Source organism: Doryrhamphus excisus, linkage group LG17 (genome assembly GCF_037039965.1).
Source record: "Doryrhamphus excisus strain RoL-2023G ecotype Guam linkage group LG17, RoL_Dexc_Guam_v1.1, whole genome shotgun sequence".
In the NCBI taxonomy this organism is placed as follows: Eukaryota; Metazoa; Chordata; class Actinopteri; order Syngnathiformes; family Syngnathidae; genus Doryrhamphus; species Doryrhamphus excisus.
The window spans coordinates 1,621,700-1,908,607 of NC_136373.1; the positions used below are offsets into that span (position 1 = coordinate 1,621,700).

Sequence of the window (286,908 nt, forward strand, 5' to 3'; positions counted from 1 at the left end):
AATTTGTTTAAATTATGACAATATTAGTTATATAAATAAATATATATTATTTTATAAATAAATATATAAAATAAGTTACATATATAAACATGTATATTTTTGTTGTAAAAAAATTGTAAAAATTCAAAAAAAATTTGTGTAAAATTTGTTTAATTTATGACAATATTATCAGTTCAATCTGCAGCGCAAATAGGTGTATATTTACTGCCATATGTATGCATAGAATACAGGATATATATATATATATATATGTGTGTGTGACTAAACACACAAAAAAATTGTTGTAATTTTTTTTTTTAATTTTTGTTGTAAAAAATTGTAAAAATTCAAACAAAATTTGTGAAAAATTGGTTTAATTTATGACAATATTATCAATTCAATCTGCAGCACAAACAGTATATTTACTGCCATATGTCTGCATAGAATACAGGATATATATATATATATATATATATATATATATATATATATATATATATATATATATATGTGACTAAACACACAATTTTTTTTATTAAAACATTTTTTGAAAAATTTGTTTAATTTTTTTAATTCATGACTGACAATATTATCATTTCAATCTGCAGAGCAAATAGGTGTATATTTACTGCCATATGTATGCATAGAATACAGGATATATATATGTGTGTGACTAAACACACAAAAAAAAATTTTTTAATAAAAAAATTGAAAATTTTGTTTAATTTATGACAATATTATTATTTTATTATATATTATTATTATTATTATTTGCTGCCATATGTATGCATAGAATACAGGATACCCACTTTCATGTAGAAAATGAACGCCCCTACACACACACACACACACACACACACATGACTTCCTGTTGATTTCATAACACAGCAACCTTATGTAAACTGTATAACTCGCTTCCCAAAAGCTCAGAAGAAAAAAACATTAATAACAAAGTGAGGATGGATTTATCGTCTAAAACAAACAAACTTTATTTACCAGGTGGATCAGGAAGCTGTCATCGTCATAAAACTCGCATGTCAGCGGTTGCCAGGTGGAGGATGGCAAAATATCCGACAAGCACTCGTCCCGTGCAGACCTGAAGTGACGTCCTACCTGCTTTTTCAAGGTCATTTAAGGACCATAGGGTGTGATTGCTTGACAACAGAACCAAACTGAAAGAAGAAGAACTTTTCACACAGCTGATCCAGATCAGTGTGGATCTTGGATGTCCTTTTTAGAAACTGCGAGGAAGAAGAAAGACACGGACACCAACGGACCATTATCCAGAAAGTGGAATGTGACCATTTGGGAATGTTGTGTTTTAAAGATTCACGATTTCCTCGTCAAACAGAACATAAACGCTATCATAGAGAATAACCGTCAGCAGGGAAAAACCAACTTTTATTTCTGTGTGTTTTCAGGACCGAATTTAATGGTTTGGCCTCGGACTGTTTTGGCAACACCAGGGATTCAAGGATAGAATTTCTATTTGTTTGCTTTTTGATTTAAGAGTCACATCAATATTGAATGGATTACCATGAAACTCTGTAAAAACAGTCTTGATCCCAAGAGAATGACTTTAGTGGCTGGATTGCATTTTTGCCTCAAAGCTATCGTAGATAAAATCATCTTCCATTAAGAGTTGTCATAACTCTTTATGAATGCTGTAGAAAGTAACCAAAGCATAAGTATAAGTATAAGTATAAGGGAGTGCAGTTTTACTCCATGTTGGATTTGTTCTTTTCATATGACTGTTTTGCTTCATGGCGGGGGTTTTTGCTTGACTACACTGCAATGGTAATGGTAATGGTAATGGTAATGGTAATGGTTTTATTTCATTTGAACATGCATCAGATTACAATTGAGTGCATCCCATAATCAGTTCCCAGTTCCACATGTCCAAAAGGAGTAGGAAGAAGCAAAGCTTATTAAATCCTACCCCTCCATCTGGTACTTTTACAATCAGTAACTGTTACATTTGTTCACCTCCTGCTTTCCTAATATATATATAAATATATATATATATATAAATATATATATATAAATATATATATATAAATATAATATATTTTTAATAATAATAATTTGTTATTATTTTATTTATTTATTTTTTATTTTTATCATTTTTTTTATTTTGGTGTGGATCAGATTCCATCTGGTACTTTTACAATCAGTAACTGTTACATTTGTTCACCTCCTGCTTTCCTAATATAATTTAATTTATTATTTTTTTAAAATTTTTATTATTTTTAATAGTAATAATTTGTTATTATTTTTGTAATTTATTTTTTATTTTTATCATTTTTTTATTTTATTTTTTATTTTGGTATGGATCAGATTCCATCTGGTACTTTTACAATCAGTAACTGTTACATTTGTTCACCTCCTGCTTTCTTAATATAATTAAATTTTTAATTTAATTTTTTTTATTTTTAATAATAATAATTTATTATTATTTTTTTTTTATTTATTATAATTATTTTTTTAATTTTTTTGGTATGGATCAGATTACAATTGAGTGCATCCCATAATCAGTTCCCAGTTCCACATGTCCAAAAGGAGTAGGAAGAAGCAAAGCTTATTAAATCCTACCCCTCCATCTGGTACTTTTACAATCAGTAACTGTTACATTTGTTCACTTCCTGCTTTCCATAATACAGTTTAAGGTCTTTGCGATAAGACGCCTCTTGGGTTCAGCCTAGCCCCAAGACCACTAACACTTCAGCTAAAATGACTATATTGTTATTGCTATTTTGTTCCTTGGTTTACACACCATAACCCGAGAAAAGCAATGCCTGGAGTTAAAACCTCTCGAGCAAATAAACAGCAACATGGTGATTGCTCCGACGACTGTGCAACGACTGATCACACGGCATTATGTCTGGGCAAGTCGACAAACCCAGGCTCCGTGGTTTGGAATGAGGACAGACGTTTAATGTCATTTGAGTACAAAAATGTATCAGTTTGCTCAGAGGAACATTACAAATCGTCAATGACAAAGAACATGCAGGCATAGGAACCGCATGAACAAATATGTCTGGCTGTTGTTTTGAAACGTCGAAAACTACTCTGATTGGAAACAGAAAAATATCTACATCATCTTTCGATAAACAGGACTGTTAGTTTAGCAGGCATGTAGAAAAATACTGCAATTACTAGAAAGACAATACGTTTTGTATTTGGGCCAACATACATATTGTATTATTAAACATTGTTTTCATTTTCAGTCACATTAAAAGTGGCGTTGAATCGAGATTCAGTGGAACCTCGGTTTTCAAATATTCCTGTTTTTCGAGCGATTCATCCATCCGTTTATTTTCAATACTGTTTATACTCGTTAGGGTCGCGTGGGTATGCTGGAGCTTATCCTAGCTGAATGGCTGAAAAGCTAACCACTCAACTACCGTGCGTCCCTCGTGTTATTCAGTTTGTGGCAAAAAGTTAGCATTAAATGTGCCCCAGTTTTCAAACATTGTCTTGGTTATTGTACAATATTGTGTCTAACAAACTGTTGTACTTATATTTGTATACCGGGTCAGGCAAAATGATCTGACTCATTTGTAGATTAAATAAAAGGCAAATAAAGTAAAGAAACAAAAAAGTGTTTTTTTTCCCAAAAGTACATATAATGCCATTTTGCTTTGTTTCTTTATAATGCCATTGTTTTTCTTTTTTTTTCAGTTGCTGCCATAAATTGGCAAAATGATCTGATACACTGGTAGGTTAAATAAAACAAAAATAAAGTAAAGAAACCAAAAAAGTGTTTTTTTTTTCCAAAAAGTACATATAATGCCATTTTGCTTTGTTTCTTTATAATGCCATTGTTTTTCTTTTTTTTTTTTCAGTTGCTGCCATGAATTGGCAAAATGATCCGACGCACTTGTAGGTTAAACAAAAGGCAAATAAAGTAAAGAAACCAAAAAAGTGTTTTTTTTCCCAAAAAGTACATATAATGCCATTTTGCTTTGTTTTGTTTCTTTATAATGCCATTGTTTTTCTTTTTTTTTCCAGTTGCTGCCATGAATTGGCAAAATGATCTGACACACTGGTAGGTTAAATAAAACAAAAATAAAGTAAAGAAACAAAAAAGTGTTTTTTTCTGAAAAGTACATATAATGCCATTTTGTTTTGTTTCTTTATAATGCCATTGTTTTTCAAGTTTTTTTTCAGTTGCTGCCATGAATTGGCAAAATGATCTGACACACTTGTAAGTTAAATAAAAGGCAAATAAAGTAAAGAAACAAAAAAGTGTTTTTTGTTTTCCGAAAAGTGAGCATCGCACTTTCTGCATTGAAACCAAAATCAACCGGCCGACGTTGCACCGCCAGAACTGATTTAATTTTTAAAACATAATGAAACAGAATGGCATTATATGTACTTTTCGAAAATAATCTTTACTTTATTTGCCTTTTATTTAACCTACAATCATTTTGCCTGACCCTTTATATAAAGGAGTTTTGGTTTTAAATGAAAACCAAGGTACCCCTGTACTAGAAATTTGTACCAATTTGACCAAAGCTGTTTGTGGATTATAAATAATCCAGTATTTGCATTTCTAGAATGACTCAAAGCTGTCAAATCTACAATGACTTACACTCTCCGGTTTACTTGTGAGCCTATTAGCTCCCAAATACTCCCTTAATACTCGCAACACACACACACACCATTATTTGGAACGCTGCCATTCAACGGAGCTCAAAGCTGGAAATTGTATTCCCTTCACGAGCCCGTTAGTCGGTCCAAGTCCTACCCAGAGCTGCTTCTCCATTGTCAAGGGCCTACATGTGTTTGATGCCATCCTAGATTTCAAAGGGGGACACCAGATCCCCACCACGGGTGAGGCAGGTGACGGGACGGAGGGGAAGACAGTTTGTTGTTGGCTTTAGACAAAACACTGGCCCCCTTCTTTCTTACCCCCCCTCCGAGGATCTTGTTTCTGCATAGAGGTAATAATGGGGGGGGTGCAAGTTGTCCTCTCATATGTCAAGTGTCATTAGTCGACTACTTTATGAGCTGTTTGGAACCCCTTTATGAGAAATGTGAAGTAAAGCTGCTTGATGATAAAACTGCAAAATGATTTAATGCTTCGCATCGTCCGAAAAGTTCAAGGCCCCGAACCGCATTTAAATGGTCGCATTTGGTGATCAAAATTTGAGACTTTGGGCTCTAATTTCATACACCAGTCACAGGCGCTGCACACCTGCCAACGGGGTGTGGCCAGCGCACTTTGTGAGCAGTGCTGCGCACCCGCGCCTCCGTCCCTCCCACTGGCGCAAGTGGCAAAAAAGGCCGAGTTGTCTTAACCAATCAAATGAACGCCTCTCATTGCCTTGAAATGCGCCAGAGTGGACTACTCATCAGAGGCCAACATGCTACGCTAACTTAAACACAGCATCAGGCTAATCCAAGCTAATCTTACTTGTTTTCCAACAGCAAAAACATGCAAGTAGGCTAATTGGCAACTTGGTAACAATGTAGTACTTGAACTGGGAACACCAGATATGTACACAGCAGATATATTGGTCTTAAATAGTCCAACGCGCACTTTGTGAGCAGCGCTGCACACCCACGCCTCCGTCCCTCCCACCGGCGCAAGTGGCAAAAAGGGAGGAGAGTTTAACACAAGCCGAGTAGTCTTAATCAAATGAACACCTCTCATTGCTTTGAAATGCGCCGGAGTGGACTACTCATCAGAGGCCAACATGCTACGCTAACTTAAACACAGCATCAGGCTAATCCAAGCTAATCTTACTTGTTTTCCAACAGAAAAAAAACATGCAAGTAGGCTAATTGGCAACTTCAAATGATCCATAAACACATTTATAGCAACAGACATGCGGCGGAGTGGACTACTCATCAGAGGCCAACATGCTATGCTAACTCGTGGGTCCTTAAACACAGCATCAGGCTAATCCAAGCTAATCTTACTTGTTTTCCAACAGCAAAAACATGCAAGTAGGCTAATTGGCAACTTCAAATGATCCATAAACACATTTATAGCAACAGACATGAGCCGTATTAACGCCTTCAATGGCATAAATACATAAATATAATTAATGTCTGGGGGGCTGTACTACTTCCTACTACTAAAAACCGTAATACTGCAAAAATAATCCATTCATATTTAAGGAATCTTACTTTGAGGGAATTCTTAACTGACCAGGGTTGCGTCTGGAACCAGTTACTGTACTTCCACGTCATTTGTACTTTTCCGAGTCAATGTAGTACTTGGTCTGGGAACACCAGATATGTACTACACAGCAGATATATTGGTCTTAAATAGTCCAACGTTAGCATTTTGTGTTTCTATTTGAGCAAATTCTTGTGTTTTTAATGAAGCTCTTGAGTCACAGTGAGGTCAGGTCGGTCGTGTTATAGACGTGCAAAAATGTGCTGTCGTAATGGGAGGAATTTTTACAGTTTAAACACAGACCCGACTGCCTTCCAAGTATTTGGAATTCCAGCCAGCGGATGCGGCTGTTTTTACTTTATGAATTCAAAAGAACTACCTTGGCTGTGATTGTGGCCGCAAAGCAGTAATCTCATGCGCTCGTCTCATCTTCTCGACGTGGTAAACAGATGATTGTAATGTATTGCGACGACACAAATACATATACTTTGCATTTACGCTTAATTGTATGTACATCATGTCATCTTCTACCGAATGCAATGGCTTTAAAGATGGAATCAGCTGACTTTAATTTCCCATCTTGAAAGTAGCTCACAGGCTGAAAAAATGTGAGCACCCTTGGTTTACAACGACTTTTTATATGTACTTTTTAAAAACAAAACACTTTTTTGTTTCTTTAATTTATTTGCCTTTTATTTAAGCTATAAATGTGTCACATAATTTTGCCACAGCCTGAAAAAGTGTGAGCACCCTTGGATTACAACGACTTACTTAAAGTCCAGCAACACAAGAATAACCCAGATATCAGTCGTATTTGACGTCTGTCCGTTGTAGTGTTGGTGAGGTTTTGTTGGAGACCAATTCAAGTGATATACAATGGAACCTTGGTATTATTGATTGATTAAATAAAAGGCAAATAAAGTAAATAAACAAAAAAGTGTTGTTTTTTTCCCCGAAAAGTACATATAATGCCATTGTTTTTTGTTTCTTCTTATATGTACTTTGGAAAAATAAAAACACTTTTTTGTTTCTTTATTTTATTTGCACATAATTTTGCCACAGGCTGAAAAAGTGTGAGCACCCTTGGATTACAACGACTTACTTAAAGTCCAGCAACACAAGAATAACCCAGATATCAGTCGTATTTGACGTCTGTCCGTTGTAGTGTTGGTGAGGTTTTGTTGGAGACCAATTCAAGTGATATACAATTGAAACTTAGTATTATTGATTGATTAAATAAAAGACAAATAAAGTAAAGAAACAAAAAAGTGTTGTTTTTTTCCCCGAAAAGTACATATAATGCCATTTTGCTTTGTTTCTTTATAATGCCATTTTTTGTTTCTTTTTATATGTACTTTTCAAAAATAAAAACCCGTTTTTGTTTCTTTACTTTATTTGCCTTTTATTTAACCTACAAATGTGTCACATAATTTAACCACATGCTGAAAAAGTGTGAGCACCCTTGGTTTACAACGACTTACTTAAAGTCCAGCAACACACGAATAAGTTGTATTTGCCATCTGTCCATTGTAGTGTGGATGAGGTTTTGTTCAAGACCGGTTCAAGTGATATACAATGGAACTTTGGTATTATTGATTCGTCCTAGAAGGTCCTACTAGAACCAAAACAGACCTTAACCAAATCAATTTTTCTAAGCAGGAAACTATGTGAAATTGCTATTAGTGCCATTTGATTCACTTTGGAATAAGGATTTCCTTTATTGGCCTGTTTCTAGATGTTTTCATGTGCTAACCAAATTGTTTTGCAACATTAGTATCTGCGATATAAAATGATTTTATTAATTTAAATGATACATACCAAACAAAAAGGTGACAAATCCATATGATTTGATTATCAGTGAAAAATGCTTATGGTTTCCGAGCTGAAACTCAAGCCCTCCAAATGTTTACAGTGCTACAATGCAGCATGCTACTCGTGTTGTACTCGGTATACGCGGACCGGATTGGTTTACAGACACCATGTTTTATTTAGCGCATGTCAAAGTGCTTGTGTGTGTCTGTAAAGAACATCTGAGGAATAAATTATGACTGAGGATATAGTTTAAAATACTACTGAATATGCACAAACACATACTATCTGTGTGTTAGCGTTTAACATAAAAGTACTGCATTTTGTTTATGTGTATCTTATTCAGGAGACGTCACTGCCCGGGTCACGCTGATCTGAACAGGGTAGAAAAATAGATGCAACCTGAAACCAAAGGGTTGAATGGTTCCCTTGTAATAACCCGTACATCATTAAAAAATAAACATGCAACAAGGCAATTACTACGTATTAGAGTTCACCTTGCTCGACCACACATTGTGTTTGCATTACACGTGGCTGGTAATGAGCACTTTGAACAAGCGCTGCACATCTTAAAGGGATGGTTCGGCATTAAGTTGTATGGTTTTTCCATCAGAAGAACTCGGCTCAAAACGTCACCGTTGATGTACTACATTGTTACACCATTCTCAATATATTGGCAATGTGAATGTTTGTCTGTTTTTAGGCGGGAAGATTTCCATAGAACATAGAAGGCTATTTAGTGGACACTACAAAGTCATGAATGGGGGTTCTGAATTTTTGACATATGCACGGCGGACAAGTGGTTAGAGCGCAGACCTCACAGCTAGGAGACACGAGTTCAATATATTGACATTTACTATGGTATCCATTATGTCATTGTACTGTCATATCACCTTGTACTTACTTTGGTATGTGACAAAAAAATAAGACATTTAAAAAAATGTAAAAAAGTAAAAAAAATTTTACAAAAATTTATAAAATTAATTTATAAATTAAAAAATAAAATAAATTTGCTAAATACGAGTCTTGAACCAGTCATGATGTGTTATATATATCACTATATTGACACTTACTATGGTACCCATTATGGCATTGGATGCTCATATCACCGAGTACTTCGGTATGAGGTACATTATTTAAAAAAAACAAAACAAAAAAAACCTTAAACTGTATTATGGAAAGCAGGAAGTGAACAAATGAAACAGTTACTGATTGTAAAAGTACCAGATGGAGGGGTAGGATTTAATAAGCTTTGCTTCTTCCTACTCCTTTTGGACATGTGGAACTGGGAACTGATTATGGGATGCACTCAATTGTAATCTGATCTATACCAAAATAAAAATAAAAAATTAAATAAAAAAATCATAATAAAAATTTATAAAAAAAATTAATTAAAAAATTACATTGTATTAGGAAAGCAGGAAGTGAACAAATGTAACAGTTATTGATTGTAAAAGTACCAGATGGAGGGGTAGGATTTAATAAGCTTTGCTTCTTCCTACTCCTTTTGGACATGTGGAACTGGGAACTGATTATGGGATGCACTCAATTGGAATCTGATGTATGTTCAAATGAAATAAAACCATTACCATTACCATTACCATTACCATTATAGGTGTAATCAAGTCTCATCCAATATTTACAAATCATATATCTCTTTCAATATGTTTTGTGTGATCACATTTGTGTTGGCAAAGTCCATGGCAACATGTTACAGGAGTTTTTTCCTTTAATGGATCCCAGCTGGGAAGACTTAAGCAGTGATTTTCCATGATTGTCTACCAGAACGTACACATCAATGGTAGACTCCCAGCATTGTGTGAGATCAATCTATAAACACATGCTAATGGCTACGGATACCTGGGAATGCTTCACTCTGGGAATTTTTTTTTCCCCTCTAACTGACACATTTTTATATGCACAACAAACACAAAACCGAATCACATTTGTGTCTGTCAATGCTTACAGTAGTGAAAGTTGGTGTATTTCCATGCGCCATATTCTTTCTGAGTCATATACATGTGTGCAAACTCACACACACACACACACACACACACACTGTCAGGCCAAATGATGTCCACCTGGTCACAATCAGTCAAGGTCAGGGGTTAAAATGATTTTTTGTGCCGTAACAAGCCATAAAAAGGGGCTGCCAAAACCGGATATAAGACAAACTTGAACATAAAAGGATGTAATTTGACTACAATTTTATTTCTGGGTCCTTCAAACTAAATAAAAACGAACAGGAAACATGAGAAATACAGCGCAGAGATGATTAATGTGGGAATTACGTGATGTCTTTCTGATGTTTGTCATCATGTTTGGACAAGCGTAACATCATCGTTCCTTTCGTCAGATAGTGCCAAGCGGGCTAACGGCTAAATTATCATTGGGAAAATCTGTGTAGTCATACCCATACAGTTTGACACAGTTTCCTGTAAAAATGACTCACACTTGGGATTATACCTTCAAATGACTGTAATTTCCATCAAAAATAAAAATAGCAACACATGTGCGCGTTGCCTCAAATCGACTCTGCTTTCTATTTCCTTTTCCTGTCTGAGCTGCTCTCTCAATAAAGTTGGGTACTAGACTCAGTTGCCAATGATGGTGCCGACGGGTAGGTGGACTACTCAGGTGATATCGATGTTGTTTTCAATAAGTACATGGAAATTCCAGCGTGATCTCAAACACGGAAGTGGTCATGTGCACGATCTTGAACACAATCTTATGTTCATGAGGCCATTTTGTGGCTCAAAATTGATAAAACTCAAACCATTGTCAGCATCCTGTTAAAAAATAAAAAATAAAAAATAAAAAATAAAAAATAAAAAATAAAAAATAAAAAATAAAAAATAAAAAATAAAAAATAAAAAATAAAAACTTAAACTATATTAGGAAAGCAGGAAGTGAACAAATGTAACAGTTACTAATTGTAAAAGTACCAGATGGAGAAAAGTACCGAACACGGAAGTGGTCATGTGCACAATCTTGAACACAATCTTATGTTCATGAGGCCATTTTATGACTCAAAATCGAAATGTAACTCTAACATCACTAGCGGTTTGTCGGTCATGAACGAACGAATCAAAAGAACTAGTTCTTTTTTATGAACGAGGGCACCGACCATAAAATTTTGAGTCAGTTCAACGTTCCTTTTCCATGGTTGCCTGTCTTATCCAATCTGGGGGTGGGTGGGGTTAGCTGACCGAAAGACCGAGACCGAGAGATTGACCGACACTCGTCGGCCGTTCATTCTTTTTACATTTATATTGTTTATTTTAATATTTTTTTGTAATGGTAATGGTAATGGTTTTATTTCTTTTGAACATGCATCAGATTACAATTGAGTGCATCCCATAATCAGTTCCCAGTTCCACATGTCCAAGAGGAGTAGGAAGAAGCAAAGCTTATTAAATCCTACCCCCTAACTGTTACATTTGTTCACTTCCTGCTTTCCACAATACAGTTTAAGGTTGTTTTTTTGGTTTTGCATTGTATGTTGACATTTTGTATTTTTTATTATTGTTTTTAATGCACCTCAGTATTATTATATTAATTATATATAATATTATTGTTATATTTGCATATTTTACATAATAATAATAATATAATAATTATTATTTTAATTTTATTGTAATTATTATATTTTATTATTTTTGAAATATTTAAATATAAATATAAAATAATAAATAATAATAGCAGATTGCATGACAATTTTACAGATACAATAATACCAGGTGGACTGTTACGTGTAAAATATATAGTCTGCCCCCCCGTAAATTTTGTCATATCAATGCGGCCCGCGAGTCAAAACGTTTGCCCACCCCTGACCTAAACTCTTATGCATTCAGTCCAAAACAGCAAACAATTTGGACTTGCTAAAACTATAAGCGGCTATTTTATAGCAGATTTAATACATGGGTCAAAACCGACCCGTTAACCTAAGAGATGATACCAGAAATCTAACACAAGAGGAATGTTAAATTGTAAATGGACTGCACGTGCTTCCAAGTATGTCAACATCAGGCTTCAAGGAAAAGCGGACTTGAGTAATACTGTTTCTTTAAGTTAAACTCAGATTTATAAACACTTTGACAGCAGAGAGCCATTACTTCAGATTGCTTTGCCCATTTCCTGTCAATGCCAGCAAGAGTTTTAGAAGGATCTGGTTTAACGTAGAAACCTAGTGACTCCATCCCGGATGGATATCCGTGATATGTGGAAAAAAAAGATGATTGACAGCTGATTCAAACTCATACTGAAGGACGTTCTTGATACCATGAAGGCTGCCGACTGAGGCTAGGACAACATTGTGCAGACCAGTACAATGACATCATTAATGAGTCGTTGGACATAACGCAAACAGGACATTCGTCATTCCGACACTGTTTTGTCCGGTTGATACAGTATCTTGCTGAATTTCCTGTAGCCATGTTCCTTCTGGCTGAGCTTCTCAATTGCTCCCATAAACTGGAGCATGCATGGAGTGTAAAAGCGTTCACTCCCTCAAACTTGGAGGCCAGATGTTCACTTTACACAAAAGCAACTCCAACAAGAACGTATACAATGGACTCGAGATAATATGATATTTAAATAATACACATTATTCATACACTGCAGTACTGTGTTTGATTTATCCTCCATTTCCTTCCAATTTTTTAATTGATATTTTATTGAATGACATTTTAGTGTTTAGTATTTTAGTCGTGAATGACATCACTAAAATATGCCAAACACTTTCATTCATAACGTCGATGGCGTTTTATGTGGTTTGGTTCACGGTGATGTCATTTGTCAAGTATTTGTAGCTGAATGCGAGCCCGCGGTTGTGGGTTCAGACGCACAGGAAGTTGGTCAGAATCTTGGCCGGCAAACAGAAGAGTTGCAGTGAAATGACATGAACAATGAAATGTCTTGATGTCGTTTTTTCATATTAGTAGTAGGGATGAGTGAGTACAGTATCTGTATTTGTATCTGTATCTGTATCTGTATCTGTATCTGTATCTGTATCTGTATCAGTATCTGTATCTGTATCTGTATCAGTATCTGTATCTGTATCTGTATCTGTATCTGTATCAGTATCAGTATCTGTATCTGTATCTGTATCTGTATCTGTATCTGTATCTGTATCTGTATCAGTATCTGTATCTGTTCGCCCATCTAAACGATCTGTATTCGTATCCTCTGTATCCGTATACTATATAATGGGCGGGTCATGGACCGGAAGTGGCCATGTTTTATGGGTGGGGCTTAAATCTGGACATTATTTTAATTCTGAAATTGACTTGGATTGATCAGAAGTTGCTATATGTATTGTTTATTCTGTATTCCGTATAATTATTCTGTATTTAGTATTAATTTTAGTCCTTTATGAAGTTTGTGATTGATGCAGACATGGCAATAAACATAATAATAATTATAATGTTGGCTGTATTTTTCTCAAAAGTACAACGTTGGGTACTACAAGCAGTTTTCCAACTACCTTTATGTCACAAGAAAAAAAACAGTCAGTAGACAAAAAAAAAAATTTGTGACTGATGCACGATCGTGCCCGCTGTCTTGAAAAAAATATGTACTGTGTACATTATGAAAGAAGGTGCATACTGCAACGTATACACATATAGTACATGCAAAATGCTCGATGCCGCTTTTGCGATGCCGTCAAAGTGTACCTAATGTTGCGGCCAACCAATGCTGGTTACCGTTGCCAATGTCCGTATACTGCTAACTGATAGTCAATAAAATTTTGATATTATGCATATAAATGAAGTACACAACTACCGTAGTTGGTTAACAGCAGTCTGACTCCACTCACCAACACTGCTCTTGTGTGGTCCCACTGAGTTAGTCAGATGTTTAAGTCTGAAGTTGGAGAGACATCTTTATGGCTCTGAGGCCCACGCTTACGCCACACTAAACTTGCTTCAACACCCCCACCCGCCCCCTCATATACACACATGAAGGGAGTTAAGTGTGTGCATGTGTGTGTGTTAGAATTAATACTACATTAAAGTAGGAAGAAAAGCCGAGTTTCAGTACTTGATATACACAGAAAGGCAAATATTTGAGTAAAAAAAAACTCTGTGGCAACTATGAAGAAGTTTGAATGAAGGCTGAAAATTCTTCATTCATTCATCACGGGGGTGCTGGAACCTATCCCAGCTGTCTTCGGGCGGGGTACACCCTGGACTGGTGGCCAGCCAATCACAGGGCACATATAGACAAACAACCATTCACACTCACATTCATACCTATGGACAATTTGGAGTCGCTAATTAACCTAGCATGTTTTTGGAATGTGGGAGGAAACCGGAGTACCCGGAGAAAACCCACGCATGCACGGGGAGAACATGCAAACTCCACACAGAGATGGCCGAGGGTGGAATTGAACCCTGGTCTCTTAGCTATGAGGTCTGCGCGCTAACCACTCGACTCGTGCCGCCTGCTGCAAATTCTTCCGACGGCGCCTCGCCGACGATCCGTTTGACACGGGGCCTTGCTCGTCACCCCCTCGAGACTCCAGTTACCCCGGGACCAACGGCAGGTCCGACGCGGGACGGTCGGTCCGGGCCCGCCCGAGGCATCTGAACCCATAAGACTCAACGACCCCAAGGCAGGCGACGGGGGGACAGCGGGTACCCAACGCTCACCTCCCCCCTACGGGGTGTCGCAGTTGGTTCAATGTCCCCGGCCCGGACGCCCGTGGTACTCGTCGATCTGCGGCAACAGTCTCTTGTCAAACAGATCCGTGCGGCCGCGGTATTGGAACCCATATGACTCAGCAAACTCACGGCAGGCGACGGGGGGACCGCGGCTACCCAATGCTCGCCTCCCACCTACAGAGGGTCGCGGGTGGTTCAATGTCCCGGCCCGTTCGCCTTCCGGGGTACTCATCGATCCGCGACAACAACCTCTTGTCAAACCCCTTGTCTCCGAACTTGTCAACCATCCCCGGCCCTCCGCCAAAAGGGGGCGAAGGTTACACCCCTCATTTTGGGAATTCAGGGCGAAAATGACAACCAGGATCAGAATTAATTGCAATGTAATATTTTGAACATTTTACAATGGAGTCTGATGGACTTTACGTCTTGATACCTCCTGATACCAACCCAGGTAAAGGGTGTTGTTGTCGTCCCGGTACTTGCCATTGGACACGGCGTCCAATAAGTTGCCCCCCCCGGATTCACTCGGTGAATGAGTTGCACCGACGTTGCCGTGCATGTCTTTATTCAATATCACAGCGACTGCAAAGCAATTCCTCAGTCATCGTCCAGCATCTTTTCCATTACTCATTTAAATCCCAAATTCATAATTGCAGCTCCCTGCTGCCCCGCCCTTACTGGTCTTGAGAAGTCTCTCGAGTCCCTGAGAAAAGCACAACAAACTGCTGAGAGGAATACCAGACAAATGAATTGTAAGTTTGTGGGGGGAACATCTGTCCACAGCTCCCATGCATGTCAAGTGAGTTGCCAGATGCAGCGGAATTCACAGAAATGTTCTCTTGTTCTTCTTCTCTCTTGAATTTTTCTTTTGACCTGTGCATGATGAAATGCGTTTTCTCTTAAAGAACATTGTTAAGACTATTTTTAGATATGAGTACATCCTAAGGTTGCGTGTTTGAAAGTATAAGTCAGTCCTACATCAACTTGAAGGCCAAGAGGTGAGGGATATTTGTGGGTGGGGAAACAATAGCACTTTCAACAGCTCTTCAGCCCTAAGTGAAAAATGGCTCCTTGGAGAACACGTCTGTTCCTCGTCAGCTACATGATTTGCTCTAATTCTAACGCTAAAGTTTAACTTTATTTTTCATTGACGCTCCAGTTGGCCCTGTTGCATGTAATATTTGGTCATATTTAAGTAACTTGAGATAAAAGTCAGCCTGTTTTTTGGTCAAACCTAAATGTTTCGGATCATCAAAAAAAAATAGATTTTAGTCACTGACAACACAAAATGCACTTTTCAAATGAAACTTTAAAAATTAAAAAAATTTAAAAATTCAAAAAAAAAACCTTAAACTGTATTACAGAAAGCAGGAAGTGAACAAATGTAACAGTTACTGATTGTAAAAGTACCAGATGGAGGGGTAGGATTTAATAAGCTTTGCTTCTTCCTACTCCTTTTGGACATGTGGAACTGGGAACTGATTATGGGATGCACTCAATTGTAATCTGATGCATGTTCAAATGAAATTAAACCATTACCATTATTACCATTACCATTACCATTACCATTATTATGGAGAAAAATCCAAACCAACGCACTGTGGTTTATCCCACCTGAGTTCAATTTTTCTATCCACAAACACGCCAGATTACTGTCGCACTTGCTCTCAATCAAGAAGTCAATTATTATTATTATTATATTTTTATTATTGTTATTATTATTATTATTATTTGGTTCAAGCACATAGCTGTATTGTGTATGCACATAAACATATATGCAGTTTCAACACTATGGATAATAAGCAGGAAAGTTACCATGACGGACAGAACCCTTAAAGAAGTTATATCCTTTATTATTTTACAGCCAATCAGTCTGCAGGCCGGTGTTAATTTAGGATTAATTACCCCCCCCCCCCCCCTCCCCACACACACACTGTTTTATGGCATCTCCTTTACAAGCTGATTCACATGCAGTCAGGAACGTTAGCACAGACATTACTTCAGTACGAATTATTTGGTAGGGAAGACCTGGGTTTGATTCTGCGCGTTGCATGTTTGTGAGGATAAGCGGCATAGAAAATGGATGGATGGATGCTTTACAAATATTTTTTTCAATAAAAAATATATGTCGGTATTGCTTGATATCGGAATCAGAAATTTTCATTTGGACAATATTAGCATATCGATTATCGGCAAAAAAAAAAGCTAATATCGGACATCTCTAAAAATTAACAGGACAATGCTGGATTATAAACAATTCCATAAGGATGAATTATATAACTATTGTCATACGCTAGTACCAAATTAGAGATCCACAAAATTGAGAACATTTCTCTTGGAAGGTCCGTGAACTCACCAAACACCAAATAAACGACATGTGCATTAAATTTAATTATACACTTTCTTTGTGTTTCCCCTGAAAGTCTTTTATTACTTTTCCTTCTGCTTTCTATTCATCCTTCATTCTGCATGTAATAGCTTCCACAGATGGGACTCGGAGCTAGCAGTTGCTACCGATGCGATTCGAACATGACAAAAACCACATAGCTCAGGATGTGCCCTCTCAGGGTGGTTGAAGGGTGTGAATCCCCCTCCAGTTGGAGCAAACCGTCTGACCACTCCTTTGTTTGAAAGTATACCAGAACCTCTTTGAAGCCGACCGGAAACTGCTCCATGCGTGGCCTCACCAAGCGTTTTTTGCAGAGACCACCACCAAAACCCGCATACTACTAGGCTTGCTTGTGCAGGAGAACTAACGAGGAACTGGTGAGTAGCGGTTAGTGTTGGGTAGGTACTGTTATTTTGTTTACCTTAATGAAACCAATCAGCCTTATGACTGAGTATATATTTGACCCTCCGAGATGCCTTAAGGCAGGGGTCTCAAACACGCGGCCCGCGGGCCAAATGTGGCCCGCAGGAAACGAGTTTGAGGCCCCCGCCTTGATATGAAAGTTTAATGTTTGATATGGATGCTGTATGGTATCATGTACCCAGAAAAAATTATTACGTTTGATTAATGTTCATGTTAAAGGTTAAATAACGGTTAATAGTTATCCTCCCTATCCGTGTGGAAGTGGTAAGTTTTTGGCTATTTAAGTTGAGAGGAAATAACTTGAAGGCTACCGTTTAGGTCGCTAGCTCTCTAGTTTGCGAGTTAGCATGTGTCCCAAGACCCCGCAGTTGCGCAATATGTTGTAAATAAAAAGAGTATAAATGTGACTATAGTCGTGTTTTGTCATGTCTACAGGGCTCTAATAATGCTTTGTTCATTTTAATCTGAAAAAATCATTTGTCTACCCACCAACTATATGTGGTTTCTTAAGTTTTTTCACAACGAGGCAAAAGGGCAAAGTTGAAAAAGAAAAAAAAATTACCAGCAGTAATTATGGATAATATATTACACCATTATAGTCATTATTTAGTTAAGGATATTGCAACATTAATAACTGATGATGGTGTTGTTATTGGGTCAAAACTCTGACAAAATATTGAAACAATTCCGATTTTCCAGTCATATTTTTTTCAGTGTGACTCTAATAATTCTTCATAACTTAATATATAAAAACAGTACTGCAATAAAGTGCTCCAAGGTGATACAGATGCATTGGATCTCCTTTCCATTCCAACATAAGAAGGCATCCGTGTGTATGTGTACACAAGTGTCAATTCCCGGGTGCCATTGTATATGTAAGCGTTCAAACCCTGACACCGTTGAACCCCTGACAAAGAATCGCAAAGACGTTTCTTGACGCAAAGCCTCACCAGCTGCTGCTTTGTTCATCTCCCAGGTGTCTCCTGGAACTTAGTTCTCACAAGTACTTTCTACTCGTATCGTCTACCCGTTTACACGTAATCCCACTTTTCGTATTATCTGGCGCTGCAACCAAGTCGGAATGTTTAAAATCCAAGGGGAGCAGTCTTGGCACTGTGTTTCAATAAAACCGGGATATTTATGGAGCTGCAAAATGTTTGATGTGCTCTAGTCCTGGTACTAGGAGCGCTAGAATAGAGGTCTCAAACTTGCGGCCCGCGGGCCAAATGCGGCCCGCGAGAAGCTACTTTGAGGCCCCCCACCTTGATACCATAGTTTAATGTTGAAATGACTTAGCTTAAAGCTGCGTGCATACCGGACACAATTAACATGATTTTGCCCCCGCCCGTACTGTTACCCTATACCCTGTTACCCCCCCTGTTTTTTTTTTTTGCTTTGGATTAGCAATGAAGCTAAAGGCTTATATGACGCCGGGTACAAATAAATGCAGGAAATGATTTGGAATAAAAACGGAAAAATACACGTCGAGATAAAGCATCTTATTAAAACATGTTGTTAAAGTTACGACGCCGCTCCCAGACGGAACCGAGTACGATGCTAACTTGCTAATTGGGTAAAATTATTAAGTTTCATTAATGTTCATGTTAAAGGTTAAATAAGTGTTAATACTGTACATTTGAATCTGAAAAAAATAATTTCTCTACCAACTGTATGTGGTTTCTTACGTTTTTCTTATTTGCTGTTTTATTATTATTTAACTTATTTATTACTGATTGATTGATTTATTGTCTTTATTCTTAATTTTTTTTTTATCTTATTTTGTGTATAGAAAAATAAAAATTAAGATATTTGAGAACAGTGGAATATTTTATCAGATATTTTGGTGTGGAAAACCAAAGTACCAAAGTACTGAAAAAGTGTAGGGTATAGCAAAAGCAAAAGCATTGAAGATAGTTTTTTTATTGATTTTTTTTCAGTTTTTAATAAATGCGTTTTGTTTTTTTTGTTTTTAAAAACCTGATGCGGCTCGGCTTCACCCGGAACCTAGCTCCAGTGGCCCCCAGGTTTGAGACCCCTGGTCTAGAAGGACTTTTTTTAGATAGTCTTTGAAGGCTACTTTAGTTCTGTTTACTGTTTACACGGTAATGACCAGAACTAATGACAAAAGACATTAGAGGGCGTGTTATAACGAAAAGGAAGGGTGTGAACAAAGAAAAAAAGTAACAGTAACTTTGAAAAATGTGTGCAAGGGAAAAGACGTGAATGTTGGCTTGAGCCCAAAAAAGAAAATTGTGGTTAATTCAACATTTTCTTAAATTAAATGTTAATTCAAACATCCGACAATATTAATACACTAGTGATTTAAGGTTTAATAAACAATGAATTCAACCAAAAAACATCGTCAGGTAATGTCTTCTGCATGAGCGCATACTCGCCACAGTGCGTGACAGCGTTGTCAGGGCCGTACGCTAGCGTGTTGGTGCCACAGGCCGTCCTTGGCAGGACAATAGCGGGATTCTGCAGAGTGAGCCCGTGGGAGGAAGAGTACAGTGGAGTCAATGAGTGATGAGGCCTCTCGGTTCGTCAGCACTAAAGCCACCAACGAGGGTGTAGGAGGACGTTGGCCTACAAGCCCTACAATGCGCAGGAAGTCACACATGCGCTATGCAAACAAAGCGGGGGTGTACGGCGCAGGTGATGCTACATCATTGAAGCGGGAAAATGGATGGAAAAGACGATCATTCAATAACTGGATGAAGCCTGATCACTTAGCTAGGAGAATGTAATATTAATTCAATAATAAATGTATTCAATAATAAATATATCTGTATCAAACGGTTCGATACATTGGTCTCGCTTTCATACTGTAACAATAATAATTAATGATACAATATCACAAGCCACTGTTCTACGTTTTCGCCATTTGTGGATAATGCCTCTCACTGTGGTTGGCTGGAGTCCCAAAGCTTTAGAAATGTATAACTTTTCCCTAATAATAAATAATAAATAAGTTAGTTATATTACTTAAGTTATAAAATTATGTAATAATTAATTATAATTATTATTATTCATTTCATATTTTTATATAATTATTAATTAATTATAATTATAATTATTATAATTATATTTATAATATAAATAATATTTTTTGTTATTTTTTAATAATTAATAAAAATAATAATATTTTGAAATTATAATGATTATAATTATTATAAGCATAAAGATTATAATTATTATTAATAATTATTATAATTATTATATTTATAATTATTATTAATTATTATTATGATTATAATTATTAAGAGATATCAATTTCGGAATTATGGAACATTCGGAACTGAACATATTGTTTTAATTATTAGCATATTAGCTATTAAAGTCGCCCACAAACGACTTTTTTTTATTACCAAAAATAAAAAATCTTATCAAAATAAGATTTGTTTATTTATGATACAAGTTTTAAATTATTGATGTTTGTAAGTAAAAACGCCTATTTGGGAACATACAGAAAGGTTATTATTAAAGTTTTTTCTTAATGTACCTTCATGAAATGTACAAATGAAAAATACCTAAAACGCAGGGCAATAGTCATAACATTTATTGAAAATTTAATTTAATTTAATTTTCATTTAAAACATATTGAAATACATAGAAATCTAATAGATTAACAATGAATCAGAAATCCCACAGTTTTTCAATGTTTAATGCAAGCTGTGATTTGTCCTACTTTTATTTTTTTTTTACGGCCATTGAACGCACCATCTACCGTTCTCCAACAAGGTCAAACCGATCATCTCAAGCAGTCCCGCTAACACAAAGTGTGAAATCTGAGAATTTTAGCACACTCCTGACCTTCTTGCTGCCCTGAGAGTCCAAAGTGCCCACCCCCTCCTCAGCATTTCTCACCCTAAAACGACCTCGGAGTCGAGTGCGAGGTCAAAGTCTATCATCTTGGGGTTTCCCCTTTCAGCCTCAGACCCGATAACAAGGGCCAAGTCAAACCAGGGACTCGCCTGCACGCATACAACCGACACACCAGTGGGTCAACATTCTTCAACACAGATCCACTTAACACCTGTGTTATTTCTTCCGCTGTCGACTCGATAAAGTTTTCGAATTAACACCAAAACGGCGTCAACACATCAAGTCAGAGTCAAGGAATTCAACGCTCCCAAGGGGAGGAGAAAAGAATGACAGTGATACACAATCCATCCTTTCTTTGATTTTTTCACTTTTTTTTCTTCAGTCTGACATGAAAAAAAAGGGGTGGGACGACTGTCCGCCCAGCACCAAGGGCCCGGGACAGCAATGTGGTTCGGATCAGAGAGAAGATATGTGAGGAAAGTAGGAAAAATTGTCATTGTTGCACTCAGTTTAAAAGATATCTTGGTACTCTTTCTGTTGCTATCTGCAGTCTTTAAGTATGGGTTAGCTTCTGGTTAGCTTCTGGTTAGCTTCTAGTTAGCTTCTCCGTACAGCAGGGATCTCAAACTCAATATACCTAGGGGCCGCTGGAGCTAGGGTCTGGGCAAGGCTGGGCCGCATCAGGTTTTCCAAAAAAAAACAAAACGCATTTATTAAAAACATAAAAATATACAAACTTTTTCAGTGCTTTGGTTCCGATTTTCTACAATAAAAGCTCTGATAAAACATTCCACTGTTCTCAAATATCTTAATTTTTATTTTTCTGCACAAAATAACATGAAAAATAAATAAACAAATCAAGAATAAAATCAATCAATCAGTAATAAATAAATATAATAATATTAATAAAACGGCAAATAATAAAAACTTAAGAAACCACATATAGTTGGTGGGTAGACAAATAATTTTTTTCACATTAAAATGAACAAAGCATTATTAGAGCCCTGTAGACATGACAAAACACGACTATAGTCACATTTATACTCTTTTTATTTACAACATATTGCGCAACTGCAGGGTCTTGAGACACATGCTAACTCGCAAACTAGAGAGCTAGCCACCTAAACGGTAGCCTTCAAGTTATTTCCTTTCAACTTAAATAGCCCAAAACTTACCACTTCCACACGGATAAGGAGGATAACTATTAACAGTTATTTAACCTTTAACATGAACATGAATCAAACGTAATAATTTTTTCTGGGTACATGATACCATACAGCATCCATTTCATATCAAGGTGGGGGCCTCAAACTAGTGTCCTGTGGGCCACATTTGGCCAGCACGCCGCGTGTTTGAGACCCCTGCACTACAGTACTGCGAGACCGAGGGGACTTACAGTGGTCCCTCGTTTATCGCGGCAAAATGACCCCAAACCTGACTGTGATAAGTGAATTTCCGCAATGTATGATTCAATATTTTCATATAGCCAAAAACTTACCACTTCCACACGGATAGGGAGGATAACTATTAACAGTTATTTAACCTTTAACATGAACATGAATCCAACGTAATAATTTTTTCTGGGTACATGATACCATACAGCATCCATATCAAACTTGCGCGGGCCGCACTAAACATTAAACTTTCATATCAAGGCGGGGGCCTCAAACTAGTGTTTGTATGTCCAGTGCCCCCTTTTTCTTTTGAGTGTGTTTGTATTGCTGTTAACGTTTTGTTTTTTAAAAAAGAAAAAATATATACAAATATTAATATTTTATATTATATAGTATTTTATAATATTAATATTTTTATTTTATTATAATATTAATATTAATATAAAAAAAACTAATGCAAAATGATGCAGTTGGTTGTTTTTTTTCATCTCCATGTGGGAGCACATGGGCGAGGTCGGCACTAGGACCTGCAGGCAGCAACACCAAAAGGGAGGGAGCAGCCTCGGGACTCCTGTTACTAAAAGTTTTAGAACAATCCATTTTCCAAAGACTGTGTGGGAGGGAGACAAGACAGACTTGGATGCACAGCTTTCAAACCGGGAGTGGAATCTGGACTTTTGGGAGATTAATTCCCTGTTTGGTGGAATATACCCGAGACTTACTGTGGACGTTTTGACTCAGTGTGTGGTGGGGGGGGGGACAAGAGAAGAAGGAGCAACCCGGCACATTGGTGAGTTTATCTTCTAAATAGAAGTGTGATGTGGATACTGGAGATGTTGTGAACACCTGTTATGATGCGTTGAGGCTAGGAACAGTTACAATGGTTTGCTGCTGCTGAGGGGAACGGATGTGCATCAGTCACACAATTTGGAAAAACTATGAATTTATTTATTTTTTTTTGTCAGATTTGGAATAGTTTCTCCAACCGAAGTTCGAGAATAGAGTCAATAGAGTCGCTGAAGACCAAAGCAAAAGCGGTTCTCCAAAACTTCAATGAGAACATGTTTTAGTTTTATGAAATCCACTAAGACATCAGGTTACCTTTTCTCTCCGTCTATCTGTCTGTCTCTCCCCCTCTGTTTCTGTCTGTCTCTCTGCTCATGTTACACAATCCTCAAAGGCCTTGTAGATTGTGATGAGCTCCAATGTCCAACCTGAAATATGCCGCTAAGGTTCACCTCCATGCTAGTCTGGGTGGGGACGAGTTGCAGTGCCTGTGCCGATGGTTATTGTTTATATATTGGCAGGTATATTTAGGTGTACTTTTCTGTGTGTGTATATACAAAGTGCGTGCGCGGCGGCGGCGAGACTTCATGCCTGCCACTCCTACCAGGGAATTCCTTTCTGGCATTGACAGGAGAGGAATGTCACCCGGGACGCAAATTTACTGTACATCCACAAACAGGACGCTTACTCCGACCACTCCCAATAGTACTCGGTGTGGACATGTATTATACATAATAAGTATTTCATCAAAAATCAAGGCAACAAGTTCTCTTGAGGGAATGCGGTGCTTTTTAGTTTTTTTTTTATGAGCTGCTAGCGTGTGCTTTCAGGGTTTGAGAGGAAGTTGCACGAGAAAGCTACTACAGTCCAGCCATAGACCTTACATGACATGTCATTTTTGTCTATGTGTATATTCACAGTACAGCCTTTTATAATAATGTACCTCTTCTTTTTCTTTGGCCGGTTTTCACTCAAAAAAAAAAGTACTATTGAGTGACATCAGAGCCACGGGAACGCTTACTGACTGACTGACTTTGAAATCTAACAGGTATATACATGATTTATGTACACGGTGCTATATTTTATTCTAAACATGCTGTTGAAATATGGGATGAACCAGTACACCGCTATCTGTATCTGTATCTGTATCTGTATCTGTATCTGTATCTGTATCTGTTGACCCATCTAAATTATCTGTATCTGTAGGCATACTTGGAGTGGCAGGACGTGGGTGGGGTTTAACCAGAAAAAGGTGTGACTTATTTTATTTTATTTTATTTTATTTTATTTTATTTTATTTTATTTTATTTTATTTTATTTTATTTTAAAAAGCATATGAAAAGCATATGAAAAAAAACACTGTTTGTGACTGATGCACGACCGTGCCAGCTGCACCATTTACATTATGAAACAGGTTTAAGATTGCAAGGTGCATACTGGAATGTAGGAGTGTAATGCAGACCTCAAGCAAAATTGAAAGCCTGTTCTGACTGTGACTGATGCTGAGACGAGCACCGAGCGAAAGATAAATATAGTTTTTCATGTTAGCTGCTACAATAATAATATCACTGTAGCTTGTCTCGCGACCAAAGATGTATTTATACGTCTTTTATGTTTGTTTACGCGAGAAATTATTTAACTTTACAAGAGAAGACAGCACGTTTAGTGCAGTTTTAAGCCAAAAAAATATCCACAAGGTGGATGGTCCACATGGTCCCGTCCCTTACATTTTTGTGTTGTTTATGTTGTGGCATTGTTGTTTAGACATTTTGGCTAAATAGATTGGGCTAAATTTGTGAAAGTGAAAGTTTGAGTTGAGACCTGATACTTTGCTGAAACTTGCCTATGTTCTACTGCTGATTACTAAAGAACAGAAACAGGTTCAAACCAACTTTTTTGTCTGATGAAAGATAAGAGTCTAATCTTTCTTTTGGTTTGTACCATGTTCATATAGCTCAAGAACTTGAAAAGTCAGTCAAAATCTTCAAAAATGTCCACTACAGAGAGGGACGGAATGAGTTAATATTAGGGATATTATATCTAATATTGGCATTTTTGCTCATAACCGAAACCCCGATATTGTCCAACTCTCAATTTCTGTCACAGATATCATCCGATGCCGATTTGTGTATTACGAAATATCTCCCGTGGTGAAATGAACACCGATGTCGTAAAGGCAATGGATAGAGCATCGGTAATTAGGTAATTAAGGTGGTTGTAAAGTACATTATACAACATATTTGAAATACTTGCCATTAGACTTGGGCTGCATACGTTTTAAAAGTCAACATATTCGCCAATTAATTTGTTTGGATATGTGAATTTTTCTTCGGGATGAACGAGTACAAAACTATCCGTATCCGTTCACCCATCTAAATTGTACTCGGAGTGGGCGGGGCATACACCGGAAGTTTCCGTGGTTTAACCGGAAATGTGTCGGCCTTCCATCTGTACATGATTTTAAGTCTGAAATTGACATGGGTTGATTAGAAGTTACTATAGTTATTATTATTCCAATATACAGTAAAGTCTCGTTATATCGATATTCTCAGGAGTCGGAAAAAATACCGATATAACCGGACTATCCATATATCCGATCCTGTGGAAGTGTGAAAAATAAAGTTGACTGGAAGCAGCCGTTCGCCGTGTTCTTTTTTGGTATTGAAATCCTTAAGCAAAGATTGATTTAAGCTGCTTTTGTATCGATATAAGCAGACCAAATTGGCTGGCGGGAGATGAAAAGGGCATCGTAGTAACCGGATTATCATAATAACCGTGTATCGTACTAACGGAGCTAATTATATCATAAAAGACTAGAAATTTGCCGGGAAATGAAAATAGTATTGTAATAAGTAGTAATTCGTTTTAACCGATATCGATATAACGAGACTGTATGTGTACTGTGTATGTGTGTAAGTGATCTGTAAAACATATATAATTTAAGTATTTTTTAATGATCTGTGTGAAGTTGGTGATTCAAGCAAACATGCCAATCATCTGTCAGTCTTGTTTTATTATATATTTTTTTTACCGCTGTGTATTTTTTTTTTCAAAATACACAGCGTTCAGTACTTGCAGCAAAGTTTTCCCAAGTGACTTTATCTCACTAACCAAATTAGATGACAGATGTCGAGAGAAGAAACTTTTTGTTATTGTTCTGTAAACAAGCAAAAAAATGTTTTTTCCCATTACTCGAAAAAAAAAAAAAATCCATAGACTACTCGATTAGGAGAATATTCGATAGCTGCAGCCCTACACATGTTTTAGATGATTGTATTTTTACAATCAGTAACTGTTACATTTGTTCACTTCCTGCTTTCTTAATTTAATTTAATTTAATTTAATTTAATTTAATTTAATTTAATTTAATTTAATTTAATTTAATTTAATTTAATTTAATTTAATTTAATTTAATTTAATTTATTTTTTAATTTCAAACATCAACTGCTTGTATTGTTTCTTGAATTGGCTATATTAGTTATGTTTGTTGTCAGCGAATAGCTAATAATAATTTGGCAAATTTATGCTGCTAACATGAGCTATCGTTGAATGTACTGAATATCATTACCACACAATGACCCCCAAATTGTTTTGAAAAGAGGGTGTACTTTGGAAGCGGGACAGCACCTTGAAGTGTAAGCAAGTCTCGGTTTCCTCACTCATGACCAAATCCTATTTGTTTCATATTGCTTATGGAATAGCTTACTCTATCCCCCATATTTGTTTATTGGGCCACTTTTATGATCACATTATGTCCATTCTTCAAACCTCCACTGCATTAAACACACAAACAAACTGGTTTGTGAATGGAAGGCAGATGGACAGTTTTCCACTGCCGACAAAGATGCTATGATTATTCATGATCCTCTCGGGTTTCCCTTTGAAGCTGAATTTGACTTTTCCTTATGCCTCTGGGTTTCTCGTATATGAGAGACAGACTTTACAAAGAAAACTGAAAATCTTAATAATGCCATCTGCAGTATTTCGATATCTATTTTGACTCGTTACCATGACGATGACGTGGTGATAGCTTAGCTTAGTTATTTGGATTCTCTCTGGTTCTGTTTTCTGGATCGTATTTAAAGATGGAGTACATCCTTACAAGTTATCTACAACCAAAATAAAGGCTGTGGGGAAGGTGCTGAAATGTATATTTTATCTCAAATATCACAAATATGAATACAAGAGATAATCCATAAAAGTTAGCCGCATCTAAAAACTCAGTGCTCAGTCCTAAAGATAGAAAATCCATTATTTTAACACAAAGGATTTAATGTTGTGTGTTGTCTAGACTGCATATTGTTGTATAGGACACCTGGACCGGGGGTTTGGGGGGTCGGGCGGGGGGCTGTGACAACACACCTGGACTGTCTGTTTAACTATTAGCTGTTTAGCTATTTCACCTCAGGGCCCATAGACAACCTTAAGCAATCTCCAAAGGCTACAATTACACATTCCATTAAACAGTTCTAGCTATGGACCACATGGGCGGCTTTCTTATAGGGGGGCATCGCAAAGATGAGGGGGGAGGAAAGGAATCATATTTGTGTGTCGGATTGACACCCTTTATCGGATAACTCCTGTGTTTCCCGTAGATTGAATAATGAGGAAATTCATCCAAAGGTAAAAAGTCAACTCCAACAGAAATTGTTGAAATATTAAACAAATTAAAATTTAAAAATGTTATTTTAATATGACAATGTTAAATCACGACCAGAGTTCAATTCCAACCTCGGCTATCTTTGCATGCGTGGGTTTTCTCCGGGTACTTCGGTTTCCTCCCACATTCCAAAAACATGCTAGGTTAATTATCGACTCCAAATTGTCCATAGCTATGAATGTGAGTGTGAATGGTTGTTTGTCTATATGTGCCCTGTGATTGGCTGGCCACCAGTCCAGGGTGGACCCCGCCTCTCGCCCGACATTACATTACTTGGTTGCTAATGCAATATACGTAACCAGTGGAGGTTTCTATACATAAAGTGGCGTAGATTTTTTTTTTGTTCTTATCTAAAACACAATAATAAATGTAGAGAAACAGAGTTCTAATGTTCTAATACTTTATTTTTACTGTACTTAAAAACTGAAAATGCAAGTTGCTAATAACTTAACTAGAAGTAGTAATTACCGTATGTTTTAACGGTGTCTGGAATGTAAAAACCCGATGGCCGCACTCGCCAAATATAAGCTTTGCACCAAGTGACGGGAAAGCATGTGTTTACGTACAGTACGCTTGAAGTAATCTTGCAAATGGTTGCCTACACAGTTGTCACAAGGCCAAATATAGCAATAGCATTCGGCGGTGGAAGTACAATTAAGGGTTCATGTGTTGTCTTTGAGCGCCTCAAAGAACACACACATATATTTACATTCAGATACAGAAGCCATTGTAATGATTTTATACTGTATAAAAAGTTACAAATCTTAAGCCATATAATGAAATACATTTTTATACATGTTTATTTTTTGGTAACAAACTGGCAACATTTTCTAATGGCGTGTCAGCCTCTGCACACGTTACTACTAAATTTTCAACAACTGTGATGCCTGTAATAGTGATGAAGATGTAGTCACCCATGCAATTCTGACTGCATATGTAGATATTTATAAAAAAATTATACTCAGTAAATACAGAGTCAGGAAAAATGATCCGACACATTTGTAGGTTAAATAAAAGGCAAATAAAGTAAAGTAAATTACATATAATGTCATTCTGTTTCGTTATGTTTTTAAAATGTTTGTTGATTTTCGGTTGATTTTGGTTTCAATGCAGATCCGGCAGCTCTGAAGTTGGTAACCCATAACAAGATGGTGTTTGGAGCTGGCACGGAAGTTAAAAATTTGTTTGTTTTGATAAACGTTTCCACAATAAAAGCGCGATGCTCACCAGTCAAATTCATGGCAGCAACTGAAAAAGAAACAAAACAAAATGACATTATATGTACTTTTCGAAAATAATATTCTTTTTGTTTCTTTACTTTATTTGCCTTTTATTTAACCCAAAAAATATGTCAGATAATTTTGCGTGTCTTCTCAGGATGACATCATTTCATTCATCTTATTTATCAACTACCACCACGGCGAGGAACTCGGCTATGAAAAATTTATAATTAATTCACTTGATTGGTATCGGCATCGGACAATTTCTGTCAATGGATGATCGTCAGCAGATTATAACACGCCTATATTTTTTTTTGCACCATGTGGCATTGAACCATCACCTTTGTTTTTACTGTTTCTTTAGTCGTAATAGTTTTAACAGCAGTGATTCCTACTCAGACATAACCTAATGTCTTATTTTGTCCTGAACTTTGCCATTTTCCAGTCGGAGACATATTGGTGTAGTAGTATTTTATGTAGTATTTTAGATGATTAATTTTTCTTTGGTAAAATTAGAAGACAATTTTTCTGTCCACCACAGCTGTAATGTATCTGTGGGTAAAAACATCTGGTTCAAAGTCAACCAGCTGAGGTGTTCCGTCTGGAATCAGCAGAGGTGAAAGGTTAAAGTTCAAACTTTGTTGAGGGAATACGGGGACAAAATGCAGCTCAGGACTGCAAAGCATGTGTGGCAGGATCAAGACAAAAGGAAGTGATGTCATCCTTAAGTAAGCTTGTGTATTCATCCTCACCAATGCTGACGTTATAAGCCTTATAAGTGTGGAGTTGCAATGAAAACCTGCAGAGGTGAACGTGTGTTTTTTTTAGTTTTTGCTTGTTCTTTAGAATAAATTAATTGTAGGCAACTTGAATGAGAATTAAGCATCTTAGAAAATGAATGAGTTAATTAAATAGTGAGCTCGGTAGCATGCTAAAGTCGTATTTACACTTGCACACACTTTTGCAATTAGTCGTTACAAAGACCAAATTAGTCGTTAACAGGTGTGAAGTATGTGGAAAGTCTGCGGGGCTGCATGCCAGCGTGCAAGGACAATGCGATCCCGTGACTGCAATGCGAACGTGCCCATCAAAGCGTGCCTCCGCCTGTTTCATTCCACCACATCTCGGAGCAATTCAGGGTGAAGTTTTAAGCAACTTCTGTCGTGCAAACAAATTAAACCGAGTCGACCAAAGTCTATTGTGTCCCTGCAGTGATCCCGTAGACTGCGCACAAGTTTTGCGCAATGTCAACAAAGAAAAATCGAAAAGTAAAGTAAAGTAAAGTAAAGTAAAGTAAAGTAAAGTAAAGTAAAGTAAAGTAAAGTAAAGTAAAGTAAAGTAAAGTAAAGTAAAGTAAAGTAAAGTAAAGTAAAGTAAAGTAAAGTAAAGTAAAGTAAAGTAAAGTAAACAGGAAGTGGACAAATGTAACAGCAAAATAAAGTAAACTAAACCTAAATTAAATTAACATTTGTAAAAAAACATTTGTTCACTTCCTGCTTTCAATTTAATTTAATTTAATTTAATTTAATTTAATTTAATTTAATTTAATTTAATTTAATTTAATTTAATTTAATTTAATTTAATTTAATTTAATTTAATTTAATTTAATTTAATTTAATTTAATTTAATTTAACAATCCTGCCACACATGCTTCACAGTCCTGAGTTGCATTTAATTTAATTTAATTTAATTTAATTTAATTTAATTTAATTTAATTTAATTTAATTTAATTTAATTTAATTTAATTTAATTTAATTTAATTTAATTTAATTTAATTTAATTTAATTTAATTTAATTTAATTTAATTTAATTTAATTTAATTTAATTTAATTTAATTTAATTGAAAGCAGGAAGTGAACAAATGTAACAGTTACTGATTGTAAAAGTACCAGATGGGCATGTGGAACTGGGAACTGATTATGGGATGCACTCAATTGGAATCTGATGCATGTTCAAATGAAATTAAACCATTACCATTATTACCATAATGCATGAAAAAGATGCATTACCGACTTCATGGAACCAATTAACGGCGATAACCAAGGGATGACCGTATAATCGTTTATCTCAGCAGTCTTAATTGAATCAACAGAGCATAAAATGTCTTGGATTTGTTTTGTTGCTTTCCAACTGTTCCAAAAATGCTAGCTTGCGGATGGAAGTGCAGCACCACATGTTCCGATGGAAGACTAACAATATGTTTTTTCGAGCATGCAAAATCAAACGACATGCCCCACGTATGACCCATGTGGGCCTGACACGTGTCCTCTGTATGCACAGGAAACCAGTACTGTCTGTCAGTGCATGTTTCCTGTCAACAGAACTGACAGATTTGACAAGCGCTTCATCAAAAGAGATCCATTTTCCTGTATGGTCATGCTTCTATTTCTATGCATTCGCATACTTTTTCATGTGTCGTCGGTATACGTTTGATGAGATGACAATTAAATATGCAGACATGCCTGTTCCACATGTGGATGCTGGACCTGATAATTACCAGGCTGTTATTCCAGCTAGAATAACTGTTGTGGTCTTAATTTGTTTAGTTTTTAATTGTTTGGCTGAAGTCTCACTTTCATACCATTTCAGCTAACGCTTGTCCGGACATGAAACCATCTGGCTGCTATTAATGGAGCACAAAAAAATTGTTTTTTTTTTTTGTTTTTACCATTTCACCACATCAGATAATATTATCATAATAAATCAATAAAATTAAATTAATAACCAAAATGATATTTGTTTGTATATTTAAACGGAGGTCAATTACAATGAAGTAAAAACTGATAAATAAGGAATGTGGTTTGTATAGTCTGTGTGTGTTTGTGTTGGATACGCATCAAACACACACACACACACGCACACACACACACGCCTTAGCCCCAAGTCTTTAAGCGAAGCCGCTTATTATGCACTTATTCAGATTATGTCCTGTGGAATGCACACTATGCTGAAGCAAGGGGTGGGCAAACATTGGGTTAAAAATGTTACAGGAGGTCCCTGTGATGCTAAAACTGGTATGACGGACCACATTATAAATGGAATTGATTTGTACTGGTTTTTACTGAGTAGGAAACCCACAATGTAGCTTACGGATAAATAAGTCAAATTAAAAAAATATCATAACATGCAGTCAGAAGAGGTGGCAAAATGGTTCTTTGTGTGTGTCGGCCATATTCCTTAGCTACGTTAAGATTCAGTAAATCGGCAGGTCATTGGCCGTTTTATCTCTTTTGGCAACAGACGTGTTCACACACTAAACATGGCGGGCCGCTAACAGACGCAGTGATAGCGATGGAGGTCCCACACAGACAGGTGGTTGGCATCAGCGCGAGGGGGGGGAGTGAGATGTGTCTGGTCCGGGGAGGGATCGAGGGAGCAGCAGTACGGAAGCAGACGGGAAGAGATGACAGAACGATGCGGAGACCACACAGAATAGAAAGTGGCCTGGTTTTGTCGTCAGGATCGCACGGCGCGGCTGTCATCGCAAAAACAGTAGGAGCGAGGACAACATCAGATTTGGAAGCCTGCTGTCGTGAGAAGCTCATCTGGAGCTGGAGAGCATAGTTTTGTTTATGTTTGGTTGATATATATGATATATAACATATTACTTTAATGCCATTGGGATAAATGTCATTTCACCTTGGTAAACATGCAACTGGCAAACATAAACAATAGAAGGCTATGGCCGAAATTAGAGGTGGGCAAACTACGGCCCAAGGGCCACATGCTTCCACCAGAAGTGAGGTACACCCTGGACTGGTCGCCAACCAATCACAGGGCACATATAGACAAACAACCATTCACACTCACATTCATACCTATGCACAATTTGGAGTCGCTAATTAAGCTAGCATGTTTTTGGAATGTGGGAGGAAACCGGAGTACCCGGAGAAAACCCACGCATGCACGGGGAGAACATGCAAGCTCTACACAGAGATGGCCGAGGGTGGGATTGAACCCGGGTCTCCTAGCTGTGAGGTCTGTGCGCTAACCACTCGACCGCTGTGCAACCAAGTAGGATTCATTAATTCATTCATTTTTCTACCAAATACTGTATTTTCCGGACTATAAGTCGCACTTTTTTTCATAGGTTGGCTGTTCCTGCGACTTATACTCCAGAGCGAAATATTTATGTTACATAAACACTGGACACCTTTTCTGTTTATGTTTGTATTTTTTGTGTAGCTGAATAACTATTGTGTTAGCATATCTTACACCTATTCATTATTGTTAGAATTTGCCTTCCAAGAGGACGTAATATCTGTTTTGGTCAAGTAGTTAAAAAAAAGTGTAAAGGAAATTACCCGCAAAAAATTTATGTTTGTATTTTTCTACCTATGATGCATTTTTGGTATTGTGCGACTTGTAGTCCAAAAAATATGGTAATTCAAGGAAAATTATTAGCATAAAATAGTGTGTGTGTTAAATATATATTCTGTTAACTCAAGTCCCACGAGTCAAAATATTTACCCACCCCTGTCCTAAACACTAACCCGTCAATGTTATAAACAATAATAAAGGCTGTCTGATTAATTTAGTACACGATAAACTTATTGTACACAACAATGTACCGTAACCGTAGCAATAACACAACATGAGTGGTGTCCAGGCTGGGCCACAAATATTTAGCATCGGGGGGAGTCTAACGCTCCACAACACCGGAGGGTAATTTTGAAAGGAAACCATGCATGCATACATAAGCTAATGTCTGACGCATAGCACACCTAATTCAGGTCTACGCGTGGGGCCACGCCCGTGCTGCCGGCCTTAGACGTCAGCACACGTTGGGCATCATGGAAAAAATGACGTGTGCTTAACATTAATTAGCAAGTTCACTGTACAAATTCTGAAAACAGTGTAATGAATTCAGTGAAATTTATTGGAAATGTGATTAAAATCAGACTGATAGCATAAATACCAGGGATCTGTTGTTCATATCGAGAGGAGAGTTTCCTTTGCCAGATTGCCTGACAATAAATATGCAACATGTGCTTTTGGTGCACTGAGCTTTGCTAACAGGTGCAACGGAGATTTAGTTGTTGACGCTAAATGAAACTCCACGGTGCGTTCAATTCCTTTGAACTTCTCTCATTTTTGTTGTTGTTACCGACCCTTCATTGTCAGCGGCGTCTTCCCAACCGTGGTTGTTTCCGACTGACACCTTTCCTGGCTTATTTGCATACCGCTCGAGTTACACGGCCATGCTGACCCATACTCTGGGGTCTCATATTCTCATCAGCAAAGAGGAGTCATAAATAGAGCTTTGCTAAAAGATTTACAAGTAACACTTGTCATGAAGAGATTGTTCAATGTCAAGGTCGTAAAAACACGGATCTGGAAAACCGAGGCATTGTTCTTCCCAGTTCTGAGGTCACGGGTCAGTGCAGGGAGACGCCTCGGGAGTGGGATAGGCTAGTGGATAAACGAAGAAGCGAGTTTACAGGGTTGAGTTAAAAGCCCGGTAAAAGTAGTTCCCTTTTAAAGTAGCTGTATCGCAAAAACATCAACAAAGTAAGTCGATAACCAATTAAGTCTGATTGTGGATGTTGGAGTTTGTCAACTTGGATCTTGGAGCACAAAGACTGGCTTTGTGGAGCCACTTTGGCTCAGTCATGGTACTCTGACTGTGGTTTTGCCTGATTGCCAGAAAAAGTCTTATAAGCTTTTATACTAGGTTCCAAAACAGAAGTAGAGAGTTTATTATGGGACATAAATTTAGTTGCTTGTCAGAACCTCATCAGCCAACATAATAATTTCCATAAATATGTGATTGATCTAATCGTGTGTCAATACTCCAAACCAGGGGTCTCAAACTCAATTTACTTGGGGGCCACTGGAGCTAGGGTCTGGGCAAGGCTGGGCCGCATCAGGTTTTCCAAAAAAAAAACCCAAAAAACGCATTTATTAAAAACAGAAAAATGAAAAAACTTTGCTTTGGTTCCGATTTTCTACAAGAAAAGTTCTGATAAAACATTCCACTGTTCACAAATATCTTACTTTTTATTTTTCTACACAAAATAAGATCAAGAATAAAGAAAATCAATCAATCAGTAATAAATAAATATAATAATAATAAAACGGCAAATAATAAAAACTTAAGAAACCACATACAGTTGGTGGGTAGACAAATGATTTTTTTCAGATTAAAATGAACAAAGCATTACCCTTCAAGTTATTTCCTTTCAACTTAAATAGCCAAAAACTTACCACTTCCACACGGATAGGGAGGATAACTATTAACAGTTATTTAACCTTTAACATGAACATGAATCAAACGTAATAATTTTTTCTGGGTACATGATACCATACAGCATCCATATCAAACTTGCGCGGGCCTGCACTGACATTAAACTTTCATATCATATTTTCTGCCGCGGATGCACGTTTATAACTCATCCCTAGTGTCCATTTGTAACTCAGAACATCGGTGAATGACAAAACAACTGCAAACAAACATCACACTGATAGTCTAAGACATTATGTGATTATTTTAGTTTTATTGAGGTGAAAATCGAAATGATCCTTATTTTGCCGGGAATGTAAATTCCTTGGCACAACTTTATCAAATCTACCTGTAACTTCTGAAGCAGTAACTGATTATGTTCTACTGCAAAGATCAGAAAACCAACATGCACATAGAAAAAAAATGAGGTATGCAACACAGGATTTCGACGTACTAGGGTATGAATGAATAAATATTCAGCTAATCAAAAGAATATGGTACTTTTCTGAGTTTTTGCTTTGCAAGTGTCTGTGTCTCGAACTGAAGGTCATTTTCTGGGAGGTTGTAAGCTTAAGGGATATTTCATATTTGGTCATCTTGTAACATAATACCAGAGTACTGCTTTTCCACTAAACCCATCCCAGAACTCATTTTCTATTTGGCAACAGAAGTTGGCAGTGAAACACGCAAAATGGCATTATGGCATTATGGCAAAATAAAAACATTTTTTTTTGTTACTTTACTTTATTTGCCTTTTATTTAACCTCATTTCAATGATCATAAGATCATTTTTGCTTGACCCTGTATGATTGACTACATCATATTTGAATTTGAAAGCAAGTATTACTTTTATTTCCTCTATTTCGATTCACTTTATTACTTAAATACTTACTTTGTACTATGCTTTTTTCTGGAAAAATTTATAAAATCATGGTTAGGTACTGCAAAGGGGACGCTAGCGTTCAAACTTATATTCCACCCTTCTGCGTAACCCATCCATCTATTTTCTACGGATAATTTAGAGTCTCCAATAACCTTGGAATGTGGAAGGAAGCCTCAGTACTTCAGCAGAGATGACACAAATTTGTGTCACGATTGACCTTGACTTTGTTACCCTTGTTGGTGTCAAAGCAAGCATGTTGACCTCTGAAAAGTAATTAAAAAATAAAAAACCTTAAACTGTATTATGGAAAGCAGGAAGTGAACAAATGTAACAGTTACTGATTGTAAAAGTACCAGATGGAGGGGTAGGATTTAATAAGCTTTGCTTCTTCCTACTCCTTTTGGACATGTGGAACTGGGAACTGATTATGTGATGCATTCAATTGTAATCTGATGCATGTTCAAATGAAATAAAACCATTACCATTAATTTCCAGTAGCGGACTGAAGAAGGAAGTACACCTCAGTGAAGTAATACACAATAAAAACATTCAACTCCCACTCTATTTCATCACTCATTGTAGCTGTCACCCTTACTTTCACGCCCTCTCATTATCCGAGGCTGCTGTCGTCACCTGCAGAAGTGAGGTGCACGTTTGCTCAAGGGCACCGTTGACACGCTACCGCCGTGCATCTTTTAGCAGGTGCTTTGTAACCACATTACATTTGTAGATCCGTACGAGATGGTAATGATTTACGAGAAAAGGAAAGAAATTATCATTATTTTAATAACATGACTGTAGTCATGTTGATGGTGCATTATTTTGAATATTCATAAAAGTCTGTTTCACATCAATTACCCTAAAACCTAAAACCCTAAACCTAGATCAACTGATTAGAATGTTTTTTTTTGTTTTTTTGCAGTGTTCAAACTAAAATTAAAGAGTTTGTTTGGAGTTTTTAACAGCCACTTGTTGTTTATCCTAGGGACCGTCAATAAATGATCATTGCATTGAGGAGAGTTTGTTAAAAAAAAAAAAAAAGTCGTAAATTCTAAATCACACCACAAATAGATCTCGACATGTCAAATGATGAGTCCTACCCTAAAAGTGGATGTTGTCATCACTTGTTTTGTAGTCAGAAACTTCCACTACCTCAGCAGTAAACTAGGCTATCTTTTGATAGCTTTTGGAATCTAACCTTTTTTTTATTATTACTCTATATTTGTTTTCAGCACACTGTTCCTATATTAATATTATTATTAATATTATTTGTAGGCCATCACTCATGCGTGTGTCATTCCTGCAGTAGATGCTGACCAAAGTTTAGTCAGCAGACAGCATTCCTGTTCCATTCCCAAGCTACAATCCCACTATGGAAAAGTCAAATACATCAAATGCAATTCTCGTCTTTCTCATAAAACAATCTGAGATAGAACATCAATGACAGCAGGAGAGCGAGGCCAAATGGTGCTTGATACAGTGAAAATAAAGATATAAAATAAACAAGACAGCAGGCACGACCGTGCATCAGTCACAGACGGTGTTCGATTTTTTTGTCTGCTTGTTTCGTGTGTTTTAGAACTAATTACATTAGTTTGATTTTTTTCAAACATTTAAATGTGACAAACATGCAAAAAAAAAGTCCCAAAGTCAGCTGAAACCCAAATGAGGATAAGTGGCATAGAAAACAGAAGGGTGGATGGGTGGAGCCACAGACAGACATAAACATCCTCCATTGTGCCAAATGAAGGACTTAAAATGGCTGACTCACTAAGCCATATTGAAGCTTTGTTTATGCTGGATTGTATTAATGTAATGCGAAGCATAGCATGTTTGTCACTTGTGACACAAATGCTTTTTTACACAAATGGTATTCATTTTGTTGGTGCAAGCGGTGTTAAACCGTCCCTCGCAACTCCCGTGCAACTCGGTGGTTCACGTGAGTCGGCGGGCACGTGGAGGCAGCACTGTGTCCCTGGTTTGAAAAAAGTCTCAAACAGAATTTTAAAGGGGACCTATTATATTTTTACCACTTTTCGGACCTATAAATGTAGTTAGAATGTTACATTCTTATGTTAAACGATGCCAAAGTATCAGATAATGACGTTTGAGCATTTGGAAGTGAGCCCTGAAAGAAGTTTGGGATGTCTCAAAACACTCGGTTTCAAAAGGCGTGGTTAAACTGTCTCTTTGTGATGTCACAGAGATATGGACGTGACTGTAAGCCAGATGTACTGCTTCTAAAATGGTAAAGCTACTTAACTTTGAAAGACATCTTTTCATTTTCATCATTTTCAGCCAAGAGGCAGCTACACTGGTGTCACGGTGGTCATGTGATTAGGTCCTGTCTGATGCCACGAGCCACCATCTTTGATCTGAACAATCTCCTTGGAGAAAAACGTTAATACACAATTTAAAAAAAACAATTGGTTATTTATGGTTCAAATCATGACATTTACTGTATTTTCTGGACTATAAGTCGCACTTTTTTTCATCGGTTGGCTGTTCCTGGGACTTATACTCCAGAGCGACTTATAAATGAAAAAACTGTTTATGTTACATAAACACTGGACACCTTTTTTGTTCATGTTTATTTTTTGTGTAGCTGAATAAGAATTGTGTTAGCATATCTTACACCTAGGATGTAATGTTGGTTTTGGTCAAGTAGTTTGTAAAATTAATTATCCGCAAAAAATGCGACTTATACTCCAGTGCGACTTATGTATATTTTTTCCTACCTAATTATGCATTTTTGGCCTTGTGCGACTTATACTCCAGTGCGACTTATGTATATTTTTTCCTACCTAATTATGCATTTTTGGCCTTGTGCGACTTATACTCTGGAGCGACTTATAGTCCAGAAAATATGATAAATAAACCCGCAAAAAATGCAACTTATGTATCTTCTTTTTCTACCTAATTATGCATTTTTGGCCTTGTACGACTTATACTCTGGAGCGACTTATAGTCCAGAAAATACGGTAAATAAACCCGCAAAAAATGCAACTTATGTATGGTTTTTTTTTTACCTAATTATGCATTTTTGGCCTTGTGCGACTTATACTCCGGAGCGACTTAAAGTCCAGAAAATACGGTAAATAAACCCGCAAAAAATGCGACTTATGTATGTTTTTTTTTTCTACCTAATTATGCATTTTTGGCCTTGTGCGACTTATACTCTGGAGCGACTTATAGTCTAGAAAATACGGTAAATAAACCCGCAAAAAATGCGACTTATGTATGTTTTTTTTTTCTACCTAATTATGCATTTTTGGCCTTGTGCGACTTATACTCCGGAGCGACTTAAAGTCCAGAAAATACAGTAAATAAACCCGCAAAAAATGCGACTTATGTATGTTTTTTTTTCTACCTAATTATGCATTTTTGGCCTTGTGCGACTTATACTCCGGAGCGACTTAAAGTCCAGAAAATACGGTAAATAAACCCGCAAAAAATGCGACTTATGTATGTTTTTTTTTCTACCTAATTATGCATTTTTGGCCTTGTGCGACTTATACTCCGGAGCGACTTAAAGTCCAGAAAATACGGTAAATAAACCCGCAAAAAATGCGACTTATGTATGTTTTTTTTTTCTACCTAATTATGCATTTTTGGCCTTGTGCGACTTATACTCTGGAGCGACTTATAGTCTAGAAAATACGGTAAATAAACCCGCAAAAAATGCGACTTTTACTCCAGTGCGACTTATGTGTGTTTTTCTCTACCTAATTATGCATTTTTTGGCATTGTGCGACTTATACTCCAGAGCGACTTATAGTCCAGAAAATATGGATAACTAAATCTAAATAAACTATTTGTATATTTTATATCTGAAAGAATAAAATGAACTGAAAAAAAAAATCAGACCAGTTCTCAGTTCTCATTCTGCGGACTCTTGTTCAAACCCAGGGCGGAATGCGGGCTGGCTGAACCAGGCGGTTTCCATTGGCGCTGTGACCCGGATGGAAGTGACGTTTAGGGGGGTGAGTTTAATGAATTCCAGCTGGTTCAGCACACATTTGGTAAACCTCACTCCCTGACATCTAAAGAGTCACGCGGCACACATCGAGTTGAGAGTCCAGGTTTTTAACCCAATGGCTGGCACTCTCAACTCTCTGGACCCTGTTTTGAGCCTAGGCGGAATGCAGGGCAAAAAACGTTGTCAGCAGCTGAAAAACTCATTGATGGGGTGAGGAAGTAATCCTGTACATCAGAGGTGAACATGCAAGCTCCACATAGGAGATAGCAGAGGGTGGAATTGAACCCCGGGTCTCCTAGCTGTGAGGCCTGCGCGCTAACCACTCAAAATTGCCCAAAATTTTATGTAAGAAAAAATATCCTCTGGGCTGTTTAAATGTTTTAAATATAAAAATCAACTTACATACAATTATTACTCTAAAGTACTATAAATAATTACAGTTATATGCTGGGTTCATGGCCTCCAACAGTGTAGTTAATTTGGGAACTGCACTTATTTTGAAATTTTGCCCATCATTCACAATCCTTAAGTGAAACATGACATACAATTGGGCTTCCGTATTTGCGGCGTGCGAAAGATGACCTCATGAAACCGCCCCTGCAACAAATGTCAACAAATGACCACCTGTTGTCACCTGTAGCAGATTAGCTTGCGCGTTCCATCAATCAATTTTCTAGATGGATCCATTTTCTTGTAATAGTAACAATTCCCGGGAAGTAATGAGGGTAAAATCTGACGCTGAGTGTGTGCGTTCGATTAGAGTCTGATTAAATGTCTCGTTTTATTTTCATTTTTGGTATACATGTGTCACATCTTGGCATGGTTGGGACCCCAGGATGCAGGTAAAAATAAGTCTTTAAGTAGTCGCAGTGACTCACAATAGGGTGAGCCTCCTTCCAAAGTGGCAAAAAGCAAAGAAAATAGACAGTCTAGCTGATAGCATCAAAACATAAAAGTGGACATTCGCCAACAAACCATTCACAATAAAGCAGCAACTGAGACGAGCCAACTAATTACTAACTAATTGCCACCAGCTGGGACTTGCAGCTTCTGTGGAAAAGGAGTCAAGGTGACTGCAAATAGTAAAATAATAATAATAATAATAATAATAAAAATAGGCGGCACGGCAGTCTAGTGGTTAGCGCGCAGACCTCACAGCTAGGAGACCAGGATTCAATTCCCACCCTCGGCCATCTCTGTGTGGAGTTTGCATGTTCTCCCCGTGCATGCGTGGGTTTTCTCCGGGTACTCCGGTTTCCTCCCACATTCCAAATTGTCCATAGGTATGAATGTGAGTGTGAATGGTTGTTTGTCTATATGTGCCCTGTGATTGGCTGGCCACCAGTCCAGGGTGTACCCCGCCTCTCGCCCGAAGACAGCTGGGATAGGCTCCAGCACCCCCCGCGACCCTCGTGAGGAAAAAGCGGCAGAAAATGAATGAATGAATGAATAATAAAAAATAATAAATAAAAATTTTAAATAAATAAATAAACATGTGACAACATGTTTGTTAGGTAGATTCATTTTTTCTCTTCACTTTTGCATCTGATTTGTGTTGGACACCTCAAGTCAGACCACGGTTTCGAGTCGGGATTCTCGCAAACATTAGATAAAAAGTTCCAAGCCCAGTTGTCGCATGCGTGTTGCAATAAAACACAAAGGTCATAGTCTGGATCATCTGTGGCCATTTCTGCTAGGACTAAAGTGGCAGAGACCTTGACATGTTTTTCAGCGTGCGGTTAAATCGCTCCGTGCCACAGTTTCCCATGGGACGATCAAGTGGGAAGTGTGAGACTTTGCATCACTCACTTTGGAAGTTCACACCCTGGTGTGAGTGGGAGCAATTGGTAATTCCAGAACAAATGGTCCCGATACTTCTTAGCCACCCTTTTAGCGGTCTTTTCTCCGGTCAAGGGAAAGCATGTGCTAATTTAGTGAAGTGATCCGTGACCACAAGAACATCCACAGATTTGTTGTGAATGTCCTCGGCTGACCCAAAGTCAACACAACACGAGCTCAGTTCAATCCCATTTAAACGCTAAATCTGCATGCTAAGCAATGACGCTGTATAAACGGTAATACAGGCTTGTGTGTGTTGCAGAACTGTGGTTGAGGGGGGTTCCGATGGCAGGCGTGAGGGGCCCGGCCTGCACTGGGGTCTGGCTCTAGAGACCACTGGGGGCTCCCACTTTAACCGGACACATTCCACAGGTACATATTCTACTTTTTGATCTTCTTTTCACACAAAAAAATATCATTTTTGTATCGGGTTGCATTCAATGACTCTCTAATACAGGGGTCTCAAACATGCGGCCTGCGGGCCACATTTGTTTGAGGCCCCCCGCCTTGATATGAAAGTTTAATGTTAGTGCGGCCCATGCAAGTTTGATATGGATGCTGTATGGTATCATGTACCCAGAAAAAATTATTACGTTTGATTAATGTTCATGTTAAAGGTTAAATAACTGTTAATAGTTATCCTCCCTATCCGTGTGGAAGTGGTAAGTTTTTGGCTATTTAAGTTGAAAGGAAATAACTTGAAGGCTGCCGTTTAGGTCGCTAGCTCCCTAGTTTGCGAGTTAGCATGTGTCTCAAGACCCTGCAGTTGCGCAATATGTTGTAAATAAAAAGAGTATAAATGTGACTATAGTCGTGTTTTGTCATGTCTACAGGGCTATAATAATGCTTTGTTAGTTTTAATCTGAAAAAATAATTTGTCTACCCACCAACTATATGTGGTTTCTTAAGTTTTTATTATTTGTCATTTTATTGTGCTCCATAACAAGTGGCTATTGTTAGTCAGTCATCTGATTAATGTTTCGCTTTTAATCCAAAATGCTTTTTCAGTGTTAAATTTTTGGGGAGAGAATGTTCCCAAGTGGTCCCAGGTGAATGCTTTATTTCGGTGTGTTCTGACTCCACCAGGAATTTAGAACTGAAGAAGCCTTTAGGAATAAAAGGTAAGAATAAGTTGAGTTATATTTGATTCAAATTTTGTAGCGTTAAATTAATTAGTTGTGTGTTTGGGTTCCAGGACGTGTGCCCATGAGGTCGTCACCACTGGTCCTGGTCCTCCTAATCGGCGTCCATGCTGTACTGAACATGGGAGGCGGACTGGCCCAGAGCGCCCGGTTAGCCAGCCACAGAGCAGGACAGCAGCAGCAAACGACGTCGACGGCGTCGGGGGACCAGAATGCCGAACATCACAGGACCAGCCACCACAGGACCAAGAGGCCTCATCGGGCGGCCTCGCACACACCCGATCCCTCCGTCCCTGTCGTGGACCCCAAGTTGTTCTCCAAGAAACGGTACCGTTCTTCACCCCGGGTCGTGTTCAGTGAGGTACCGCCCTCGCACGATGCCCTGGAGGGTGACGGCTACGACACGGACGAAGCGAGGGGGCTAAGAGTGAGGCGCCGAGCGGGGGCGCACACCATGCACAGAGGAGAGTACTCAGTATGCGACAGCATCAACACTTGGGTCGGGAACATGACCCGAGCGACAGATATCGCCGGGAATGAGGTGACCGTGCTGCCCAACGTCACGATCAACAATGTGGTGAAGAAGCAGTTCTTCTACGAGACCACCTGTCGAACGCCTACGCGCAGGGGATCCGGGGCAGGAAATGCGGGAAGAACGGGGGCACGAGGTGGCAAACAGGGTTCCAAATCGGGAAACTCGGGCTGTCTCGGCATCGACAGTCGCCACTGGAATTCCTACTGTACAAACACGCACATATTTGTAAGCGCCCTGACTATCTTCAAGGAACGGACAGCGTGGCGTTTCATTCGCATCAACGCCGCATGCGTGTGCGTGCTCAGCAGGAAGTCTTGGGCAGGACGACTGGGACACTGACGGGACGACCGCCCCAAATATGCCTACCCAAATATGAACCAATCACTCACGTTTCTCGGCCACTGCAGCTTTATTGCCAATACTGTAAGCCTTGTTCTCAACCGCCGCACAAACACTGACTTTGTCCACACACACACACACACACACACACACACACAGGTTCATGGTTCCAGTCCCGATACCGCCCCCTCACCCTACCTCAGTCCAAGACGTCCTGGTTGTTTTAAGTTAAAAGAACTGCATGTTATATTTATGGTTTATACAGTCAAATATGAAAATATACAGTATGTGTATTTTATTGTTGTTAAATGTTGTCGTATTGTTGTATTGTATTGTTCATGTTGTTATTTATTCAACACATCTCTACTTGCCTGGTTTGTCAGGTTTTTGTTTTTTTTTTTTAAATATGCACATTTAGAATTTTTACATGAATGATGGATAAAAACGAAATGACCAAATCGACAGCCTTATTATCGAACTCCTGACCTTTATTTGGTTTTCGTCGGCGCTATCAGGATAATATTTGTAATTTTTTATTTATTTTGTTAAAACATCCAAAAATATTGTCGCCACTTTGCACCTCAAATTTTGCTGATTCACTAAATCATGGTTGTTCAAAATTATACTAATTAATAAATAATGCTGTTTTATGGTTGAATACGGCCTATTATTAGTCAAAAAATTCCCGTATTTTTAAATTCAATTAAGGATTTTATAAAGAAGTATACAAATGGCTAAATTAACTAAAATAGATGAATAAAGGCATTCGAAAAATGTAGTATTCTACACTGGTCACTGGGTGTCAGTAGTGTACTTTTCTGTATGTATGTATTAAACTACCTGGAACTACGTACTTTTATCACAAGTTTGAATGATCTCAGAACAAGGACTATAATCCCTAAAAAAAAAACAAAAGCTACTTTTGCAGCTATTACCAACGCAAAGCTGAAACTCAATTCTGAATCTGTTCGTCTGTCTTTCAGGTACCCAGCCAAATATATTGGGTATGACGAGTATAAAAGTGACCATAGGGGTGTTATTTCATGTCTGGAGGGCTCTAATAATGTTTAAAAAAAAAAACATACATAGAAGAAAATATACTATGAAAATATACAAATCATATTTTGTGGAAATTCACTTATCACAGGCAGGTCTGGAACCGATTGACTGTGATAAATGAGGGATTACTGTACCCCTCCTTACACGCAAAACACATGCGCTGCATAGGGACCCACAATCCATGGGGGGGCCCCGGAATGCGCATTTCATGTCTTGAGGGCTCTAATAATGTTAAAAAAACATAGATAGAAGGTTTTCTATGCTCTAGCTATGAAAATATACAAATCGTATTTTGTGGAAATTCACTTATCACAGGCAGGTCTGGAATCGATTGACCGTGATAAATGAGGGATTACCTCTACCCATCCCTAAACGTGCTCTGCATAGGGACCCACAATCCATGGGGGGCCCCGGAATGCGTATTGCTGCTATGAGAACAATTCCAAGGGCCCCTGCCCAAAAATAAGTAATTATTACAAAATAAAATTCAACGTGATTTTTACCGTATTTTCTGGACTATAAGTCGCTCCGGAGTACAAGATATGCTAACACAATGCTTATTCAGCTACACGAAAAATAAACATGAACAGAAAAGGTGTCCAGTGTTTATGTAACATCAACAAGTTTTTTCATTTATAAGTCGCTCTGGAGTATAAGTCACAGGAACAGCCAACCTATGAAAAAAAGTGCAACTTGTAGTCCGGAAAATACGGTAATTGTTTTAATAAGGCCCAGAATCGCTGGTACAGTATATTCAGTTACGATGTCATGATGTTTTCCTGAGACGATTAGCCTGCTGTGGTTTTTAAGGCCAAATCTACAGCAAAAGTTAACTTTCAAAGATAGATTATATTTTTCCTACCGAAGTGGTCTCATTAGTGGCAGTAGTATGTTCCTAAATTTTTACAAATATTGGCGTTTGAGCCCTGGTAACAGGTCCCAAAAAGTCAGTACAGTCGCAATGGTCTTTAATAGTAACGGAAAAACGAGAACAGGTTGAAAAATAAAAACTTTTTCTGAATGTCAACTGATGTCAACTTATGAAGTTTAACTACAAATGTTGTGTTTATAAATCAGAGGCTAGCTACACATTAACATTTTCCGGCAAGTATTTTTTCGTTTCAGCCTCTCATCCACATCGAAACGGCATTCTGGGTGACCAGAAACGGTTTCCAGAGTGGGAAAATGTAAAAATGCCGCCTTGTTGTTTCCGTAGGATTCACTCCATGCAGACCTCCAGAGTCAAGGGTGTGTGATCCCTGGGGCGAACCAAAATTTGTGAAGGTTTCTTTGTACTATCATTTAACAGTCCTCTCCATCATGCCACCAACATGTCAATAACATGTTTTCAACGTGACACCTGATATCCAACCATCGCTGTACCTCATCATTGCAAGACTCCACACGGGATGCTCCCAAAAGAAGCATCCACCCAGACCGGGGCGCCCCAGAGCGCCATCTGCAGGTTGTTGTTGCCCCAGCCACGCCATGCAAGAGCACTGAAATGCCAAGAACCCAGACCCACACCCCCAGAAGGCCACGCCGGGCCATCTTTTTCCAGTTTTGTTTGGCGTCCAGGATACCAAATTGGACCAAACAACCATTGCATAGGCCGCACCACCAAATTACCAAATTACAGCCCATAGTGTCTAATTCTAGTCAACTCTAACACTGTGGTCAAGTGTTACACGTCGAACCAGAATAAGTGTGTGACCAAATACGAAAAGGATAATATGCTATTTCTGTTGTCACAGTGGAGAGTATAAGATATTTGAGTAGCATCGAGCGCATTGAGAAATAATGACCCATCGTCAATGTAGCTAAGCTAAGCTAATGAATGAACGTGATGTAATGTTGACCGAATATGGCTATACTCTGTATTAGAATTGATAATTAAGTGCACTTATTTCTATGAAACAGTCGTTTAGTTGCAATGTGGAGATACAGTACAATTTTATATGATGTAGTATATTGGATTGCACATTATGTATAAATACAATATATATATTTCAAGCAGGAATAAATTGACAAAAAATGCATATTTCCCCCACTAATGTCCAGTTGGTCCCACAAATTAAAGTAAGCTGTGATTGAGTTTGACACCCATGTCATATGGAGCCAATGGAAGTGCTTTGCTTTGTTAGCAGTACAACCACAAGGTGGCACTATACTACCACTAATGAACACACAGTCCTCAAGGCTCCAAAAGGTATGGCTGCTCAGTTGCATGATCCAAAAGACATTTATGTGATCCAAGTCATATTTAAGATGTACAGTACTGCAAAACAACAATATAATAATAACAATAATAATAATAATAACACATTTTATTTGTATAGTGCTTTTCTTGGAACTTCTAGGAACTTTACATGAATGGGTGCACAGTGCATTCATGGGTTGTGGATCACTATGCATAATATGTTGCTTTATTCTACATAAAGAGCTATGTGAATAGTTCAAGTCCAGCCCATCGCCAGTTAGCCATAACCTTAACCTAATTCCATAAACATTTTAACATCATCTGTGCCCCGACTCGTTCTAATGTGTGATGTCATGTGATCTATATTCCTCGACTTCCGCATTAAGATGGATGCCGTCTTTAAAATTTTGAATTTTGAATTTTGAATTTTGAATTTTTAATTTTTAATTTTTAATTTTTAATTTTTAATTTTTAATTTTTAATTTTTAATTTTTAATTTTTAATTTTTAATTTTTAATTTTAAAATAAAAAAATATGTCATTGTATGGTCATACCACCTTGTACTTCGGTACGAGGTACAGTATTTAAAAAAAAACAAACAAACAAACAAAACATATTTTTAATATTTTCAATGTTGAAGCATAGAAACCTATTTAAAAAAAACAAAACAAAAAAAAAAACAAAAAAAACTTCATTTGTATTATGGAAAGCAGGAAGTGAACAAATGTAACAGTTACTGATTGTAAAAGTACCAGATGGAGGGGTAGGATTTAATAAGCTTTGCTTCTTCCTACTCCTTTTGGACATGTGAAATTAAAACATTACCATTACCATTAAAAGGGGAAATTAAATTGACATAACTTAAATTTATTAAAGTGGCCTTGTTAGGGTGTAGAAAAATGTTATTTTCATCACTGTAAGCATACTTTTTATGTATTTTATGTACATTTTATGCTTTACTGTCACGTATTTTGATATTGATGTAGGGTGTTTGAGAGAAAATATTTTTATCAAAATATAAATATAAAATATTTGTTTCAAAATCCGCTAATTGAGAATGTATGGAGGCTTATGGAAGGATTATTTTATGAGTGATAAAAAAAAAAATTAACTAGTGCCTGAAAATTGTTTCAAAAGGTCTTATAATCCATCATAGTATACTGGTGGGGTACCTCTTTATGAACATTTGCCAAATACCTATTATTCAGTCCGGCTCTGGTCTGCAGGCCCCCTCTGATTTATAGAAGGAGGCGGCCTGGAAAGTGTGCACATGTGTGTGAGCGAGAGAGAGAGAGAGAGAGAGAGAGAAAGAGAGAGAGCGAGAGAGGCTACCAGGGTAGCACTTCTTGATGCACAAGTGTTTAGACTTACACTGACTGCTGTTGTCATCTAGTACCGGACCACCTCAAACTACCCCTCAGGCCATTTTGTGTGGATAGAGTCCAAACACGTGATCCAATCAGGCGACATGGGGAAAGTGGAAGGAGGGATGAAATGTGTCAAATATCTTTTGTTCGTGTTCAACTTCATATTTTGGGTAAGTACATTATGATGCAAGTTTTGCTTTGGATTCACATGTTTGACTGTTTGACTCCTTATTTTTGGACCTTGCCGGTTTGTTGTATCTGCTCTGAGTGTGAGGGACAGACTTAGCTTTGTATGTTCTTCTTCAGGACCTCGATTCATATTTTTAGACTGGATGAAGAGTTGCATGGAACAACTCAGCACTAAGTCCCACAAGACCTTAGTGACACAGCGTGGAGATGCAATGGGACATTTTTAGCAAAAAAGCAGTCGAGGGCTCAAGAGAGTCAGGTGAACATGAAAGGTGCATCTGTTTGTGAGCTGCACACACACACACACACACACACTTTTTATATCCAATTAAGGTCCTCAGAGTGGAACATTTCCTTCTTTGTGAGAGAGAGAGATTTTTCCAACAAGCATCTGCAAAGGGGCTCGGTGTGAATGGATCCATTGTGACAGCAGGACAATAGCATCACCTCATCCTTCTGCTCCAGCCCGGATAAGCAGACTCTGAAAACGCAGCAGCCCCCCGTCCGATCCCCGTATAGAATAACTATTATTGCATGCCAGTGGGTGCGGCTGATGTGCAGACAAAAGAAATGCAACGGAGGTGAGAAGAACATGTTTACCTTTTTCCCCCCATCTGGGTATGCATCAAATGTGACGAGAAAGGTCACTGGGAGATTGTGAGGGATATTGGTGTGCGTGTGCAGGGAAAAAAGAGGGTCAGCTGGCATCAACTTGACCCAGATAAAGAGGGAAAATCGGCGGACATGTGTGGTGATGTCACACTCCAGTTTTTTTTTTTGTGCTGTGATCACTTAATAACGGTGACTTCCTCGCAAATATTATATCCCTGCACCTCTCCTTGGCTGTCGGTGACGTGTGTATTTGAAATGCACGGTAAAAAGAGTTAAACAAAAATAAACTCTCCCTCCGAGTTAGGACCAGTGAGGATAAGAGGCATAGAAAATGGATGGATGGAGGTAAACAGTGCAAGGTAAACGTTATATCGTAGATACATGCATGTTGGATCTTTATGTAAAACATATTATTTTGAAACTCCATAACTAAATTAAAAAATAATAAAGTAAAAAAAAACTACCTTAAACTGTATTATGGAAAGCAGGAAGTGAACAAATATAACAGTTACTGATTGTAAAAGTTGAGTGCAAACCCGAGTGCAATAAATGAATTTCCACGACATAGAATGTTAATTTTATTTTTAATATTTTCAATGTTGAAGCATAGAAACCTATAAAAAAAAAAACAAAAAACAAAAGATCTTTTAGCTGTTTCATTACTTATCATAAAACATATTATTTTGAAACTCCATAACTAAATTAAAAAAAAAAAAGTAAAAAAATCCCCCCCAAAACCTCAATTTGTATTATGGAAAGCAGGAAGTGAACAAATGTAACAGTAACTGATTGCAAAAGTACCAGATGGAACGGTAGGATTTAATAAGCTTTGCTTCTTCCTACTCCTTTCGGACATGTGGAACTGGGAACTGATTATGCGATGCACTCAATTGTAATGTGATCTATACCAAAATAAAAATAAAAATAATAATAATAAATAAATTAAAAAAATAATAAATTATTATTATTAAAAATAAAAAAAATTTAATTAAAAATTTAACTATACTAAGAAAGCAGGAGGTGAACAAATGTAACAGTTACTGGTTGTAAAAGTACCAGATGGAATCTGATCCATACCAAAATAAAAAATAAAAATAAAAATAAAAATAAAAATAAAAATAAAAATAAAAATAAAAATAAAAATAAAAATAAAAATAAAAATAAAAATAAAAATAAAAATAAAAATAAAAATAAAAATAAAAATAAAAATAATAATAATAACATGATTTTAAAAAACTTAAATTATATTAGGAAAGCAGGAAGTGAACAAATGTAACAGTTACTGATTGTAAAAGTACCAGATGGAGGGGTAGGATTTAATAAGCTTTGCTTCTTCCTACTCCTTTTGGACATGTGGAACTGGGAACTGATTATGGGATGCGCTCAATTGTAATCTGATGCATGTTCAAATGAAATAAAACCATTACCATTACCATTACCATTACCATTACTTAATGTAGAAAAATGTCCAGTGTGATTCATTGCATTGCACCATTAAAACTACAACCATTATTGTAAAAGTACTCAATTTATTATCTTTGTGCTCAACTTGTTTCAAACAACACTATTACTAAGATAATATGCGGGAAATTATTGTACTTCCATCACATGAAAAAAAACAACAAAAAAATAAACAAGTTGTTCCAGCCCTAGAGTCATGTATGCGGTACAGTACAATGGCCGCTATTTTTAACCCTTGCATCTGTCATCCAAGCATTCCCTTGATGACAGACTGAGCTAAATGCAGCCTGTGTTTCAGTCTCTTCATGCTTACTGTCAAATGAAGTTTTAATGTACAACCACAAAGAATAATTCCTCATACTCTCCCTGAGTGAGCCCACATCCCTGTGATAGTTTTGCTGCATGTACTGTATGCTCTCATGGAAATTCCCCCTCACAAAAACACCATTTAACTGCACTCTTTAAAAAGTCGATTTTACTCCATAAAAGAAGCCGCGACACTGAGCTTTCCGAGTTCAGAGATGTTGATGAAACAACTCAACTACTCGTTCGAGTTATATATAGGCCAGTCTTTATGTTTATGGTGTGTGACAAAAGATGATCCTGTCATGGCGTACACCCTTTCTTCACTACTTTGTTCTCTCCTTCATTGTGCTTGCCAGTGTCCCTCCTTTTGTATGGCGAACCCTAGTCGCAGGGAGACAGTGGGGCTTTGTCCTCTGAGAGTTTGGGTGGGAGGGCACGGGACGAGGTGGGGTAGGGTGGGGTGGAGCTGGGCGGGACATGGAGGTAAGTCAGGGGGCAGTTGGAGGGATTTGGGATGAGAGACATGGGGAGTGGAGGGAGGGGTGTTTCCAGTGACTCAAGACAAAAGTGTTTGGTGGATGAAGCGGGTGGTGTATGCTAGCAGTGAGGGTGCTAATGGTGGGATTGACCTGCCAACATGTACAAATTTATAGTACTCAACGTGCAATTTGACTCTAAAAAACGCCTGTAATGTGTACATTTTGTTGTTTTCCTGGTTTCAGTTTCATGTTCAGTCTGTAAAGTGCAAATAAATTGATATTATTAGTTTATTGATATTATTAGTTTCTTGCATATTTCAAGTCGAGTTTGCATGTGTGGAGTTTGCATGTTCTCCCTTTGCATGCGTGGGTTTTCTTCGGGTACTCCTCCCACATTCCAAAAACATGTTAGGTTAATTGGCGACTCCGAATTGTCCATATGTGTGTCCACATGTCCAAGTCGTAAAATGGCATTGTGGTGTACACGATTCTGCGACGACAAAGCAGTTCTTTATTTGGTAGAAGACAATCATGAGCTAGGCAAAAAGTCCCGACAATCGGAGATCATTACATTACAATATAAGGGCGTCATTTTACAAAGAACACTAAAATCATCACACAGTAACTTAACACTCAAAATATATAACCAAGTACCACTGCAAGTTTACAATGAAAAAGTTTTTGTTAGAGGACAAGCAGCATGGATGGATGGATGGATGGCACTGCAATGCTGCCTCTGTTCAGCAGAGAGAGGGAGGCTGACATCATCACAGCGTCCACCAATGAGTGCTTTGCTCAGATGCAATACACTATGGGAAAACTTGAAAATACTTGTGAGGGTGAGGGGGTTCCATTTTAACCTTGTATGGTACTTACCTGTTTTATTTTTAGGTACGTGTTAAGCTATTGTGTGATGAGTTTAGTGTTCTTTGTAAAATGACGGCGTTATACTGTTATACTGAGTAATGATCTCCGAGTCAGTCACATCGTGAGTCAGGCCGTTATATTGAGTGGCACAGTATTTAAATAATCTGTAGTAGTTCGGAAGTAAAAGATATTTCATAAGATTAGAACCTGGCCATAAATTAGCTATACAGTTGTGTAAGCCGCAGGGTTCAACATTTAAGAGTACTACAATAATGGAAGTAATTTGTAGAATAAGAGCAAGTGGCTTCAAGAATACAGATGCGGAAAGGTTCATTATGCTTGAACTTACTATAAAAACAACATGGGAGCTTCAGGGTACAGAAATGGGCATATAACCCATGTGCAACGATGCTAACGTTTAACATAAAGAACAATCATTGTTAAGTGTTGCATATCTTGTTGTTTGGAGTCGTTCACAGACTGGATTATCCTCAAAGGACATGCACTAGTGAACACTTTTTCATTGCCAAGGGAGCAGTCGCCGTAGTTTCCACAGCAACTCCCATCTCACAGGAAGACTTAAACATCAGGCTCTTCCAACCTCTTAAAACAACATTTCGGTGTAGCCGTGTTTCGTGTTTTTGGTGTCAAGCAAGCCAAGGCACTTCAGGAAGAACACTTTTGTTCAACATCGACTGAATGAGGGAAACTCTGACTAGCATGAAACCGCATTTCCAAACAAACAGGAGGGGCCTGTTTAAGCTCAAGGTGGCGCGCTGCTGCACACAGACGATTGTAAAGCCAAAGATGGAATGGAGCATTTAAAACATCCTTTTACTGGAATTTGTGGGTCAAAAACTGACATCATTATTTAATTTTGCCTCGACTAAAAGTACACTTTGATGTAATATACGCTGCTGCTGGAGCGAAGGGTGGAGGGCACTAGTGGAAACTTCCTATGACCGTTTGCTTAATTTTAGCTTAAAACCACAATTAGGCAGTTTAAAAAAAAACAAGCCTTGTGTAAGTCAATAAAAGCATCCGTGCTCCATGACAAGGTTGTTGATTTTATTATTTGGGGATTCATTTTGGAATCATACCAACTCCTTATTTCTAAAATCACAAATACTTCAACTTGCTGATATAGTTAATCTACAGCTAAAATAATTTTTAATTTAATTTAATTTAATTTAATTTAATTTAATTTAATTTAATTTAATTTAATTTAATTTAATTTAATTTAATTTAATTTAATTTAATTTAATTGGGTTGACAAGCTCATTGTGAGCGCACTGATTGCATGTGATTGGCTCCTGGCTGTTACTGTTTCCTTGCTGACTCGTGAGGGGCACAGTATGGTCATATCACCTCATACTTCGGTACGTGACACAAAAAAAATAATAATAATAATGAAAAAAAAAAGTAAACTATATTATGAAAGCAGGAAGTGAACAAATGTAACAGTTACTGATTGTAAAAGTACCAGATGGAGGGGATGGGATGCATTCAATTGTAATCTGATGCATGTTCAAATGAAATAAAACCATTACCAATATTTGTACCATCTCCCCACAGTTGATGGGATCCTTTGTTCTGGCAGTGGGACTGTGGCTTCGTTTTGACCCGGAAACCGTGTCCCTGCTCAACGGCGATAAGGCTCCAGACACATACTTCATTGGTAGGTACCACAGTGTGTCCAAATGTCTCAGATACCACTTCAAATGAAAAATATTCTGTATTTCTTGGAACCGTGTTGTTCCATTAGCTGATGCAGAAAGTGGAACAAGAGCCACCGCTTCACCGTCATGTTTTCCCCCCCACCCGCTGGTCACAAACCAAGTCTGGAAAATGTGCTTGCAAATTGTACACCATCATGTCTCCGTGCTATTCCCTGTCCTTACATCACTAGGGATATTCCAACCACAGGACACCAAAACAATTAATGGCCAGACCCAAAAGCCACACAAATATATATATTTACTATAAGAACCATAAGGTCTGGTCTTCATGGTAGTTACACTGGACAGTGCAACACATGGCTTTGGCAGTGAGCGTGCGTTACCATGGTTTCAGGTCTACAAACAATCTCTTTTCAGACCAAACAGACTGGTTCATCTGAATAAATCTAAATGATATTATTTCATTTCAGGAGTCAAGTTCAGACTAAGAGACCAATTTAAGACTTACTGATTAGTATCACTGATTAATATAAACCTCAGAACAATTCAATTCAAATAAAGTTTGATGAGGTAACTGGAAACTATGATCAATTAAGAAATAGATTATTGTTATTATTATGTTTCCACCAGTACCTAATAATGTCATTGATAATGAACTGTTGAAATAAATCTATGCATTTTTCAAATATATTCAAATTTAATGAGATGCTACTTTAGTCGTCCCTCGCAGTGTGGCGGTTCAATTATCACTCCCTCGCTATATCGGTTTTCCAGAAATTAATTCTTTAATAAATGATTGCTGTTTTGTGATATAATGTCATATCAAAATATAGTAGTATATGTATTCTGGTCACTAAGTGGCAGTAATGACAGAAAAAATGTTTGACATGATGAAGTGAAAAAAAAGTTCTCCTCCCATTCCATGTGGAAGTGGTGATTTTTTTGGCTTCTTTTGTTTAGAAGAAATAAATTCAAGGCTATCTGGTTAGAGAGCTAGTTACCCAGTGTTGCGTAATGTGTTGTAAACACATCATATAGATGATTATAGACATGTTTTTTCCGTGTTTACAGGGCTCTAATAGTGTTAGAACATGTATTTTAAAAGTCATAAATGGTAATGGTTTAATTTTATTTGAACATGCATCAGATTACAATTGAGTGCATCCCATAATCAGTTCCCAGTTCCACATGTCCAAAAGGAGTAGGAAGAAGCAAAGCTTATTAAATCCTACCCCTCCATCTGGTACTTTTGCAATCAGCAACTGTTACATTTGTTCACTTCCTGCTTTCCATAATACAAATTGAGGTTTTGGGGGGGATTTTTTTACTTTTTTTTTTTATTTAGTTATGGAGTTTCAAAATAATATGTTTTATGATAAGTAATGAAACAGCTAAAAGATCCAACATGCATGTATCTATGATACATTTGTTCACTTCCTGCTTTCCATAATACAAATTGAGGTTTTTGGGGGAATTTTTTTACTTTTTTTTTATTTAGTTATGGAGTTTCAAAATAATATGTTTTATGATAAGTAATGAAACAGCTAAAAGATCCAACATGCATGTATCTATGATACATTTGTTCACTTCCTGCTTTCCATAATACAGTTTAAGGGTTTTTTTTGGTTTGTTTTTTGTTTTTTTTTTAATAGGTTTCTATGCTTCAACATTGAAAATATTAAAAATAAAATTAACATTCTATGTCACGAAAATTCAATTATTGCACTCAGGTTTGCATTCAATTATCACTATAAAGGAGAGTAGAGTGTGGAGTTGTCTTCTATTTATCTTTCAAACTTAACCCTCCTTCTCAAGGACAACAACATCCCGCCGAATTTATGACGTCTCTGTTTTGTTCTTATATGTTCCCACCCGAGCCCACGTTACCGGGCGGCTGCCGGAGTGTCTCTTAGCAACACAGCAACACTCTTGTGCGGTGGCCGCACCCACAATGTACTTTATGAGAGCTTTAATGGGCGATCAGGGCGTCTATGGGGATGCGAATCGTCTTACCTGAAGCTTCTTAAAACTCCTTGATGATCTCGATGAATCCTGATAGTTTTGGGTTGCAGTTTTAGGCTTGTGTTGTCCTGTGTTGGTAAAAATGGATAAATAGCATCAGAAACAGGAAACAGCCATCTGGACTAATCACCAGCCAACCAAACAATCATTCAGTCATATAATTTAGATTAACAGGCTGCTTTTTTCCTAACAAATGAATGTTTTATTGAAAGAAACACAACATTCTTTACCCTGCCTTTCCAGGTGTGTACATCCTGATAGGTGCAGGAAGTCTGGTGATGCTGGTGGGTTTCTTCGGATGCTGTGGAGCGGTTCGAGAATCTCAGTGTCTGCTGGGTTCAGTGAGTTCAAATATAACATCTGAGATGAAATCAATCTATAGTATTTATACCGTCATTTATGCATCTTTTCCAGTTCTTTGCCTGTTTGGTGATCATCTTTGGAGCTGAGGTGGCAGCAGGAGTGTTTGGATTCCTAAACAAGGATAAGGTACATTCATAACTCCATAGTTAACTGAAATATAAGCAAGGTAACTTAATTACATCTGATATATAGCTACAAAAAAAAAAATTAACTACCCTGCCTCTTGCCCACGACCCTAGTGAGGATAAGCGGTACAGAAAATTGATTCAAAAAAATGTTTAACAACGTTTTTGAAGAACATAATTGAATATTCTTAATGAATATTGACAGAGCAGTCTTAGAATCGAGATTTTTTTTTAACACAACAGTATATAAGTATTTACAGAACTATTATTTTGACAGCACGATGACGTCATGTAGCCTACACATGCGCACTTTGAGGATGAAGACCCCGGATTCAAACACTCCACCGACGAAAAAACGAAAACGAAACGAAAAAAAGTTTAGCAACTAACATTAATTATCACACAAACCGAAATAGAGAACGTGAGCAGGAGTTGTGCAAGCAGAGAGCGTCGTTGTCTCAACGGTAACTGTGTTTGTATTCGTGTGAGTGGAAGAGGCGGAGCCATATTTCCCTCGCTGCGGCGACTAGCCAATGTGATTGCATTTCTGTCTTGGGAGAGGCGGGCGCTGTGTGTGACTGGCCAATCACAGAGCTTTAAGAGGAATATATTACCCAATAAGGAGGTTCGGTTTTTTTTTATAAACTTTATTCATATCATACCAAAACAATGAGGATTTCGCTTCGACAATTACGGATTATGATGCGTTGTACTGTTTTCCATATGCATTTCTTTATGTGTCGTTTCTCTCATAGATAATTGAAGATGTACAAAACTTCTATACCACAACTTACAAAGAAAATAACAACAGCACGCTCATCACCTCTTACCAGAAAGTGGTAAGTACCATGTCAACACGCGGAGGGGGGGGGGGGGGGGGTTGCTAAAACAATAAATGTATGGTTTTGTGGGACTGCTTTATGCTTTACATTTTTAGCTCAACTGCTGCGGGACACTTGCTGACAACTGTCCTGATCAAGAACCAGATATAAAGGTAAGGTTCAAAGTTGTTTTTTTTTGGGGGGGGGGGGGGTACATGGTGCTCCTTACCACACAGTCTTAAAGAAAAACTGAATTTTCCTAATTTGAGACATGAACACCTAAAAGAAAACACTAGGATGAGTGAGTACACCTCTATCTGTACACAGAGTGGGCGGGGCATAAACCGGAAGTGGGTGTGGTTTAACCCGAGTCTTCCATCGGTACAATACTTTAAGTCTGAAATTGATTGTATTGATCAGAAGTTGCTATAATTATTATTATTTTGCTATATGTACTATGTGTGTAAGTGATTTGTATTATTTTAGTTTTATTTAAGGTTTTTTTTTTAGTATTTTTGATTTATGAAGTTGGTGATTCATGCAAATACTGTATACGTCAACATATTGAGAGGGTGTATTATTTCACCGTACATGTTTGACGCGGCTACTGTGCAGGTGTACCTAATGTTGCGGCCAGTTTTATGATGACTTCATAGAAAAAGACGGCGGAATGGGTGTGTCCCATGACATGCATTAGTTAACTACCTCTTTTTATTTGTTATTATTTCTTGAGAACGCGCATTAAAGAGAAAAGCACGTGTGTTTACGTTTCCTGTAAGATGGCAGACGATGGGGGGGGTGTACTTTCCCTTTAAATCTCACTTTCCGTTCTGCAGGACTGCGAGGCGGGCATCAAGGATTTCTTCAACAGTAAACTCTACATCATCGGATACGTTGGCATCGGCATCGCTGGCGTCATGGTGAGTTTTTGAGGTTTGACGACAAGATGACGCAACGCTTGGTTACCGTTGCTCGAACAGGTTGTCTTCCACACTGTAACAGATCATCGGCATGATCTTCAGCATGGTGCTCTGCTGCGCTGTACGTAACAGCAGGGAGGTCATCTAAAGGACCCCGGGACTGGTACCAGAGAGGCCCCGAGAGACTGCACCGCTTTTCAGAACACTATCCAAGCCGTATCCGAGTGACGTAACAATGTCTTATGTAAGTCAGGATCGTGGAGCGTACATGACGATATCGTGTGACCATGTTTACAGTGTCATAAACATAAACAAGAGTCCTAATGCCTGATAATAGGAACCGGGGTTGGGAAGTTCACACGTCTATTGTGATGCCTTTGCATTCCCCATTTTTAAAAAGAAAAATCACTCCCAAGAAAAAAAAATGTCCTAATTATTGGTTCTGAGTGGAATTTCCATAATGTAAATATTTAATTTTGTACATTATATGTGGATGATTTGATTGTGCTGTGTGTAGATAGATAGAGGTTGGGGTTATTTGTAATGTATGAAATATTAAATAATATTAAATGTGCCTTTTGTAGAGACCACATACTGTCTGGATGTAGAAAAAAAACATAGCAATGATGTACATGTGACTGTGAAATCGGTGCACACTTTTTCAAAAAATATTATGATTGATTTTATGTGTCTCTTTAGTCTATTTGACAAAATCAAACTTTGAGGGATTTTAACATGTGTTTTTTTTTAACATGGATTTTAAAATGTGTTTTTGCTCCCATATTCAAATATTCAAAACATTTTGTTTATACACCAAAAAAAAAAAAAAATTATAAATCTGTGTTACTGAGATAATCATCCTCCTCATAGGTGTGACATATCAAGATGCTAATTGGATACGTTGATTTTGGCACAGGTGTGCTTTAACCTGGCCACAATAAATGGCCACACCTCATGGAAAACGGGACCAAAAAGGAAAATATTGTATTTATATGTTTGTTGAGTGTATTTTAATGTCACAATAATGACTCCAGGCTTTTTTTAGTCGTTGAAATTTGAACAGCATACAATCCTACAACAATCCACAACATCGGGCTTTTGTGTTAATTTATTTTGTTACCATTTCAGGCTTCTCAGGAAAACACTGTAGGTGTTTGAAGTTTAAATAAAGCATTTCAAGTTTTATACCGATTTCATGCATTTTATTTCATTTCACAAATAAGACACATTGGATCTCCAGAGTTATGACCACAAATATTCCCTGCAAAAACCTTAATGAAGATGAGAAACAGTATGGAATTTAAGAAATAATTCATAATTATTCATAATTCACTAAGATTTTAATGTAAAAGTAGGAAACTTTTAACGCGAGTTGCATCCCTAATTAAAATGCAGTATTACTAAAAAAAAAAAAAAAACTTAATTGAAGGCAATGCCACTTGGAAAGTATGGCTTCATGGCAAACAATATCGGCTACACTAGGGGTCTCAAACACGCGGGCCAAATGTGGCCCGCAGGACACAAGTTTGAGGCCCACGCCTTGATATGAAAGTTTAATGTCAGTGCAGGCCCGCGCAAGTTTGATATGGATGCTGTATGGTATCATGTACCCAGAAAAAATTATTACCTTTGATTCATGTTCATGTTAAAGGTTAAATAACTGTTAATAGTTATCCTCCCTATCCGTGTGGAAGTGGTAAGTTTTGGGTTATTTAAGTTGAAAGGAAATAACTTGGAGGCTACCGTTTAGGTGGCTAGCTCTCTAGTTTGCGAGTTAGCATGTGTCTCAAGACCCCGCAGTTGCGCAATATGTTGTAAATAAAAAGAGTATAAATGTGACTATAGTCGTGTTTTGTCATGTCTACAGGGCTCTAATAATGCTTTGTTCATTTTAATCTGAAAAAAAATCATTTGTCTACCCGCCGACTATATGTGGTTTCTTAAGTTTTTATTATTTGCCGTTCTATCAATTTTTTTTATTATTTTTCCACCTTTCTGCACTTGAGTAGTAAAAGACAGCTGAACACTTAGAGGAAGGAATAGTCGTGGCTCCGAGGTCAGTCGGGGTAGAGTTACTCCGACATTGCAGCATGGGCATTTCCACTAATGTGCCCACGCTAGTGTACAGTGTACAGAAGAGTCAGGTGACACATTGCATCAGGCGGTTTTGCCCAAATAAACCTCACAAGACACAAACAGGGAAATAGTAAAGAGAGTGAAACAGTTTTTTAAATTCTGTATATACATGTCTAATTTTGAAATTTATGTGTATTTTTTATTTTTATTTGAATGCACTGGATTGCTCACATGACAATGACAGGAACCACAGTCAAGAAAAACAAAGTGGGTTAGTAGGTGTCATGTTTAGTTGGTCCATAAAACACAATGAATAATACCAGTCCAGCATCACTGTAACCCCAGTTACAGGCAATATTAAAACAAATATTGGGTAATAAAAATTCAATTATAATTAAATGTGCTGTTTTGTAACTCCAAAGTTATTTGCGAACCTTTTATACATTTTATACTGTATCATATAAAATACACACATCTAGGAGACCCAAGTTCGATTCCACCCTTGGCCATCTCTATGTGTTTGCATGTTCTCCCCGTGCATGCGTGTTTTTTTTCTGGGTACTCCGGTTTCCTCCCACATTCCAAAAACATGCTAGGTTAATTAGCGACTCCAAATTGTCCATAGGTATGAATGTGAGTGTGAATGGTTGTTTGTCTATATGTGCTCTGTGATTGGCTGGTGACCAGTCCAGGGTGTACCCCGCCTGGGATAGGCTCCAGCATGCCCACAATCTTAAGATAAGCGGTAGAAAATGAATGAATGAACTATGCTACTGCATTTACAGTACAGTTATACTGTCTGGGGTTTTTATGCCCCAGGTTGGGGCATCACCCACGATGAATTGATCCTAAGTGAGGGATCAGACAAAGAGTCGCCCCCCCTGATCTGACACCGAGGTGTATTTTGTTGTAGGACTTCAGTGTCCGTCACGGATCATCAATAACAAACGCTATGTTCAAGCGTAAAAATGTCTGCATGTGCACTTGGTACCAGGACACCCTGGGCCGCGGTTCCATGACGGACTTTGTGGTTATGTCATCGGACTTGCGACTATATGTAATGGACACTTGGGTGAAGAAGGGGATGGCCCGGTCCCATCTGGTAAGCCCAAACGTATATTGTGAGCGTCTTCTGGAAACGGTTGGTAGAGTCCTCTATCAGAAGGAGGTTCAACTCCCACCTGAGGGAGAACTTAAACCGTGTTCATGAGTCATGAGTCGGGAATGATGGAACACAAATTGGCAAATTGTTGCGGCATCTGCAGTCATGCAGACTCTACATCAGTTTGTTGTGGTGAAGAGGGAGCTAAACCAAAGAGCAAGATCTCAATTTAGCGGTTGATCTAAGTTCCTACGCCCTACCTATAGTCATGAGCTTTGGGTCGTAACCGAAAGGACAAGATTGCAGGTGCAAGCGGTCCAAAATTAGTTCCGATGTAGGCCAGGTTCTCCCTTAGAGATACAATGACTGTCATTCGGTAGAGACTCGGAGTTGAACCGATGTGGTGAAGAGGGAGCTAGTTTAGCGGTTTGATCTACGTTCCTACGCCCTACCTATAGTCATGAGCTTTGGGTCTTAACCGAAAGGACAAGATTGCAGGTGCAAGCGGTCCAAAATTAGTTCCGATGTAGGCCAGGTTCTCCCTTAGAGATACAATGACTGTCATTCGGTAGAGACTCGGAGTTGAACCGGTGTGGTGAAGCGGGAGCTAATTTAGCGGTTTGATCTACGTTCCTACGCCCTACCAATAGTCATGAGCTTTGGGTCTTAACCGAAAGGACAAGATTGCAGGTGCAAGCGGTCCAAAATTAGTTCCGATGTAGGCCAGGTTCTCCCTTAGAGATACAATGACTGTCATTCGGTAGAGACTCGGAGTTGAACCGGTGTGGTGAAGCGGGAGCTAATTTAGCGGTTGATCTACGTTCCTACGCCCTACCTATAGTCATGAGCTTTGGGTCTTAACCGAAAGGACAAGATTGCGGGTGCAAGCGGTCCCAAATTAGTTAGGCTCGGTTCTACCGGTAGAGACTCGAAGTTGAACCGCTACTACTTCTCATTGAGAGTCGCCACATGAGATGGATCGGGCATCGGTTAGGATGCCACCCAAACGCCTCCCTGGGGAGGTGCTCAGGACGCGTCCTATCGGTACAAGTCCTCAGGGAAGACCCAGGAGACTAGGTCTCCTAATTTGCCTGCGAATGCCTCGGGATCCACTCACCGGGAAGAGCTGGACAAAGTAGCCAAGGAGATGGAAGTCTGGGTCTCCCTTGCTTGGGCTTCTGCGACCGCGACTCCACCTCAGAGGACGTATGGATTTACAGTACACAAAGAAGAGGGTCCGCCATGTTTAGAAGTTTAGAAACAGCACCAGTTAACAAGACTGGACCCGTATTTGTCATTTTTTATTGATAACCTGATAACCTGTTTTTATCTCACGGAAAAAGGAGAGGGGGGTACTGTCATGCATCAAGGTCCTATCAGGTATCAAATAGTGTAACGCAAGTCACATGACTTGTCTTACAATGGAAACCTATGCCGAGTGCATATCATAGGGTGTGTAACCCAGCAGCATTTCTCCGACTCCTACAAAGTACACAACCTGAGCGATGCCGAAGAGCGGCGCAATGACGAGGGCCCTGCAGCTAGCTCCTGTCAGGAAAGCCGAGGCGCCCTCTTTTTTCAGGATTTTTCTGCAATTATATTGAAATGAATATTACATTTGCGCAGAACAAATTGGGTTATTTTTACCTGACGCAATCCACCACTCCGTTGTACGTTTCTTCATTTGTTCCTTTTTTAAGGGATTGGAGCCTTGTTTTGACGACTAAACAAAACACAGAGAAATTCAACCAATCAGAGTTCACTTTACTTTGACGCTAAACTTTGAAGTGTCAATGTTGGATAAAAAATAACACTGACCGTCACAAGGGCTAACAGCCACGGCTGCAACCGACCCGGCTAAGCATCCAGACGCAAAGGACCAATAGAAAGGCACCGACGGGTTTCCAGATGAATGCCGGCCGAGTTGATGTAAATGTGCAAAAAGCGGGAAGTACACAACCGAAAACGGCATGTCCCTAAGGAAACGACAAACGAGCGTGTTAGCCGGTGATGACTACAGTAAATCTCGGATATATCGGACTCGGATATATCGGAAATTCGCTCACAACAGACAGATAAAAAAGAACCGATTTTTCTGTAATGCATTTCAAATAAAATTTCATTGCATATATCGGATTTTTTTAATAACGGATTTTGCCTACTTCGGACAAAATCTCCAGTCCCGTTCCAATTTCCCTCGTGTCTTTCTCCTGGCTCCAGATTTCGGACAAATATAAAAGTGAGTGACGTCAATAATACTAGCACAGCAGTGAATGAGATCTTAACCTCACGATTGGAAATAACGTAGGCCTGACTTAGCTTAATTAACAATTTGTTATGCTCAGAGTCCAATAAAATTAAATTCTCATTACCTTACGTCTCTTTTCATTGCCCAGTCCAGGTACATTGGAAACACAGTCAAGGAAGTGCCTTTTTATAACGGATATAAATCCGATATATGCGTAAAACGGACATTTTCCGGTATACGCATATAACAGATTTCGCTTATATCGGACAAAACCAGTGGGAACAATTGAATCCGATATATCCGAGGTTTACTGTAAAAAAAAAAAAAAGGAGACTCTGATGTGTTAAAAACAATCCGACGCTACCTCATTAATGTCGCCGCCAGTCCCCTGTACAGTCCTGTGACACCTTTGGTTTTCAGGAGCTCTTTGGCGATTTGTGTCGCAGACGCTCTCGCCGCCTCGGGTGCCGTGCTGGCGTTATAGGATCGGCTTAGGACGGCGCTGGTTCCGCCCATTTTTAAAGCTGTTACCACACTGGGCATCACCCTTTGCTGGGCGGCTGCAGGGGAATAAAGTAATGTAAACACAGGAACCTGATATTAGATATAAGACGGTCTTACCGAGCCTGCCGGCATCCTGAAGCTGAATCTTGAGCATCTCCATGGGAGTGGTGACGACGGCCTGGCACATTCCGGCACAGCACCCTGCCAGCATCTCCTTAAACACGGTTAACTTACTGCTGAAGACCCACACACGCATTTTTGACAATAATTATAATAATAACGCTAATTTGTTGCTGGGTTTTTTGAAGCTGGATTCAGTCTATTTCTGTTGAACTACTCACCCGTTTTTGCTTAGTTGGTGGCGAAAGAAGTCGTTGGCGGCGAGTTTGATGGCCTTCTCGGGAGTCACTAGGGTCAAATTTACAGCAGCGCCTACAATGTGGATTATATCATATTAAGATGGTTACTATGGTAACCATTATGTCATTATATGGTCATATCTCCTTGTACTTCGGTACGAGGTACATTATTAAAAACTAAAAACAAACAAAAAAAACATTAAACTGTATTATGGAAAGCAGGAAGTGAACAAATGTAACATTAAATTAAATTAAATTAAATTAAATTAAATTAAATTAAATTAAATTAAATTAAATTAAATTAAATTAAATTAAATTAAATTAAATTAAATTAAATTAAATTAAGAAAGCAGGAAGTGGACAAATGTAACAGTTACTTCTTCTACTCCTTTTGGACATGTGGAACTGGGAACTGATGATGGGATGCACTCAATTGGAATCTGATCTATACCAAAATAAAAATAAAAAAAATAATAATAATAAAAATAAAAGAATACATTTAAAAAAATAATAAAAAAACGTAAATTATATTGGGAAAGCAGGAAGTGAACAAATGTAACAGTTACTGATTGTAAAAGTACCAGATGGAGGGGTAGGATTTAATAAGCTTTGCTTCTTCCTACTCCTTTTGGACATGTGGAACTGGGAACTGATTATGGGATGCGCTCAATTGGAATCTGATCTATACAAAAAAAAAATAAAAAAATAAAACTAATAATACAAAAATAAAAAATAAATTTAAAAAATAATAATGGTTGATTTCAGGGCAATCGGGAAGTTGAAAACTTTATATTTAAAGTGAATTAGTAAACTTTGGTAAAGTTCATGACAAGCCTGGGTCAGGCAGAATCCGTAAGCCAACTGGTCACTAGAATCGCCCGCATGTATAGGAACAGTTTGCCAAATTATCTCCCGCAGTGGTCTCCATGGCCAAATTAGCGCTCATAAATCAACATTAAACAGAAGGCAACTTGAAAAATGTGTTGCATTTGCCAAAGCCCACAGCTTGCAGAAATGATGGACGGTGGAAAAGTTGCAGAAAGTTGATTTCTCTGATGAAACATTCATTGAAATATATCTCAATTGCTGCAAATATTGCAGAAGTCTGACTGGAAATCAAATAACCAACCATAAAAAATAGCCAAGATTCACCCAAAACACAGTCATGTTTGGTAGAGGAAAAATCATGCTTTGAACAATGAATGAGGCTTACCTCGATACATGCCAAAGTATCCTTCAGATTTAACTGTCTTTATAAGGCAGTCCATCCTTGTAGGGAAAAAAACAGAAATTAATTTCAGGAAGATTAAGGAAGATGCAATTAAAAAAACAACGGAAAACAAAAAAACAAGTTTGCATATACAAAATGAATACACATGTTTGGGAGGTTTCTGTATGCTGTGGTTCTTACATATTCTTGTAAAGCTGCTGACCGCTTCGCTGGTTCTGCAGGCGAGTCTTGGCTAGGTCGATTGGGAATACGCAGGTGACTCCAACCATGCCTGCAATCCCTCCATTGATTAGTTTAGCCGGAAGGCTGGAAGAGACATGCATAGAAATACCAGTCATTGCTGTTCTTATAACATCTATTGTGACAGTTAGTTGTCGTACAAAAGTCATTAAAAAAAACAATTTGTGAAAAAAAAACACCATCAGTCACAGATGCACGATCGTGCTCACTGCCCTGTTAAAAACACAGCATATTTTATGAAAAAAACATCAGTGGCTGATGCACGATTGTGCTCACTGCCCTGTTAAAAACACAGCGTATTTTATGAAACAAAAAACACCATCAGTGACTGATGCACGATCGTGCTCACTGCCCTGTTAAAAACACGGTGTATTTTATGGGGGAAAAAAACACCATCAGTGACTGATGCACGATCGTGCTCACTGCCCTGTTAAAAACACAGTGTATTTTATGAAAAAACACCATCAGTGACTGATGCATGATCGTGCCCACTGTCTTGTTAAAAACACAGTGTATTTTACAAAAAAAAACACCATCAGTGACTGATGCACGATGGTGCTCACTGCCCTGTTAAAAACACGGTGTATTTTATGGGGAAAAAAAACACCATCAGTGACTGATGCACGATCGTGCTCACTGTCCTGTTAAAAACACAATGTATTTTATGAAAAAACACCATCAGTGACTGATGCACGATCGTGCTCACTGCCCTGTTAAAAACACAGTGTATTTTATGAAAAAAAAAACACCATCAGTGACTGATGCACAATCGTGCTCACTGCCCTGTTAAAAACACAATGTATTTTATGAAGAAAAAAAAACATCAGTGACTGATGCACGATCGTGCCCACTGCCCTGTTAAAAACACAATGTATTTTATGAAGAAAAAAAAAACATCAGTGACTGATGCACGATCGTGCCCACTGGCCTGTTAAAAACACAGCGTATTTTACGAAACAAGTTCAAGATTGCAAGGTGCATACAGGTGCCATACATGCATCAAGTGTACCTACTGGTGTGGCCATTCAATGTAGGTCTGCACAGCGCTGAACGTGAATATTGATAATGACAAAATGTACTTGTTTCAAACTCATATCTGACAAAATTCATCATCGGTAATGGATGCTCGTCCCTAAGTGACAGTAGAAGAGGTATTACATAAGTTGTGCCCCATCATTAACTGCCCTTAACATTCTTCATATTATAGGCATTAAAACCATGATTGGGTTTTGACACAAAAACATTTAATCCAAGCAGGTTCTTACCTAATCTGCTGCTGGTGGGCCATGGTTTTTAGTAGTCTTGTACAATGTAAAAGTACAACGATGGAAAAAAAGGGAAGCAGGCTAAGGCTCTGAAGTCGAGGCACCGGGCAAGGCAAGAGCAAAGAGACACACTAGGTTGTATATATAGACAAGTCCGACCCAGCTGATCCAAGGCTAAATTCAACCCCCCATGACACTCCACCCCAACCCATGTCAGGCAGGAAATGGAGCCAAGTTAGTTCATTCCTTGCATAGATCAAACCACAATTTAAAAAAAAAACACCAATTAACTGTGTGTTTTTGCCTTCAAATGCACCTGGAGGTACTGGTCCAAAATACTGCATTACAGTATCTCTGATAAGCTTTATCTCATATAACCAAATAAGAACACCAGATGGCAGACGAGGCACTTGACTGTCATGTCAGTCATGCTGGCAGTCCATCAAATGGTTTCTAATTGGTGTCAAAATATTTCCACTGAGGGCCACGTACTGAAAAATCAAAGGATTTAAAATTTCCTAAACCAACCCATATATTAATATTATAAACGAAAAAACAGCCTGCATCTCAATTATTAGCATGAACTTTTTCTCTTTTTTTTTTTTGCAAATTTTTCCTTATTTTTTATTTTATTTTTGCAAATATTTCAACTTTGATGTATTTTTTTTTCCTTGAATTTGTAATTATTCTTATAATATTCTGAATTCATTCTCATAATATTAACAATGTCACCCAAAACTGATTTTCCTAAAATTGATACTTTATTCTTCTGTTTGTTATAGGTAATATCTCATAATAAAATACATATTTTGGTCTTTTTTTAACTTTTTATATTAATATTATTACTTTTTTCTCCCAATATTTTAATCACTGCTTTTTACCATATTTGCTGTTGTAGAATCCAATAGAATTTATGTTATGAAAGCTACTAAAATCCGTGAAACAGGGGAGGAAAAGAAGACCAAATCCAGTAGTTCCCCGACTGAAATGCATCACCTGTAGACGCCACCAGAGGGCTCTCCAGGTAAATTGCTTCTCAGGTCTTACTAAACAGTGGCCCATAAAAGACATAGAGAAACAGAATACTACTACTGTACTACAAGTCCCAAGCTCTATAATGAATCCAAACGGTGTCAAGTCAGGGGTTCTGTAACTCAAACTAATCTCCAAGCCCTTTTTGGCTGTCCTTGGGAATCCTTGTGAGAAAGAATAGTTTGACCCAAATCATCACTGGAGTCCTTGAAGGGAGTTTTATTAATAACCTGAGTAATCTGGAGACCATTGCTCTCACCTCTTCGATTTAAGTTTTATTCTACCTCCTTATGGACTGTGTGCACCATTCACTTTGATTCTTATAGACCATGGAGGTCCCCCTGAAATGATTAGTGATGGGTTGTTTGCAAACAAGCTGGATCTTAAGGTTGTTTTTTTTTTTTCAGCAAAAGACCACCTTTACCGTCTGATTCTTTAGCAAGGAGTGGTCATCCTGGAGGTGTGTTTGGGGTCCTTCTCGTGTTGGAATACTTCCCTGCAGCTCAGTTTCCGAAGGGAAGGCATCATGCTCTGCTTTAGTGTTTCACCATACATGTTGGCATTCTTATTATGGATTAAAACATATTTCTATCTGCGATTAAATGTGATTAATTCTGCATTAATTATGGTAAAGGTAATGGTTTTATTTCATTTGAACATGCATCAGATTACAATTGAGTGCATCCCATAATCAGTTCCCAGTTCCACATGTCCAAAAGGAGTAGGAAGAAGCAAAGCTTATTAAATCCTACCCCGCCATCTGGTACTTTTACAATCAGTAACTGTTACATTTGTTCACTTCCTGCTTTCCTAATATAATTTAAGTTTTTTTTATTATTTTTTAATTTTTTTATTATTATTTATTTTTTTTTATTTTGGTATGGATCAGATTACAATTGAGTGCATCCCATAATCAGTTCCCAGTTCCACATGTCCAAAAGGAGTAGGAAGAAGCAAAGCTTATTGAATCCTACCCCTCCATCTGGTACTTTTACAATCAGCAACTGTTACATTTGTTCACTTCCTGCTTTCCTAATATAATTCAAGTTTGTTTTTTTTTCATTTATTATTTTTATTTATTTCGGTATAGATCAGATTCCAATTGCGTGCATCCCATAATCAGTTCCCAGTTCCACATGTCCAAAAGGAGTAGGAAGAAGCAAAGCTTATTAAATCCTACCCCTCCATCTGGTACTTTTACAATCAGTAACTTACATTTACATTTACAGTTACATTTGTTCACTTCCTGCTTTCCATAATACAGTTTAAGGTTTTTTTGTTGTTGTTTTTTTAAATAATGTACCTCGTACCGAAGTACAAGATTTGGGTGTACATGTTGGCATCCTTATTATGGATTAAAACATATTTCTATCTGTGATTAAATGTGATTAATTCTGTATTAATTATGGCTTAAATGTGATTAATCCCGATTAAAAAATGTAATCGATTGACAGCCATTCATTGTTGTTTACATGTTTGTTTATGTCCATAATCCTATACAAAAAAGTACGGGAATATAGGAAACTTGTCCTGCATTTTCCGGTATCCAGGAAACACTAACTAACACCAGACATGCTTTTGGGCATGTTTGGAATGGGGATTGACAAATATGACATCTGATGCCAGTTTCTGCCAATGAACATTATGTTTGTATAATAAAAAGCAAAGTGAGCACACGTTAGGACGCAGCTATCTGCGACTGAATGCATTCAAACTATGAGATGTGTCACATTTCATGAAATTATAATTATAAAAGGTTTGCGCTGAATAAATTTACACTTTAGTTTAAAAAAAGAGCCGAGTGTTATGCTATTTGAGCATACTGTAGGTCTGCTTTCTTTGTTTTCTCACACACTTCATGCATATACTTCCCCAAAATCCATACATAATTCATTTGTTCAATTTATTTACACGTGTGTGTGTGTGTGTGTGTGTGTATGATGCAAGATGACTCACCTACGCCGCAAAAAGGAAGGAAATAAAGGTTACGGGAGCACCGTAATTGGGGACCCTGTCTCGGAAAGTTGTGACCTGTGGACAACTGAGGAGAAACAGCATTGATCAGATGGGATAAAAATAACAAGCTGCAAGTCTGTCGATGGCCTGCCAGCACCCGGGCTTTCTTAGGTAATTAACAACGCCATTCAAAGTGAGACGTCTTCTAACGGTCCTGCTGGTTACAAACTCCAACTAATGAGAGATCCAGCTAGGTTTGCTGCTGTATGGAAGCACAATTTAAATATATATATATAAGTATTGTAATGTGCCCCAAACCAGTGTTTCAGTCAAGGAGGCATTGCCCGCCCTACATTGCAACTCAAATATAGCAGCTCTAATTAAGGCCAGCTCTCCTATGTTACATTAAGCACCATTCTGTTTCATTGTATTGTTTATGTCTCGGTACGGAACCAAACACAGCTTGTGACAGGAGGAACAAAAAAAAAATAATAATGGTAATGGTTTTATTTCATTTGAACATGCATCAGATTACAATTGAGTGCATCCCATAATCAGTTCCCAGTTCCACATGTCCAAAAGGAGTAGGAAGAAAGCAAAGCTTATTAAATCCTACACCTCCATCTGGTACTTTTACAATCAGTAACTGTTACATTTGTCCACTTCCTGCTTTCTTAATTTAATTTAATTTAATTTAATTTAATTTAATTTAATTTAATTTAATTTAATTTAATTTAATTTAATTTAATTTAATTTAATTTAATTTAATTTAATTTAATTTAATTTCATTTTAATTTTAATTTTAATTTTAATTTTAATTAGGTAATATCACATAATAAAATACATATTTTAGTCTTTAATATTCTGCTGTTAGCAAACAGCATGATTTTAGTTTTATTTAGGTTCAAGACAATCTATTATCATCAAACCATCTTTTTAGTGTGACAACAATTCAAACAACAACAATTCATTTGTCATTTAGTGATTAAAAATATATGGATTGCGAGGTTTGTTTATCTGCCATCACAAGAATAAATAATAATTCTGTTTAGTCTATTATTTCCAAATGTTGTCTATTATTTCCAAATGTCTCCTTGTAATGGCTGCCAAAAGGAAGCGAAGAAATTAACACGCCTTTGACCCACGCTGGCCAGAATCCCGATGCTGAGACAACTAAGGAGAAGAAACACAAACGAGAACTGAGACCAACTTAAAAAAGGTACAAAAACATGTAAAAAAATATCATGAATGAGTGATGCACTAAATGAAAGCCTGATGGTGGTCGACAGAAGGAGAGAAGAGGGCTGGCGAGATAAAAAGCACGAGAGACCATAGAGGGAAAGCTTCCGACAAAAGGAAGTGGGAGAACATCCAATAAGAACACACAGCCAGCTTCTGTGTGTGCGAGAGAGAACGAATCACATGGTCACAGCTCTAAAAGCATTATATATTACGTTATGCCAAATTGAAATTCATGCTGCAGACTGTTAGGGATTTTATTCTAAATTAAGCCCATAAGGAGAAAATATGCATGTAAATCCATTCCAATATGTGTACGCAACAATTGGAGGCATTTAAGCGCGTTTGAGTACCACGATATTACATGCTGCAAGTGTTTGAGTCAAGATACACGTGATTAATATTGAATGAGATAGTCTATGACAGGGGTCTCAAACACGCGGCCCGCGGGCCAAATGTGGCCCGCAGGACACTAATTTGAGGCCCCCGCATTGATATGAAAGTTTAATGTTTGATATGGATGCTGTATGGTATCATGTACCCAGAAAAAATTATTACGTTTGATTCATGTTCATGTTAAAGGTTAAATAACTGTTAATAGTTATCCTCCCTATCAGTGTGGAAGTGGTAAGTTTTTGGCTATTTAAGTTGAAAGGAAATAACTTAAAGGCTACCGTTTAGGTCGCTAGCTCTCTAGTTTGCGAGTTAGCATGTGTCTCGAGACCCTGCAGTTGCGCAATATGTTGTAAATAAAAAGAGTATAAATGTGACTATAGTCGTGTTTTGTCATGTCTACAGGGCTCTAATAATGCTTTGTTCATTTTAATCTGAAAAAAATCATTTGTCTACCCACCAACTATATGTGGTTTCTTAATTTTTTATTATTTGTTGTTTTATTATTATTATTATATTTATTTATTACTGATTGATTGATTTTTTTTATTCTTGATTTATTTATTTTTCATCTTATTTTGTGCAGAAAAATTAATATTAATATTAATATTAATTAATATTAATTATTAATATTTGAGAACAGCGGAATGTTTTATCAGAGCTTTTATTGTAGAAAATCGGAACCAAAGCACTGAAAAAGTTTGTATATTTTTCTGTTTTTAATAAATGCGTTTTTTTTTTTTTTGAAAACCTGATGCGGCCCAGCCTTGCCCAGACCCTAGCTCCAGTGGCCCCTAGGTAAATTGAGTTTTTTGAGACCCCTGGTCTATAAAATAGATTATAGATAGATTATAGCAGAATGTGACCAAGAGCCGGAGAACTCATCCCTCCTTCTTGATGGCTGTTGGCCTGCCAGCTCTGAACGGCACATTTGGCACCCAAATATATTTGCTCTGAGTCCTCAAAACCAATGATGCAGTTTTACTTTTATCCCCACAGCTGCGCTTTCGCTTTTCTTCAATTTAGTTGACCATCTTCTCTGCTGTTTCGCTCCCCCAGCAGGCAGGGCTTTTTAATGATAAGTGTGTTTTGCAGCAAAGTTCCACAGCACCCACGGAGGTGCTTCTCATTAAGAATACAGTGGTTCATGATGCTGATTCACTACAAAACATAATGGGCCTCTCACTGCTCCCATCCGCCTTTTATGAGTCCTGCTGGTGCTCTTTTGGTGACACACACGGCGCATGGGCGGCTTCTGGGGAAGATATAATCACTGTCCAATGTTCTCACGTGGTTGTGTTCTGAAAACACACCGTCTCGAATAGGTGTGCAATATGAGTCCAGTTCAAAGACTAATCTGTAGCTAACAACTGGTGTACCGCTAGACTTTATTTTAAGATGCGTAGCAAAGCCTGGATTTTTACAGAGCTGTCCAGACAGCTTCATGCAGCAGGAGGTTGGTCAACGGTGGTATTGTGTCCATGAGGAAGCACGGTTTTCGTTCATGATGTCATCAAAATATTAAACCGACTCAAAAATGGAGGAACCAGCTAAGAAAGGTGGTAAGACCAGCCATGTTGTTTGGTCTAGCAACAGTTCCACTGAGAAAAATACAGGAAGCAGAAGATTAAGATACTGAGGTTCTCGTTGGGAGTGACCAGGATGGATAGGATCAAAAACTAGAACATCAGAGGGACATTACATGTTAGAGGTCTTGGAGATCAAGTCAGAGAGGCTAGACTGAGATGGTTGGGAAGTGGAGGTAGCAGAGACGAGGATGCTGAAGTTCTTATGGGAGTGACCAGGATGGATAGGATCAGGAACGAGTACATCAGAGTGACATTACATGTCAGAGGCCTTGGAGATCAAGTCAGAGAGGTCAGACTGAGATGGTTGGGAAGTGGAGGTAGCAGAGATGAAGATACTAAGGTTCTCATTGGGAGTGACCAGGATGGATAGGATCAGGAACGAGTACATCAGAGTGACATTACATGTTAGAGGCCTTGGAGATCAAGTCAGAGAGGCCAGACTGAGATGGTTGGGAAGTGGCGGTAGCAGAGATGAGGATGCTGAAGTTCTTATGGAAGTGACCAGGATGGATAGGATCATGACCGAGTACATCAGAGTGACATTACATGTTAGAGGCCTTGGAGATCAAGTCAGAGAGGTCAGACTGAGATGGTTGGGAAGCGGAGGTAGCAGAGATGAGGATGCTGAAGTTCTTATGGGAGTGACCAGGATGGATAGGATCATGACCGAGTACATCAGAGTGACATTACATGTTAGAGGCCTTGGAGATCAAGTCAGAGAGGTCAGACTGAGATGGTTGGGAAGTGGAGGTAGCAGAGATGAAGATACTAAGGTTCTCATTGGGAGTGACCAGGATGGATAGGATCAGGAACGAGTACATCAGAGTGACATTACATGTTAGAGGCCTTGGAGATCAAGTCAGAGAGGTCAGACTGAGATGGTTGGGAAGCGGAGGTAGCAGAGATGAGGATGCTGAAGTTCTTATGGGAGTGACCAGGATGGATAGGATCAGGAACTAGAACATCAGAGTGACATTACATGTCAGAGGCCTTGGAGATCAAGTCAGAGAGGCCAGACTGAGATGGTTGGGAAGTGGCGGTAGCAGAGATGAGGATGCTGAAGTTCTTATGGAAGTGACCAGGATGGATAGGATCATGACCGAGTACATCAGAGTGACATTACATGTTAGAGGCCTTGGAGATCAAGTCAGAGAGGTCAAACTGAGATGGTTGGGAAGTGGCGGTAGCAGAGATGAGGATGCTGAAGTTCTTATGGGAGTGACCAGGATGGATAGGATCAGGAACTAGAACATCAGAGTGACATTACATGTTAGAGGCTTTGGAGATCAAGTCAGAGAGGCCAGACTGAGATGGTTGGGAAGCCCAAAGAGAAAGAGACCAAAGAAGAAGGCATTTCTAATGTTTGGTACCTAGAAACAGGCTCCAAGGACACATTCAATTAATATGTTATTCAATGTTATTCCATTTTGCATGCTAGGTAAGCTAATGACAAACCACTGTACTCTAAAGTGAAAATAAGCACGTCAAGCCACAATATTCACTGATGGCTATTGACATCAGTGCATGACACCAGAAACATTCACTGATGAGACTCTATTATTCCTCGAGTTGAGACCCATTTGTTCTCTCCGTCGACCCTTCCGCTCGCTCTACCTCACATTTCTTTTTTTTTTTTTTTCAGCTAAAGAAATGCTGCAGCAAACTGAAGGTCTCTTCTTATTGTCCACAGGAATGAGAACTGTAAGCACACAGACTAAAGAACATGCGCTTGGGTATTACTTACATTGTGAGCATCATAAAGGTAACATTTGCAGAAGCTTCTTGAATATAAAGTGTCACATTTTAAAGTGGAAAAACCTAGATTTCTGAATTCATAGATTATTCAAATCAACCGTTTCATAAAAGATAAAAACTGCTTCTGTCTTTTTTCCCGCAGAATCCTCCAACACACGTGAACCCAGGCGTTAGTTCTTGCGTCATTACAGTAGCCATCTGTCAGTATGAACACCGACTTGGCTGTGTTTACACGTACACATATATACACACACACACACACACACTCGTCACAAATGCGCATTCACCCGGGAAATGTGTTACCCCGATGACCCCGCCGAGCCCCGCCCGATAGTCGTCACTTGACCGTGAGGTTCCGCATCATGCATGACATTCGCATGGATCTATCGCATATGTGAAAGAAAGGTTTGTTATTTTCTCCTTTTCTTCTTCCCTCTACATCAGGGGTCTCAAACTCAATTTACTTGGGGGTCACTGGAGCTAGGGTCTGCTAGGGTTTTCCAAAAAAAACCCAAAAAATGCATTTATTAAAAACAGAAAAATTAATAAACTTTGCTTTGGTGCTGATTTTCTACAAGAAAGGCTCTGATAAAACATTCCACTGTTCTCAAATATCTTACTTTTTATTTTTCTACACAAAATAAGATGAAAAATAAACAAACAAATCAAGAATAAATAAAATCAATCAATCAGTAATAAATAAATATAATAATAAAACGGCAAATAATAAAAACCACATATAGTTGGTGGGTAGACAAATGATTTTTTTTAGATTAAAATGAACAAAGCATTATTAGAGCCCTGTAGACATGACAAAACACGACTATAGTCACATTTATACTCTTTTTATTTACAACATATTGCGCAACTGCGGGGTCTTGAGACACATGCTGACTCGCAAACTAGAGAGCTAGCCACCTAAACGGTAGCCTTCAAGTTATTTCCTTTCAACTTAAATAGCCCAAAACTTACCACTTCCACACGGATAGGGAGGATAACTATTAACGGTTATTTAACCTTTAACATGAACATTAATCAAACGTAATAATTTTTTCTGGGTACATGATACCATACAGCATCCATATCAAACTTGCGCGGGCCGCACTAACATTAAACTTTCATATCAAGGCGGGGGGCCGCGTGTTTGAGACATCAATTCCTGCCACATTAATGTTTCTGCAGTGATGTCATTGTCCACCAGATAAAATGATGAACGTTTAAGGCATAATCCCTCAGCATAATAATCCCTAAGTCTTCTGATGATGCACATACTGACAGACAGTTTTTTTTGACTCTATATAATGCAAGTTTTTTTGTGGGTGGAGTAATGATATAAACACAAATCAGCTTCTAATCGTGATCTCTAATGATTCCGAGAGCGAAACAGATGAAAGATTATTTATTCTCCTGGGTGAGAGACAGTGAGTGAGTGAGTGAGTGAGTGAGTGAGTGAGTGAGTGAGTGAGAGTGGGGGAGTGGCCGGCAGTCAGAAACAAGCAAAGTAATTCTCACCAAAGCACAGACAGACAGTCAGTCAGTCGTGCTACGTACGGCAGGAGCTGCAGTTGCTCTGACACAACATTTTTTTTTTTTTTTTTTTTTTGGTACTACAGACTGCTGCCCCCTTTAAGTCCGTATCGGTTCAGAGTTTCCGTTTTTGGATAGTCTTGCTGCAAAGGCACGCACCCACGCTTCTTCTTCAGAGATAACATCTCAAGGTAAGAACTCACTGGTGTGTGATGCACTTTTAAAGGTCCTGATTGCTTTACTGAATGAATAAAATATGATTGTTTTTTTCCTGATAATGATGTGAATATGCATTTTTGAAAAAAGTTAAAAAGGTACTCAGTTTTGCTATAAAGTCGCCTGTTGCAAAAGATATTTATTGTGCATTTTTCGATGGTTCTGTGCACTTTTCTGAACGGAGCATTTTTGTTGGCTCTACCGTGATATCTCTTTACGGAAGGCTTGTGTGGAATTAAGACAGATGCTAGGAGGTTTTAAGTGCTCATTTGAAATAACTGCAAGCAAAGCCAGCGCAGATAACTGGGGAGCTGGTTGGGGAGGGGGGGTACTGTTGCGAGCACAGAGTTAATCTATCTGTTTAATCTATCTGTTCAGTATCTGTGCATTAAAAGCACAAGTGTCGTGATTTATTGTGAGATGTTTAATCATAGAGCAGATATCATGTGTATATTATTTTCTGGCGCTACAGTATGTCATGTGATCAGGTGGGGGATATTGCATCCAAGAGCTAGGGAAGTGAAAAAATAGGCAATGTAAAGGAAATGTGGATGTTTACTTCACAGCATTTATTTATGAGAGCTGCACTAATGGCAGTATCTGAATCTATCCATCCATCCATCCATCCATCCATCCATCTATCTATCTACTGTCCACTGGTTACTCTGTTTTTATGTTTGAACTAATCTCCACAGACTTCATTTAGAGTTTCTGGAAAGGTTTCAGCCTGAAGGACAAAAGGCTTTCACATCACTTGTGTGTTATTGTCCATTACTTCAGCATACTACGGTAAAACCAAGCCTGTACATCAAGCAAACGAAAAGGCTTCCAGTCATGTGATGTGTATGTGCTGCTTGGCCGCTACTTCTTCCCATTTTATCGCGTTGGGAAACACGGTTTATAACCTGCGTTTGTAGCCGCACGCATTGTTTGGTGTAAGTTTTTTTGTGATGTCAACAATGAATATATAGTGTACATTTCGCAAAGTTGACATTGCACCAATCAACCAATTGTCGGAAAAATTGCTTAAAATTCGCTTAAAATTGTCGGGCAAATTGTCGGAATTTTCGGCAACAAAATGTGTCGAATCTAACTAGTCTAACTGCCCCTCATGTCCTGTCATTCTTGTTTACTTTGACTGAGATGACAACATAATAACAAACCTAAAGACGTTTTGTTCATTAATATTACTTCATTTACAGTAAACCTCGGATATATCGGACTCGGATATATCGGAAATTCGCTCACAACGGACAGATAAAAAAGAACCAATTTTTCTGTAATGCATTTCCAATAAAAATTCATTGCATATATCGGATTTTCTATAACGGATAAAATCCGATTTACCCATATACCGGATATAAATCCGATATATGCGTAAAACGGACATATAACGGATTTCGCTTATATAGACAAAACCAGTGGGAACAATTGAATCCGATATATCCGAGGTTTACTGTATTACTATGACACAGACGGAAAACCACAACGATTTATTGCAACTTTCATTTCCTCCTGCAATTTTATGGCAACAAACAAGTAAAAACACAAATTGAAATTCCAATTTAAAGGGGACCTATTATGCAAATTTTCTGACCATTTATATTGAGTTGTGGACTCCTATAGAGCAGCTACACACAATAACCCACCCCAAAAAAAAACCGGATGCACATAAAACCCCTGGAAACAATTTTCAGTCGGGATGAGCCGGATACTTGTTTATAACGAGTATGTATTTTTTGCCGGAAACGAGTATGAAATGAGTACATTTCGTCTTTATCAGTATTCTTGTTTGAAGAAAACGCTCATTATGTATTCACTCGTCATGCTCTGTGATTGGCCAGTCACACACAGCGACTGCCTCTCCTCAACGCTCAACAACGCAATAAATCTAATCTGCATTGACAGACAATAGCCGTACATAAAACATTACTCCCCTCTAAATATGTTGCAGTATGCACCCTGCAATTCTAAATTGTTTCATAACTGCATGGTGTATTTTTTAAGACAGCGGGCACGATCGTGCATCAGTCACTACTGCAAAAACTTGTTCTGTAACCTGTGCAATTGCAGCGCTGCGCAGACGATCAACAACGCAATAAATATAATCTGCAGTGACTGGCCACAACATTAGGTACACTTGCACAGAAGCGTGTAAGACAGACATTAGCCGTACATAAAACATGACTCCCCTCTAAATATGTTGCAGTATGCACCTTGCGATCTTAAATTGTTTCATAACTACACTGTGTATTTTTTAAGACTGCATGCACGATCGTGCATCAGTCACTACTGTGTTTTTTGGTTGTTGTTTTTTTTGTCTGCTTGTTCCGCATGGTTTGACTGGTGATATAAAGTCAGTTGGAAAATTGCCTGTAATACTGAACACGGTCAAAGTACGGGTCGGGATACGGATAGAGATCATTTAGATGGGTAAAGACGAATTCTCAGTATACAGTATACAATACAGTTAAATGCCACTGCAAACTACAGCTAATTAGTATACATCTTTTTAAATTAATAATACCAACCCGGTAGTATAATATTATTTGACAATTGGGGACATTTGTGATAAATCTCTTGCATCACATGGCTTAATAGTGTGTAGGTGTACTTAACGAAATGTCTGTTGAGGGTATCAGTTGTGCGTGCATGCTTATGACTCCATCAAATGCTCTTTAAACGGGTGTTTATAAGCAGATTTTCTGAAGGCAAAGTCATAAGCCACAGGCCAATGACTATTTTATGCTAATGCAGGTGTGAAACTTGATTTTTATTTGCTTTCTGTTTCACGGCTTTGAACTATTGGCCTTCCTTAATGAGAAAACTCTTGAGCTTATGTTTCACGGTCATCTATTCATATGTGAATTTTCCTGGAATACATAAGTTCAGCGGTTTTCTTGTTTCTTTTATGTAAGCGGTTATGGCACTGGATTCTTTTTTTTTTTTTAAATGCTGTTTATTTATCAATTTTAATTTATCTGCTTCTGGTTCAGATGAGTCAATTTATAATGACGCCACAGGGAAGCATGATTATGTCTTTCTTCAGTAACGTTGCCGGTGATCATGTAGATGTCTTATTGAATAAACTTTATAAACCTGAAAACTACAAAATATAAACATTATGACTGAATTCAGTAATTCAGTGTTGGATCGGGACTTGGTGCAAGATACAGTGCTATGAAAAGGTTTGGGCACCCCTGATAAATTTACTTTATAGAATCACCGGTTGTTGGGATCAGCAAGTTCAATTAAATATCAAAAAATATTTAAAAAAAAACAAAAATATATAGTATTTACAGAAAATTGTAATAATTATTTAAAGAAAAGTAGGCAGGTGCCTAAATTTGGGCACCCCAACACAAAAATGACATCGATATTTAGTAGATCATCCTTTCAATAATATTTAGATCCCAATTCCAGAACATTGTATTTGTTCCTCTGCCTTCGTAGAATCCGAGAAGTGTTCTGGTTAAGGCCCGTCTTAACCAGAACGGTGCCTGTGGTCTTCCATTTCCTCACCTCAGAGTGGAACCTGACAGCTGAAATCTCTGAGTTAGCCTTTTGTATCCTTCCCCTACACCATGATGTTAAACAATCTTTACTTGCCGGTCATTTAAGGCTATAATGTTGCTACTCGTCAGAGAAGCTGCAACTTGCAATTGGCCACCTTAAATACCCTTTCTCATGATAAATAATTATTACACTCTTTCCGTAAATCTATCAGTGTGTTCATATGCCATATGATATATTTAACTGAAATTGCTGATCCAAACAACCAGCCATTTATAAAGGAATCTTTTTCATACCGCTATAAATAAGAGTTTGAACAGATTTGCGATTTGATCAATAAAAGACATAACGCCAGCCTTGTGCAGGTTCAACATCAATATCTCATTACAGTGTAATGCGGCACAAGAACAGTAACGTGCAGGTATGCCTTATGATTATTTTTATTGAAATGTTTTGGTTTTCCAAAACATGAGATGCTGATGAGATCAGAGCTTTTCTACATGCACTTTTAGGTTTTCCTTCCAAGCACACTGGGTGGTCACTAATAGGGGTTGCATGTAGCAGACTTAGAGAAGCATTGATCCAGATATGACCTTTTAACCCCCCTGTGAATTGAGACTCTGTACATTCATGAACCCGTTATCCAGGATTTGGTTTAATAAAAAAACTAATCCAGAAACGAGTAGTTAGACAATCAAATGGGAATAAGTAAGCAAACAACGTATATATAGAGCACCTATGTTACATACTAAGTGGCTACTTCAGGATAAACTGAAAATACGGCATATGTTTCCCTTAACTGAGTTTGGTGCCGGAGGTTCCTCGTGCCATCTTCATTTTATGCCTCCTTGCTCTCATACCGTCTCATCTGTGGCCCATCTTTTCCAGCTGAGCCCCTTGGCCCGTGATCCGCCGCTAATTTACTTAGGCCAAAATGTGTTTTTTTTCTGAAACTGACCTAATCTGCCATTTACAACAGCAAAATGGCGTCATAAACCAAAACCAGCTGTTAATGACAGATGGCAAGGAAGATGGACAACCCTGAAACAGTAAAAACTTGAGATAAAAACTGGATTATGACATGGTTTATTAGTGGACCAGATTGTATCCACCCACCGGCTTGTTTATGTCTCCATTAAAAGCCTGAATGATGCCTGTCTTAAAGGGGAACTGCACTTTTGGGGGAATATTGCCCATCATTCGCAATCCTTTGCACACATATTTCTTTCCCTTTTCTGTGCCTTCTAGAGCAAGAAAACAAGTTAATATGAGCAAGCTAACAACAGATATCATGTTCCGTTTACATAAGTGACTCATATTAACCGAGCTACAGCCATATTGTTATTATAGCATGAAAGCTAACATGAAAAACTGCATTTCGAGTATCGCTAGTCGCTAGTTCCAGACGGAAGAGCGGATAGCTAGCTCTTGATTTAGCTACAAAGACTGAACAAGATGCTGGAAGACACAGCCATCCCACTGAGAGTATTGTTGATGTTAACGAAACTTGCATAAGTATGTTTAAGTTCCGGTAGTATTTAAAATCATCCAAATACAGCAAGATACTGCAGTGTATTTGTTACAGCGTGTATATATCAAACGATGCAATGTTGTTAGAGGTTTTTTTTTCAGAGGGCTAAAGTCAAAATGGGTACGTCCCAATGATGTGCATTGTGAGCTAGCTCGTATTAACTAGTTTTCTTGTGTTATAATGAACATAAAAGGGAAAGAAATATGTTCATGTTTCACATAAGGAATGTTAATATGAGCAAGCTAACAACAGATATCATGTTCCCTTGACATGACTGACTTATATTAACCGAGCTACAGCCATATTGTTATTATAGCATGAAAGCTAATATGAAAAACTGTATTTATCTGTCGGCGCCTCACGAGTCGCTAGTCCCAGACAGAAGAGTGGATAGCTAGCTCTTGATTTAGCTACAAAGACTGAACAAGATGCCCTTTTTTTACTTGAGGACTGGAGCACACGTCTTGTGCTGGAAGACACGGCCATTATTGAGTATTGTTGATGTTAACGGAACTTGCATAGGTTTCGGTAGTATTTGAAATCATCAAAATACAGCAAGATACTGCAGTGTATTTGTTACAGCGTGTATATATCAAACAATGCAATTTTGTTAGAGTTTTTTTTTGCTAAAGCGCTACAGTCAAAATAGATACGTACCAATGATGTGCATTGTGAGCCAGCTCGTATTAACTAGTTTTCTTGTGTTATAATGAACATAAAAGGGAAAGAAATATGTTCATGTTTCACATAAGGAATGTTTATATGAGCAAGCTAGCAACATATATCATGTTCCCTTTACATAACTGACTTACATTAACCAAGCTATTTTGAAATCATCAAAATACAGCAAGATACTGCAGTGTATTTGTTACAGCATGTACTATATAACAAAAAATGCAATGTTGTTAGAGGTTTTTTTTCAGAGTCCCAATGATGTGCATTGTGAGCTAGCTCGTATTAACTAGTTTTCTTGTGTTTTCTTGGAAAGAAAAATGTTCATGTTTCATATAAGGAATGTGAATAATGGGCAAAAAAAATTAAAAAGTGCAAAAAATAGTGCAGTTCCCCTTGAAACTGGTATCTAAACCCCCGACCTTGCTGACTCGAGATTTCCTCCATTGCAGTGGGTTAATCATTCACATAAAATAGGTGTTTTGGTTTTTTTTTGCACTTTGTAAGATATTGAATATACCGGCGTTCAAGGCCTTGTAAATACATATGTGGGGAGAAACTATGAATTAATAATGAGTTATCCTAGCCTCACGGCTCTCTAGTGTAACAGGAGCGAAAGGAGAAGGGATTTCAAATGGCTAGCAAATAGGTCGAATCGAAGGAAAAGAGCGATGACGACAAAGGAAGTTCATCGCACTGGCATCTATAATTTCTCTACTCGCTATTCTTCAATGCCTTTAACGTTTTTATGCTGCATCCCTCTTCCTCCTTTTGTCACCCAACTTGGACAATCTTTCTTCTGCACGTTATTTATCTGCATTGTTTGTCGGTAGTGTGAATGAATGTGTTAGCCTCAGGTAAGAAAGGAATTGGAAACAGAGGGAGAGAAGATAGTGATACTAGACTAGTGTCGTTTTTGTTCCTCATATAGCCCGATGGAGGTCAAATATGCTCTATCGGACCTAATTTCCCCTGATGCGGAGTTTCTCTTTAGCTAAAGAAAAGTTAATTCACAACACCAGGACAAAGGATACAACATAAATCTAAATATTATAAGAAAATATACTTATTCAGGGCTCTACATTAAAAACAAAAATGGGGAATCCTTAAGGTGAGAACTACTTGCCTGAACTTGTAAACAACATTGCATTGTTTGTTATATACATGCTGTAACAAATACACTGCAGTATCTTGCTGTATTTTGATGATTTCAAATACTACCGGAACTTAAACATACTTATGCAAGCTCCATTAACATCAACAATACTCTCACTGGGATGGCTGTGTCTTCCAGCACAAGACGTGTGCTCCAGTCCTCAAGTAAAAAAAGGGCGTCTTGTTAAGTCTTTGGATAGCTAGCTCTCAATTTTGCTACACTCTTCCGTCTGGGACTAGTGACTCGCGAGGCGCCGACAGATAAATACAGTTTTTCATGTTAGCTTTCATGCTAGAATAACAATACGGCTGTAGCTCGGTTAATGTAAGTCAGTTATGTAAAGGGAACATGATATATGTTGTTAGCTTGCTCATATTAACGTTCATTGTGTGAAACATGAACATATTTCTTTCCCTTTCATGTTCATTAGAACACAAGAAAACTAGTTAATACGAGCTAGCTCACAATGCACATCATTGGGTCGTACCCATTTTGACTATAGCAATCTGAAAAAAAACCTTCTAACAACATTGCATCGTTTGATATATACACGCTGTAACAAATACACTGCAGTATCTTGCTGTATTTTGATGATTTCAAATATTACCGAAACTTAAACATACTTCAAGTTCCGTTAACATCAACAATACTCTCACATGAACATGTAACATGATTTTTCATCAGTTTTTGGTGTTTTCCTTCAGAAATTGTTGAAGAATTATACGATGTTGGCCGGGACACCGTGATAGATGTTTTCGTCGTCAAACGATCGCCGATTTGTTGATCGCGAACAAGAACGGGTGTGGGTAAAACGCGGACTACGTTCTAAATAAACGATTCTGATTGGTTGGCAAATTACCACCAAAATTACGCAGTCCGTTTTTTACCAACACCCAACAAGAACCGCTTTTTAAAAAATTCTTCGCAGTATGGCATGCCAAAGTGCGCTTGCCCGACGGGAATATCACTGATTGGATTTACTTGCCCGAATTTTGTTTTAACTTGTACATCGTTATTGTCGAGCCCTGCTTATCGTCGGTCCTGTAATGATCATGTGCTCAGTCCACACTGGATGGAGATGTCAGCACTTATGTAACACCCCAAGCTGGTGTAATGATGGATCCAACATTATGGACGCCAAAAAAAAAAAAAAAAAAAAACCTTGAGGAATCTGTTCCCCTTATACTTGGCAGATTGGAGATCTGTAGCATTTTTGGATTAAAAACATCAAGATCACGTCAAGGCGTTACCATGCATCCTATCCAGGAAATTAAACATACTATATTAGCATAGCTGATTTACAACAACTTCCCCCCGTTGTTTCATAATTTATCCACTTTAAAGCATGAATGAGTTCAATAATGTACAATATATCGCTCACCATAGTGATGCTACAAGAAAGAGAAATGATCCGGTCCGACCATTAAGCAGCTGGAATGATCTGAACAGACACGAGGAGAAAGAAGGGAATAAAAACAGGTCTGAACTGATCCAGGATTTATTGGCTACGCCGGTCATGATGGAGTTTTTATGCTCACGTTACATTATGCAAAACCGAGCTATGCTACAGGTGAATAATGACTGCTGTGGAGATGCTCTCCTTCTCTTGGTTCCTCTCACTCAGGATGGATGGCTTTAATACAAAAGGGCTTCACAACGCCGTGGTGCATTCTTCATTCCGAGGGGGGAAAAAAAAATAAAAAAATGAAGTACTCACCCTCGTCCACCTTGAAACCATTTCCTCAACTTGGCCTTTGGCTTTTTCTTTGCCACCTTCTTTCTTTATTTCACTCCTATTCTCTCTGCAAAGACGCTCATTGATCACTTGAATTTGTCGACTCATCTAAAAGAGACAAGAAGATAGTAAAAGGTACTGACACAAATGGACGATGCTCCTTCAAGCATTCGTTCAGTCATTCCAATCCAGATGTTTCGCACACGTGCCCTAGATAAGCATCGGCTACATTCTACATCCTGCCAAAAAGCTTTTCATTTAGCCCACTAAACATAACCCAAATGTAGCGAGTCCTTGGTGTACATACAACGTTCCATGCTCCCAGAAATCAATTTAAAATGTCATTTTCATCTGTAAACATTGTTTAAGAACTAGTTACAGCGAGAGCCGGTGGAAGAATACTACACAGACACAATGAGGAAGAAGTTAGCATACAGAAGTTAGCATTCACAAGTTAGCATTCCGCCAAATATGACAAGGATTAATAGAACGGGTTAGTAAGTAAACACACTACTACATCATCTTAACCAGTTCACAATCAATATCTATCTCATAATATGACAAAAATATTAAACCTAAAATAGTAAAATACATATACACAACAAGAGAGACGTCCATTTTGTTTTTTTAAACACCTATTGTGAATGTAAGTTGTTTTGGTCTGATCAACCAATCAGGACAGGGGCCCGCCTCTTTGCACTGATCAACCAATCAGAACTAGGGCTCATATGGCAACATATAGAAGCATTTGAGTTTAAGAGCTAATATGGTAATAATAAAGGAAAATAGTAATACTGGCTGTATTGTACAGTAGCCCATAGTTCTGAAATTGATATCCCTTTACATAAAATTTGATTTAATTATCATAGTTGCACATTAAATGCAATTGATTGAGTTAGCTATGGACAAAATGTGATTAATCACATCGATATTTTAATCGATTGATTGATCACACTAAGCTTGTTAGGGCCCACATGTTGTTTTTCATTTACACAATGATCTGCACGGGGGTAGAGTGGTTAACGCGCTGGCCACACAGCTAGGAGACCTGAGTTTGATTCCACCCTCGGGCATCAACCTTTGGGGGTTGCTGGAGCCTATCCCAGCTTTCTTCGGGGTTGCTGGAGCTTATCCCAGCTGTCTTGGGGGTTGCAGGAGCCTATCCCAGCTGTCTTTGGTGTTGCCGAAGCCTATCTCAGCTGTCTTCGGGGGTTGCTGGAGCCTATCCCAGCTGTCTTGGGGGGTTGCTGGAGTCTATCCCAGCTGTCTTCAGGGGTTGTTGGAGCCTATCCCAGCTGTCTTGGGGGTTGCTGGAGCCTATCCCAGCTGTCTTCCGGGGTTGCTGGCGCCTATCCCAGCTGTCTTTGGGGTTGCTGGAGCTTATCCCAGCTGTCTTGGGGGTTACAGGAGCCTATCCCAGCTGTCTTTGGTGTTGCCGAAGCCTATCTCAGCTGTCTTCGGGGGTTGCTGGAGCCTATCCCAGCTGTCTTGGGGGGTTGCTGGAGTCTATCCCAGCTGTCTTCAGGGGTTGTTGGAGCCTATCCCAGCTGTCTTGGGGGTTGCTGGAGCCTATCCCAGCTGTCTTCCGGGGTTGCTGGCGCCTATCCCAGCTGTCTTTGGGGTTGCTGGAGCTTATCCCAGCTGTCTTGGGGGTTACAGGAGCCTATCCCAGCTGTCTTTGGTGTTGCCGAAGCCTATCTCAGCTGTCTTCGGGGGTTGCTGGAGCCTATCCCAGCTGTCTTGGGGGTTGCTGGAGCCTATCCCAGCTGTCTTCTGGGGTTGCTGGAGCCTATCTCAGCTGTCTTGTAGGGTTGCAGGAGCCTATTCCAGCTGTCTTCGGGGATTGCTGGAGCCTATCCCAGCTGTCTTTAGGGGTTGCTGGAGCCTATCCCAGCTGTCTTTTGGGTTGCAGGAGCCTATCCCAGCTGTCTTCAGGGGTTGCTGGAGCCTATCCCAGCTGTCTTCCGGGGTTGCTGGAGCCTATCCCAGCTGTCTTCGGGCAAGAGGCGGGGTACACCCTGGACTGGTGGCCAGCCAATCACAGGGCACATATAGACAAACAACCATTCACACTCACATTCATACCTATGGACAATTTGGAGTCGCTAATTAACCTAGCATGTTTTTGGAATGTGGGAGGAAACCGGAGTACCTGGAGAAAACCCACGCATGCACGGGGAGAACATGCAAACTCCACACAGAGATGGCCGAGGGTGGAATTGAACCCTAGTCTCCTAGCTGTGAGGTCTGCGTGCTAACCACTGGACCACCGTGCAGTCCTCTTTATTTTCATAGAAGTCATAAATAATTTTTCCCTATATAATGATCAATTCTGCTTGGTTTGCTGTTAAAACTAACACTATAGCCGCATAAGGGCATTCAAATCCTGAACAGGGCATACGAGTTTCCATTTCAATATCAAATTCCATGATTATTTAATGACCCAACTCCTTTCAGCGCTACCAAAAAATGCTAACCCTGCAGCGAATTCAAGCTCCACAGGTATACTTCATCCTATAAGGTGTGAGTCCAATACCCACACACTTTTCAAAAATAGAAAGAGCCCGGACAGTCCTACACTTCAGCTTCACACCCGAGGCCTCTTTGTTGAAATGGTCTTAAGCCTCATGAGTCCCATCCAAAGCTTCAATCAATGTCCTCCACCTCGTCTCTGCTGCTGTTCCTTCTCTTCTCTCCTTTACCAAGAATACCTTTTAAACTTCTATTAGTCGTCTATCAAGATGAATATTTCACAAGAATGTTTTCTTCTATAAGTGAAACCCGATCACTCTCCCGTGGGAAAAAGTTCTCACTTTGATTCTTTCATGCCCTTTACGTCTGTCATCCGCACCGCTTTGGCTGTCTCTCATTCTTCTTCCTCCTTGTCATCTTCATCTCGGCGTAGTTCCACCGTCGGATGGCTTGTCATTGGATGACGCCACAGCTCATTTCTCATTGCTGCTTATTTCCTTTTCTGTTTCTCACTTGCTCTCTCGCTGGAAACCTCCCAGCTTGCTCCATCACACAAGACTAATTCAAGTGTGATTAACTGATTAATCGAACTGAAGTGTTTAAATATGGTAAATGTAAACAGAGTGCAGCTCGATAATGTGGTTGATTGTCTTTTAAAGACAGGTGAGTTATTATAGAATTGGATGATATGTAGAATGAATGAAGTCATGAAGCGTTGACTGCATGAACGGAACTGCAGGAGTGTCTTAGAGAATTGGGGTCGTCCATGATGGAGAGCAGCTTGGTCGGTGTCCTGCTGTCTCTCACCGTTAAAAAATGCCTCCAACTGAGTTCCAACAGCTTGTTTAGATTTCCCGATCAGTTTGTCCGGGTGCACGAAGGGGCAGTTTTACCACGCCATTTGAAATTGAGCTTCCTGAGCCATCCTAAACTTCTTTAAGGGCTCATTTCCAAATGTGCAAACCTCATTGTCTGATCGTTTAACACAAGAATACAATATTCAAATTACAGTTATAGGTCAGAAAAATTGAAAAAAACATAATAAGTCCCCTTGAATATCAATGAAACACATCTCCAGATTATAGCGGTCCCATGGGTCTCATTTACAGCTGAGTGTCGTTGGCATAACAGTGAAAGCTAACATTCTAACATTTATAGGTCAGAAAATTTGAAAAAAAAAGCATAACATGTCCCTTTTAAGATCCAACCAATCAATTTTCTACGTTGCTTATCATCACTAGGGTCGCCGAGGTATGCTGGAGCCTATCCCAGCTGACTTAGAGTGAGAGTGGGAGCGCGGCGCACCCACACCTCCATCCATCTCCTCAGTTAAAAATCTCCCCAAAATTGGATGTAGGATATTTTATGACAAAGTGCAATCCACACAGCTAACAACAACAATAACAGACTTACATATATGACTTACAGTCATATACGTATGTAAGTCTGTTATATTCAATGAGCACCTCTATTATTATATTACCATACTTTCAGCTGCCGTCAGGTTAAGTTAGATTAATAGATTAATAGAAGAAAATAGAAGATTAATACAAAAATGTACATGCTGGTTCAGACGGTGACATTAAATAGTGTTTGCTGGTTGCATTGCAATGTGACTGACACTCTGCCTGTGAGGTTTTGGTGACGTGTTTGCACTGTGTGTCTGTGAGACAGTTTACAACTGCGCAGGGTGCGCTTCGCCTGCGCCTAGAATAAACCAGGTCGGACCTGGCGATCTTTTTTTTTTGTCACGAAATTGTCACTGCACCAAGGTGAAAATATTGGTTGCGCACAGTAGTGCGCTGGACCAAATTACCACGGCGCAGGCTGCGCCTCCCTGCGCCACCAAATTAGAGCCCAGAGTCTTTGCAGATACACAAACACCGCAACGGTGTATAAAGACCTAAAGATGAGTAGTCAGGGAATTATTGATTAGCGCACGCTGGAAAAGCACCTCATCGTGGAAACACAGAGAAAGAAATTAAAGTAATTGAATTGATGCACCAACACAAACACACAAACATGTTTATGTATTATAATGTGTGTAATCATAATGTGTGTATCCAATATACTTCATTTTCAGATTATCCCTTTGCCTACCTCTTCATTCCTCCTGGGTCTCCTCTCTTACTCCTTGTAACTCTTGTTCTCATTCCACTTTCACATCACAACGTTGTAATAAAGCCTGCGACCGACCCCAAGGGGGGATGTGCGCTCTGCTCAATATCCAGCACATACTTGTCAGCTGGGACAGTGAAATTGGGAGGAATCAGTGCAGGACCGATTCCAGTTGAATGTTTTGCAGGCCAAAGGGATATTAATGGCAAAATATGCTGTGCGCTTTCAGCTGCGCCTCAGATATTGATTGTGTTATTGTTTCCTAATTACACCCAGTGCAATTCTTACAGGAGCTTGCGAGTCTACATTCCAAACTCTAGGCCAGGGGTCTCAAACACGCGGCCCGCGGACCAAATGTGGCCCGCAGGACACTAGTTTGAGGCCCCCCGCCTTGATATGAAAGTTTAATGTTTGATATGGATGCTGTATGGTATCATGTACCCAGAAAAAATTATTATGTTTGATTCATGTTCATGTTAAAGGTTAAATAACTGTTAATAGTTATCCTCCCTATCCGTGTGGAAGTGGTAAGTTTTTGGCTATTTAAGTTGAAAGGAAATAACTTGAAGGCTACCGTTTAGGTCGCTAGCTCTCTAGTTTGCGAGTTAGCATGTGTCTCAAACACACGGCCCGCGGGCCGAATGTGGCCCGCAGGACACGAGTTTGAGGCCCCCGCCTTGATATGAAAGTTTAATGTTAGTGCGGCCCGCGCAAGTTTGATATGGATGCTGTATGGTATCATGTACCCAGAAAAAAATTATTACGTTTGATTCATGTTCATGTTAAAGGTTAAATAACTGTTAATAGTTATCCTCCCTATCCGTGTGGAAGTGGTAAGTTTTTGGCTATTTAGGTTGAAAGGAAATAACTTGAAGGCTACCGTTTAGGTCGCTAGCTCTCTAGTTTGCGAGTTAGCATGTGTCTCAAACACACGGCCCGCGGGCCAAATGTGGCCCGCAGGACAGTAGTTTGAGGCCCCCGCCTTGATAAGAAAGCTTAATGTTAGTGCGGCCCGCGCAAGTTTGATATGGATGCTGTATGGTATCATGTACCCAGAAAAAATTATTACGTTTGATTCATGTTCATGTTAAAGGTTAAATAACTGTTAATAGTTATCCTCCCTATCCGTGTGGAAGTGGTAAGTTTTTGGCTATTTAAGTTGAAAGGAAATAACTTGAAGGCTACCGTTTAGGTCGCTAGCTCTCTAGTTTGCGAGTTAGCATGTGTCTCAAGACCCTGCAGTTGCGCAATATGTTGTAAATAAAAAGAGTATAAATGTGACTATAGTCGTGTTTTGTCATGTCTACAGGGCTCTAATAATGCTTTGTTCATTTTAATCTGAAAAAAATCATTTGTCTACCCACCAACTATATGTGGTTTCTTAAGTTTTTATTATTATTATTATTATATTTATTTATTACTGATTGATTGATTTTCTTTATTCTTGATTTATTTATTTTTCATCTTATTTTGTACAGAAAAATAAAAATTAAGATATTTGAGAACAGTGGAATGTTTTATCAGAGCTTTTATTGTAGAAAATTGGAACCAAAGCACTGAAAAAGTTTGTATATTTTTCTGTTGTTAATAAAAGCGTTTTTTTTTTGGGGGGGGGGGGGGGGGCCTGATGCGGCCCAGCCTTGCCCAGACCCTAGCTCCAGTGGCCCCCAGGTAAATTGAGTTTGAGACCCCTGCTGTAGTTTGTGCGTTGTGAAGACAGCAACAAACAAGCTTGTTTTCGATGTTTTTCTTTCCTGTTTGCGTAGTCGAGCAAATCACAAGTGGAGTTCTGATCAATAAAGCCTGAGCATCAATTGCATTACACGCTGATTTACACCCAAGAAACCCACCGGGATCATCAAGGGGGCAACAAATATGTAGTGATTATCACTAATCTTATTAAATGCGAGGAACCGAGAGCTCAATGACTCCATAGAGTGCCGGCATGCTGTAGCTTTGTCCGAGTTGCTCTTAAACGCATTGATTAAATTTCCTGGCATTGCACACGCTCGGGCAATACTGGTGGGACCGGCGGTCATAAAATGCAACAATGAGAAGCACTTTTCACCGCTGTCATATCCGTTTGTGTTGCAGTGAGAGCATCTTGGAATGCGGAGGTTCTTACCACTGGTGTTCTTCTCTGCAATTTCCATGATTAATCCTTCAGGACTTCTAAAACGTGGAAGTGCTTGGGCTGTGATTTGCACTGAGGTGGTGTGAGACTAAAAATGGGGGGGGTGGATGGAAAGTTTTTATAAGCAAAATGATTTGGCTGTGTAGCTTAAATGATAAACAATAAAGACTTCATACGTTGGTGATGTAATCAAACTCGACTGGGGGCTCACATATTCTGATATGGTGTAAGAACTGTTGAAATATACGAATATGTACTACAGTATATGCGTGTTGTGATGCGTGTGCGAGGATATAACTCAGGTGCATCCCGCTTACGTGTGATCTGACATGCAAAGCCTGTATGTTCTTGTTCACACGGGCGGAAGTAACCTGAGGCCAGGCACGCATCATGCACTGCTGCTACAGCTCTATTCCTCTAACAAACATCGAGTTTCTTACAAAAATATTTCATAGTCATATAAATACAACTCAATTTGTTGTTTTTTTAATTCGCATTGTGTTGCAATTCACAGTGGAAAAGCATCTGCATTGTATTCTATATTGCATTTTCTCTGAAAAGTAGCAACATTGTAGCCTCAAAACAACTGTCAAATGATTGTTCAACATCATGGTGTAGGGCAAGGGTCTCAAACTCAATTTACCTGGGGGCCACTGGAGCTAGGGTCTGGGCAAGGTTGGGCCGCATCAGGTTTTCCCAAAAAAAAAAAAATTATTAAATTTTAAATTTTAAATTTTAAATTTTAAATTTTAAATTTTAAATTTTAAATTTTAAATTTTAAATTTTAAATTTTAAATTTTAAATTTTAAATTTAATTTAAATTAAATTAAAATTAAAAAATTTAAAATTAAAATTAAAATTAAATAAAAAATTATTAAAAACAAATAAATTATTATTTCAGTACACTGTTCTCAAATATCTTAATTTTTATTTATCTGCACAAAATAAAATGAAAAATAAATAAATCAAGAATAAAGAAAATCAATCAGTAATAAATAAATATAATAATAATAATAATAAAACAGCAAATAATAAAAACTTAAGAAACCACATATAGTTGGTGGGTAGACAAATGATTTTTTTCAGATTAAAATGAACAAAGCATTATTAGAGCCCTGTAGACATGACAAAACACGACTATAGTCACATTTATACTCTTTTTATTTACAACATATTGCGCAACTGCAGGGTCTTGAGACACATGCTAACTCGCAAACTAGAGAGCTAGCGACCTAAACGGTAGCCTTCAAGTTATTTCCTTTCAACTTAAATAGCCAAAAACTTACCACTTCCACACGGATCGGGAGGATAACTATTAACAGTTATTTAAGCTTTAACATGAACATGAATCAAACGTAATAATTTTTTCTGGGTACATGATACCATACAGCATCCATATCAAACTTGCGCGGGCCGCACTGACATTAAACTTTCATATCAAGGCACGGGGCCTCAAACTAGTGTCCTGCGGGCCACATTCGGCCCGCGGGCTGCGTGTTTGAGACCCCTGCTTTACTGCAATTGTAATGGGTAGATTATGACCAAAATCATATTAGCAATGCTTACATTATTACCGTGTTACAGCATAAAGTGATGGACATTCTAAAACACTCATTTTCTAATACTGAGCCTCAATAGATGAGGCCTGATGAGCTGAATGGGATTGGCTGTGACTGCCTACACATGGAATTTTTTTTTCTCTGAGAATAACCTTGATTTATCACCTGATGTTCTTCTCCATCAATGCGGACAAAAAAGAAATATTCTTCCATTCATTTTGGAGCTTCTGTGCAACCTTGACTCTGCGCTCGTGAACAAGCACCCTGTCGCACTCCGACATGCGCACAAGCAACTGGATGTAAGGTGGTGAAATAAAAGTGTGATGTCTCAAATAGCTTGCTGTGCCTTCACACTCGGGTTTTTGAATGTTTGTGGGTACACATCGCTTTGTGTCAGTAATGAAAACTACCAGAGAATTAGGCAAGCTACAGGACAAGTACATGAAACAAGCAAATACAGGTAGTAGGTAACCAACAGTTAAATACGATAAAGACAACCAGGTCACGTGTAGCGTCCACGAGGGAATAATCCGGCACCGTCCTTTAGCAGCCGATGCTGTTAAGAAGGGATGGTAGATTGGAAACAGCTGGTAGCTCCGCCCGACTCACGGAAGGCCCACGTCTGCAAGTACGCACAAAGAGCAGGAAGAGTCCAAATAAAAAGAAAAGCCACACACAAAAGTCATTAACGGACAAAACGAAATGTTGACAGTTGGGTTTGGCAGCTAGCGGCACAACACAGGATGGACGGATGGATGGACGGATGGATGGATGGATGGAGGGATGGAGGGACGGACGGACGGATGGATGGATGGATGGATGGCTGGATGGACGGATGTATGGATGGATGGAAGGATGGATGGCTGGATGGATGGATGGACAGATGGATGGATGGATGGATGGATGGAGGGATGGACGGACGCATGGACGGATGGACGGACGGACGGATGGACGGACGGACGGACGGATGGATGGATGGACGGAGGGATGGACGGATGGATGGACAGATGGATGGAGGGATGGACGGACGGATGGACGGATGGATGGATGGATGGATGGATGGATGGATGGATGGATGGCTGGATGGACGGATGTATGGATGGATGGAAGGAGGGATGGATGGATGGACGGATGGACGGATGGACGGATGGACGGATGGACGGATGGACGGATGGACGGACGGATGGACGGACGGATGGACGGACGGACGGACGGATGGATGGATGGATGGATGGATGGACGGATGGATGGATGGATGGATGGACGGATGGATAGACAGATGGACGGAGGGATGGAAGGAGGGATGGATGGACAGACGGGCGGACGGATGGACGGATGGACTGATGGACGGATGGATGGATGGACGGATGAATGGATGAATGGATGAATGGATGAATGGATGAATGGATGAATGGATGAATGGATGGACGGACAGATGGACGGATGGACGGATGGACGGATGGACGGATGGACAGATGGACGGATGGACGGATGGATGGATGGACGGATGAATGGATGAATGGATGAATGGATGAATGGATGAATGGATGGACGGATGGACGGATGGATGGATGGATGGATGGACGGATGGACGGATGGACGGATGGACGGATGGACGGATGGACGGATGGACGGATGGATGGATTAATTAGCGACTCCAAATTGTCCATAGGTATGAATGTGAGTGTGAATGGTTGTTTGTTTATATGTGTCCTGTGATTGGCTGGCCACCAGTCCAGGGTGTACCCCGCCTCTCGCCCAAAGACAGCTGGGATAGGCTCCAGCGCCACCCGCGACCCTTGTGAGGAAAAGCGGTAGAATAAAGCAAGTAGAATATAATGCAAAAAAACTGACTTTTTTTGCGGGGAGTTTGAAATCTAAAGAAATACAGCTGAATAGGTGCAGATTCTGGAAGATCTAGAAAGCTTTCTGTGCTGGTTATTGTGAGTAGCTGCTCTATAGGACTCACAACTCAATACAAATGGCCGAAAATGGAGCACAATAGGTCCCCTTTAAATATGGCCAAAGTAGCACCTGCTGCTAAAAGAACCTAGCTTGGCTCAGATGTTTAACCACATTGAAAATTGTCTCTATAAGCATCCACATATAATTGTCCTGATGGAGACATACTTGGTAGTTTCCCCGTCTGTGACGCCGGAGCCAACACGAGTTACATCATTACATTTTCACACATGTGCATACACTCTTCTACCTTTGCAAACTTTCACACCCACACAGACTTGTGAAGCTGTGAGGTTGAGAGGCACTATCACATCAGCCTCTGCTGTTTTGCACCTCTGCAGTAGTTTCTCCATAAGTTGCAAAGCCCCGTCCTCTTTTTCTCTACTCTTCGCACCCTTTAGCAAGTCTTTCCTCATCTTTCATCTTTCCCACTTTTCCATTCTCGTCTCCCTTCCTCCTATTTTGCCTCAACTTCAAGCTTTGTTATAAGACAGTATTCCACATGGACAAGTCTTTCTAAAGCATCTTTAGATTGTAGCCTTGGGGGGGGGGGGACTCTCATGACCTCACCAGAAACATGTACCCAAAGGAAAGAGCCTGCAGATTCTAGAAGAACAAGTGGGCGTGTCTGGAGGCGGGTCGTGGGAACCGCAAAATCCAAAGAAATACAGCTGAATAGGTGCAGATTCTAGAAGTACTCGAAAAGCTTTCTGTGCTGGTTATTGTTCGTTCATGAGTGGTGTTTCTATGCCAACCACAGCCAGGTGGGCGTGCCTGGAGGCGGGTCGGGTTAACCACAAGATCCAAAGAAATACAGCTGAATAGGTGCAGATTCTAGAAGAACCAGAAAGCTTTCTGCGCTGGTTATTGTTCGTTCATGAGTGGTGTTTCGACGCCAACCACAGCCAAGTGGGCGTGCCTGGAGGCGGGTCGTGGGAACTACAAAATCCAAAGAAATACAGCTGAATAGGTGCAGATTATGGAAGAACTAGAAAGCTTTCTGTGCTGGTTATTGTTCGTTCATGAGTGGTGTTTCTATGCCAACCACAGCCAGGTGGGCGTACCTGGAGGCGGGTCGGGTTAACCACAAAATTCAAAGAAATACAGCTGAATAGGTGCAGATTCTAGAAGAACTCGAAAGCTTTCTGTGCTGGTTGTTGTTCGTTCATGAGTGGTGTTTCTATGCCAACCACAGCCAAGTGGGCGTGCCTGGAGGCGGGTCGTGGGAACTACAAAATCCAAAGAAATACAGCTGAATAGGTGCAGATTCTGGAAGAACTAGAAAGCTTTCTGTGCTGGTTATTGTTCGTTCATGAGTGGTGTTTCTATGCACATGAGTGTGACCAACCACAGCCAGGTGGGCGTGCCTGGAGGCGGGTCGGGTTATACAGGGTCGGAAATACAGCTGAATAGGTGCAGATTCTAGAAGTACTCGAAAGCTTTCTCTGCAGGTTATTGCGTTTAGCTGCTCTATAGGAGTCCACAACTCATTAGAGTTGGGGCCAAAAAATTAGCAGGTCCCCTTTAAATGTCCGTTCTTTTTTAGAAGCAAATAAACTGCTGACTCTGGGCGTGAAGAAACGAGCTCAACATGCATTGTTCCATGCATTTGTATAAGAGTTGTCATGTACAGGCCATTACACTGCTCACGGTACTGCACTGCATAAACAGCATTTACTCTGGGGAACCGGTCTATGCATGGAATGCATGAAAAGCGCATGATAGCGTTCAGCTATAATCTCACACGATGAAGAGAAACATGGGAACTAAATACAGAGTCACTAACTAAATTGGTACAAAACAAGCATGTTTTAATGACATTTTTTTTTTCTTGCGCTCCAATCATAACATGCATCACTTTCACCGTCCTAGATCTTGTCACGGAAATGCGGTTGCACTTACATAATCTCCTCACAAGACAAGCTTGTTCGGAATTACCCCGGAGCACATATGGACACGCATGCGCACCCAAACACTCATCATCTAAGTCAAACTCGGATCAGCACATGTGACATATCCGCTTTGACCTTTGACCTTTGTTCAAACCAACACATTCATACGCAGACACACATACATACATACACTCATAGCGTATTCCAGTGCTGTGGATTAGAGATACAGATTAGAGATTAGGGCCAGCGGAGGCATTACACAATTCGTTCAAACCCCGCCTCCACTGAACCACCTCTGGCTTGATCATCTCCAATAGTGATGCTACTACTACACACACAAAAAAAGAAGGGGTGGGGGGGTCAGGTTACAGAATTGCCTTGATATTTGTTTCATAATCCTAAATTAGCACTCTCAAAATGTCATTACCGCTGAGGATTTCTATTGTTTTGTTTTTTTTTGTTCTAATCCTTCCCACATTTGTTATCAGTGAATTTCATTCTCAGTCTGCTAATCTTCAATTCTGAAGTCATTCCGGCCTTATTAGTTGACTTAATAACCTCAGTTCATCAGCGCTCGCTCCTTCTCATCGCTTCCAAGTTTGGTCAGAGTTATGGATTCATTCTGAGACAGATGATGATAAGTCAGAGTTATCCAGGAAATGGGGAATCTGCGCACTGGATTAATGGAACAGAAGAACAGAAGATGTGGTGGTTGCTTCCAGGGACGTCAAAACCTATGAGATGATGTATGTCTTTTAACAAAACTGACAAGAGATTGTTTTTAATTCTGTTGTTGAAACTGTTAGTCAAGTGTATACTTTGCTTCCCATGTTTGTGTTGGGAATGTTGAATTTATTTATTTTGTCTGTATTCGTCAGGTGAATGCCGTCATGCCATTTGGGTGCCTTGCTCTACGAGATGGGCGGACTTATGATAGTATATCTGATGTGACAGACAAATATGAAATCGGCCAGGTCCTCAGAGCGTAAGTACCATAAATAATTGCATTCCTCTTCTATAGTGTTTTATTAATAGACATTCCCATTCAGACACACAGCATCATAAAAATTAAGTATGTCAGTTATTTAAATTTTGTTAGAACACTTTTTATTGCATTTTCTTCACCAAAGTGGAAAAAAAATGTATTTTCAACAAGAGTTTGAAATATTTTACTTGCCGCAAGTCTGTGAATGCAACTGGACTGCGTTCTGACTGCTGATTGGATAAGCAAGGGAAGCGGTAGGAGGGGTCAGAAGATGAAATTACAAAACAAAGGTCTTTAACTGTACAATATTTGGGTTAAATTGCAAAATTTGAATAATAGTAGATGATGCCGTATCATTAGACATTGTGTGTGAATTCTGAAAAGCTGAAGCGAAACGGAAATCAAAATGCAGAATGAAGATAGCTAAACATTATTCAGTGGACAAAAATTGGTTGAATTGTGGTGTAATCATGTTTTTGCTGGTGTGCTTTTATTTTGAAGTCCGGATGTTGCCGGAAAGAGGAAGCAATAAAAGGAACTTGCATGTAGAGAACATCTTGCCGTTTGTGAGCCCACATATAACAAACACGACAGAATAAGAAGTGGGAAGGAAAGGAAGAAGGAGAAGATTGAGAATGGAGGAATGAATAGATGAAAATGGTAATAATTTAATATAAGGTATGTAACTTAGCAAGTAAAGTATTGGTTCTTAGCCCGTCAGAGGTTGTGACGTCAGCTACCAAGGTACTATAAATGAAATTCTATCACATGAGACGGACGTTACTGCCATTTATCAACTATTTAGCAGACAGGAATCTTTTGTTTAAATTACATTGTCATGTAATCCTGAATCATGTATCCTGAATCGACTGTTTTAAAATAGTGTTTCGGAGCTTGTCGCGCGCTGCAATTGTCACGTGACTGATGACGTCGTCACAGCGTGCCTTTGGGGTTCCAAACGGACTGGTGTCTCTCGTTGCTTTGATGGGTTTACAAAGCAAATAACCGCCCAGAAATGAAACGACAACATTGTGAGGTTTGTGTGTTTGTAATGGCGACTATTGACACAGATTGCTTTGACATTACTCTTCCAGCAGATGTCGCTTCTTCCTACGTCGTCTTCTAACGCTTCCTCCATTTCCATTTCTTTACTAATTAAAACAAACCCAACATCAAAATGTTCATCTCACTTGAGACAAATGTGCTAGCAATTCAGACTTAACTAAATATTCCCAAATTTAGCGTAATTGTATCTCTTCTGTGAATATGTTCCCATTGGAAATGAATGGCCAAAATGGCGCCCTCTGACGGTGAAAAATAATTAGCTATTTTCCATTACTGAATGTAAGTCAAAAGAAACTGATACTGAAACTGAAAAATGATTCCTCAAATGAAAAGATATATTGTACCTCTCTCTGCAAAGACAGTCAAGGACAGGACTAATAGAATGGCAACAAACATCATAATTTAATGACATAATAAATATTCAGTAATGTAAATGATAGTGAGCAGACAGCACTGATATACAGATACCTGTATATAATATATACCTGTACAATTCCAAAAAGATTACAACCTTTATAAGTGTATATAAGCTGTGTAAGGTTTTGCAGCTCCAGACTATTTTTCTGTTATGGAAGAGGATACAAAACAGCTCTTTTGATCGTGAAGGTTGCTGACCCCTGAGCTTGACTATAAAATAAATTCATCAAAAGGACTGAAGCTCGTACCAAAAGGCCAGCCAGCAAATAGCAGATTTGAGAGATTAACTTTTCAAAGTTCAGACAACTAAACTATTTTTGGTCATCATTGTGGCATGAAAAAATCAGGTTTGCTTTTATCCTCTTTCTGAAAAACTCTCCTTGACACATTGCAGCTACACACACACACACACACACAGAGCAGGCCATATGGCAACATCAGCATCTGGCCTCAGATTTGTGTACGTCTTATATAAGTCATACAAGCCCAAACTTAAGTGCACATACTTCGTCTTGTGATGAAAACAATATCTGTATTGTAATTGTGTTCTGTAATAAGTAAAAAGTATGAGAACATTAAATTTTGCAACTTTTGAATGTAGCTGTAAGGTCTGATAATGCCATACATTTACCGTGTTGTCCCCTTTCTCTCTCTACCTCTCTCGTTCTTCTGACGCAGGAAGGAGTTCTGTGAGCTGTGCCTGGCTAAAGACAGACAAACAGACAAAGTGTTTGTCTGCAAGAAATTTCTCAAGAAAGACGGCAAGAAAGTCCGCAAGGCCGCCAAGAATGAGATCATGATCCTGAAATTGTACGCAGTCTGTGAACGGAAGTATAACTGAGTAGTGGAAAAAAAACACAAAGACCACTAATTTATTACATTGAAATGATCATATAGGTTTAAGACCACAAACTGTGGATTTAATGTCTGTGAGGTAGTCATCATTGTCATGATGCGTTGATGGCAAAGGCAAAATTGTCCGATTGTTGAGTTGCATGAGCAGCACGGCATTGCTGCTGAGGTCTTTTCAAAAGTCTTCAAAGATCCTGATGGGTATGGGTATAACTAAAAAGTCAGGATCCAACTGGTTGCCCATAAAGACATGGGACAATCTTAGGGCCAAATGAAGTGTTGTCACTGGTGTTTTTTTTTTTTTTAACTAAACTAAAATTTATCAAAAAGGAATCTTACATTGTCAAGTATGGAACCAATTAACCGCGATCATAGACCTCGCCCAGCCAACCCAGCCGAGGTCCCGACTTGTGTCCCAGTAGCACTCCACGGATCGACGCCCAGATTGAATGGCGCTGTCCTTTGACGCCCCATGACAACTAAACCGCCACAACCGACTTCTATAAGCTCATAGAAAGTTTTCCAGCCTCGGTGCCTGCACTCCTCCACCAGTTATTGGTACTTAGCGTGTTTCTTATTCTCATTGGTTTTCTTAATATACTCATCCCAGGGCACCCAAAGTTCCAGGATGTCTCAGAAGTAATGACCATTTCTGGATGGAGGCTTGTTTTTGCAGTGTGTTGAGGGAACCTCAGCTCGGGGTCAAAACATTTCCGCTTCCTGTTTTCAAATTCAGACCCCAGATTCCCAATGAAGACCCAATGTTCAGGTTAGAAACGGAGTAACCCAGGGTAATATTCAGTTATTGCTAATATTCTGGTTATGATAAGGTTATTTAAATGCATGTAAACGTAACCAATTAGTGCGTCAGAATATTTTGATGAATTTAGTGAATTTATATTTTCATTCATTAATGGCATTTGGAGCCGTGGAAAGTTCAATTTGATTAGCACCTTATACAATCAAACCAGAGTGATATTAAAGCGGAAAAATGGCGCCAGAAACCAAATGTTTATCACGGCCATAAAAATCACTGATCAATGACTTACATTTACTAAGCCATTTTTTTTTTTTACAGGGTCAACCATCCAAACATCCTTCAGCTTATTGACACATTTGAGACGCGAAAAGAATACTTCATCATCCAAGAACTGTGAGTTCTTTGTCTTGATCCTGCATGTACCCGTACATTTATTGAACTCAGAAGTTAATCAGCTCAAAGGGCCGTGTTGAACATATCGTTGTATTATTGTGTGCTGTTGTTTGGCCACAGAGGTGTTAGATTTGATTAGATATTTGCTCTCGCAAACACTTGACGTTATTCATTGCCCCTGAAGCAATTATTTACCTTAAGAGAATCGATACGCTCGGTGCAGCCAACCAAGTCATGTTTCACTGTTTGCACGTTCTTACCAAACAACTGTAGTGTTCTATTGAGTTAGGAGAATTCAGACAGAGTCATTGTAATCATCTCTGGAATCTTTGCAGGCACTCATCTCCCTTTGGGGAATGCATCACTGCCTTACCCATCATTTGTATTCTCTGCAAAATTAACTAATGACCCATGCTCGGCTTTTTAAAATTGCTCACAGTGCTACCTACCTGAGGCCCGCAGAAGCAAATTGCCTTCCTAATGCACATAAAAATGAGGCTTAAAAGCATTTTATTGCATTTGCAACATGTGGTTAACAGCTGCAACTTTGTTCTCAATGTGTACGGGCGTGTTTGTACACAGTGCCACAGGGGGAGACGTCTTTGACTGGATTCAGGACCAAGGGAATTACACGGAAAAAGACGCCTCCAGCGTCATTAGACAGGTCCTGGAGGCTGTGGCGTACTTGCACTCTCTCAACATAGTCCACAGAAACCTGAAGGTAACGCTTGACTTTCTGTCATGAAAGACAAAGAAAAAAAACAGACTTGACTCCAAAACAAAGACATTTATATGCCTCAATTGATTTGATTGCTAATTCCCATAATGCAGTGCTGCATGATGTGTTGCAATCTGGAACGCATCTATTGTGGTTCAAGCTTGTCAGCCCACAGTGTAAAAACAAGCAGGAACAGGCTCCAACATATCCAGTGCTATCAAGCGGTTATTTCATATCAAGAATATTTCCATAGCATTTCAGTCCAGCTTCAGCATCCGTGTTCCTTCTAAATTTCCATTTTCTCAAATTTTCAGAGCATTTCAGTTTCCGACTACCCTCGGAACAGACCAGATTTACTACAATCGTCCTATAATAGCCCTAAAATAACCACAAGTTTCATATTATTTCATGTATTCTCCATCAGTGAACAGCCCCCCCCCCCCTTTATGAGCTCATGTGCAGCCACAACACGAGGAGCTGCCAGCTGGAGTTTGGACGGTTCACTTCTTGAAAGCGTACCGCAGGGGTAGCACTCTTTCAAGATGTATTTTTCCTGTCCCACTTAACACACTACCCCCCCCCCCCCACCCCACCCCTTCCCTTGCTCATCCAATCAGCAGTCAGAAGGCAGTGTAGATGCATTCATAAAATTGTGGTAAATTACTTTCGAAAACACTTGTTTTCTCCACAACCTTTTTTTAATGCTTATTTTTTTAATATACTTTTTGTCCTCCATTTTCATAGCTGGAAAACCTGATGTACTACACAGAGAACAATCACAACAAAGTAGTTCTGCGAGATTTCTACCTGTCCAGATTTGAGAATGGGCCTATCACAGAACCCTGTGGAACACCAGAATACCTGGGTAAGATTTATATAACAAGGATTAAAAATTCACGTCCACATGTTTTTACTTCTTTCATTTTGTGTCAACATTAGCAATTGAAAAAAAACTCTGGATGAAGAGTAGTATTATAGTATTTGTGTATCTTATGCCTCTTCTTTCATCATGTTTCATCATCTCTTAGCACCTGAGGTAGTGGCTCGTCATCGGTATGGCCGACCAGTGGACTGCTGGGCTGTGGGTGTTATTATGTTCATACTGTGAGTCTTCATTATCGATAAAACCTGAACTCAAACTGTTTTTTTTTTTTGGGATAGATTCGAAATGATAACTTTTTCTGTGTCCGCTGATGAAGTGTTCTTTTCGCAGCTTATCGGGTAATCCTCCTTTTTATGATGAAACAGAAGAGGAGAATACAGATTTACATAATCGCATCATTTTCTGTCGCATTGTTGCTGGTGACTTTGAGTTTGATTCCCCGTACTGGGATGACATATCCCCTGCAGGTATGTTGATTCATCATGTGATGCCAACAAATATCCTGTTTATTATGTACAAGATGAAGTACTTCATCAAAGAGCGAAATATACAGTAATACTAAATACTAAATAGCCGCCGTTTACTCCTGCAGCTAAGCAGCTTGTCTGCCGACTCATGGAGGTGGACCAGATGCTGAGAATCACAGCACAAGATGCACTCTGGCACGAATGGTAATGATGTGCATGTACTCAAAAAAAAAAAAAAAGTGCAAATGTATTTGGACACCATGCCTTGGCTTGGCTTCTTATTTTGAGTGCGGCTTTTGTCAGGATTGCAGGCAACGGTGCATCAGAGAAGAACCTAAAGGATGGTGTCTGCGCCCAATTTGAGAAGAACTTTGCAAAGGCCAAATGGCGGGTAGGGAGGCTAACTCACTCTCCATCTTCATACGATTAAAGAATGTTTGGCTTATAAACAGCATAATAATGAAACATGAAAATGTCAATTGTTGATATAAAGAGAACTTCTTCTCTCTTTCCCCATAATAATTCCCAGGAGTTGAAGGTATTGTAGCTCATCATGGTAGAACATGGAAAGACAGAGTGTGGGTGGAACTCCACACTTAAGTCTGGCATGATTCAATGAAAAAGCATCTCTTTGTGGCTGAACATGCGAACATGTGAATTGTTTGCCTTATGGGAAAATAGTCCCGAATAATTGAACCATGAGCAATCAGCCCTGAGATGTGTTGATCATACTTTGACTGGTGAAGCTCTTCCCAGAGGCTCTGTTTATGCCCACTGTCACTGCCTGTCCCAGAGGAGATCCATCCACACTTGCCCCACTTTTCCTTATCAGAGTCAAAAGGTTCAAAGTGGCCCGCTCTGCTCCTTTTCAACTCCTCATCTGCACTTGTCAGACTTGTACAAATAAGGTTATGATCAGCAAGGAATAGGAACGTTTGAGTTGTTTTTATGTCAGTGTGGATAAGGAGAGTAAAATGGAAAGGATGTGATGGGTGTTAGCCACTGCGGACCATACAAATGTACTAAGGTCCTCTGTCATACCTCTAATCGTTGTACCTGTACATTCATGGCCAAAAGTTTGGAGAATGACAAATATTATTTTCACCAAATCTGCTGCCTCCGTTTTTATTATGGCAATTTGCATAAACTGCGGTGTGTTATGAAGAGTGAAAATATGAACGGCAATTAATTCCAAAGCTCTTCTTTCTCCTGAAAATGGGAATTAATCCCGCAAAACATTTCCACTGCATTTCAGCCCTGCCACAAAAGGATCAACTGACATCATGTTCATGATTCTCTGGTTGAAGTAGTTGTGAATGTTGACAAGCATCCTGAATGAGTGAGAAAAAGAAGGGTGAGCTGTAAAGAAGGGCGTTTAGCTGCGGGATTGAGGCACCACCGATGTAGCGCTTGCTCAGGAATGGTAGCAGTCAGGTTTGAGTGCCTCTGCTCGCACACTTGCAGTGACGACTTTCGGTAGATGAGCGCCACCATCAGTCCCGTGTCATGCTAACCGTAAAGCATCCTGAATTCATTCATGTGTGGGGGTGCTTCTCAAACAAAGTGGTGGGGCTCCTTCACAATTTTGCCTAAGGATACAGCCATGGATGAAGAACGGTACCAACTTTCTCCCAACCATCCAAGAATAGTTTAGTGACGGTAGAAGTGGTAACTAGTGGCTTGAGGAACAATATAAAAACATCTGCCATCTGACAAAAAGGGGAAAAAAACCAATACTGGTGTTATTCTCAAAACATTTGGCCATGACTGTAAACTTAAGTCACGTAAGATTTCAATAATTCCTGTGTCACAATAGCTTTCCACTTCCATACAGTTTAGAAACATTTAAGCTGCGACATTTTCCTAAATACATTTTATACTGTAGTCATGAAGTAGTCAGTGAGTATTTTGTTTTTATAAGTTCTTGTTTTTTTTATGCACAAGATTAGACACATGCAATCCAGAAAATGATATGTAAGGGGGAAAAAGTGGGCTAATAAATTGACAATAAAAGCACAAATACTGCGGATTTCAGAAAACAACAGATGGAATGATACAGCACTCTACACTACAAGAAGCAATGAAGTCTGTAAAATTAAAAAAATAAATAAAAAAATCCAAAAAATATTTAAAAAAACTATAATCATGAAAATGGTAATATTAATGATGATTATAATAATGTTGATAATAATAATGATAATTATAATGATAATAATATTGCAATGATAATAGGGTAAAACAAGACTGGCATGAACATGATTATATCTTGCAAAAAGGGGTAGGCATTTATAAGCTTTTGCTTCAGCCTACTCCTTTTTGGGCTTGTGATCAGATAGTTGAATATAAATGTAAATAATGGAAAGTTATATTTTTGATTGATGTAAATGCACTAATGTTTCATATATTTGCCCAAATAAAATTGAAAAAAAAAAAATATATATATACTGTATCTATGTATTTTCAAACTCCCAATAGACAAGTATTAAGGTTTGCATTTAAGAGGTTTGACTCACCTCATTTAAATCCAGTTGAGAATTTCTGAGCGGTATTCAACGTGAGACTTACAATGAGCGAAGTATACGGTTGCAGCTTTAGCAAAAGGTGACTGTGAAACTCATCAATCAACTGACAAAAACTCCACAGACGGAGGAGGCCGACTTGTAGCTGTTCAAAAAGATAAGATGTTGGGTGTGGCTTTATTGGTCAATTTTGATGGTTAGGGTAAGGGTTTGATTTGCCGAATAACTGTGCGTGTGGCGTAGATGTATCTGTTTTTTTAAGTCAACAAGCACCCAGTAAGCTATTTGGAAAAATTTGAGATTGTTTCAATCCAAATTTACCTGGAAGTAGATACATGGCACACATTTTTCTGCAAAATTCACCACTAGAATCACACCCCAGCGCTTTTTATGAGCCTTGACAAATAGTCAATTTCATAACTATGACACTACTTGTTATTGTACTAAAGGTAGTTAACTAAAGTAGTTAAATTCACTGTCCTGTCATGTTATCAATTTTCTTTGCCTCTATCTTTCAGAAAGCGATACGTGTCACCACCTTCATGCAGCGACTGAAGAATTCCGAATCAGTTATTGACAGTTCCACTGAGGTAAAGGGTGAAGAAGAAGCAGCAGCAGAAGTAGAAGGAGGGGTGTCCCAGGTGGCGAGCGACGGCGGCGATAGCAGGATCGGCGGGGTCGCTGACGGAGGAGTGACACCCAGCGGTGTCTCTTTAAAGGTGATTGTTGAAAATAGACCAGCAGGTGCGGACCGGGCAGTCGAAAAACAGGAGGTGAATGTGATTCTTGAACCCTCGGCTGAAGCATCTCCGTCAAGCGAAAAGCTCGGCGCGGCTAATGAAAACAGGGAAACCGATTTAGATCCAAACAAAGAATCCAAAATAACCTTGGCGACTTCGGAACATACCAAGCTACCAGATAGTATTTCTGATCCACATCTTGACAGGAAACAGACAATCCCCTACCAAGAACCCAACAGCAAGCTTAAGATGGCTGCAACACTTCATAGCCATCCACCCACAGCATCTTCTGGTGCCGCCCACAAGGCTGAAAGTGACGGAAGCTGGTGTCAGACACAAGTACCTGAGTCGGTAGCAGAGAGCTCGGTGGGAGCGGCAGTCGCACCAGCAATTGCACCAGGACAAGCGGTAGACGCGAGTATAGGAGTTAGCTTAAGGCCCGAAGCTAGTCCCGCATCGAGGAAGGACGGGGATACCCGAAAAACAGACAGATATAGCGCTGAGTTTAATATCGCAAGGGCGGGTCCTCCAAAAGGTCAGGGTTGCTACGCAATTGGCAGCTCTGCCAGTTTGGGTCGTCACGCCACACCTTTCCACACAGACATTGGGACCATAGGCATGGGGATGGCAGGGCCCTACGGGAGCCCGTATAGCACTCTGTACGCAAGCGGAAGAGGCGGGGGCGTGTACGGAACTGGTCTACATCACGGAGAAGTAGGAAGCGCCGCGACGAGCGACTGGCAAATGGACAGCGTGATCGAGCAGATCGAGAAACAAATGGCGGCAGTGCTGGAGAAAATCGAGGGAGACATGCCCTCGTTGCTGGAGCAAATAAGTGACTGCCCCTCGGAGCCGCTGCGCATCAGGAGCACGCAGGCTTCGCCCGCCACCTCCCGTGCGCGCACATCACAACACTCAAGCGAAACATCTGGCACCCCTCCACCTCTTCCCAAGTCTCCCAGGCCTGCGCTGCCATCTCTCCCTCGCCTTGCTATCCCGCCTCCTTCGTATCCTCCACCCTCCCCTCCTACTCAAGCCTCGGGAGAGCAGATGGAGAAAGGTGGACAGAGAGGGGCGGAATATTGCAGCCATTCCCCTGGAGCTGGAATGAGCAGAGGCTTATAAAACAGGTGGGAATAGTAAGATACTCTATGTTGAAAACTGAATTTGAGCTGTAGGTCCTGATTGATAGTCAAACCAACACAACACACCCACCTTAACCCCCCCAGATGTACTGTTTGGTATGATGCTATAATTACAATATGATGACCAGCACACAAATACTCTGATAAAGAGGAATATATTACTGTATATTTAGAGCATGATCTCACTCCACTTCTCAACACTGGAATCAAAGCACTTTGTGTCGTCAAAAAAGCACAGCATGGAGAAAAAAATAACATTTAACTCTCCTACAAATTGTAAATACAGTACCAGATTTTTTTATTTTTTGCATGTTGGTCACACTTTTTCAGATCATCAAACAAATGTAAATATTAGTCAATGACAACACAACCAAACGCAAAATTCACTTTTTCTATGACACTTTATTACCTAGGGAGAAAAAAAAATTCAAACGTTTGAACCACAGTGTGATGCCAAAAACATGGAACAGTAGTGGGCCAGCCATCCAAAATTACCCCAAGAGCATAGTGACCACAGAGGTCACAGAATACCCCACAAGGTCATGACTCCACCATAAGACACTGGGCAAAAATGGCCTGCATGGCAAAGTTCCAAGACAGCACTTCTGAACAATTAAGACACTTAAGAACATTAAGGCTTGTTTCAATTTTGCCACAAAACATCTGGACCCGAGACCTTTGGGACAATACTAAAAGTATATACTAAAAGTTGAACTTTCTGGATGGTGCCCCTTTACATCTGGCATAAAAGTAACGCCGCATTTCAGAAGAACATCATACCAACAGTAAAATATGGTGGAGGTAGTGTGATTGTGCATCAGTCATTAACTTTTTTTTTTCTCTGCATGTTTTGGGTGGTTTGATTGGTGGTAAGGTCAGTTGGAAAACCGCTTGTAATACTGAAAAATAGTTATAATGTAAATAATTCAACAATAAGGCCACTTTACTTACCCCCATACACATATAGCTGAATAATAAACAATACATATAGCAACTTATGATCAATCCAAATCAATTTCAGACTTGAAAATAATGTGCAGCACTTGGTGATCAGTTGTGTTGTCACTGACTAATATTTAAATTTCTTTCACGACTGAAATATTAATTGCGACAAACATGGTAAAAATATTATTGATCGGGAAGTGGACAAACACTTTTTCACACCGCTGTACATGTACTGTAAGTAGGTTCCTAATTCTTGTTCTGCTGTATGTTGTAAACTTCCACGTGTTCACACATGTTTTAACATTTTTCTAAAAAAAAAAAAAAAAAAAAAAGCACTTCCATTTGTACTTTTGTCCGTTTTAACTTTGAGATGTGGCAAACCGGGGCTGATCCAACTGTATTCCTTGTTAATGTGAAACATGTCCTCAGCCATGTTTTCCAGTTGTCGTGCTCATATATTTTATTGGGAGAAGAGCTCAACTGATTTATTTTAGCATCACAAGTGTAACAATGCTTTACGTTTTTTTTCACACGTTTGGGTCCATTTTGTTTTTTGTCCCTGATAAAGTCTATCCACCATTTCCCCCAATGTAAACTTTACTGTCTGCAGATCTATGAATAAAGTCAGAAATTATCATATTCAACTGTTTCAGAACAAATTCATTTAAAAAAGAACAGATATAATAGCAGAGTTTTAACATACAATCATGTTCGAAATTTTAAGAAATGTAAAAAATACAATAATTTACGTTTTGTACTATTGGGTCTTATAGGGATAGTTCTTTTTGGCCTTTTTGTGAATACATAAATACGGATAATGATTTTTTTTACCGATATTTGGTCTTAAAAACCTTTTAAAGCTCCACTTAGAACCTCTGGAAGATCCAACAGTGCAAAAGTAAATTATTTCATTTTTCAACTGGTTACAATTCTAATCAGCAGTGTATGTCGACCAACGCAGTGTACGATTCGACAGTGCCTACATATACCGTCGGGCATTGCGAGCACTCTGGATTCGACCATATTTTTGAGGGCACGGGTGGGGAAAATAAATATTGTGCTGAATAAAAAATGCACGAAGTCATACACAAGCACACAACTCAATAGTTTGAGGGTAGTTTATACGGTATTTGACATGATGTAAGTTCAGTCGTGAATTAAGACATACGAGCCTTCCGTTAAAAGCGCCGAGAAGAATACATGGTCGCGCCTGTAACGTGCACATGTTGCTGCTTTGCTTTCTCCTGAAATAGTGAGGGGGGTTCAGCAACCACCCGGCAAGCAGCTGTCCAGCGGAAAAAAAACTCACGCAGAGCCCGCCACTGTGACACACTTTCCCGGTTGCCATCAACAGCGGCGTTAAGATTTGTCACGCGTTTTGCTAAGACTTTTATTTGCTTCCAGTCACATTTTTAAGACTACAAATCAGGCAAAGTAATATCGGATGTGGTAAGTTGTGCACACTCCTCAAGCCAATGCTAACTCAAGCTAAGCTGCTAATGTTAGCAAGCTAACATAGCGGTACAAGATGGGAAAAAGTCATTGGGAGGCTATATAGCTCCGTGGCTAGCTGCACACAAGCTAACAACTACGCAGTCGCTTCCGTCTGCGTTACTGCTATAACGCTATATACTATTTCACTTCTTTGCGACGGCGTAATTGTTATCAACTCTCCGTGACGAAAACGCTTGTTGAAATGTGTTTGGATATTTATGCGTAGGAGAAGAGAGTGTTGCTAGTTATTTATTCATTTGTGATATATCACAATAGTAGCCGAAGAACAGTGTGTGCCAAAACTTAACCACATGCTTTGTTATTGCAATCTTTCTACATTTGCTAGAACCTACTAGAACTATTCCATCGAAACGGATTGCAAGATAATCGTCACAATAGCACTGTAATCGACGTTACCAGTCACAGGATATCGAGCATTTTAAGTCTTTGCGTTATGCTGCCTGCATATGACATGTAGTCGTGGTATTATGCACTGGATGGTTATTGTGTTGCAGTGAAAAGATTATCAACAGGACTAATATCGACATGTGTACCCGAGAATATGCGGCCCACACGTTCGGGAGCCTTTTGTCATTTACCAGGCACCCCCTCCCCCAATAGTCTTGTTCTGCAAGGAAAGCTCACCCTTAACCTCGTATTTGATTGAGGGCTCATGTTCAGCATCCTGATTGCATTCATACCAGTGAGTCATTTTAGTATTGCTGGCCAATTATACTTGCCAATGATGCTTTGCTTTTAATGGACTCCGTTATTGTTGTTTGTTAAAAATGTATCGACTGGTATAGCGTTGAAAACAAGACCGTGGCAAGTAAGGCTTAAATGTCAAATGTGTATTTTATAATTTCACAGGGTTAGCATTTCAAACACGTATACAATGAGGCGATTTGATTCCGAAAAGTATCTTTATGGAGAACTGTGCTGCATATGCTTACTTTGTTCAATGATTTCCAATTTGACTGTGTTAAAATACCTGAATTGAATGGTGATGCTATTCATTGTACAGCAATACTTTTCATGCGTCCATGCTAGCGGGGGGGGGCGGGATAACTGCGCGTTGGTTGTCCTTCCCAGCCAATAGCAATGCAGCTTCTGTGAACAGCGTGCTCAAAGCCAACCATTCCTGTGTAATGTTTAGGCCAGTGCGTCACGCCTCCTCCGCCCCCTTTCTCTAGCTGCCATTTTGGTTTTGTTCCCGTCTGCAGTCTTAAAGCCAGCCGTAGCTATTACATAGGAAAGCCTCGCATCGCAACCGCACAGTGACTCGACAATATAACGCAAGGCCATCCGACTTCGCCACGCCGTTCATCCCTTGCTTATTCCCAATCGCTGGCATCTGAATATAACGGGAGAGGAGCGGGTTCGCATTGGAAAGGGGCCGGGAAGGATTATTGGTAAGAAAGGAGAAATCAATGGAGGCACGAGTGGAGCGACGAGAGCCGCGTTAGCGCAAACGATCGGTTTTGTGATCGTCCATCTTTGACGGCTATTTTGTCGCTTACCTTAACGTATTAGCCTCGCGGCTCGCCGAAATGCCATTTTGTAAGCTGTCCGATAGATCCGCAGTTAGCATCGTTAGCTAGCCGATCACATGCTAGCTAACTACGCTAGCTTGTAAAGTTGTGTTCCGCACCGGAGGAGATTGAGGCCTAGGCCGACCCTCCCCGAATCTCCTGGAGGATTCTCGCCTATTAACTTATTAATGTTACCCTTCCGTCCGCTTCCAAAACGACTTAACTTACGAGAGAGGCGCAGCTTGTTCTTAGCCGGTCGGCTCATGTTGTTTTTTCCACGAGTCCTGACGCGTTTTTTTAGGGCGTTTAAAGCTTTAAAGCCTTTGAGACGCAAACGAGCCAGCGTCAGGCATCTTACAGTCGTGGAGCGCCCGGGTTACTTTCATTTTCAGCCAGCCATCCATTGTTATGATCACACAAACTTTGTATTTTATATTCTCTGCCCACTGGCTGCTGTTATTCCGAATCGTTAGAGGGATACAGGAAGTGTTTCGCACGGTAAACTTTGACTCGGCGCTCCCTTGGATGCAGAACTGGTTCGATGACTGCGGCCTGTTTTTCCCTCATGGGCTTATCTTGGCTGGATTACTGCCGAAATCCTCACATACTTGGACGTATTTTAACAGCACATTTGCGAATTGCGAATGTGCTCGTAGTTTCGGTTTGTGTGTAGTTTGTCCTCATATCCACATTTGTGAAGTGTCAACCACGGGCAAAATTTTCAGTGATTCAGCGCTTTTTTTGCGGTTGAAACGATGTCGCAGTTCTTCCAAATCCAGCTCGTATACACAATAGAGCTATATAAACAAACAAGACCTGCCCCTGGTATGAAAGCGGGCAGATAATGCTGCTATTCATGGCTCTTCCTAGGTTCCCTGTGTGTTTAGCAGATTTGTTTTTGGCTGTCAGCCTGCCCAGCTGCTCTCTGGACTAGAAATCCCTTCTCACCAGAATGAATGGTATCGTGTAGCATTTAGCAGAACGCTCATTATGAAGCCACTACATCGATTTACTTGTAGTTCCAGTTTGCCATTTAGAAATTAGTTATTAGGGGTAGCAATTAGGTTGTTGTTTCGTGAAAAATTACATTTCTGATGACCTGCAGATGTCCAGCTCGCCGCTGTCCAAGAAACGTCGCTTGTCAGGAACAGAGACGAAGACGGGATCCCATTGCTCCTCCTCAAACTCTGTCAGAACTGATCTGTCTCACACACCTGCCAACGTAAGCACATTACCATCCTATACATAGAATGTTACGATTTGCCAATTTTTGACTAACTTTATGCTGTAATATGTCCAGGGCATGGCTAAGAATGGCAATGATGCTGAGATTGATGAAGGCCTGTACTCCAGACAATTGTAAGTCGTCTTCGGCGAGACCGTAATCTGCTGCACGTGGCTACAGTTGTTCTCATTATACTACATTGCTATTTTTAGGTATGTGTTGGGCCATGCTGCGATGAAGCGCATGCAGAACTCCAATGTCCTCATCTCCGGTATGAGAGGTCTCGGAGTGGAGATTGCTAAAAATGTCATCCTCGGTGGAGTTCGTAGTGTCACTGTACACGACCAAGGCATTGCAGAATGGCGAGATCTGTCTTCTCAGGTGAATGAAAGCACGCATGGCTGGGGTTTTATTTTTTCCCTCTTTTAATTTGGGCTTGATTTTATGTTTGAACAGCGATTCTCTCTATTGACTGTTAGTTTTTTTTGCTTTGATTCCCATGTTGTATACCAATCAGAATCTTATTCTGCCTTAAAATTGTCTTAAAACAGACTAGCTCATATTAATATCAAATATAATAAAACCCTGCACATTACCGTGTGACACGTGCTTCTCAAACAATGGGGGTGATGCAGAGAGGACTTTAAATATTAGCGCAGACCTGCCAACATTTGTCGTACTGTGCATGAATTTGATTATGCTTGTATGCTTCGCTGCTATCAATTTTGTTGGATGTTGCTGGTTTCAGTTTCAAGTTCAATCTGTACACTAAAGATAATGGATTTTTTTTTTCACTTTGTCAATATTTCAAATTGGGGTGTATGGAAAAAAAAAACTTATTTTGGCTCCTAATTTGTATTCCTCAGTGACCATAATAGACTCAGCCTAGTCATGTCTCATTGAGATGCCAACTAGTGGAATAGCTTCAATGGTAGCTTTCAGCATAAGACTAGTGCTCCCTGTTGAGCTGGTAAATTCAAAATAATCCTCTGGTTAAAAGAGGAAAAAAAGGGGGAAAAAGTCAACAAAAACCCCACTCTGAACAAACTAGCATCTTGCTGAGTCTTCATAATTGTTGGGTCAATCCTTCAGTATGTCCTGTTGATACAAGCTGCTAGTCTTCACGTCTGTTGCTATGTTTTTGCCTTATGTGAATGTTTCTTTTTTTGGTTTTACATTGATAGTTTTATATTCGAGAGGAGGATCTGGGGAAGAACCGAGCGGAAGTCAGTCAGCCCCGTCTGGCTGAACTTAACAACTATGTCCCTGTGGCAGCATATACCGGCACTCTGGCAGATGACTTCTTGATCAAGTTCCAGGTATAGCCATGCTATAAGCTGAGGGCAACACTCGATTAATATGGAATCTACATAACTGCAATATATGGGCGTAACTATTTCCATGTTTGTAACTCAGGTTGTAGTGCTGACCAACTCCACTCTAGACGAGCAGCAGCAAGTGGGCGAGTTCTGCCACAGCAAAGGCATCAAGTTAATCATTGCAGACACCCGTGGCCTGTTTGGGTAAGATGCTGATCATCATACATATACCGTTCTTCGACTTTCCTAGTGACCGATGCTGTATGACACAGAGTGTCTTGATTTGTAGCCAGCTGTTTTGTGACTTTGGTGAAGAGATGATCGTGCATGACACAAATGGAGAACAACCACTGAGTGCCATGATTTCCATGATCACAAAGGTCAGTCCTCTCAACTTGGCTTTTCTTCACCAAAACACTGTCCCTTTTTAAAATAACATATATTCACTCCCTAAAATATACATTTTTCCCAGGACAATCAAGGTGTTGTGACTTGTCTGGATGAGGCCCGTCACGGTTTTGAGAGTGGAGACTTTGTAACCTTCTCAGAGGTTCAGGGCATGACTGAACTCAATGGCTGCCAGCCGGTTGAAATCAAAGTTCTCGGTAAGACCTCTAATCAGTCAAATTCATTTTGGAGTAGATGTTAATTAAAAATTCTACGTGTCGACTTGTTTCTAGGTCCCTACACCTTCAGCATTTGTGACACAACCGGATTCACAGACTATGTAAGAGGAGGAATTGTTTCTCAGGTCAAGATGCCCAAGAAATTCACCTTTGTAAGTTGATGGTGGTGTAGTAGATGTTTATCCAGGTTCTGTCAAGCAATTATCTTCAGAAGTGAACATATTTGCTTCTAAACATGCTATGGTATTGATCTTTGGGCTACAGAAATCTTTGTCGTCCTCCATGGCTGAGCCAGAATTCATAATGACAGACTTTGGCAAGTTTGAACGTCCAGGACAATTGCATGTGGGCTTCCAGGCCATCCATGCCTTCCAGAAGAAAAACAACCGCCTCCCGACACCATGGAACCAGGTGAACCACACAGCAAGAAAACCATGCCTCTACCCAACCAATCATTTATCACCAGTTTCTTATTTGTAATTACCATTACCATCATTATGTTGACCAATTTCAACTCTGCTTTGTTCTGCACAGTTCAAACTTTTGCCATTCTTGCATTTCAGGCTGATGGTGAAGACCTGTTGACACTGGCCAAGGAGCTGAACTCTGCTCAGACCGGATCAGCTAAAGTAGAACAGCTCGATGATGCACTCGTCAAAAAGATGGCCTTTGTCGCTGCTGGTGACTTGGCCCCAGTCAACGCCTTCATCGGGGGTCTGGCAGCACAGGAGGTCATGAAGGTCAGTTAAAGGCTATTGGCAACTGACGCCGTACGTCAGATACATTTGTTCAAGTTATTGCCATTTTTTCAACGAGGCCTGAGAGCTGTTTGTTCTCGTAGGCATGCACCGGGAAGTTTATGCCCATAATGCAGTGGTTGTACTTTGACGCCTTGGAGTGCCTGCCAGAGGAGGAGGGGGTTGTACTCGCAGAAGAAGACTGCGCACCTGTACGTGTTTTTAATTCCCACGCACTTGTCGATACCAACAGTAGCATAAAACTCAATTTTTCTCCCCCCCCCCCCCCCACACACACACACAGAGGAACAGTCGATACGATGGACAGATTGCGGTATTTGGCACCAAGCTGCAGGATCTGCTTGCCAAGCAACGCTACTTCCTGGTGAGTCTGTCATCATGATGCCATCCATTGGAGTCAGTGGCGTTCTGTCGCTAAATGGATAGCTTTGGTGATTGCCAAATGCAGCTCTGAAAGTCCTAATGAAGTTGGTGGACTTGGCATTTGTAATTTATAGCATTAGATCCCAAAAGTTAATGAATTTATTTGTAATTTACAGTGTGATTTTAATCTGCAATGCACGACACGTGCACTCTTACTCCAGGTTGGAGCTGGTGCCATTGGCTGTGAGCTCTTGAAAAACTTTGCCATGATTGGACTGGCCAGCGGGGAGGGCGAGATCATTGTGACAGACATGGACACCATAGAGAAGTCAAACCTCAACAGACAGTTCCTTTTCAGACAATCGGATGTCACGGTTAGTATCAGTTGTCTTTTCTTGCATTCTGACTTGACATGTGTACTGTAAATAGGGGAGACCCTACTGTTAATCGGGGTCATTTGAATTCCTGTTAAACATTTATGCTAGTATTCTAGCAAGTGATACTATTACATGGCTCTTGTTTCTGTGTATGAACAGAAAATGAAAAGTGACACAGCCGCAGCAGCAGTGAAGCAGATGAACCCCTCCATCAAGATCACTGGTCACCAGAATAGGGTGGGCCCTGACACGGAGAGAATCTATGATGATGACTTCTTTGAAAGCCTCGATGGAGTAACCAATGCACTGGACAATGTCGATGCACGTAAGTAGCCGCATATTTATATTTTATTTATATATTATATATATTTATATATGTGTATACTATAATCTTGTGTGTTTGTGCAGGTTTGTACATGGATCGGAGGTGCGTGTACTACCGTAAACCCTTGCTGGAGTCTGGTACTCTGGGTACCAAAGGCAACGTCCAGGTGGTGATCCCCTTCCTCACAGAGTCGTACAGCTCGAGCCAGGATCCGCCGGAGAAGTCCATCCCCATCTGTACCCTGAAGAATTTTCCAAATGCTATTGAACACACACTGCAAGTGAGTACACACGTGCATTCCTCCACCAGGCATTTGAATCCAGCAAGTTATTGATCTGTTTACATGTTGCTCTCTTTAGTGGGCTCGTGATGAGTTTGAGGGCCTTTTCAAACAGCCACCAGAGAATGCCATTCAGTACCTCACGTAAGATGGCTTCCTTTTATCTCCCGACCGACTGCACGTAGTGTTATACACACAAATTTGCATAGGAATTATCCTTCCAAAAAAATGCCGGTCATGTGCGGGGTTGGGCATTGATCATCGTAGGGAAGCGCTTCTGACATTCCGATTCTCACAAAATTGTTCATGTTTTTAACTTTCGGTGCCTGCGTTCGGTGATTAGCCAACGGCTAAGAAGATGCGTCAGGAAGCGTTTATGTTCATTCATTTCAACCATGGACAGTGTCCGACGGCGCTTTAGTTTGTTAAAAAAAGAGGCCGCACCACTCACAGGATTAAACACCTCCGGATTCACGGTTTACAGAGTGCCCCGTTTAGGATGCGCTACACCGGACCTTTCACCGTGTTTTTGACGGGCTACGCCGGACTTCTTGCAACCAATCAGGTAAGCAAAACAAAAAATGGCGTCTATCTTATGCCAACATTGAAGTTAGTTTTCCACATTGGATATTCATCTCAGTCACTGTTAAATTCACGTTGGCAGTTGGACATGTGGCTCCGTAGCAACAATGGTATCCTGAGCCTTATGTCCACTCACATACTTGGAAGTACTATTTCATTAAAATTCGTTTAAAAAAAAAAAAAAAGCGATATATTCTAAATGAAACAATCAACTTTCTCTGCACGGGTTAGTAGGAAGTCGGACCATGGTTAAGTTACACTTTTGATTCAGCATCAGACACTCTCAAGGACATGTGCCATTTTTCAGAAGCTTTTTTAAAAATCTGAATAATTTCTGTATGTGTACTCCCATATAAAGGTCTTATAAATATTTGTTCATGTTCAATGGTTTGATACTTAGTCATTTCTGGTGTATAAACCGCACCCACTAAATTTGTTACATTTTCACAAATAGCACATAATACTGGTAATTACAGAGAAGCATAATTTTTCTGGTGGGATACTTTTATTTATATTCCATGCATCAGTCACTGTTTAACTACCGTAGCCGTGTGTTAGGAATCGGAATCGCTCAAATTCAAACAATGCCCAACCCTAATCATGTGTAATTTTGATTGATTTAGCTCGAACTGTTGTGACGCAAGCTGCGTCCAGAAGCAATATCTGCATGTTCGCTATATCAAATACAATTAATACTATAATACAGTACAGTTCACCATCGCCCGAGGCTCCGTTTAACACTCGTCCACTGTCTAAAATGAACTTCTGTACCAACGTCTTGTCTTGCAGAGATCCCAAGTTCATGGAGCGCACCCTCAAACTGACTGGCGGTCAGTCTGCTGAGTTGCTTGAGGCGGTTTACAAGACTCTGGTCACAGACTGCCCCCACAGTTGGGTCGACTGCGTAACCTGGGCACGCAACCATTGGCAGTGCCAGTATAGCAACAACATCCGCCAGCTATTGCACAACTTTCCCCCCGACCAGGTATGCATTGAATGGGTCTGTATAATGGAATTGTGTAATCTCTTTTGTTGCGTGGATGAGTACCATTTCCGTCTTTTCCCTGGCTTTCAGTTAACTAGCTCTGGAGCCCCCTTCTGGTCTGGTCCAAAGAGGTGTCCCCACCCCATAGAATTCAGTACAAGCAACGTAAGTCATGCATTCCTAAGGTGACTTATGTCTTAACTAGTCCCGAATAACAAGTTGCTTTGTCCCGTAGGACCTGCACATAGACTACATAATGGCCGCCGCCAACCTGTTTGCTCAGACTTACGGCATACAAGGCAGCACCGATCGTGCAGCGGTAGTCAAAATCTTGCAAGAGATCAAAGTGCCTCCTTTTACTCCGCGTTCTGGTGTGAGAATCCACGTCTCTGATCAGGAGCTGCAGAATAGCAATTCTTCTGTTGGTATGTAGTCCAGCTGGGAATATTATATTTATATGAATTTCAAAGCAATAAAATTCCCGTTTTAACAGATGACTCCAGATTGGAGGAGCTGAAGGTCCTGCTGCCTACCCCCGAGTCTGCCCAGTTCAAACTCTGCGCTATTGACTTTGAAAAGGTACCGCATTTGTTCTTGTATCTTGAGTCGGTTCTGGATTTGCTGTCAGTCCTTAACCGAGGCGGTTTTTCCTCCTTTCGATAAACAGGATGACGACACCAACTTCCATATGGACTTCATAGTAGCGGCGTCTAACTTGAGAGCAGAGAACTATGACATCCCCCCGACCGACAGACACAATGTAGGTTCTTGGATTTGTCAGACTTATATTTGTTGGTTGGTTATTGTGTCCCTATTTTAATTGTCCCCCCCTGCCTCGTTATCCAGAGCAAGCTTATAGCCGGCAAGATCATCCCGGCCATTGCCACTACCACGGCCGCGGTCGTGGGTCTGGTGTGCCTTGAGCTCATCAAGATCGTCCAAGGACATAAAAAGCTGGAGTCCTTCAAGAACGGCTTCATGAATCTGTCCCTGCCGTTTTTCGCCTTCTCCGAGCCCATTGCTGCTCCAAAACATAAGGTGAGAACCCTGCCGTTGAGGTGCACAGTGGTACCTCCCATGATGATTCCGCCATGCTAATACTGATGTGCCAGGCAGCTTGTCTGGGCGCAAGTGAGTTCAACTCGACTTCTCACGCTGATCGCTTCAGTGTGCGCTGAGGAGACCATTTCACCATTTCACCGTTGACCATGTGACCAAACAGTTGTGTGATTACCCACCCTGATGTTGTTTTGGCAGTACTATGAAATCGAATGGACGTTATGGGATCGCTTCGAGATCACGGGCCTCCAACCCAACGGCGAGGAGATGACGCTGCAGCAGTTTCTCACCTACTTTAGAGTACGTACCCGTCTTTTGTGTGTTGGCTTCCCTTGGTTTACCGCACTAAACCTTGTTTTTCTCTTTTTAAGAACGAGCACAGGTTGGATATCACCATGCTCTCTCAGGGAGTCTCCATGCTCTACTCCTTTTTCATGCCTGCTCCTAAACTCAGAGAGAGACTCGAACTACCGTGAGTACGATATTTCCGTGTGGACGCGTCAAGGCTGAATATGCGTAAATCATACTGGAATTCTGCCGGAACAGTACCCTCGGAAATAATGTATTTTTGTAAATATTTTGGAAAATGTTGCCAGGTATGGCATATAAACCTTGCAACTATATACAACATGTGCTGCAGGATGACGGAGATCGTCACCAAGGTGTCGAAAAAGAAGCTGGGCAAGCACGTCAAAGCTCTGGTGTTTGAGTTGTGCTGCAACGATCTCTCGGACGAGGATGTAGAAGTGCCGTACGTCAGATACACCATCCGCTGATCTCCACGTTCTGCCTGCAGCGAGGGACTGGAGGTGCCCAAGGAAATATGGGGGGTGCTTGTAAATGAGGGGGGTTGAGGTTATTTCTGGTCCACGGGAGTCGGGGGTTCAAGTCTTCTTTACCGACTTTTTTTTTTTTTTTTTTTTTTTAAGGCCTGTGGTTTGTGTTAACTGGTGCCTCTGTGTACATAGCCCCATTGAGCTGACTTGCTGGTCGCCGTGCGTGACGGATACGGGGCTGTTGGAAGAGGCGGGAAAACCCTACCTTCTGATATTTTTGAAGAACCGCAGTATTCCGTTTCCATTTTAAGCCCGAGTGGTTTGTTACTCTGCACCCCTTCCAGCGTTCATTTTAGGTATCCTCGCACGCACTTCTCCGCTCCGAGCCTCGCCCGACACCTCACGTTCGAGTTCCGAGATCTTTTTCACATGTCGCGTAGAAAATATGTTCCAAAATAATAGCGACATGTATGTACAAAATTTTATCCCTTGACCGTTCCACTGCCCTCCATTTTACAAACGCCACCAGTTTTAAATTGTCGGGGCCACCAGATGACCAATTGAACCTCAGCTGCCTTCCCAGCACAAAAACGTTAACCCCTGTCAAGTTCAATTGATTACTGGGGGCTTTCAGGCACCTCCTCGGTTAGCACACTGTCTTCATGGGGCGTGGGGGGGGGGCTCTTGCACATGACATCTTTTTTTTTTTTGCTCTTTCATGTCTTGTTCTTTTTATTTTATTTTTGTGGCCTGATTCAATGTTTGGTTCACAAAATGTCTCTCCACCCTGTAAACTAATGACACCACAGTGTAAGCAAGGTAACGTGTATCTTGGTATGGGAGCACTTAGCTTGATAGTGAATAAATGTCAACTCATGAATGAACCTGTACTTGTTTTGGGGGTGTTTTTTTAGTAGGGGCTCTCTGATCAATCGGCCACCGATTGGTATCGGCTGATATAAATGGAAAAATCATTCTTGATATCGGCCAATACTTTATTTTTTTTTACAGTGTTCTCTCCTTAATTACGGGGATATGCTCCCAAAATAGGCCCCAATAAGTGGAATCTGCAAACTAACATGTTTTATTTTATTTATTTTTTACAATAAATACATTTTTAAGGCTTTAAAACCTCTCATCGAACACACTTTTTATTATATATATTTTTTTGTAATACTTGCTTTAAAAGGCCAGTCGGGTCCACTCCACTGCAGCATTCAGAACAAATGCACTTTTAGTGCAGGAGGAACTTTAGTTGTGTGCGGATGCAAACTTCCGACTACGTGATGGTGCATGTCAGTCTCTGCCAGTTATCCTGTCCAATGAGCGCGGTTCTGCTGCAGCTGGAGGGCCCCAGCAGAGGCGGGCAAACTTGCTTTTCATTCAGGTTTTCATTTAATAATGTGAGACTAGAAATAAATGCATTGTGAAAGGCTATAAAAATGAGCAGGTCTCACAAGAAAAAAACCTTGTAGACTCCTAATATATCCAAGAGTACATTTACACTTCATTTGTGTGATCAGTATTGATTTCGGACTATTTGACTCGGGGATTATCAATATTGGCAGCATAAAACCGTGATCGGAACATCCATAATGGAAAGCGATGTCAACTTTTCAGCTATATGGTAGATTTCATGTACTGTCTCAAAATACCTCCACATACTTTGAACTTAATTTATGATAAATGTCTTTTTTTTTTAATAAATCTACTTTTTTTTTTGCCCTCCAAGTGTGCTCCAGAATGCAGTAGTTTAGTTTCAAGTTGAAGTGATCTCAGGTTTTGCACCCGCCCAAAGAGGACAGCATGCATTTTAAAGTGCGGCCCGAAAGGATGTGGTTTAGTGTGACACGGAGGAACCACATGAGGAAGAAGTTGCGCTGAACTGTGCAAAACTGGCTTTTTTTTTTTTTTTTACTATAGGAACGTTTTCTTTTCAACTGTAATTTTTTTTTCGGGGGTGGAATGTGAGTGATTTTGATGATGCTTTGATGATGATGATGAAGAAGATGGAAGTGGAAGAGACAAAGACATCCCGGTATGTTTGCTTTTCATTGTTCGGGGACGCTATTATGATTAAACCTGCTACTATTTAGTCATTTCTACTTTGCCTAATTCCAATAGATCATTAATTAATTAGTTTTTTTTTAATACCAAGTACCAAGAACTTGATGACTTAATGTTCTTAGGTCTCAGCGAATAGGAGAAATACCGTCGACCACCATCTGCGACCATGCTGGAGTAAGTCTCCATCCTCTTGTGTCTTTATCGTTAACGATACAAAACTCACCATTGTCTCATCTTAGAAGAAGAGAAAACAAGACTCGACCGCCGAGCCTGCGATCAGAATCGCTGAGGTGAGTTTTGTCGAACTCCATGATGATGATGATGTCTTCTCTAACTAGCGGATGTTAGTCAACCATACTTTGGTGACCACAAAAGCTTAGTGTTTTCGGTGTCCTGATTCCGTCATACTTGGTCCAAAAGGAGTAGGAAGAAGCAAAGCTTATTAAATTATACCCCTCCATCTGGTACTTTTACAATCACTAACTGTTACATTTGTTCACTTCCTGCTTTCTATAATACGGTTTAAGTTTTTTTTTTTGTTTTTTTTTTAAATAATGTACATCGTACCGTAGTACGAGGTATATGACCATACAATGACCATGTAATGACCATGCAATACTATGGGTACCATAGTAAGTGTCAATATAGTGATATATATAGCACATCATGACTGGTTCAAGACTCTTCATCCTTGTATTTAGCAAACATCAACTGCTTGTATTGTTTCTTGAATTGGCTCATCGTTGTGCATTGTTTGATTCCCTTACTCAATCCATTCCATAGTTTGATTCCACATACTGAAATGCTATGCTAACGCTAACATAGTCCTAGCATAGAAGTGTTTCAAATGTACTTCTTCCCTGAGATCATATTTCTCCTCTCTTGTAGAGAAGTATTGGATGACATTTTTAGCTAATTGCTTATTTTTAGCCTTATGCATTATTTTAGCTGTTTGAAGATGAACTATATCAGCAAGTTGAAGTATTTGTGATTTTAGAAATAAGGAGTTAGTATGTTCAGTGTAGGCGGCATTATGAATTATCCTTACTGGCCTTTCTTTTGCAGTACATTTAGCCAGTGAGGATTGCTTTTATAGTTATTATCCCATATTTCCACACAATAAGTAAGATATGGTAGAACCCGAGAGCAATAAAGAGTGTGGAGTGATTTCTGATTGAGAACAAATTTTTGCTTTGTTCAATACTGAAATATTTTTTATGTTGTATATTTCTAATACGAGTTTTCCTGCTCATATTTTCATCTATTTTGATCCCCAGAAATTTATTTTTGTTATTCTTCATACTCTGAATAAGATTCATTGCTGTTGCCACTAATTTCAAATGCATCAAATTTCGACATTTAAAACAGCGGCCATCTTGTATTTTCCTCCAGCGCGCTTGCTTTCAACACTTCCTCTCTGAAAGAGTCACAGGAAACGAGGGCCACACCACGCAACATGTCTTGTTCCACTTTTCTCAGCTCTCATGGCTTCGCCTCCTTTATTTTGTGTTTTGTGCTCCTCTGTTTCACCAGAATGAAGAAAAGGAGGAGGCAGAAGAGGATGCGGAAATGTTGCCAGAACACATGATTGACACAGAGGTGAATCTTCCATGTCGAGCTGCATGGATGTTTCTTTTATTATTTGTTATTATTATTATTATTATAGGAGCCCTCCAACAAGCGAGTGAAGCCTGTGGTGAAGTCCAACAGCCTAACGGGGGTCATCACTCCGGTTAAGACCCCCGCTCTCAAACGTATCGGACAGTCAATTTCGGTAAATTTCGCAAAATTCGCTCAGACTCCCGTTTGTGTTTAATTGAACCAATCACTCATTCGATACCCGTTTTTACAGCGATCTATCAGTTTTCGCACGGAGGCTCGACCTTTGCCGACGCGCTCGCTACGCTCTCGCGGAATTGGGTCCTCGTTTCCACGCAGACGCAACAGTCAATGCTGGAGTGACACGGCGGAGAGCCATCACCTCACCGCCAAGGAGATCAAACGTCAAGAGGTGAGGAGGGAGGAAACGAAAATGAACGTAAACGAACCAGCAAGGCGACTGGTATTGACTGCGCCACGGATTCTAAAAGAGGATGTGAGCTGGAACCGGAGGCTCGACTTCCTTTATTGAAGACTCGGCTCATTTTTGGGTCACACACAAATTTAAATGTGGGTTTTCGTGCGTCGAAAAAAAAGCGTTGTCGCTTCTTTTGCAGGTCATCTATGAGCTAACTGAGGGAGAGCGACAACTCATTGAAGATCTCAGTCTTGTTAAGAAGGTACACAACCATAAGGCAGCACTCGTGTAGCCCCCGACCAACGCCATCAAGGCCCCATTATTTCGTGAAAACTGATGTTTTCCAGACATATTGACTCATTTATATAGTGGATCTGTTTACTGCATGAGTGGACGCACTTTTGTGTGGGACTCGATCATTTTTATTTGACCCTTCAGGTGTACTATGAGCCGATGTTGAAGCTGGATATCATGACCGAGAGTGAACTCATGCAGATTTTTGGCACTCTGGACTCGCTCATTCCTCTCCATGAAGGTATTTTATTGTGTTTTACACTTGTTTGAACAAACTATAATGATACGATACAATAACGGCATCAAACACGACTGTCTGAAAGTCTGAAATTTACACATACTATGCATCTTTATTAGTGGTGGGCAAAACCGTTCATTTCAGTGAATCGGATCATTCCGGTTCAATCAGTAAAAAGATCCGTTCATTTTGGTCAATTGGAGTCAGTCCGTTCACTCATGTTCACGTTCGTTCGTTCAATAATGCAACAACATGCGATAACTAGTGGTGTGTCAGTCATGAACGAACGGGTCAAAAGAACTAGTTCTTTTTTTGTGAACGGAATGAACGAGGTCACCGACAATGTAGGTCAGTCTCTCGGTCTTTCGGTCAGCTAACCCGACCCACTCACTCACAGAGCGAGGCGCGACGATAGGATAAGACAAGCAACGGACTGAACGGGTATTTTAGGGGCGGGGACCTCGTTCATTCCGTTCACAGAAAAGAACTAGTTCTTTTGACCCGTTCGTTCATGACCGACGCCGTTAGCAGGGAATGAGTCAATGTTGTAGCCTGTGCATGCAACTTCCTGCTTTATATTTGCTGTCGTGTTTGTGTTTACCACAATATTAGAAACCGCTCTGCTCAGGATGTGGAATCTGCACTCTTTAGTTTGTATTAGAATTATTTTATGATAATTATGAATGATTTTATACTTGAATTGCCTTGTGTATGAATTGTGCTTTGTAAATAAAATGTCCGTGTCCCGTGCTTGTTATGTTAAAAGCAGTCTGTCTTGGTTCTCTAACAGATCTGCTGAGCCGCCTTGAGCGTCTGAGGGGTTCGGAAAAAACTGTGGGCGAGGTAGCCCCCACATTGATTAACTGGGTTGGTATATTGTCGAGTGTACTTTCTAGGTTCCCGATTTGGGGTCAGCGTACACCATAAAATAAACAATTAGTGCTAACACTCGCAATTACGAGTGCGCCCGAATGCCTCATGGCACGAGGAGACCGGGGCAGGAAGTAGGCAGCGTCAAGTTTTGTTTCTCCGTAAGTTTGGTTATGTTGTGCATTAATCTGGAAGATTTCATTAATATCGATGTTCCAATTAATATCCACATGGTGTAGCGGTGAGATTTTCACCTGAAAATGAGGCATGTAAATTTGTATTTCTAATACTATTAAGAAGGGAGTGGTAGTTTTTTTTTGGTGGTAGTTTTCACTTTGTACTAGTTATTTTCAACCACTGTGCTAGTGTGCCGCGAGGAATTATCCAATATCGTTTTTTTTAGTTTACATTTATTTAACATTTTCTGCAAATATTATGTCTTTGTCGAGTGTCCGTGGTGTAAAGACTATCAGAGCAATGCAATATTCGTCCGTGTGGCAACACGTCGCTAATTGCTTCGTTCCGCCAATTGAGTTAGTGATGCACGTGAGGTGGTGCCTTTTTCCAATGTAAAAAAAAAAGTACAGTGGCTCAAAAAAAGTTTGAAAAACACTGCTTTTAATGAGTAAACTGCTATCAGTGTTGATATTTCAAATTAATTCAGGTTAATTACAGGTTACATGATGTAATTAAGGGGTACGCTGCTATAAACAGTTTGGGAACCACTGCTGTAAAGCACACTGAATGTATATAATCTTAACCTTTCACCTCTTGACATCTAATCTCATCCGAGTAGTTCCCTTGCCTGGAGGCCTATGTCACATACTGCTGCAACCTCGTGGGTGCCAAAGCCTTGCTGGACCAGAAGAAGCACGATAAGAGAGTGGAGCAATTTTTGCGTCTGTGCCAGGAGTCGTCGTTTAGCAGGAAACTGGATCTGTGGAACTTCCTGGATCTCCCTCGGAGCCGTTTGGTAAAATATCCGCTCTTACTGAAAGAGATCCAGAAATGCACACCAGCGGAGCACCCGGATGAATTCACATTACCTGAAGCAGTGAGTCAATATCAATATAAAAACGCTATATTTCATATTTATTAAGATACAAAGACATGAAGTTGGTGCTATGGTGATTTGTAGACTACAACTGATATAATGACTACATTCAGGCTGTTTAAAGGTCATTATTCTATTTATGCTCAGCTGGAACTCATCCAGAGCATCGTGGCAGAGGTGAACAAGAAGACAGGAGAGGCTGAGTGTCAGTTCTACCGACGGGGGCTCACCTACCTTGAAGACGGCCAGAGGCTACCAGAAATTCAACAGTCCCGTTTCCTTTACTGTCATGGGGAGCTTAAGAACAACAAAGGACAGGTAAGAACTACAAATATTGGGAGTTTTTGCTAACGCTCATATTTCACTGACTGATTCACACAACATGGACAGCCTCATTTTGTGTAACACTGCAAACAAACACTATATGTGTGTGTGTGTGTGTGTGTGCGCTCCAGCGTGTGCATGTGTTCCTATTTGAGCTGGCACTGGTGTTGACCAGACCGGGAGAGGATAGAGATGGAGGTCACGTGTTCCACGTCTACAGACGACCTCTGCCAAACACCTCCTTAAACCTGGAGGTGATCCCGGATGGAGAAACAGCTGGAGGGGGTTCCTTCAGGGGAGCGTTCACGGGGGGAAATGATAAAGGTAAAGTGTATGCATCTCACTTTTCACAAGTGTGTATACCATAGCATTTCAGTATGTGGAATCAAACTATGGAATGGATTGAGTAAGGAAATCAAACAATGCACAACGATGAGGCAATTCAAGAAACAATACAAGCAGTTGATGTTTGCTAAATACAAGGATGAAGAGTCTTGAACCAGTCATGATGTGCTATATATATCACTATATTGACACTTACTATGGTACCCATTATGGCATTGGATGCTCATATCACCTTGTACTTACTTCGGTACGTGACAAAAAATAAGAAATTTAAAAAAAATTTAAAAACTAAAGAAAAATTTTTACAAAAAATGATAACATAAATTTATAAATTAATAAATAAAATAAATTTGCTAAATACAAAGATGAAGAGTCTTGAACCAGTCATGATGTGCTATATATATCACTATATTGACACTTACTATGGTACCCATTATGGCATTGGATGCTCATATCACCTTGTACATTATTTAAAAAATAATAATAAAAAGAAAACCTTAAACTGTATTATGGAAAGCAGGAAAAAAAACTAAAATAAAAAAATAAAATAACAATAATAAAAATAAAAAAAATACAATTATATTAGGAAAGCAGGAGGTGAACAAATGTAACAGTTACTGATTTTAAAAGTAATTGTAATCTGATCCATACCAAAATAAAAATAAAAATAAATAAATAACTAAATAAATAATAATAATAAAAAACTTTAATTCTATTGGGAAAGCAGGAAGTGAACAAATGTAACAGTTAGTGATTGTAAAAGTAGGGTTAGATGGAGGGGTAGGATTTAATAAGCTTTGCTTCTTCCTACTCCTTTTGGACATGTGGAACTGGGAACTGATTATGGGATGCATTCAATTGTAATCTGATGCATGTTCAAATGAAATAAAACCATTACCATATACCTGACATATTTCAGAAACCATTTTATCAGGGTATACAGTGGTATGAAAAAGGTTGGCCTCCCCACCCCCCCCTGATGATTTTCAAGATTTTCCTTTATAAAGGACCGGTTGTTGGGATCACTTTTCTAGATACTGTTGGCATGTTATCGTCTGATTTTGAAGAATCCTAATGTAACACAACCTCACTCTTACCGCCCCCCTTTTGTGTAATTTACCTTTACAGTGAAGAACTGTTTCCGTGTGAGCAGCAGGGGGCGCTCCAAGGCCTACTCGTACAGCCTGCAAGCCAACGACTCCTTTAGCAAGCAGCAGTGGGTCACCTGTCTGCGCCAGGCCATGGTCCAGTCTCGAGACAGGAAGGCCCAGACCAGACGGTCGCTGGCTCCTCCCCATTGTGACCCTGTCCTGTGTCACATAGCCGGCCTCAGCCTCAGTTCTGATGCGGCGATGGCAGATGTCACTCGCCGCTGAACGACGAGGTCCTCTTTTTTTTTTTTTTTTTTATCAGTTGACATGCAAGGATGTTACAAATGGCGGACATGTTGCGTTGCATCCTGAAATAGTATTATTGAATGTAAATTTAATATGCCCCCATTTTTTTTTTTTAATAAACTGACACTTAAAAGTTTATTGAAGTAGTCCTAGAAAACGACACAAAGATGCACGGCCTTAGTAGCCAACAATAAGTGAGAGTGAGAAAAGATTAGAGATGATTATCCTCCCTCTTTCTCTCTCTCCTCTTCCCGCTCTCTCTCTCTCTCTCTCTCTCCGGCTTTTCTTTCTTTGGACACCACTGACGGGACAGGACACGGAGGTAGACTTTCATTTCTAGCCGCTACACCCAGTGAAACAGTAGACAGCCCCTCTATGCATTTTTAACAGCTCAGCAGGTGATGGGAACCGTTAGGTCGACAGGACACTTTGTTCACAGATAAGCTCGGGCAAATGAGGTGAGTTCAATCTGCTTTGTTTTCGGGCAACCGATAGCATGTTAATAGCATGCCATAATGTTTAATTCCTAATCTTGATGCTTTCTTTCAGAGTCATCAACTTTGCAAAATTTAATTACGAAAAAAAAAAAAAATCTTAAAGCGCACCTATTATGCTTTTTCAACTTTTCTGACCTATAAATGTATTTAAAATGTTGTATTCTGGTGTTAAACTATGCCAAAATTTCAGGTCATGAGGTTTGAGTATTTGGAAGTGAAGTGTGAGATGGCTCAAAACGCTCCTTTCAGAAGGCGTGGTAAAACTTGCCCCTTTGTGATGTCACACAGGGACGGACTTTCTTATGTTGTTCGTAGCTGGGAAGCAATTTGAGCACAAAACAAAGGAAATACAGCTGGAATAGGTGCATATTCTAGAAGATCTAGAAAGCTTTCTGTGCTTGTTATTGTGTGTAGCTGCTCTATAGGAGTCCACAACTCAATACAAAGGGTGAAATGAGCATAATGGGTCCGCCTTTAAGTCACAATATATAATTGTTTTTATTTTTAGATATGTATACATCTAATTTAAATTTGTGTTTTTCCAGCTGCTTTTCTCTAAAGGGGGGATAAATACCGAGCTGCAATTGATTCATTAGAAGAAGACTTTCTGTCTGAGAGGAGGCTTATGAGCTGCTACCAAATTCCCATCACCTTTACCCCGCACGCGAAAAAAGCATCTCCCCGCCTGAGAGCTTTGTTAGCTAACACGCCAGGATGCCCGGAGCCGGCGGTGTCAACGAAGACGGTTCTTGCAAGGCCTTGTGTCGAAATCTGGCATCCCAGAACTGCCTGCAGAGAGAGACAGCTGATATCTCCCAGTCCGTCCTCTACACATCCCTGATGGGGCTTCTGCTGGTGGCCGACAATGAGGTGTGCAGGACACTACACGTGCAGCTGTAATGCATACTTAGCGTCCTTCCCGTTTCTCACAATGTTTCAATTGAAGTATCTGCACCACAGTACCGTCCTTGCATGGAGTCCACACATAAACAAGCACATGTTTAAGCACCTGTCAGCACTCCCCCGTCTCCTAATAGGATGACTGCTTTGGACTGACCTCCATTTAGACTTTCTTGTTTTGCTAATGAGATAAGAAGGCTAAATCTCTCCTAGCATGTACATATAAATAGACCCGGTGACATGGTAATGGTAATGGTAATAATGGTAATGGTTTTATTTCATTTGAACATGCATCAGATTACAATTAATCAGTTCCCAGTTCCACATGTCCAAAAGGAGTAGGAAGAAGCAAAGCTTATTAAATCCTACCCCTCCATCTGGTACTCTTACAATCAGTAACTGTTACATTTGTTCACCTCCTGCTTTCCTAATATAATTTAAGTTTTTTTTATTATAATTTTTCATTTTATTTTGGTATGGATCAGATTCCAATTGAGTGCATCCCATAATCAGTTCCCAGTTCCACATGTCCAAAAGGAGTAGGAAGAAGCAAAGCTTATTCAATCCTACCCCTCCATCTGGTACTTTTACAATCAGTAACTGTTACATTTGTTCACTTCCTGCTTTCCTAATATAATTAATTTTTTTTTTATATATTTTTTTTTATTATTTTTTAAATTTTTTTTTTATTTTGGTATGGATCAGATACAATTTGTATTTTTTTTAATTTATTTTTATTTGTATTATTATTTTTTTATTTTAATTTTAATTTTGGTATGGATCAGATTCCAATTGAGTGCATCCCATAATCAGTTCCCAGTTCCACATGTCCAAAAGGAGTCGGAAGAAGCAAAGCTTATTAAATCCTACCCCTCCATCTGGTACTTTTACAATCAGTAACTGTTACATTTGTTCACTTCCTGCTTTCGAGAATACGTTTTGTTTTTTTTTTTTAAATAATGTACCTCGTACCGAAGTACAAGGTGATATGAGCATCCAATGCCATAATGTGTACCATAGTAAGTATTCTCCTCTCTTGTAGAGAATGTCGGTGTTCAAGCAAAATTACAATGAGACACATAAGCGTGATTTGGTCACGTTCTTTTTTTGTGTTTCATTTTTCCGTAGAAAGAGCAACTGGTGTTAGGAAGTGGAAGGGCTGGCCTTAGGAACATCAGGAACACAGTATGTGATGATTTGTCCTAAGTAGTCAATCAACTTGAATGTTATTTTTGGGTAAGCATGCCCCCCCCCCTTTTTTTTCTAGTGTTTTCTGAATGCAATAGTCCAGTGTTTGTCTCATACACGTGGCTTGCGAGACTACTGCCTCCTGAAGTCCTACAGACATGAAAAGTTCTCCAAAGAGGAGGCGAGGCTTATGGAAGGTAAGTGTCTTTGTCCTCCTTGTATCCGTTTTTTTTTTTTTTTTTGGTCATTATCTTTTTTCACTAATTGTCTCCCGATGTCAGCTTTCTCTCAGGTGTTGTCTGGACTTTGGGATGCAAAAGAAGAGGACGTGGTTGTCAATCCAAGACAGTTTTACAATATTTTTAAAGATGTTGTGCCTTACTTCAGCGGCTACAGGTGAGACAGTAAAATCTGTGTTTTATTATTACAAATTCAAATTTTCTAAGGTGTTTCATGACACAATTTGGTACATGAACGTGACACTACTTGAAATTGAGACTCTTAACTTGTGTAAAAAGTGTGAATGTGAGTATGAGTGCTTGTTTGTATTTACGTACGTGGCCTGTGATTGACTGGCGACCAATCCCGGGTGTAACCAGTTGTACATAAAATGTTCATTGGTTCATTTTCTGGGAGGTGCTGGAGCCTATCCCAGCTGTCTTCGGGCGAGAGAGTCCGGGTACACCCTGGACTGGTGGCCAGCCAATCACAGGGCACATATAGACAAACAACCATTCACACTCACATTCATACCTATGGACAATTTGGAGTCGCTAATTAACCTAGCATGTTTTTTTGGAATGTGGGAGGAAACCGGAGTACCCGGAGAAAACCCACGCATGCACGGGGAGAACATGCAAACTCCACACAGAGATGGCCGAGGGTGGGGAAAGACAAAAGAAGTAACCAAAAAGTTACCACTTCCACACAAAATAGGAGAACTCATTCATTTTCTACAGCTTTTCCCCACAAGGGTCGCGGGGGTGCTGGAGCCTATCCCAGCTGTTTTTGGGCGAGAGGCAGGGTACACCCTGGACTGGTGGCCAGCCAATCACAGGGCACATATAGACAAACAACCATTCACACTCACATTCATACCTATGGACAATTTGGAGTCGCTAATTAACCTAGCGTGTTTTTTTGGAATGTGGGAGGAAACTGGAGTACCCGGAGAAAACCCACGCATGCACGGGGAGAACATGGAAACTCCACACAGAGATGGCCGAGGGTGGGGAAAGACAAAAGAAGTAGCCAAAAAGTTACCACTTCCACACAAAATAGGAGGAGAACTCATTCATTTTCTACTGCTTTTCCCCACAAGGGTCGCGGGGGTGCTGGAGCCTATCCCAGCTGTCTTTGGGCGAGAGGCAGGGTACACCCTGGACTGGTGGCCAGCCAATCACAGGGCACATATAGACAAACAACCATTCACACTCACATTCATACCTATGGACAATTTGGAGTCGCTAATTAACCTAGCGTGTTTTTTTGGAATGTGGGAGGAAACCGGAGTACCCGGAGAAAACCCACGCATGCACGGGGAGAACATGGAAACTCCACACAGAGATGGCCGAGGGTGGGGAAAGACAAAAGAAGTAGCCAAAAAGTTACCACTTCCACACAAAATAGGAGTAGAACTCATTCATTCATTATTTTTTTTACTGCTTTTCCCCACATGGGTCGCGGGGGGTGCTGGAGCCTATCCCATCTGTCTTTGGGTGAGAGGCAGGGTACACCCTGGACTGGTGGCCAGCCAATCACAGGGCACATATAGACAAACAACCATTCACACTCACATTCATACCTATGGACAATTTGGAGTCGCCAATTAACATTAATTAGCATGTTTTTGGAATGTGGGAGGAAACCGGAGTACCCGGAGAAAACCCACGCTTGCACGGGGAGAACATAATAAAATAATAATAATAATAATAATAATAATACATTTTATTTGTATAGCGCTTTTCAAAATATTCAAAGACACTTTACAGAAGAATGTAGAGTAAAAGAGTAAAATATACATTAAAATACAACAATCATTGGTTAATACACAGTTAAAACATGAGTAAAAGCGGGGCGGGGCACAGCAGTCAGATATAAAAAGTTAAGATATTAAAAACAGATTTAAAGAGGTGGGTTTTTAGTTGTTTTTTTTTTTTCAAGCACGGAGTGAATGGGGCAAAGAGTTCCAGAGGGTGGGGGCAGCGATGGAGAAGGCTCTGTCACTCTGTTGTATTGAAGATAGAAGTTATGAATGAATGAATAGTTCAAGGCTTATCATTTCAATGAGGTAGTTATTGCTCTGTGTTTATAACATATTTGTGTATCGCAGTCAACAGGATGCCCAGGAGTTTCTCAGGTTCCTTTTGGACAAGCTGCACACCGAAATCAATCGCAAACCCCACATGAGACGAGCACTAAAGGACTCGGAGCCAAAATATGCCAGATTTAGGTGTGTGTTGCTGTGAGGAAACATCTACGGTCTTCCTGTGATTTATTCACCTTCTTTGACTTTCCTTCCATCAGGATCTCTGAAGAGGCGGCCGCCACGTGGAAAAGACACTTAGAGAGAGAAGACAGCAAGATAGTCGGTAAGAAGTACAATTTATTTCATATTTCTCTTCTTGAAGCGACCGGCAGCTAACACTCTTCTTCTGACAGATCTGTTCTCAGGTCAGCTGTTGAGCTCGCTGCATTGCTCTGTGTGCTCCCACTACTCCAACACATTTGATGTCTTCTGTGACCTGTCGCTGCCCATCCCCAAGCGGGGCTCCCCAGGGGAGGTGACGCTGAAGGAGTGCTTGGACCTGTTCTCTCAGGAGGAGAGGCTGGATAAGGAGAATTCACCTGTGAGTATTCAAAAGCAAATAAATAAATAAATAAATACTAGCCGTCTGACAACAATCAGGACAAGTTCACTGTGAGGTGTACTCATCAAAGTTGTATCCAAGATATGATAAAATGCTTGCTGGAATTTCAGGGATGTACTGGACATAAATATATTTTTATATATAATAATAATAATAATATAATTTGTAACATATTATATACTATATTTTTTGGACTATAAGTCGCACTTTTTTGCTATTGTATTAAGAAGATATGATAAAATGCTTGCTGGAATTTCAGGGATGTACTGGACATAAATATATTTTTATATATAATAATAATAATAATAATATAATTTATAACATTTTATATACTATATTTTTTGGACTATAAGTCGCACTTTTTTGCTATTGTATTAAGAAGATATGATAAAATGCTTGCTGGAATTTCAGGGATGTACTCATTTTGGGAGATACTGGACATAAATATATTTTTATATATTATATATAATATGATAATGATAATTATAATATATAATTTATAATATAGTTTATATACTATATTTTTTGGACTATAAGTTGCACTTTTTTGCTATTGCATTAAGAAGATATGATAAAATGCTTGCTGGAATTTCATTTTGGGAGATACTGGACATAAATATATTTTTATATATTATATAATAATAATAAAAATAATAATTATTATTATAATAGTTATTATTATTAGATTAATATTATTAACAATTATTATTACTATATTATAATATTAAATATTAATAATAATAATTAATAATAATTAAATAATTAATAATAATAATTCTTGTTATTGTTATTAGTATAATAATAATAATATATAATAATTATTATTGTATTATTTATAATATATTTTATATACTATATTTTTTGGACTATAAGTCGCACTTTTTTTCATAGGTTGGCTGTTCCTGCTACTTTTACTCCAGAGCGACTTCTAAATGAAAAAACTGTTTATGTTACATAAACACTGGACACCTTTTTTGTTTGTGTGTTAGCATATCTTACACCTATTCAGCCTGTTATTAATTATTTTATTGTTAGAACTTGCCTTCCAAGAGGACGTAATGTCTGTTTTGATCAAGTAGTTAAAAAAAAGAGTAAAATAAATTACCCGCAAAAAATGCGACTTATACTCTAGTGTGACTTATGTTTGTTTTTTTCTACCTAATTATGCATTTCTGGCCTTGTGCGACTTATACTCCGTAGCGACTTATAGTCCAGAAAATATGGCATGTAGAGTTAATTTCTTGGATACTGCACATTTGACTTTCAATTACAAAACAGAACGTTGTCATTGTTTTGAATGTAACACAGTAATAACACTTGTACATGTGTATTTATTCATGTGTTTTAGATGTGCGAGAGGTGTAACAGGCACACGGAGAGCATGAAGCGACTGTCCATCCAGAGGTTTCCTCATGTTATTGTCATCCGTATCCTTGCATCATTTTCATCATGCCAAATGTTTATACTCATATGAAGAAGCGTCATTATGAAACTTAACTCTGTTAATTAGATCTGAATCGTTTCACTACGTCACGATGGTCTATCAGTAAAAGTACCGTTTATGTGTCCTTCCCACTCACAGACCTCGATCTCGGACCCTACGGACCGGTAGACTGCGGTAATATTTCTTTCGAGCGTGTTTCCTTTTCATGGCTATGCTATTTTTATTCATTTTGAGCAGAGAAAATATGTATTACATCTACTTTTTTAAGTTTATTTGCTGTAAGTGGATTTCAACTGTGTGTTTTTTTTTATTATTTCTCTGCAGGTCCGGTTCTGTATAATTTATATGCAATATGTAACCATGTGGGGACTGTAAACATGGGTCACTACACAGCCTGTTGTTCTGATGACAATGGATGGTGTTACTACAATGACTCCAGGTGAGACACGGAGCCTATTTGAAAGCTTTCAAAAATTCCTCCACGCACTCGTGCAACTGAATTTACATATTCATACTTCCAAACTGCAGAACATTCTGATACTTTACCCTCAATCTACCCACAGTGTGACACCGCTTTCTGAGAACCAGCTTCAGACCAATCAAGCTTACGTCTTATTCTACCAGCGCAGTAACAACACTGCCAATAAAAGGAACTAAGACTTCACACTGGCTAAGGAAGACAGCCAATCAGAGAAACCGTATCTTCTGTGTCCATAGAAACAAACACAGTGCAGCCTTGCTGGCGTTTATGAACTTTGTCAATCCCAAGGAAGCGCAACACAAATACTGTATGTGCTGTAAAAAAAAAAAAAAAAGAGGTGATTGTGTCAAGAAGAGCTTAGGTGCCCTGTCGCCTTAAGGATTTTTATTATGTATGTATATATTTTTCAGAATGTACTCATAAGTAAGTCATTTGATTGGTAGGACTTATTAGTAATCACCCCAACCATCTCATACCACGGAACTATGGAATAATAATAATAAAAAATAAACATTGTACCATAGTTTGGTGACTGTGCATGTAAATAAATGTAAAGTATAAATGTATTACTTTTAAATTCATGTTTTTTTTTACGTTTGTACGGTGGCAAGAAGTGCAAAACACCGTTAGCAAAAAGCAAAACAAATGACATGTACACCACCCGGAAGGGGATTGTACTTCTGATTCGTGTGGCGATTCAACGCCTCTCATTGGTCCAGACGTTTCCACTTCCTGTAACGGAGTAATTTAGTTTGCTTTTTGTGCACGTGTCTTTTGGACGTCTCGGCCACCGTATGTTTTATTTTATTATTTAGCTTTTATTTATCTATCTTGGCAATTTGAACATACGCATCTGAGATATAATTGTTTATGTAACTATACATGTATACAAAAATTAAGGTTTTTAAGGTTATCTATCTGAACGTATACAGCACTGGTTTCCTGTGAAACAATCCCTTACCGATGATTAAAATGCCAAGTTTTTAATAACTGATAAACGATAGTGTGTTACAGTATTAAATATGTGGCACAATAACACTGTCGTGTTCCTCATGGAAAGACAAAATATATGATTTATTTGTTTTAGTCATACTTCACAAGTTTCATTAAGGAACATCACATGATAACATTTACAAGTGATGCCCATTTTACAATGCGCATGCGTTCCAGTAATGGGCGGAGTTAAGTCGGTCGGGAAGGAAGAGCAGAAAGGAGGACACGGGAACATCTAGCGGTAACTCTCTTTCCAGCGACAGCTTTATAACTTTAGTTAGGAGCTTTATGTTTATAAGTTAGATGTAAAGATGCTGTGGTGATTTCATTGTGTGTATTGTCGCAATGTAGACTTTAAATGACAGTTATATGAACCAAGGAAAACCCCCATTAGCCTCCCTTGCTAAAGTTAGCTAGGTTGACAGGCCCAGGATACAGTACTCTACTAATGCTTGTGGGCCATTTATTAATCTGCTAGTAATACTGAGCTAAACCGTTAGTGTGGAGTCAACTAGTTATTTTATTTACTAATTATTGGAAATATCCGTCTACGGTTAGAAATTTTCAGTAAAAAGTTATCTTACGAACAGTCGCCACCAAAACTGCTGCTATTTGTTTATAAGCAGGAGGCAACGTCTCCATGTCTAATGGACTGATGTTTTGGTTATATACTTATTATGCCATCTCTACAGCCTTTCACCTTCTCATCACCGAGAACATATGCTTGACACAACATTAGGTACATTTATTATATGTAATACGGTGCAGTAATTGCATGTATGCTTTTACAAGAGTAATAATATTGACATTGTCAGAATGGTTTTGATTAAACAGTGTTTATAGTGCTGTACAATTACACTGCATCATCATATAAGACTATAAAGTGGCCGTTTGTTTTCAAAACCGTTTTTTGAAAAAAAAAATGTTTAAAGACAGAAATCGTCTATTAAACACAAAGTGCATCTCTGTTATAATCATAATTTCAATATGGTACATCGCAAAAGACTTTTCAAATTGGAATAAACACATACATATTTTTTCTTGTCTGTAGATGGCTGCCATTAGGAAAAAGTTGGTCATTGTTGGAGACGGTGCGTGTGGGAAGACTTGTCTCCTCATCGTCTTCAGTAAGGACCAGTTTCCAGAGGTCTACGTCCCCACCGTGTTTGAGAACTACGTGGCGGACATTGAAGTGGACGGCAAACAGGTGAGACACAAAACAACTGGCTATGTCGGGCAGAGGTGTTTTGTGCAGACTTGCGATGCGATTCCTAGTGATTTAATGTGGTTATTTCACAATACGCATATTTCAAGAAACCAGTTAATATGAGCGAGATAACAATGCACGTCATTGGGAAATGCCTGTTTTCGACCATGAAGCCCTCTAACAATGTTACATGCTGTGATCATGCATGACAGTAACATGTAATAGTTGTAGTATCTTGCTATATTATGATGATTTAAAACACTACAGAAACTAGCAAATATGTATTTTGTGCGTGTTTTTTTCTGCTGATAGTATTTACTGTACCTTGAATCAATATACTCAATGCAGTTAGTTTTAGTCTACCAGAATTAGTTTATCTTTGCTGTATTTTCTATGAGATTTATGACATGTTTCTGCTTCATATTGTTTTTTTTGGATGCTAAAAGTTCACCATGCAATGCTCTTTGTCTCCTTTCAGGTGGAACTGGCACTTTGGGATACAGCAGGCCAGGAGGACTATGACAGACTGAGGCCTCTCTCCTACCCGGACACAGATGTTATTCTCATGTGTTTCTCAGTTGACAGCCCCGACAGTTTAGGTACGGTTTATGCAACGCTCACCCCCCTGAATACTTTGGATTTCAACATCAATGCAACATATGGTCCTAATGGCTGTTCAATTCGCTGTAGAGAACATTCCAGAAAAGTGGACGCCTGAAGTGAAACACTTTTGTCCAAATGTTCCCATCATCCTGGTGGGCAATAAAAAAGATCTGCGTAATGATGAGCACACCAGACGGGAGCTTGCCAAGATGAAACAGGTCTGGCATTTCACAATATCATCTTTTGTTTCCGAAATCTAAATATAAAGAGTCTGGTCGAAATGTTTTACAGGAACCTGTTCGATATGATGACGGCAAAGAGATGTCGAGCCGCATCAACGCCTCTGGCTACCAGGAGTGCTCCGCCAAAACCAAAGATGGCGTGCGGGAGGTTTTTGAGATGGCGACTCGTGCGGCGTTGCAAGCCAAAAAGCGCAGCAAGAAGTCCTACTGTGTTCTGCTATAGAGTTGCGGCAGAATGGGAAGCTGACCCTCCAGCGCACATGGAGAGCTTGCATTGAGAATAGAGCTGGGGTGGGACGGGGGGGCCTAACAAACATATGGCCGCTCAATTTGTGATCGATCACCCATTGCACAACGGCAAAATCAAACAGATCTGCAACAATTTCGGGGGGTTCAAACGTGCCAACATTGTCACAGAGACAAAGGCATAAGTCAATGGGCACATCTCACAGGTAAATAAGTGATAAATATAACATTATAAGGTTATTGATCGAGACGATGTCTTAAGTGTTTTTCTTACTACACAGTATCGCCTACATGTAGTGCCTTGAGAGTAGTAATCGGACCGAGTAAGATAACTTGATGAGACGCTATTTGTCATTTGTAGTACCAAACATTTGAACACCTCTGTTGGCTTGCCTCCCATCAGGCCTATCTTCTGACTCAGGCCCAAATCAGATTTCATGAGGTATTTTTTTCCCCCCATACCGATAGCTATAGAGTAGATGTATGAGTGCAGCCATGTGGTGCTTTGTTTCCTCTAGTGCAGGTCTGCATGCAGTGAATGTGTGTACATTTTATGGCTGTGTACGTACCGTGTTCGTCTATCTAAACCACTCGTGTCCATGCCAGAGTTACCCCCCCTCCCCCCTCGATCGCCATGTCGTTTGGCTCGGCCTGGTAATAAAATGAACAGCTTCTCAGAGTGATATAGAAACCTCCACTTTATGGACGACCATAATAAGTAGAGGCACAATCAGGTTATCTTGAGACTTTTAGGACCTTTGTATGTGTGAAAGAGATTTGATTTTTTTTTTTTAATCAGTGGGTCAAATCTTGAGTAGTGTAGTTGATAAATTTCAATATTATTTCCAGTAGATGATAGGTTTATTACTATAATGTCCATGATGTACTATTTGTCTCACAAGGCCTTGTAAGGACATTTTAATGTGTATTTTATTTGCCTTTGACTCAAATCTCTTCAGCATTCTTAATGATTGTTACTATTGTATTATAACTTTATAATGTTGACTATCATTGTCTTTGTTTTTTTAACACGCAATTAATCCTGATTAGCTGATTTTGTAACCATAGTGTCATTGAATTCATTGGCGGGTGGGTTTTTTGTTGTTTTTTTTGTTCTTCGGCGTTGGGATTTCTGCATTTATTTTTGTTTCCCTGAATAAAGCTGGTTTTAGGGTATTGTGTTGAAAAGGGCATGTTTTAATTAATTTTTTTTGGTTTGAATTGCTAATTCAACAGAGCTCTGAAAACGGAAACATCAGCATCACGTGACAGCCCCCTTTTGTCTGCGCCCATTTCTTTCGCCCAATTATCAGCGACCTTAATGTAGCCGTTGCCCAATCAGAATAGAGTAATGCATTAGTCCCTCCCACTCAAATGGTACCTTACTGTGGCCATTTTATTTTCGGCGTTCGAAATTAAAACAATTTCATTTTGGTGTTAACTTGGCGAATGTGGCTTGTATAAAAAGCTGGTAAGTATTCCCATTATTATCATATCTGTAATGTCAAGGACATACAATAACTGATAAACGCTGGGGACAACTTGCTAGCATTGCTTAGCGTAGTTAGCCTGGAGGCTAACATGACCGTCACACGTCATTGTTGAAAAGGCTTGTTGGTCTGTTGTGTTACTCATAATTATACACAATACAATCTTACTATTGCATATTATTTATCGTGTATTAATGTTTGGCGTGGTTAAGCAGGGACCGGGATTCAAAGTTCTCAAAGTCTAATATCTACATCGTAATGCAGGAGTAGATACAGGAAATGTCAGTCAACCCGACGTTCAGTATTTCTATCCGTAATTTAGAAATGTCTTTTTTGAGTTTTGGTCGAATTGATTATTGAAAATAATTTTACCTTCAGGGTGTTTATGCTGGAACTGGGAATAGCGTCAGTGGATCAGTATGGACACCGAGGGGAGGTGAGCTGTGTGTGTTTTCAGATCACTTTTCTTCATCAGAGGAGGTCATTTGTCATATAAGTAAGGTGTCATCTGTGTTCAGGGGTGGGCGAGGTGATCGCATGGGTCGATATTGCAACAGCCATAATGACCTCAACTTTCGGGACATGGATTACCGTGGTTATGGCCACGACGAGGAGGCTGCAGATGCAGACTGTATTACCGGAATGAATGAGGACAGACCCTATATTCACAGTGAAACATCTCCAGACACCTTAGCAGGTCAACCAGGGTCCACAGAGGGAATAGTAATGCTGGTAAAACCTGTGCTGACAACTCTATCCTACATTTAGGAAGTCGAGAAGGCGACTGGGGTTGCGGTGGTCCACAAATGGAGCACAACATACGCATGCACAAAGAGGAGCAAAGATTCCCGTATGCAGCAAGAATGAGAAAAGTAAGTCGGACTACAACCGGAGCTTTTAACCTCAAACTTACTTCATTTGTTATATGTATTGCTAATTTATTATTGATATATACAGGCATTTCCAGTTAAACCAGAGGAACATGGTTGTAGTTCTGAGCCAGATTTGTCTCAAGAGGAGCTGGATCAAAGGGACCAGGATTACCGTGCTGATATGGACTACAATCAAAAGCCCAGCAACATTATAATGCTTCGAATGCTCCCGCCCAACGCCACTGCTAATGAGGTTTGTGAATGTTATATATGTTGCCCTTTTTTGTGTTTTCCGCCATTGTGATGCAATTTTGTTGGCGCGCTCATGTTTAATAGAAATGTGTCAACAGATCCGGGCAAGACTTCAGGAACAGGGGATCCAGCCTAGGGAGGTTCGGCTCATGAGGAACAAATCATCAGGTGAGAACTTGTCCATTTCCATGTTTTTTTTTTATTTTTGGACTCACCCACGGCCATCCATTTAAACTTAAAAAAAATGCTGCATGTCACCGGCTCAAAAAAGAAAATAACAATTAGCATATGTCGCTAATTGTGGTGTGTACCTTTCACAATTGGGAGTTAATTCATAAAAATAATTCACATAGATTGGTATTCACATAGATTTCTATAACGCATACACACTCAAAAAAAAATCAACAATTTGTAGTCACAATGTTGTTATGATTGGCTTGTTGGCATGTTCAACGATAGTTGCTAAACTTTGTCAAATCACTGTCATCACCTGGCAGCAAACATAAATAGTGTGTGAGCAGGAATAGGGCCCTCAAGACATCCCCTTTAATATTAAAGGGGCCCTATGATGCTTTTTCCACTTTTCTGCCCTATAAATGTAGTTGGAATGTTGTGTTCTTTTGTTAAATGTTGCCAAAAAAACACTCAGTGAGTGGATATTCTTATTCTTTGTGTGTGTGTGTGTGTGTCTTCATCACGCTGACACAATAAAAACATTCACACGTGTCAGAGGAGTATCTCACCATTTCTGCAAGTCAAGTTTATAGTTTTTATCCATAACACTTACCTGTATTTTTCTTCCCCCCCCTCTCATCTCCCGTCATTAATCTACCATATTTGTGTGACTGAGTACACGGACAAAGCTGACAAAACGTAATGGATGACCTGATAGTAAAGTACCTGATGGTCAGCGTTACTGCGTGCTGCGCTGTTGTGGTGGTGTTTACACGTGCTAACCTCTAGTGCTGCTATGCGGTGTGTTCTTTGACTCAGCCACACGGGCATCCACAGTACTGTTTTTCACACACTTTATGTAGTTTTTTTTTTTTTTTTTTGGACAAATCACACCGGCTTACTAAAACTAACTAGTTTACCCTCGATAAGTATGTGGATGTTGTCAGTTAATAATGTCGACCATTAAATGACTGCACTGTGTGTTTCTTGTGTTGACACATGGGTTTGTGTTAAATTGAGGTGCGAGGAGAAGTCTCTCCTTTCTTGATTGACGTCACTGAAAAACCTCATCGCCTCCTCCTCACCGTGAAGTCTTAAAAGTGGCTCTCCTTGCTGTTACGTTTCTAAATTCCAAAGGAGAGCGCTTGTTTGTTGTTTTTTTTTTATTAGTGCTGATACAGGGTCTCTCTCTCTCTCTCCTCTGTACACAAAGCACTAACCCCTCACTGCGTTGTTGTCATGTTGTTGTTGTTGTTATTCGGTAACCATGGCGCTGGGCGGTGTCCAGGTCAGAGCCGAGGATTCGCCTTCGTCGAGTTTAATCTCATACAGGAGGCCACCTGCTGGATGGAGACCAACCAGGTCACTCTCCCGAACACACATCACACACACACATTGCATACCTATACGCATCACCTCACGCATGCTTTACGTTAAATTGTAGCATGCCGTTTTTGCTCAGGAAGACAGGTAAGTAATAATGACATGACTGTTAAACTAGTAGGTGGTTGCAAAACATAACTCATACTATTATTATTCTATTTATAGAATGGGATTGTATGTACAGTACACTCAAATATTTCAACTATATCACATAGTTTTTTGTAGAAGATGGTGTAAGGGAGAGGTGATGTCTACATTACTGTGAGGAGAATTCCCCTTAAGGGGGGGGGCACAGTCCAACAGTGCAATAAATACACAGAAGGACATCAACGTACAATCTTTCTTTAAAGCTGAAGGTTCCTATTCTCATTTGCCCTCTGTCTTTCCGACTCCGTTCTAGTTTCTTTCTTTCTTTCTCTCTCTCTCTGGTCCCCCTAATTCACTCTCATCTCTGAGATGAGGCCTCACTCTGATGTGTGTGGCCTAATTATTGCTGATAGTCATATCATATGTTCCCCTCCCTCTCTTTACTACTTCTTTCAGGGCGTGCTGTTGATTCTGGGACATCGGGTGTCGATGCACTACAGCAACCCTAAACCGCGAGCCAATGAGGACTGGCTTTGCAACAAGGTTCATTTCGGATAGTCGCTCAGTCACAGCGGCGGCTTTTCTTTTTAATACGTCTTTTTACCGTTCCAGTGTGGTGTACAAAACTTTAAGAGGAGGGAAAGGTGCTTCAAATGCAGCGCACCCAAATCGGGTAAAGATTGTTTCTATACGTTGTCTCGTTTGCAAAAAAGCACACGCTCAAAGATGTTTTTTTTTTTTTTTCAGAGGCTGAATTGAAGTTGCCCCAGTTGCAAAAAGATTTTGGTCAAGGTCTTAAAAAGGAGGGAGCTCAAGGTTTGCTGCCCCTTCCGGCACCTTTTCACTGCTCTAGTCTTTCCGTCCTCCCGGGCCAAGTCGCACAGCAGGCGGATGTTGCCAACGACAGTGAGTTGTTTAGATTACAACCCGATTTGATATTAGCTGCTTCTTACCTGAAAGTTTAACTAAAATAATCCTTTCCTCAACACCAGCTCTGATACTCAGAAACCTCGGCCCGCACACGTCAGTGGAAGCCATTTTGTCTTCCTTGGCTTCTTTTGCCACTCTGTCGCCTTCCAACATTCGCCTCATCAAGGACAAGCACACGCATCTCAACAGGGGCTTTGCTTTTCTGCAGCTCACCACCATCGTGGTGAGACGCATCATAGGAAGAAATTAAACAGTCACCCTTTTACTCACGGGATTCCCTGTTTTGTAACTAGGAGGCATCCCAGCTGCTACAGATCTTGCAGGCTCTCCAACCACCTCTGTGTGTTGATGGGAAGGTTGTTGTTGTGGAGTTTGCCAAAGGTTCCAAACGGTAAGGCTTTTGCTGGTAGCAATGTAAAATAAAAAAAATAGTGCATATTGTTAAAATATTGCTGAATGTATAGTCTTGAGTGAGGCATGTTAGGTGCAATATTGGGCTCCCTGAGTGCAGGATTCATACTGAAACAGAACAACAATATATTTTATGTTAGCTTAATTATCATCTCTTATTAGGGAGACTATTGCCTCTCTTTTCACTGTTATCTGTTCCTTCACCACAATAATGTTTGCCCCCCCCCACCCAGAGATGTGTTTCTGACAGACAGCAGTAAAGTGAGTGCTGCTACAGTGGCCAGCACAGCAATTGCTGCAGCACAGTGGGCTGTCACACAGGTAACCCGAAGCATAGCATCATAGCTTTTATTTCAGACAATCGCTACGTTTACATGCAGTCAATATTCATCCGGAATCACCCGTTTACATGCCTGAAGAAAACCGCGTTATTCCTGTATACATGGTAATTGTAAACAATCAGGATATTTGTCTACATAAACAACACAATTAAGGCGTCTATAGACATAAAGGACAAACTTTATTCTGTCTTCCACTACATGAATGAGATGCTTAGTTTCCTCCTCGCTTCAAAAATGTGCAGTTTTGCATGCCGCCATGTTTTCAAATTTAATACTTCCTGTCAAAGACCCAAGATTCCTTTTGAATGGAACATGTGCAGAACACAAATCAATATTGCTTTTGATGGGATATCCTGATGACCCAATATTCAGATTGAAAAAGGAGTAACCCAGGCTAATATTCTGGTTTTAAACCAGACTAAGAGCATATTCAGGCTTTTCATAAGGTTTTTTTGGGTTATTGCTAATATTCCGGTTATGATAGGGTGATGTGACTGCATGTAAACGTAGCCAATGCCCATACAAGGTCTTGTAAAAAAGAATTTCTTTTGTTTACATGCAAACTGTTGTTCATTAAAACGTTCTTTTTTCCAAAAACTTCACCCTCAGTGAAAACAATAAGTACATTGTACAGAGATGCCCTGCGGGGTTTACATCATGATGTATTGTCATTCATTTGTTCAATGTGTTTTTCATTCTCAGAATGCACAAAATGGTTCAGCTGGGGGGCAGGGCACGGAATATAGTGAGCTGTATCAGCAGCGAGCGGCCATAACGTACAACCAGGGTGGTAATGACTATTCTGTGCCAGATGGGCTGCATTTTAAAGTCCAGGCAGACTCCAGGGTTTCTACATTGCCGAATCCAGGAAAACCTCTAATGGGGGTTTATACAAGAGGAACTACTCCAGGTTGATTGTCATTTGCTGAGATGTTTCCCATATGATGTGTGATTATATACATTTGACTTTAACATATTCCTTCAAGGCGCAGTGATTCCAGCTAAGGCCTTGACATCCTGTCTAGGTGTTGTGCAGCAGCCTCCTCAACATACTCCAGCTGCCGTCACCAAAACGGCTTCCACCACGCCAGCCAGCCAGGTACCATTTGCCTATCATCGCCATCTTTTTGCATTACTTCAACTTTGTGTTTTTCCAGGTTGAAATAGTTGGAAAACCACAAGCGGCCGGTGCCAACCAGCCTGCAACGCCAGGCACTGAACATGAGCTCCAACGATATCGTAAGGCTTACGTGGTCTGCACACGTCTGAACTTGACCTCGTCAGGTTTCTGTTATCTGCAAATGCATGTTGACATATCCCATCTTGTTGTGCTTTAGCTTCGCCGGATGTATCTACATACCAATATGATGAAAGTTCTGGCTACTATTACGACCCACTGACAGGACTGTATTATGACCCAAACTCACAGGTACAGACCGGTAAAGTAAAGATATGAGCCAGAAGTTAAAGGGGAAGTGCACATTTTTGGGAATGGTGCCCATCATGAAACATGAACATTATAACACAAGAAAACGAGGTGCAGTATCTTGCCCTACTTTGATGAGTTAACCCTCCTCCCAAGAAACCTATTTTGTCTGCTCTCCTTGGGATGGCTGCGTCTTCCAGCACGAGACGTGTGCTCCAGTCCTCGGATAAGAAATGATGCTCACGGCAAACCAGCATCTTGTTGAGTTTTTGTAGCGAAATCGAGAGCTCCGTATACACTCTTTTGTCTTTGAATGCGTATGTTGTGGTATCTCGCTAGTATCAATACGCTGAGGAAAGACGTTTCTGTCGGCAAGATACTGTAACTTTGACATGTTGATGCATGATCACAGGCGGTATTTCAAACGATGCAATGTTTTTTTAAGAGGGATTTATAGTCAAGATGGGTGTGTTCCAATGACTGCATTGTAAGCTAGCTGAAATTAACTTGTTTTCTTGTGTTATAATGCACAGAAAAAATAAAGAAATATGTTCATGTTTCACATAAGGATTGTGAATGATGGGCAAAATTCCAAAACAAATTGCACTTCCCCTTTAATACTATTTCGGCCTATTAATCACAGTTTTTACCTTTTTTTTGCAGTACTATTACAACCCTCACACTCAGCATTTCATGTACTGGGAGGGAGAGAAGCACACATACGTTCCGGCACCTTCTGGCCAGTCAAACACAGAAGGTGCCCCCACTGGTGATTGTGCAGCCCAAGTGGACTCCATGTTTGCTAACAATGGCAGTAAGGAGAAAAAAGATAAACCCAAGAGTAAAACTGCTCAGCAGGTACGTTTCACACAATGAGTATGAAAAAGTGAAATCATATGGTCTTCCCTCTTTTAGTTTTTTATTTTATATTTTAATGTTTATGTAAATACATGGGGCTTTAATTTCGGGGCGCACCCCACACAGTGGTAATTATGTGCGCATCCAATTTGGTAGACTAGGCTGCACCGAGATAGTTGAGACATTGTCAGCTTGGCACAGTGAAAATTTCATGACAACACAGCATGCCAAAGGTGCCCTGAAGCGGGTGGGGGGCATACCCAGAATATATCATCAAATGTTCTCCTATTTGGCGATGCAGAGAAGGAATACAGGTGGATCACAAGCACGATGCCTGGATTAGCCTGCCGCTGTGTTTAATGTCACTGTCAGGAACAGGTGACGTGGCCTCCGGGGTGCATGACGCACATTGTGGCCTCTGATGTGCAGTCCAGTGGGCCCTGCGCATTCAAAGGAAATGAGACATGTTCATTTGATTGGTTAATATTACACTCGGCTGTGTTGAACCCTCTCACGCCTTCTCTCCTCCTTCTTTGCCACTTCTGCTAGTGGGAAGGACGGAGGCGTGGGTGCGCCGCGCCGGCCCCACCCCGAAAATAGAGCCCATTGTCTTAACGCACATAATTCACACTACACTTAGTTTGATTGCACGCACCTAAATCGCTCCCGCTTGTGTTTTAATCTTGTGTTGATAGATTGCCAAAGATATGGAGCGATGGGCCAAGACTCTGAACCGACATAAGGAGAACATGCGCTCGGTTTCTTCTTCCCCTGCAGCCGGTTCCACAGATCGCAGAGAATCTGCCAGCGCTGATGCAGGCTACGCTGTTCTGGAAAAAAAGGTGTGATGTACTTCCATATAAGTCCCAAGCTGCAACACAGCCTTAAAAATAGAGGCGTCACAACCCCCCTTCTTGCTTTTGCATATTGTAGCGATACTTAAAACCTTATTATGTGCAATATACAATATATGACAGAAATGCTCAAATCTATCCTGAAAGGTTTATTTATCATTGATTTATGAAAAAAAATGAGTCCTGCTGTGCTAGAATTTGTAACTTTTTTTTTAATAAAAGTGCTTCTCTGCCTCACAGGGGGCGCTATTAGAACGGCCGCAGATGTTTCTGGACCAGCTCAGACAAACAGAAGTAAGAGCATGCTATTTGTCGATTTTGTCGCATAGACTACAAAATACCCTACAAATATCCTTTTATCTTTCACGTAGTCTTCGCCTCCTCAGCACCCGGGTCTTGTCCCAGCGTATAGCGCTGAAAGCGACAGCGAGGAAGAAGGAGGCGAGAGAGATGACAAGGAAGGGAGACTCACCGACTGGGCCAAACTGGCCTGTTTGCTGTGTAGGAGACAGTTTCCGAGCAGAGAGGCCCTTCTTCGGCACCAGCAGCTGTCCGAACTCCACAAGGTTTGTTTCGTTTCACGGCCTTACAAAACCAACCTAATCTAATTGGATAAAATTGGGTGTTCAGATCCAGACGTACTTCAGTTTTAAAAATAGAGGCCAGCAATCTGCATTGGACTAAGCAAAGTATGATTCAAACTAAATTTCAAGACCGGACAGATGAAAAACTGTCAATACGGAGTTATTCCAACAAGTGAAAGAATAACTCGGGGAAGCCGGTATCTCGTGAGGTTGATGTTTACGTTTTACCGCCTATTGACTATTCTGTTTGATTTTCACAATGCATGTAGACAAGAGATTGGAATATTCCTTTCCATTGATACCATTGTTTACTGAAAGGTCATTCGGAAAGAGAAAACTGGTCATGTAAAAACATGGCTACTGTGGAGTGTCTGTGGTGTAAAGACCGGCATAGCGATGTAATATTGGTCTGTGTGGCAACACCTACCTTGTTCCTCCGATAGACTTATTGATGCACGTGTGAGGTTGTAGTGACATTTTGTAACATTTTCGGTTAGTGGTGTGGCACAAGATTTTTCCAATGTAAAAAAACGTGCAGTGTTTGATCAGCTTTTTTTTTTTTTTTTTTTTTGCGTGCAGCAAAATCTGGAGCAGAAAAGAATGCAGGAAAGTGCAAGCAAAGAGGTTAGTCCAAATCATTATTTCTTGTATGTGAGCAAAGTACTGATTCTGTAGTTGTGTTTTTTTTTTGTTGTTGTTGTTTTTTTTTTAATCACAGAGATGTACAGAAGGACTGGAAGCACCTCACTCTAAGAAGAGGAGGTTGAACTCGATGTAAGCAGAATTATTTCCTTTCCACGTTGGTGTGGTTTGTAGTTCTCCAAAATTTATTGCAAATGTTTGCACGTAACACTATAACTATAGCGACTTCATACAAAAGAGTCGCTGAGAGGCTGAAGCCGGGCCTTTACTTTGTTCTGACGCGCCGCACAAAAAAATTCAAAAAATGAGTTTAACCTTTTATTAAAGAAAAATAATAATAATCAAAGTAGCGGTCAACAAAAAATACGGCAACCCAGGTGAACAGGTGCCTATATTACCGAAGCGTCACCGCCCATAACCATTTGACCTACTTCCCTTACACAACAAATCTAAATAATATAAACAATAACAAACACCACTATTCAAATTTAAACTATCATGCACCTACAAAAATCAATCCAAATTAATTAAAGGTTCCTACAATAACGTTCATAGAACTAGTACTTTGGGTGACTGCATTCAACTCATTTAACTCTTCCTCTTTAGCGACGGAATCACAGGATCAAGCCTCGGCGCCCGGATGCTCCAAGGAGGTGTGAAAAAGGGGCTTCTGTTGCACAATATGCAAATAGAGTAGTTCGTTCAACGCAGGACGAAGCATTTACACTCGCCTATTAACACCACATTTGGATTCACTTCACATTTACCTCTTGGCCCCGACCCCGCGGCAGTAGAGGGCGGGATTTTGCACAGAATGCACCTTTTTTTTTTTTTGTTTCGCTTTTCTTTCTCAACGATGCCATTTTATGTTCTCGCTTACTTTTAAAGCTCGTGTTTGACAAACGAGCTTCATTATCATCTTGAAATGTATGTATAGATTTGGACTTTAACGGAATCCTAACAGTCTATGCAGCGATTTAATTTAATGCTTTACACTTTGTCATTCAGTGAATGACTTCTAGTGGTACTGTGTACAATTCTAACCGTACGTTTTTTGGATGAGCACATTTTTCCCCACTGGAGTGGATGGAAAAGTGTCATTTTACTATTAAGCATATCTGCTTAGGAAGGTTGTCTTGTATTGTTTTGGTTTGTAAATGACTGTTAATAGAATACAATAATTCATAGAATTGTATACGTTCATTCATTTTTATTGATTCCTTGTATGTTTTTTTTTTAAGCATAAACTAGTAAACGGTGTTCCGGTAAATGTGATATCAAAATTGAAATGCGCCCATCTTTTATTTTTCGTCGATTCAGCCCCCCAGGTGTCATGAACGCAGCATCTCTACCTCAACATGCTGTTTATGCCTTTTTGATATCTTTGTTGCTAATGGAGGCAATGTTCGAGAATGGTAATGGCCGCCTTATGACATTTAAGTTGGAAGACTAATATGGACATTTTAGAAGGAAAAACAAATTTGTGTTCATATAATTTACACTAATAAATGTCATTGAATCAACTTAGAATATCACAATTTCTGTGCGTGGTCAAAGGCAGCACCTACAATTAGATACCAGTGATTGTTTAACTTAATTTGCAGCCCTTTAAAAATAAAAAAAAAACTGTCAAAAGACTTAAAAGCAAAGATTGTTCAATGTATTTTAGAGGCGGTGACTCGTTCATTCCGTTCACAGAAAAGAACTAGTTCATTTGACCCGTTCGTTCATGACCGACACACCACTAGAACAGAGTGTGCCACCTTGTATTGCGCATGTCATGAATTGTGCTGGGCTGTGAATTGCATAAATAGCTTTGACACAAACACAAAATGGATTGAGTGGAAGCTGCCACTTTTGTTTGCTGACTACTGTAGCGAATAAAGTCGCTTTTTTGGACAAAAACTAGAGAACTTGAGAGGACGTGTGGGGCTTCGTTTATTGACCACAATAACACTGCCAACAAAAAAAAAAACCGCCAACTTCCGTACCACAGTCGCATTTTCTTGACGTCATCCGTGCGCCCATTCGCCTAGCATGACCAATCAATTTACACCAAATTAAACTGTTAAACTAGTGATTCAACACAAAAGGAATTAATTAGTAAATAGTAAAGTACACAGCTGCATAAATGGCAAGTAAATAACATTAAATGTATCAGTGTATTTCTAATGGAAGCTCGCCAAATTACGCTGGTTCCTTTTAAAAACCTAAATGATAGGTCAAACTATTTATTCATTTTAACCCCCCTCTCTCGCCAAAGTTATGCCCTTAATGTAATCATTATATTGTCGAAATGTACCGTCTGTCGTGAGCTGTCAAGATAACAGACATGAAAGAATTGTAAACGCCTTCATTGTATTTAGCAAAGTAGCAAACGCTCCGCCTCGCTTCCTGCACACACTGCAGGCGTCCGTTTCTATGGTAACCATCAACACTTCCCACCCTACCTTAGCGACAGGGGAGTCGTCTGGCAGGGGGAAAAAATTGGTTTATCGAGAGTTAACATTTCCTCTTGAGCTGAGACAATTCTATCCGCAAATGACTGACCAAAATGGACGAAGATGACGCGTCGGATGTGGAAAACGGGGAAGATAATCAGGAAGACAATCAAGAAGAGGAGGAGGAAGAAGAGGAGGAGGAAGAGGACGAAGCCGTTGAGGTAAAATACATGTAATGAATAAATCACCTGCTTGTGTTTACCTTATAACTTTCACTGCTCAATATACACATTGCTGTACACAGATTAAATGTGTGCAATGCTCGAATTGCCCACCAGATGTCGCCGTGGCGCCGTTTCGGTTCGCCCTGCACATGTTTGTCTATACGTGCTCTTTTTGACATAACCACATAAGCAATGAGGATTGGCTAAAATTTTGTAAAAATTACGTCTTCAGCCAATCAGAGAATTTGGGTGGGCGGGTGTTTGGAGCACCTAAGCTATGAAGATTGGCTAAAGTTTAGTGAAATTGTGTATTCAGCCAATCAGAGAACTTAAGTGGGCGGGTGTTTATCGCTCATAAAGCAATGAAGATTGGCTAAAGTTCAGCCAATCAGAGAACTTGAGTGGGCGGGTGTTTAGAGCACATAAGCAATGAGGATTTGATAAAAATTTGGTAAGATTGCGTATTCAGCCAATCAGAGAACTTAGGTGGGCGGGTGCTTAGAGCACATAAGCAGTGAGGATTGGCTAAAGTTTAGTAAGATTTTGTATTCAACCAATCAGAGAACTTAAGTGGGCGGGTGTTTAGATGGCGAGCGAGGTTGCCAAATACAAGTACAGACACTACTTTAACCTCGTTGAGGTCAAAGGTAAAAATGTACACGTCGAATGTACATTATGTCCCCAGCAGGGGCGAGTAATGCAATAGTTACTTTTACTGCTAACTGGTTACTTTTTTAGTGGAATAACTCAGTAACTCAGTTTTATTTTGGAGAGGTAACTAGTAACTATAACGTGTATATACTATAACACTGTCTTCCCCAGCTTCGCCCACTGAGTCAAGATATCATCATCCCCGGTCTCTCTTTGCTGTGCCGAACAGGGAACGGACTGAGGCACGCGTTCATTAAAGTGGTCCTGAGTGACAAGTATGACAGCAAATGACAAACAACAGCAAATTTGTCTCGGAATTTAACAAAAATGTGCTTGCACTCAACAGAGGACTAAGCGACATTGTTGCCATCAGCAATTACATTCACCTACGTTTCATGGACGTGTCCAGCAACCGCATTTCCGACCTTTCACCCCTGGCGTCTCTCACCCAGCTTCTTTGGCTCAAGGTAAGAATCACGACTTTTATTCCCGCACTTGACTTTCATTTAACATCAGGACCGCTGTGTAGGTTGACAGGAATATCGTAACCTACTTCCAAGGACAAGCTTTCGCTCAGCTAGCCTACCTGCAGTGGCTGAGTATGGCTGGAAACCGGCTCACAGACGTGGATGGTCTTGTTGGACCGTCTTTGGAGAGTCTTATTCTTTCAGGTTGTCCTGATGATTTGTAAACACTGTATTGACTTTGATATGATCCAATTTTGGTGTCTATTTTCAAGGTTTTATTGTTGTATTTGAAACTTTTCCCACAGAGAACCGAATACAGACTATAAACGGTCTCGAAAGTGGACATTTTTCCAAACTGGTGACACTGGAGCTGAGGGGGAACCGCTTAAGTACAACCAAAGGCATCAACCTTCCCAACCTGCAGCGGTTATATCTGGTAATAAATCTTATTATGATTTGGCCGTGATATAAATAAACTAGACTGGAAACATTTCTGTTGTTTCTCTGCACTCAGGCCCAAAATGCTATTAAAAGTCTGGATGGCTTGGATCAGTTGCAGAGCCTCACCACTCTCCACCTTCGTAAAAACAAACTAGCTAATGTTGACGGGCTCAGCTCCGAAATGAAATGTCTCCAGTACCTCAACATCAGGTAGACGCGACTACACAGTAACGATGATCGGCGCTCTTTAATTCCGAAGGCACCACACAACATTCCTGTGTCGCTCCTTCAGAAGCAACGATATCCTTGATGAGACCTGCCTGCGGTCGCTTGGCCAAGTGTCAAAAACCCTGCGAGTCTTGATCCTGTCTGAGAATCCACTGGACGGGAACGCAGACTACCGACCGTATGTTCTAACTCTGATTCCCAATTTGGAACGTCTTGATAAAGAGCCGGTTTCCCTTGAGGAGAGAGCTGAGGTGTGGAAGGCAGTCAAGGTAAATAGAAGTTTCAGCTCTTGCATTTTTAAGGAAGGTTTCTTCCTGTTTTTGCTTGCTCTGAAGGTGTTTGTATCCTTTCAGGAACTCAATGAAGACGGCTAAAGTGGAACTTTGCAGGAAACCCTCCATGAACTTCCTGGAAAAGACAAATGTCTATGCTAAAAACCTTAAAATTATTTAACAATGTAATGGTAAAGGGACAGTAACATCGGATGGGCTATATGTCAGATTCTTGGTGAAAATATGAGACCTGTAATTCCACTCGCACACCTTGTCATCGAGCCGTTTCATGTCTTGAAAGAAGTGGGCGTAGCTGTGGTTCTGGGAAATTTTGTTGCGACGCAACCGCAAAGTACTTTGTAGAGGAAGAATATAAGGGCAAAGGCCACTGCAACAATAACAACGTTGAAATGATTGACATATCCACCTGAGACCCAGCGATGGACAAGCGTTTTAAACGCATATACAAGAATAAAAGCAGTTGTGCTGTGCATATGTGATTTGTTGGGGGTTTGACACAAGACAGATTTATTACATTTATTCGAATATTATGTGTAGAAAGGTAGCAATTGTATGGGAAGCCGTTTAGGACAAAACATAGCAAAAATCTGTACACACACACACACAAACACTGATAATGGGTACACATGCGATGAATATTCACACGACGGTAGTAGTTTGTCTAGTTTGTCTGTGTATAAACTTACATTATTCATATTTTGTGTGTAAAAATAAACTCAGTGCGCCCTGAAGCTAATATCAGGTAACCGGAAGGCAACCTACAATTGTTTGTTTACAGGAAGCCCGCCAATGGTTCAACTTCCGTTTTTGCTGCTTCAAAATAGTTTTCTTAATATTATACATTTTTATAATCTATGCTATAAAAACGTCCTACTTGAGAGACAATGATTCATTGTTAATTATTTTGCGTAGATTTACAATCTTTTACGAACAAACCACCTCACTTGCCGGGTAAATTGAAGTTTAAGCATGTTGTGTGTATTGTATTATGAAACAGGAAGTCGTAGTATTCTGCAGCATCGGGTGATCTCCGGTTACGCAGACAACATAAATATTGTTGCATATTGTTTTCACACAAGACACGATTTCTGAATAGACTCAATATTAATGTAATATTAATTGAATAATATCAGCGGAAGTTCGGAAATAACTTCCGGTGTATGACGCAGTCCTCCAATGCGAGCGTTCGGTGGGCGTGCCTTAAGGGAGCCTTAAATGCCCCTTCCCTCCACCGGGTCCTCCTCCTCCTGGGTGGAACTTGCTGTGGTCTTAGGCGGCGTGGCTCAGCACCAGGAAGTAACTGCGTGATAAATAAGAACCCGGTGACATTTGTAGGCGATACTTGCAAAGAAGCAACCCAACTGTAGATTATGGCTAGCTACCACAAACCCGACGAGAAAACTCTGCAGGGACTCAAGGATATCGCCAACAAGCTCCGGATTCACTCTATCAAGGCAACATGCGCCTCCAACTCTGGGTAAAGTTTGAAACTGTAATTATGTAATAATGCTAATGCTAGCACACGTCACCCGTGGGCCTTGTATAGCACGTGCTGCAGTCCTTATAATGTAAATCGCGACCACTCCCCTTAATTCTTAATTTATCAACTCACGTGATTATCAGCTAACTATTCTTAACAATAAATGCTAGTTCAAGAACCATATATGTTGTTTAATCGGAAAGTATCACAGCGAACGTATCAATAGTATCGATAATGATTAGCACGGGAATTGAAAGGCTTCTATTTGACGCTAGGTGACTGTTAGCTAACAAGAACCACGTGACACATAACTGGGTCTCAGCTCATCGCCGTCTTAAAGCTACAGCTGCATGCAAAATGGAACGCAAACGTTTAGTACGCAAAGTAAATTTTGCGTCATTTTTATAAATTGTGCAAAAGTCACTCTGAAGCCATACACCCAAGGAACCAAATATTGGCTACACGTCACAAACTAGTGTAATACATTACTGCGTCCATGTAATGTACTGTATTGTACTCCCAATAGACAGCAGATTAATATAAATTCTGTATTTCTGTGTTTTGCTAATGTTGTGGGTAGTAGTTGTCACTGCTCCATCCTTTTTTTCTGTGATTTCCTGAAAATGTGCATCTTTCTCTTGAAGAAAATGTCACTCAAACAGGTTTTGCAGGCTGTACATTTCCTCATAGTCAAAACAATGCCTCATAACTGTTTCCCACTTGATTGCTCAATCTCCAGTGTACTCATTTTAGCCTTTGGCTGGAATTCCAAAATGGGATAACTAAAACATTTTTTTGTCTTACAGGAATTAATTTAGCTGAGATTAGATCTATTTTTCTACATAATTAATCAGAACACATTATGTATAGCTACACATGACATTTAAATTGATCTTCAAGAGGAAAAACCACAAGTTAATAGTTTAATGAGATTATTTTCCCTTATCTTCCAGCAGGGCATCACTCTGCAAATGGACAATGGGTAAACTACGGTGTAACCGTGTTGATTTAAGATAAATGGCATGTTGCAAGTTTGAAATTTAACCCAAATGAGGAAGCTCAGATGCTGTTGAGTGTTGAGTACAGAGGGATTTCTAAATTATTACAATACCCTGACCGCCATTTTGGCAACTAACTGTTTTGCAAGCATGTTCTTGTTTTGAGGTATTTTGAAACGTAATATTTCAATGTAACAATTTTGTAACACGAGTGATGTTGTGCTCCTAATATCAAAGGCTGTTTGCAGTTTTTAAACCTAGTTTTGAAATCAAAAGCATCCCTTTAGGCAACAAACGCATGTTTACAGTGTGACACAAAGCATTTCCTTGTGTGTGCGGTAAGTTACTCCTAACTTATTTTGTCTCCACAGCCACCCCACATCATGTTGCAGCGCGGCAGAGCTCATGTCTGTCCTCTTCTTTCACACGATGCGCTATAAAGCCGAGGACCCCCGCAACCAATGCAACGACCGCTTTGTGCTATCAAAGGTTTGTTTGTTTTTTTTTTAGCTTGAAAAACAACAGCAAGTCTTTGTCAATATGAGCTAAGAATCCCCGCTCCTTCCGTTAAGGGTCATGCCGCACCGATCCTGTACGCTGCCTGGGCAGAAGCCGGATTCGTGAAAGAGTCCGAGCTGCTCAACCTGCGCAAGATTGACTGCATTCTGGAGGGGCACCCCACCCCAGTAAGACCAGAGACCCAACCACCTTTTGATGAATGTACAATCGTTTAGCTTTAACATTGACTTTTTTTTTTTTTTTTCACAGAAACTACCGTTTGTTGACGTGGCAACGGGATCTCTTGGTCAGGGTCTGGGTGCTGCTTGCGGGATGGCCTACACCGGCAAGAACTTTGATAAATCCAGGTGAATTTTTGCAGAGAAATGATGTTAACCGAATCAATTTAAGGTTAAAGTGCAGCTGATTTGGAATGTGTGGAATTCCTCAGGAGATCTCGTACCAGGCTTACGTGTTGTGTAATCAAGTGTGGCTCTTCTGATTAGTTAATTATCTGCGTCGTGTTGAACCTCCATTTAATACGGTTATAGGATTAGTCCGTGGTAGTGGTTAATTAGCTCTTAGTCGTTACACCTTAGACAGATTAGATGAGTTAAGATACTGTGTAGTAATCGCAATTAGATTTCTGTGGTCAGTAGTTGTGACATGGACCGCATTTCTTGTTGAGAAAAAAAAAATCAATCTCATGGGCATTAGGACTGGGACAATAATAAATGAATTAATGACATAATAAATAAAAATGGCCAACCTGAAAATTGCAGGTTCGATTCTCCTGTGATCTTGTGGACCAGATATCAATATTATATCAATTTTGTATCGATACTATTCCAACGTTTTACCTTTCCATTTCAGTTACCGCGTCTACTGCATGATGGGGGACGGCGAGTGTTCCGAGGGCTCTGTGTGGGAAGCCATGGCCTTCGCTTCCTACTATCAGCTGGACAACCTGGTGGCCATCATGGATGTCAATCGTCTGGGTCAGAGCGAGCCCGCGCCCCTCAAGCACGACATGGACGTCTATCGCAAGCGCTGTGAAGCCTTCGGGTTAGTTCAAAACCGAAACGACGCAACCATTCAATGTGTGCGCATGATGGTTTAAATACTAGCCTTGTAATACTTTATTTTACTTGAATATTATTAATATTTTCTAGGTGGAATACGTATGTTGTGGACGGCCATGATGTAGAGGAGCTGTGCAAAGCGCTGTGGCACGCTCAGCAGGTTAAGGGCAAGCCCACTTGCATTGTTGCAAAGACGTTCAAGGGCAAAGGCCTCAAAGGTAGGGAAGGTTTCATGTCTGCTAATTTAAATTATTTTATATCCACTCTGAATTAAAGTCTAGTTATCCCTTTGTACCTCATACTTTGGTACATGGTACATTATTAAAACAAAAAAACTAACTTAAACTGTATTATGGAAAGCAGGAAGTGAACAAATGCAACAGTTACTGATTGTAAAAGTACCAGATGGAGGGGTAGGATTTAATAAGCTTTGCTTCTTCCTACTCCTTTTGGACATGTGGAACTGGGAACTGATTATGGGATGCATTCAATTGTAATCTGATGCATGTTCAAATGAAATCAAACCATTACCATTACCAGGAATTGAGGATCTTGAAAACTGGCATGGAAAGCCGATCCCAAAGGACAAGGTGGATGGACTCTTGAAGGACCTCCAGGGGAAAATTCAAGTCCCAAACAAGACCTTGTGTCCGATGCTGCCAATTGAGGACACAAAACCCGCAGAGCTAAGCCCAATCCTACTGCCGACCCCCCCGGGGTACAAAAAGGGCGACAAGGTACATGTGTTGAAACGTATCGCTCTCTTGCTGCTGCTGTTGTTGTTGTTGCCTAACCTCTTTGCTCCGTGTCCTTTTTTTTTTTTTTTTTTCAGATGGCGACAAGGCGGGCTTACGGTGTGGCGCTGGCAAAGCTGGGCCAGTCGAGCCAGAGAGTGGTCGCCCTCGACGGGGACACCAAAAACTCCACATTCTCTGAGACCTTCAAGAAAGCTTTTCCCGAACGCTACATTGAATGCTTCATCGCCGAACAGAACATGGTGACAATATTTCTATTTTACGGATTATTCTGATCTATATGAAATGAAATGGATTATAAATCCAAATGGAAAATGTTTGTAGTCTTGCTAACGGTTCCGGTTTGCAAACTGAGGAGTTTTATTGACATTCTAGCTAAGCTAAGTAATATTTCCTTTCTGCTGCAGGTGGGAGTGGCGATCGGGTGCGCCACCCGTGACCGTACGGTGGCTTTTGCCAGCACGTTTGCTACTTTCCTATCCAGGGCCTATGACCAGATCCGAATGGCGGCAATCTCTCAGTCGAACGTGAACCTGGTAGGGTCGCACTGCGGCGTCTCTATTGGTAAGATTTGACCATTAGCGTCTCTTTTTATATCTGACTTACGTGACTGAGCACGGAACGACTTCTTGTTGCCTTTTTCTAGGTGAAGACGGACCTTCCCAGATGGCGTTGGAAGATCTGGCCATGTTCCGTGCCATCCCTACTTGCACTGTGTTTTATCCCAGTGACGCCGTGGCCACGGAGAGAGCAGTGGAGATGGCGGCAAACACCAAGGTTGGCGTCACTTCCTGTTATTTCCTGTCTTTTTTTTTTTTATTTTATTTTTTTTAAGACATGTAGTCGAACATTGTTCCGTTATTTCTTTCTTCAGGGTATCTGTTTCATTCGAACCAGCAGACCAGACACCCCGGTCATCTACTCCCCAGAAGAGAAGTTTGAAATTGGTGTTGCCAAGGTAAAGAATTTATATAACTCATAAAAGGGGTGAAATTTCATGATGAACCTAAAATACACCACAAAAAAAAAAGAATGCCATGTTATGGATACATTGTTTGGGATACAACAGGGAACTTTCCAAGTGTCGTATTGCTTGCCGTGTCTAAGATATTGGGTAATCTAGCATAAAAAGTGACTATAGGGGTGTTACTTTATGTCTACAGGGTTCTAATATTGTTTAGGTCATAAACAGGTTTTCTATGCTCCGAGTTTTCTCTTCATTTTTCCAAGATTCCACCTTTCTCTTTAGTGTATTATCATGGCAATATAATATAAAGTGAATGGAGTATCTAAGATCGGAAATACTGTGCCTTTGAAACATTTGGCAACCTCTGGTTCTTGCATGTTTTGGATCAACCAAATTATCGTACAGCACTGATGGTTGCCATGCAGCTCAATCACGTTTAATAGGAAATTACCTTTCCACCTCCAGGTTGTACGCCAGTCGGACAATGACATGCTGACGGTGATCGGCGCCGGCGTTACGCTGCATGAGGCTCTCTCTGCTGCTGACATGCTGGCCAGTGAAGGTAAAGCCACACCGCCCTCTAGTGTACAAACCCGATCTCTGCAGGTAAAGTCTGCATGGTGCTCATCACAAACTTTGCTGTCCTTGTTTAGGGAAAAATATACGCGTCATTGATCCATTCACCATCAAGCCTCTCGATGCTGCCACCATTGTGGCGAGTGCCAAAGCCACAGGAGGACACATCATCACAGTGGAGGACCACTACAAGGAGGGTGGGTTCATGTTCTGCACCACATGTTCTTTTTCTAAAGGAGTGGCGTTTGACTCCGTGGTCTTCACTCAGGTGGTCTCGGCGAAGCGGTGCTGTCGGCAGTGGGCAGCGAGCCAGGCATCGTAGTGACCCGGCTGGCGGTCACCGGCGTCCCTCGGAGCGGGAAGCCCCAAGAGCTTTTGGACCTTTTTGGTATCAGTGCTAAGGAAATAGCTAACACAGTGCGTCAAACATTTGCCAACTAAAGATTGCAGCCGGCCTTTCGGTCAGCGTTACCGTGGATGTTCACCTTTCCACTTTCCACTTGCTAGGTACCGCTAGGCACACCGTTAGCTAAACCAGCCATTGTGTGCCGTCATGCATTCATTTACTGATAGAAATGCTCGTTCATAATCATGATAGTTGCAGTCAACGTTTTGTTTCTTCTTCATACTGTCTTAAATTTGTCACGCCATTTCACTCGGCTGACACTTACTGCTTTGGCGTGGATAGAATGTATGTTTAGAATACAGAAAAGCAGTGGGCTCCTTCTCTTCATTCCAGCAGGCACACAACAAAATGGTTTGGGCCTTTAGTGTCTGTCTTGTGTGGTGTGCTGAATAAAACACAAATAACCCGATCTCACTTTTTGGAGTCAATTAATTTTATCCCATTTTAACGGGATCATTTTTTATTTAAAAACATTTTTTATAAATTAAAAAAAAGAAATAAAATTATAAATAATTAATTATAATTATTAAACAATTGTGTTTTTATAAAAAAAATAATTTAACAATACATTAAATAAATTAAATTTTGAATTGAATTGCAGGCGCCGGATGAAGTGAGAGTTCGCTCCTGATCCACCTCTTCTTTCTGCTTAGTGTAAATAGTTTTACCGATCGGTGCCAGTGTCTATAAAAGATAACGCTCATCATTCTACTGATGCGATGTCCCGAACAGTGCATACCCCAAAGGTGTGAGCCCACAACAGGCATTTCAGTCTTACCGAAGGCTTCCCGTGACGGATCCAGTGTGAGCCCTGGGGTCTATCGGCCTCCAGACGCTCACCAGTAGCTGACATCGGGACACGGATGTCAGCGTTGATGCCCACAAGGTCATGACAACATCGCAGGGGCGTTTCCAGACACTCGGGTGGACTCCTGTTTGGTGGGTGAGTCATGAGTACTGCATGGTGGAAGGCGTTTATGTGATGTGTTAATGGATTCTGGAGGTCAGAATGTCCATCCCAGATTTGCGTAAATGTGTTTGCACATGCTCTTAATGCAAGTGTTGCTTTTGTTTATGCAGAAATGGGGACATGTTGGCGGTTTAATGGCTGACACCCATTGTGTCTCATAAACTGAGCCGACATGTCTTTTCCAAAGAGTATGTTTTATTGTATGAATTTCTTCATTGACATTCCTTGACCTCTAAAATGTTATGTATTTATTCCGCAATGGCCCACCAGAACCCGTTTCAGTGTTTGGTGACAAGGTGTTCAACTCCCACACATGACCCAGGGTTAAATGCACGTTTCCAGACGAATATCCCACAGGCATGGCACCATGCAGGCCCGTTTTGACTGACGTTCGGGGCGTGAGTGGGGGTATTCCTGAAGCAATACAGTATGTATGTTGGCAAGTATCGACTAACAGTGAAAACACCCAACGGTTCCCATCACCTCGCTGGCGACACCCGCGTTGTGTGTTGAGGTGACTCAGCACTATGTAAACGTGCATGTGTATGGAACATAAAGATGGGCTCATTTGTTCATTTCCGCATAGTGGTGTTTGTTTTCGTACGTAGACGCTAGTGCAACCTTGACCCTGACCTGAACCCTAAAAAAAACACACCTTTACACCTTTTCTAGGGTCCAAACACAAGCATTCAACACAACTTTTGTGGGAAAAACACACTTAGTGTATATTCCAAGTGTAAAAGCATTATATTTAAAAATATACTTCATTCATATATTCACGTTTACCTGTCAAATGTCTGCCGACACCAAATGTTAACCAGACGGCTATGAACGAGGGTGGGTCTGTTTGGTTGAACCAGGGCCTCTATTAATAATGTGAGACTCCCCCCGCCCCCCCCCCCGACCCTCTCCACCTCCAACATACTTCATCCCATCTTCTTGTCCATGCAGCAGTCAGAGTGGGGCAGGCTGAGAGACTTTATCGCTTCTGCTTCTTTTTGGAATTCCAGCGGCGACTTCCTCCTCCAAGTGAAATAAGCAGAAGACTCTGCGATGCCAAAGTCACCGTGGATATTCCTCATATGGCTGGGCGGGACTCTTATATCTGGAAAAAGCTCTTCACATGAAGTGGATGCAGAGTTAGAAACGACGGCAAATCAGTTTGTTGTTTCAGTAACTGTATCAACAGATGGTAAGATCTTGGTTATTGTATTGTGTGTTATCACATATTGTGTAATATATCTTTTGCTTTATGTTTTTCCCTATTCTTCCGAAGGTGAGGAAGGTGGCGATGATATTACCCAAATGCAATCAGAGCAGCTCCAGGACCTCAAAATGCTGACGGCAGATAGAAAAAAGAGAGGAGCTTCATGGTGGAAGAGGAAACATGCAACCAAACATGAAGACTCATTTGCATATAGAATAGTAAGACTTTTCTCTATTTTACATATATAAATATTTAAAATCTGTGCCCAACATATATACTGTAAAAATGCCCATTAATAATATTATTATAATATACTAATATTGTGGGCATTAAACAGTCTTCTATAAGATTTATGTCATAGTCCGAGTGCGGCTTTACCGACCGTATCAATAATGACGAACACGTTGGGGCACCAACCAGGGCAGTGCATAACCCAAATCCAATTTGTGCTTATTCCACCTTCCTAACTATGAACCATATAAGGGAGTCCCTCTGTGACATCACAAAAAACAGTTTTAGGGCTCACTTCCAAATGCGCAAACCTTATTATCTGAATGTGGGATGTTGTTTTCAGGCAGGTATAGGGCGACCCCTGGCGGGATGGAGGATGACCAAAAAGGGAGAAGACGCGAGCAGCACTTTAATGGCTGTACTGAAGGAACTTCATGCTGAGAAGAGGGAGCTGATGGATCAAAAGGGGAAAGCCCAGCAGGAGGAGGAGGAGGAGGAGGAGGAGGAGGAGGAAGATGATGATGATGACGATGACGATGACGATGACGATGAGGAGGATGAAGATGAGGTTTAATTTGACTGAATTAAGCAGTGTTTGATGTTCTTTGACGGACATTGCTGAATGGCAGTTCTTCATTTGTTTGTGTCAGGAGGAGGAAGAAGAAGAGGAAGAGGAAGAGGAGGAGGAGGAGGAGGAGGAGGAGGCGGAGGAGGCAACTCCAGTTCCCAGCAATGAGACCGAAACCAATAGCAGCAGTCCCCTGGCTCGGTGTCGTACCGACAACAATGAAATTAGCTGCAGGGATGTCGGCATGACTCACCTGCCAATCATTCACAACCTGGAGGCCACCAAGCTGGACGTCTCAGGTGTGTCGGTGCTTACGCTTTGGGGAAATAGACTAGTGTGAAAAAGCCCCCCCCCACCCCCTTCTAATTTTTTGTCACACGTAATTTCAGCTCATCAAGCTAATTGGAATCAATGAGTTAAAAAACTGCATTTTGTGTTCAGTTGTGTTGTCATTGACTCTTATTTACGTTTGTTTGATCTGTAACACTGACGTGTGACAAACAAGTTAAAAAAATTAATCTTTTTTTTTTATAGACAAAAGAAAAAAGGTCAATTGCACAACTTTACAAAGTGAAAGATGACGTATTAAAGGAACAATTGCATTATTTTGATTATATGATTATTCGGTCGATCAATCGATTAAATATTTTAATCGATTGACAGACCTTGATAGCCCACAGACTAATTAATCGAGCTGTAATTAATTAATCACAGATTAATTAATCACATTATGTAGTTGATCGCAGATTAATTAATCGCTATTTAATTAATTAATCTGTAATGTTAATTAAGGTAGGACCTCAATGTATAGAAAACAAGCACAATGTATGCACAACAACTAGTCACTAGTAAGGTAAACTGTCCATCACTCAAATATTCTCTTCAGGCAAATAATCTCGCCGACTATAACTGGTCCAGCATATTCTCAAGCTTCTTCGGTTTCAGCAAATGGCTTCTGTGACTCGGCGTACTTTGATGACAATCCAACTCCCATCTTCAGTAGAGAAAAAAATAACTTTGTTGTTGTCAAGACATCCATCTGACAGGGATTGGAAACTAAGATTACCATTCAAACGTTAACGTCTGAATCGGTATGCAACATCTCCGTATCCCATACGCTGACTTTCCTGTATCTTTTGTTTGAAAAGGGAACAACATCCAAAGAATTCCAGCTGAAGTCTTCTCTAACCTACCAAAACTGGAAACACTGGATCTTAGCAAAAACCAACTGACCGATGATTCATTCAGCCAAAAGCCGCTTTACGTGAGTAGCTTGCACCTACACGCTACACCTTTCCACTGACTAGCTAATGTTTATGTACCTTGTGGCTAAAACGCCACATAGCGGGGATTATGGGAACCATCGAAATGCTGCTTAATTCCAGTAAACGGCGCTGAAATGCGAGGAGGAGAAAATCAACTTCAAGTACTTAGGATTTGATCCCGTTAAATTCCATACCAATAGCTTTATAAGTCAAATTCAAAAGGAGCTTGCATTTAATTAAAGCCTTAATCCCGTATCATTATAGTAATTTAAGAGTGCTGGGAATGGCATTAACTCATCTTTTCTAAGAATACATTTGGGTCTAACCTCAAAATGACCACAGGCCAAACGCACACAAAGATTCTGACCACACTGAAGCAGCCTGGTGCGCTCCGACCAATCATTCCGCACCACCATCCCGGCTCTGTCATTGTATTGGCTGTGCGGGCATTTTGGGAAAACAGCTGCAGCCAATGACGTGGAGGAAAGAGAAATATTTTTAGTTTCGCATGCCAGTAATGACAGAGGACTGATGGACCAGGCTGGAAGAACACTGCAAAAGGGATCCAGTCCACAGCTTTTTAAGATGACACGCATCCACCACAGCAGCTTTCACCGAAAAGCCACATTGATAGGCTTTACCAAAAATACAACATGATAGATGATACAGAAAAGCTGGCATCGTTTCGCTTTCAACTCTGTAATTCCATCTTCAGGATGAAAATTATGGATTTTAGGACAAGCGTTCATTTGTATGTCCTTTGGCCTTTTTCGCTTCTCTTTAGAACTTGACCTCTCTGAAGAAGCTCAACTTAGACTTCAACCAGCTCACGATGATACCGCCGCTGCCGCAGTCTCTTGAGCAACTGAGTGTGAACAACAACAAGCTCACCGCCCTCCCCCCTCATTGTTGGACCGGTATGCTATACGGACGTCGCCGTGCATACACCGTGTACAACAATGCGTCTTTATGCAAATTCTGCTAATGATAGCTTTGCTGCCTCTAAAGGTTTGACGAACCTGTTGAGTCTGGAGCTGGAAGAAAACGGTCTTCACGAGGGTGGGGTATCACGGCAAGCTTTCAAAGCGCTCGAGCGGCTTCTCCACCTCAAGCTGGAGAACAACCGCTTCCGTTCGATCCCCAAAGGCCTTCCTGTCTCTCTGCAGGTGCGCTGATAGAACTTCATTACATCATTACAGTGATGAATACGGGCGGCACGGCGGACGAGTGGTTAGCGCGCAGACCTCACAGCTAGGAGGACCAGTGTTCGATTCCACCCTCGGTCATCTCTGTGTTCCGGGTACTCCGGTTTCCTCCCACAAAAACATGCTAGCTTAATTGCCGACTCCAAATTGTCCATAGGTATGAATGTGAGTGTGAATGGTTGTTTGTCTATATGTGCCCTGTGATTGGCTGGCTCCAGCACCCCCGCAACCCTCGTGAGGAAAAAGCGATAAATGAATGAATGAGTGATGAATACATCAATCATGCATTTATTCCTCTTTTTATTTCCTTTTAAACAGACGTTAGAAATGAATGGGAACTTGATCGAGGGCGTGACAAGCCAGGCAATGAGGGGCTTCGCTCATCTGAGAGTCTTGGACCTGAGTCACAATCTACTTCACAATGAAGGCCTTGAGCAACATGCCTGGACCAAACTCAGGTAGGTCCACCCATACAGTATTGACATTAGAGCTGCAGTCCCGCTGTCAGCCACAAGGGGTGTCTCTTGTCAAATGTGATTATTATGCTGTATTTTTATTTTGATTGATGTTGAAGCTGATAGCAGTTTAAGCCTGTGGCAGTTCAATTCCCATTCAAAGAAACATTGACGGACGACTTTGTGTCCATATGTAGGAACAGCCTGTATGTCTCAATGTGTCTGTGTGTGTCTGTGTGTGTTTGTGTGTGAGTGAGAAAGACTTGTGTATAAATATAGTCGATTCCTGTGGCTTTTTCCACTGCTGCCTGGGTTTCTTCTGAACCACAGTGGGAGCTTCTGGGAGAGCTGAGGAAAGCGTAGATGTGAGACAGTCAAATACACTTTGGTAGACAATGGATTGAATTGTGAAGAGACAAATGCTGTAAAATGAGTGTAGATGTGAAGAAAGGCCTACTTTTATACTGTAGATATTATAATTATTTCATATATATAGTATATATATGAGCAGTGTGAAGTTACAAACATGGCAAAAAACATAACAATAATCTGCCAGCATTTTTCTCAAAAGTACTGCCTTTAGTACTACAAGCAGTTTTCCAATTTTCCACTGTGACTGATGCACGGTCGTGCCTCGCTGTCCTGTTAGAAACACTGTTTATTTTATGAAACAAGTTTTAAGATTACAAGGTGCATACTACAACGTATTGAGAGGGAAATAATAATTTATGCCAGCCATAAATTCAGAATGCTTTGATGCCACACAAGGGCGGCATCAAGTGTACCTAATGTTGTGGCCAGTCAATAAGAACTACAAAATTTACAGTCACAATGAGTAATAATGTTCTGACAAAACTGCACATTCTCAGGTGTATATACTGTACACGCACGGTCAGACTAATATTGGTTAGAATTTGCTGCGATTATTTCAGCTGCTTGTGTGTAAGACTGGCAGAGGAGTGGTGAAATGATCCGCAGAATGCTTGATGCCGCAAACCGTATCATGTTTCTTATTATTATTATTATTATTGGTCAAGTGGTTGGCGTGCAGACCTCACAGCTAAGAGACCAGGGTTCAATTCCACCCTCGGCCATGTCTGTGTGGAGTTTGCATGTTCTCCCCGTGCATGCGTGGGTTTTCTCCGGGTACTCCGGTTTCCTCCCACATTCCAAAAACATGCTAGGTTAATTAGCGACTCCAAATTGTCCATAGGTATGAATGTGAGTGTGAATGGTTGTTTGTCTATATGTGCCCTGTGATTGGCTGGCCACCAGTCCAGGGTGTCCGAAGACTGCTGGGATAGGCTCCAGCACCCCCTTGTGAGGCGACCCTTGTGAGGAAAATCAGTAGAAAATGAATGAATGATTGTTTCCTTTGACAATCTTAATATTTAAGTCACAATTCATTTTTCCATAGACGCCTTGAATCCTTGGACCTGTCTTCCAATTACCTGACATCCGTGCCCCTGAATCTGCCTCACCCTCTCCAAAAACTGAACCTCCAACACAACAACATAAGCCACATCCCGCCCCTCACCTTCCGCCACATGCGTCCTGGCCTACAGTCGCTTTATCTGTCCCACAACACGTTAAGCAACGAGGGAATTGAACGGGGCTCTTTTGTTGGAATGTACCGATCGCTTGTCGAGCTCCTGATGGACAACAATATTCTGGAAGAGGTGCCTCGCTGGGTACGGCAGTTTAAGAAGCTGCGGGTGCTGAGACTAGATAACAATCATATCAGGTAGGACGCCAGTCAAATCATATTAATTTTCCACATTAATATTCCTAATGAACATTCTATTGAGGCAATTAATGATGCAATAACATGACTGGAAGGTGAAGATGTTTCCATGTTGTTTCCAGGCGGGTGCAGCAGTGGGGAGTGTGTCACCCACTCAATTCCGGCTCCACATTGGCTTCCATTCACTTGGAAAATAATCTGCTTGTGGTGGAGAAGATTCCTCCGAATGCCTTCACTTGTGTCACGGATTCACAGGGACTAGTCCTTTATCCTCAGCAGGGGGATTCTCTCAACAACTACACTTCAACCTGAACTTGGTAGGAACTGAAGGTGGTCAATGGGTTACTGCGTTCGGAGTTATGTACTAAATTAATTAAAAACGTACATCTTGGACTGGTCACATTAAAATACATATACATTTATATTACAGTAAATCTTATTTTATTACAATACTGTAACTATTAATTAGAAATCACACATTTTTAAATATTTAATTTGAGTTGTGATTTGTCCTACTTTATTTGATGGTCATTGAACGCACCATCCATACACAGAGGGATGTATGGGTGTATTTGGATGTATTTCCCCTCTTATTTTTTTTTCTTTCACCTCATATTTAATTTGAGCTGTGATTTTTCCTACATTTTTTTGTTGTCATTGAACGCACCATCAACAGTTCTCCATACACAGAGGGATGTATGGTTGTATTTCCCCTCTTTTTCGTTCCCCTCATATTTGCTCCCAAATGCTGATACTATGAAGGAATGCATAAAGGTAAGATTTGAAGACTTTGAATCATTATGGTACACAATCTCTCTGAAAAATTCATTTAGTGCTTTTTATTTGATGTTCCTGCCATAGTTTTATACAATACATCGCTATAATGTATGTATGTTTTACCCACATGCTAGTTTGATGCTAACTCGCTAATGCTAGCATAACACACACAGGACGCTAGCAAGCCAACAACTAGCTTGGCAATTCCTGTCACAAATCATCACCTAACTTAACAATACGGCTATTTAACTCAGTTTAGGTGACGACCAACAATGAAAAAAATCGTTGTTTGTCCGCCTTTTAGTGCTTTTTTCATGTTTCTGCTGTCTCCATCCGTGCCAAATATAAAGTAAATAGTAGCGAGAGAAAGCGGTTGGGTAATACCAAGTATTCAGCGAGGGGAGGGGGGGTTACAATACCGGATGATTAAACATGTACTGTTTTCCTGGCAAATTATATAAATAAATAAAATCAACAAGACGCTAATACAATATAATCTATATTCTTATTGATGTCATTATATTCGGGGTTATATTGGCTGGATCTGATTATTGTGGGGGTCAAGTCCCCCCCCACCCCCGTGCAAGTTATTCGCTGCCCCTCAGGTCATATTTAAATAAGCTGAATAAGCAACAAAATACTGAACAATTCAGCTTGCGTACACATCACTGTATATGACTAGGATGATGAAATACCGGTATAAAGTCACAGTAAGATGATGCAAGAGAAGTAGAATAGAATATACAGTAAATTATTGTGCTGAATGTGTAGCAGTCCTACTTTTATACATGATACAGTACATTTATACTTTTCTCTCTCTGCCTGAGTAATCATATGTTATATTTCTCTTTTGGGTTTTACGTGGCACAACCTCCACTCTCCATAATTGTACATTCGTTTTGCCAACATCATATCACTGTCGAAGAAACTCAACATTCTCATTTTTGCTGCCGTGCGCTCGGCCACTTCACAAAAAGGGGACCGAAGTGCATTAAAGCTCATTCCCGTTTCTTCTCCGCTGAGCTCTCATCTTTAATCTGTCAACCTCCCCTTCGCAGCTTGTCACATTCGGGTATTTTTCACGTTTGACAGGCTTGCCATTCACCATAATGTGTAATGTGACATTGCTGTTAAATCCACATCCCATCCAACACATGTTTCACATCACATGGACAACCGCAGAGTCATTTGTTAAGGAGAGAGTAGCATGGTGCTTGTTCGTCTTAGATTCTGTGTATAATTCTGCTCTCAGACAGATTAAAGGTGCTGTCATTCTTGATTACGTGGCCCAAACATTCGAATGCACTTTCAATGCCGATCTTGATAGCTTGAGTCTGTGTCTGGTGAACCATTTTATGTGGATTTGGTCACATGTGCTGAAAAACCCAGTGACTACCCATCTTCAGTTTTTGGCCAGAGGCCACCAGATTTTGTCCTGGTATTTAAAAGCATTCATGATGCTAAGAACCCTAACAATGTTCCTAGGACCTTTTTTGGAAGAGAACCAGGCCCACAGCATCACCGATCCTCCATCACGCTTCCCTACGGATATGAGGTGCTTTTCTGCATATTAATGTTTTTGTTTGAGTGTTTTGTTGCCAAAAAGCTGGATCTTGGTCTCATCTGACCAAAGCACACGTTCCAGAACTGCTTGGCAAAGTCCAGACTTTTATGTTTATAACTGGGAGTGAGAAACAATTTTTTTTCACAAAAAAAAACATGTTTGTGTCAATGTGAGAGGTCTCACTCGCTCACATTTTGTATTTGCTGAACGTTTGTGGGCGAATTTAATAGCTAATATGCTAATATATTTTTTAAAAATAACACAAAAATATGCTTGTTGACTGTATTGTTTTAAATAATGGCCCATAGTTCTGAAATTGATAGTTTTACATAAATTTGATGTTGTAGTTCCAATCCAATCGTTTACCACAAAGAGATTTCCCTACTTATTATAGATAAAAACGTATTTGTATCTGCGATTAAATGTGAGTTAACTATGGACAAAATGTGATTAATTGTGATTAAATATGTTAATCGATTGACAGCCCTAATTATTAAAATGTATATAACTTTATAGATGTTGTTAATGTATATGTTGAACAGTTTTGGTTCCGGTGTTGACCCCTGGGGTACTCCGCACATTATATTTAAACTGCCATGTTCTCTTAACTTCACATGTGGATTCCTCTTTTCTAGGTAGCTTCTGACCCAATCAGAACTAACCCTCTGATTCCATTCCTTAATTTGGTAATTAGGATGTTGAGATTCGAGAGAGAAAAAAAATGGACGCCGAGCCCACTCGTAGCAAACCAACGCCATAATCAACTAAGCCACAACAGAAGAGAGAGAGAGAGGGGGATGAAAACAAGAAGCGCAGCAAAGCCTGAATCTACAAACTGAGAGTGACAGGAAGTTGAAAAGAAAAATAATTCTATCTGCAAAAGTCGCTATCCAACTGCCCCCCCACCCCCCCTGCTTAGAGCATAAGGCCGATGGGCAACAACACGGATAATCGGCTGTTCGGAGGACAGGAAGTCATTGTTGAGATAGAGGGTGATGGGGAAATAATATGATGTGACACGCAAAAGCCCCAACAATGGTGCTCAAGGACAACACGTCAAGCTAAAAGAGAAGATCCCTGATCATCAGTGTTGCATTTCTGAAGACCAACCCCCTGTAAGACTTAAATACACACATTTTTTTCATAGGGCAGGAATTATACAGTAGTTAAAAGAGTAGTACTTTTCTTCTCCTCCTCCTCCTCCATCCAAAACGGGCAGAAAGGAGGCTGGCTTGACGACTTTATGGGCTGGAAGTCCTGAGTCAGTTCACAGTGGCACACATTGGCGGAGGAGCAGAGGCTGGATGTCCACAGAAGAGGACCACAGAAATACTGTAATAATCCCTGAATGTGATGAACATATAAAAGCGATAATCTGCAGGATAATCTGGAGCACAGAGGGCGGCGACACTGTTGGAATTTGGAATTAATTTCATATTTCTATTCAAAAGGTAGGGAAAGATACATTTGACTTTTTGGAGTATTATTTTTCATAAGCTGCACAATGTAACAATAATGTACAATTTTGACATTGTTGCTTTTATGAGGCACAGATTGTCAAATAGTGACATAAAAAATAGAGAACCACTCTACTTTAGAGTGCAGGGTGCAATATACAAAGTATAGTGCAAAGTGTTTTTCTTCATAAATTTAAATTTTTATGAACTTTTGTGAAAAATCTTGCTAACATTTGCGTGATGTGAGACACAAAATGTGATGCAAACACTTTTAAAGGTAGGACGTCTCCCCCGATGGAGCCGTTGGCTCCTGTTTTGGTGAGCCACTGAGTTTTTTTTTTTTTTCTCATAGCAAAACTTTTTCATAGCAAAACTTTTTCATAGCAAAACTAAAGCTGCACAGTGTAACAATAATGTACAATTTTGACATTGTTGCTATAATGATGCACAGATTCTCAAATAGTGGGGTCATGACATAAAAAAATTGAGAACCACTCCACTTTAGAGTGCAGGGTGCAATGGGTGCAATATACAAAGTATAGTGCAAAGTGTTTTTCTTCATAAATGTTCATTTTTATGAACTTTTGTGAAAAATCCTGCTAGCATTCGCGTGATGTGAGACACAAAATGTGATGCAAACACTTTTAAAGGTAGGACGTCTCCCCCGATGGAGCCGTTGGCTCCTGTTTCGGTGAGCCAATGAGGTTTTTTTTTCATAGCAAAACTTTTTAATAGCAAAACTAAAGCTGCACAGTGTAACAATAATGTACAATTATGACATTGTTGGTATAATGATGCACAGATTCTTAATTATAGTGGGGTCATGGCATAAAAAAATTGACAACCACTCCATTTTAGAGTGCAGTGTGCAATATACAAATTATAATGCAAAGTTTTTCTTGATGAGTGTTCATTTTTATGAACTTTCGTGAAATATCTTGCTAGCATTTGCGTGATGTGAGACACAGATTCTTAAATAGTGGGGTCATGACATAAAAAATTTGAGAACCACTCCATTTTAGAGTGCAGTGTGCAATATACAAATTATAATGCAAAGTTTTTCTTGATGAATGTTCATTTTTATGAAGTTTCGTGAAAAATCTTGCTAGCATTTGCGTGATGTGAGACACAGATTCTCAAATAGTGGGGTCATGACATAAAAAAATTGAGAACCACTCCGCTTTAGAGTGCAGGGTGCAATATACAAAGTATAGTGCAAAGTGTTTTTCTTCATAAATGTTCATTTTTATGAACTTTTGTGAAAAATCTTGCTAACATTTGGGTGATGTGAGACACAAAATGTAATGCAAACACTTTTAAAGGTAGGACGTCTCCCCCGATGGCGCCATTGGCTCCTGTTTCGCTGAGCCGCTGAGCCAATGAGTCACCTTTACTGTGCAAAGACAGAGCAAACAGTGTGATGTCACCGGTCGCTGAAAACGAAGCATGTCTGTTTCCTGCTTATTAGCCAGTCTGCGGCTTGGTATTGGTCTCCATCCACCTGTCCGTCTCAGCAGCCATCTGCATGTCCAGGAGATAAATATGTTGACTCCCGGTTCTTTTGTATTCAGCTCTGCTCTCTGCCGTGCTTTGACTCGGTCCCTGCAGCCTGCCCACCACATCCAAGCTCGGCCGCCTCAGTGAAGCTGCCAAACAGTTCCTTTTTTTAGGGGCACCAGTCACCAAATTACAGCTGCTAGGGCACTTAACTCGGAGACCCGGAGACTTCTACTGGACCCGCCTATGGCTCGTCCTGTGTGAACCGGAATTGTGTGTATGTGTTGGAGCATCTTAGTTTGTGTGGACAGGCAAAAAAAAAAAAGAGGTCAGCTAAACCAACCCTTTTCAAGGAGGGTTTTTTTTTGGGAACAAAACACCTCCATTATGTATTTTAGCCCACACAAAAATATGTTGCGTTTTAGCTTTATTGGATTGCATTCCTGTTTAGAATAACACAGACGTGTTAGAAAACACTTTGTGTAAACACAATAAAATCGCATTATGTAATTAGATTTTCTACTATGTGACGGTACATAACTAAATCCCAGTTTTTTAAAAAAAAAAATTTGGGTTAATCTGCAGTAGACACTTGACCCTTGCATTATTGGCCTTTGTAGCATCTTTCCTCCAAATGTCCTATCAACCTACCGATCCAAGCGTTCCCTAATTACCTTCTTTCTCACACACTTTTCCTAAAATCCATTTTATTACCTTTCCTTTACCAACCGATGCCAAAACCGTTCCGCATACGTTTCAATTTAACTAACTAGCACCTATCCCTCTACTTAACGTCAACCAGCCAGCTTCCCAAACTTCTCAGGGTGGCGCTAGAGACCCTGAGAACTCATGATCCCATCCCGACTGCGATTTGACTCCGTATCATGTGATGGTTTGGCAATTGTGACTGAGCCACAGAGAAAACTAAATTGGAAAATTTTTATTTGATTCCTGCTTTCCCTTAATCCGAGTTGAAGTATCGTGAACCCGCAGGTGTTTGTGTAGGATGATTATTTACGTACATGGAAGTGGTTTATTTAAGGAGGCTGCGTTGTAAAAACTGTTGTGAGCATCGGTTCTAGTTTGTATGAGTCTTATTAGTTAATTAGTTAGTTAACCACTGGATCAGATGATAGGGATGGATGGATGCTACCCACTCCTCGCTGGATTATGGATAGTCCATACATAGACTTTGAAGCTAATCTCAATGTACATGTAGGCTACAGCGTAATATCAGTCACAAATTAGGTTTGTGATTACGGACAAACAGCCCAACTGAGGTGTAGTCGGGGCTAATTTATTAGTTTCATTTAGACTGAATTAAATTTGGTTGTCTTGATATTACTTTAGTTGATTAACTTTATGGGTTTTGTACAGTCTTGTTGGCTTATTTCTTATCTCCTTCCTGTACATCCGTTGATGTTTTTGTCTTGTACAGTGTCTAGCAACATTTTTACGTAAGCTTCTACGGTGAATTGCTCCTAAATGCCACTGAATCTACCATTTCCCTATCAGATCTTTTTGTTGTTACAAATCGGAACGCAGAGTCTGAAGATTCACAGGTGCGTACGAAGCAAGCGTAGCCGACAAAGTGTTCAAAAAGAGTTCAAAACAAGGTTCCGGCACACTGTGTGCGTCATTAGTTTATTCAGGTAACGTTTCGGTCCGTTTGACCTTGGTCAGACAGATTTCATACAAATCTGAAATTGACGTGGATTGATCAAAAATTGCTATGTCTGTAAGTGATCCTTGATTCAGTAATTATTAATATTAAATTTAATTATTTGATATATATATATGAGCTGTGTGATTACAAGCAGTTTTGCAACTGACTTCACCAGAAACAAGCAGACCAAAAACAAACAAAAAAAACAGTCCGTGACTGATGCACGATCGTGCTCGCTGTCTGGGAAAAAAAAAATGTTCTCAGCCAGCGTGGCTGCATGACAATAGGATATCTCATGGTTGTAGTCTTATCCCCATGTATTGTTATTATAGTTATTGTGGAAGAACAGTAGTCTGCTTTTATTCCAGTCCACCTCATTTGGCGCTAGAGCCTGACAATGGGAAGACAAATCATTGGGATTAGCGCACACATTTTTAGACTGACAATATATTTGTGATATCTTCCATAATTTTGCAGAAATTGTCGTGTTGCAATTCTTGTGTGTGTCATTTGTGCACCGCATTCTTCTGACCAAGCCAAGGCCGCTGGTGGTTTTTTTTTTGCTTCAAAATGGATTCTATTTATATTGCAGGGAACCGATGAAGTGGCAAGATCGGTTCCAGTTCATGATTAAATAATCCATGATCACTGATTAAAAGTAAATTAAAGAACAATACAGTATATTTATTTAAAGCTTGTTGTGAAGTCAAATTTAAAGCACACTAAATTCTGGTATATATATATATATATATAATATATAATATATATAACGGTGCTCTCCTTCTGTTTTTTTCAGGTGTGTCAAAACAACAAAATGCAGCCTTGTTGTCCCCTGCTGCTGTTACTATGCGTGGTCCAGCTGCTGTCTCCATCCACTGCCCTGCCCTTTGAGCAGAAAGGCTTCTGGGATTTTGCCCTGGACAGTCTGGACAGTATTGACATGATGGCCATGATGAAGGACGAGGAAGAAGGCTCGGCCGTCGAAGAGGTGCCCCCGCCTGATATGCCCGTGTGCCCCTTCGGCTGCCACTGTCGACTCAGAGTGGTCCAGTGTTCTGACCTCGGTTGGTGAGAGTGTGTGTGTGTGTGTGTGTGTGTGTGTGTGTGTGGGTGGAACATGGATACTTGTCAACACAACGTGTGCTCGTTTGTCAGAAGCGCCCACAGGGAAAGCGAATGTGATGAGTGAAACACGACTGACTCACACGCTGACTGAGAAGTCTGAGCCTTGCCTGACTCTCATACCCCCGGAGAGCAAAGTGGTCCTTTGTTCTAATATCAAACAGAGGAATTTATCCCCTGGGATCATGCAAGTGTATTTTGACAAGGGGAGGCATCTTTTAGAGGGATCTTGTGTTCCAGACTTTGTGTGCTGACACAGGATGGAAGACGAGGAGTTTCTGCATAAAAAAAAAAAAATGAAGCTGTGGTGGGAACTGGTAAAGTTGATGGATTTAGAACCATCAAACTAGTGTCTGTGTAGCATTATAGCGTGTGCATACAGGGAGCTGTTTCCCACCACAATTAGCAACGTTGAAAAACTCCAGACTGTTTAGTCTCTACTTCCGGATCGGATTCGGAATCCAACACATATGGCTGTATGTTAAAAGCCGACATTTTAAAAGGATTTATCGCTGTTTATTATACCGTTAACAGCTAGCGGCACAAACCGGAAGTCCTTTCGAGTCCTTTTAAGCACTCACGATTTTGACCAACCGCAAAGAAATAGGAATACATTAAAACAATGTTTTCATAGGAATCACAAAAGTAAAAAAAAAATACAGCTGAATAGGTGCAGATTCTGGAAGTCGTAGAAAGCTTTAAATGTGAATATAAATGTGAAGTATTTATTTACATTGTACATATACAGACCTGATCAATATCTCAAGACCAGCTAAAAAAATTGCAAAAATAATAATAATAAATAATAAAAAAAATATTTTTCACCTGGTCAAAAGTTCAAAACCACAGGCTATAAAAGCCAAATTTTCATTACTTGTCAGGCATTTACACGGTCAAACCCTCCTCATGGCTAAAGCTAATTATCTTTCTCTTTTTGAACGGGCTTGGATGGTTGATGCAAGATTTTGCATATATAGATAGATGAAAAAATTATGAATAATTTCCTAAATTTTTTCAAATAATTTCCCTGTTTGCTATCTTCAAACAGCTTTTTAAAATAATTAAAGAATAAAGCCTGAATAATAAAAAATACATATAGCAACTCCTGATCAATCCATGTCAATTTCAGACTTAAAATCATGTACAGAATTTTAAGCCCCTCCCATTTTTGCTAAAAACACACCCACTGCTAGTTTATTTTTGTGGAATGTTATGTCGTTTAATCTGAAAGAAGCCCTAAAATATGTAAAATATGAGGTTACTAAAATGATAAAGCCAAATTTAATCTGACCAAAAAGATATCCATCTGCCACATCTGCAGGTACGAATCTGACTTTCTCCATTGAACGCTCTGTCTTTAAACATAATGGTTTTGTTGATTCATCACTTTGTGAACTCTCTATTTACTGTGGAACCCTAGTGTTTCTGCAGCGGATAAATGTGGAAGCATATAATTTCCTGAATGCTTATTTAGAACAGATGTGTGTTCAGCGGTGGCGTCTGTCTCCCCTCAGTGTGCATCTCCACGTGATGTTAGGTATTTGTATGGAGGGTCTCTGGGGTTACAGAGGGTGCTGGTTTTGGCGGTCTTTGGGTGAAGATTTTCAGCTTTGTGGCTTTATGGGAGAAATCTGCGGCGTTGGGGTTTTTGGGTGCCGGGAGATTTATTTCATCGCCGTCCTCGGTGGATGTCTTTTAAACTTTCATAAGCACTGTGAGCTTTGATGCTACAGTCCATATTTGAGGGCATACAGGTGCTAGCATGCATGCTAAAAGCTGTTCCGGCATGGATATATGGTAACAAATATGGTAGCTTATTGCTCCCAGAGTACCACGTAGTTCTAGTTTGGCTACCACGCACCTTGCCATGCATGGGATTTGAACCGAAACTACATTTTTGATTCGATGTGGTGACACAGAGGGTGCGGCTTGGGAAAGCTAAAGCTATATCTAAACTTCACGTTGAATGAACAGCTCTGGATGGTAGATGTTGTGGTTGATGGCACGCCGGATCCCAGTGGGCCAGATGGGACTTGGTTCTCAGATGACCCGCTTGCATCATGACTACATTTCTGTGGTCAGTTTGAGTAGAAGGAAGTCCGACTCTCTGTGACATCACAAAGGGGCAGTTTAACCACACCTTTTGGAACCGAGACTTTTGAGCCATCACAAACTTTTTTCAGGGCTCACTTCCAAAGGCTCAAACCTCATTTTCTGAAACTTTGGAATGGTTTAACACAAGAATACAACATTCTAAATGATATTATATATCAGATGTATATATCACCAGCCATCACCAGAAACAAGCAGACAAAAAAAAAAACACAGTCAGTGACTGATGCACGATCGTGCCCGCTGTCTGAAAATTTTTTTTGTGTCATTTTGACGTCACAAAGGGGCAGTTTAACCACGCCTTTTGGAACCGAGCCTTTTGAGCCATCCCAAACTTTTTTCAGGGCTCGCTTCCAAAGGCTCAAAGCTCATTTTCTGAAACTTTGGCATGGTTTACAAAAAAAACACAGTCAGTGACTGATGCACGATCGTGCCCGCTGTCTGAAATTTTTTTTGGTGTCATTTTGACATCACAAAGGGGCAGTTTAACCACGCCTTTTGGAACCTAGACTTTTGAGCCATCCCAAACTTCTTTCAGGGCTCACTTCCAAAGGCTGAAACCTCATTTTCTGAAACTTTGGCATGGTTTACAAAAAAAAAACACAGTCAGTGACTGATGCACGATCGTGCCTGCTGTCTGAAATTTTTTTTTTTGTGTTCTCAGCCAGCGTGGCTGCATGACAATAGGATATCTCATGGTTGTAGTCTTATCCCCATGTATTGTTAACAGTTATTGTGGAAGAACAGTAGTCTGCTCGTGCCTGCTTTTATTCCAGTACGTTCTAAATATATTCATAAGGGAGAAAAGGGGACCTATTATGCTAATTTCCAGCCCTTTGCATTGAATTCTGGACTCTTATAGAGCAGCTACACATGATAACCGGTACAAAAAGCTATGTAGATCTTCAAGAATCTGCGCCTATTCCATCTGTATTTCATTGGCTTGTAGTTTGTAGTTTTGGATGGCCCTGAAGAGTCTGTAACACTGGCGATGTGTGATGTCACAGATTGCCGGGCTCACGTTGGTCTAATTAATATCACATGTAACCCGGTCGAAACCAGGTTATGTCCTTTAGCCTACGTTACCATGGTGATACAGCTGCTTTAAAAGAGAGCTACTGTACCTTTTTCACCGAATACGCAAGTCCGGCTTTCCACTCAACACAGCTCACAAAAACTGTTTTGGACAAAATACTTCCTTTTTAAATACAAAAATATACGTATATACTTCATGAATGTAAACATTTATAGCAAATGTTATGCTCGTGGCATAAAATGTCAACAGTTACTATAGCATACGATTCCGAACCTGTTTAAAAAAAAATCTTGCCTTTGCTGTTCCAGATGTCGTTAACTGCACATTTTCACAGTTTCTTTGCACTTGACTTTTCAGCGGAAAAGTTGATGGACTCGTCATGTGACAGCTCTACCGTACACGAACATATTAACACGCCGCTCGGAGTCCGAGCTTATGCCACCTCTTTTTGATTTAGCGGGAGCTTTGCCCCGATAGTCCTTAAATCGCCACCACTGTGACTTTGCTGGAATGGAAACCAGACGGAAAACATCTGGCGTCCCCATCTGGTGCTCGTGTGTGTGTGTGTGTGTGGTGTGTGTGTGCAGTCTTTGTCTGCGACAAACCATGACTTTGACTTAGGTGCTGCTTTGACGTCTGCGAGTGACCTCCATGGTTGTGTCTATGTGCACCTCTCATTAAAATAATAGCTTTGGAAAACCCAAAGTGCTCATTTGACATCGTGTGGCGCCGTGATTGGTTTAATTCTCAGACCTGGGAGAGGTTTTTTAAATCGCACATTGACTTCTTATTTTCCAAAGAGGGAAGACAAACCAGCTTTTAAGGGTGTTGGTTCACAAGTCAGCCGAGGAAGTGTTTAATGGAGTCTGATTCCCTTTCTGTGTTTTTGTTGGTCTCCAGGTCTGTCTGAAGTGCCGAGTAAAATTCCTCCTGACACCAGGTTCCTGGACCTTCAGAATAATCATATCACCGAGCTTAGAGAGGATGACTTCAAGGGTCTTACCAATTTATATGTAAGATCGTCATGTTGTATGTTTGCTTTCGATTTCATTCCTAAATACGACTCCGTTTTTTTTTTTTACAGGGCTTATCTTTGAGGAATAACTACATCTCCAGAGTCCACCCCAAGGCATTTGCCCCTCTTAAAAGCATGCAGAAGCTCTACTTCTCTAAGAATCTTCTGACCACTATCCCCAAGAACCTGCCTGCCTCCTTGGTGGAGATGAGGATCCATGAGAACCTCATCAGGAAGGTGCCAGCTGGTGCCTTCTCAGGACTGGTCAACATGAACTGCATAGGTAAAAAATATAAAAAATGTTTGCCTCATTGATTTATGATGTTTATTGACGAATATAGTTTATTTTGACGAGATGTTCCCTCTTGCAGAAATGGGAGCAAACCCCATCCAGAACAGTGGATTCGAACCTGGTGCCTTCAAAGGACTCAAACTGAACTATTTGCGTATATCAGACAGCAGACTGACTGGAGTACCCAAAGGTAACTTTATGAGGCCGAAATGCCGCATAAAGTGTATTAATTCAGAGAAAATATGGCAACACCAAGGGGGTGTGGCCAGTGCGCCTCTCATTGCCTTTAAATGCGCAGGGCCCACTGGACTGTACATCAGAGGAGGCACACCACAATGCGCATTATGCACCACGTACCACCTAGTGGGACACGTCACCTGTTACAGACAGTTAAATTAAATAGAGCAGCAGGCTAATACAGGCATCTCACCTTTGATGTTTTTTTTTCCTTGAGAAAAAATGAACAGTAAAGAAATATCCTACTGCCAGATTTTAACATCCAGTCTTATATTAGTTTTTTTTTTTAGTTCTTCTTCTTTCTCTTTCGGTTTTTCCCTTCTTGTCCAATGGATCATACTCTCTGTTTCACAAAGTCTGCACTGTGTGTTGGCTCATTTGCATGCTAACAGTGATTGGATGTTTACTAAGGGGATGAGCGCTTCGTGGAGCTGTCTTGTGAATTTTCTAGTGGAGTTTGTTGATTTGACGGGCAAGACATTTATTTAGTGGCCCCCCAGTGTAGAGCCGGCCTCTGTTAGCATCATACTTTCAGCTGCCATCAGGTTGAGTTCCCATTAGTCTTTGATCTGACATCAGATGTGATGGGACAATTAATACAAAAATCGACATGCTGGTTCAGACGGTTATATTAAATAGTGTTTGCTGGTTGCATTGCAATGTGTCTGACACTCCTGAAAAACACTGTAATTAGTCACACGCTCAAAGTGCTTCGTAACTCAGTACCATATAAGGAAGTCCACCCTTTTGTGACATCACAAAGAAACGGTTTTACCACGCCTTTTCAAACCGAGCGTTTTGAACCATTCCAAACTTCTTTCAGTGTTCATTTCCAAATGCGCAAACCTCATTATCTGAAACTTTGGCATCGTTTAACACAAGAATACAACATTCTAACTACATTTATAGGTCAGAGAAATGGAAAAAGCATAACAGGGCTCCCTTTGAAAAATTCTAACTGTATCTGTTCTACTGTTTTCTGTATGTTATTTTAAAGTGGATGTTCTATAATGTCATTGAAACAATACAACTAGACTTTTACACACTGCCATACGTTCCAACATGTGAGAGTTTAAATGATTCAACATGGCCTCTCTTCCAACCCCGTAAGCATCTTGTTGTGATGATGCTTTCAAATCTTTCAGATCTCCCTGAGAGCCTCCACGAGCTTCACCTTGACCACAATGAGATCCAGGCTGTCGAACTCGAGGACTTGAAACGCTATAAGAACTTATTCAGGTAACATCTTGCTGGAGGCGTTTCATGCGTTTCAGCTAAGCCGTTAGCCAGTGAAGCCCTTGGTCAATTCAATTGTTTATTTTATTCCAGGTTGGGTCTCAGTTTTAACCACATCCGCAACATTGAGAGCGGAAGTCTTGCCTTTGTGCCACGGCTTCGAGAGCTGCACTTGGACAACAACCTTCTCTCCGGTGTTCCAAAGGGCCTCCCAGAAATGAAATACTTACAGGTGAGTACAGTACAGTACACCGTTGTCCATTTTTGGCGAGATTCCGGACGTTTGGTTGTTTTGCTTTCAAGGTCGTTTACCTCCATTCCAACAACATTGGCAAAGTGAAGATGGATGACTTCTGCCCTAAGGGATTAGGAACAAAGCGGGCTTTCTACAATGGCATCAGCCTTTTCGGCAACCCTGTCAACTACTGGGAGGTGCAGCCGGCAACATTCCGCTGTGCTAGCGACCGGAATGCTGTCCAGTTTGGAAACTATAAAAAATAGAAAAAGGGGGGTAGTTTGCTTGGAGATGCGGAGCATTAAAGGCAAATTAATAAACAACTAAATTCATTTGAATAGAAGAAAGGGGATATTAGAATGTGTCAAGGAAAAAGTTCTTCTTTTGGAAGAACGTTTGATTCCCCCCACCCCAAATGGGTTCCAAATTCTTCAATTCATGGTGTAATAATTGGACAATTAATTGTACACACTCCATTTTGCAACCAAATTCGATACTAATTCAAGTTTAGTTTCTTTCTACTTCACGTCACAGAATATTTCGCTTGTGTGGAAGTATTTCTTGAAGGGGCACACTAACAAACACACACACACACACACACATCGGCTTTGCTTCGGTACATTGAAAGCATCGTGTACACTTAGTGCTGCAAACGAGAGTGACGTTTATGCATTGTTTTGCACAGTTATTTCTATTGAGCTCGACCTGCTTGATAGTGCAAAAGCGCTTTGACCGTAGACATGTTGCCCTGTCTCCGTTGTGTAATCTGACAAGTAATCTGCTGCATGTGAATAAAAAAAAAAAAATCTAACCTGCTCATGAAGCCAGAGATCAACACCTTGGGTTGAATGTTATATTGATGAACCGATAAGGAGGGGAGCAAAGAAAGAATGAATCAAACAACATTTGGGTATTATTTGTATTATTATTATTATTATTATCATTGTGATGATTTGCATTTTACATTTAAATTTAAATTCATATTTTATGATAAATGGTGCTATATGTAATTTTTTTTTCAGTGTAAACCATCACAGAATCCAAGCAATATTATCAACAGAATGCAAATAAATGATGTCAAAGATGTCTATGTGCCGTTTTACAGAGATAGGTCAACTACTCATCCTGATCCACCTCGTCTATTTCAGTCCTGACTGACTGACTCCGAGATTCGTGCATGGAATCCAAAGTCTTGGTCTGTTGTGGTTGAAGTAACGACTCACCAAAAGGCAGGATTGGAGTTATTTCAATGGACGCTTTCATGAAGAAGGGATGCAACGTTCCTCCTGTGTTCAAGTGTGAAGACTTCCTGTTGGAAATGGTTCCTGGATTTGTAATAATGAAATAGGAGAAGCATTCTAAGAGGAGAGGAGAGGAGATCAGGAGGGAGAAGTTTGTTGTGAGATCAGGAGGTGATGGCAGTCCAGACTGAGCTTCACCATGACTACCACCCTTTCCTGATGGTGGTCATCTTCCTCCTGCACACCTGAGTCTTCACCCTGTGCCGCCCCTACATCCCTTCCTCTTCCTCTCCTTACCCATTTCCTGCCAGCCCCGCCCCCCCTAGGAGGAGAGGAGATGAGAAGAGACTAGAGGAGATGAGAGGAGAGAAGAGGGGACAAGAGGAGACAAGAGGAGAGGAGGCGAGACGAGAGGAGAGGAGAGGGATCGGGAGAGGAGAGAAGGCGAGACGAGAGGAGAGGAGAGGAGAGGAGGCGAGACGAGAGGAGAGGAGAGGAGAGGAGCCGAGACGAGAGGAGAGGGATCGGGACGGGAGGAGAGGCGAGGAGAGGGATCGGGAGAGGAGGCGAGGCGAGACGAGGCGAGACGAGACGAGACGAGAGGAGAGGAGAGGAGACGAGAGGAGACGAGAGGAGACGAGAGGAGACAAGAGGAGAGGAGAGGAGAGGAGAGGAGAGGAGAGGAGAGAAGGCGAGACGAGAGGAGAGGAGAGGAGAGGAGAGAAGGCGAGAGGAGAGGAGGCGAGACGAGAGGAGAGGGATCGGGACGGGCGGAGAGGCGAGGAGAGGGATTGGGAGAGGAGAGGAGGCGAGATGAGAGGAGAGCAGGGGTATCGGGAGAGGAGAGGAGAGGAGGCGAGACGAGAGGAGACGAGAGGAGAGGGATCGGGACGGGAGGAGAAGAGAGGAATTGGGAGAGGAGAGGAGAGGAGAGGAGAGGAGAGGAGAGGAGAGGAGAGGCGAGGCGAGGCGAGGCGAGGCGAGGCGAGGCGAGGCGAGGCGAGAGGGATCGGGACGGGAGGAGAGGCGAGGAGAGGGATCGGGAGAGGAGAGGAGGCGAGACGAGAGGAGAGGAATCGGGAGAGGAGAGAAGGTGAGATGAGAGGAGAGGAGAGGAGACGAGAGGAGCCGAGGCGAGACGAGAGGAGAGGGATTGGGACGGGAGGAGAGGCGAGGAGAGGATCGGGAGAGGAGAGGAGGCGAGATGAGAGGAGAGCAGGGGTATCGGGAGAGGAGAGGAGAGGAGGCGAGACGAAACGAGAGGCGAGGAGAGGGACGGGACAGGAGGAGAGGAGAGGGATCGGGAGAGCAGAGGGGAGGAGACGGGAGGCGAGATGGGAGGGGACAGGAGGAGAGGAGAGGGATTGGGAGAGCAGAGGGGAGGAGACGGGAGGGGAGGGGAGGGGAGGACAGGAGAGGAGAGGAGAGGAGAGGAGGCTCTTGTGTCCTGCTGATGATCAACCAGTGGGTTTGTCTGGTCTTTAATATTTGGTGTATAATATTTAATATCCATAATCTTCAGTAATTCATATTGAGCACCTTTTTCTTTTATAAATTACTCATATTTTTAGATTAAAAAAATGCATTTTTATGCTGTATCCTTTATGGTTTTCAAAAAAGGCGCTGGTGCGTCAGCCAACGCGATGATGCAGCCGGAGACGCCCCCCCCCCGCACGGCGTGTTGACAGTGCGGACGTGCTGCCATGCAATTCCGTGTGAGCGCGTCCGCAGCCGTCCTTATGCAGCAGGTGACCGATTTCACCCCCACATAAGCGATTAGGAGGCGGGAGGAGGAGGAGGAGGAAGGAGGAGGAAGGAGGGAGCAGCCTCTGCAGCCCGACTGCATCTTTTGTTCCGCCGCCTTCTCGGAGGGAGGCTGCGGCCTGCGGCCGGGGGAAGCCACGGGCTGGATTGGGGATGTCGCAGCGATGTGCTGGTGAGTTGGTCGGTGCGGCGGAGCTTGTCGACCGGCTTGGGACCAAAGCAGCTAAGTCATACCCGTCCGACGTTGAGCGCCGTTGATAGGCTAATCACCCGGAGGAGGGACGTTAGCGGGGCGTTTCAACCGTATGTGCCATAATTGTGTCATAATTAAAGGTCGTGGGTAGAGTGATGCATGCAGAAAAAGACAACTTTTTGTCGCATGTAATTATTTAGACGGACAAAGAACTGTCATGTTGTCAACTGTGGAAGCTGTGGAAGCTGTGGAAATGTCACCTGTGACAAATATTTACTGTAGCAAATTGTATTATACCTGTAGTTCAATGTCAAAAATTAGCATTTTTTTGCAGAATGCATAAAAATATAAGGCAGGAAAAAAGGCTAAATGGAGAGAGCACTTCCTGTCACACAGCAGAATTAATTAGACTCTTGCATACTTTGAAGGACACCTCAGAACTACTACTAAACGTGTAAATACTATGCCGGTTATCTCATATAGAAGGCTATAATCATCACACAGCAACTTAAAACTCAAAAAGATAGTTAAGAAATGTACAAAACAAATAATAATAGTTTAAGATTCATTCATTCATTTTCTACCGCTTATCCTCACGAGGGTCCCGGGGGTGAGGTGGGGGGGTGTTGGAGCCTATCCCGGCTGTCTTCGCGCGAGGTGGCCAGCCAATCACAGGGCACATATAGACAAACAACCATTCACACTCACATTTATACCTATGGACAATTTGGAGTCGCTAATTAACCTAGCATGTTTTTGGACTGTGTGGGAGGAAACCGGAGTACCCGGAACTTGAACTCGGGTTTCCTAGCTGTGAGGTCTTCGCGCTAACCACTCGTCCACCGTGCAGCCCAGTTTACCATATAAAAGCATATCTTTCTGAAGATGGTGATGTATAGTCAGTTGAATAGGCATAAAAACTCAATTCCGGAATGATGCTTTAATTTCGATTTTCCATGTTTTTTCCATATATAAAGTACGAAACAAAACAACAAAGTTGGAAGAAAAACTGCAAATGTCTTCCTTGTGTTTGTTGTGAGATCAGGAGGTGATGGCAGTCCAGACTGAGCTTCACCATGACTACCACCCTTTCCTGATGGTGGTCGTCTTCCTCCTGCGCACCTGAGTCTTCACCCTGTGCCGCCCCTACATCCCTTCCTCTTCCTCTCCTTGCCCATTTCCTGTTAGCCCAGCCCCCCACCACCTTGCTCCATCCCGTCACCACTCCTATCCTTTTCCTGTTCCGAAGCGATACGAGCTTAGTTTACTATGGCATGCTGCGGGCGGTCTCTGGACTCCCCTTGCACACTGGCTTTGCTGGTGGGCTTCCAGTTCGCCTTCGTGCTCTACTTCTCCCTCGGAGGCTTCAAAGGCTTGGTATCCGTGCTGGTTCACACCACGGAGGCCGAGTTTGATTACTCGCGACCCCATGACGTCTACACCAACCTCAGTTACCTGAGAGCGCCGCCTCATCCGCCTTGGAATTCCGGCACCGGACCCCCAGCAACGGGGCCACCGCTGGCAGATTGTCAGATTGTCTCTCCGCTGCTGGGTGAGTGAGTAGATACAGGAAGCACAGTTGAACCAGTTTTAACCGTCCACACACAAGTTGAAGCCGGAAGTTCTAAAAATCGTTTTTCCGTCCCCTTCCAGTCGGGCCGGTGTCCGTCCAGCTTTCCTCGCCTCTGACTTTAGAGGAGATCAGACAGAGGAACCCGTTAGTGTTGCCGGGTGGTCGCTACCGTCCGCCGGACTGTGAACCTCGACACCACACCGCCATTGTGGTACCATACCGGAACCGTCAGACTCACCTGCGTGCCCTCCTGTATCACCTCCATCCTTTCCTGCAGAGGCAGCAGATCCACTACAGCATCTACATCGTTCAGCAGGTCAGCTTCATCGCCTGATGCCACCACGCGGTAGAAGTTTTGAAAACATCCTCCGTGTTTGTGCCTGGCAGTGGGGGAATAGCACCTTCAACCGAGCCAAGCTGCTGAACGTTGGGGTGCGGGAAGCCCTCCGAGATGAAGACTGGAGCTGCATCTTCCTCCATGATGTGGACCTGCTGCCTGAGAATGACCACAACACCTACAGCTGCCACAAGCAGTTCCCCACGCATCTGTCTGTGGCCATGGACAAGTTCAGATACAGGTAGTGGCTCGGCAAGGCAACCTTGATGGGAACCTTGGTTCTAGAACCCACACTAGAACCCACACAACCAACATACATGGGGCTAATGACTGGGTCGTGATATGTTATAATCAATGAATGTTGCCATTGTGACCCTCTTAGGCTACCCTACCCACAGTATTTTGGAGGGGTGTCTGCAGTGACCCCAGACCAGTATATGAAGATGAACGGCTTCCCGAACCAGTATTGGGGCTGGGGGGGCGAGGATGATGATATTGCTGCAAGGTAAAGACTTTCAATGGTTTTATTTTTGGGCCCATTCATTCATTTATTCATTCCTTCATTCATTCAACACTCATTCATTCATTCAACACTCACTCAACACTCATTCATTCATTCATTCATTCATTCATTCAACACTCATTCATTCATTCATTCAACACTCACTCAACACTCATTCATTCATTCATTCATTCATTCATTCAACACTCATTCAACACTCATTCATTCATTCATTCAACACTCATTCATCATTCATTCATTCAACACTCATTCATTCAACACTCATTCATTCATTCATTCAACACTCATTCATTCATTCAACACTCATTCATTCATTCAACACTCATTCATTCATTCATTCATTCAACACTCATTCATTCATTCAACACTCACTCAACACTCATTCATTCATTCAACACTCATTCATTCATTCAACACTCATTCACTCATTCATTCATTCAACACTCATTCATTCATTCAACACTCACTCAACACTCATTCATTCATTCATTCATTCAACACTCATTCAACACTCATTCATTCATTCAACACTCATTCAACACTCATTCATTTATTCAACACTCATTCATCATTCATCATTCATTCATTCATTCACTCATTCATTCATTCAACACTCATTCATTCATTCAGTCATTCATTCATTCAACACTCATTCATTCATTCAACACTCATTCATTCATTCATTCACTCATCCATTCATTCAACACTCATTCATTCATTCATTCAACACTCATTCATTCATCATTATCATTCATTCATTCACTCATTCATTCATTCATTCAACACTCATTCATTCATTCATTCAACACTCATTCATTCATTCACTCATCCATTCATTCAACACTCATTCATTCATTCATTCAACACTCATTTATTCGTTCATTCAACAGTCATTCAACACGCATTCATTCATTCATTCACTCATTCATTCATTCATTCTACATTCATTCATTCATTCTACATTCATTCATTCATTCAACATTCATTCATTCATATATTCATTCATTCATTCATTCATTCGTTTTTGCTTTGCACACTCATCATATTGTGTCTTGGTAGTTTGTGTTCTCCATGTTTCTTTGTTTTTCACTTTCATTTGTCTCTCATCTTCACTTCCCACTGCTGTGGCATTGCCGTGTGTCTCTCCCAGGGGGCTCAGTGGGTATGTTTTTTTTGGGTATCTTACCCAAACCACTTTCATATACCTGAAAGACCATAACACAGACCCCAGTTTTAACACATGAAATGGGTCAGGATGTGTCGTAAACCAAAACAGACTGTGTACATATATTTATACTGTTTATTCTGTATATTTTCTATTTTTCATTTTTTAATAGATGTGTCTTCCTAGTATGTGTTTGATCATACCTGCCAATAAAACCATTTCTGATTCTGTTTGTCTCATCCAGAGTGCGCCTGTCCGGCATGAAGATTGTGCGCCCCCCAGTGGCCATCGGTCATTACAAAATGATCAAGCATAGAGGAGACAGAGGAAATGAGCAAAACCCACGCAGGTACGATTTCCACACACAACTTGAATCTGAGCTGCAAAATCCATCAAATCTTCATCGTCTCTTCACGTAAACTCCGATTTCCGTTCCAGATTCGACCTCCTGAAAAGAACCAGACTAAACTGGCGTTCCGACGGCCTCAACTCCTTGACTTACGAGCTCCTTTCAAAAGAGATGGAGCCGCTCTACACGAACCTGACTGTCAACATCGGAGAAGATCCTCATCAACCGTTGGGGAAAAGTAGCACCCCTGCTCATCAACGGAACGCCTCCAAGACCGCATCCACGGACAATCAGGAGACAAAAAATCCACTCAGCAAAAAAGGATCTGTGGTGGTAAATGTCACTGTGAGCAAACCCGACGGCGTGGACACAAAACCTAATCGGACAAAAGCAGCTAACGAAACGACGCAGGAGAAAAGAGAAAAGCTGTAGCACGGAACCGCATCAGTCACGACTGATGCCAGTATCCCACGGTAGACCGGTTATCTCAGCTTAGTGCAGGTTTTGAGATTCATTCAATTCGGGGAGCCACTTGGTTCCGAGAAAGTGCAGAAAATGCATCTGGAAATAGGTGCAGATTCCCGGAAGATCTAGAAAGCTCTGAACAAATTAGAGAAGAAACTTGTGCCTTGTCTCTTTTATAAACTGCTACCAACCTGAGATTCATTGGACCTCTTACTGCCTTGCGGAAGGGAGGCCAGACTTGAACCGCTTCTACAGAACTACAGTTTTATATCAGTGTGGTCACTAGATATTATATTTATATATATATATATATATATATAGATATAGCTATATATACATAGAGAAAGGTCTTTATTTCTGTACTTCTTGCTTCATTCTGCTGCTTTTCAATTTGAGTTACTAGACAATCGAACCATAAGGGAGCAGAATATTATTCATCACTAGCGAGGTAATATAACCGTCAGATCATTATACACTTGGCATGTTATTAATTATACTCTCGTTACATGACCGAACGATGCTTCTTGATATTATCTGTGGTACGGCGGACAATATTTAAGGCTCTTTATACTACCTAATATCTAGTGTGACAATGTTGCTATAGTGACAATAGAGCACTGTGTATAAGGTATCTCAGTGTATTATTATTATTATTATTATTATGCAGAATCCTCAAAATGTATAAATAAACATCTGCATCTCTTGTCTTTATTCATTCATATTGACAATAAGACCGGAAGTAAACAAAGACAATGTAACTGTTTCACTTTTTTGTTTTGAATGTATAATAGCAGTTATGAAATGTGATGCTTTTATTTACAGTAGGCGGGGCGCCGTCGGAACACATACATACATACCGGGCGCCGTCGATGCGGACGGGGCCGAAGCCCAGCCGTGGCTCCGGCCCCTGGCCGAGCCCGGAGACGCGAGGCCCGTCGAACGTGGGCGCACCTCCCGAGGCCCCCGACGGACCGTCGGCGGGGCGCCGTCGGAACACATACATACATACATACATACATACATACATACATACATACATACATACATACATACATACATACATACGTGTGTTTTTGGGAGGGAAACAAGTCACTCAAAGTATTAAGACACAGGATCACATGATTAATAATGCATTTCTGCTTCCTTTGCTGCGACATCACGTGGCCTTTGTTGTCTTTTACTGCTAAAACGGGAGAACATGGATGAGACAAAGTTACCAGACATCGAACTTAAGTTGTCACTAAGCTACAGCATAAAACCACTTTTGGTCGTCTTTCTCCACAATATGTGGGATTTCCTCAAATAGTGGCCTCCGGTCTAATAGATGCCGTACCTAAATTAATCACAGATTAATAATTCATTCGTAATCGCTGATTAATTTCAAAAGGTGGCTGTAGTCACTTTGACTTGAAAGCAGACCCATCCATTAACTGCATCTGTTTGCTTCATATTAATTCGGGTAGGCCATCTGTTACTTATCGTGACCGATTAACTTGAGCTTCAGATTAATCGACAATGAAATTGATCATAGTTTTCTGCAGTTCTAATTTTCAATTTCTGAATAAAAAGGTGGAAATAAAGTGTTTAAAAAAACGGATTAATCGATTAATCGGAAAAAATAAATTAATCGCACTAGAATTTCTTCATTAAAATTAATAGCATCAAGAAAAATGCCATGAAAGTAACCTCAGGGTCAAATATAGAATATATATGAATTCTATATACCTGTGGGGAAATCGAACATTAAATATTTTTCTACTAATTGGATCGAATTAGCCGCTATTTGAGGAAATGCATGAATTCAAGTACTATTATGTTCGAATCCAGTGGGCTGTTTATCCAGGTCAACAACACATGAGGTAGCGTCAACAACAACAACAATAAGAAAATAAATACACTATTGTTTTTTTTTTTACCAACCGCTATGTTGTGACAGTCACTCGCCACTAGAGAGCAGCAAAAGCACAGCAAGAAGAGGCCGCAATGCAGCCTCATTTAAAAAGTGCCTCATTCCATCGTTTCAGCCTGCATAAACCTGTCTCAAAATGCTTCACACATACATACACAATTGCGTATGTGTAGATATATTCATATATGTATATTTTACGTTTAATTTTAATTCTCAGTAGTGATTTTTTTCCATGAAGTCCAGTTCATCAGATCTCCAGTTTGGTTTTACAGCATTTTTTAACAGATTTAAATCTGATTATTATTCATGAAAAATAAAAATAAAGTCGGGAAATCTCTGGATGTCTTTAAGCCAACAAAAAAAACTGCTACCTTCTTTCTTTGGATTGTCATAAAAAAATAATTCATCTCCTCATTCTGTATACTGCATATTATCCTGATTTTATTTCATAAAAATAAATATAAATGGAAATAAAAACTAAAATAAAAAAATATTTATGTATATAAGTTTTCATTTTTGTTTTTATTTCCATTTATATTTAATTTTTTGATTTTTTTTTTTCATTTTTGTTTTTATTTTCACTTCGAGCGTCCGAGCTTCTCAGGGACGCTGCCAATCGTTTGGGCACACTTAGGACCGCCCCCTCATTTGAATAGTTTTTCCTTCTGCATTTCTGAGAACCAAAACTGCCAAAATAATAAATAAATAAATAAAAGTGAAAATAAAAAAAAAATCAAAAAATTAAATACAAAAAAATAAATATAAATGGAAATAAAAACAAAAATAAAAAAATATATACATAAATAAATAAATACAAGCAAAAATAAATACAAAAATAAACAAGATTCAAAAATTCTTTTTTTTATTTTTGTTTTTATTTCCATTTATATTTATTTTTTTGTATTTAATTTTTTCTTTTTTTTCATTTTTGTTTTTATTTCCACTTTTATTTATTTATTTATTATTTTGGCAGTTTTGGTCCTCCATACAAAACTGCCAAAATAAAAAATAAATATAAATGGAAATAAAAACAAAAATAAAAAAATATTTATGTATATTTTTTTTATTTTTGTTTTTATTTCCATTTATATTTATTTTTTTGTATTTAATTTTTTGATTTTTTTTTCATTTTTGTTTTTATTTTCACTTTTATTTATTTATTCATTTATTATTTTGGCAGTTTTGGTCCTCCATACGTATCTCCATATCATATCTGACAGATCTAAAAGAGGAACCCAACGTTTTTGTGAGAGGAAAATGACAGACGGCGTGAGTGTGACTCACTGCCATGCATCGATGAGAAAATCTACCACCATAGTAGGTCAAAACATTTGGTTATATAACCACTTTTGATATTCTCCTCATAAAAAAAACAAACAAAAAAACATTTAAAAACAAAAGCCACGGGATGATGGTTGTTGAGTTCTCATGAAACCAAATGGTTCCATCATCAGGGTCATCACAGGTTGAATCCATTCTCCTGTCTCATCCCACCGCTGCTCAGCTGCTGCTGTCATCTATATTTGCAGCCTCACTGGACAATGTTCTGCGGGCTCTTGTGGTGGTGCTCGCAAACAACGCATAGATCAAGTGAATTAATTCTGCTGTTGTGGCAGCGCACTGGAGATCTAGGTCATGCAGTCGTGGCTTTATTTGTACTTCCTCCTGTGGCCATGTCAACATCCTGGTATCTTGCATGTATCGTGATGTGACCTTGACTTTTCCAGGTGTGTTTGAATGTGACATCGGAGGCGGTGCTGGTATGATGGGATGTTAACTAGAACTGTGGGGGTGGCCTGCAGCTACAGCATGAGTGGATGTGTGAGGATGGGGTGGGTGGGGGAGTCAGAATGAGGGAGAGATGAGCAGTGGAACAGGAGGAGGAGGAGGAGGAGGAGGAGGGTGCAGCGAGGGGACTGTGACGCACGCCGACGGTCTCAGCTCGCCCGCCCGCCATTGGCCGCGGTACGTGCCGCTCACAGGAGCATCGGAGAGCCGAGCGCCGTTAGGAGAGCAGATTATGAAGCGGCACTCCGGCGACGGCAGTCTACTCTTATTGTCTCCATGGCCGCGCTCGCATTCCTCCTGTGCTCCGTCGCCTTGCTGTCTGCTCTCGGCCGGCCCGTCGTCGCCGTCTCTGAGGACGAGCCGCAGCCAGGACTCCCCTACGATGAAGTGCCTGAAATCTTACACAGAAGGTAAAGCCATCTTCTTTGCTTCTAATGTAATACGTGTGATGGAGACGCAAGGTTCCTCCTTTGCGTTGGATTCCTCCTCATTGTCTTCGCCTCCCCGTCTCACCTTGACTATCATAAACGGTGGGGGGCTGAAATTTCTGCCAGCCTTTTGTTTGCCTCCGCGTCGGGGAGGACTGCACCAGACGCCGCTCATCGATCACAGATGAGGAGGTGGTCTTCGGTCTAAATAAGGTTAGCAAGGCGTGGAGTTTGGGGCACAGCGAGAAGGTAAACAAGGATGGGACACTGAGGAGAGGATGCATCGAGGGGGGGGGTGGTCTGCTGGAGTCAATTTACTGATGCAGTCATTCAGAGCGAGAGGTGAGGGTGGGGAGGGGGGTGAGGGTGGGGGGGTAGACAGGGAGGGAGGCGTGTCACACAGTCATAGAGAGGGAATTGGGGAAGAGGGAATTTTAGCCAGACGTGTCTGCATGTTGCGGTCCTGCAGGTCAGATCCGGATGATGCGTTCACGGACCAAAGTAAGAGGCACGGGGGCAGCTTTGCGTTCAACCAATAGCATTGAACCAAAGCCATCTCTTGAAACTATGCCATGCATGATGGCTCGCAACAATCCGCTGTGGTGAAAGCGATTCCAGGCCAGAAGAGGCTGCGGTTTTCTTTTAAACGTAACTTCTTGTACCAGGATGAGCAACTTGGCGTCTTTACAACCAACAAAAAAAGGCGTATGTATAATTAATTAATCTATAATTCAGTACATTGATTTGCCGTTGGTTGTGTCGTGGTAGCTAACTGACATCAGCTGCTTTGGGTTCGCTCAATGCCCGTTTAAAATCAATGGCTGACTGGCAGTATTCACTCTGGAGTGTGGAGTAATTTACTGTTCCTGTAGCACACAAAAACGGCATAAAATGTATATCGATTTTTTTGTATTTTTTCAACTTAGTTCTAATGCACTTTTCTGGTAAAAAAAAAAAAAAAAATCAGGGAAACCTCTCACACACTAAACAGGGGCCCCAGAAGCACCCAAAAACGGCATAAAATGCCAGTGTTTGAGGGTGACGATTTTTGACAAAAATCACAAGTATGTCAATTTTTTTGTATTTTTTTCAACTTGCTTCTAATGCACATTTCTGGTAAAAACAAACAAAAAAAACCCAGGGAAACCTCTCACACACTAAACAGGAGCCGCAGAAGCATCCAAAAACGGCATAAAATTCCAGTGTTTGAGGGCGGTGATTTTTGACAAAAAACGTAAGGGGTTAGTATGTCGTTTTTTTCAGTTTTTTTTCAATTTGCTTCTAATGTACTTTTCTGATAAAAAAAAAAACAGGGGAAACCTCACACACACTCAACCGGGGCCCCAGAAGCACCCAAAAATTGCATAAAATGCCAAATTTTTAGGGTGTCAATTTTTGACAAAAAACGTATGTCGTTTTTTTCAGTTTTTTCAACTTGCTTCTAATGTTCTTTTCTGCTAAAAAAAAACAGGGGAAACCTCACACACCCTCAACAGGGGCCCCAGGAGCACCCAAAAATGGCATAAAATGTCAGTGTTTGAATTTGGTGATTTTGACAAAAAACGTAAGGGGTTAGTATGTCGTTTTTTTCCAGTTTTTTTCAACTTGCTTCTAATGTACTTTTCGGCTCAAAAAAACAGGGGAAACCTCACACACACTCAACAGGGGCCCCAGAAGCACCCAAAAATGGCATAAAGTGCCAAAATTTTAGGGTGTCAATTTTTGACAAAAAACGTAAGGGGTTAGTATGTCGTTTTTTTCAGCTTCTAATGCACTTTTCTGCTAAAAAAAAAACAAACAGGGAAACCTCTCACGCACTAAACAGGGGCCCCAGAAGCACCCAAAAATGTGATAAAATGCCAGAGTTTGAGGGCGATGATTTTTGACAAAAAATGTAAGGGGTTAGTATGTCGATTTTTGTGTATTTTTCCAACTTGCTTCTAATGCGCTTTTTTGTAAAAAAAAAAAAAACAAAAAAACAGGGGGAACCTCTCACACACTCAACAGGGGCCCCAGAAGCACCCAAAAATGGCATAAAATGCCAGAAGTTTAGGGTGTCAAATTTTGAAAAAAACATAAGGGGTTAGTATGTCGTTTTTTTTCAGTTTTTTTCAACTTGCTTCTAATGTACTTTTCTGATAAAAAAAAAACAGGGGAAACCTCACACACCCTCAACAGGGGCCCCAGTAGCACCCAAAAATGGCATAAAATGCCAAAATCTAAAGGCATCAATTTTTGACAAAAAACGTAAGGGGTTAGTATGTCGTTTTTTCATTTTTTTTCAACTTGCTTCTAATGCACTTTTCTGCTAAAAAAAAACAAAACAGGGGAAACCACACACACACTCAACAGGGGAGCACCCAAAAATGGCATAAAATGCCACAATTTTAGGGCATCAATTTTTGACAAAAAATGTAAAGGGTTAGTATGTCGTTTTTTTTTTTTGTATTTTTCATCAACTTGCTTCTAATGCACTTTTCTGGTAAAAAAACAAAACAAAACAAAACAAAACTGGAAACCTCTCACACACTAAACAGGGGCTCTATAGTCACCTTTCACATTATTCTTTGTTTACACTACATTGCCACTCATGCACATGCTATGGGCTCTCATAGCACATAGCAAGCTACCTAGCTAACTCGTGAGTCTCTAATTTATTCGTCCTAGACTTTTAAAAAAAGTGTTTCAAATGGAGTGTGGAAGAATAACAAAGTTAGAAGCCAAAAATGTACCACTTCCACACTAAATGAGGGTGTGAAAACCTTTTTTTTCCACCCTAACATCTGTTAAAGTAATGTAATTTAAGCTAATGTATCATTAAAGTAACATTACCGATGCATAGTAGTACTGTTAATTCAACACACATCTTTAAAGCCATGTCTGAAACCCGCATTTAAACCAAAAGAAGAAGAACATCTGTTTCATTGACAATACAAAATATTTTTTTTTTGTTTGGGAATCCCATTTCACGGAATGATATAATCCAGAACAAATTTTGTACGGTAACTGAGACAGTGTAAAAATAGTTCGAGTGTAAACCAAAAATCGTAGTGTTCCTAAACCAAGGTTCCACTGTATACATTATTATTGTAGTGATTAAGAAACCATCCAAGAGCAAATGGTAAATAATTGTTTTGTTTACAAGATTATTACGGACTCAAATACATATTTGGGGCAATAACGATTGTGCTCCTCGTTAGCATTCCTGCCTAGCAACAAGTGGTTGTACAAAAGTGTGAGATGAAAGAAAATAAATACAAGTTTTTTAATAATAAATGACCCATGTTTGTATTGAGTTGGTGTTTTTGCAGGTATGTAGGCTGCACGGCAGCGACGGGCAAATCATAACATCCGTGTCGTGCCAAGTGGCACATTGGCAAGTCTGACGTGTCGGCGCCTCTTGCATGTGTACGAAATTAAGGGATGTATCAAGAGGCAGCGAGGTGAGCCAAAGGGGTGGCGTTGATTATATAAAAGGGCATGTTCAGCACTCAGGCACCATGTGACAGGCTCAGCCAATGACAGGGCAGGACCAGTCCTGGGTTGCTGACCTCGCAAAACTGGCACAAGAACAAACGAAAAGGGCTTTGGTTAAGGCTGGCGCTCAGTCTTCTGGTCCTTTTGACGCAGCTGATGTCTGAGTGGGTACGGAGGATGGAGCGCTCCATGATGATTGATGCTAGATAGATGTTAGCTTCACGGGTCAGGATCCAAACATCTAACCATTGGAGATGTCCAGTGCTGGTCCCAAGTGGAGACTAATGTGAGGGTTGTGGAAGGAAGGGTCTCGAACATAAAAACTAAGCCAAAAACCACTCATTTGATTGACCAGGAAAAGGATGCAATATTAATTTCTGGGCGATTTACAACACTTGACGGTCGTTTCATTTACAGTAGGGGTCTCAAACACGCGGCCCGCAGGCCAAATGTGGCCCGCAAGACACTAGTTTGAGTGGTATCATGGTATCATGTACCCAGAAAAAATTATTACGTTTGATTCATGTTCATGTTAAAGGTTAAATAACTGTTAATAGTTATCCTCCCTATCTGTGTGGAAGTGGTAAGTTTTTGGCTATTTAAGTTTAAAGGAAACAACTTGAAGGCTCCCGTTTAGGTCGCTAGCTCTCTAGTTTGCGACTTAGCATGTGTCTCAAACACGCGGCCCGCGGGCCAAATGTGGCCCGCAGGACACTAGTTTGAGTGGTATCATGGTATCATGTACCCAGGAAAAATTATTACGTTTGATTCATGTTCATGTTAAAGGTTAAATAACTGTTAATAGTTATCCTCCCTATCTGTGTGGAAGTGGTAAGTTTTTGGCTATTTAAGTTTAAAGGAAACAACTTGAAGGCTCCCGTTTAGGTCGCTAGCTCTCTAGTTTGCGACTTAGCATGTGTCTCAAACACACGGCCCGCGGGCCAAATGTGGCCCGCAGGACACTGGTTTGAGGCCCCCGCCTTGATATGAAAGTTTAATGTTAGTGCGGCCCGCGCAAGTTTGATATGATTGCTGTATGGTATCATGTACCCAGAAAAAATTATTACGTTTGATTAATGTTCATGTTAAAGGTTAAATAACTGTTAATAGTTATCCTCCCTATCCGTGTGGAAGTGGTAAGTTTTTGGCTATTTAAGTTTAAAGGGAATAACTTGGAGGCTACCGTTTAGGTGGCTAGCTCTCTAGTTTGCGAGTTATATTTTTCTGTTTTTAATAAATGCGTTTTTTTGGAAAACCTGATGCGGCCCAGCCTTGCCCAGACCCTAGCTCCAGTGGCCCCCAGGGAAATTGAGTTTGAGACCCCTGATTTACACAATAAAACCACGATTTCGTTCCCGCACCTTACCCAGGGAAAACATTTGGTTGAAAAGTTTTTCTATCTCATTTGAAACGTCAGATAGTACTTTTACCGCCCAGAATACTGCATACTCAGACTTGAATAATCTCTGACTTGGTTAATCTCTTCATCTTCCTTGCGGCCTCCGTCTCGGCATGGCAGGGCTTCAGCGGACCTGGCCTGTGTTCACCACTAATCCTAATCCACCTGGCACTGCACTACACAACATTGCCCAGGTGGAAAATGCACCAGATGGGTGGATAACCGTTCCAGACTGTGGCCACTTAAATATAAATATATCTGGCAACCTGCAGCACAGTTTGCGGTTCTATCAGATGGGCAGGACCTGCTGGTTCATTGATTTGTAAAATACATTTGTTTTTTTTTTATACTGGAAATAACAAGTCTAAATTTAGAGTTGGACGCCTGATACTACTTTGATTAAAAAAATGGTTTGATAAGACAAATCTTACAAATGGAAATAGTATAATAGCATAATAGCATAATAGTATAATAGTATAATAGTATAATAGTGTAATGTATGTGGAATCAAACTATGGAATGGATTGAGGACCTCAAACAATACAAGGATGAAGAGTCTTGAACCAGTCATGATGTGCTATATATATCACTATATTGACACTTACAATGTCATTGTATGGTCATATCACCTTGTACTTCGATACGTGACAAAAATTAAAAAAAAAATTAAAAAATAAAATAAATAAAATTAAATTAAATTATTATTTTTTACAAAAGTAAAAAAAAAAAAATAAAACAAAAACTTAAATTATATTAGGAAAGCAGGAAGTGAACAAATGTAACAGTTACTGATTGTAATGTCCTTTTGGACATGTGGAACTGGGAACTGATTATGTGATGCACTCAATTGTCATCTGAGGTGGGCAAACTGCGGCCCGGGGGCCACATCCGGCCCGCCAAGTGTTTGAATACGGCCCGCCCGTTCTTATGTGGTCTGCTGTTTACAAAGTGCTCCTAAAAAAAAGGGACACAACAAGATACAATACTTCCAAGTGGACTGTAACATGTAAAATATATAGTCTGCCAAATCCCCCATAAATTTTGTTAAAACAATGCGACCCATGCCTGGTCTAGACCAACTCTTTTACTCATTTAGTTTGACTGGTAAACGAAATTAAAAGCATCATAAAATGACTATTAAATAAATGCTTGAGAAGCAAAAATAAAGGGATCCCGTAACAAATGTTCTTTGAAAGCAGCAGATGACCTAATGAACGACTTTTGAGTGCTTGAACTTAGCATGAATATTTAGGTCATCCTAACTCCCACCGTGTATTGATTCTTTCTTTGTATTTGATTTCCGCGTTATTTCAGTAATATCATCGGGTGCCGTACAAATCAATATTTATACCTGGAAAAACAAAGTAGCACAGATGGCGAACTGCAGTCGTCATGCGACCGGACACGGGTCTTAGGTTTACCTTAAACAAGCCAATTATAACTGGCTATTGTGTGGGGATTAGCCAGTCGACCCAGATGATCACCAACAGGCCAGCACCGACCACAGAGTCAAGACCAAAGCATCCTTCGGGTCCGCCCAGTGAAACTATCGCTGCTGTATGAGGTCTTCGATTGGACGGTTAAGGGATCAGGATTAGCTTCGCTAAATCCAAGGCAGTGTCGGACCGAGTTAGAGTGAGTTTGAAGCAGGTGTTGGGACACACAAGTGAAGGAAATACATGTTTGATGTCACCGTGGAGAATTATATCAGTCAGAACCACATCGCTGATCACATGACCACTAGAGTCCTTCGGCCATGTTGGTTTTGTTAAGAGTTAAATGGGTTTTATGCGTAAAAATTAAAATATCGCGTACCAACAGATTTTCATGAAATTTCATTTGCAGATCGATAACGTACATTTATATTGTACATACATTTTAACTTGTCCTGAAATTCCGATCCATGACTTGGAAATGCTTAAAGTGGGAATGGTTTCATTTTATTTGAACATGGATTTGAACATTAGGATACAATGGAATACATCACATGATCAATTCCCAGTTCCACATATACAAAAGAAAGAAGCAAATTATTCTATGACATTTTTAGGTAAAAGGTTATTGTTAACTTCATGCATTATTTCAGCTGTTTGAAAATTAACTACATCAGCAAGATTTATGCAAACATGGCAATAAACATAAACATCACAATAATATGTCAGCCTGGCTTTTTCTCAAAAGCAACTGCCGTCAGTATTACAAGACTTTATTCCAGCAGCCAAACCACCCGAAACAAGCAAACTAACAAAAAAACATTGTCAGTGACTGATGCCCGATCGTGCCTGCTGTTTAAAAAAAAATGCACCGTGCAGTTATGAAACAATTTTAACATTGCAAGGTGCATTTGGCAACACATTGAGAGGGGAGTAATATTTGATTAAACAACACACAAATGGTGTTTGCAGTACACAGCATTTGTACAACGACAACAATAAAACACTTGAAAAAGTTAGCCAACAAGCAAACATCGGTTGGCATCGATTAGCATGCCAAGCTATCAAACTGAAGACAGTCGATTCTACTGCTACTACTCGATGCAGCACACATGTAGACTAGATTCACATCATGTCTGTGTCAGCCAAACCACCCGAAACAAGCAAACTAACAAAAAAACATTGTCAGTGACTGATGCCCGATCGTGCCTGCTGTTTTAAAAAAAAAAATGCACCGTGCAGTTATGAAACAATTTTAACATTGCAAGGTGCATTTGGTCATGTCGCCACCGCTCGGCGATCTGTTTTTGTGATTTGCTTTGACTGATGCTCAGCGGTGGCCTATCCGTCGGAGCATCCCGACTTGATTGTGGACACCGACAGAATGTCTCTGTAATTGAAATGAATGATTCATCATGTCCGTTGTCCTTATATTGTCTTCTCTTTTGTCCACAGCATAGAGAACCCCAAACAAGCGACAAGAGTGACATCAAGTAAGTGACAAACGTGGCGTGATGGAAAAGGCCTGATTCAATCAAGCCTGACGTGCGGATAGAAGCTCCTGACGAATGCATTTTGTTTCCCAACCCACGTCGCTGCGACGCAAACATGAGTGGGTTGTCTGTGTTATTTATGCAAGCAGAGTGCGGCTATGTATAGGTGCATCAATATTGTTTAATTCACATGCTCTTATGATGCAACCAAATGTGGCTTAACTGCAACAAAACACTGATGAGTCATTGTGATGACGCAAAACATCTTGAGATAGGGAGGAGCTTGGTCACGGAGGTGTGGACGGGATCTATTCATGCATGTGTGTGTGTGTCTCTGAAAGTGTCTGGACTTTTATGATTTATGATTATGGGATCAGCATTATGTGTAATTTTTTTTATAATCTTGTGTGCTTCCAGGTCAGGATGGCGAATACGGCTTGGAAAGCGAAGAGGTTATTTTGACGCCTGAAGATGAAAACCCACTCAGGAGAATACTGCAGGTACTCTCTCTCTCTCTCTCTCTCCGCCATCGTGTTTTCATCGTGCATCCACTTCATGGTTCATGCAAACCAAAACACGGCACTCCGCCACTGTGCGTGACCTTGGATGTGAGAATATTCCTGGTGTCACATTCACCACCAGAGGAAAAACATCTTTGCATCCCACGCACACATAGTGGCCTTCTAAATGACGCGTCTGTGGCACCATATGCTGCATCTGCTGATGCTGCCAGACATGCTTTCATCTGGTCTCATGTACTGTAGATTAAAGGATTCCATGCAACTTTATGGTTCTCTTGAATTCACGGTGTTATGCACGGATGCTATTCTGCATATAAATAAACCCCGGTATAGTCAGTCACCTAGTTATTAATAAACTATCTTTACAAAAAAAGTAACTGGGTATAAATGTCTTGTAAAACAGTGCTGGATTAGCACAAATGCCTTCCAGTGTGATGCAACCTCAGAGCAGATTAAAAAGATGGAGGAGGAATGATGAATCAACACAGCTCATCCTATACAGCAGGGGTCTCAAACTCAGGTTTTCCAAGAAAAAAATAAAAAAATAAAATAAAATAAATAAAAAAAACAGAAAAATATACAAACTTTTTCAGTGCTTTGGTTCCGATTTTCTACAATAAAAGCTCTGATAAAACATTCCACTGTTCTCAAATATATTAATTTTTATTTTTCTGCACAAAATAACACGAAAAATAAACAAATCAATCAGTAATAAATAAATATAATAATAATAATAAAACAGCAAATATTAAAAATTTAAGAAACCACATATAGTTGGTGGGTAGACAAATTATTTTTTTCCCGATTAAAATGAACAAAGCATTATTAGAGCCCTGTAGACATGACAAAACACGACTATAGTCACATTTATACTCTTTTTATTTACAACATATTGCGCAACTGCAGGGTCTTGAGACACATGCTAACTCGCAAACTACAGAGCTAGCGACCTAAGCGGTAGCCTTCAAGTTATTTCCTTTAAACTTAAATAGCCAAAAACTTACCACTTCCACACGGATATGGAGAATAACTATTAACAGTTATTTAACCTTTAACATGAACATGAATCAAACGTGATAATTTTTTCTGGGTACATGATACCATACAGCATCCATATCAAACAAGCAAGCAAACAAGGTCAGTGCTTCCCCTGGATGCCTCCACACTCCACAGGCTACGTGTCTGCATCCATTCCCGTGTTGAATAATCCCTCTATGCTTCCTCCAAAAGCCTTTCAGGTGGCATCATGCAGGACTGTCTCACAGTAAGAGGAAACTGCTGCAGTCGCTGATGGGACCTTATGGACCCCTGAGTGTGTCCTACAACGGGAAGACGTGCATCCTGTTTAAGGCAAAACGTCTGGCAATCCGCTACAGGAACCACACATTCATTGACCTGACTGAGAGAGTGTTCAATCCCAACTCACCCGTGGACACTAAAGGATCCATCTGCACCAAGGAGAAGGCCACGTAAGTCACGACATATTTGGAAATATTATAATATTGAACAAAGCAAAATTTGTTCTCAATCAGAAATCACTCCACACTCTTTATTGCTCTCTGGTTCTACCATATCTTACTTATTGTGTGGAAATATGGGATAATAACTATAAAAAGCAATCTTCACTCGCTATAATGTACTGCAAAAAAGGCCAGTAAGGATAATTCATAATGCCGCCTAAAGAGAACATACTAACTCCTTATTTCTAAAATCACAAACTTGCTGATATAGTTCATCTTCAAACAGCTAAAATAATACATAAGGCTAAAAATAAGCAATTAGCTAAAAATGTCATCCAATACTTCTCTACAAGAGAGGAGAAATATGATCTCAGGGAAGAAGTACATTTGAAACACTTCTATGCTAGGACTACGTTAAAAAGCCATAGCATTTTAGTATGTGGAATCAAACTATGGAATGGATTGAGTAAGGAAATCAAACAATGCACAACGATGAGCCAATTCAAGAAACAATACAAGCAGTTGATGTTTGCTAAATACAAGGATGAAGAGTCTTGAACCAGTCATGATGTGCTATATATATCACTATATTGACACTTACTATGGTACCCATTATGGCATTGGATGGTCTTATCGCCTCGTACTTCGGTACATGACAAAAAATAAAAAATAAAAAAAAAATTTTAAAAACAAAAAAAATTTTATAAAAATTTATAAAATAAATAAATAAATAAAATAAATTTGCCAAATACAATGATGAAGCGTCTTGAACCAGTATATATATATCACTATATTGACACTTACTATGGTACCCATTATGTCATTGGATGGTCATAAAAAAAAAACCTTAAACTGTATTATGAAAGCAGGAAGTGAACAAATGTAACAGTTACTGATTGTAAAAGTACCAGATGGAGGGGTAGGATTTAATAAACTTTGCTTCTTCCTACTCCTTTTGGACATGTGGAACTGGGAACTGATTATGGGATGCACTCAATTGTAATCTGATGCATGTTCAAATGAAATAAAACCATTACCATTACCATAACATTAGACTCATTTTACTTTAGCAGCTGTGCTAGCAATGTTTACACAGCTTAACTGTCCTTGGTAAGGTGCTTCTTTTAAAAAATGTGTTTACTGCTCTTATACTGCAGGCTTTCATTAAAGTTTGGTGATGTGGAGGACTTGCGAGGTCTAGTAATCAGGTACCTTTTCTATCATTCAACAGTTTTTTGTTCCATGATTTTGTTACCCTGCAAAATATTAAAATGCACTGTATAAATGACATGTAATCCAAAATGTACAAATTTTCTAAAAAAATGACCCTTCCACCAGGCTTCAGATGTCAAACACCTTCTATGAGGCGGCGGGTCAAAACTGGTTCACCCTAGACAGCGTACATATCCACTACAACTGGACCCAGGAGGCCACGTTCAACGCCAGTGAGGTCTACGCTCCGGCCACATCGTCCTACCACTGCCAGCACGTCAGCAGTCTGCACAAATACGACACGCTGCTGGTGCCCAGCTCCCACACTGACACGTCTGCTAACTGGCACATCACCTTCACCGACTTCCAGGTAAACGCACGCCATCCTGTTCTCACCCAAACCAAAAACAGGCCATCTATTTTACACAATGAATATTATCAATGTCAACACGGCATGTTGTCATTATTGTTGTCATAACGTATTGTCAAATATTTTTATAACTAAATCCAATGCTGCACTTAGTAAACGTGGTGCCTTCACGCTCTGGTTCTGAGCACCAAGGCATCAGTGCTGACAAAGTGTGTCCAACAATGAGTGTGCCTCCTCAGACTGGCAAAGCGGACACAACTCCCTGCGTCCCAGTTCTCCTGAGCTCCTTCTCTAAGCTCCACTTAGTAAACGTGGTGCCGTCACATTTAGGTTCTGAGCACCAAGGCATCAGCTCTGCCTCTGACAAAGTGTGTCCGACAATGAGTGTGCCTCCTCGGGCTGGCGAAGGAAGCGGATACGACTCCCTCGCGTCCCGGTTCTCCTGAGCTCCTTCTCTAAGCTCCACTTAGTAAACATGGTGCCTTCACATTTAGGTTCTGAGCACCAAGGCATCAGCGCTGCCTCTGACAAAGTGTGTCTGACAAAGATTGCGCCTCCTCGGGCTGGCGAAGCAGAAGCAACTCTCTCGTGTTTCGGTTCTCCTGAGATCCTTCTCTAAGCTCCACTTAGTAAACATGGTGCCTTCATGTTTAGGTTCTGAGCACCAAGGCATCAGCGCTGACAAAGTGTGTCCGACAATGAGTGTGTCTCCTCAGGCTGGCGAAGCGGACACTACTCCCTCGTGCCCCGGTTCTCCTGAGCTCCTTCTCTAAGCTTCACTTAATAAACATGGTGCCTTCACGTTTATGTTCTGAGCACCAAGGCATCAGCGCTGACAAAGTGTGTCCGACAATGAGTGTGCCTCCTCAGGCTGGCAAAGCTACTACTCCCTTGTTCCCCGGTTCTCCTGAGCTCCTTCTCTAAGCTTTACTTAATAAACAAGGTGCCTTCACGTTTATGTTCTGAGCACCAAGGCATTAGCGCAGCCCCTGACAAAGTGTGACCGACAATGAGTACTTCTCCTCAGGCAGGTGAAGTGGAGGCAGTGCCTGGTTTCTCCTGACTTCCACTACACCAACGTAAATCAGGGGTTTCCAGTAGCTCCTAACCATTTTTCTGGTCGCTCTCCAAAGGGTTCATTCATTAGAAAGTAGGGTTTCGGCAGTAGTCCAGAAGTACTCCTGAGAACTTGGAAGTGCGACTAATCATAGCGGAGTGGGCGTGCCTGGAGGCGGCACACGTGTGGAATAAATTAAAACAGACTGGAATAGGTGCAGGTTCTGGAAGGTCTAGAAAGCTTTCTTTGTGGGTTATCATGTGTAGCTGCTCTATCGGAGTCCACATCTCAATACAATGGGACTAAATTGAGGATAATAGGTGCTCTTTAAGAACACAAGTGGATATGAATTCTCACTTTAGCATGAAAGCAACTGTTAGCATGAAAAATTACGATAGGAATCCGATTTTACATGCCAATAACGGATGGACGGAAAAACTATTCATTAAAAAAATGATATCTAAGGTATTGACATATGATGATCAACCCTGCACATCAATGCTAATTCTGTAATTTCTGCTTCTCGCCAGCGTGCACGTGTATGTTGCCAGCCATTTTCTTTGGTGATGGGCCTGTTTGGCCGTCAGTCTGTTGTACCGTATGTTTGGCAGTCTGTTGGTCTGGTGGTCCTTGGCTATCCGTCGTCTCAAGACCCACTTGTTCTCTTCGGTTCCGTCTAATTCCATCTCTCCGCCATCTTTTGCAGATTCAAGCATTCAACGTGCAGTCGGACAAATTCGCTTCACCTAGCGACTGCGCCACTTTCCTGACGCCGGCCATCCTCATGGGATTGGTGACGTCTCTGATTCTTCTCCTGGTCTTAGCTTACGCTCTACACATGGTGGTCCATCTCAAGCACATCGACCGCTACGAGGAACACAAGGCCACCGTTTACTTTCCGCGGAGTCCAGAGGCCGAGTTGCCGGACAAGAACAGCCTGTGATGGAAGAGAAAAAGCACAGGAGGAGAGCCAGAGGAACAGCAATGCTGAGGAGGCAGAGAACAAGTCATGGAAAAAGTATCCTCCACACAGTACTTCTTAAACAAAATGCCTGTTCACATGAAAACCTTGTAAATCACTTAAGTAAAAGCAGGATACTTTTTCCTTCTTTCCTCATTGACCTGCATCTTGGCATCCGTGTATCGAATAAGTTCTCTGGATGCTCAAGCCTCAACCGATTCTCTGACGGTTCAAAGATCGAGGACACTCCTCGGGCCCCGAGAGGCGACCGCCGGCATTTACCCCAGCCAGCTATTCAACTTCCATCGGCTATTTGTCGCTAATACAGCTATCATCAGATGCTCCTGATTAAATGTAACTAGTACATGGGTCACAAGTGTCATAATACAAGCTTCCGTCGCTCATCGTCTTTTCCGACTTTCTCTAAAGTATCCTTTCTCTTACAGCTGCAAGAAATATATACTTCTACTACAAACAGTCAGTTTTAGCACTGAAATAGTCGTATTAGCTGCATGCCATAAAAACGCTGGTCAATCTGGGCTAGTGCAGTGTTTCCTGGTAATCAGACTGTCTTGCATGAGGTGCAGTTTAAAAAAAAGTCAACAGCGTCTGAAACGCGTCTGAGTTTCAACGAACGGTGAAATAAGGAAACGCTGGTCTAGCTAGCACACGGCTGGAGCGAAGAGCCCGTCGGAGCCTTCGGTGTTGTCCAATCCCCGAACGAGACTGCTGCTTGGGATTTAACTGTGAAATGGCCTTTGACGGACCGGTCGGACGAGGAAAGAGGAGGGTTCTCCGAAATAGCACAACATTGGTTAGTCGCAAAAGCACTAACGAGAAGACTTTCAAAGACTATATACGAGAAAACAATGCTGCACAAGACCGAGGGGCACACAGGACTGCGGCCCTCGGGGTGAGATGGCGCTCTGAGAGTCAAGCGTTTGGTCAAAAAAAAAAGGGGGGGGGGCACACTGAGTGTGACTGCCAAAGCTATCAAAGGTGTTGCCATAAAATATGGCAGGATTGAGACAATGTGAAAAGAAGAGCAAAGCATTACAGCTATGTACAAAAAACATACATGTACAGTGTCACTCTACGGAGGTCATTTCTTTCTTTTTTTTTTATATCAACGTAATCATGAAAAGCTATTAGGTACAGGATGACTATGCTAATTCTCATAACCAAAAGGGTATACAAGTTGTAGATACATATAGATCGCTATACCGTCAAATACTGCACAACTAAAAAGCATAGTTACAAGTAAGACTTTGTCCTATGAGAATCTGTGCTGATTATAATTTTTTTTTCTACAAACATTTGTCTGTTTGTTTTAAAACTGGCATCAAGTCAAGTCCAGTCTCATCTGATCCAAATTCCCTGCCATAAAAGTACATTACTACGGAATGCCGACCAACAATCGGGACTTATCGATGCCATTATTATGCCAGAATCCACAGAATCAGCAGTAACAGCATCAGTAAGTCATTACCACTGATTTAAAAAAAAAGTCAGCATGACAATAAGTAGATATTTTAACATTCGATATGGCAGTTCTGTCGATCTGTAGCAGTGTCAAATGTGTTATTTGGTGTATCCTACAAAGTATGAAACGAGGGCAGGTTGTTTCCTCAACGACCAACTGATTGAAGATGGAACAATAAATGGTATTCAGAGGAAAACGTGTATTGTGTTTATATTTGGGTGAGCACTGCTTATCTGTTTACGTGTTGATACATTTAACCAATATAACTAAAGACATGTATTGTAATGCCCCCTGGTTGTGGTGAGGAAGAGACACTCACGCCGCCGATGCGCTTCAGTCGCTATATTGGTGGCAGACAACTTTAATTGTTTAATTTAACACTCAATTTAACACACTTTAATTTAACACTCCCCGCTCCGAGCTAGCAATCGCTCTCGTCTCTCCCTCACTTAGCGCCACACTCAGCTTCCGTCGCTCACTTGTGACGTACCCCTGTCACCTTCCAAGCCCCGCCCAATTAAAGGCACAAACACGCAAAGTCACAGATATTACAGTATGAGTCATAGGACAGACATATTAGTCATTTTATTTAATGTACTTTAAGACACAGTCACAAATATTTCATTTTAAATCTATTAAAGCAATAATTGTGACATTGTGAAAAACTTGTGACGCCAAACAGGTGAACTCGAGATCACTGCAATTACATAGTACCACCACTAGAGGTCAGAATGGGATGGCAAGAAGTAGAGTGGTTTTAAATGGTGACGCTCATATTTGTATGCTGACGTCCCAAACAGAAGCAATTATTTTAATTAATTTTAAATAATCATGGGGTATTAAACTTACACTCACACCTATTTATGACATCACAGTCTATGTGGATAAACATCTGAACGACAAAGTCCCTTGCTATTGATAACACTGTAGAATGCATAACCATTAAAACTAGTAAATAAAAAGTTGATGTGCTATATATAATATACATTATGTCATTGTATGGTCATATCACCTCGTTCTGCGGTACGTGACAAAAAAAAAAAAAAAAAAAAAAACTTAAACTATATCAGGAAAGCAGGAAGTGAACAAATGTAACAGTTACTGATTAAAAGTACCAGATGGAGGGGTAGGATTTAATAAGCTTTGCTTCTTCCTACTCCTTTTGGACATGTGGAACTGTCCTCAGCTGGGATTGGCTCCAGCATACCCCTGTGACCCTAGTGAGGATAGGCCGCATAGAAAATGGATGCATGGATGATTATGGATGGCTGATTATGGATGGATGGATGGAATGAGGATGTGCTGACAGCTGCGGCCGAGGCCTGAGCAGAGACAGATAAGTCTTGCCTGTTTCATATTTAAATATATGAAAGAAGAAGTCTGTAGGATTCTCCGTACAACTCCTTTTGTCGCAGCTAAACCGGGATGGAGAGCGGCTAAATAAGCTGCTTTGCATTCTGGGATCCCAAAAGACAGGAACCAGAAACCTTCTCAGGAACATCAATGAGTTTTACATATCACCATTTATGAAATATCAGAAAAGCTCTTTCACCTTATCTCACCTCCTTTATGCTTTAATTAACATCGTCGAAGTTCATATTTCTTACTTACAGCGCCTGCTGTTATTCGGATACCTTTTTGCCCCAATGGATCTCTTTAATGTGCGCTAAGACAACTTTTAATTGAACCTCACAGTCAAGCCAATCATATGCTTTGAATTATTCCTTATCTGTGCAGCCAGCATGGAGGGTCAAAATGTAGCCTCTTATGCGAGTTATCATTGCAAATAAGGTTGCAAATATGGCTCCTGCAGGCCTGAAAAGAAGACGTAATCGATGATGGTGTTACGTGTAGTGCTGTTCCTCAGACGGGAATTTAATATTGAACTTCTGAATGAAACACTTCATAAAGTTGCACATATAATCAGATGAAAGTGAAAGGTGGGAAAACAAGAGAGGCAAAAATAATGAGGGCAAAGTGAAGGCTTATTGCTGGAAGATAAAAAAGAATGAGGCGCCTTGGGCAAATATTAAGAATATAAAGCATTTTGGAACTTTTTGAAATGTGTGACAAAGAAATAATACAAATATTACTGAGTCTAGGCACTGTTTGTTTTTGTTTCTTACTTGCGTCAGCAAACTGGACTAAACTGATTAATTATGAATAATTATTGTCATAGTTTTTAGTATCGCTGCCATTCAAATACATGATTACAATTGAGTGCATCCCATAATCAGTTCCCAGTTCCACATGTCCAAAAGGAGTAGGAAGAAGCAAAGCTTATTAAATCCTACCCCTCCATCTGGTACTTTTACAATCAGCAACTGTTACATTTGTTCACTTCCTGCTTTCCTCATATAATTTAATTTATTTTTTTTTCATAATTTTATTATTATTATTATTATTATTTTATTTTGATATAGATCAGATTACAATTGAGTGCATCCCATAATCAGTTCCCAGTTCCACATGTCCAAAAGGAGTAGGAAGAAGCAAAGCCTATTAAATCCTACCCCTCCATCTGGTACTTTTACAACCAGTAACTGTTACATTTGTTCACTTCCTGCTTTCCTCATATAATTTAATTTAAATTTTTTTCACAATTTTATTATTGTTTTTTTTATTTTGGTATAGATCAGATTACAATTGAGTGCATCCCATAATCAGTTCCCAGTTTCACATGTCCAAAAGGAGTAGGAAGAAGCAAAGCTTATTAAATCCTACCCCTCCATCTGGTACTTTTACAATCAGTAACTGTTACATTTGTTCACTTCCTGCTTTCCATAATACAGTTTCTTTTTTTTTTTGTTTTTTTTTAAATAATGCACCTCGTACCCAAGTACATTATGGCCCAAAAGCTTGAATTAACCTTCCTTGTCAAAGAACTTACTTGCAGCCATAGTTACCCTTGTTTTCGCAGAGATCCGAGATCAAATACTTCACATGGACATGATCCGGTTCTGGAGCAAATCCCCGTAAACGTTGCCCAGATGGATCTGAGAGATCTTGAGTCTGACACTGAAGAAACGGCTTCTGCCTGCTGGTCAATGACAAACTCGCATGTCATTTTGATTCATTGCTCTCAACTTATGGAGGACAATCCTGGACTCTTATTATGTCTTGTATGAAGGGTGGGGCGTCTAGAACAAGGTGAGATTGAACCTCAGTTAAGTCTGATGCATCTTGTGTACCGGATCTCATTACATTCTCCATCTGTGTCGGGGACTATAATTATCATTCTTGAGCCCTCAGTGTTATATCTATTGTATGTACGCTACGTCTCCCGTCTCACCCAACATCGGGCGTGAATCCGCACTAAGTGATACAGTGCCGATCCTTGCCAAAATCTTTGCAGCTCCGAGAGACATGCGATCCGTCACACGGGATGTGTCGCCCGCAGGCTTCTCCTCATCTTTCGTCAGCCATATGCTCACACGTCGCCGTTGCCACGTCGCTGTTACAAAGTGCACTCTAATGCAACATAAATGGCTTGTCATGTCCAAAACACCCACTCCCCTTTCCTGCTACTTTTATAAAACACACTCCACTGCACTTTTCTCATCAGCACACTTCTAATCTGCTTCAGTGAACGGAGCATATAGTGCATGACTTGATGTGACTTGAAAGCTGAATGACCTATTAAAGCCCCGGTAATAAAGACGGTGGGTGTACTGTGTGTGTGAGAGAGAGAGCCGGGGTCGGAAGAATGGGAATTCAACAACAGCAGCAGTACCCTCAACAGCCAATCCTCGGATGCTGAGCCGGTAGAGAGAAAGTGATGCGAGAGAGCAAGAGAGAGAGAGAGAGAGAAAGGCTGGTCACATCCGAAAAGGACGAGGAACAGGAGGCTGGCTTACGTGCGGCGTGGATGATTTTGGCGATTATTCCCGAAGCGCCACGATATCGGGTGAGCTGTTTGAATAATAATTATTATTCCCCCGACAATGAAGTCAAGGTAGACTTAGTTTATACGACCGAATCGGCGCCGCACTTTGCAGAAGTCACGCAGCTTTCGCGCGTCAACACACATCTTCACCATGCATCCATATGTCAGTCAGCTTGGCTGATTTTTTTTTTTTTTGAATTTTTCGGAAAGAATAAACATTTAAACCGTAAGCCGGAGAATGCCGAAAATGCAGGTGGACCGCCGCAGATTCCGTGTGTGGAATATTTTGTTACTTTTTTCAACTCTGAGCTCCAGGATAAGTGAAGTTGGAGGCTCCCATCAAAGCATCCCTCCATCCGTGTGAGTACATGTTCATTATATTTATAAATGCAATGCAATTACACTAAAAAAAAGTATTGATTCATCTTATTATGGAGATTTACATTTTTCAATATTTATTTCTTATTGACCGGCAGAGTGAAGCTGTGGGCTTCAGCATTTGGTGGGGAAATGAAGTCCATCTCTGCTAAGTACTCAGGCTCCCAATTGCTGCAGAAGGTTAGTTGACTTCATTTACACTTATTTTAATGTAATTATATTGTGAAATGTATACTGATACTTCCAGAACTGCTCTGTCCTTAGGGTAAAAAAAAATTGGAGTTAAATGAATATCACCATGACAACATTTGGTTTAATTGTCCAAGTGTATGCTGAGTGTGTTTGTTCTTACCGACAGATGGAAACTGTTCAAAGCTGAATGATGATGAGAAAAATATTGGCCATTTAAGAGTTGCCTTTCTGCTTTTAGTGACTTGTGTAATGTGGGCTTACATGGGAAAAATGTGCCTTTTAAATGCATTTAGAGAGCTTTTGCACTCACACTGATGTACTTGTGAACACTTCATTTTTTTTTGAGTTAATGTAGCTAAAATGAAGCTCTGCGTTGTGTTGCTTAATGTGAATGACGAGGTGGAAAGCTGCAATTCTTTCGCCAACCGTAGGGGGGCGTTTATTTTCTCTATGCACAACATATAAAATGTACAGCAACGCTACAAAAAGAAACTTAAAACTATCTTAACTAACAGCAGTAACTTCTACGATGTGTATTTAAATGTTGTACGTAATATAAGCACATATTGGGATTAAACGCTTAACATATTCATACTTAACACAGCTAACCAATGTTGCTACCGACTAGCATACCTGCTCGACGGCAATCCAAAAGGCGACTGAAGACGAGCGCGCCAGAAAAGACAGGAAGTGACATCATCACGGTGTCAAAGTTCACACAACGACAGGAAGTGCAAATAATATAACTGAATTATTGGTGAAATTAAACTAAATTATTATTAAACTAATATAATTCTAATATTAATAACAATATTATGATATTAAACTAAATGAACACATCGAGTTGACATATTGTAAGTAAAAATTTTGTGAAATTTGGAACTCATACACAGTGAAGGACCCCCAAAAACACAAAATACAAGAATAAAATGACAGCAACAACTAAACTGCTGCGTTATTATTGTCACTTTTTGTGAACGTGACAGAATGAAAAGAGTTTGCTGATGTGGATGCGGTCATGGCTGACAGCAGCTTGTTGCAATAAATAAATTGTTAATTAACCACCTCCTCGTTCCCCTTTTTACAAGTTTTTTTTCCTGTGCATAGTCCAGTGCTTTTTAATTATTTTCTTTCATGCCCCCTCAAGAGAGGGCGCCCCCCCAATTTTGAAATACTAGAGAAATTGATAATATTAAAACCCAGGTTTTTACAATATCCTGCTTTTAGCATTCATATAAAATGTAATTGTCGGCCATTTTGTGTGTGTGTGTGTGTAGTACCAGACACAAACTACTGAGTTTGTGGGCATGCCCCCCCCTGCACACACAGCCACTAAATATCGTGTAGTAGACTCATTCTAAAAACCACACAGGCACATTCCGGACAGCTTTTGTGTTAATTTAAACCATCCCCTTATGGGGACCTGATTTTTGGTCCCCATGTGATATGTCACATGACCACACCCCCGCCACGCACATTCACGTTCACAGTCACGCAGATAGGCCTACAGCGTGGATTTCATCAGCTGCTGATAAGCTCGAGTCGTGGTGTTATCTTTTTGACGGGATAAAAACGCCCCCCCCCCCCCACCCCGCCATCATCTTTTGCCGCCTCCAAAGAGGAGATAACCCTCCTCACAGAACGACGACCTCCTTATGAAATGCAAATGAAGGCCACAGTGTTGACGGAGCTAAAACCTGATTACTTGAGAAAAACAGGATCTGGTTGGAAGAAGCGTGTATGCGCAGATGCCTGTTTGAGCGGAACGATTTGAAGTATTTTTCCATCACTGCTGTGCCTATTTGAGCCAAAATACGTTCTGCGCATGTGCAAAAGTAAGTCAAAAAACTAACTATAGTTAATTTTAAATAATCTAAAATAATGCATACGTTAAAAAATAACCAATTACTTAAAAAAGTCATGCAATACTTCTATACAAGAGATGTATACTGCATATACATGTGTATATGTGTGTTGTCCTCATCTGTCCCCTGCAAACAAGCATGAAGAAGGTTCGTTCTGTGTATTAGTTTCAGCACCTTGACGCATTTGTTCCACAGAAGAAGGAAATGAACTGAGTTAGCCGTTTTGTCATGGCCCCTGCTTTGGGTGGCGGGTGGAGGCGGGGCTGGTTGCATACACACAGAGTGCAATATTACAATATGAGCCGCACGGTGCTTGAGTGGTTAGCATGGTGGCCACACAGTCAGGAGATCGGTTCGATTCTTTGCTTGGATATCTGAGGATAAGCGGTAGAAAATGAATGAATGAATGTTAAACTATTATTGGTATTTGTCTTGTACATTTCTTAACTATCAGTCCAGGGTGTACATCTTGCCCAAAGACAGCTGGGATAGGCTCCAGCACCCCCGTGACCCTCGTGAGGAAAAATGGTAGAAAAGGAATAAATGAATCCTACTTGGTTGCACAGCGGTCGAGTGGTTAGCGCGCAGACCCCGCAGCTAGGAGATCGGTTCGATTCTCTGCTTGGATATCTCTGTATGGACTTTGCACGTTGTCTCAGTGTGTGCGTGGGTTTTTACTCCGGGTACCCCAGTTTCCAAAAATCTTCGGTTAATTAGCGACTCCAAATTTTTCATATATATGAACGTGAGTGTGAATGGTTGTTTGTCTATATGTGCCCTGTGATTGGCTGTGGCCACCAGTCCAGGGTATATATACCTCTTGCCAAAAGACAGCTGGGATAGGCTCCAGCACCCCCGTGACCCTCGTGAGGAAAAGTGGTAGAAAAATGAATAAATGAATGAATCCTACTTGGTTGCACAGCGGTCAAGTGGTTAGCGCGCAGACCTCACAGCTAGGAGACCCGAGTTCAATTCCACCCTTGGCTATCTCTGTGTAGAAGCGGTAGAAAATGAATGAATAAATGTTAAACTGTTATTAGTATTTGTCCTGTACATTTCTTAACTACCTTTTTGAGTTTTAAGTTGCTGTGTGATGATTTTAGGCTTCTATCTAAGATAACCAACACAGTAATTGTCACCAATGTGTTCTGCCAGCGATACCCTTTGACTTTTGACAGAGCTTTGACTTTCCGGTGTGGCAATTTGTAGCGCATCCTTCATCACTCGGGGGGGGGGGGGGGGTTGAAACCATTGCGCTGATATGTGATTCCGAAAAGCCGTGTCGGTGAGGTGAAAACCAGTACAGCCAACTTGCTCAATGATACATGAAATTAAAGAATGCAGCAGAATTGAACAAGTGAACAGGGTGAAACACACGGAGCTCATTGTGACAATCAGTGGGTGATGTTTCATGTTTCCGTAAGATGGAGGCTGACTGGGACACACACTGCATACGGTCTCGTGTTCATTGTGTTTGTACCAAAGAACACGCAGCTAATACCTACTTTATATCCATCAGGATTTTTTTTATTTTGCATGAACACACATGAACATAATCCAACGAAGAGCCTGGGGCCGTGGGTTGCTAACCCCTGGTCTAGGAGGTGAAAGTGGATGGAATGAGGGTGGGATTGGGATTGGAAGTTTGAGACAGAAGTCATGGGTGAATTTTGGTATGTTTTTAGCACCAATTATGATTAAATATGTTTTGTCACTATTTAATTTAAGGAATTTTATACTTGTTTTTGTTTTTGTATTTGTATTGTATATATCTTAGCTACCCTTTGGTGCAATTTTGCTCATCATTCCCTATGCTAGAATCAATATGTTTGGGTGGTTAATTATTATTATTATTATTATTATTGTGTGTAAATGGTTTATAATGCTTTCCTCCGAGTTTAGTATGTCAGAGCCACTGACATGTCTGATGATATAGCTAAAGAATGGAAAGGAAGTAGCAGGGATGAAAACAAATTCCCATAACCGTCAGCTGCACAGCGGTAGGAGCTGGCCCATAAAAAATTGTCAAGACACGGAAGAAAAAAATATACTGAAATTTACCAGAAGTCAGTAGAAATACACTTTAAGCTTCATAGCAGCCATTATGTTGCCTCGCTGTGAGAAACATTAGAAGTCAGACACTTCCGCTTAATGCAGGGGTCTCAAACACGCGTGTGGCCCGCAGGACACTAGTTTGAGGCCCCCCGCCTCGATATGAAAGTTTAATGTCAGTGCGGCCCGCGCAAGTTTGATATGGATGCTGTATGGTATCATGTACCCAGAAAAAATTATTACGTTTGATTCATGTTCATGTTAAAGGTTAATTAACTGTTAATAGTTATCCTCCCTATCCGTGTGGAAGTGGTAAGTTTTTGGCTACTTAAGTTTAAAGGAAATAACTTGAAGGCTACCGTTTAGGTCGCTAGCTGTCTAGTTTGCGAGTTAGCATGTGTCTCAAAACTGTGCAGTTGCGCAATATGTTGTAAATAAAAAGAGTATAAATGTGACTATAGTCGTGTTTTGTCATGTCTACAGGGCTCTAATAATGCTTTGTTCATTTTAATCTGAAAAAAATCATTTGTCTACCCACCAACTATATGTGGTTTCTTAAGTTTTTATTATTTGCCGTTTTATTATTATTATTATATTTATTTATTAGTGATTGATTGACCATATAAACATGGTACCTTCTCATATTTCTGTTCTTTAGTAATCAAAGAACTGTAAAGCCTTATGATGTGAGATGTTTCTGAGGTTTTTTTTTTTTAATTCCTTTGGCGATCCGACACTTCAGCTGTTCACATAAGTGTGAAAACTGCTGACTAATTGCTTGAGGTTCTTTTTCAAAAAATGTTGAATCATTGAAAGGCAAAATCTTTGATACAGCTCTGAGTATTATACAGTTTTTCTTGTTTTTCTTAACCTTCTTTAGCCCGGAAATGACTTGAGTGAGAAAATGTGAGTATATTTGTATGATGTTTGATCGTGCCAATCTGCTGCCAAAGGTGTGTGATGTTCAAGCGTTCCACTGTTACCTGGTGTGTCCGTGCAGGGGAAGACGGCTGCAGATTAGATTTTAGTTTGGGGGAAAGTTTGTACTGCTGACTGCGACTCATTAAAAGAACGCCACAATCACTGAAGAAATTATTTAGCAAAATATAGTACTGATTGTATGATACTTATGAATTTAACGGAAGGTGACTTAAAGCACCATAACAAATTTCGGGGTGTTTGACAATATGGAAAGGAGTTATGATAGTTATTATTTTTCACCAGGTTTCCGATGCTGTTTTCAACTGTCAGTAATAGCGCAGTTTGACCGGGAGATTATTCCGTTGGGCTGCATTTAGTTGCTATTTACTTCTGCGGTTGGGCGTTCTCTCCTGTTGCCTCTGTTAGCATTAGCTCGCTAACGTTAAGGATGTTGACAGTGTAACGTTCACATTGTTCAAATTTCAAAACTTAATTTTTTTTTAATGTTGCTAACTGAATTAGCACAGGGCTTAAAGTAACAAAAACTGAGCCTGAACTCCCCCAATAAATTTCAAAATTTAAATGTTTAAAAATGTTGCTAACTGAATTAGCACAGGGCTTAAAGTAACAAAAAACTGAGCCTGAACCCCCCCAAATACATTAAAAAATTTTTTAAATGTTGCTAACTGAATTAGCACAGGGCTTAAAGTAACAAAAAACTGAGCCTGAACCCCCCCAATAAATTTCAAAATAAAATTTTTTTTAAATGTTGCTAACTGAATTAGCACAGGGCTTAAAGTAACAAAAAAACTGAGCCTGAAACCCCCCAAATACATTAAAAATTTTTTAAATGTTGCTAACTGAATTAGCACAGGGCTTAAAGTATCAAAAAACTGAGCCTGAACCCCCCCAATAAATTTCAAAACTTAATTTTTTTTTAATGTTGCTAACTGAATTAGCACAGGGCTTAAAGTAACAAAAACCTGAGCCTGAACCCCCCCAATAAATTTCAAAATTAAATTTTTTTAAATGTTGCTAACTGAATTAGCACAGGGCTTAAAGTAACAAAAAAACTGAGCCTGAACCCCCCCAAATACATTAAAAAATTTTTAAATGTTGCTAACTGAATTAGCACAGGGCTTAAAGTATCAAAAAACTGAGCCTGAACCCCCCCAATAAATTTCAAAACTTAATTTTTTTTTAATGTTGCTAACTGAATTAGCACAGGGCTTAAAGTATCAAAAAACTGAGCCTGAACCCCCCCAATAAATTTCAAAATTAAATTTTTTTTTAAATGTTGCTAACTGAATTAGCACAGGGCTTAAAGTATCAAAAAACTGAGCCTGAACCCCCCCAATAAATTTCAAAATTAAAATTTTTTTTAAATGTTGCTAACTGAATTAGCACAGGGCTTAAAGTAACAAAAACTAAGCCTGACCCCCCCCCCAATAAATTTAAAAATTTTTAAATGTTGCTAACTGAATTAGCACAGGGCTTAAAGTAACAAAAAACTGAGCTTGAACCCCCCAATAAATTAAAAAAATTAAAAATTTTAAAATTTAAAAATTAAAAAATTTAAAAATTTAAAAATTTAAAAATTTAAAAATTTAAAAATTTAAAAATTTAAAAATTTAAAAATTTAAAAATTTAAAAATTTGGATCATAGTTCAGTTAATTAATTACAATTACAAGTAGGTCAATATTTAGATATATTAGATATATTTAGATATAACCACTCACTCGTATTATCCAACTATATAACTTTATGATGAGAACTTCATGTGAAAAGCCACCGTGAATCAAACCCACCACCTGAGCTTCAGCGTGCTCAAGTGCAGGGGAGCAAGGCCTTTGGACAACCGGATGAATGTATTTCGATCAAATGTGCTGACGCAGTATTTGTGGGCTTAGTAGAAAATCAAATGCCTTTGGATGTCTTGTTCTGCAATGTACCTCTTTGATTTACCGCCAGCTTCTCTGACAGAGCTCATGTGAAGCGTTTGTTTTTCGTGAATCATTTGGAGCTGCCGTTTTTTTTTCCCCCTTTCCCGTTCAACGTGTTTATGCAGATGATGCATTCAAACACACAAATATGTAGTTTGCATGGAGTCCAATCTTGTCATCTGTGCCGTTATTGATGATGAGCGTCGACAACAAAGACGAGTACCCTCTGTCATCTGACATTGGCCGCCTCAGGTGTGGCTCCGCCTCAGTTGGCGTGCAGATAAAGAGCATGTCACCGCCGTGCAGCCTCAGAAGCCAACAGGAGCAATCAGACATTAAAAGCACTTTTGCACATTTTTCTGGGATTTTAACAAATATCTTACGCTTGCATGCTGCACAACTACACAAAAAATTGTGCAGCTATGTAAAGAGGCGGGGACATTATTGTGTGCAGCTTTGTGTGAAGGACAGCCCGCGATCAATCCCACTGAACTTTGTTAGGGAGTTGCCTGCAGGTAAAAAAAAACAGCTTGTCATATGATTGTGTGTTTTATGCAACCCAAGATTATTTATTTTACTTTCTTCATTCCCTACCATCGCTTTGCTTTAATAATAGATAGAAACGCAGATGTGGCACTAAAGAATACATGGAAGGGGATCTTGGGACAGGCCTGGGCATGGTTCTGCTGGGCCAGCACAATGTCCTTCCCTGGCTTCACTCTCATGGGGGGTCACAATATGACTGCCAAGTCATCCTCTGCACCACCTTTACTGGGCTTCTACATAAACACAGACAAGAATTGACGTCACGCTACCCCCCTCCTGCCGACGACCTTCATTTGCACTTGCTATCGTCTCACGTAAACAACACAAAGTTAGCGGTATTGTGTTTGGACACAATCAGGTTACGTCTTCCATTTCACACAGGAAGTGAACAAAATGTAAGCAGGTAAAATATTGTCAACATGTAAAAGTTATGATGTGAGTGGATTATTATTAACACATTCCATCCCAGCATCTCTCGGTACCGGCCATTTTTGATGATTTTGGCTGATTTTTTTTTCAAGGCACACAGAATATTTATAGTTATTTTTATATGTATAAAATGTATATTTATAAAATGTAGCCTCTCTTGGTACCAGCCATTTTTGATTATTTTTACTGATTTTTTTCAAGGCACACAGAATATTTATAATTATATTTATAAAATTTATATTTATAAAATGTAGCCCCTCTTGGTACCGGCCATTTTTGATGATTTTGTCAGATATTTTTCAAAGCACACAGAATATTTATAGTTATTTTTATATTTATAAAATTTTAATTTATAAAATGTAGCCCCTCTTGGTACCGGCCATTTTTTTATTATTATTTTTACAGATTTTTTTCAAGGCACACAGAATATTTATAGTTATTTTTGTATTTATAAAATTTATATTTAGAAAATGTAGCCCCTCTCGGTACCGGCCATTTTTGATGATTTTGACTGATTTTTTTCAAGGTACACAGAATATTTATAGTTATTTTTATATTTATAAAATGTAGCCCCTATTGGTACCGGCCATTTTTGATGATTTTGACAGATTTTTTTTCAAGGAACACAGAATATTTATACTTATTTTTATATTTATAAAATGTATATTTATAAAATGTAGCCCCTCTTGGTACCGGCCATTTTTTTTTTATTATTTTTACTGATTTTTTTCAGGGCACACAGAATATTTATAGTTATTTTTATATTTAGAAAATGTAGCCCCTATTGGTACCGGCCATTTTTGATGATTTTGACAGATTTTTTTCAAGGCATACAGAATATTTGTAGTTATTTTTATATTTATAAAATTTTAATTTATAAAATGTAGCCCGTCTTGGTACCGGCCATTTTTTTTATTATTATTTTTACTGATTTTTTTCAAGGCACACAGAATATTTATAGTTATTTTTATATTTAGAAAATGTAGCCCCTTTTGGTACCGGCCATTTTTGATGATTTTTACTGATTTTTTTCAAGGCACACAGAATATTTATAGTTATTTTTGTATTTATAAAATGTATATTTATAACATTTATAAATTGTATAAAATATAATAATTTATTTATATTTATATTATAGTTCTAGGGTTATATAAACATGGTATATACCAAACCAAAGATTAGAATGAATGTAATACAGAAACACATTCAAGCAGAAAATATTGGCAATATCATCTTGTTCCACTCATTTAATGTCACGGCCAACTTTCTTCCCATCGTCAAATTGTTGGCTGGGTAAAGCTTCTAAAATGATCGAAAATAAACCAACAATGGAAAGAAATGACAAAAATGTGTATCGATTTAAGTTCGGCCAGTGTCCCCAAACTGGAGCCACATCAAGCAAATAATGATTCTTTGGGAAAAGCAAAACGTTTATTTTCATCTTCTTCATCTACAAGTGAGGCAAAATAGCATTTTTGTGCCACGCTGCACAGCAGGACATGCTCGTGAACTAGTGGACATGAACTGATGCTCTGTTTTGTTGACGTTGGTGCATCCAAAGCATAAAGTCACATTTTCAATTTGAAATCTAAATCTTGTAAGAATGAAATATGACATCATTTGAGCCTGGATTAACAGTAGATCTCCTGCAACCGTATTGACGTAAAAAACAAAAACTCTTGAAAAAGGCATTCAATTGTGTCTTTCGTGGTCTTGTGGGTAGGTACCCCTGGAGTACAAGATTGGTTGTGTTTCGGTCCTTGTACAACTGGATCTGGAGCCTGGTTCCCGGTGAACGTCGGCCTACTGATTCTGTTCATTTTTATGAACTGAAGTTCCAGTCTTTTTTTTTTTTATTTCAATGCCGAACCTTTTATGATGAACAGTTTGGAAAAAAGGGAAATTGCAATTTTTCCCATGTATACTCTGATAGCGTCATGTCTTTTAATGTACCTGTAAAGAGGCTATGTAAATCATAATTTTTATAAATTTAAATATTTGGCACTGATTCCATAAAATGTACTTTTTGTCCATTATCATTATTATTGTATAATATTAAAGCCAAAAATAGTGTTTTAATAGACATGACTCATATATATAGCCCTTCATCACAAAATAATCTCAAAGGGTTTTAAAAGCTGGCAACAATCTGGCAACGACATCCTATGATCTGAACCTCCAACCGGGCTAGGAAAAACTCAAAAACCTATTTGGGGAAAAAGAAACCTTGAGACCGTAGAGAGTAAATTTCAATAACATAAAAGTCCAGTTCATAGATGAAGTGACATAAGTAGATTTAGTCTGCCACGGGTCCTGGGATGGGGGCACAGAAACATTTTTGTCCCCAAGTGGGGCATGACAGAAAATAATTGAGAACTACTGGTGGAGTTGAATGTGATAATAATGCGCCGTGGTCAGTGGAATAAACGTTAGATTCTGGTTATGGTGACTGCTGACTGAGATAAAGGTTGAGATTAGGTTGATCCTTGACTTTAGCCTAACCCCACAGAATAAATACCGGAAGTTGAACCAACATAACAAAGATATCCCGGCTTAATCCCGTATCCGAGTTTTTGCAATGGACCCCTGGTCTAGAGAAGAAAAATAATTAAACAATAATTCTGTCTTTAACTGTCTTTAACAGTTAGTATTTATTAAATGCAAGTCAAGCCAAAGTTGGACTTTTATCATCTTAAAAGGTACCTTTAGGAATCTAACCCACTTTCCTCTAATCTGGGTAATTGCTATAAATCTGCTTAAGGGCCTTTAATTCATTTTAGGTAGCTCTGCCTTGCACAGGAATATTACATCATTATTGCAACTGTATTAATGCTATAGCGCATATCATTTCCTTCTGTTAGCATGTTAGCATTTTTTTTTTGTTAGCAATCAAAGAGTTACAAAGACGTACAAGCATTCATTCAGTCAGAAATACCAGTCAGCATCATCGATGACTGCATCCTTTTCCATTGATGTTTGCACTGACTCATCGAGGCGCCTTTCAGAAAAACGTTTTTTTTTTTCAAGTGTCGCCTGCAGCCACAACAAAAAAAATCCTTTGTAGCATTCACTTAAAATAATTGAGTTTTGTTACAGTCTAAAGGTGGAACCTACAATGTTTGATTGGTGGTTGTGTTTTCCATCAGTTGCTGTGTAATGGTAATGGTAATGGTAATGGTTTTATTTCATTTGAACATGCATCAGATTACAATTGAATGCATCACATAATCAGTTCCCAGTTCCACCTGTCCAAAAAGGAGTAGGAAGAAGCAAAGCTTATTAAATCCTACCCCTCCATCTGGTACTTTTACAATCAGTAACTGTTACATTTGTTCACTTCCTGCTTTCCATAATACAGTTTAAGTTTTTTTTTTTAATAATGTACCTCATACTGAAGTATGAGGTGATATGACCACACAATGACATAATAATTTTTTAATTTGTAATTTTCAATTTTCAATTTATTTTTTGTCACATACTGAAGTACGAGGTGATATGACCATACAATGACATAATAATTTTTTAATTTTTTAATTTGTAATTTTCAATTTTCAATTTTCATATTTCAATTTTCAATTTATTTTTGTCACATACCAAAGTACAAGGTGATATGACCATACAATGACATAATAATTTTTTCATTTTTTTATTTTTTAATTTGTAATTTTCAATTTTCAATTTTCAATTTATTTTTTGTCACATACCAAAGTATGAGGTGATATGACCATACAATGACATAATAATTTTTTCATTTTTTCATTTTTTCATTTTTTCATTTTTTCATTTTTTCATTTTTTCATTTGTAATTTTCAATTTTCAATTTATTTTTTGTCACATACCAAAGTATGAGGTGATATGACCAATCAATGACATAATAATTTTTTAATTTTTTAATTTTCAATTTTCTATTTATTTTCTGTCACATACCGAAGTACGAGGTGATATGACCATACAATGACATAATAATTTTTTTAGTTTTTTAATTTTTTAATTTTCAATTTCTTATTTATTTTCTGTCACATACCGAAGTACAAGGTGATATGAGCATTTTTTAACATAGTCCTAGCATAGAAGTGTTTCAAATGTACTTCTTCCCTGAGATCATATTTCTCCTCTTTTGTAGAGAAGTATTGGATGAAATTTTTAGCTAATTGCTTATTTTTAGCCTTATGCATTATTTTAGCTGTTTGAAGATGAACTATATCAGCAAGTTGAAGTATTTGTGATTTTAGAAATAAGGAGTTAGTATGTTCTCTGTGAACTATGTACTCTGTGAAATCAGTGCACCCAGGAAGGAAGAAGTAAATATAAAAATTATAATATTTCACTAAAAGATCAACCAACCCCCCCAAACTGATGGACCCCCCCCCACGCTGTGTCCCTCTCCTCATCCTGCTCCTCTGTCTGTTGTTGCAGTGCAGGAGAAACTAAAGCATGTTTGTAGATGAAGCGAGGGCACACAGTATGATATAAAGGTAATCTTCTTTTTAATCCCCCCCCCTCTGCCCCCCCCCACCCAAACATCTCTGGTAGCAGCAATACCGTATGTCAGAAAATGACATATACTCCCTCGCTTAGCTCATCTTTACATTTTTACTTTCTTGGGTATTGGGGCCAGATCTGTCACAGTGTGTGGACTTACAGGCCTGAGTGGAAGCTACTGTGTGTAGCACGTACGTTCGTACGTACGTATGGACGGTGTTGGAATTAAAATGTCATTTTGCTGTTTCCAGTTAAGGCACTGGTTATGGCAAGCGAGTGTAAATGGGCTTTGGGTAGGATAATGGGATTGTGTGTAATGAAGTAAAACGGGAGCAGAGTGCGGTTTGGTAAAATGTGAAGTTGGTTGATAATTCTCTTGGCTGAGCTGATTGTTTTGCGTGTATTTTGTGTTGTACATGTTGGTTGAGTTTTTTAAAACTCATATATGCCACAGTTTTTTAAGCGTTTAATACATTTTTATTGTGTTTACACCATGTGATCATTTGCCAGATAGGAATAAAATACTGAATGGTAATTGTAAAATGATACAATTTATCTTGCAGAAATACAAGGAATATGAGAAGGCTGTGCGGGTAGAAGAGATTGATGGACTGCGTCTGGTGAAGAGACTGGCGGAGAACATGGAGGAGATGTTTCACAGGAAAGCCCAGGCAATGAAGGTACTTACAAATACCAAATCATTTTGATGATGTAAGTATATACACCAAAAACATTCAAACATAAAAAAAAATGTAATCCTACACGCTACTGTAAATGAACTGGACTGAACGACTCAATGCCGTGGATATATTTGGCTGCTCTGTCTTTTAGCGTATCGTGTATCAATGCGTCATGTCGCATTGCAAGTGCGGAATCGGACACGTTATTCGTCTGCCCTTTGTGCGGTACACGGTATGTATGATATGTGAGATACGTTGTCGACAAAGTGTATCGGGTATAAGGTGACAGGTGATCTCATTTTATTGATCTCTTCCGACCGAACATCGGTATCTCAATGGAAATAGAACAAAACAAGAGAATCGTACTCACAAAAACAAACAAATAACAAGCACCAATTTGACTAAGAAGCTACCCAAAACAAGAAAACAAAAAAAATGTGAAGTCAGTGACTGATGCACGATCGTGCCCACTATTGCACAGATGCTAGAATGCTTCCACATCGTCATTGGGCGCTGTAAAATGTATCTTACATTAAAGCCGTAAAATACAAAATGGTGAAGTCATCAACTCTGCTTGTTTACATTTATCATTTCTACCGGTATCAGTAATTTTCTTATCATTTGAAGAATCTATACTGGTTTAGGGGAAACTGAAAAATAAAATAAAATACCCTTCAGACAGATTTTAACAACCAAATTCATATTAATCTTTGTTTTTAGTTGCTTTCATAGGTCACTTTCTCTGTCAGAGAAAGTCAGAGAAAAAAAATGCGAAGTCAGTGACTGATGCACGATCGTGCCCACGTCCTAGAATGCTTCCACGTCATCACCGGGCACTGTAAAACGTATCTTACATTAAAGCCGTAAAATACAAACTGGTGAAGTCATCAACTCTGCTTGTTTACATTTATCATTTCTACCGGTATCAGTAATTTTCTTATCATTTGAAGAATCTATACTGGTTTAGGGGAAACTGAAAAATAAAATAAAATACCCTACAGACAGATTTTAACAACCAAATTCATATTAATCTTTGTTTTTAGTTGCTTTCATAGGTCACTTTGTCTGTCAGAGAAAGTCAGTGAAAAAAATGCAAAGTCAGTGACTGATGCACGATCGTGCCCACATCCTAGAATGCTTCCACGTCATCACCGGGCACTGTAAAACGTATCTTACATTAAAGCCGTAAAATACAAAATGGTGAAGTCATCAACTCGGCTTGTTTACATTTATCATTTCTACCGGTATCAGTAATTTTCTTATCATTTGAAGAATCTATACCGGTTTAGGGGAAACTGAAAAATAAAACAAAATACCCTACAGACAGATTTTAACAACCAAATTCATATTAATCTTTGTTTTTAGTTGCTTTCATAGGTCACTTTCTCTGTCAGAGAAAGTCAGAGAAAAAAAATGCGAAGTCAGTGACTGATGCACGATCGTGCCCACGTCCTAGAATGCTTCCACGTCATCACCGGGCACTGTAAAACGTATCTTACATTAAAGCCGTAAAATACAAAATGGTGAAGTCATCAACTCTGCTTGTTTACAGAAGAATCTATACCGGTTTAGGGGAAACTGAAAAATAAAACAAAATACCCTACAGACAGATTTTAACAACCAAATTCATATTAATCTTTGTTTTTAGTTGCTTTCATAGGTCACTTTCTCTGTCAGAGAAAGTCAGAGAAAAAAAATGCGAAGTCAGTGACTGATGCACGATCGTGCCCACGTCCTAGAATGCTTCCACATCGTCATTGGGCGCTGTAAAACGTATCTTACATTAAAGCCGTAAAATACAAAATGGTGAAGTCATCAACTCTGCTTGTTTACATTTATCATTTCTACCGGTATCAGTAATTTTCTTATCATTTGAAGAATCTATACTGGTTTAGGGGAAACTGAAAAATAAAATAAAATACCCTACAGACAGATTTTAACAACCAAATTCATATTAATCTTTGTTTTTAGTTGCTTTCATAGGTCACTTTCTCTGTCAGAGAAAGTCAGAGAAAAAAAATGCGAAGTCAGTGACTGATGCACGATCGTGCCCACGTCCTAGAATGCTTCCACATCGTCATTGGGCGCTGTAAAACGTATCTTACATTAAAGCCGTAAAATACAAAATGGTGAAGTCATCAACTCGGCTTGTTTACATTTATCATTTCTACCGGTATCAGTAATTTTCTTATCATTTGAAGAATCTATACCGGTTTAGGGGAAACTGAAAAATAAAACAAAATACCCTACAGACAGATTTTAACAACCAAATTCATATTAATCTTTGTTTTTAGTTGCTTTCATAGGTCACTTTCTCTGTCAGAGAAAGTCAGAGAAAAAAAATTCAAAGTCATTGACTGATGCACGATCGTGCCCACGTCCTAGAATGCTTCCACATCGTCATTGGGCGCTGTAAAACGTATCTTACATTAAAGCCGTAAAATACAAAATGGTGAAGTCATCAACTCTGCTTGTTTACATTTATCATTTCTACCGGTATCAGTAATTTTCTTATCATTTGAAGAATCTATACTGGTTTAGGGGAAACTGAAAAATAAAATAAAATACCCTACAGACAGATTTTAACAACCAAATTCATATTAATCTTTGTTTTTAGTTGCTTTCATAGGTCACTTTGTCTGTCAGAGAAAGTCAGTGAAAAAAATGCAAAGTCAGTGACTGATGCACGATCGTGCCCACGTCCTAGAATGCTTCCACGTCGTCATCGGGCACTGTAAAACGTATGTTACATTAAAGCCGTAAAATACAACATGGTGAAATTTCATTCATTCAATACATTAATCCGTCATGGTGCGCAGTCATCAACTCGGCTTGTTTACATTTATCATTTTTACCGGTATCAGTAATTTTCTTATCATTGGAAGAATCTATACTTCATATTTAGGGGAAACTGAAAAATAAAACGTAAAATAAAAAAAACAAATTTATATTAGTCTTTGTTTGTTAATTATAGGTCACTTTCTCTGGTTCCTCAAAGCTCTGTCTTGAAACCCGACACCCCCCCTTTCACCCCATTGCAGAGCAAGCCCCGGATATTTATTTTTATTTTTTGTAAAGTCAGAGATTACCATCTTCTCTGTCCAACCATTTCTCCTAAATAATTCACGAGTGACAGTGATTAAATTACACTGACTTCCGTCTGATGTAATGTCATTTTTTTTTTCACAGTACCAATGAAAGTGGTTTGGTACCTCCGGACTTGATTTTAGGACGTCGAGATTAATAAATGCTGAACTGAAACAAAAACGAGAGAATCGTACTCACCAAAACAAACAAATAACAAGCACCAATTCGACTAAGAAGCTACCCAAAACAAGAAAACAAAAAAAAATGCGAAGTCAGTGACTGATGCACGATCGTGCCCACGTCCTAGAATGCTTCCACGTCGTCATCGGGCACTGTAAAACGTATGTTATATTAAAACCGTAAAATACAACATGGTGAAATACTTTTAGAGCCCGTGTACACGCACACAGTAGCTTCCACTCAGCCAACTTTATCGCAAATTCAAACACGAACAATCTTTTTCCTCACTCTGATAGCATTTCGTTCATTTAATACATTCATCCGTCATGGTGCGCAGTCATCAACTCGACTTGTTTACATTTATCATTTTTACCGGTATCAGTAATTTTCCTATCATTGGAATAATCTATACTTTTTTGTATTTTTGTATTTGTATCTTTTTTTTATTGTATTTTTTGTAAAGTCAGAGATTACCGTCTTCTCTGTCCAACCATTTCTCCTAAATAATTCACGAGTGACAGTGATTAAATTACACTGGCTTCCGTCTGATGTAATGTCTTTTTTTTTTTTTCACAGTACCAATGAAAGTGGTTTGGTACCTCCGGACTTGATTTTAGGACATCGGGATTATAAACCAAGAACTCTGCAAGATGAGCTATACAGTTTGTGGAGAAGAACATTTTGATGTCGGATTTCCATAGAAAATATCAAATGACTCTAAATCTGGGAATATTTACAAAAAACAGTTCAAAGGTTGCAATCATGGATTAATTAATGATCAAAAATCAGAATTTGTTTAGCCATTGCCCGCAAGTATTCAAAAAAATGCCGGAAGTAGAATCAGTCGCGGGAGATTCAGACTCAAAATAACTGGAACTAATAATAAAGAGCTAAGAAATCATAAAGAAATAAGAAAAAATTGGCCGTCAGATTTCTTACAGTGATGTCGTTGGTGATCAACCCCATGCTCCTGGGGTACCAGTTCAGATGAGAAACCATTTGTAAAACATGCCAGGTTTGATGGTTTGATTCCTGTGTGGCCAGTAGGGAAAGTAGCTAACTTTGAAATATTAATCGAAGGAATTAATTAATCTTATTCCTAATCTAACTACAACAAAAAGATCTGACATCTTTTTGTGTATTCGGAAAACATTAAATGATTGATGACCCATATCGGCAGTAATAGAGGGCCCCAAAATCACATTTTGCTTGGGGCCCCTGGGAGCCCCCCGAGTTGGAAGCACTATTTAAGACAATGAAAAAGGAAATGAGACTTTGGAAGAGCTAACTTTGAAAAATTAGAAATAGAAAAATGCCCCTATGAACTGAAATTCACATTCTTGCGCTATCATGATTCCACTCCATCGTCGCCATTTTTATTTTCTCACCTTTCGCTAAATTATTCGCCATAAACACACAATGCAAGTCCATGAATCCTACTCTTCTTCCTTTCGGTTTCTTCCCAATTTCCCTCTGCTTATAATAGCAAAACTCTCATCTGTCAAACCCCCCCCCCCATACACACTCTCGGTCGGCTGTCCTCAAAAATCCCTCTCTCTCTTTTTGTCTGGCTCCTCTCCGTCTCGGCACAACCTCTCCCCGTCGCTCTGTTGTTTCCATTTTTTTCTGGTAAGCATTCGCAGCACTCCAGGGATTCAATTTCGGTGCAGGCGCTCAGCCCTGTCCGTCTCTGAGGTTTTATCTACCGGTCTCGGTGTCAAATCCCCCCCTCCGTGATAACTCGCCGCCACCTGCGGAAAGACATTAAGAGGATGTGCATTTTTTAAACAGTTTAGGTTGCTTTTATTATCTGTTATAGTCAAAGTTGTAATCGGAAAAAGAGGTGATACAAAAATTTAACCGGCAATGTTTTTATTCATAGACACATATTTATTTCCCTTTTCTATGCATTATAAACACAAGACAAGTTAATATAAGCCAGCTAACAATGCACATCACTGGGCTCTCTACAATAAAACCTCTAAGAACTCTGTGCATTATAACACGAGAAAACAAGTTAATTTCAGCTAGCTTACAATGCTGTCATTGGGATACACCGATTTCGATTTTGAAGTCCTCTAAAAATAAACCTCTGACAACGTTTGATATCCCTGCAAAATAAAAAAAAGTGCAGTTCCCCTTTAAGTTGAAGTAGAATAACATGAAACACGCAACTTCAAATGCAATTTCTCTTCCCGTGAAATTTAATATCCAATTATTGATATACGGTGGGATTTCACATGACAAGTTTTTAATCATCACCTGTAGGGTGGGATTTGAATAAAGTTATATTTTCTGGAAATTGAATTTTATTAATCGACTTTGGCTCTTCCACGTAACAGTTTTAATATAAAGTGAACAACATAGTTATTAGGGATGAGCCGGATACTCGTTTATAACGGGTAATGCATTTTTGCCAGCTACGGGTATGAAATGAGTATTTTTTGTTATTACCCGTATCGAAAAAAAATGAATGACTGACACGAGGGTTCAGGTTTACTCACTCTGTTTATTCAGCTATAGAACCAACACGCCCAGGTGAGTTAACTCTCTTATCATCCAGATTGTTTGGTAGAGAAAGAAAATATAGTAATAATAATAAAGAACTGGTGGAAGGACTAACAGAGAACGGGTGTCACACCAAGAACACGATCTTTGGTCATGTCCGATGATTGCATGGCCAAACCCTCCCCAAAGGACCTCCCCAAAAAATCTGGCTTAGGACCAGATCTAAGCCCTATAACAGGTGATGCATTTTTGCCGGCTACGGGTATGAAATGAGTATTTTTCGTCATTACCCGTATCCAAAAAAAACTGAATGACTGACACGAGGGTTCAGGTTTACTCACTCTGTTCATTCTGCTATAGAACCAACACGCCCAGGTGTTGTGACAGATGCACAGTTAACTCTCTTATCATCCAGATTGTTTGGTAGAAAGAGAAAATATAGTAATAATAATAATATAGAACTTGTGGAAGGACTAACAGAGAACGGGTGTCACACCAAGAACATGATCTTTGCATCACCAAATCCTCCTTGAAGGACCTCCCCCCAAAAAACTGGCATCTGTCTTAATGACATGGACCGTAAAAGATCAATTGGTCACTAAGGATGCTAACTACCTAAAGTGTCATGGTTGTCATGGAGCTAGAACCAATCAATGTGTTATAAGAGTCAATTATTGCAAATATTGATCCAAAATCAGAGGAGTTCAGGTTCACTCGCTCTGTTTATTCTGCTATAGAACCAACACGCCCAAGTACTAAATGCCGACCAGTCAGTCAACCAGTTCCGTGTCACCGTGACTATGAGGGATTGGAAGGAGAAGAGCTAGCAGTCATTGCATACATTGGGCCTAATACCAGACCTAAGCCCTTTGGACCACCTTCTCGTGCTCTCGCCACTCGGCTCCGAGCCAACCAGCCTCAATGTGCCAAGCGCAGGAAACAAAGTGTCACCGAGCACTTTTCCATTTTGTCGAGCTTGCAACTGTCCTCTGGCTGCTTTGCCAATATTAATGGCCGTCCCCGGTGCCATTGACAAGTTGACCTGAATCAGTGCACATCTCATCTTATGCACATTAAGCCAGGGGTCTCAAACACGCGGCCCGCGGGCCAAATGTGGCCCGCAGGACACTACTTTGAGGCCCCCCGCCTTGATATGAAAGTTTGATATGGATGCTGTATGGTATCATGTACCCAGAAAAAATTATTACGTTTGATTCATGTTCATGTTAAAGGTTAATTAACTGTTAATAGTTATCCTCCCTATCCGTGTGGAAGTGGTAAGTTTTTGGCTATTTAAGTTGAAAGGAAATAACTTGAAGGCTACCGTTTAGGTCGCTAGCTCTCTAGTTTGCGAGTTAGCATGTGTCTCAAGACCCTGCAGTTGCACAATATGTTGTAAATAAAAAAAGTATAAATGTGACTATAGTCGTGTTTTGTCATGTCTACAGGGCTCTAATAATGCTTTGTTCATTTTAATCTGAAAAAAATCATTTGTCTACCCACCAAGTATGTATATGTGGTTTCTTACGTTTTTATAATTTGCTGTTTTATTATTATTATTATTATATTTATTTATTTATTATTGATTGATTTTATTTATTTTTGATTTATTTATTTTTCATCTTATTTTTCTGTTTTTAATAATTAATAATTAATAATTTAATTTTTTTTTTTGAAAACCTGATGCGGCCCAGTCTCGCCCAGACCCTAGCTCCAGTGGCCCCCAAGTAATTTGAGTTTGAGACCCCTGCATTAAGCCGCAGACACCAACCTCTGCTTAGCTAGCTGCTATTTTTTATCCCTTCGCTGGAAAACCGTTCATGTCTTCAAGAACAATGAGCCAATCAAGTTGACAGCAGAAAACCGGGCGCCTCATTTAAATTTCAAAAGTGTAAACAAACTCCTTTATTCTAATCACAGGTTGTCATATAATGAATGACAGTCAAACGAGAACGAAATGTCAGCGAAATTGACTCGGCTGTGGGAATAGGGCGTATAGAAAAACGATGAAACGGGAAGAGAAAAAGTGTTTAATTGAAAGGGAAGTCATTGCATCAGATAATTATATGGTAATAAGCTCCAATGATCGTTTATGCTCAGGAGGGCGATGCTGTCTTTTAAGATGTTAATCTTTTATTCATGTAAATCATGTAAATTTGATTTATGTCTTGTTAATAATTTTAAATTTTAAAATGGGAGTAGAATGTGGATGTTTGCAGTTGGCTTGAATTGCAGTGGGGAATGTTTGAGGGTCGCAAGGGAGCTGGAGCCTATCCCAGCTGTCTTAGGGCGAGAGGCGGGGTACACCTTGGACTGGTGGCCAGCCAATCACAGGGCACATATAGACAAACAACCATTCACACTCACATTCATACCTATGGACAATTTGGAGTCGCTAATTAACCTAGCATGTTTTTGGAATGTGGGAGGAAACCGGAGTACCCGGAGAAAACCCACGCATGCACGGGGAGAACATGCAAACTCCACACAGAGATGGCCAACGGTGGAATTGAACCCTGGTCTCGTAGCTGTGAGGTCTGCGCGCTAACCACTCGTAACTAGCCGTGCCGCCTAGGAAGAAGCAAAGCTTATTAAGTCCTACCCCTCCATCTGGTACTTTTACAATCAGTAACTGTTACATTTGTTCACTTCCTGCTTTCCTAATATAGTTTATTTTTATTTTTATTTTTATTTTTATTTTTATTTTTATTTTTATTTTTATTTTCTAATTTTTAAATAAAAAAAAAAAACCCACGCATGCACGGGGAGAACATGCAAACTCCACACAGAGATGGCCGAAGGTGGAATTGAACCCTGGTCTCCTAGCTATGAGGTCTGCTCGCTAACCACTCGACCGCCGTGCCGCCTGATTGCAACTTTTGCAAATAAAATCAATAAAGATATTTTAGTGTGGAAACTCACTTGAAATAAATATAAAGCTGAAAAATACTTAGTAAATTTGTATAAAATTTGTACAATATTTATGTGATATTTGTCATTTTTTTAAATTCATGACATCTTTGATCTGACATCAGATGTGATGAATGCAATTAATGCAAAAATCGACATGCCGGTTCAGACGGGTTGCATTGCATCCAGTGTATGTTTCGGTGAAGGGCGGGGCCTACAGCTTGTGCACACTGTGACATCACAAAAAGCCAACGTTAGAAAAAAAACTGTGAAACTGAGCATTCAGAGCCATTCCTAACTTTGTGCAGCATTCATTCCAAATACGCAAATCTCATTATCTGAAACTTTGGCATCGTTTGTAAGGCAGAATGAAATATGAAGCTGATCTAGGTCATATTTATATTATAGCGTAACGTACAATTATTTATAACAGGCTTAGCAAATGGCTAAATCATAGATATGAATGGAAATACAGTGACAATATGAAAGATGTATTTTAATAAATGAGTATGACTGCATGGTGTTGTTGTATGTGTTCCATCAACAAGGGGACTGGTGCATGTCTCCACTGTCCTCATCATCCATCCAGTGGGTGAGCAAGGATGCCATGTTACTAACCTTTTTAGAAGAAAATACTCCTTTTGCGATGATCAACACAAAAGATCTCCACCATAAAAACTACTAAAAATAATCATGATCAAGATGGAAACCAGCAATATGTTGTTTTTTGCATGTATGATACGCAAAAGTATTGCATGTGTGCATGATGTTTTTTAGAGAACTGAGCCTGGTTGGCCCAAAACAGTCAAATTAGGAGCAATCAGGAATTTTAGAATCCAAGGCAACAGAAGCGGCCGACTTTAATCAGGTAGAGATGCCACACTCATCCGCTCCACCGAATCTAATCCATTGAAAGCATTCTGTTAGCGCACTGTTCTCCCTTAGCCCCCATGTTGAGGATGGTGTGTGTGGCCTGTGTTTTAAAATATCGTCACATTTTTCTAAGCTTGAGCCTTGACTAGATAACTTGAGAAAAAAAGTCATTGTCAGGCAAAATGATCTGACATATTTGTAGGTTAAATAAAAGGCAAATAAAGCAAAAACAAAGTGTTTTTATTTTCAAAAATACACACAGTAAAGTCTCGTTATATCGATAACGGTTAAAACGAATTACTACTTATTACGATACTATTTTCATTTCCCGGCAAATTTCTAGTCTTTTATGATATAATTAGCTCCGTTAGTATGATACCCGGTTATTATGATAATCCGGTTACTACGATGCCCTTTTCATCTCCCGCCAGCCAATTTGGTCTGCTTATATCGATACAAAAGCAGCTTAAATCAATCTTTGCTTAAGGATTTCAATACCAAAAAAAAGAACACGGCGAACGGCTGCTTCCAGTCAACTTTATTTTTCACACTTCCACCACCAGAGTGCAGCACACACAGCGGAAAACACCCGTCCCTCGCGCCTACCCCTCCGGGTGGCAACACCTTCCCTATCGATAGTTCCGGGGTGAATTATGTCCCGGTAACCGGTAATCACTACAGCGTAAGTTTATTTTTATTTACTGTAGTACAAAATGTATTGTAGTACAAAAGCATGCTAGATACGCAATCCATGAACTCAAGGAGAAAATGACATGCCATATCAAAGATCCGCCCACTTTTAATGCAGTTCGGCGCAGGATCGGATATATGGATAGTCCGGTTATATCGGTATTTTTTCCGACTCCCGAGAATATCGATATAACGAGACTTTACTGTATAATGCCATTCTGTTTCATTATGTTTTAACAATTAAATCATTTCTGTTGGTGCAAGGTCGGTTGGTTGAATTTGGTTTCAATGCAGATCCAGTAGCTCTGAAGTTGGTATCCCATAACAAGATGGTGTTTGAAGCTGGTACCGGGATCATGTCTACCAAGATTGAAGTGCTGGTTGTGTTGCAGTTACAGATTGGTTTGTTTTGATAAACGTTTCCACAATAAAAGCGCCATGCTCACCAGTCCAATTCATGGACGCAACTAAAAAAGAAACAAACAACAATGGCATTATATGTATTTTACTTTATTTGCCTTTTATTTAACCTACAAATGTGTCAGATCCTTTTGCCCCACCGTGTACAACATCGTAAACAGTCACACATGCACTGGTTGACATTTGCAAAAGTGGCCGTAGGTGAGAGAAGCTATTGGAAAGAGCTAAATATCTTCGAATATGCCAAATGGGGGAAAACACGGCACTCAGGCAAGCATATATATCCTCACACCATCACCCACTCACATAAAAGCTGATGAGAATATGGACATCTATGGACATCGACTTCACCAGAGTGTGAAGCTAAGTGTTCAGACCTTCAAAAAAAAAAGTGACTTTCTTATTCTTTTCTCATCCTCCTCTCGCTCCACCGTCCTTATCTTTGGTCCAAAAGCATTGTTTTTGCAATGCAGCTCCCCAGCAGATGCTGAACTTGCCCGAGGATTAGCGGTGCCTCTCTAAAGCCAATTGCAAGTGTGCGGTGTTGCAAGTATATGCAAATGTTGTATGGTTTTAAAGTTTAAAAATAGACGAGAGTGAAGGAGTATTTGCACTCCAATATTGTCAGAGACAGAGAAAAGCATAATAAATGAAAACATAACTACAAAAGCAATCTTCACTCGCTAAATGTACTGCAAAAAAAGGTCAGTAAGGATAATTCATAATGCCGCCTACAGAGAACATACTAACTCCTTATTTCTAAAATCACAAATACTTCAACTTGCTGATATAGTTCATCTTCAAACAGCTAAAATAATACATAAGGCAAAAAATAACCAATTAGCTAAAAATGTCATCAATACTCCAATACATTATTAAAAAAAAACAACAACAAAAAAACAAAAAAAACTTAAATTGTTTTTTTTGGAAAGCAGGAAGTGAACAAATGTAACAGTTACTGATTGTAAAAGTACCAGATGGAGGGGTAGGATTTAATACGCTTTGCGAAACTTGGTCGAGTGGTTAGCGCGCAGACCTCACAGCTAGGAGACCAGGGTTCAATTCCACCCTTGGCCATCTCTGTGTGGAGTTTGCTTTGCTTCTTCCTGCTCCTTTTGGACATGTGAAACTGTGAACTGATTATGGGATGCACTCAATTATAATCTGATCCATACCAAAATAAATGTAACAGTTACTGATTGTAAAAGTACCAGATTTGAGGGTAGGATTTAATAAGCTTTGCTTCTTCCTACTCCTTTTGGACATGTGGAACTGGGAACTGATTATGAGATGCACTCAATTGTAATCTGATCCATACCAAAATAAAAAAAAAATTAAAAAAACAAATAAAAAAATAAAAAAACTTAAATTATATTAGGAAAGCAGGAAGTGAACAAATGTAACAGTTACTGATTGTAGAAGTACCAGATTTGAGGGTAGGATTTAATAAGCTTTGCTTCTTCCTACTCCTTTTGGACATGTGGAACTGGGAACTGATTATGGGATGCACTCAATTGTAATCTGATCCATACCAAAATAAAAAAAAAAATAATAATAATAAAAAAAAATAAAAAAACTTAAATTATATTAGGAAAGCAGGAAGTGAACAAATGTAACAGTTACTGATTGTAAAAGTACCAGATTTGAGGGTAGGATTTAATAAGCTTTGCTTCTTCCTACTCCTTTTGGACATGTGGAACTGGGAACTGATTATGGGATGCACTCAATTGTAATCTGATCCATACCAAAATAAAAAAAAAAAAAAAAAAATTTTAAAAATAAATAAATAAATAAAAAAACTTAAATTATATTAGGAAAGCAGGAAGTGAACAAATGTAATGTGGAAATGTGGAACTGGGAACTGATTATGGGATGCACTGGGAATGGGAAACCATTACCATTCCCATTATCATGGCACCAGAATAAGCAATGACCAGGTGTGTTGCTGTGTTGCCCCAACAATAAATTACAATGTTTGCTTCCCAAATCAGCCTCAACTCAAAAACGCACACATGGCTCAGCTGAGGCGAGGTAGGCAATCACTGGAGTTTTACCAATGAAGTCATTTGAATTTAGATGTGGAATCAAAGTACATTACCGAAACTTCACAGTCAAAGCCAGCTGTGAACTAGGCAGCCGGGGTACAGATTGTGTGTGTGTGTGTGTGTGTGTGGATGTGTGTGTGTGTCTGAGTTATGCATCGCCGATAAAGACGACCCATAAGGAGACATTAGCAGCAAAAACGTGCTAGCAGTGTGAATGTTGACATGGAGTGTGCCATGTCTATAACAGCACCAAGTGCTGACGGAGTCTGTTGTAATAGTGTCCACTGACCCCGAGGCAGCCATTACATCTACTGCCAAGCCATTTAGGAAAATACCCTCTTTTCACAAGATGGCCAAATGTCTGTCAGCTTTCTGTGGTCTCCGTGTGTTTTTCCTGGGGGCTTGCAAATACTGATTTGTTGGCGCTAATGTTTTGTGGATTTGTAAAGCAACTTTATGAAAACTCTAAAGGATGAAGAGTCTTGAACCAGTCATGATGTGCTATATATATCACTATATATTTATATACTATACTATACTATACTACACTATACACTTACAATGGTACCCATTATGTAATTGGATGATCATATCACCTCGTACTTCGGTACGAAGTACATTATTAAAAAAAAACAAAAAAACCCCTAAACTGTATTATAGAAAGCAGGAAGTGAACAAATGTAACAGTTACTGATTGTAAAAGTACCAGATGGAGGGGTAGGATTTAATAAGCTTTGCTTCTTCCTACTCCTTTTGGAGTAAATTGAGTAATAAATTAAAAATGAAAAATTAAAAAAATTAAAAAAATTAAAAAAATTAAAAAAATTAAAAAAATTTAAAAAATTTAAAAAATTTAAAAAATAAAAATAAAAATAAAAATAAAAATAAAAATAAACTATATTAGGAAAGCAGGAAGTGAACAAATGTAACAGTTACTGATTGTAAAAGTACCAGATGGAGGGGTAGGATTTAATAAGCTTTGCTAAACTTGGTCGAATGGTTAGCGCGCAGACCTCACAGCTAGGAGACCAGGGTTCAATTCCACCATCTCCATCTCTGTGTGGAGTTTGCATGTTCTCCCTGTGCACGCGTGGGTTTTCCCCGGGTACTCCGGTTTCCTCCCACATTCCAAAAACATGCTAGGTTAATTAGCGACTCCAAATTGTCCTTAGGTATGAATGTGAGTGTGAATGGTTGTTTGTCTATATGTGCCCTGTGATTGGCTGGCCACCAGTCCAGGGTGTACCCCGCCTCTTGCCCGAAGACAGCTGGGATAGGCTCCAGCACCCCCGCGACCCTCGTGAGGAAAAAGCGGTAGAAAATGAATGAATGAATGCACTCAATTGTAATCTGATGCATGTTCAAATGAAATAAAACCATTACCATTATTACCATTATTACCATTATTACCGTTATTACCATTATTACCATTATTACCATTATTACCATAGTGTATCTCTTTAACACTTTTGTTTCTTCTAATTCAACAGAGACTGGTGGAGGCGGCAGAGGAAGCCCACCTTCAGCACGATGAGGATCCAGATCTTCAGGTTAGTGTTTATAATTCACCTAAATCACCTAAACACACCGTTTTGATATGCATGTTCATTTCCTTTAAGATTATGACAGTCAAAACGTATATGAGAGGCAGTGAGATAAGACGTTGGGCGACCTGACGCCGCACCAAAGGGGCGTGGCCATAATGCAGGGGCATCACATCCTTTAGTCGAAGTAAAAATACTAACTGTTCCATCGGAATCCATTTGAGAAGATTTATTTTAGAGTGCAATTTGTGTTTATATATGTGTGTATTTGTGTAAGAGCCAGCGGGAGGAAGATGAAATGGCAATCATTGTGTGTGTGTGTGTGTATGTGTGTGTGTGGTTGTGTGCTCTTGTCATGCTTTTTGGCCCGACTTTGTGCACATTTCAGTCGAGAGTTAACAAAAGTAGGAGGAGAAGCGACAGGAACTTGAAATTTAAATGGGAATGTGATGCAAAGCCGACTCGGGAGTACTTGCAGCTAAAGTACTTAGTAAGTCTGTGGAAGTGTCTGTGCCTGTTACACTGAGTTTGTGTTTATGCTGTCAGCTCTTCGCGGCATCACGGCGGATATCCTGTTGTTGACTGCTCGCGCTGTGGGTCATTACTGCTTTCCGCTGTCTGTTCACTTTTTAGTTCATTTTTAAGTTTATATCTACAGTAAAGTCTCGTTATATCGATATCAGTTAATATATCAATATTGTTTCCGGAGAACATCTAAAACTTCCGAATTGCAGTATAAATAAATATTCCGCACCGGTCCAGGGTTTACCCCGCCTCTTTCCCGAAGACAGCCGGGATAGGCTCCAGCACCCCCATGACTCTTGTGAGGATAAGCGGTAGAAAACGAATGAATGAATGTATATATTTAGTGCACTCAGACCAAACGAAGCAGGAGGGGATAGAAAAGGAAAGAATAAATTGAAATTTCCAGAGAACATCTAAAACTTCCGAATCACAGTATAAATAAATATTCCACACCAGTCCGGGGTGTACCCCGCCTCTCGCCCGAAGACAGCCGGGGTAGGCTCCAGCACCCCTATGACTCTCATGAGGATAAGCGGCGAAAATGAATGAATGAATGAATGTATTTGGTACGCTCAGACCGAACGAAGCAGGAGGGGATAGAAAAGGAAAGAATAAATTGAAATTTCAATTAAACCGAATATTGTTTCCGGAGAACATCTAAAACTTCGGAATTGCAGTATAAATAAATATTCCGCACCGGTCCAGGGTATACCCTGCCTCTTTCCCGAAGACAGCCGGGATAGGCTCCAGCACCCCCATGACTCTTGTGAGGATAAGCGGTAGAAAACGAATGAATGAATGTATATATTTAGTGCACTCAGACCGAACGAAGCAGGAGGGGATAGAAAAGGAAAGAATAAATTGAAATTTCAATTAAGCCGAATATTGTTTGTTGATATTTTGGCGTATTGATACTAGTATTTTTCTTCCGCTGATACCTCTGTAGGTTAGCATACATATATGATTGCGCGTACACAGCTGTGATGGTAGTATTTCTGTTATTGCTTCTTATTGCAGAGCATGGTGACTAGAGGGTAATTATCTCCAGCTTGGCTAAATATACCCATCCACCCTGTAGGGTGAAACCTCCTCCATCACTATTCAGTTTTTATTTGTGTGTTTTTTTTTTTTTTGGCTATTGGATACATTTTTGGCTGGCAGGGTTTTGCTTGGAATTTTCTTATCTATCCATTCCAGAGCTCTTCTGCTTCCAAGAGAAATTGGCACGGTAATCTGCTCCGATTTTGCTCCCTCACTCATTCACCCACAATGCCGGTGTACTGTAAATAGGAGAAAGCACAGAGCCGTCTCCTATGCCCTCTGCAGCCAATGAAGTTCATCCTCAGAGGTTCGAGACAAACAACCAAATTGCAAAGCCCGCAATGCTGCTGTCTGAAAGATGCGGCCGCACTTGGAGGTGTGTGGTGGGGGGGGGGGGCAAACGCTCTTCATCCTTTTGTATTCCTATTATCCCATCCTGGGTATTACTCCGGAGTGTACAGAGGAGGATGCGTGCTTTTTTGATTTGGCAGTTTGCTTTATCTTTCGTTGCCAAAACATGTTTAACCTGCATAATCAGTCCATCTTCTGCTTCATTGACCTGTCGAAAAACAAAACAAATGACTATTTCGATGCAGGTTGCTTCACGGAATTACAAATGTGGTTTTATAGCAAAGATTGAAATCAAAAGGAGGCATGTTAAACAAAGTTTATCTCCATAACTTATAGTAAAGTTACTTATATTTTACGTTTCAAACGAATCAGAAAGGCTTGATTCGTACCTGACATGACTTCCATTTCTGCCAATTCAGTTTCTCTCATTGAATCTCCAGAGCATCTGGATGTAATAATGACCCCATAATTCAATTCATGACTAATTTCTTGTGGACAGAACATGGGTTGCTGAAAGATGGTGATGATGAGAAATAATGGCCGATGCTATGTTCTTCTTCTTCTTCTTTCTTTTTGGGCTTCTCCCTTCAGGGGTCGCCATTTACTTGGGGGCCACTGGAGCTTGGGTCTGGGTGAGACTGGGCCGCATCAGGTTTTCAAAAAAAAACAACCCAAAAAACACATTTATTAAAAACAAGAAATTTTTTAAAAACGTCGCTTTGGTTCCAATTTTCTACAAGAAAAGCTCTGATAAAACATTCCAAAATTCTAAAATTTTTTCTACACAAAATAAGATGAAAAATAAATAAACAAATCAAGAATAAAGAAAATCAATCAGTAATAAATAAATGTAATAATAATAATAATAAAACAGCAAATAATAAAAACTTAAGAAACCACATATAGTTGGTGGGTAGCCAAATTATTTTTTTCAGATTAAAATGAACAAAGCATTATTAGAGCCCTGTAGACATGACAAAACACGACTATAGTCACATTTATACTCTTTTTATTTACAACATATTGCGCAACTGCAGGGTCTTGAGACACATGCTAACTCGCAAACTGGATAGCTAGCCACCTAAACGGTAGCCTTCAAGTTATTTCCTTTCAACTTAAATAGCCAAAAACTTACCACTTCCACACGGATAGGGAGGATAACTATTAACAGTTATTTAACCTTTAACATGAACATGAATCAAACGTAATATTTTTTTCTGGGTACATGATACCATACAGCATCCATATCAAACAACATTAAACTTTCATATCAAGGCGGGGGCCTCAAACTAGTGTCCTGCGGGCCACATTTGGCCCGCGGGCCGCGTGTTTGAGACCACTGCTCTACAACATCCTTCGACCAATATATTCACTATCTCTCCTATGGACATGTTCCAACCATCTCAACTATCTCCAAGATCTCTAACATGTAATTTCCGTCGGATGTACTCCTTCTTGATCGTATCCATCCTGGTCGCTCCCAATAAGAACCTCAGCATCTTCATCTCTTTTTGTGTTAATGTTCCCAACCTCATTATTTGTTGGTGTGACGTCTAATATTAACATTGTTATCTTATTTTATGCATTTATATATATGTATGTATACGTATATTTTTATATTTATATTACTGCCATCCCTTCAACCAACATCAGAGCAAATTCCACCAATCATTACCTTGCTGTTACTGAGACCACCAACTTCCAACCAAATGCAAAAAATAAAGAAAGTCTATTGCAACCACTTTTCATCACTTGTTGTTCACTTGCTGTTTTACTTTTATGAGTTTCTTTTGGCCCCAAAAACGCTGCTGAGCATTGCACATTAGCACCCTCCTGACCCCCCCCCCCCCCCCCCCCCCCTCCTCAAGTTTCCCCTTTAAATTTGCTATACGGTTTTGTTTACTCTCAAATTACTTGTATCCGTGCCCCCTGGTTGTTTTCCAGTCACATTTCCACACTCTGGGTGTGATACTTTGCTTTTCCGAAACCATGAAGTGTGAGGAGGGAGGTGGGTGAGGAAAAGAGCATTGCTGCGGAGATAAAAGTTGAAAGTAAGCACCAGAGGGTTGAGGCTTCATGGTCTTCTCTGGTGCCCTATCTTCTTTTTCCTTATGGCTGTGAATCCATTTTATGCTTCTTTTTTTTCGTGAAATCAACAGTAAATGTTTAAGAAAGCTGTCCGTTCACCTCATGCACATACAGGTGTGTCTATCTATTAATGTTCTATACATTTTGAAAAAATATCCCCCGTAACCTGTTCCACAGATTTTGACGGAATTTGGTGGAGACGTCACTCACAAAAAGATGCACAAAGGGTTCTATTTTTATAGAACAGGCACACTGTGGCCAGTTCACTTTGCAATTTTCGTGAGAAGCGCAGTCTGGCGCACCCACACCTCCAGTCCCTCCTACCGGCACAAGCGGCAAAGCCGATATACAGCCAATGTAATCTTAACCAAATAAATGAATGGCTCTCATTGCCTTTAAATGCTTTGGGCCCACTGGACTGTGCATCAGAGGCCACAATGCGTGTTATGCATCACATAGACCACCTCGTGGGAAAACTCTCAGAAGGCGTGAGAGGGTTTAACACAGCCCAGTGTAATCTTAACCAAATAAAGTAACGCATCTCATTGCCTTTAAATGTGCAGGGCCCACTAGACTGTGCATCAGAAGCCACAGTGCGTGTTATGCATCACATAGACCATCTCATAGGAAACATGTTGTCTGTTCCTGACACTTAAATTAAACTCAGAAGGTGTGATAGGGTTTAACACAGCCTAGTAACACCTCTCATTGCCTTTAAATGCGCAGAGCCCACTGGACTGTGCATCAGAGGCCACAATGCGTGTTATGCATCACATGGACCACCTCTTGGGAAACATGTTGTCGGTTCCTGACAGTTAAATTAAACTCAGAAGGCGTGAGAGGGTTTAACACAGCCGAGTGTAATCTTAACCAAATAAAGTAACACCTCTCATTGCCTTTAAATGCGCAGGGCACACTGGACTGTGCATCAGAGGCCACAATGCGTGTTATGCATCACATGGACCACCTCTTGGGAAACATGTTGTCGGTTCCTGACAGTTAAAATAAACTCAGAAGGCGTGAGAGAGTTTAACACAGCCGAGTGTAATCTTAACCAAATAAAGTAACACCTCTCATTGCCTTTAAATGCGCAGGGCACACTGGACTGTGCATCAGAGGCCACAATGCGTGTTATGCATCACATGGACCACCTCTTGGGAAACATGTTGTCGGTTCCTGACTGTTAAATTAAACTCAGAAGGCGTGAGAGAGTTTAACACAGCCGAGTGTAATCTTAACCAAATAAAGTAACACCTCTCATTGCCTTTAAATGCGCAGGGCACACTGGACTGTGCATCAGAGGCCACAATGCGTGTTTTGCATCACATAGACCACCTCGTAGGAAACACAGCAGCAAGTGACAATCACAATTAGCAGACAAATGAGTGATTATATATTGCGAACCAATTTACCGTATGGCGTATAATGTGTGACAAAGAATTCTGAAAGTCTACTCAGAAGCTGTTTTAGCGGCATTTTTACTGGAGTTCAAATAATGTTTTCTAATGACTATACAGTACGTCCCAACGGTTTCTATCCATATGGTGGGTTGGCCATAGAGAACATCGGTAGAGTTGTAGATAGTGCCATATACTAAGAAACCAAAAAAAAAAAAAACAATGACAGTATTTGAAACAATGAGTAGATAAAGATACACTCGGTGATTAAAGGGCTTGCAATTGCTGACATTGCACTTCGTTTAATGGATTTAATCCCCCAAAGGCACACTTTGTTACCAATCTACCAGATTGGTTTATCTGATTTCTTTCAACCCATAATTAGCTTTTTTTTGTGCAAAACTAAAAAGAACAGCGTATCAGTAGTTTCAGAGATTGATTCAAATAGAGTCAAACGCATCAGTCATTAGTCAGTGTATCAAATTATTTGACAAAATCGGAGGGGAAAGGGAGTCGGGCAAAATGATCTGACATAATTGTAGGTTAAATAAAACGCAAATAAAGTAAAGGCAAAACAAATTTTTTTTTTTTGGAAAAGTACATATCATGCCATTTTTTTCATATACAGTAAAGTCTTGTTATATCGATATCGGTTAAAACGAATTACTACTTATTACGATACTATTTTCATTTCCTGGCAAATTTCTAGTCTTTTATGATATAATTAGCTCCGTTAGTACGATACACGGTTATTATGATAATCCGGTTACTATGATGCCCTTTTCATCTCCCGCCAGCCAATTTGGTCTGCTTATATCGATACAAAAGCAGCTTAAATCAATCTTTGCTTAAGGATTTCAATACCAAAAAAGAACACGGCGAACGGCTGCTTCCAGTCAACTTTATTTTTCACACTTCCACCACCAGAGTGCAGCACACACAGCGGAAAACACCCGTCCCTCGCGCCTACCCCTCCGGGTGGCAACACCTTCCCTATCGATAGTTCCGGGGTGAATTATGTCCCGGTAACCGGTAATCACTACAGCGTAAGTTTATTTTTATTTACTGTAGTACAAAATTTATTGTAGTACAAAAGCATGCTAGATACGCAATCCATGAACTCAAGGAGAAAATTACATGCCATATCAAAGATCCGCCCACTTTTAATGCAGTTCGGCGCAGGATCGGATATATGGATAGTCCGGTTATATCGGTATTTTTTCCGACTCCCGAGAATATCGATATAACGAGACTTTACTGTAATGCCATTTTGCTTTGTTTCTTTATGATGCCATTTTTTTCCGTTTGCACTTCAATCTTGGTAGACCTGATCCCGTACCAGCTCCAAACACCATCTTGTTATGGGTTACCAACTTCAGAGCTACTGGATCTGCATTGAAACCGGAAATCAACCGGCCGACATCGCACCGCCAGAACTGATTTCATTTTTAAAATTAAACAAAATGGCATTATATGTACTTTTCGAAAATATTTTTTTTGTTGGTTTTTTTTACTTTATTTGGCTTTTATTTAACCTACAAATATGTCAGATCATTTTTGCCTTACCCTGTACATTCGATAAAATGACAAATATTAAAAATAAACTAATACACAAAAAACAAAATATGACATTTGGATTAAAACGCAACAATGGTTGCATTCAATCGCACACACAGATAAAGCTCATAAAACAGGGAACTGCGATATGCGTTTTACCATTTACTTCCACCCTCCTCATCCCGTCCTTTTCTCTGGCCCACATTGCGTGGGTGCTGATGGTGCATATGTGATCTTTCCACTTTAAAGATCAGCCTGTTAACGCCACAATCAGGGACTGCATTAGTGGCTTTGGTCACTCCTTCACTGTACTACTGGAATGGCATAATTGACTTACTTAACACATACACCCACACGTGAACACACACACACACACACACACACACACATAGACAAACAGATGCAGACACACATATTCAGACACCCACACTCGCTCTAACGCTGCAGAAACTCGCAGGCTGATGGGTGCAATTTTAATCAAAATTAAAGCCCACATGCTGTGAAATTTAAAGAAGTGTATCAACGGCATCATTTCGATGTACTGTATCTTTAAAAGGTATTGTTGACTGTTGAAATGAAGCTATTGTATCGCAAAGTTATTTTTGTTATCTTTTTACAACCTGCTCCATTCTCAGCGCCGCCTTTTGTTTGTATTTTTGTATCATTCTCTATCATTCTTCTTATCTTTAATGCAAGTTGATGTCAAAATTGGACAAATTTATTAACGCAAATGAATTACTAGCATAAAGCTAGTACGGATACAAAGCTAACATTCAACTGAAAATGTGATCTGACCAAATCCTTTGATACAACAAATCCTAATAACAAAATTAAAAAGGCAAAATTAAAAAAATTTGCGTGTGGAGTACCCCAGGGGTCAACACTGGGACCAATACTGTTTAACTTGCAAAGCCATGAAAAACTTAAAGTTGGTATTATTTGCGGATGATACCACTGGCTTTTGTTTCGACGGAAGCACAGACGAAATTAAAAGGTTCGGCGCTAATACACATCGTTGGGTAGCAGCTACATTTCTTGGTTGACTGATCGTAATATCGCTTTTTTCCCCATTAAATATTTTGGGAAGGTGTTTTACGAATTTACGCCATTTGTAATTTTTTTCAGCTGAATTTGCGGTAACCATGGTGATGACAGGCGCTCTTTCAGGTTTTGTGAAGAATTGTGCATACGAGTAGAGTTTGTGTAATTTATTAGTATCAATACAGTGATGCAATTGATTAATCTACTGCTCTTGAATGTATTATTCAATATTACATGTGGATCATTTACATCTTAACATAAAGTGATACATCCATACGGATGTATTTCTATAGTAACTACTTTTAGTATTATGCACTCTACGTTAGCCATCAGAGGTATCTTAGACTACACAGCCTCAGGCTTGCAGGGAGCCATGCGCTCTATATTTATCTAGCGCCATGATTTATTAATAGTTTTTCCAGTATGTGCAGCACTAAAAATACTGCAAAGACGGGGCACCACGCTCTGTATGTTGATAGGAAGAGCGTGTTCTGACGCAAGAGAGACTCAGCATTTTTTTTCCACACACAAACATCATGCATGTCAGGTTGCGTCAGTACACGAACTACTCATGACTCAGCGTTTTCATTGTCTGGGTAACCCTGTCCAATGAAAACGGTTTGCATGTGTGACGTACACGCCTGATCAAAATTTTAAGACCCGTTGAAAAATTGCAGGTAATGCAGAAGTAAGAAGAAAAATGTAGAAGCGGGAGTGAGGCGATTGATTGCAAACAACCATTCAACTGAAATAGGCTGTTCATCAGCTGATGAACAGTTGAAGACCACAGCCTTTAAAAGCCAAAATGTAAGCAGAAAGCCAGTAGGGATAAAGAGCTAACCTCCATGCCACTGAAAATTTTAAATAAAATTTTGGAGGAACTCATGGATCTGCCCAAATTCTTTAATATAACAAATCATGACTTCCTAATAAAATTAAAAAGGTAATAAGAGGATTAGTTTAAAACTGGGTCAAAAGTTACTCAGCTGACAGGAAGCAATATGTAAAGCTAGGAGAACACACATCTGCAAGCTTAAATATTGCGTGCGGAGTACCACAGGGGTCAATACTGGGACCAAAACTGTTTAACTTGTACATCAATTTGTATAGTTGATGAACAGTTGAAGACCACAGCTTTTAGAAGCCAAAATGTAAGCAGAATAATATTTCAACCTCCATGCCACTGAAAATTTAAAATTACGGAGGAACTCATGGATCTGACCAAATCCTTGAATACAACAAATCACGACATCCTAATAACAAATTTAAAAAGGTACGGAATAAGAGGATTAGTTTCAAACTGGGTCAAAAGTTACTCAGCTGACAGGAAGCAATATGTAAAGCTAGGAAAACACACATCTGCAAGCTTAAATATTGCATGCGGAGTACCCCAGGGGTCAATACTGGGACCAAAACTGTTTAACTTCTACATCAATTTGCATAGTTGATGAAAAGTTGAAGACCACAGCCTTTAAAAGCCAAAATGTAAGCAGAAAGCCAGTACAAATACAGAGCTAACGTTCCAAACTCCATGCCACTGAAAATTTTAAATAAAATTACGGAGGAACTCATGGATCTGACCAAATCCTTGAATACGACAAATCATGACATCCTAATAACAAATTTAAAAAGGTAATAAGAGGATTAGTTTAAAACTGGGTCAAAAGCTACTCAGCTGACAGGAAGCAATATGTAAAGCTAGGAGAACACACATCTGCAAGCTTAAATATTGCGTGCGGAGTACCCCAGGGGTCAATACTGTGACCAAAACTGTTTAACTTGTACATCAATTTGTATAGTTGATGAAAAGTTGAAGACCGCAGCCTTTAAAAGCCAAAATGTAAGCAGAATAATATTTCAACCTCCATGCCACTGAAAATTTAAAATTACGGAGGAACTCATGGATCTGACCAAATCCTTGAAAACAACAAATCATGACATCCTAATAACGAAATTAAAAAGGTACAGAATAAGAGGATTAGTTTCAAACTGGGTCAAAAGTTACTCAGCTGATAGGAAGCAATATGTAAAGCTAGGAAAACACACATCTGCAAGCTTAAATATTGCATGTGGAGTACCCCAGGGATCAATACTGGGACCAAAACTGTTTAACTTATATAAATTTATATGAAAAAATTACAATGATAACTAATATTACAGGTCTCAAGTTTTAAATCATGCGGCGGAAAAATATATCAGCAAACACACGCGCGTATCGGCCGATACCGATTCAAGTAAAAAAACGCAAATATTGGCCGGCCGATGTATCGTCGATCCTTCATCAAAATACAGCAAGATACTGCAACTAGTATATGTTATCATCACTGTATGGACATCATGTATGTGTTTTTTTTCAGAGAGCTTATAGTCAAAATAGGTGTATCCCAATGACAGCATTGTTAGCTAGCTCATATTAACTTTTTTTTCTCATGTTATAATGCAGTTTTGTTTGTGTATTTGTGTATGACTATACCCCACTTTTTGTCTCTCTCTCGCTCTCTTTCTCCCTCCCCAGTATGAGTACTTCAATGCAGTGTTGATCAATGAAATGGATGATGAAGGGAACAATGTGGAGTTGGGAGGAGAATTCATCCTACAGCCCAATGACCACTTTAACAACCTGTCAGTCAATCTCAGCCTGAGCGTTGTCCAGGTGCCCACGAACATGTACAACAAAGGTATGTTCTCTACCTCAGTTGGAAGCATTTCCTGCACACTACATTTATTAGGCAAAATATTAACAACACTATTATTACAACACAATATTAATAACACTCAATAGTAATTTCTAGGCTTTAGGCAAATTATTTTTTTTCCATTTCTTCTTGTATCAAAATAACATTGCAGAAAAAATAAAAAAAATAAATTTAAATAAATTAAAAAAATAATAAAAAATAAAAAATAAAAAAAATAAATTTTAATAAATTAAAAAATAATAATAAAAAATAAAAAATAAAAAAAATTAAAAAATAACATTGCATGGTTTTCTCCGGGTACTCCGGCTTCCTCCCACATTCCAAAAACATGCTAGGTTAATTAGCGACTCCAAATTGTCCATAGGTATGAATGTGAGTGTGAATGGTTGTTTGTCTATATGTGCCCTGTGATTGGCTGGCCACCAGTCCAGGGTGTACCGCGCCTCCTGAAGACAGCTGGGATAGGCTCCAGCACCCCCCTGCGACCCTCGTGAGGATTAGCAGTAGAAAATGAATGAATGAATGAATGATGAACTATGGATTATCAGAGTTACAGTAATATACTAGCTTAATATGTGCTTTAAAAACATCAAATAATGTCTAATTTACCTTTCCTCAGTCAACCCAATGAAGTCGAGGCCTAGAGCAGCGCTCGGTGAACAGACCAAATGTCATGTGGGCTTAAGTCAGCTACCCGAGGCACATAAATTATAAGCGGAGGGGGCATAAATGAGAAAGAAAGTAGGTTAAGTTCTGTCCGAGCAACAGTTTAATTATTGCAAGGTGACAGGAAAAAAAGTAAGAGTGACAGAATGAGATTGAATGAAATGGAAAGAACTGAATGAAAATGCTGCGAGAGCGAGACTGACAGGCTAATGCAAGGAGAGGAAACGTAATCTTGATTTGATTCAGCGGCAAATGAATAGACTTGATTACAGACAGAGATGGAGAGAGCACGGAGACTTTTAAAAATTCTCCGTCTTTGTTCTCTAGCAGCAGTAAGAATGCAAGAATGAGAATGTCGTGTATTTGCCGGGACTTCAGGGAGCTTGTTTGGTGGGCAACAACTCGCCCGTGCACAAAAAAAAAGAGTAAGCGGCTTGGTTTAAAAGAAAGGATGAGTCTTAGAACATTTTCGTTTAAACGCTTCTCTTTTTGATGTTTGGGTTGCGTGTCGGCAGTTACAGGATTGTAACTATTTCGGTCAGGGAATCCTATTTTATTGTGCATGATGAGGTGACTTCAGGGGCAAAACCAAGGACAATAATTGGTAATAACAAAACTTGTCAGCACTCATCTGTGCATATATATAATTGTATATATATTGTTATAATTGTTATAGGGCAGGGGTCTCAAACTCAATTTACTTGGGGGCCACTGGAATTAGGGTCTGGGCGAGACTGGGCCGCATTAGGTTTTCCAAAAAAAAAAAAACCCAACAAAAAACGCATTTATTAAAAACAGAAAAATGAATAAACTTTGCTTTGGTTTTGATTTTCTACAATAAAACATTCCACTGTTCTCAAATATCTTACTTTTTATTTTTCTACACAAAATAAAATAAATAATAAATAAACAAATCAAGAATAAAGAAAATCAATCAATCAGTAATAAATAAATATAATAATAATAATTATAATAAAAGGGCAAATAATAAAAACTTAAGAAACCACATATAGTTGGTGGGTAGACAAATTATTTTTTTCAAATTAAAATGAACAAAGCATTATTAGAGCCCTGTAGACATGACAAAACACGACTATAGTCACATTTATACTCTTTTTATGTCTTGAGACACATGCTAACTCGCAAACTAGAGAGCTAGCGACCTAAACGGTAGCCTTCAAGTTATTTCCTTTCAACTTAAATAGCCAAAAACTTACCACTTCCACACGGATAGGGAGGATAACTATTAACAGTTATTTAACCTTTAACATGAACATGAATCAAACGTAATAATTTTTTCTGGGTACATGATACCATACAGCATCCATATCAAACATTAAACTTTCATATCAAGGCGGGGGGCCTCAAACTAGTGTCCTGCGGGCCGCATTTGGCCCGCGGGCCGTGTGTTTGAGACCCTTGTTATAGGGTTTCTATTAAAGATCAAACAACCTCAAACTGCACCACGTAGTTACATTGTTGTGCAAATTGTTCAAATCCAAATATGTCTCCTCTCCAATCCACGGAGGTGTCGCACATCAAGCTGGCTTCCAAGAGATGAATTCATTCATGGCTTATTTGCATGAGTGATGCCAGCATAACAATGATGCCAGCATAGGAAATGACGAACAGCCTTATCTGCTTTTTCTGTCTGTATTTCATATGTCAGTCTGCAATGTTTCGACTCACCGCGCTTCCTGATTTTTTTTTTTAATTTAATTCCTTTTTTTTTTCGATGTCTGACTTGATAAATATGTCTGCTGTATGCTCAACACTGTTTGTCCTTACGATACGAAACAAGGTAATGTAAATAACTGTTTTGTTTCAGACATAATACAGTGACAGAAACTTTGGTCCATATTAGGCTATGTTCAAATTGCAGAGTATGAGGCACAATTCCAATAATAATAATTTTAATTTAATTTAATTTAATTTAATTTAATTTAATTTAATTTAATTTAATTTAATTTAATTTAATTTAATTTAATTTAATTTGCGCTTTTCAAAATACTCAAAGACACTTTACAGAAAAATTGAGTTGAATTAAAAACAAGTAAACAGAGTAAAAGATACGTTAAAATGCAACATTTCATTCGTTTATACACAGTTAAAACATGAGTAAAAGCGGGGCGGGGCATTTTGTGATTGTTCACATTAGAAAATACGAAATATTAACATGAACGCAAAACATCAAGAAAGTGACGTGCATGTCCGAAAGCACATCATCGCTTGCATTTCCGGGCATTTTTTTGCGGAACCTGAACCGGATAAAGACTTAGCGATACTGATGCTATGTGAAAATTTACCTAAATTTGTGTACTGAACAGTATTTCTGAGGTATACTGAGGTAGTGGTATAATTTCCGATATAGCCATGCTAATATACAACATCATAAATAACGCATTTGTGGCAATTTCTAGGATTTTTGACCTTCAGTGTGAACATAGTCTTAGACACAGAACATAAGCAAACATATTAACGTTCTACTTCACTATGTCTGGTTTCTGCCTTTTGTCTTATACAGTATTTAACCCTCTGCTTCCCCTTTTTGAATCAGACTCCGCCATAGTTAATGGAGTCTACTGGTCAGAAGCATTGAATAAAGTGTTTGTGGATAACTTCGAGAAAGATCCATCACTCATATGGCAGTACTTTGGCAGCGCAAAAGGCTTTTTCAGACAATACCCAGGTAGGTGTTTATTTGTTTGTATTTTTGTTGGGTGGACTATCAGACCGAAAAAAACAGACTTTCCAATTATACTGTTTTTTGTTGGCTCAGCAGCAATTAAATGATTGATTTCTTCTATCCAAAGGGATCAAATGGAAGCCGGATGAACATGGAGTCATTGCTTTTGACTGCCGTAACAGGAAGTGGTACATCCAAGCTGCGACGTCCCCAAAGGATGTCGTGATTCTTGTGGATGTTAGCGGAAGCATGAAGGGCCTCAGACTGACCATCGCCAGACAGACGGTGTCCTCGATACTGGACACCCTTGGAGACGATGACTTTTTCAACATCATTGCGGTAAGTTACAGGAAAAAAAAAAACAGCTAATCGGCTAGTCCAGATGCAGTAAAGAGCCACCAACACTATGCAAGTCTTCTTGTGCTGCAGTGTGAGCGGTAATATCTGAGGAACGCATCAACATCATGCACAAACCTTCCATCTTCATGCATTGACACTCGAAGCCTTGGTAGAAAAACCCTCTCTCTCGCACTCACACTGAGCTAAGCAACAGCTAATTGGCTAGTCCAGATGCAGTAAAGAGCCACCAACACTGTGGAGGTCTTCTTGAGCAGTAATAGCTGAGGCACGAATCAACATCATGCATAAACCTTTCATTTTCATGCATTGACACTCGAAGCCTTGGTAGAAAAACCCTCTCTCTCGCACTCACACTGAGCTAAGCAACAGCTAATCGGCTAGTCCAGATGCAGTAAAGAGCCACCAACACTGTAGACATCTTCTTCTGCTGCAGTGTGAGCGGTAATATCTAAGGCACGCATCAACATCATGCATAAACCTTCCATTTTCATGCATTGACACTCGAAGCCTTGGTAGAAAAACCCTCTCTCTCGCACTCACACTGAGCGAATCAACAGCTAATTGGCTAGTCCAGATGCAGTAAAGAGCCACCAACACTGTGGAGGTCTTCTTGAGCAGTAATATCTGAGGCACGAATCAACATCATGCATAAACCTTTCATTTTCATGCATTGACACTCGAAGCCTTGGTAGAAAAACCCTCTCTCTCGCACTCACACTGAGCTAAGCAACAGCTAATCGGCTAGTCCAGATGCAGTAAAGAGCCACCAACACTGGAGGTCTTCTTGAGCAGTAATATCTGAGGCACGCATCAACATCATGCATAAACCTTTCATTTTCATGCATTGACACTTGAAGCCTTGGTAGAAAAACCCTCTCTCTCACACTCACACTGAGCTAAGCAACAGCTAATTGGCTAGTCCAGATGCAGTAAAGAGCCACCAACATTGTGGAGGTCTTCTTGAGCAGTAATATCTGAGGCACGCATCAACATCATTCATAAACCTTTCATTTTCATGCATTGACACTCGAAGCCTTGGTAGAAAAACCCTCTCTCTCGCACTCACACTGAGCTAAGCAACAGCTAATCGGCTAGTCCAGATGCAGTAAAGAGCCACCAACACTGTAGACATCTTCTTCTGCTGCAGTGTGAGCGGTAATATCTAAGGCACGCATCAACATCATGCATAAACCTTCCATTTTCATGCATTGACACTCGAAGCCTTGGTAGAAAAACCCTCTCTCTCGCACTCACACTGAGCGAATCAACAGCTAATTGGCTAGTCCAGATGCAGTAAAGAGCCACCAACACTGTGGAGGTCTTCTTGAGCAGTAATATCTGAGGCACGAATCAACATCATGCATAAACCTTTCATTTTCATGCATTGACACTCGAAGCCTTGGTAGAAAAACCCTCTCTCTCGCACTCACACTGAGCTAAGCAACAGCTAATCGGCTAGTCCAGATGCAGTAAAGAGCCACCAACACTGGAGGTCTTCTTGAGCAGTAATATCTGAGGCACGCATCAACATCATGCATAAACCTTTCATTTTCATGCATTGACACTTGAAGCCTTGGTAGAAAAACCCTCTCTCTCACACTCACACTGAGCTAAGCAACAGCTAATTGGCTAGTCCAGATGCAGTAAAGAGCCACCAACATTGTGGAGGTCTTCTTGAGCAGTAATATCTGAGGCACGCATCAACATCATTCATAAACCTTTCATTTTCATGCATTGACACTCGAAGCCTTGGTAGAAAAACCCTCTCTCTCGCACTCACACTGAGCGAATCAACAGCTAATTGGCTAGTCCAGATGCAGTAAAGAGCCACCAACACTGTAGAGGTCTTCTTCTGCTGCAGTGTGAGTGGTAATATCTGAGGCACGCATCAACATCATGCACAAACCTTCCATCTTAATGCATTGACACTCGAAGCCTTGGTAGAAAAACCCTCTCTCTCGCACTCACACTGAGCTAAGCAACAGCTAATCGGCTAGTCCAGATGCAGTAAAGAGCCACCAACACTGGAGGTCTTCTTGAGCAGTAATATCTGAGGCACGAATCAACATCATGCACAAACCTTCCATTTTTATGCAGGGTGTTCTCGTTATTGACATCACTAAGAAACTACGTCTTTGGATCCACATGCTCTCAAATCATGGGACAAAATCAGCTTCCTCCCTCGTCACGCTCGCAGCCAATTAGCAGACAACTGAATGAAGATTTGAAGTACAAAAAAAAAAGACAGCGGTTAATTAGATCCTGCCGCAGACATCTAATGCATTGTTACCGTAAGAGTGTGTTTCAGTGTGTGTGTGTGTGTGTGTGTGTGTGTCTGAGGCAATTTCACATCAAAATGCGGTCTGTCACATCGCCGGCCCACTTTCTCTCGCCCTACAAAAACAAAGTCGTCATTATCATTTCACGTCCTAATCGTGTTATTCTGAAACTGATTCTTTCAGAAAAGGATTGAGACAGAAACATTTTGCCAGATTGTTGTCGTTTTTTTTTTTTTTTTTAATTATTATTGCCGTGTTTGTTACATTTGCGACTCTTAAGAGTTCAGAAACATTTTATGATTTGTGTATTTGTACTTGTTTTGGCATAAAAAAGACTTTGGTATGCTATGTTATTCACACAGCTGAAGCAAATCCGGAAATCAAAAGACTTATTATTGTATACGTACTTTTATGTGTACAGAATGAATATTAATGATAAAGTGGCAGGGATGTCAGTTAATAGATACACCGTGTGTGTGTGTGTGTGTGTGTGTGTGTGTGCATGCACGTTAATTTTGCCATAATAAAAGTAAAAAGAGTATACTGAACAATTAATGATTAAACATCAATGATTCTTTTTATGTCGTTTCAGTACAATGAGGAGCTCCATTATGTGGAGCCGTGCCTGAATGGAACGCTGGTCCAAGCTGATGTTGCCAACAAAGATGTGAGTTGTTTTTTTTACTCTTGTTTCATGAAAAGTTTTTTTTTTTTTTACTTGAACTTAAAAAATAATCGTACATATTCAAACCTGAATAGTAGTCATCAGGTCAAGACCATCTGATGCATTGTAGTGTTCAAAACCAAGACTGTAGTAGTATCCATATTATAATATCCTTATAATTCTAGTATTGGTGGATATATTTTGATGTGTAATATAAAGCCATTAGGACCATGTGAATGATACTTATATTTAATTTTTGAGTTTTGCTTTTGGTTTTGGTGCTACTGATGGGTGGATCGATCCAAAAAATGTATTTTATTGAAATCAAAATATTATGAATGAACATATTTGAATGAACATATTCACAAATGATATTTACAAAAACAATAATTTTACTCAACTCTATTTACTGTAAAGCATCTGAGTACTCTGAAAAACACTATACAAATAAAATGTATTATTATTATTATTATATATGTTGTCAAGTATTGTATGTACTGTATAGCTAGCGACAAGCAACGATTCAATACATGGAGAATATTTACGTGGAGTGGAAACTTATTGAGTATATAATACAACATGAATGATGTTACTGCGAAAGTGAATAATTATGTGTAGTTACTTTCATTTTTATGTTTATTTTGGTCTCCGTACGTTCGTTTTGTCAGCAAATGTCACTCCGCTTTCCCATTTCGTCCCCGAGCAGACTTGTTATGAAGGGATGCTTAGCCCTTAGCACGTACCCCTTACCCCCCTCGGTTTAAGGAGACAAAAGATCCACTGGTTTGTACAAGTGCAAACGCTACCCCCGTGTAACACTCATCTGCAGTGGCTAACGTTTGCTGCGCTGTAGGGTGCAGCCTTTTATTGGAAGTGATTAACCTTTTCCTCCACGCTAAAGGAAAGGTTGCGCCTTCTGCCATTTAGAACCGGATCAGTGATGCTGGAGGCTGTTAAGCATTTACTCAGTGGGCTCAACACATGTAATATGTTCCTGTGTCATGAATAGAACTAAATATTAAGTGGGGATTACATTAAACACAGCAGCAGGCTAATCTGTCAAAATGTTAAGCATTTACTCAGTGGGCTCAACACATGTAATATGTTCCTGTGTCATGAATAGAACTAAATATTAAGTGGGGATTATATTAAACACAGCAGCAGGCTAATCTGTCAAAATGTTAAGCATTTACTCAGTGGGTTCAACACATGTAATATGTTCCTGTGTCATGAATAGAACAAAATGAAGTGGGGATTACATTAAACACAGCAGCAGGCTAATCTGTCAAAATGTTAAGCATTTACTCAGTGGGCTCAACACATGTAATATGTTCCTGTGTCATGAATAGAACAAAATATTAAGTGGGGATTATATTAAACACAGCAGCAGGCTAATCTGTCAAAATGTTAAGCATTTACTCAGTGGAATCAACACATGTAATATGTTCCTGTGTCATGAATAGAACAAAATGAAGTGGGGATTACATTAAACACAGCAGCAGGCTAATCTGTCAAAATGTTAAGCATTTACTCAGTGGGTTCAACACATGTAATATGTTCCTGTGTCATGAATAGAACAAAATGAAGTGGGGATTACATTAAACACAGCAGCAGGCTAATCTGTCAAAATGTTAAGCATTTACTCAGTGGGTTCAACACATGTAATATGTTCCTGTGTCATGAATAGAACAAAATTAAGTGGGGATTACATTAAACAAAGCAGCAGGCTAATCTGTCAAAATGTTAAGCATTTACTCAGTGGGTTCAACACATGTAATATGTTCTTGTGTTATGAATAGAACAAAATGAAGTGGGGATTATATTAAACACAGCAGCAGGCTAATCTGTCATTGCCATATAGGTGAACGTTTGATGGTAGATTCTCTCCCGGTATCTCCAAGACGCACCACAAGACGGGTGCACCATGTTTTGGGTAAAAAATTCTGACAGCAAACGAGCATCCTTGAGTTTTTGTCGTGAAATTGAGAGCTAGGTATCCACTCTTCCATGTGTGGATAACGCTGAGACAAGCAACTACACCACGACTTTCCTGATTTCATCAGTTGCCTTAAAAATTGATAAGCTGATGATCATCACCTTGTGATTCTTACACTCACCCTCCCTTTGTCGTCACTGACTCTCCCAACGGTTTTCCCAGCATTTCAGGGAGCACCTGGATAAGCTGTTTGCTCAAGGCATCGGAATGTTAGACGTCGCTTTAAGTGAGGCTTTCAATCTTCTCGGTGAGGTAAGTGCTAGCCGTGTATCATCGCTGCACACAGACGCTCCGATGCATGGATGCTCACACTCAGTCACTAACCTCCATTAACACTTTCTTGACATGATGAAAAAGTAATCACACTCGTACTTGTAAACGTACAACATTCTTGAAGGATAGTAGTTTAAACATAACCAACATCAATGTTTATTGATATTATTTGCATTATATTAATTGCATTATCAAGTAACTCTCTTTCTCCTGGCTTCACACATGCTCCTTATCTTCCCAGTTCAATGAGACTGGGAGGGGTAGCGAGTGTAGCCAGGCCATTATGTTGGTGACGGATGGAGCAGTGGATACATACGATGCCATCTTTGCCAAGTACAACTGGCCAGACAGGAAGGTAGAGTATTACTCACACAGCACAACAACATATTATTTCCAATAATTAAAAAAAAAATGAAACAAACAAACAAAAAAAACCCTTAAACTGTATTATGGAAAGCAGGAAGTGAACAAATGTAACAGTTGCTGATTGTAAAAGTAATATAAAAACAAAATAAAACCAAAAAAATAATAATCAAATAATTAAAAATAATAATAAAAAAACTTAAATTGTATTAGGAAAGCAGGAAGTGAACAAATGTAACCGTTACTGATTGTAAAAGTACCAGATGGAGGGGTAAGATTTAATAAGCTTTGCTTCTTCCTACTCCTTTTGGACATGTGGAACTGTGAACTGATTATGGGATGCACTCAATTGTAATCTGATCCATACCAAAATAAAAACAAAAAATAAAATAAGAAAATAATAATCAAAATTAAAAATAATAATAAAAAAATACAAAAAAATAAATCGGACAGTTTAAAGCAGGGGTCTCAAACATGCGGCCCGCGGGCCAAATGTGGCCCGCAGGACAGTAGTTTGAGGCCCCCGCCTTGATATGAAAGTTTAATGTCAGTGCGGCCCGCGCAAGTTTGATACGGATGCTGTATGGTATCATGTACCCAGAAAAAATTATTACGTTTGATTAATGTTCATGTTAAAGATTAAATAACTGTTAATAGTTATCCTCCCTATCCGTGTGGAAGTGGTAAGTTTTTGGCTATTAAGTTTAAAGGAAATAACTTGCAGGCTACCGCAGTTGCGCAATATGTTGTAAATAAAAAGAGTATAAATGTGACTATAGTCTTTTTTTGTCATGTCTACAGGGCTCTAATAATGCTTTGTTCATTTTAATCTGAAAAAAATCATTTGTCTACCCACCAACTATATGTGGTTTCTTAAGTTTTTATTATTATTATTATATTTATTTATTACTGATTGATTGATTTTCTTTATTCTTGATTTATTTATTTTTCATCTTATTTTGTGGAGAAAAATAAAAATTAAGATATTTGAGAACAGTGGAATGTGAGATTTTTTTGTAGAAAATTGGAACCAATGCAAAATTAAATTTTTTTTTTTGTTTTTAATAAATGCTTTTTTTTGTTTTTTTTGGAAAACCTGATGCGGCCCAGTCTCACCTAGACCTAAAGCTCCAGTGGCCCCCCCAAGTAAATTGAGTTTGAGACCCCTGGTTTAAAGCAAGTATTGGCCGATGTCAATACTGTCCTTTTACACAGATATCCACCGATACCGATGACCGATCGATCCCAGCCCCCGTATAGTAATAATACATTTTGGTATGCAATGTACGTTTCTAATATGGGTTTGATCGTGAAAATGAGAACCTCCCCTAGAATCCTTGCCACCCACTTCTGACTGCTGTCCCAAAGCTGAAGATCTGTGAGAAGAGGGTACAAGGTGTCTTGATAGGTCAATTTGTAAAATGCCTTGCTGATAATAGATGTCTTCACTTTCTGTCACTCTACGGATTCTTTCTCTCTACTGCTGGTTTTATGTAACACCCTTCCCAACCTTTGAGCAACAAAGTCAGAAGTCTTATTCAACACCGAAATAGGAAGCATTTATTTTTGTAAAACAAGAATCTACCAAATATTGACAGCATTTTTTTTGTTGGGGTGCCCAAATTTATTCTCAAATAATTAATTCGATAAACTTAATTTCACTTCTTATCTATCACTGTGATCATCTGCTATATTTCTGATACCAACAACTCATTCATTCATTCATTTTCCTCACGAGGGTCGCGGGGGGTGCTGGAGCCTATCCCAGCTGTCTTTGAGCAAGACTGGTGGACTGGTGCGGAATATTTATTTATACTGTAATTCAGCAGTTTTAGATGTTCCCTGGAAACAATATTCAGCTTAATTGAAATTTCAATTCATTCTTTCCTTTTCTATCCCCTCCTGCTTCGTTCGGTCTGAACATACATACATTCATTCATTTTCTACCGCTTATCCTCACCAGGCTCGTGGTGGGTGCTGGAACCAGTACACCCTGGACTGGTGGCCAGCCAATCACAGGGCACATATAGACAAACAACCATTCACACTCACATTCATACCTATGGACAATTTGGAGTCGCTAATTAACCTAGCATGTTTTTGGAATGTGGGAGGAAACCGGAGTACACGGAGAACATGCGAACTCCACACAGAGATGGCCGAGGGTGGAATTGAGCCCTGGTCTCCCAGCTGTGAGGTCTGCACGCTAACCACTAGATCACCGTGCCGCCCCAACAACTCATGATTTATCAAAGTTATCAAGGCCACCCAAACGTTTTCATACCACTCCATGTTGTACATATCCGAGTTAGTACTTTTGTACATGCAGCATGTCTGTTATTACTGCATTCAGGTAGGTTGAGTATTGCATGCGGCGCATGCAAAAGTAACCGCAGTACTTTGACTGCTGTGAACCCGCTTCAATGTTTAATAAGCAGTCTCCTGGAGTTCTGGAGTTTGACCCCGTTGACGACCAGAAAGCAAAACACAGCACGTTTTATTCGTAGCAGATGTAAACATACTGAACTTTGTTTGTGTGGTACTTTGACATTGTAATCCAAATGCTCCAATTTGGGTATGATTGGGAAGCGTTTATTGACCAGAAGGTGAAACAAGTCATTGACTATTTTAATTTGGGGTGAAATTCATTATAGCTGATAATGATCATTAATATCCAAACCAGTTTTGACTCTTGTGCACTATGGCTGTATATATAATATGAACACATATACACGTATATCAAACAATGATGATAATGGTGTATCCCAATGACAGCACTGTAAGCTAGCTCATATTAACTAGTTTTCTTGTGTTGTAATGCACAGAAAAGGCATAACTTTTTGAACATTTTGCTTTGGTTTGACAGATTTATAAGGATGACTGACGTATGTTATCTGTTGTTTTTTGCAGGTCCGAATATTCCCGTACCTGATTGGTCGAGAGTCAGCTTTTGCAGATAATCTCAAATGGATGGCATGTGCGAACAAAGGTGGGATCGACTTCTTGTTTTCACCATCAGATTTTTAGTTTGTAAATTTTTTGTCTCCGTTTTTAAAATTAGAGCTACTTTAGCTGTTTTGTTGGGAAATTGTCATATATTAATTTGTGCTTTCCTTTTTGTTGTCCTCTTTTTTTAATGAGCGGTGATACAAACTATTCTATTGTATTTTGTGATACAACAGATAATTGGAATCCTCGTCTTACGTTATTATTGGTCTAGACTCCCCTGACTTGGGCCCCCTTTGTACAATAAAGGTCACTGCCTGCAAAGATGACCCCAAAATCTATTTCCTGGAGCTGTGATTTTCTCCTTGACTGCTTCATGCCTCACAGTGATGGTGGCAGTTTTTATGGATGGTTGCAATGTGGTGGTCTCGCTCTTCCCTTATTCCGAGTGTCACTATTTGTCCTCTCTCTCCTGACTTACTGCTGCCCCGTTACCCTTCCTCGCTCAAATTCTGCCCCCTGCTGAGATAACAGTATGTTTCCTCCTGTGTATTTACATTAGCATAATAATGGCAGCCTTATCGCGATAAGAAATAAGCATCGCATTTGGATGCATTTGGTTTTAATGAAATAGTTTTTTTGCATAACATTTACATACAACTCATGTATTCCCAAAAACCCACGCTGGTTTTCCTTTTACTTTTACTGCACGACTCCAGGCAATCATCTGGCAATCACTCTTACGTATACGGTATCCAGCTTCATCGTGCAGCTATCTGCCACCTGCTGTAACTTATTAAAGATCTAATTCCTTAGTTTCTGTAAAAAAAATAATAGCAATGCTTTTGAGAAGCCTCAGTACAGGCTAGCTCGCGAGCTAGGTTCAATAACTGTTAATAGTTATCCTCCCTATCCGTGTGGAAGTGGTAAGTTTTTGGCTATTTATGTTTAAAGGAAATAACTTGAAGGCTACCGTTTAGGTCGCTAGCTCTCTAGTTTGCGAGTTAGCATGTGTCTCAAGACCCTGCAGTTGCGCAATATGTTGTAAATAAAAAGAGTATAAATGTGACTATAGCTCGTGTAGCCACACCCTCTTCCATCGGTAATTTACTTATTCCTTCTGTCGCTTCTCAGGTTACTTCACTCAGATATCCACGCTGGCGGACGTTCAAGAGAATGTGATGGAGTATCTCCATGTCCTAAGTCGTCCCAAGGTGATTGACAGAGAACATGACACAGTTTGGACGGAGGCCTACATTGACAGCACCGTAAGTTGACTACCTCCCATATAATACTCAATTATACACAAATATGATGGGAAGAATATCAAGTTCTATGAGTATAATAAGAGGTACAATTTAAAGGGGACCTATTATGCGAAATTTTCTTATTATGCTAGATCTTCCAGAATCTGTACCTATTCCAGCTGTATTTCCTTGGATTTGTGCTTCCTGCCAAAATGGTCTGTTTTAATTTATTCCACCAATGGCCTGCCTCCGGGCACGCCCACTCCACTGTGATTGGTCACAAGCTCAGAGTAATAGTAATGATAATAGTAAAGTAATAGTTATCCTCCCTATCCGTGTGGAAGTGGTAAGTTTTTGGCTATTTAAGTTGAAAGGAAAGAACTTGAAGGCTACCGTTTAGGTCGCTAGCTCTCTAGTTTGCGAGTTAGCATGTGTCTCAAGACCCTGCAGTTGCGCAATATGTTGTAAATAAAAAGAGTATAAATGTGACTATAGTCGTGTTTTGTCATGTCTACAGGGCTCTAATAATGCTTTGTTCATTTTAATCTGAAAAAAATAATTTGTCTACCCACCAACTATATGTGGTTTATTAAGTTTTTATTATTATTATTATATTTATTTATTACTGATTGATTGATTTTCTTTATTCTTGATTTGTTTATTTATTTTTCATCTTATTTTGTGCAGAAAAATAAAAATTAAGATATTTGAGAACAGTGGAATGTTTTATCAGAGCTTTTATTGTAGAAAATTCGAACCAAAGCGCTGAAAAAGTTTGTATATTTTTGCGTTGTTTTTTTTTTTTTTTTGGAAAACCTGCCCAGACCCTAGCTCCAGTGGCCCCCAGGTAAATTGAGTTTGAGACCCCTGGTTTAGGAGCTACCGGCACCTCGTGAGCTACTGGTTGGAGACCCCTGATTTACCGTGTATGAACGCAAAGAACAGGCACCGCTGGAGCTCCTCCAAACCCCGCTTGCCCAAGGAGGAGCACTCATTGTCGGACACACTTTGCCAGTGAACCTCATTATCAACATTCTAACTGCATTTATAGGTCAGAAAAGTGGAAAAAGCATAATAAGTCTTAATTTTTCGACACTGTTTGTTTTCTCTTTACGTTGCACTCACTCAGTCAGAGTGGAAGCTATTTCAGTGGTGTTGGACGTATCCATCCGTCTTATAGAGTACAAACTCACACGGTTGATTCCTGTCGCCAATTCAACTGTTTTAAAAACATACTGACCTTTCCTTGCTCTTTGTCTTCTTTGAACTCGCTATAGCTTCCTCAAGCACAAAAGGTAACTCAACATCGTGATCATGAACATTGGAGATCATTGCTGTGTTTGATGTGATGTGTTGTGTTGTGTTGAGGCCTGTTTGTGGTCTGGTCATGGACATGCATGAAGGCACCGTAGTTACGGAAAACCACTATCATAGCGACACATGGAGTCGTGTATAAATGATTTATTGGCACACTTTCAGCTTTGTTTACGGTGGTCGCCGTGGTTGAGTGTCTGTTTTTGCATGTTTGCTGAAACATGCAAACACATCTGAACAAATGCGTAACTGTTGTGTGTCAGTCGTGATGCGGTATCAGATGTGCAGTGCGTTGTCACGGTATACCATAATCCAGTGGTTCCCAAACGTTTTTAGACCCTTTAGACTTTTGACCTGAAGCCATGTAACATAAAGCTAATTATGTTAATTAACTTGAAATATTATGGTAATGGTATTATTTCATTTGAACATGCATCAGATTACAATTGAATGCATCACATAATCAGTTCCCAGTTCCACATGTCCAAAAGGAGTAGGAAGAAGCAAAGCTTATTACGTAATTCCTACCCCTCCATCTGGTACTTTTACAATCAGTAACAGTTACATTTGTTCACTTCCTGCTTTCCATAATACAGTTTGTTTTTTTTTAATTTTTATTTTTTGGTGGCCTAAAACAATTGAGTATCTCTACTAAATCTCTTTTATTTCATTTGAACATGCATCAGATTACAATTGAGTGCATCCCATAATCAGTTCATAGTTCCACATGTCCAAAAGGAGTAGGTAGAAGCAAAGCTTATTAAATCCTACCCCTTCATCTGGTACTTTTACATTCAGTAACTGTTACATTTGTTCACTTCCTGCTTTCCATAATACAGTTTAAGGTTTAAATTTTTTTTAAATAAAAAATAAAGAAAATTTTTGACAACTGGTTTATGAAAAAATGAACAGATACCTTTCACAAATTTTTCAAATGTTAAATTAATAAAAAAAAATAGAAAAAAAATTTTTTGTGAAATTTTGGTAATGGTAAAAATGTAACTGTTACATTTGTTCACTTCCTGCTTTCCATAATATACCTTTTGTTGTGTTATTTTAGTGCTTCATTGTAGGTTTGAGATTTTGTAATGTAAAGTGCAATATCAATAAAATTTATTATTATTATTATTGAAAAATAGATAAGTTATCCTACATATCTTTTATTCCACTCTGATGTGAATCGATTTAATTTGAATTTACTTATTTTAAACTTTTTTGTCCATTTATTATAGTCTGCATATTATTTTCATACCAAATTATCAATCATGACAAAACAGTATCTGCCCAAGTGGTTGCTTTGGTAAATATGACATAGTACTTTATACTGCATGTGCATGTATAGCAATTAGCATACCCCTGGGGGTACGCGTAGCCCACTTTGGGAACCACTGCCATAATCGACCATATTGAAGCATCCTTTTTGTGTTTTTCTGTGTGTTTTTGGTGTGAAAACAAGCCTATCTGTGGTATTGGTCTCGCTCGGATTCCCCAGTATCATTTGTATTGTTGTGGTTTGAATGGAAATTCAGCAGCCAATAATGACCAGTGGGGATGATCTGCTCTGATGCTTTGCTTTTTTTTTTCTCTCTCTATAAATGGTTTTCAGTGTTTTATTTCATTATACAATCACACAATCCCCATGCAGACCGGTCTTATTGTTAGAGTGATATCCCCAAGCTTATTGACACCAAGCAGAAAAAGATACAGTATCACATTGTCAAAGCAATGCGGTTGGAATTAGAACCGTTCGTTTGGATGTAGTCACCATAAATAGGAATGAAGCCCTACACGCACGTTGAAATACAGAATGGCAAATAAATTGTCTTTAATCATGGTTCCACCTTTCTTCTACCATTCCATTGTATTTTCATAGTTCTCCAACTCTCCTCTTTTATTCCTGTCCTCCTTCTCCTTCTTACCGCCTATCCTAAGCATCTTCATCCATCATTTTCTGCCTCATTTCACTTTGTTTCCCACCCTGCTGGTGGAAGCCATGTTGGAGTTAAGGCTTAATGGGAGTGAGATTCAAGACTTTTAAGAGAATGAACGAAAGTTAGAGATGACGGTGGATGATGTAGAATAGTTTTTTTTTTCACATAAATTCAAGGACAAGGATAAACGGGACCTGGGGAAGTGATACCAGAGTTTTTTTTACACACTGGTAGTCACGCAAAACACATTACACGTTACTGATGCCGTAGAAAAATGCTAAAACTTCTTAATATTGAGAGACATCTTTTCTTGAGAAACTTCAGACTGCACAGTCTCGGCTTCTGAATCAGATTCAGCATCCAATTAAAAGCGGATATTTTAAAAAGATAAATTGTCATTTATCAACTCCTATAAATTTGTCGGCACAAAGCGGAAGTCATCAGTGTGACCAACCACAGCAGAGTGGGCGTGTCTGGAGGCGGGCCGTGGGCGGAGTACATTAAAACAGACCGTTTTCGGGAAACCACAAAATCCAAAGAAATACAGCTGAATAGGTGCAGATTCTGGAAAAACCAGAAAGCTTTCTGTGCTGGTTATTGTGTGTAGCTGCTCTATAGGAGTCTACAACTGAATACAAAGGGATGAAACATCAGCATAATAGGTTCCCTTTAACAGTTGGTAGTGTGGTCGACTAAATGGTTTTACACCCGATTCCCGACTCGTTCTTTATTTGCGCCATTTTTGTCATCAAACGGTTGGTTCTTCAGAATGATCAAGCTAACTATTTGACGAAAGGGTTGAACTGTACATTTTGACTCCAGGTTTTATGTGTCTGATGCTGAAAATATTGCATTTTATTCCATTCAAAAATGTCCGAGATGCCAGATGCAGCCATCAAAAGATACTACAACTGATCTAGTTAAATCTGTGTCCTTGAAGATGTGTCCTTGAAGATGTGTCCTCGACAAACTAAACATAGGTTAGGTGTGTGTGTCCACATCTTGGATTGTATTGTGTTGTCAAGGGAACAAAACCTCTCACCCGAGTGAAAATACTTGACGAGAAAACAATATCAATATTGATCGGGCCTGGAGCAGATTCTGTCTAATAGGTCAAGTTGAAGAAATTTGGCATCACGGAGCTGGGGGGTGATTAGGTTTGAAATGGTGCTACTCCAATTTCACAGCAATGTTGACTTTTAAGTATGTTGGTTGAATTTCTCCATAGAGCTACTTCGTTTTTTTTTTTTACAGTGTTTACTAAAATCTACCAACAAAGTATTAGCATTCGGCACAATATGGCAGCCAGTGGCTGCAATACCGTTAATGAGCATACGCATTTACTCCGAGTCCCGTGTTTACAGATGGTCCAATCTACCCGAGTTGTTATTTTTATTTTTGGATGAGAGTCGTCATGTCCCCCCCCCCCCCCACCTCCCCCCGTCCTTTGATCGATCCCCATTTCCCAGCAGCAAGGCCGGTCCATTGTTACAGCACCAGTACTTAGATGCACTTTGTTCTCCTTTTGATGTCCAAGTACGGTCCTCAATTGCTTTTACTAGCTGACAAAACCCAGGTCACCACTTCGCTTTTCCTCGGTGTCTGACGAGGATTGGATGGATGCCGGCAGTTTTTCTGCCGAAGGTAAAACAGAGTTTTGAGATGTAGCTTCAGTGAAAAGACAGAACTCTGCAAAGACGTTTCTATTGGTGCTCTTTTTAGTACCTGTTTAGAAGTGTGCGAAATGTAAACCACGTAGGGTAGGGGTCTCAAAGTCAATTTACTTGGGGGCCACTGGAGCTAGGGTCTGGGCGAGCAAGCAGACTAAGGAAAAAAAAAACAGTCCGTGACTGATGCACGGTCGTGCCTTCTGTCTTGTTAAACGCTGTGTATTTTATGAAACAAGTTTAAGATTGCAATATGCATACCGATAAAATGTTTATATAATTAAACATATTATGGAGATTTTCAGACATTTAAGACACCAAACCTGATACAACAACTCAAAAATCAAACACCCGACACAATACCAATACCAATACCACAAAAACCAGCTGAAGACGAGTCAGGACATTTTGAAGAGGGGAGTAAAATCTCCCATTTTATTTTCTTATTTGCGGATATGCGTGTCAGGTATTTCACTTTGAAGCACTACATTTTTATTTATGTAATATTTACTATTGCACTAAAGACCAAGATATTTATTTTATGACTTGATTGTTCGTGAATAAAACAAAAACTAAGGGGCATCCTGGATGTGTTTTTTCATTCTTCTTTTTTTTTGGATTATTACTCGGTAAGGCGGCACGGTGGTCTAGTGGTTAGCGCGCAGACCTCACAGCTAGGAGACCAGGGTTCAATTCCACCGTCGGGCATCTCTGTATGGAGTTTGCATGTTTCCCCCCCGGGTAATCCGGTTTCCTTTCCAAAAACATGCTAGGTTAATTAGCGACTCCATATTCTCCATAGGTATGAATGTGAGTGTGAATGGTTGTTTGTCTATATGTGCCCTGTGATTGGCTGGCGACCAGTCCCGCCTCTTGCCCAAAGACAGGAAAAGTGGTAGAAAAATGAATGAATGAATGAATGTTACTCGGTATAGGCCAAATGACTCGAACTCAAAGGTTTCAAAAAAAACTGATCGGTACATCGCAACCATCCATGTAGCAAACATTGTAAACAATGTGGATAGAGTGTTTATGTTTGATTTCTTGGTGGAACCAAATACCAGATTGTGATGCAATCTCCACAACAAAACAATGTCAAGCCTTCAAATTATTCCAGCAGTCTTGAGAGAACCGAGATACCCAAATGCTAACTAACCTTTGGATAAGCTTTATTCTGCAGGAGATCAAAGATGTACCGCGATTGAACATATTTAAGTCAAATAATCATTATAATAATAATTCATTATGACTCGGGGTCTTCTGCACAATTACTCTCTGGTCAGTTATATAAGCATTGTCAAGGATTTATTGACGGGCAACTCTGCTGATTATGTTGCATTATCGGTTTCCTACTTGCGCCTCCCTCATTTACTCACTCGATATTTGTCAACAGCTGGACGACGGTCAAGGTCCAGTTCTGATGACCACTGTGGCAATGCCTGTGTTCAGCACCAAGAATGAAACCGTAAGTATCGAAACAATTCTCCGAGCAGTTGCCGACGCTTTCTTTGGCAAACTATTTCGGAAACTGATCCCAGCGAGAGAGATTGTGTTTTTGACTGAGATGACTGATCTGCCAAAACCGTGTATTAAAACCATGAATATTTAACACTGAAACATTTATTCATAAATATTTATTCATTTCAGATTGCAAAGATGACATTATTATCCATTGCTTTATTTATGTTCAGATTAAGATCCGTTCAAATAAATACTGCTTAAGTATGTGTTGTGTTTTATAGAGGAACCATGGTATTTTACTCGGGGTTGTCGGGACGGATGTTCCTGTCTCAGAGCTGCTCAAGACTATTCCGAAATATAAGGTACAAGATATTCATATTTTTCCAAATCCTTAAAGTCATTATACATATTTTGTTCTATCGACAGCGGACATGGACACAATCATTGAATATCAAATCATGTAGCAGATGAATTAAGATTAGGATTAATCCAGTAATTAATCCAGTAATTCACTAAATTATACAGTTTACCACACAAAACTGTGGTAAGACCGGCGAAGTTGTTTGGTCTAGAGACGGTACCACAGAGGAAAAGACAGGAAGCAGAACTGGAAAGAGCAGAGATGAGGATGCTGAGGTTCTCAATGGGAGTGACCAGGATGGATAGGATCAGGAACGAGTACATCATAAGGACATTACTTATTAGAGGCATTGGAGATAAAGTCCGAGAGGCCAGACTGAGATGTCCAATAGTCTACTTCAACAAAATATCATCTTTGTGTAAGCAGACGTTTTGATCTTGTTCCTGTTTTAGTGTACTTGATATTCTGACCCATGAATGCACAATTATGGTAATGGTTTAATTTCATTTGAACATGCATCAGATTACAATTGAGTGCATCCCATAATCAGTTCCCAGTTCCACATGTCCAAAAGAAGTAGGAAGAAGCAAAGCTTATTAAATCCTACCCCTCCATCTGGTACTTTTACAATCACTAACTGTTACATTTGTTCACTTCCTGCTTTCCATAATACAGTTTAAGGTTTTTTTTGTTTTTTGACCATACAATGACATAATAGGTACCATAGTTAGTGTCAATATAGTGATATTTTTTCATTCATAAATTCATCCTTGTATTTAGCAAACATCAACTGCTTGTATTGTTTCTTGAATTGGCTCATCGTTGTGCATTGTTTGATTTCCTTACTCAATGATATACTGAGCTTGTCTGTAATGAATCTGTTTTCTTTTTCTATTTGTATGTATTTTCCTAGTTGGGGATTCATGGCTATGCGTTTGCTATCACCAACAATGGCTACATTCTCACACACCCAGATCTGCGCCCACTTGTGAGTATTTACTTTAGTGCCATTGAAGGGAACGTGTCAGGTATTGGCTTCGGCATTGTGACACGACCCCGGTATGCAGAGAACAGGAGACTTAAGTGCAGATAAAAAGTCTATTTTTAACAGAAATGGTTGATATATAGCAGTAGGCTGGGTTGAATGCAACAACAAACTAGAGTGCAAGCACCTGAACTAAATAGGAGGGGAACACAAATAGCAACAGGTGTGCGTTAAAAGGGAAAAGCAAAGCTGGAAGTCAAAACCCAGGGCAAACAGGAAATGCTACCAAAACAAAAGCATAAAACAGGAAGCAAGGCATAGAAACGGAAACCAACTAAACTGTCACACAGGCTAGCTTGAGGATCGTGACCAGGGCAAACAGGAAATGCTACCAAAATAAAAGCATAAAACAGGAACCAAAGGCATAGAAGCGGAAACCAACTAAACTGTCACACAAGCTAGCTTGTGGATCGTGACCAGGGTAAACAGGAAATGCTACCAAAATAAAAGCATAAAACAGGAAGCAAGGCATAGAAGCGGAAACCAACTAAACTGTCACACAAGCTAGCTTGTGGATCGTGACAGAAAGCTCACAAGGTAATTTTGGACCTTATTATTGTGTACAGTATGACTGTACTGATACATTATACTGATACATTGTACTGATATTCACTCTTACAGACAAGGAAGATTCAGATTGGATGTTATAGTTGAATGAGTACAATGCAGTGAAAATGGAGGGATGGGACGATGAAAGATGAGGAGGAGGAGAGGAGATAAGAGGCAGTGAGAGAACGACAGATGGTTTAATAGTGGGCTAATTAAAGACAATAATGAGCATGGAACGTCCAGTTTGGGCTGCAAACTAAAGTGGGTTTTGAGCTTTGGCCCCCCTGTGCTAGACTGAAAGAACATGGGTCAAAGTTCATTCTATTCTAGCAATTCTATATATTTTTTTCCAACATATCATATATTATATCCTGTGTCAATGTCTTAAATCTGTATTTTTCCAACATATCATATATTATATCCTGTCTCAATGTCTTCAATGTATATTTTCCCAACATATCATATATTATATCCTGTCTCAATGTCTTTTTCAATGTGTGTGTTTACTGTGTTTGTTTAGTACGGTGACGGAAAAAAACGAAGGAAGCCAAACTACAGCAGTGTGGATCTCTCCGAGGTAGAATGGGAGGACAAGGACGACACGGTGAGACGTTGACAATTTTACAACACCGTAATAAAAGCCATATTTTTTTTTTACAAATCTTTGTGCTTTTTAGCTGAGAAACGCCATGGTCAACAGGAAGACGGGGACCTTCTCAATGGAGGTGAAGAAGAGTGTGGACAAAGGGGTGAGCAATGTATAATAAAATAATAAAAAAAATGCACCAACAAAATCATTTTCTAAAGGTCTGATTTGGTGTTCCAAAGGCAATACTCGGTCTGCCAAGAGGTTATACAGTGATGTACAACATTGACTGGGGAATTTGTGTCTGATTTGGTTTGGTCCGCATGCACAAGTGTGTCTGCCTCAGTGTGTGAGCCCCTTATCTCCAACATGCACATGTTGCTGAATACAAGAGAGACAGCAGCCCAAGAGAAGCGAGAGTGTGTGTGTGTTGTGTGTGTTCACTTTGCACTTTTAAACCTTTGCAAAGAACATTATACTTTACCCTGATTAATAAGTGTTCATTATGGAAATGTGTACACTGAAACACACAAACTCTCATGCATATTCACAATTATTTATGCAAAAAAAGTCACATCATAAGCTTGTAGAATTGACATGATAAGCAGCCACCATGAGCAAATACTCCTATCACCAGCAGATGGAGCAATAGTGCAGCAAATCCACCCCAACTATTTCATGTGTGATGTTGCAGAGTTGGTGTTATGACAACATATGTGGTAATATGGTATATAATAATGGTAATGGTTTTATTTCATTTGAACATGCATCAAATTACAATTGAGTGCATCCCATAATCAGTTCCCAGTTCCACATGTCCAAAAGGAGTAGGAAGAAGCAAAGCTTATTAAATCCTACCCCTCCATCTGGTACTTTTACAATCAGTAACTGTTACATTTGTTCACCTCCTGCTTTCCTAATATAATTTAAGATTTTTAATTATTTTTTTATTATTATTATTTTTAATTTTCATTATAATTATTTAATTTTATTTTTTGTTTTTATTTTGGTATGGATCAGATTACAATTGAGTGCATCCCATAATCAGTTCCCAGTTCCACATGTCCAAAAGGAGTAGGAAGAAGCAAAGCTTATTAAATCCTACCCCTCCATCTGGTACTTTTACAATCAGTAACTGTTACATTTGTTCACTTCCTGCTTTCCATAATACAGTTTAGGATTTTTTTGTTTTTTTTTAAAATTATTTTTAAATAATGTACCTCGTACCGAACTGTTACATTTGTTCACCTCCTGCTTTCCTAATATAATTTAAGTATTTTTATAATTTTTTTAAATTATTTTTTTATTTTTATTATTATTTTTTAATTTTATTTTTTGTTTTTATTTTGGTATGGATCAGATTACAATTGAGTGCATCCCATAATCAGTTCACAGTTCCACATGTCCAAAAGGAGTAGGAAGAAGCAAAGCTTATTAAATCCTACCCCTCCATCTGGTACTTTTACAATCAGTAACTGTTACATTTGTTCACTTCCTGCTTTCCATAATACAGTTTAAGGTTTTTTTTATTTTTTATATATATTTTTTAAATAATGTACCTCGTACATATACATCGGTATATACATACATTTCCACTTTTGTTACAGCGACGTGTGCTGGTGTTGCATAATGATTACTACTACACAGACATCAAGGGTACTCCTTTCAGGTAGGACAAATTTATATATTTATTTGTGCACATAAAAAAGAACCAAGCGTCTGTTTATTTTCATGCTTTTCACATTAAAGACTTTGTTGTTTTTATTGTTAGCCTCGGCGTAGCTCTATCAAGAGGCCATGGCATGTTCTTCATCAGAGGGAATGTGACTGTGGAAGAAGGTATAGTGTTCTTTTTCTCCCACCATCCAGCCTAATATTATTCACGTCATTGTGGTCTGCGTGTTAGTCCAAACTTATCCATCATCTTGAGCGGTCCGAAAACCACCATCCTGATGCTGATGTCTTTAAAATAAGTTAATAGCTATTCCGGATTAATTTGTGGACTTTTTTGAAATGTTACTGTGAATTGATGATTATTTATTATTACTACTAGGTCTTCATGACTTAGAGCATCCTGATGTAGCGCTTGCAGATGAATGGTATGAGAATTTTTTTTTTGTCGTTTTTATGTGCATCAACATCACTTCGATGCCACAATTAATTAATTCGTCATCCTTCTATACAACAGGACGTACTGCAACACCGACGAGCACCCGGAGCACCGCTACTTGGCCCAAATTGAGGCTATTAAACTACATCTAAGTGGACATGAGCCCCAATTACAATGTTCGTATTCGTCATCAAAAATCGGCAATTGTGGTTTTTAGTTCTTAACACAAGTGATGTGTTTTAGGTGACAAGGAGTTAATTCGAGAAGTCCTTTTCGATGCAGTGGTAACCGCCCCTTTGGAGGCCTACTGGACCAGCCTGGTGCTCAATAAGTCTGAGTATGTCAATCATACATTTGACATTTTATTACCTTGGTATTATTTCAGACAGTTTCAAACAATTTGAAACACAGGAACTCTGACAAAGGGGTTGAGATTGCCTATTTGGGTACAAGAACCGGCCTGTCCAGAATCAACCTGTTTGTCGTACCTGATGAGCTTACAAACCAGTAAGTATTTTTTCCATATCTGCTATTTTTAGTTTAGTTTTTCCTCTTTCCGAATGACTTTTCCGAAAACAATTGTATACATTCATTCATTAATTTTCTACCACTAATCTTCACGAGGGTCACGGGGGTGCTGGAGCCTATCCCAGCTGTCTTTGGCCAGCCAATCACAGGGCACATATAGACAAACAACCATTCACACTCACATTCATACTTATGGACAATTTGTCACCAATTAACCTAGCATGTTTTTAGAATGTGGGAGGAAATCGGAGTACCCGGAGAAAACCCACAAGAACATGCCCACTCCACACAGAGATGCCCGAAGGTGGAATCGAACTTTAGTCTCCTAGCTAATTTTAGTTACCCTATTCAACCAATGACAGTGCTAAAATAAACACATTTGAATATAATATACTGCTGTTTTACAAACAACAGTTTTTTTCGAGAGAACTGGAGGTTCTTATGGGGAGTGACCAGGATAGATAGGATCAGGAACGAGTACATTATAAGAACATTACATGTTAGAAGCCTTTGAGATAAAGTCAAAGAGGCCAGACTGAGATGGTTGGGACACGTCCACAGGTGAGATCGTGAATATATTTGTAGAAGGATGCTGCCGAGTCTGTACAAAATAAGATGAAAAATAAATAAACAAATCAGGAATAAAGAAAATCAATCAATCAGTAATAAATAAATATAATAATAATAATAAAACGGCAAATAAGAAACCACATATGCGTAGTTGGTGGGTAGACAAATGATTTTTTTCAGATTAAAATGAACAAAGCATTATTAGAGCCCTGTAGACATGACAAAACACGACTATAGTCACATTTATACTCTTTTTATTTACAACATATTGCGCAACTGCAGGGTCTTGAGACACATGCTAACTCGCAAACTAGAGAGCTAGCGACCAAAACGGTAGCCTTCAAGTTATTTCCTTTAAACTTAAATAGCCAAAAACTTACCACTTCCACACGGATAGGGAGGATAACTATTAACAGTTATTTAACCTTTAACATGAACATGAATCAAACGTAATAATTTTTTCTGGGTACATGATACCATACAGCATCCATGACGCGGGCCGCGTGTTTGAGACCCCTGCCCTAAAGGGAAGATACTGCTGTTTTACTACAATAATACACATAGTTAAATTAATGTAATTAATACAGTCTTAATTTACTTATATTGAATCAGTTTATCATTAGACTGCAGGTTGTAGCCTGTGTTTGAATCATTGCTGTTGTTTCTGTCTGTCTCAAGAGACTTCCTGACAGCTGAAGACAAAGAGGGGGTGTTCAATGCCGATCACTTCCCCCTGTGGTACAAAAGGGCAGCCGAACAAGTTCCTGGCACATTTGTCTACTCCCTGCCTTTCAACACAGGTTGGTTGATGACAGCGTAGTCGTTTTTGTCTGCAAAGTTCACTTCTAATAAAATCGATGCTTGCCACAACATCTCATCATCTCACGGATCTAATTCCATGCCGTGTTCTTGTTCAATTGTTCTTGGTTGGAATAAGCATTGGAGGAGGTCCAGTGTGAGGAAGAGGTCCAGTCTTTTCCATAATGACTGGGCCAGAACACACACACACACACACACACACACACACACACACTACACAAGTTAAACTAAGGTTTTAATGTTTTTTTCCTCCGAAGAGGGAAGTTGTTCTCATCTGTCCACAGCCTTGGGCTTTCCATTAGTCTCGGCTAATACAAGTGATCTGAAAGCATCTTCTTTACTGGCGGAGACTTGACTTGGATGCACTCACTCATGGCAAAAAAATGAATATTAATCTTTGGTGGTTATGACTCACCTGTGGTCAGTTCTGAACTAACACAAGGAATTTTGATATAAATAATGAGTATCATTATTCAAGCTCGGTGTGTTGTGTGCTTGCAGGATCAGAAAACAAGAGTGTTGTATTAGCCAGCACGGCCATTCAGATCCTGGATGAGAGGAAGTCACCCATAGCTGCGGGTAAGTAGAGGGTGTCTGCTTCCATTTCTCCCACGCACGCTTACATTGACAGTGGCTACAGTATTCTCCTCTTTACCACTGTGCAAGGCATTGTTTCCTTGCTCCGCTGTGGTCTGCCCCTTCTTCTTTTTCGGCCTCTTCTTACAAGAGTGCAAACCCACAGAGTGACTGTGTTGCTATTTTTGTATGTTTGCTTATTGCTGAATGAATGTACGTATGTATACTCAATAGAATAATACAGAACTAACTATTACATCCATGAGCTTTGACCATATTAAGCTGATATGCTTGGTATTGGCTAATCCGCTAATACTAACCAAGGTGCGATTAATCATGATTAATCTCATATTGCCTCGGAATTAATCATATTTAATCACAGTTACAAAAAGGTTTTAATCTACAATAAGTATGGGAAGGCTGCACGGCGGGCGAGTGGTTAGAGGGCAGACCTCACAGCTAGGAGACCCGAGTTCAATCCCACCCTCGGCAATCTTTGTGTGAAGTTTGCATGTTCTCCCCGTGCATGTGTGTTTTTTTTTTCCAGGGACTCCGGTTTCCTCCCAACATTGCAAAAACATGCTAGGTTTATTAGCGACTCCAAATTGTCCATAGGTATGAATGTGAGTGTGAATGGTTGTTTGTCTATATGTGCCCTGTGATTGGCTGCATGGCCACCAGTCCAGGGTGTACCCCGCCTCTCGACCGGAGACAGCTGGGATAGGATATGCTTGGCATTGGCTATACCGCTAATACTCACCAAGGTGCGATTAATCATGATTAATCTCACATAGTCCACAGTTAACTCAGAATTAATCGTATTTAATCACAGTTACAAAAAAGTAAGGGAAATCTCTTTGTTGTAAACAATTCGATCAATTATCAAATTTTATGTTAAACATCAATATTGGATCTACGGCCCATTATTTAAAACAATACATATTTTTGTTTGACTATTTTTCTTTATTATTAGCTCTTAAAGTCGTCAACAAACGTTCAGGAAATACAAAATGTGAGCGAGTGAGACCTCGCACAGTATTTTTAGGCAATAACCAGAAAGTCATGTCTTATAATTCATGCAATGGTTATTCCTAGCAGTCATTCATGATAATCATCTGTCAAAATAATCTAAGAAGTTAGTAATTCATTGTCATAAGAATTATGAAGTGAGGGCAAGAATAATGCGTCTGGGCAGACCATTGATGAGATAAGGGATGGAGGGGGGGAGTTTGGGGTAAGGTGAAGCGGGGTGGGTTTTGGTGGTGGTGTGGGTGTGTAGAAAAGGGCAGAAAAAGAGAACCATTTTCACAGTGCCTGGCTGCATTGACACGAGAGCGGTGCATTGTGGGTACTATAGGCCTGGGGGAAACCATTGGAGCAGAAAGAGAGAGGTGGGGGGGGGGGGGGGGGGGTCCGTGTGTGGTGCCACAGCTCCGACACATGCGTGTACACGCACAAAGACAAACGTGCCTGGTATACATCTGATTTGTAGCAGAACGATAAACATGCAGTCCGTCGTATTCTTTTCCCGGTATTCTCCGAAGGTTGCATCATCGTGTCAGGTAGATGAAGCGACTGTCTACTCCGAGTGACGATGCTCTCGGTGTATTCGTGGTGATGTAAAGTCACGGCGATCATGCCTATCAGATCGGGGGGAACGTCTGTAAGAATGATTTTATGTAAGACAGTCAGATGGGAGGGGAAATGTAGGCTGCAATGCAAATTTAGCGTGGGCCGGTTAGGGCCAGTTTTCACTGGCCTCCGCTCCACTGAGCTGTGGACTTGTGAATACACTGGCGCTCTAACTTGACAAGACAGGCTGATGACATCACATGCCATGGTACCCCCCCCCCCACCCCCCTGCTCATTCCTCTGGACTCCCCCAGACATCTCTTGAGTCACAACATTGCTGAACATGCACACACGGCCACGTGCACAAACGAACACACACACTGTGCCGGAATATCATTTACGGTGTATGCGTGTGTGTACGGTGGCGGTCACATCCTTCGCCACGTGCATCGGATGTCAGGTCGACCATTAAGATGTTAAGACCAACCTCATCAGTGAATATTAATGGTACGTCTCATTTTCCTGCTGTTTTTTGACTATGCACACTGATGGTGTGTAAACCATTTCATAATGTGATTAATCACATTTAATCACGCGTTAAAGGTGAACTGCAATTTTTTTTTTTTTTAAGAATTTTGCCCATTATTCACAATACTTATGTGAAACATGAACACATATTTTTTTACCTTTTCTGTGCATTACAACACAAAAAAATGAGTTCCTTTCAGCTAGCTTACAATACTGTCATTGGGATACACTTATTTTGACTATGAAGAAAAAAAACATCTAACAACGTTTCATCGTTTGATATAATGATAACATATAATAGTTGCAGTATCTTGCCGTATTTCAGTGATTTAAAACACTACCAAAACCCGGCTAAGCTAACTAACACGACGCCGCTCTAATCGCTAGTCAAGCTCAGCGTCATTCACACACGGAAGACGGAATACCGAGCTCTCGATTTCGAGATCACTCAAGACGCGCATTTGCCATCAGCAGTTTTCACCCGAGGACTGAAGAACATGTCTTGTGCTGGAAGACACAGCCATCCCAATGTGAGCGGAGATCGTAAGTGTTGTCGCTGCTGTTTTTGTTGACAGAACTAGCATGCGTCGAGAAAAGAGGTTTTGGTGGGGTTTAAAAATTTATTTATTTTAAAATTTATTTTATTAAAAAAAATTTTTTTTTATTTTTTTTTATTTTTATTTTTTTTTAAATTTGGTTTTAAATCATCAAAATACTACCAACTATTACATGTTATTACTGCATGTGTTAATGCATGATCGGATCGTGTATATCAAACGATGCAACATTGTTAGCGTTAAAATAAGTGTATCCCAATGACAGTATTGTAAGCTAGCTGAAATTAACTCATTTTCTTGTGTGGTAATGCAGAGAAAAAGGAAATACATATGTTATTATCGTTCACATAAAAATTGCGAATAATGGGCTAAATTCTCACCAAAAAATTGCAGTTTTTCTTTAAATAAAGCATATATGCAACAATGATTAACATTTGGGAACATTATTTTTCAAAGTGTGTTCAAGTTCAGGATATGCGAAGCGCATAATATTTTAAACCTGCTAAACTAACTATGGTCTTTCCTTCTGTATACAAGAATAATTTCGGCGCACCCGAAGTTCCCATTTTTTTGTGTTATACAAATGTGTCAAAAAAAGATCTGATCAATATAAATACTGCAGTCAGGTCAAATGTTTCCATTTATTTTGTATAATACATACTGAAAGACACTTCTACCTTTATGTAGTTGCCATGACTCACATATAACATCTCAACCGACTGGACAGTAAAAGTTTGCATTTGTGTCGACGCCATTTTGTGCAGCAGTACAATAATCAGCGTGAACCCGTAAAAGTTGTGGGGAAACAACAAGGCTGAGTCCAAAGTTTGTTATTGCTTCGGAAAAATGTACCCATCGTCCCTGAATGAGTTTGTCAGAAAAAACTCCGTAATAAAACATAATTTCTCTGCAAAATTATATCACATTATTAGGCACAAACAAGGAAGTTCTCTTTAAATATGTTCATTCGGCCAGCATAGACACAACACAACTTTTTTTTCCCTCATTACAAAGATAACGGAAAACAGCTGCCTACTTTGAATTGAAAACTATAATCAAATACCAGAGATTTACTAAGATCTACAAATAGAGTAATAAATATAGCGATTTGCATCTACTGTATCTGTGATATGCATCTTTTTATTTTCTTGAGAGAAAATAGTCTTTTTTTTTTATTTCCAGTTCTTCTTTAGTGCATAGACAAATACCTGCGTAAGAGGGTTACCCAAGTTTCAGAAGATGTCACAAACTCCAATCACACATTTTCTCACACTCGCACATGCACAAACACACACACGGGCATCCAAAGATGATTAGGTTAAAGGGTTGAGGCCCACGTTTGAAGTTCTCGGTATCTCCTACGCAATAGCATTCTCCAGTGGTTCCTTTTCATCCTGTGTGGTATGCTGGGCCGCACGCGCCGCTGCCAACTCCTCATTCTTCTTCAGCTCCCGCTGATATTTAGCCATAATGGCGGCATATGCGCATCCGTACACTGCGGCGGCGAGCATCATCAGGCAAACCACCCCGCACACAACACCGGTGATGATTACTGTGGCGATGGCGTGGCGCAAGTTGACTGGCCGGTGCCGTTGCTTAGGCTCGCATTCTGGCAAACTTCCTCCTGCTCCTCCTCCGCCACCGAAGCCCTCCCCCATCGCCATCGGGACATGGAGCGTGTGGCTTGAAGGATGAGCGTGGTTGCCGTGGATGTGGCCTCGCAGCAGCCGCTCCGACTCCAGATGATGTATGTTGGCAAACAAGTAATGGTAACTCGTGGTCATGCATGCGTGGAAAAGCTGGTAAGGGACCTTCTGGAGGTCTCTGTCCCTCATCTCGACGGGCTGGGAACAAAGCACCTCATCCACTGCGCCACCTTGAGAGCGGAGATATACATCATCAGGTTTATTATAATCACTGACCTCAGACGCAACGCCGCTTCAACCGGTTCATGGGCTTGTGAGGCGGTGTTAATTAATCTAGCACTTTCCGGAATTGGCCCTGTGAAGTTTGTTATGATTGACGGCGGGACTTCAGCGACCACCCTCTGTGTTCCTCCGTAAATCAGAATTCCAGACGACATGCTGCTCGTCACTACATATTCTTGCTCCAAGGCCGATTGTTCTGTTTCTGGCTAATTATAATTTGCAGCCTTAAAAGAAAGGGTGCAACATGCAAACCAGCTCCAAGTGAGTGTATTTTGGTTTCGTAATGCTGTGCATGTCGGGATAAATAATCTAGCCTGTAATTTAAAACTTAATCACCTCCATAAGCTCTTTATTTGTCGTTTGCAGAGGGTATGTCGTACAAATGCTGGGTAGTGTAAAACACAAAAACTGTAAAACACTTAAGAAATATCTTAAGACCAGTCCCCCCATTGGAGTGGTCAAAACATTATCACTTCCATAAATCTGAGATTTGCCCTTCTGGTTTGGATAATTGTAAATCTCGATCACTATAATTGCAGATATACTGTACTACATGCTCGTACTGGTGGATGGTGGCTTCAAAAATAATATACAGTTAGAAATCCTAACTTTGAATGCTTAAGGCGCATGGTGATTTGTACGAATTTTGTTGATTGTCATTGAATGCACCTATTCGGGACACTCGTATGCCTCGGTACCACTGTGTAAATGTCAGTTCAAGTGCTTCAGTACATTCCCGCAAACAGGACGTATGTGTGTTAATCGTGTGTTAATAATAAACACACAAACTGAAAAAACACTTAAGAAATATCTTAAGACCAGCCCCCCCACCGGACTGGCCAAAACATTATCACTTCCATAAATCTAAGATTTGCCAACCATGGTTTGGTTAATTGTAATTTGTCCTTTTTTTTGTTAAAGAGCACTTCTCGGTCACTATAATTGCAGACATACTGTAACTTCCACTGCATAGCACAGTGAATATTGTAGTAGTGCATTTCTCGGTGTAAAAACTTGTATATGTACACTATGTATTTGTTTGGTACACAACCTCTTTCAAAAGCAAAGTTCATGCTCGTACTGGTGGATGGTGGCTTCAAAAATAATATAGTTAGAAATCCCATAGTCTTTTTGAATTTTGTTGATTCTCATTGAACGCACCTTTTCGGGACACTCGTATGCATCGGTACCACTTCGTAAATGCTTAAGTGCTGACGATGACGTAGTCCGTGACCGTTCCAATCACAGCGACAGTAGATATAAATAACATTGGACTTGTCGTGAGAGCGATCTGCCAGGGATTTGAAGCTAAATTTACCAATCAAAATACTCGTTTTTTTTTTGGGCCGCACAGTTGGTGAGTGGTTAGCATGTTAGCCACACACTCGGGAGATTGGGGTTCGAATCTCCATTGGGATCATAGTCCAGTCAAACAGGACATATGTGTGTTAATCGCACATCAATCGTTCTATCAATGTGTTCTATGGGAATTAAATCTATGTTCTTGTTTTCTTTTCAGATCGATTATTTTGTCTGAAATTTGGAAGCCCTAAAAAAAACTCGTCACGTCACACATCACCCACACAACTAAACGTACTACAGTGTCTGCATTCTCCCGAATCTGTACTGAGGCGGTACTAATCCTCAGATTTTGCCCACATT

At 39.7% G+C, this 286,908-nt stretch overlaps 17 protein-coding genes, 1 long non-coding RNA gene and 1 other non-coding gene across 36 annotated transcripts in view; 16 read left to right on the forward strand and 3 right to left on the reverse strand.

Moving 5' to 3' along the window:
* Positions 1-23,238: 23,238 nt before the first annotated feature.
* Positions 23,239-44,977, forward strand: ngfa (nerve growth factor a (beta polypeptide)). Of its 3 annotated transcripts, XM_078797862.1 has the most exons (5): positions 23,239-23,404; positions 40,296-40,369; positions 42,467-42,576; positions 43,291-43,325; positions 43,400-44,977. In XM_078797862.1, the coding sequence occupies exon 5, from the start codon at positions 43,411-43,413 to the stop codon at positions 44,218-44,220; it is 810 nt and encodes a 269-aa protein (XP_078653988.1). In that variant the 5' UTR covers positions 23,239-23,404; positions 40,296-40,369; positions 42,467-42,576; positions 43,291-43,325; positions 43,400-43,410; the 3' UTR covers positions 44,221-44,977. The 3 variants fall into 3 exon arrangements, with proteins under 3 accessions (XP_078653988.1, XP_078653989.1, XP_057939774.1); XM_078797863.1 differs by lacking the exons at positions 23,239-23,404; positions 40,296-40,369 and having other exon boundaries at positions 42,312-42,576; XM_058083791.2 differs by lacking the exons at positions 23,239-23,404; positions 40,296-40,369; positions 42,467-42,576 and having other exon boundaries at positions 42,906-43,325.
* A 3,805-nt stretch (positions 44,978-48,782) lies between these two features.
* LOC131136722 (CD9 antigen-like) lies at positions 48,783-60,160 on the forward strand. The gene is made up of 8 exons (XM_058083912.2): positions 48,783-49,016; positions 54,336-54,438; positions 56,705-56,802; positions 56,876-56,950; positions 57,705-57,788; positions 57,887-57,943; positions 58,607-58,690; positions 58,773-60,160. Exons 1-8 carry the CDS (start codon positions 48,948-48,950, stop codon positions 58,836-58,838), a joined length of 636 nt encoding a protein of 211 aa, XP_057939895.1. The 5' UTR covers positions 48,783-48,947; the 3' UTR covers positions 58,839-60,160.
* Positions 55,719-57,460, reverse strand: LOC131136730 (uncharacterized). The gene is made up of 4 exons (XR_009131794.2): positions 57,358-57,460; positions 56,853-56,935; positions 56,692-56,790; positions 55,719-56,529 (listed from the first exon to the last, which is right to left on the reverse strand). It is a non-coding gene; the product is annotated as an uncharacterized LOC131136730 (long non-coding RNA).
* A 3,137-nt stretch (positions 60,161-63,297) lies between the features above and the next one.
* Positions 63,298-67,748, reverse strand: LOC131136708 (mitochondrial glutamate carrier 1-like). 2 transcript variants are annotated; one of them, XM_078797911.1, is made up of 9 exons: positions 67,716-67,748; positions 66,391-66,516; positions 66,193-66,248; positions 64,962-65,052; positions 64,738-64,856; positions 64,481-64,676; positions 63,687-63,844; positions 63,516-63,591; positions 63,298-63,457 (listed from the first exon to the last, which is right to left on the reverse strand). In XM_078797911.1, the coding sequence occupies exons 1-9, from the start codon at positions 67,736-67,738 to the stop codon at positions 63,298-63,300; spliced, it is 1,005 nt and encodes a 334-aa protein (XP_078654037.1). In that variant the 5' UTR covers positions 67,739-67,748. The 2 variants fall into 2 exon arrangements, with proteins under 2 accessions (XP_078654037.1, XP_078654036.1); XM_078797910.1 differs by lacking the exons at positions 63,298-63,457; positions 67,716-67,748 and having other exon boundaries at positions 63,538-63,844; positions 64,738-64,853; positions 66,391-66,587.
* Positions 67,749-77,136: 9,388 nt separating this feature from the next.
* Positions 77,137-110,694, forward strand: camkvl (CaM kinase-like vesicle-associated, like). Of its 4 annotated transcripts, none has more exons than XM_058083727.2 (11): positions 77,137-77,397; positions 99,045-99,151; positions 101,312-101,443; positions 102,564-102,638; positions 103,221-103,359; positions 104,101-104,221; positions 104,385-104,460; positions 104,570-104,706; positions 104,832-104,910; positions 105,010-105,097; positions 107,744-110,694. In XM_058083727.2, exons 2-11 carry the CDS (start codon positions 99,057-99,059, stop codon positions 109,088-109,090), a joined length of 2,289 nt encoding a protein of 762 aa, XP_057939710.2. In that variant the 5' UTR covers positions 77,137-77,397; positions 99,045-99,056; the 3' UTR covers positions 109,091-110,694. The 4 variants fall into 4 exon arrangements, with proteins under 4 accessions (XP_057939710.2, XP_078654035.1, XP_057939711.2 ...); XM_078797909.1 differs by lacking the exon at positions 77,137-77,397 and adding an exon at positions 98,523-98,912; XM_058083728.2 differs by lacking the exons at positions 77,137-77,397; positions 99,045-99,151 and adding an exon at positions 99,556-99,811.
* Positions 110,695-111,304: 610 nt separating this feature from the next.
* uba1 (ubiquitin-like modifier activating enzyme 1) lies at positions 111,305-122,640 on the forward strand. 4 transcript variants are annotated; one of them, XM_058083852.2, is made up of 26 exons: positions 111,305-111,504; positions 114,187-114,303; positions 114,382-114,440; positions 114,519-114,687; positions 115,491-115,625; positions 115,723-115,829; positions 115,915-116,005; positions 116,098-116,230; positions 116,306-116,403; positions 116,516-116,662; positions 116,815-116,991; positions 117,093-117,200; positions 117,293-117,373; positions 117,594-117,746; positions 117,909-118,074; positions 118,158-118,354; positions 118,434-118,498; positions 119,726-119,921; positions 120,012-120,086; positions 120,157-120,346; positions 120,415-120,500; positions 120,589-120,681; positions 120,768-120,959; positions 121,179-121,280; positions 121,352-121,452; positions 121,621-122,640. In XM_058083852.2, exons 2-26 carry the CDS (start codon positions 114,187-114,189, stop codon positions 121,754-121,756), a joined length of 3,174 nt encoding a protein of 1,057 aa, XP_057939835.2. In that variant the 5' UTR covers positions 111,305-111,504; the 3' UTR covers positions 121,757-122,640. The 4 variants fall into 4 exon arrangements, with proteins under 4 accessions (XP_057939835.2, XP_057939836.2, XP_057939832.2 ...); XM_058083853.2 differs by lacking the exon at positions 111,305-111,504 and adding an exon at positions 112,728-112,961; XM_058083849.2 differs by lacking the exon at positions 111,305-111,504 and adding an exon at positions 113,055-113,579.
* LOC131137746 (small nucleolar RNA U6-53/MBII-28) lies at positions 120,994-121,104 on the forward strand. The gene has a single exon (XR_009131970.2). It is a non-coding gene; the product is annotated as a small nucleolar RNA U6-53/MBII-28 (small nucleolar RNA).
* Positions 122,641-123,478: 838 nt separating the features above from the next.
* Positions 123,479-130,475, forward strand: arhgef3l (Rho guanine nucleotide exchange factor (GEF) 3, like). 2 transcript variants are annotated; one of them, XM_058083876.2, is made up of 13 exons: positions 123,479-123,794; positions 123,946-123,997; positions 124,063-124,113; positions 125,357-125,422; positions 125,490-125,597; positions 125,676-125,834; positions 126,040-126,102; positions 126,279-126,375; positions 127,163-127,239; positions 128,039-128,296; positions 128,444-128,614; positions 128,752-128,944; positions 130,094-130,475. In XM_058083876.2, exons 1-13 carry the CDS (start codon positions 123,748-123,750, stop codon positions 130,339-130,341), a joined length of 1,590 nt encoding a protein of 529 aa, XP_057939859.2. In that variant the 5' UTR covers positions 123,479-123,747; the 3' UTR covers positions 130,342-130,475. The 2 variants fall into 2 exon arrangements, with proteins under 2 accessions (XP_057939859.2, XP_078654234.1); XM_078798108.1 differs by having other exon boundaries at positions 124,066-124,113.
* A 134-nt stretch (positions 130,476-130,609) lies between these two features.
* Positions 130,610-138,761, forward strand: usp21 (ubiquitin specific peptidase 21). The gene is made up of 12 exons (XM_078798109.1): positions 130,610-130,820; positions 131,405-131,729; positions 132,888-132,944; positions 133,027-133,144; positions 133,229-133,343; positions 135,280-135,399; positions 135,474-135,538; positions 135,609-135,796; positions 137,166-137,244; positions 137,328-137,435; positions 137,586-137,700; positions 137,825-138,761. Exons 2-12 carry the CDS (start codon positions 131,574-131,576, stop codon positions 137,916-137,918), a joined length of 1,215 nt encoding a protein of 404 aa, XP_078654235.1. The 5' UTR covers positions 130,610-130,820; positions 131,405-131,573; the 3' UTR covers positions 137,919-138,761.
* A 121-nt stretch (positions 138,762-138,882) lies between these two features.
* LOC131136723 (rho-related GTP-binding protein RhoA-C-like) lies at positions 138,883-142,209 on the forward strand. Its single transcript, XM_058083913.2, has 5 exons — positions 138,883-138,976; positions 139,787-139,942; positions 140,421-140,541; positions 140,633-140,763; positions 140,837-142,209. Exons 2-5 carry the CDS (start codon positions 139,787-139,789, stop codon positions 141,008-141,010), a joined length of 582 nt encoding a protein of 193 aa, XP_057939896.2. The 5' UTR covers positions 138,883-138,976; the 3' UTR covers positions 141,011-142,209.
* A 168-nt stretch (positions 142,210-142,377) lies between these two features.
* On the forward strand, positions 142,378-153,240 carry rbm10 (RNA binding motif protein 10). Of its 5 annotated transcripts, none has more exons than XM_058083722.2 (24): positions 142,378-142,504; positions 142,902-142,959; positions 143,042-143,220; positions 143,292-143,395; positions 143,481-143,648; positions 143,746-143,815; positions 145,110-145,183; positions 145,748-145,834; positions 145,904-145,964; positions 146,039-146,197; positions 146,284-146,444; positions 146,515-146,612; positions 146,866-146,953; positions 147,676-147,883; positions 147,966-148,072; positions 148,131-148,212; positions 148,311-148,402; positions 149,063-149,257; positions 149,953-150,099; positions 150,352-150,405; positions 150,483-150,677; positions 151,275-151,319; positions 151,414-151,469; positions 151,944-153,240. In XM_058083722.2, the coding sequence occupies exons 2-24, from the start codon at positions 142,943-142,945 to the stop codon at positions 152,032-152,034; spliced, it is 2,538 nt and encodes an 845-aa protein (XP_057939705.2). In that variant the 5' UTR covers positions 142,378-142,504; positions 142,902-142,942; the 3' UTR covers positions 152,035-153,240. The 5 variants fall into 5 exon arrangements, with proteins under 5 accessions (XP_057939705.2, XP_057939704.2, XP_057939706.2 ...); XM_058083721.2 differs by having other exon boundaries at positions 142,379-142,504; positions 147,960-148,072; XM_058083723.2 differs by lacking the exons at positions 142,902-142,959; positions 143,042-143,220 and having other exon boundaries at positions 142,403-142,504; positions 147,960-148,072.
* Positions 153,241-153,718: 478 nt separating this feature from the next.
* On the forward strand, positions 153,719-156,234 carry lrrc23 (leucine rich repeat containing 23). The gene is made up of 8 exons (XM_058083891.2): positions 153,719-153,999; positions 154,825-154,928; positions 155,000-155,120; positions 155,183-155,324; positions 155,426-155,556; positions 155,635-155,771; positions 155,854-156,058; positions 156,143-156,234. The coding sequence occupies exons 1-8, from the start codon at positions 153,892-153,894 to the stop codon at positions 156,161-156,163; spliced, it is 969 nt and encodes a 322-aa protein (XP_057939874.2). The 5' UTR covers positions 153,719-153,891; the 3' UTR covers positions 156,164-156,234.
* Positions 156,235-157,306: 1,072 nt separating this feature from the next.
* On the forward strand, positions 157,307-163,253 carry tktb (transketolase b). Its single transcript, XM_058083871.2, has 14 exons — positions 157,307-157,559; positions 158,932-159,049; positions 159,133-159,246; positions 159,329-159,426; positions 159,932-160,123; positions 160,231-160,358; positions 160,681-160,877; positions 160,973-161,137; positions 161,303-161,459; positions 161,542-161,672; positions 161,770-161,853; positions 162,328-162,424; positions 162,516-162,635; positions 162,707-163,253. Exons 1-14 carry the CDS (start codon positions 157,453-157,455, stop codon positions 162,877-162,879), a joined length of 1,881 nt encoding a protein of 626 aa, XP_057939854.2. The 5' UTR covers positions 157,307-157,452; the 3' UTR covers positions 162,880-163,253.
* A 208-nt stretch (positions 163,254-163,461) lies between these two features.
* On the forward strand, positions 163,462-173,241 carry LOC131137415 (extracellular matrix protein 2). The gene is made up of 10 exons (XM_078798255.1): positions 163,462-163,787; positions 164,825-165,239; positions 165,596-165,820; positions 165,903-166,119; positions 166,969-167,084; positions 167,870-168,002; positions 168,094-168,251; positions 168,609-168,748; positions 170,163-170,489; positions 170,612-173,241. Exons 2-10 carry the CDS (start codon positions 164,868-164,870, stop codon positions 170,799-170,801), a joined length of 1,878 nt encoding a protein of 625 aa, XP_078654381.1. The 5' UTR covers positions 163,462-163,787; positions 164,825-164,867; the 3' UTR covers positions 170,802-173,241.
* A 783-nt stretch (positions 173,242-174,024) lies between these two features.
* bgnb (biglycan b) lies at positions 174,025-185,821 on the forward strand. The gene is made up of 8 exons (XM_058085357.2): positions 174,025-174,281; positions 178,247-178,514; positions 182,621-182,733; positions 182,805-183,018; positions 183,107-183,217; positions 184,410-184,503; positions 184,594-184,732; positions 184,804-185,821. The coding sequence occupies exons 2-8, from the start codon at positions 178,265-178,267 to the stop codon at positions 184,999-185,001; spliced, it is 1,119 nt and encodes a 372-aa protein (XP_057941340.2). The 5' UTR covers positions 174,025-174,281; positions 178,247-178,264; the 3' UTR covers positions 185,002-185,821.
* Positions 185,822-187,580: 1,759 nt separating this feature from the next.
* Positions 187,581-193,063, forward strand: b4galt3 (UDP-Gal:betaGlcNAc beta 1,4- galactosyltransferase, polypeptide 3). The gene is made up of 7 exons (XM_078798256.1): positions 187,581-187,912; positions 188,979-189,485; positions 189,587-189,822; positions 189,894-190,084; positions 190,226-190,348; positions 191,776-191,880; positions 191,970-193,063. Exons 2-7 carry the CDS (start codon positions 189,203-189,205, stop codon positions 192,310-192,312), a joined length of 1,281 nt encoding a protein of 426 aa, XP_078654382.1. The 5' UTR covers positions 187,581-187,912; positions 188,979-189,202; the 3' UTR covers positions 192,313-193,063.
* A 3,054-nt stretch (positions 193,064-196,117) lies between these two features.
* atp6ap1lb (ATPase H+ transporting accessory protein 1 like b) lies at positions 196,118-211,532 on the forward strand. The gene is made up of 7 exons (XM_078797872.1): positions 196,118-196,452; positions 204,235-204,272; positions 204,690-204,772; positions 206,024-206,262; positions 207,411-207,461; positions 207,592-207,835; positions 209,599-211,532. The coding sequence occupies exons 1-7, from the start codon at positions 196,319-196,321 to the stop codon at positions 209,833-209,835; spliced, it is 1,026 nt and encodes a 341-aa protein (XP_078653998.1). The 5' UTR covers positions 196,118-196,318; the 3' UTR covers positions 209,836-211,532.
* Positions 211,533-214,406: 2,874 nt separating this feature from the next.
* Positions 214,407-286,908, forward strand: part of LOC131137224 (voltage-dependent calcium channel subunit alpha-2/delta-3-like) — a 92,978-nt gene continuing 20,476 nt past the window's right edge. For 2 of the 4 annotated variants that reach the window (XM_078797905.1, XM_078797908.1), the window contains exons 1-26: positions 214,407-215,582; positions 215,699-215,780; positions 228,595-228,711; positions 242,915-242,974; positions 253,484-253,646; positions 256,888-257,019; positions 257,144-257,355; positions 260,248-260,322; positions 262,478-262,567; positions 262,830-262,943; positions 265,862-265,940; positions 267,032-267,165; positions 268,422-268,439; positions 273,450-273,521; positions 273,799-273,879; positions 274,792-274,866; positions 275,993-276,076; positions 276,150-276,221; positions 277,666-277,727; positions 277,830-277,897; positions 278,112-278,157; positions 278,247-278,344; positions 278,412-278,505; positions 278,580-278,675; positions 279,945-280,066; positions 280,587-280,664. In XM_078797905.1, the coding sequence (XP_078654031.1) occupies positions 215,461-215,582; positions 215,699-215,780; positions 228,595-228,711; positions 242,915-242,974; positions 253,484-253,646; positions 256,888-257,019; positions 257,144-257,355; positions 260,248-260,322; positions 262,478-262,567; positions 262,830-262,943; positions 265,862-265,940; positions 267,032-267,165; positions 268,422-268,439; positions 273,450-273,521; positions 273,799-273,879; positions 274,792-274,866; positions 275,993-276,076; positions 276,150-276,221; positions 277,666-277,727; positions 277,830-277,897; positions 278,112-278,157; positions 278,247-278,344; positions 278,412-278,505; positions 278,580-278,675; positions 279,945-280,066; positions 280,587-280,664 (2,446 nt within the window). In that variant the 5' untranslated portion in view covers positions 214,407-215,460. Of the gene's footprint in view, positions 215,583-215,698; positions 215,781-227,969; positions 228,025-228,594; positions 228,712-242,914; positions 242,975-253,483; positions 253,647-256,887; positions 257,020-257,143; positions 257,356-260,247; positions 260,323-262,477; positions 262,568-262,829; positions 262,944-265,861; positions 265,941-267,031; positions 267,166-268,421; positions 268,440-273,449; positions 273,522-273,798; positions 273,880-274,791; positions 274,867-275,992; positions 276,077-276,149; positions 276,222-277,665; positions 277,728-277,829; positions 277,898-278,111; positions 278,158-278,246; positions 278,345-278,411; positions 278,506-278,579; positions 278,676-279,944; positions 280,067-280,586; positions 280,665-286,908 lie in introns of those variants that run through there. The other 2 variants (XM_078797906.1, XM_078797907.1) reach the window with 2 other exon arrangements.
* Positions 283,463-286,908, reverse strand: part of lrtm1 (leucine rich repeat transmembrane protein 1) — an 8,058-nt gene continuing 4,612 nt past the window's right edge. Inside the window, exon 4 of the mRNA XM_058084915.2 lies at positions 283,463-285,194. Coding sequence (XP_057940898.1) covers positions 284,677-285,194 — 518 coding nt within the window. The 3' untranslated portion in view covers positions 283,463-284,676. The remainder of the gene's footprint in view (positions 285,195-286,908) is intronic.

Bases quoted from the DNA above. Each gene is read 5' to 3' on its own strand.
- tktb (XM_058083871.2), top strand. From the start codon at position 157,453: ATGGCTAGCTACCACAAACCCGACGAGAAAACTCTGCAGGGACTCAAG. The intron at 160,878-160,972 runs GTACATGTGTTG...TTTTTTTTTCAG, and splicing joins GGTACAAAAAGGGCGACAAG to ATGGCGACAAGGCGGGCTTA. The intron at 161,854-162,327 runs GTAAAGAATTTA...TTCCACCTCCAG, and splicing joins TTGAAATTGGTGTTGCCAAG to GTTGTACGCCAGTCGGACAA.
- camkvl (XM_058083727.2), top strand. From the start codon at position 99,057: ATGCCATTTGGGTGCCTTGCTCTACGAGATGGGCGGACTTATGATAGT. The intron at 103,360-104,100 runs GTAACGCTTGAC...CCATTTTCATAG, and splicing joins TAGTCCACAGAAACCTGAAG to CTGGAAAACCTGATGTACTA. The intron at 105,098-107,743 runs GTAGGGAGGCTA...TCTATCTTTCAG, and splicing joins TTGCAAAGGCCAAATGGCGG to AAAGCGATACGTGTCACCAC.
- rbm10 (XM_058083721.2), top strand. The intron at 143,221-143,291 runs GTCAACCAGGGT...TCCTACATTTAG, and splicing joins ATCTCCAGACACCTTAGCAG to GAAGTCGAGAAGGCGACTGG. The intron at 148,403-149,062 runs GTACAGACCGGT...TTTTTTTTGCAG, and splicing joins ATTATGACCCAAACTCACAG to TACTATTACAACCCTCACAC.
- ngfa (XM_078797862.1), top strand. From the start codon at position 43,411: ATGAGGTCGTCACCACTGGTCCTGGTCCTCCTAATCGGCGTCCATGCT.
- usp21 (XM_078798109.1), top strand. From the start codon at position 131,574: ATGCCCGGAGCCGGCGGTGTCAACGAAGACGGTTCTTGCAAGGCCTTG. The intron at 133,344-135,279 runs GTGAGACAGTAA...TGTGTATCGCAG, and splicing joins CCTTACTTCAGCGGCTACAG to TCAACAGGATGCCCAGGAGT. The intron at 135,400-135,473 runs GTGTGTGTTGCT...TCCTTCCATCAG, and splicing joins CCAAAATATGCCAGATTTAG to GATCTCTGAAGAGGCGGCCG.
- lrrc23 (XM_058083891.2), top strand. From the start codon at position 153,892: ATGGACGAAGATGACGCGTCGGATGTGGAAAACGGGGAAGATAATCAG. The intron at 154,000-154,824 runs GTAAAATACATG...TGTCTTCCCCAG, and splicing joins AAGAGGACGAAGCCGTTGAG to CTTCGCCCACTGAGTCAAGA. The intron at 155,325-155,425 runs GTTGTCCTGATG...CTTTTCCCACAG, and splicing joins GGAGAGTCTTATTCTTTCAG to AGAACCGAATACAGACTATA.
- LOC131137415 (XM_078798255.1), top strand. From the start codon at position 164,868: ATGCCAAAGTCACCGTGGATATTCCTCATATGGCTGGGCGGGACTCTT. The intron at 165,240-165,595 runs GTAAGACTTTTC...TGTTGTTTTCAG, and splicing joins ACTCATTTGCATATAGAATA to GCAGGTATAGGGCGACCCCT. The intron at 168,749-170,162 runs GTAGGTCCACCC...ATTTTTCCATAG, and splicing joins CATGCCTGGACCAAACTCAG to ACGCCTTGAATCCTTGGACC.
- bgnb (XM_058085357.2), top strand. From the start codon at position 178,265: ATGCAGCCTTGTTGTCCCCTGCTGCTGTTACTATGCGTGGTCCAGCTG. The intron at 182,734-182,804 runs GTAAGATCGTCA...TTTTTTTTACAG, and splicing joins AGGGTCTTACCAATTTATAT to GGCTTATCTTTGAGGAATAA. The intron at 184,733-184,803 runs GTGAGTACAGTA...TTTGCTTTCAAG, and splicing joins CAGAAATGAAATACTTACAG to GTCGTTTACCTCCATTCCAA.
- b4galt3 (XM_078798256.1), top strand. From the start codon at position 189,203: ATGGCATGCTGCGGGCGGTCTCTGGACTCCCCTTGCACACTGGCTTTG. The intron at 189,486-189,586 runs GTGAGTGAGTAG...GTCCCCTTCCAG, and splicing joins GATTGTCTCTCCGCTGCTGG to TCGGGCCGGTGTCCGTCCAG. The intron at 189,823-189,893 runs GTCAGCTTCATC...TGTGCCTGGCAG, and splicing joins GCATCTACATCGTTCAGCAG to TGGGGGAATAGCACCTTCAA.
- uba1 (XM_058083849.2), top strand. From the start codon at position 113,490: ATGATCACACAAACTTTGTATTTTATATTCTCTGCCCACTGGCTGCTG. The intron at 114,688-115,490 runs GTGAATGAAAGC...TTACATTGATAG, and splicing joins GGCGAGATCTGTCTTCTCAG to TTTTATATTCGAGAGGAGGA. The intron at 117,201-117,292 runs GTACGTGTTTTT...ACACACACACAG, and splicing joins CAGAAGAAGACTGCGCACCT to AGGAACAGTCGATACGATGG.
- LOC131136708 (XM_078797911.1), bottom strand. From the start codon at position 67,738: ATGGCCCACCAGCAGCAGATTAG. The intron at 66,517-67,715 runs GTAAGAACCTGC...TGTCTCTTCCAG, and splicing joins GCCCACCAGCAGCAGATTAG to CCTTCCGGCTAAACTAATCA. The intron at 64,857-64,961 runs GTGAGTAGTTCA...GTGGGTCTTCAG, and splicing joins CACCAACTAAGCAAAAACGG to CAGTAAGTTAACCGTGTTTA.
- arhgef3l (XM_058083876.2), top strand. From the start codon at position 123,748: ATGATGATGATGAAGAAGATGGAAGTGGAAGAGACAAAGACATCCCG. The intron at 126,103-126,278 runs GTACACAACCAT...TTGACCCTTCAG, and splicing joins ATCTCAGTCTTGTTAAGAAG to GTGTACTATGAGCCGATGTT. The intron at 126,376-127,162 runs GTATTTTATTGT...GTTCTCTAACAG, and splicing joins GCTCATTCCTCTCCATGAAG to ATCTGCTGAGCCGCCTTGAG.
- LOC131136722 (XM_058083912.2), top strand. From the start codon at position 48,948: ATGGGGAAAGTGGAAGGAGGGATGAAATGTGTCAAATATCTTTTGTTC. The intron at 49,017-54,335 runs GTAAGTACATTA...ATCTCCCCACAG, and splicing joins TGTTCAACTTCATATTTTGG to TTGATGGGATCCTTTGTTCT. The intron at 56,803-56,875 runs GTGAGTTCAAAT...CATCTTTTCCAG, and splicing joins CTCAGTGTCTGCTGGGTTCA to TTCTTTGCCTGTTTGGTGAT.
- atp6ap1lb (XM_078797872.1), top strand. From the start codon at position 196,319: ATGGCCGCGCTCGCATTCCTCCTGTGCTCCGTCGCCTTGCTGTCTGCT. The intron at 196,453-204,234 runs GTAAAGCCATCT...TTTTGTCCACAG, and splicing joins CCTGAAATCTTACACAGAAG to CATAGAGAACCCCAAACAAG. The intron at 206,263-207,410 runs GTAAGTCACGAC...CTTATACTGCAG, and splicing joins TGCACCAAGGAGAAGGCCAC to GCTTTCATTAAAGTTTGGTG.
- LOC131136723 (XM_058083913.2), top strand. From the start codon at position 139,787: ATGGCTGCCATTAGGAAAAAGTTGGTCATTGTTGGAGACGGTGCGTGT. The intron at 139,943-140,420 runs GTGAGACACAAA...GTCTCCTTTCAG, and splicing joins TTGAAGTGGACGGCAAACAG to GTGGAACTGGCACTTTGGGA. The intron at 140,542-140,632 runs GTACGGTTTATG...AATTCGCTGTAG, and splicing joins TGACAGCCCCGACAGTTTAG to AGAACATTCCAGAAAAGTGG.